Source organism: Schistocerca americana, chromosome 2 (assembly GCF_021461395.2).
Source record: "Schistocerca americana isolate TAMUIC-IGC-003095 chromosome 2, iqSchAmer2.1, whole genome shotgun sequence".
Taxonomy (NCBI): Eukaryota; Metazoa; Arthropoda; class Insecta; order Orthoptera; family Acrididae; genus Schistocerca; species Schistocerca americana.
This window is the reverse complement of record NC_060120.1, coordinates 530,761,787-531,050,144: the sequence shown is the minus strand read 5'-3', so window position 1 is coordinate 531,050,144 and position 288,358 is coordinate 530,761,787. Positions and strand designations below refer to the sequence as shown.

At 43.1% G+C, this 288,358-nt stretch overlaps 1 protein-coding gene across 1 annotated transcript; it reads left to right on the top strand.

Moving 5' to 3' along the window:
* Nucleotides 1-148,988: 148,988 nt before the first annotated feature.
* LOC124594149 (ankyrin-1-like) lies at nt 148,989-277,658 on the top strand. Its single transcript, XM_047132505.1, has 5 exons — nt 148,989-149,281; nt 165,637-165,926; nt 197,997-198,250; nt 206,601-206,899; nt 277,502-277,658. Exons 1-5 carry the CDS (start codon nt 148,989-148,991, stop codon nt 277,656-277,658), a joined length of 1,293 nt encoding a protein of 430 aa, XP_046988461.1.
* The last annotated feature ends 10,700 nt before the right edge of the window (nt 277,659-288,358 follow it).

Here is a 288,358-nt window from a genome sequence, read left to right as displayed (position 1 = left end):
CCTTCAGTGGACGATCAGAGACCTCATTCGGTTCCTGTTATTATTGTAGCTGAAGTAGCAATTTCCTTTACATTTATTATTTCGGCCATCTCACGTTATTTTGTCTCCTTGAGTTTCTTTTCTAGCTATTATTTATTACGCCACTCACCACGCAAGTGTGGCAGTGGCGGGGTTATTTGGCGATCTTGCGAATTTTCACGTGAGCGCCTACCACTGTGCCCTTTTTGTGCATCCACAATTCTTATCGTGTGGTGAGTGAATATTGTTTTTGGCACCGTACTGGTTATCTTCCAGCAAACAGATCATTGTTAGCATGGATAATAACTCATCTACATCGTAATCAGGACTGGTCAATCATTTTTTCTTGATGCTGATGGGTAGTTAAATTCAAATGGCTCTGAGCACTATGGGACTTAACTTCTAAGGTCATCAGTCCCCTAGAACTTAGAACTACTTAAACCCAACGAACCTAAGGACATGACACACATCCATGCCCGAGGCAGGATTCGAACCTGCGACCGTAGCAGCAGCCCGGTTCCAGACTGAAGCGCCTAGAACCGCTCGGCCACAGCGGCCGGCTATTGCGTGAAACCTATAAAATCACGAACATGTGGTTCCTGATCGAATAATTAATTTTACTAGAACCAAGCTCCTAAGTAAATTGTACGGAGTTTAGCTCAGTTTACGATGAATGGCTTAATAAATGATGAAGTTAGCAAACAGGAGGAATCCACTATACATAGTGCATCAGGCTAAAGACACATGTTGTGGTAGCTCAAGTCTGAACAAAACAGCCACTATTAAATTACTCTCAACACACGAAATTCAATAAAAGTATTGAAATTGCGAAACGTGGCACTAACATAAATGAACCCCGGGTTCCCGGGTTCGATTCCCGGCGGGGTCAGGGATTTTCTCTGCCTCGTGATGGCTGGGTGTTGTGTGCTGTCCTTAGGTTAGTTAGGTTTAAGTAGTTCTAAGTTCTAGGGGACTGATGACCATAGCTGTTAAGTCCCATAGTGCTCAGAGCCATTTGAACCATAAATGAAGTTGAAACAGAACCAATTAACCACTTCTGCAAACTAGAAGATCAAATTCAAATATCTGTATTCACAAATGAACAAGAATAGAGCATGTCTGTTCACATCCCAGTTTGTTGTCAGGCACCTGTTCGAGACGGTTCCTGTTTCAGAGAGTTGGAAAGGAGAGATCCCGCTATATCTGACGGACCACACCCCATAAACGTCTCACCCTAGCAGTTATCTCTGACTCTGTTCACACTTTTCGCCCTCGGAAATATTTGAATTCCACATACACACACAGTCATTCATTTATGATCATTCATACGATACATGGGAGATGGGAAGGACTTACAAAAGCAAAATAAATGAACAAATTGGCTCAGTCCTTCTCCAAACGTTTATTGTACACTCAGCAGAACAATGTGCATCATGAAAGCCGACGCTACAAGTACGCAAGTTGCGCCACAAATGCGATGTTTATGAAACAACTCTTGTTGACCCAATATCAAAGTCTGTTAATAATTCTGAAAATACACAATGATTTGCCAATCTATTGTGACCACCAGATCTGTTACCAAGAGTGTTACTTAGAAGCAGGAGTACCAGCATCTGTCTTACAGTACAACCCTATTCAACTCGATTACAGTAACTCTACAGGATATCCTCACAATATTATGAAAAGACTCAACCTGGTGTGACATAGTAACAGACAACTAAGAATCTCTTCATTCTGGGAAGCCATAACTACTCTCTACAGCTCTCTAACACTATCGGTTTCTAACTCACATAAGTTTATCTGATTAACATGCTTTCCATAGCTTTAATCATAGCCCTAGCAGCTACCAGTCTTACGTACATTGAACTGTTTCATACTACACTACTGGACGAAACAATTAAAGAGAATAACTAAACAATTAACAACAACAAAAATTATTTTGTAATCTAGTCAGAAACTAAATTTTATCTTTTCAAATTTTTATAGTGTCTTTAGAAAAATTTACTTGCTTGAGGTATCATACTTAACCAAAAATGACAGAATAATTTCATGATAATTATTTTGCAAAATATTTTTTCACTTTTTTGAATAGTAAGAGGCATCCATAGTTCAACTTTTAATCTTAACCACTATTTTGAGGTTGGAATAGAGAATTAGACATTTTCTTGCAATGCAGGCGATGTGACAAAAGTATATCAACATTAATTCTAAAGCAAATAAGCAGAGTTATATGGGAGTAATAAATCATTCTTGAGGAAAACTACGCTGCAACGTGACTTTACATGCCAGTGCCAGGTGATACGCTAGGTACTCTATAAGATAACCAGAAACAAGAAATTTGAAGCCATGCCGTGAACATCTCTGCCTATCAATATCAGAGAGGCTTGCTGTGAGTGGCTGACGTTATCGGTGGCCAAGGAGGAAGTGTAAGCAGTCAGCTGTCGGAGGGGTCGGCAAGCAGTCTGCCTGGGAACCAGGAAGTGTACACATGGGCGGCTGGAGTGCGTTGTGGGGCGGCCAATCACAGGGGGGGTGACCGCTGAGCGACGATATCAGTACCGAGCTACACACATCGCTGCCATGAGCAGACTACGCTCCCCGGGTCACAGAGCTACAGTGAACGGGTGGAGGCTGTTTGCCTACCACATCTCGCTGCCGTGTACAGAGTTGACACCCGGACGGATGCTGCAGTGTTACGGGCAATGAGTGCGAACTGCCTGCCTGCTACTTGTTGATGTCATGTACGGGGGACGGAACCCGTGTTCATGATATGCCTGTCACATTACGATTGGTGTGGGTGTGGAAGTGAAGAATTTATGTTAGCATGGTGCTCAGCTGTGATTCCAAGAGTATAGATAGCCGCAATGGCACTAAACGTCGGAGTGGAGACATTGTCTGCTTGTTGTGGTTCACCGTGCGTTCTGTCTGGCAGTAGCTGTTTAGTCTTTTCGTCTTTACTGCTGTGGGACGTTACAGCAGTGGGACTGGTATATGGAGTATGGAAGTGGTATATGAAGTGTGGTTCCTCAGCATGTTCGGCAACCATTATTGTTGATCAGTATTTGGGTTTTGTCAGTTGGCAGACATTATGGTTGATCAGTGTATCAGCGAAGTTGTTTTGGCTGACATTGTGCTTCGTTACGGCTTTGTCCTAGTTTTGTCTCAGACTTGATGATTGATCTTTGTATCAGCGAAGTTGTTTCGGCTGTCATTGTGCTTTGTTACGGCGTTGTCCTTCCAGTTTCGTCGCTTCCGTCATGTGTGTTTCATTCGTTGGGTTGAGTTAATGTTTCTTCCTTACGCGAGCTTTTGTCCTTGTTAAACAGTGTATGTTACTTCACTGATCTCTAGTACAAATGAGGGACTTGTTTTCAGTACCACAATTCTTTCTTGTTCATTCCCTGTTTAAAATAAGTGTTAAACTGGCTTGTCTTTTGCTTATAAGTGTCTGAAACCACGTGTCTTTTAAGTGATGCAAAGGAGTGCGATATTTTATTGAGAGGTTACGTTATGAAGGGTGTCACCATTTGATAGGTTTTAAGTGTTAACTGCGGTGATAGTGCCGAGATTGTGGAACAGATTGCTCGATATATATGTGAAGACTATTGATCTAAGCTAGACACCAATCAAATGTGTGAAGTTTAGTGCGCCATTTGTGTCAAGGTTATTTCAAAAGTTCGATACGTGCGAAGCTAATTGATCTATATTTATCATGAATATATTTTTAGAGAGTTTTGTATCGAAGATTTAGTTTTAAAGAAATTGCTACTACTTGTAAATGTCTTTAAACATTTGTCGTTGTTTTGAACTTGGTCTTCAGTATCCAGTTTTGCTATCACTTTTGGTGAACGTTTGTGATTTATTCGTATAAATATGCATGAGTGAGTATTGTTTTATTGATGTGCCTGAAAGATTACAGCCAATTTTTTTTTTTTTACTGCTAGTTGTAAGATGAAGGAAAGATATGTTTTCTTACTGCTAAGTATGATGGAATATATCCGTAGATTAAACTTTGTTATGATCGGCTATTGGGAAATGGCAATTACAGTGAAGTTTAGTGTTCAGATTCTCTTTTTATTAATTAATGACGGATTGATACCTGTCCAATTAAACCAACAGCATGTTCCACTCCACCACAACCTGCTGTCCACCGCAAAAAAATTGTAACGTAAGTATTGCTGAAAATTATTTGTGAGCAAATGTAAAGTAGATATTAAATAGGTTCAATACTCTCGCATTACTTTTCTATATTATTAGAGCAGTCCTCGTTATGGACCAGCATCACACATTTGGAGCTCGCCAGTTATATAAACAGAACAACATAGAAGAGAGCATTGAAGTGGGAAAACACGGAGTAACCCCTTGAGACATTTCCATGATAGACATACATTATACCAAAGAGACAGAGACCTGAACTTGTATTATGCGGTCTCATTCTTAAGATTATCAATCCACATGAGCTATTATCACTCCCAAGTCAGTTGTGAAATATCTTCTTCGGAACGATGTTAGTCATTCTGTTGCCACCTACAGCGAGTAATGCGGACAGCAACCCACTTTCGGGGCTCAAGTAACACCACTGGCTTGGTGTCTTCCATTAAATGCAAACCTTAGCTGTTTTTGCCTGAACTATTGTCCTTGCACTGTTTTAAGAACATCAAACAACTAGTCTACGGTGACTTTGTCAAAACTTGTCCTCGAGCCACTGACGTAGGCTTTCTAAGACTAATATTAGGGTGCTGTCTCAGCCTGCCATCGTCGATTGTCCGTTAGAATGTCTTCACTGGCCGGCCGAAGTGGCCGTGCTGTTAAAGGCGCTGCAGTCTGGAACCGCAAGACCGCTATGGTCGCAGGTTCGAATCCTGCCTCGGGCATTGATGTTGGTGATGTCCTTAGGTTAGTTAGGTTTAACTAGTTCTAAGTTCTAGGGGACTAATGACCTCAGCAGTTGAGTTCCATAGTGCTCAGAGCCATTTTTGTCTTCACTGGTCATCGGGGCTCGATTCGAAGCGGGAATTCAGTGGAATTCGTGACTGAAGACGTGTCAGGAGACGACCCACACAGCAGTGGGATACCAACCTATCAATCAGGAGAGATGGTCTGGGATGTCATTTCTTTTCTAGCAGCACCCCTTTGGTTGTCCTTTATAGCACAGCGGTACGTCAACGATATTCTACGCCCCCTTTTCTTGCCCTTCATGGTAAGCTATTTCAGCAAGATAACGCCCGCCCACACACAGGGAGGATTTCTACCGCTTATCCGCTTATCTTGGTGCTTGCCAACCCTACCTCAGCCACCAAAGTCGCCGGGTTCCAATCCGCTCGGGTTTTTGACACATACATCATATCTACCAATTTCCGTGCCATTCGGATGAGTCCTTAATTTTTTTTTTTTTCAAAGATCTGTACTTCACACCAGTCGTGCAGCATATGCTGGATGCTTGACCGATTTCTGCCAGCACTCACAGCACTCAGTGTTTACAAACAATAATGGCAAATATTAGATAAAATTTTCTCACTTTTCAAGTCGTGTCAATTCCATTAAAATTCTCAAGCTTTTGATGGCTAGCTCCGCCATCGTCGTAAGTAGTAAAACTTACTTAGTTGCGATCCGACACAGACCATAGTCAGGAAGGCAGGAAAGCTATGAAAGGAATCTAGTTTACCAGATGAAGTGGTGAAGAAATTAATGCCTCGCGCCGCCAGACGTGCCAGGCTTTATGGGCTGCCGAAGATACATAAGAGACACGTTCCTCTTAGGCCCATTGTTAGTGCAATCAGCTCGCCCACCTACAGACTGGCGAAACATCTTGCAGGATTATTAGCGCCAAAACTGGGTCATTGTGAACATCATGTAAACTGACAGACATTTGTTGAAACACTCGAGAAAATGGAAATAGGTCGAAACGACGTAATGATTAGTCTGGACGTGGTGTCACTTTTTACGAGGGTGCCAGTACAAGACACGCTGGATCTTTTGACCCAACACTGTCCACCTGAAATTGTCAAGTTTTTCCGTCATGTTCTAACGACAACGTACTTCCTGTACCGCGACGAAGATTATGAAAAAACGGATGGCTCAACAATGGACTCGCCACTGTCTCCTGCAGTCACGAATTTCTTCATGGAGCACTTTGAGGAGCAGGCTCTGAACTCGGCGGAGTTGCGTCCGTCTTGCTTCCTTAGGTACGTCGATGACACCTTCCTGGTACGGCCTCACGGTGAAAATACACTGCAGCAGTTCGTGGATCACATGAACGGTGTCCATCCCAACATTAAAATTACAATCGAGAATGTTTTAGTTGCGCAGAAGGCAGGAGGCCAGCTTGGTCATTCAGTGTAGAGGAAACCGACGCATTCTGATCGATATTGGAACGCCAATAGTTTTCACCACCCTGCACACAAGAATAGGATCAGCATATAGCGCTCCCGCCACTTGTCAGATTCCCAGACATTCTTTTGTTTGTTTAAAAACTGGTATTCGCCGCGTCCTCATACAGTCATCCCAATAGTGTACGATACGGCAGTGTGTTTCGACAGTTCAGCACATTTATTAGGGCCAAGCCGTACCGTTACGTAGGCTTAGACTTGTCATGTAACGCCATGCAAGCTATTTTCGTGTCAGTTGTGATGGTACGAAGATGAGGACAACACCGCATCCAGTCCCCGAGCGGAGAAAAATTTCGATCCGGTCAGGAATCGAATCCGGACGCTTAGGGCTAGTGATCTGCCGTGCTGGCCTAGAAGCGAACATTCCGAGACCTTGGAGACGCTGCCTCTCAGTCAAGTAGCTCCTCAACTGTCTGCATGAGACTCAGTGCACTCCGTTGCGGTTCTACCAACCAGAAAAAAATTCTTGGTGGTACCGAATATTGGACCACGTCCTCCACTTGGTAGTCAGACTCGCCAATTATTCAGCCACGTAGTTGAACAACTATGAGTAATACAGGATACGATACATTAAAGCGATTCCTATCTTCTTGCTGCAGTGAAGCAACCTCCACAGCGCCAGTATCATGTTACAGATCTGAACGTGTAAACGTCTGCAAGCTTCATCTGAAAATAAGTCTAAAAATGCTCTCTAAAACCAGTTCATGAAAATAACAAAAATATTTTTAAGTGATTGATCGTAGCTACCTTTACTTATATTTCGCGGTAAGTTTCATTTATGACATGAAATCAATCTTCATACACGATGAGGTTGGTCACCGCAACCCACATAGGCATTCTACGAGGGCTAGTCAAATCGAGACATATGGAAAAAGTAAGTACACTATTATTTCAAAGTAATCGCCATAACTGTAAATATATTAATTCCACTGTGATACAAGACGGTCAGTGATCTCATGGAAGAAAGTTTTCGGTTGCCTGTGAAACAATGATTATACCCAAGTGTGCCCCTCTTTGTCCGAAGCAAATCGCCGGGCACGAATCTCTTTCTTCGGGGCTCCACAAATGCGAAGTCGAAACAACCTTGGAAAACGTGTGGGCGGGCATTTTGTCGGCAGTTTGTTTCAACTACGGTGCAGAATTTCGTTGAGAAGCCGTGGAGCATCCTCAATACAGTCCCGATCTCTTCCCATACGATTTCCAAATTATTGAAGTACTAAATAAAGACGTCTGTGGCTGTAGATTTGCTTCGGACGAAGAGATGCACGACTGGATACAATCATGCAACATTTTTCCATGAAACCACTGACCTTTCTGCCTCATAGTGAATAGATGAATTAAGAGCTTGTAACCTCTCCCTTCAATCCGCCTACTGGATTGCGATATAACTAACCGTGATCGTGTACGCCTAGTGAAATTTTACAAAAAATGGTTCAAATGGGTCTGAGCACTATGGGACTTAACTTCTGAGGTCATCAGTCCCCTAGAACTTAGAACTACTTAAACCTAACTAACCTAAGGGCATCACACACATCCATGCCCGAGGCAGGATTCGAACCTGCGACCATAGCGGTCGCGCGGTTCCGGACTGTAGCGCCTAGAACCACTCGGCCACTCAGACCGGCGAAATTTTACACTGTCTAAGCCTATCGTTACCGAAGGAAAGTAATTGCTGTTAGTAGGAGGGAAGTGTACAACAGGGGCTTCTGAAGGAAGACTCTATACTAAACCTTATCTAAATACCGATAGTTTTGAAATGGTTGGAATACAGTGCAATCGCTCACGAATCATACAGGGGGAAAAGTACAACGTAATATTTAATACAAAAAATACTGATTACCAAAAAAGGAATAAGTAAACGGTCGCCAGCCCACTAAAGCAATGAATAACCAGAATCCTAAGAAAAGTAATGGCAAAGAAAATTAATCAAATTATCACTGGCGTGGCAACAAATGGTTGCCACGCTTTCCCACAACACAGCAGTTCACCAGAAAATAAATGAATGAGAAAGCACTGCGTTTGCATTTACTTAATCTGAAATACTTAATTTTTAAAGCAAAGTTAAATGAAGTTGCTGGTTAAATAAATGACTGACTAACTGAAACTTTGTTTCGTAAAAAAAAATGCGAAATTTGGAAAAAGGCAAGCAATTTAGTTTTAATTATTGAAAGACTGAATTGACTTTACTTTTTGCAAATGAGTAACTGATTTACTTTAACTTAAGAACAATAACATACGTACCAAGCCGGTAGAATTCACTCGCTAAGCTAAATAATAAGTAAAGAGAACTGCGCATTCTTAATTTGTGCTGTATCTTTAGTTATTAGTTTTGCCAGAGAAATTCTACATTACTTTACTCCCTTAAAGTTAATATTCGAAATGGCAAAATAGTTAAGTCTCTGCGATGCAATAACAACCAACAGTTACTGAGGCAGCAAATTTGTACTGGTCATTAGCAAACAAACAAAACCGGTAGCAAATTGTTAATCAATTTTCATATTTTTATGACAATCAGTGACTGCATGGAAAGGAAAGGGACCCTGCTTCTACATCTACATCTACTTGATTACCCTGCAACTGACAATTAAGTGCGTGGTAGAGGGTTCATCCAACCACCTTAAAGCTTTTTCTCTACTGTTCCACTCTCTTACAGAGCGCGGGAAAAACGAGCACTTAAATCTTTCTATGTGAGCTGTGATTTCTCTTATTTTATCGAGATGATCATTCCTTGTTATGTAGGTGGGACCCAAAAGAATATTTTCGCATTCGGAAGAGAAAGTTGGTGACCGAAATTTCGCGAGAAGATTCTTCCGCAACGAAAAACGCCTTTGTTTGAATGACTACCACCCTGAGCACGCATCGTGTCCGTTGCACTCTCTCCCGTATTTCGCGATAATACAAAACGAGCTGTCCTTTGAACTCGTTCGTCTGTCCCATCTGATGCGGATTCCACATCGCGCAGCAATACTCCAGAAGATGACGGACAAGCGTAGTGTACGCACTGTTTTTAGTCGATCTGATGCAAAACTGTAACACGCAGAAGACCTGAAAATGAAAAGAAGTACATGGTAGACAAAGGAGTATCGTGGGAAACTTCTCTCTACATTGATTCTTTAAAGTGTAATATCAAGCACAATCTCTAACCTTCTGATTTATGTAGTGCCATGAAACTAGTAGGAGGTATAAATTTTATTACAGTCAGATGCGCAATCCATCGTGGTGTCGTAATTTTCACAGACGTCAGTGTTATTGATGAAGGATAATCTTCCTCATCCATGCAGCAGTCAATCTCCTGTAGTACTCCAAATCGAGAAAATCACTTGAGGCGTGTGATTATCAGCATCACCGTCCATCGATCATATAACACAGAACGCTTATTCAGCACAGCTTCTGCGTTTTCTTATCGGGTGTGAAATACTGTGGAGCAGCTGTCTAGCGCTTCGTGCAGTTAAACAAGTACTTTGTAGCTTAGCCTGACTGAATCAGAAAATGACGTCCATGTAGCACTTCATCTTTTGGATTCAGTTCAAAAATTTTGGGTTTTATGACACTGTACGCTATATAGACAACTAATGTAGTTTGTAGGTAGAACGCATAAGAACTGTGTTCAGACAAATCTCACGAAAAGCAAGGTGTGCGAAAGTTGAATCAAGTCGTAAACGTGTTCATGTCCCGTCATATCGTAGAATGGATACATTACTTGTTTGAGCCTGTATTATGCTTTCCCGAAAAATTGTACCGAATTCGAACGAACATCGATGTCTGTCCGTTTAAGGCAAGCGACACTCTTTTCGCGATGTTGTGGTGCATTCTTGGAGGACCTCCAATTTCTTGGGGTGCAACCTTTTACTAATCTGTATGCTTTGTTTAGAGCTAAGGTAAAATAGTATTTTTTAAGTAGAGTTCTTTTCAATTCGAATACCAAAAAAGAAACAATACAATGCAGGAACAGTTTAGAGAACTCCTGTCATCTGCATCATACACAGAAATAGTATGTGTTTGATAATCTAAAGCCGGACAAAATTACTTTAAATTCAGTAATTCATACTACATTCAGAAATCAGGATGCACAATATCGTATACGCTGGCAAACATTATAATATCAATAGTGAAAACGAGATTTTCTCAGATGTAATTCAGAGAAAAGAATACGAGAAGTATGTTCTGGCACAGATATGTCGATAGTGCACCAAATAAAGAGTCTACGTATCTAAAAAAGCATGTGTATCACAAATGAAAATGGAACATTCTCAAACAGACAACCAAGTTTGGACAACACACACACATACGTCAAGAGCCAAAATGTTCAAATTATTGTCGGAACAGCGACAATAAGCAGGAAGACCCAACGGAGGAGCAACATCTCTGAAGATGTCCAGCGCATTTCTGGACGAAACGATAGGAAAAGAGTTTCGTGAACAGCGACCGTGTATCCTGAAAGGTTTACCAGCAGCATTGTCATCCGATTGTGAAAGTCTTCATTCAATAACCATAATACTACAAGATAAGGCTTGACAAACGCAACAGTCTCACACACAAAATCAGTAACAGAACCGAAAATTAAAAGAACAAGGAAGACGTTACACAATGACATTTCTCAAAATCTCAGAAATGTGTCAACTGCAAGAGGATAGAAGAGCCTTCCAAAGAAACAGAATATTTCAGAAGCCAAGAAACAATATCAGAAAAGTACAATAGCTCAGCCGGCCGTGGTGGCCGGGCGGTTCTAGGTGCTACAGTCTGGACCCGTGCGACCGCTACGGTCGCCGGTTCGAATCCTGCATCGGGCATGGATGTGTGTGATGTTCTTAGGTTAGTTAGGTTTAATTAGTTCTAAGTTCTAGGGGACTGATGACCTCAGAAGTTAAGTTCCATAGTGCTCAGAGCCATTTCATCCATTTTTGAACAATAACTCAAGAATTTGTCAGCTAAAAACAGGTATATACAATCCAGTATTTGATCTCATCAGAGGTTCTAACATATATGCAAAAGTATTACGATTAATAAATCAAAAAGAATAAGTCGAATAAGTGTTACATACAAAGAGCACGCAAATGAAATTGAAAAAATTTTGAAAGATGGAATAACATACGCACGGAGAGAATATGATGAACTGGAGCGCTCTACCTTCATAGAAAATGCCGTCGACTTAAACAGTGACATGAATAACAATCGCACAAGGTAGACGTCTTACGAAGTCAGTGGACTCAACCTTCCTACCAATGATGTAGTTAAAAATAACAACAGCGACGATTGATTAAAAATACGCTACTGGACATTAAAATTGCTACACCACGAAGATTACGTGCTACATTCGCGAAATTTAGCCGACAGGGAGAAGATGCTGTGATATGCAAATGATTAGCTTTTCAGAGTATTCACACAAGGTTGGCGCCGGTGGCGACACCTACAACGTGCTGACATCAGGAGAGTTTCCAACCGATTCCTCATACACAAACAGCAGTTGACCGGCGATGCCTGGTGAAACGCTGTTGTGATGCCTCGTATAAGGAGGAGAAATGCGTACCATCACGTTTCCGACTTTGATAAAGGTCGGATTGTAGCCTATCGCGATTGCGATTTATCGTATCGCGATTGCTGCTCGCGTTGGCCCAGATCCAATGACTGTTAGCAGAATATGGAATCGGTGGGTTCAGGAGGGTAATACGGAACGCCTTGCTGGATCCCAACGGCCTCGTAACACTAGCAGTCGAGATGACAGGCATCTTATCCGCATGGCTGTACCGGATTGTGCACCACGTCTCGATCCCTGAGTCAACAGATGGGGCCGTTTGCACGACAACCGTCTGCACGAACAGTTCGACGACGTCTGCAGCAGCATGGACTATCATCTCGGAAACCATAGCTGCGGTTACCCTTGACGCTGCATAACAGACAGGATGGTCTACTCAACGACGAACCTGGGTGCCATTGGTTACACGTCTCGGTCACCTCTTGTTCCCATTGACGGCACTTTGAACAGTGGACGTTACATTTCAGATGTGTTACGACCCGTGGCTCTGTCCTTCATTCGATCCCTGCGAAACCCTACATTTCAGCAGGATAATGCACGAGCGCATGTTGCAGGTCCTGTACGGGCCGTTCTGGATACAGAAAATGTTCGACTGCTGCCCTGGCCAGCACGTTCTCCAGATCTCTCACCAATTGAAAACGTCTGGTCAATGGTGGCCGAGCAACTGGCTCGTCACAATACGCCAGTCACTACTCTCGATGAACTGTGGTATCTTGTTGAAGCTGCATGGGCAGCTGTACCTGTATACGCCATCCAAGCTTTGTTTGACCCAATGCCCAGGGGTATCAAGGCGGTTATTACGGCCAGAGGTGGTTGTTCTGGGTACTGCTTTCTCAGGATCTATGCACCCAAATTGCGTGAAAATGTAATCACATGTCAGTTCTAGTATAATATATTTGTCCAATGATTACTCGTTTATCATCTGCATTTCTTCTTGGTGTAGCAATTTTAATGAGCAGTAGTGTATTTGCATGTACTTTAAAAATCATATTTTCCGTGTTCAAATTTTCGAGATAAAAGGCGTTGCCGAAAAGGTGAACTGTCCGCATTTTTCATGGATTTACACAACGCTAGACGGATTTGTGCATGCTAGACAACTTTGGATAGAGATGTGAATCACGGGGTAAATCTAGAGGATATTAAACCCACCGCTCTTTCCATCACTTCATCTACTAAGGGCTGAACACTGAGCAAAGACTTGCGTTATGTTGAGATGCCTCCGTTATCCTAGCGATATCGGGATGCGAGGTAAGTCGTAGGAAGTTCGTTCGCACAAAGAAAAGATCGAAGAGTTAGGGAGCGCCCAGGTCAAGAACGCAGGACTCACTCGTGAGTGTCCTCTCTAGATCAGGCCTTTTCAACCTTTTTCAACCCAACTTTAACAAAATTAATAACTTTGTTTGTGAAACAATTTTACTGCTTCAGACGTTTTTTACTAAGATGTACCAGCACTAGACTACACAGACTATAAATTTTAAAGAAACGTGTTCCCTGGCCATTCAAAAGTAAACTCTGTGACAGAATAGGAAATACTCGTACTGTCATAACGCAAAACATTAACGTCACTTTCATAACATATGTCGAAGTGCAACACACACTATATCAGAAAATAAATACACAGACAGATAAACACACACAATATTTTATAGTATAAACAGTATATACATAATAGTATACAGTATTTGCAAAGCCCTCTATGTAGGCCAAGCTGGGAGAAACTTCCAAAAAAGATTTTATACCTAGCATAAAAACAAATATACTAAATCTGCTATAGCTACCCATATTATGGACATTAGCCATCCAGTGCGTCATATTGCGAAAGATCTTCCTATGTTACATAAAATAAACAAGGGACACCAAATGATCTTCTACGAATAATTAGAAATTTTTCTTCTTGGCACAGTACATGCTAATGGACTGTTAAACAATAAGCTGAAACGCAACACCATTAATTTCTTCAAAAACTACTCTAAAGAGCTAGCTAAGAAATTACTGCCTTAACACCACCGGATAAGCAAAAAATATCAAATGATCATACTGTAAAATATGTCTCTCTTGCTGTAATGCAGCTGCTCGCCGCCGGATACAGGTCTGTGTGATGCCATTTAGGCGACTTGCGCGTCGATGACGATGAAACGATGGTGGTAGCAACACAACACTCAGTCCCAGAGTGGTGAAAATCCCCGATCCGGCAGGGAATCGAACCTGGACCCCTTCAGCTGGCATTCAGCCACGCTGACCTATCAGCCACCACGGCACACTGCTGTTTAATATGCGTCATCACATAAATATGCTTATGTAAAAAAAGATTGTATTTTCATTGTTTGTACTATCATATCAATTGAATGAATGTATAAGTGCTAAGTGATGTCTGCTTATTAGTGTACTTTGTGTGCCAGACAAATAACTTTCCAGCAAAAATGTTGGTAAATACATTAATGAAATGATTTAAACATGCAATTTACTTATATACACAAAATTAAATTAATATTTCTCTACAAGACTAAATTTCGTACACAACCTGACTGGCACACCCTTCAAACAATCCTCATCGCACATCAGATTAATGTGCATCTAACTGTAATGGACCTTATGGTGGCAGCATGCAGCCGAAACGGGTCGTGGTGATAAATATTAGTAAAAAACTGATTGAAACAGTCAAAATTATTTCTTGAACTTGTAATATAATATCTGACTTAAAGCTATTCCATGCAACATGCATAAATTTAAGTAAGTTTATTGCTGACGCCATTTTTTGCAGAAAGTGTACAATGCCGATTTTTTGTAAGGGATGTAGGAGTGCGCCTTCTGACGCAGAAAGATTTGAGAGAAAGTGCAGATTTTGGTGGGACAGTCGAGTAACTAAAAAGAATCCGCTAAGCATGATTTTAATAAAAATGATAAATCGTTTGTGGAGCGGAAATAAATATAATATTGAAGCAAGGAAAAGGAGTCTGAATTTATAAAACCAATATTTAATTATAAGTTTTGATGAATTGTTCCCTATCACGTTGTTCATACCTTCGCAACTACAAAGTCTACTATATATGAACCGCTTACTGCAGAAAGGCAAAATGACAAGAAACTGATTAAATCCTGTTTACCTTCTGACGTGTATTTCTGGTTTCTTGATATAGATATACTTTCTTGTTACACGAGTGTAAAAGTCAAGTCCAAGGGCGAAAAACGGAACGACTTTCGTCGTGTTGTCTTTCTGTTGTACACTGGATTTTCAAATTAAGGTTAAGTTACTTGTTTTAAAATAGGATTGTGCATATAAACATCTTTCATTGTAATAAACATTGTTTTTTACATATTTCTGAATAATATTTGACGTTTTGCAAGGTTGTATTACTCAGTTATCTTCAACTGTATCACGAGATGCCGTTGTTGTTGACCATGATATGACTGGTTTCCAAAACTACATCTAGTCTTGAGGATACAGACCAAAGCTTTCTTAATATCATGCATTTTGTTATTATTTATAAGCAGTACAGATATTTAGGCTTTTTCTGAAGGGAGTTCTAAAGATTGTACGGTTTTTCTTAGGCTGAAAGCGTCCACCGTCAAGCTAGAAATATTCATGTTGCACGGAACACTGGGCACTTTTTCAGCTGAAAAGGTCATCCCATGGTAAATGATATAGTTAGGGCCCTTTTAAGGCGTTTAGGAATGACTTTAACATACGAATAACCACTCAGGCAAGTTCGTATATAAAACGTAGGCCACCATGAACTGTAGTCGATAAAAGAATCCATGCTCATTTGAACAATGGAAAACTTGTTATCGTTTTTGAAGAACTCTTTACGAATTCAAAGTCATCCACTGTACATTATCTTTCCTCTTTCCACCAACATGTCCCCGACTATTTACATATCTACACATCCTTTTTGCGGTAAACAATGCATTGATCCACTCAGAACCATAATCGTCAAAACAACGGAAATTTGTAAATTTCTGACAAGTTTCCTCATTTCAATAAGCGATTCCTACGGGTTTAACGTTATTTATCAGAATAGGCGCATCGATCTTCTTGTAACTACAAAACTATTGTGTTTTGTTGCTTTTCATGTTACTGGCGATAACCAGGAGAATACATGATGGTGCAGACCAAGGCGCGCCGAGTACCTGGCCGCTAGTTGCATATGCACCAACTATTTGAAAAACCGAGCGTTGCCTGGGTATTTATTTATTTTTGGCCCGAGATTCAGTACGCATGGAATTTAGTTTTGGCTTATAAAGTTTCTTTGTACACAACGTTTGAAGAAGTATGATTGGGGACATGAACGAAGACCTTATTTGCTACGCTAACGTGGAAGAGAGCCACGTAGAACAATCCATGTGTGAAGCAACAGGCTTTAAGGTCCACGTCCGCAACACCCAGCGTGTGGCCTTGTACGAGGGGAAGTCAGAAAGTAAAGGGACTTCTGAGAAAAGGAATATTTAATGTAATTATAGAAAACTGAAACATACATTATTTTTCTACATAACCTCTCTGCACTTCAACACATTTCGTCCAACGTTCCGAAAGTGTGTTCATTCCGTTGCGCCTTAACCAATTTTTCACCGCATCAATGACTTCCTCATCTTACAAATCATCTTTCCCTGAGCGCTCCCTTCAATGGTCCAAATATATAGACATTGCTTGGAGCCAAGTCAGGACTGCATGATGGGCATTCCAGCAATTCGAATCCCAATTCCTTGCTGTTTCGGCCGTCCGTCTGGCAGAATGTAGCCGAGCATTATCTTGCTGAAGGATGATACCTTTTCTCAGATTTCCACAACGTTTAGATCTGATTGCAGGTTTCCGTTTAGTTCACAACAAACCACAATAGTTCTCACTGTTTACTTCTTGGCGTGAAATGAACGGCTACCACACATTGCACGTCCCAGAATATTGTTAACATAATCATACCAGCTGATTATTGACATCTAAATTTCTTAACTTCTGGTGATTATGGATGTTTCCAAACCATGTTCCCAGCCTTACATTTCGGTTCGTGATAATGCACCCACGTTTCGTCTACAACAACGATTTGCTATAAAAATCCATCTCCCTCGTGATGATAACGGACCATATGTTTACGAGAGACGTCCGTCCTTTGAGCCTTATGCTGCGTTGACAATCCTTTCGCTACCTACCTTGCACACACTTTCCGAAAATTTAACCTGTTGTGTAAGATGGAATACACTGAACCATGACTGATATGTAAAATATTGGCGATTTCGTCGACTGTGATTCGTCTTTTTCCATAACCATACCCTCGACAACTTCCAGGTTGTCCTCAGTTGTTGATGTCGACGGCCTGCCCGTTCTTTCCAAACCACATAGAATAGTTCTCCCCTGTCTGAAGCGCTCTAACCATTCGTAGTATTTTCTTTGCAATAAACAGCTGTCATCATACTGCACTTTTTCGACGAATAATATCCGCAGGTTTAACACCTTCCGCAAACAAAAAGCAAATCACTTTCCTCATTTCCACCTTGTTGCAGACTGGTAATGGAGTTGCCACGTTTCACGGTCTGCTACAATACGACGACTAATGAGCGAATATGAGCCACACGTTGTATAGAATTGTTACAGACAACGGTACTTCAGACCTAGCTGTGTTACCAAGCCCTACGGCTTCCTTGCTGACTTCCACTCGCACTTTGTTTATGGCCATGGCATAACATAAGCTCACTGGGAAATGAATACGTTTAGAGCGAAATCGTTAGGAATAAGTAGGATTCAGAGTATAAGAACTCACTCATCTATGCCACTTGCTCTTCTTTAATGCTACGTTGAACAGAAGTAACGACTAGCTCACGACTTATCTACATCATACTCCGAACCCACCCAAAGTTGTGTGGCACGGGATACTATTGGTAACTGGTACCACTAACTGACCCCCCCCCCTCCCTCAACCCTGTTCCACACGCCAGTGGCATGTCGCAACAGCGATTGTAGGCAAGCCTCAGTATTGGCTGTAATTTCTCGAATTTTCTCATCGTATCGGAGGAACTTTGCATCGTAATTCAGAATAACACGGGCACTGCAGTACCGTATTTATCCGCCGACAATGGGAACGCGACTTTCAAGTAAAGTGTCTCCCCTGTACGGGAACATACGTATCGGGTGTACGAGTACAGGTTGTACACATTGTTAACGACATAAGGAAGTTCGGATCTGGCCGTGAGTCGTGCTCGGATAACCAATGGTAAGGTGACCGCTCGTGATTAGCCGGTGATCTGGTTTCGAGTCCTGATCCGGCACAAATTTTCATTGTTGTCATTCTGTTATAAAGCTGATTGTTGTCCTTATTCGTAGTTGCGGATACATTTGATGAAGTAATATGTTGTCCGACTCTCCAGGGAAAGGTCTCTCTCAAAATTTCAGTAGCAAACCTCTCCGCGATGCACAGCGCCTTTTTTGTAACGTCTGCCAATGGAGGTTATTCAGGGCCTCGGTAAAATTCCTGTGCGACTAAACGATCCCGTACGAAACGCGCTACTCTTCGTTAGAACTTCTCTATCTCTTGTATCAGTCGTATCTGGTAAGAATCCCGCATACATGAACAATACTCAAGAGTCTGTCGAACAAGCGCCTTATAAGCCACGTCATTCTTGGATGAGTTACATTTTCTTATCATTCTTCCTATGAATCTCAGTGTGGCATCTGCTTTTACAACTATTTGTTTTATGTGGTCGTTCCTCATAAGGTCGCTCTGGACAGTTTCTCTTAGATATTTTCGGTAGGTACTGTTTCCAGCAGTTCCTAATCAATAGCGGAGTTATACAGTACTGGCTTTCTTCTTCTATGTATTTACATTCAGGGTTAACTGCCAGAGGTTGCACTATTCATTAATCCTCTGTAGATCATTCTGCAAACCGATACTGCCTTTTGCATTGTCACTTTGATAGAAACAACCGCATCATCTGCGAACAGTCTTTAAGCTCATCCGACGCTTTCTACTAGATCATTTGTATACATTGTAAACAGTAACGTTCCTATCACACTTACCGAGTGAGGTGGCGCAGTGGTTGGCACACTGGACTCGCATTCGGGAGGACGACGGTTCAATACCGCGTCTGACCATCCTGGTTTAGATTTTCTAAATCGCTCTAGGCGAATGCCGGGTTGGTTCCTTTGAAAGGACACGGCCGACTTCCTTCCCCTTCCTTCCCTAACCCGATGAGACCGATGACCTCGCTGTTTGGTCTCTTCCCCCAAACAACCCAACCCTATCACACTTCCATCTCGTAACTTCACATCCGTCGATTTCCTTTCGTTAAGAGCTACGTGTTAAGTTCCATCTGCAAGGAAGTCTTGAATCCAGTCACTAATCTGGTCCGATACTCGCTAAGCTCGTATTTTTTTCACTTAACTACAGTGCGGGATGGTGGTAAATGCCTTCCTGACGTCAAGGAACACGGCATCAACCTTAGCGCCATTGTCTACAGCACTATGGATCTGATGGAGGAACAGAGGGAGCTGAGTTTCGCAAGATCTCTGTTTGCAGAATCCATGTTGATTTTTATAGAGGAGATTTTCGTACTCCAGAATCTTCATAATTCTTGAGCATACAACATGTTCCTTCATTATACAACAAAAAAATGGCTCTGAGCACTATGGGACTCAACTGCTGTGGTCATAAGTCCCCTAGAACTTAGAACTACTTAAATCTAACTAACCTAAGGACATCACACACATCCATGCCCGAGGCAGGATTCGAACCTGCGACCGTAGCGGTCGTGCGGTTCCAGACTGTAGCGCCTTTAACCGCTCGGCCACTCCGGCCGGCTCATTATAGAACAGACTGAAGTCAGCTATATAGAGCTGTAATAATGTGCATGTGTCCTACTACCCTTCTTGAAAACGGAAATCACTTGCGCTTTTACCAGTCCCTAAGTGCCTTTCGTTGCTCCAGCCATCTGCTGCTAGAACGGGAGTAAGTTCTTTCACATAATCTTGGTAGAACGTTACAGGTATCTCATCTAGTCCTTATGTCTTTCCGCTACAAATCGATTGTAGTTGCTTTTCTATTCGACGATCGGTTATCTCGATATCTACCGTTCTGACGTTCGTAAAATGATTGAAAGGAGGGACTGTGGTACGATCTTTAGTGGTGAAACAATTTCGGCAAGCCAAATTCAGTATTTCGACCTTCTCTCTGTGTTACATTCCGTTTCTGTGCCAATACGGTCTCTGAGTGAATGAACATATGATTTCGAATCGCTTGCTGGTTTTACATAAGATCAAATCCTCTTGGAATTTTACTCAGATCAGTTGACAAAATTTTACTTTCAGTCACTGAACGTTTTCCTCCTCGCTTTCCTTACGCTCATTATGACCTTCATTGGATTCTTGAGACCGCATAGTCCTCAGTCCTTTAGCTGTTCTAGTGTACTGAGAAAGACTTGATCATTTTCTAAGCATTTTTACTCGTAAACAAAACGAAATTAAAATATCCCAGCCAAGTAAATTCAGTAGTAGTTTACATTCGCAAAAATAACATTATGGCGCTAAATTCTGTCACTGACGCAGACTTCCGAAAAGAGATCTAACGGGTGTTTGGTGTACTACACCTTGATTATATAACCTGCGAATTGCTGTGGAGACGATTTTTGATAAAACTTTAAATGCAACATCTTTTTTCTCGTGTTCCGATTTTGATGTAATAAAGCCTATACGTTGCCCCAAGCAAAGCTCAATTGACTAGTGAAAACCCAATGAAAGTTCGTGTTATAGTTTTTGATTTTAGCAAGTTCAAACAGACAGACACGATGGTTTTTGATAAAACTTTTAATCATGATATCTTTTTTTCGTAATCCTGTTTTGATGAAATGCCCCATACGTTGCACCAAACTACCTCAAGTTACCTGTGAGTACCCCATGAAAATTCGTCTAGTAGTGTTGGAGATCAGAGTGTTCAGACAGACACGACGATTTTAGATAAAACTTTAAATCACGGCATCTTTTTCTTCCGTGATCCAGTTTTGTTGAAATATAGCTTTTACAATACCCCAAGCTACGCTCAAGTTGCCTGTGAAAGCACCGTGAAAATTCCTTTAGCAGTTTTGGAGATTAAATGTGTTCAGACAAACAGACAAACACGACGATTTCACAGTTTTATTGTTAGTTTAGGTAGGTATAGATGGCCAAAATTCGCCGGAGAAGCTCGCACGCATTGATATAGGAGATTCTATGATTAGTAGAAGACTAAAAAAATTCGATAACTTTTTCTGTTAACGAAGATGGTTATTATATTATATGATGCGATATTGTTGAAATGTTCAGTATTTACATCGATTTTAATAAAAGTTAAAGTCACTCGAAAGCTAGTAATATTATTTTCTGTGTGTTAAATAAGTTTGAAGAGGGATTTATTTATATTTTCTCCTGCTTCGAAGTTAGAAGAGGGCTTCCGGAATATTTTGATTGGAAGCGAAGATTGCTTTTGGCAAAGCCCTTAGTTCTAATTTTACGAGAAGAATGAACTTACCTATCGTGATTTATTTACATATATACAGTCTGTGCCCATCAGAGGCATATACGCAGCATATTTGTAGGAAGTTAATATATGTGGAGGAAGTTAATAAAGAAGAAGGGAGACAATGTTGACACAGAACTATACAGGGATATCTCTACTACGCACGTGCTGCGAAAAAAGGGCAAGAATTAAACTGAACAGGCTCAACGCATACACTGAAGAAATATAGACACAGTACAAGCGGAGTTCAGAAAGGGCAAGTCAACAGCCGACCAAATATTCACACTAAGACGGACACTAGATAAGAACTGGGAGACCAGTCAGGATACCTTCTGTATCTTTATAGACTTAACAAAGTACATGACAATATAGTGAGGGAGGAGATGTGGAGGATAATGGCAGAGTGTGGGATGCCGACAAGCTGATAAAGCCACCTAAAATGTGTGTCACGGAAACAAAGTGTAGAGTGAAAGTACAGGGGGAGTCCTCAGAAACATTTGAGGTAAAAACAGGAGCGAGAGAGAGGGAGATATATCACCAACCGTGTTTAATTTGACACTCAACGACACCCTGCGAAAAGTAACACAAGAACCTGCAGGAGTCCCTTAGAGAATAAGACAAAATGTTCTGGCTTTCGCGGATGATATTGTGCTGATAGGAAAGTTTTTGCGGATGATGTTGTCGTGATAGGAAATAACATGGAAGACCTGGAGGAAATGGGAACTGTACTCATGGAAGAAGCTAAGAAAGAAGGTCTAAGTATAAATGAAAATGTAACAAAGTTCATGACAAGAGGAAGAAGAGCTCAGCTAGAATCAAACCATCTAACAGTCAGGAACCTAACAATACAGAAGACACACACATTCAGGTACCTATGTGTCAACATCAACCAACAAGACCTTATAGAGCAAGAGATCTTAACGAGAATTCAAGACGGAGGGAGATGTCTAGGAGCTACACATAACATCATAAGGTCTAAGTTACTTTCCAGACGGAAAAATATATGGGACCATAATGACACCAATAGAGTGCTATGCAAGCAAGATATGGACCCTGAAAAAAAAAGAAGAAACTCATCACTTTTGAAAATAAAATCCTGAAAAAAATATATGGAGCCGTGAAAGAAAACGACCAGTGGAGAATAAGGAAAAACAGAGAACTCAGACAATTATACACACTACCTAACATTGTAGCGAGTGTGAAAACTAGAAGACTCAAGAAGTAGGGACATGTGAGTACGAGAGGACACGCCAATGAAGGCAGTGATGGATGGAGAAGCGGAGAGAACGATACCACTAGGACGACCGAGAACTAGATGGAAGCATATTACCATGGGAGACACGCAGCTGAACATGCAGCTGACAGGAAGTGGAAGGCTGGAATGAGTAAGACCAAGGACTGGCTGTTGTCTGCGTGGCGAGGAGAAGAAATGTTAGTTAATTACTATAGACATAACTGAACTGCTTCTACCAGTTTTTCCCCTCTTACGTTGAAAAACACGAACCTACAACCATTTTTAACAATTCGTCTAGAAAATAGACTGGACTGGACTCCGGTGACAACAAAGATGAGTGTTGTATGTAATACATAACACCACAGGGTGTACGTTTTATGCGTTTGTCAGGGTTTGCACAGCAATTTTGATTGTGTGTAGATGAGTAATGATTATGAGAATAAATATTAGTATATCGAGATAAAAATCTGAACTGCCTGTATGGAAGACTAGCCAAAAGTCGTTTTTGGAGGTATAATACTGGGGGCAAAGCAAAAGTCATTTCTTTCACATTACATCAAAGTTACACCATGTGCATCACTTGATCTATCTCGTTTATCGAATAAGACACAGTCATACACTTCGTTTGTGTGTGTGTGTGTGTGTGTGTGTGTGTGTGTGTGTGACAGAGAGAGAGAGAGAGAGAGAGAGAGAGTGAGCGGGGGGGGGGAGGGGGGGGGGGAGAAACTCGGTCCTGTTTTCCCACTCTGTTGAAGCAACTTCGTTCCCCACAGGTATAAAGAACAGAAAGCAGGTGACTAGAGAGCGGCTACGGTTAGAATGCCGGCTGCAGCGACACCGCAGCCTGGAGAGCGACACGTAAACACGAGTCAACAATAATCGAGCCAGATGGCTGCTAGTTGCGTGAGGAGCAGCGCTGTGTGACGCTCGCTCAGCGCACACATTCTGATCGTTTACCAGCGATCTCGCATGATAAATAGCAGGCAACATCCACAGCCAAGACGTTTCTATAAAGTGTAGTGCCCGAACCGGAAGACCAGTGATACCAGCGGGAGAATGCAGCAGGCATACTTAAAAGGTAAGAAAGCTTAGAATTCCAATCTCTATATTTTAAGCGAATCAAGCCTGGTGTAGTTAATTACATGTGAAATGTGAACTTGGAGTCCTTAAACTTTACACCATGTGTTACTCTTGCTGAATATTTTTTACTAAAAATTGTGATATGTTACGGGGCTTAAACCTAGAGACTGCCTTCCGCAGAATGTGCTCTTAGTGTTCCCTCACTTGACGTACTTCCACGGCCCGATTTACAGCTTCAATCTGCAACAAGCTCTCCCCTCCAACTGAAACTCACACCAATTCACTTTGCATGCCTAGCTGCTCTATGATAGGGAGTATTTGCAGAGAGAGTAGAGTTACACTGTGGGATTTTGTTAACAAACAGAAATATTCAATGCAAAGGGTACTTTCACACATGTAAAATATTCCACTTCTACAACACACCGAAGCGATGGGACCGTCATTGCCTCCACTTTCTCTCTATCCTGGAGATCGAGGAAGTCTATATGGTGTTTAAGATATTACGCTGCACTCAGGAGCATCGGTCTTAAAATCCATTCTGGTTTCCTATAATGAAAAAGAACATAGAAAGTCAGAAAGAAATTTCTTCAGTGTGGTATCCAGAGACAAAAAGTAGTGTCTTCGTACGGTAAGATGTGGATTTCTGCACTTAAAAATAGCAAAAAATATACTGTGTAAGAAAACCAGGAAAGTTTTAACGTTTCTATTCGAAGTAACACCAGAAGAATATGTTTCATATGTGGATAATTCTTTTGATCTTGTCCTCTCGTTTTATTAGGTCATTAATAGACAAGAGCATGATATTCACGTTTCACGAGCCTAATATGTCTTGGAGCCAACATTACTGGCGTTATTCTCTGTTGTTGTTGTGATCTTCAGTCCTGAGACTGGCTTGATGCAGCTCTCCATGCTACTCTATCCTGTGCAAGCTTTTTCATCTCCCAGTACCTACTGCAACCTACATCCTTCTGAATCTGCTTAGTGTATTCATTTCTTGGTCTCCCTCTACGATTTTTACCCTCCACGCTGCCCACCAATACTAAATTGGTGATCCCTTGATGCCTCAGAACATGTCCTACCAACCGATCCCTTCTTCTGGTCAAGTTGTGCCCCAAATTTCTCTTCTCCCCAATCCTATTCAATACTTCCTCGTTAGTTATGCGATCTACCCATCTAATCTTCAGCATTCTTCTGTAGCACCACATTTCGAAAGCTTCTATTCTCTTCTTGTCCAAACTACGTATTTATCGTCCATGTTTCACTTCCATACATGGCTACACTCCATACAAATACTTTCAGAAATGACTTCCTGACACTTAAATCTATACTCGATGTTAACAAATTTCTCTTCTTCAAAAACGCTTTCCTTGCCATTGCCAGTCTACATTTTATATCCTCTCTACTTCGACCATCATCAGTTATTTTGCTCCCCAAATAGCAAAACACCTTTACTACTTTAAGTGTCTCATTTCCTAATCTAATTCCCTCAGCATCACCCGACTTAATTAGACTACATTCCATTATCCTTGTTTTGCTTTTGTTGATGTTCATCTTATATCCTCCTTTCAAGACACTGTCCACTCCATTCAACTGCTCTTCCAAGTCCTTTGCTGTCTCTGACAGAATTACAATGTCATCGGCGAACCTCAAAGTTTTTATTTCTTCTCCATGAATTTTAATACCTACTCCGAATTTTTCTTTTGTTTCCTTTACTGCTTGCTCAATATACAGATTGAACAACATCGGGGAGAGGCTACAACCCTGTCTTACTCCCTTCCCAACCACTGCTTCCCTTTCATGTCCCTCGACTCTTATAACTGCCATCTGTTTTCTGTACAATTTGTAAATAGCCTTTCGCTCCCTGTATTTTACCCCTGCCACCTTTAGAATTTGAAAGAGAGTATTCCAATCAACATTGTCAAAAGCTTTCTCTAAGACTACATATGCTAGAAACGTAGGTTTGCCTTTCCTTAATCTTTCTTCTAAGATAAGTCGTAAGGTCAGTATTGTCTCACGTGTTCTAGTGTTTCTTCGGAATCCAAACTGATCTACCCCGAGGTTGGCTTCTACTAGTTTTTCCATTCGTCTGTAAAGAATTCGTGTTAGTATTTTGCAGGTGTGACTTATTAAACTGATAGTTCGGTAATTTTCACACCTGTCAACATCTGCTTTCTTTGGGATTGGAATTATTATATTCTTCTTGAAGTCTGAGGGTATTTCGCCTGTCTCATACATCTTGCTCACCAGATGGTAGAGTTTTGTCAGGACTGGCTCTCCCAAGGCCGTCAGTAGTTCCAATGGAATGTTGTCTACTCCGGGGTCTTGTTTCGACTCACGTCTTTCAGTGCTCTGTCAAACTCTTCACGCAGTATCGTATCTCTCATTTCATCTTCATCTACATCCTCTTCCATTTCCATAATATTGTCCTCAAGTACATAGCCCTTGTATAGACCCTCTATATACTCCTTCCACCTTTCTGCTTTCCCTTCTTTGCCTAGAACTGGGTTTCCATCTCAGCTCTTGATATTCATACAAGTCGTTCTCTTATCTCCAAAGGTCTCTTTAATTTTCCTGTAGGCAGTATCTATCTTACCCCTAGTGAGATAGGCCTCTACATCCTTACATTTGGCCTCTAGCCATCCCTGCTTAGCTATTTTACACTTCCTGTCGATCTCATTTTTGAGACGTTTGTATTCCTTTTTGCCTGCTTCATTTACTGCATTTTTATATTTTCTCCTTTCATCAATTAAATTCAATATTTCTTCTGTTACCCAAGGATTTCTAGTAGCCCTCGTCTTTTTACCTACTTGATCCTCTGCTGCCTTCGCTATTTCATCCCTCAAAGCTACCCATTCTTCTTCTACTGTATTTCTTTCACCCATTCCTGTCAATTGTTCCCTTATGCTCTCCCTGAAACTCTATACAACCTCTGGTTCTTACAGTTTATCCAGGTCCCATCGCCTTAAATTCCCACCTTTTTGCAGTTTCTTCAGTTTTAATCTACAGTTCATAACCAATAGATTGTGGTCAGAGTCCACATCTGCCCCTGGAAATGTCTTACAATTTAAAACCTGGTTCCTAAATCTCTGTCTTACCATCATATAATCTATCTGATACCTTTTAGTATCTCCAGGGTTCTTCCATGTATACAACCTTCTTTCATGATTCTTAAACCAAGTGTTAGCTATGATTATGTTGTGCTCTGTGCAAAATTCTACCAAGCGGCTTCCTCTTTCATTTCTTAGCCCCAATCCATATTCACCTACTGTGCTTCTTCTCTCCCTTTTCCTACACTTGAATTCCAGTCACCCATGACTATTAAATTTTCATCTCCCTTCACAATCTGAATAATTTCTTTTATTTCATCATACATTTCTTCAATTTCTTCGTCATCTGCAGAGCTAGTTGGCATATAAACTTGTACTACTGTAATAGGTGTGGGCTTCGTATCTATCTTGGCCACAATAATGCGTTCACTATGCTGTTTGTAGTAGCTTACCCGCATTCCTATTTTCCTATTCATTATTAAACCTACTCCTGCATTACCCCTATTTGATTTTGTGTTTATAACCCTGTAGTCACCTGACCAGAAGTCTTGTTCCTCCTGCCACCGAACTTCACTAATTCCCACTATATCTAACTTCAACCTATCCATTTCCCTTTTTAAATTTTCTAATCTACCTGCCCGATTAAGGGATCTGACATTCCACGCTCCGATCCGTAGAACGCCAGTTTTCTTTCTCCTGATAACGACATCCTCTTGAGTAGTCCCCGCCCGGAGATCCGAATGGGGGACTATTTTACCTCCGGAATATTTTACCCAAGAGGACGCCATCATCATTTAATCATACAGTAAAGCTGCATGCCCTCGGGAAAAATTACGGCTGTAGTTTCCCCTTGCTTTCAGCCATTCGCAGTACCAGCACAGCAAGGCCGTTTTGGTTATTGTTACAAGGCCAGATCAGTCAATCATCCAGACTGTTGCCCTTGCAACTACTGAAAAGGCTGCTGCCCCTCTTCAGGAACCACACGTTTGTCTGGCCTCTCAACAGATACCCCTCCGTTGTGGTTGCACCTACGGTACGGCTATCTGTATCGCTGAGGCGCGCAAGCCTCCCCACCAACGACAAGGTCCACGGTTCATGGGGGGGGGGGGGGGGGTTCTATCACCTCTTAAATATACTCGCAATATAAACGAATCACAGTTGCGGATACGTGCTCTCTCAGCATGTTGGTAAGAACAGAATGTAGCTATTTCAGAACACAATCGCAGGCCTAGTCTGACGTAACCTGTTATCTTCTATCACTCGCATATGGAAGGATGACGGTTCAATCCCACGTCCGGCCATCCTGATTTAGGTTTTTCGTGATTTCCCTAAATCGCTCCAGGCAAATGCCGGGATAGTTCCTCTGAATGGGCACGGCCGACTCCCTTCTCCATCCTTCCCTAATCCGATGAGACCGATGACCTCGCTGTTTGGTCTCTTCCCTCAAACGACCCAACCCAACCCTTCCATCACTAATGCTCTAAAGTAGCTGCCATTCATTCAAAACGGAGCTAAGTCGAAAAAGATTACCCCTTAGGAATCTAGGCCAAAGGTCCATATTGTACTGGTAAAGTACTTGAAACTTCATTCTTATGACCGAAAAAAAATGGCTCAGAGCACTATGGGACTTAACATCGATGGTCATCAGTCCCCTAGAACTTAGAACTACTTAAACCTAACTAACCTAAGGACATCACACAACACCCAGTCATCACGAGGCAGAGAAAATCCCTGACCCCGCCGGGAATCGAACCCGGGCGCGGGAAGCGAGTACGCTACCGAACGACCACGAGCTGCGGACTCTTATGACCGAGCGAGGTGGCGCAGTGATTAGCACACTGGACTCGTATTCGGGAGGACGACGTTTCAAACCCGCGTCCGGCCATTCTGATTTAGGTTTTCCGTGATTCACCAGAATCGCTTCAGGCAAATGCCGGGATGGTTCCTTTGAAATGGCACGGCCAACATCCTTCCCTAATCCGATGTGACCGATGACCTCGCGGTTTGGTTCCCTCCCTCAAATCAACCAACCAACCTTAATTTTTATGACAGCACAGCAGATGTATCCCAGATGTAGAGTCGGGGAGGTGTATTGATAGAATATGTGCGGTAGAATACTGGGAATGGTGATTAAGAGGAAACGAAGGCGTAATTGGTATTAAGTTTAGTTGAAAATGTTGATTAAAGCAAGAGGAGAGAGTGAGTTTGATGTGTCGTCATCGCACGACCTCAAACAAAGAAGCTTGCTTTAAGATGGTGGCCTCCTGTTTCCAGACTTTTGTTTTTCGTTTTCTAATCTGCTAGCTATCGCTCAGCGTAAGTTTTTAACCCTATGTTACCATGCGTTGGACATTCACAAAGACACATTCACACGAGCGTGCACGGCTCATTTATTTCGATATTGTCATACTTTTAGTATCGATTCATAGAACACGAAAAGTAACGCCTCAGTTAAAAATCACGTCCTAGTTGGGGAAGTGACTCAAATGCAGAACCGCCAGTCAACGAAGCAGCGACGCTTCCTCAAGACCACTACTACGTCCCCTCACCGGAGCGGACTTCGCACCACGCCTTGTCTTGACAGATCAGCGGCCTATCGAACACTGATAGCGTCATCTGTCGCCACAGACCAGCGTGGCCTGTTTTCTTCTGTCGAACAGTTCGCCTTGAGGCACGGTCGATAAGATACGTCCCGAACGGAATCTGAAGGCGGCGTCGCTTCGCCGTTTCGTGTACAGCCCAGCGATAGCTGTCAGCGGAAAGACACGTGCTCTTCCACGCAGGTGAGTGATTTCGTTGCTCTCTCGTCCTCTGTGGCAGTCTAAAATTTGATTCAAATTACCACGTTGTATGAGACGTCTCCTCGTCCTGAAAGCCAACTTTGAGAATTGCATCTATATACGAAATTTTTCGTGAAAGTAATGACATTGGTGTAGTTTATATTCCAACGTGCATTTCGTCTACTCACTTTTTTGTGCGCTTACAAAGTTACGGAGGACGCAACTTTGTAGTGATGAGTCAAGACAGATGTTTATTTGCTCTATTCTATCGCTATAAGGATGTAACTGATGAGAGAACTTGAAACTTCCTGTCAGATTAAAACTGTGTGCCGAACCGAGACTGGAACTCGGGACCTTTGCCTTTCGCGGGCATGCCTTATTGTTCCGTAGAGCACTTGCCCGCCAAAGGCAAAAGTCCTGAGTTCGAGTCTCGGTCCGGCACACAGTTTTAATCTGCCAGGAAGTTCCATAACAGCGCACACTCCGCTGCAGAGTGAAAATTTCATTCTGACGATAGAACTTATTTTCCCAGCGGCCATTAAACTTTAGAAACAGGCTCCTGCCCACGGCATTCATTCAAGCACAAAAATTCCCGGCTTCGGTAGCCTTATCTAAAAACCATGTTGTTGATTTTTCATATATTGCGAGTCGTTATTCACGCTTTATGAGTAGGCAAATAATGAACTTAGTCAATGCGACAAGTAACATCGTGTACATTACAGTTCAGTAACTAGCTTCTTTTCAGCATCAACATCCCTTCTCTCTTTAGTTACCATTGTCTTGGATCGTTGAAAATGTGTGCTCCAGAGCAGATTTATATAAGCGATTACTTTTATGTATATAAATTTCCAATTATCTCGGCTAATTTTCGGAGAAACACTGAGGGTATTGTAAATACCAAAAAATTCTAATACGTTTCACTGTTTGCTGGCGAGTTAGACCAGGACGGTGGTTTACGGCATGACCGGCAACAGGAAACATTCCAGACCGGTACAGTCAGTCCACCCATAAGCTGACCATGCCTGTTGTCAACAAATCGGACATTATTTTAAGAACTGCATTACGAAATACAAAGTTGTAACGACACATGTTATTAGAGACGACACATTTCGGTTTACGTCGGACAATCATGGGGTCCAAAAACCATGTCAGCTATGCATATTCGTAATTTCAAAAAGTTGTCAGATGTACATCGTTTACCTGTATTCGTGTATGCGTAACATTATGTCCATTTAACCTCATAGACATTTTTGTGTGCTATAGGATAGTGTTCGGTAGACCGGAAAACCACAAGCAGTAAAGTAAGGCAAGATAGAAAGGCAAAGTCCACTTCCCGAACGTGGGCAGAAATGATTCAAAATACTGATGGTCAAAGCACTCTTCGATTTTACATCGCATAAATTATGCGGCTGCTAAAATTGTTAGAACTTGTTTCCATTATAGCTTTTAAATCAAATTCATGACACACTTAGCTCTCAAGTTTTCGTGGAAATACAAATACCCATTTCGCAGAATTGCAGTTTCTTGGAAGTTACGCGAAAATGTTGTAAGCACCGATGTAAACAAATTATAAGGATTTAAAAGCTTTGATAATGATGATAATGACTACGATGATGATAACAGTAATGCAGTAGTGTTTCTTCGTAACCAGACGCAAAGTACTTGTTTGCGAATGAAATCGCGAACGCCAGCACAGGACAAAAAATGTGATGTTCAGAACAGATGAATGTGCTCTAAAAATATTTCTGACACTACTTTCCAAGTGTAAAGACGTAGAATTCTTGTAGATTCAGGAAACGTGGCACCTCGTACCAATTGTATCTCTTTTGTCTGCTGTTCCATTATGGCATGGAGCGAGGGAAAAATAGCTGATTTTATGCCTATGTATGCACCCTATGATCTCTATACGAGACATGTACAGAACTACCAAACTTTCTTTTAACGTATCGAAGTTTCTCTGTCGCTTTCAGTACAACTGATTTCATATCGCTTCTTAGTATTATCATTGAAAATTTTAAGCTTTGATACACATTTACTCAACTATATTATGACGGAATACTATAGAGTTTGAGCATTAATCCCCATTAAAAGAGCTGCAACTCACCATTAAGTAGGAATCCTTTGTAAGTCGCTCATGTCCCTGACGATCCATTGCTAAATCAGAGCTGCTGCTTCTCATTAATAGACGCGTCTTCTCAATTGCGTTCACGTGTCCGAGTGCACCCCTTTCCAGTACTCCTAAGTATAAATCTTTGCAGCTCGGGTACCGAAACCGATCTTTCGTGTGGTAATCAGAAACGCTGAGTGCTCACCTGTAGGACCCGGTTCTGTTCTGGATAAACAGAGTAATTAAGAGTGGGCGGATGCCGTCCTCATTTTCTGTAAGATATCGCAGAGTGTTTGCGAGGTGAGTGGAATGGGGAAGTGAAGAGAAGCGAGCTGGTGGCCAGTCTGTCTAGATTCGAAAAGCAACGCCACAGTGGTGTTGGTCACTGAGGAAGGATTTACAGCAATCAGTGCTGCGTGTGTATTAAATTGACTCCATTATCCTTTACCGGTTTAGTGTGCTATACCACCCATCTACGGACTGTGTACATGTAGTTTCGCAAGTAAATGTTGCCTGGATATTTACTGTCAATATTCGTATTTTTTTCTCTTGAGTGTGGCTACTGAATTCGTGTCTTGCACGTGTGAATATAGCAAAATCAGTACCTATCTGATAGGAACAAGTATCATGATTATTTCGGTAGCTACGCTTAGCATTATGTAGTAAAACTAAATGAGCACTGTGGGTATATGGTTTTGAAAACACACACAATCGATGAAGGGTAATAAAATGAATTTCATAACATATAGTGACTCTTTGCTGCAAATCCTTCGTCAGTAATATGCGTTATGGAAAAAACAAGCGTTGTTAGTCTTTCACCCGTTTCAATTTGAGTCTACAACATGACGAAAGGAATCAGAGGTAGAAATTATTGATAATTACTCCAGAATACATCTTGTAATTGAAAAGTAAAAAGTGTTGCATGTCTTCTGGAGCATCTGTGACAACTCAGCACACTGGGGTGATATCACTTTTCACTAAGCATCGACACATTACCACTGAGCTTAATGTGAAATCAGGTATCAGCTTAAAACCGAGACAGTAAAAAGCATTCCATCACAGAACACGGGATGAGTGTGAAGGGTCGAGCTATGAACCAAAGGTGGGCTTTTGTGGGACTGTACTACCATCCGAGGTGGGGCCAAGTTTTAAATACCACGTCCAACCGTCTAACCATCAGTACCGTCTCTCTGCATAGCGCACGGTCGATTCTCTTCGTTATACGAGATTATGGACCGCCCCTAATGACCAGGTTGTCATGGGGGCTGTAAATCTTTTTCTTAGCATCGGTTGACCTGCCATTTTCTACTAATTTGAGTCTGCTAATATCAGGGAGAGTTAAGCTCCAGAAGAGTGGCGAAATCATAACAAAACCAAATTTCACTGTACGTCAAGAAAGCATTGCTGCTTGCCCTTAGTAAATATAGGGCCAGAGCTTAATAAAGCTAAACAAAATACACGAGCACTATCACCAGACAAGCGTATTCTTCTCTTCGCATCAGCATAATGCAGTTGATAACATGAGTCACATAATCTTTGATCATATAATCATTACATACACCTAAACAATTTCTAAATGTACATCTGAAGATATATATCGAAAAAGCTTTGCTCGACTGACACAAAAGCGAAGTCTTTAGCGACGAATGGTTGGAACATCATTTTTACGATCAGTAATTCATAATCTATTCTTTCGATCTCTCAGAGTATAAATCTTGGCCGAAATAAGTGTGTTTATGAATTCCTGGAATTGTAAAATATATGCTTTATCCAACTAAAAGTTATCCGCTTTAGATTTCCTACGACTAATCATAAGCTTTTCCGCGTTCTTCAGTGTACATGTCTTCCAGCTTTACTGTTAAGTTTGACTTACGTGTTTGACTGCAAATTTCTCCATCAATATGGGTTGATACACTTGATCTTTAAGTGTTTAAATTGACGTTTGTAATACTTGTTCATGGCTCCACAGTGTCTTATATCGAAGTAGTTGCGTTACACAAACAACACGGTAACACTCATGTAACGAGAACGTCGTAGTCATCTCGGCTGATTTTCAATAATAGTAATAAGGACGGATAACTGGAGTATAACTCCTAATCTAAGACGTCTTATTAAATAAGGAGAAAGCGCTCGGATGGCGAAGAATGGGAAGCAATATTGAGAAGTCTAAAAAATGAGATTAATAGAAAGTGCAAAACGGCTAAACAAGAATGGCTACAGGACAAATTATTGTCCTGGTATAAAACGGAGGGAGAATGACGTTTGCAGATCAGGCTGCAAATCCAGAGCGGTTAGGAGCAAATGCAGAAAGACAAACTTCCATTGGCGACAGGTTGATTGCTTGGATCAGCACCAAATACTGTCACGGGGCACCTTGAGACACAGTAGGTTACTCGCAGGAAACTCAAGGACGTAGACGTCAGTTTCTGAGTCCCTGGGTGGAGGGCTAATGGAAATAGGAGTCACTAGCAGCAGTGTGAAGTACAAACTTAGAGAGCAGCACTCCAAATGGACAGACAGACTTAGTTTACCGAGGCTGGCGACGAGACACACGAAGCTGGTATCCAAACGGTCTGAGAACTCCTTCGAATACAAAAATCTCGGGTTTTTTAAAACGTTAGAGCGGCGCACCATTTGTCGCTTTCTAAAGTTGGCTCGCCAGTCTACCAGCCTTTTACAGACGTCCGCCAATCTGCCATGGGAGTCTGCGCCTCCCTAGTACTTCTTGCCAGTCACGTCCATGTGCATCCCCTCCTCCTACTTTGTAGATGTGGATGTTCCTGGCCTTTACATTAGCAAGCTCTAAGTTTGTTAGCAACAACGTTCAGCTGATAGCTGAACGCCATTACCCATCTTATTGTGGCTAATAAATGTTTTTCATGATTTTATCCCACCCTGAGGGCTCTCGTGAGATCGAACCGCCGCTCCAGCAGTTATACTCACTTCCAAGATAGGAAATCAGTCACAATGCAGACAAGAGGCAAAAGTGTTAGCCGTTGTCACCATATGTAAAACAGTAATGGTAGATGCCTGCTAACTGTAGAATGCTCGGGGCAGTTATTCCAGGGCAGGAGTTTCACTTCAGAGAATTGACTGGTAACTTCATAAACCACCTAGACTCTGCTGTGAGGGGTCATAGTAGAAGAGGGTATCAAACAGGCAAGTCGTAGTACAGGCTGCAAGCTTTATACTTACTTCTGAGAATAGCAACGTCAGTGGATTTACGCAGGTTAGTGAGATTGGAAATGAGTAAAAATGCTGGAACAGTGGTACCCAATCACGAGAGCATTCAGGGCTTTCAGCTGAACGCTGTTATTACCAAACTTGGACAGAGACTCTGAAACCTCGAGTCCCACGGAAATCTGTCCACTCCTGCTCTCTCTCTCTGTCTCTCTCTCTCTCTCTCTCTCTCTCTCTCTCTAATTCTTCTAAAACTCTCCTCACCAGTGCGAAGACTCCGTTAAATTCTGACCAACCAAGATATTAGTAAAAAAACTGCTTAAGCTCCTCTAACAGCAAAAATTTTATCAGCCAGTCAGTAGTTTGTGTGTCTGCGGGCACAATTTCTAGAAGTGAAGCACCAAATTCCCATTCTTCGAGGATCAAAAATTTTTAGCTGATCGTAGATTCTCCCGCGACTCTCATTATCTGAAAGCGGCCTGGTACTTCTCACTCTCGGGTAATTTTTTACAACCAGCCAATGGAGTCCCATTCCTCGCTGTCAACTCGAGAGAACGTTCACTCTGCAAAGACGCCATCTCTGGTGGCCGCAACTAAAATGAGCTCCGCTATTTTTTCCCCAAGAAAAAACAAACGGCTTACGTGGGCGGCATCAGGAGTCTCTTATTTTCCAGGAAGGCCTCTATCATAGATTGATGCTCTGGCCACATAGCTTTGACTAAGAAATGGGCAGTTATCTGTACAGGTACAAGTTTTTCGTCGCAACTCATTATACTGTCACTTTAAGGTGGTGACCATGTTCCATCATGCTGAGCTAACCAGTATATTGAGAGAAAGCAATTGCGGCCTCTGGCAGTCAGCGAAAAGCCAACAAAAGCGACCGGCCGCCTATCTGCCTCGTACGTGCCCCAATAACCTGCTGAGGAATTCATACGAGAACCGGACGGATGCCCCCCCACCAAGAGCTACCCTGGAGCCGCCCATCCCCATCTGTCCTTTTCTGAGCTCATTATACCTCCCAGACACACACACATATTTTGCACCTTCAAAAACTATCCAAAAGGAGGGAAAATGAAAACAGGGAGTAACGGGTAAATCTCCAGTCATTGAGGTATCCAAATGTCTCACATCTGTCAGTGGATTAAAGAAAAGAAAAAAATATAAAAGTGAGATGGAGCAGTCCCAAATAGACTGACACTTTCAGTATCTGGACCCTAATGAACTTTCAACAGAATGACAAGCCGAAGGTATAATCGAAGTGAGAAGTTCGTTGAAATGGGGGGAGGGGATGGTGAACTGGAAAAAAACATCTACTTTGATGCTTACCTTTAACACACATACTTTACCTGAATACATTAAGGCTGGTTACTTACGTCTGAGTCCGTCCGATGCACTGATTTCAGTGCCAGAGATTTGGGTATAATCTTCTGTGTGCAAAGAGAAGCCAACCTGTGGAAGGACGAAAGTCAGTGAGGTTCTGGAAGGTACGGACTGGGATGTGGAGCTATCCAAATTCCAGTGCTGTGTCAGCTTCATTAGGTTTCTCATTTGATGGTCCGTGACATGAACAACCTGACTGAAGCGGCAGTACAGATTCTCGACTGGGCTTAAATCCTGGGTGCCTGGTAGCCAGAGGACTACAGTAAACTCACCCTCTTCAAACCTGGTCACGTTTTTTACCTTTGTATTGTGACTATTCTTTGAACTTTTGAAAGTTACTGCTCTTCTCGCTTTTTAACGCTTTTCCCGTTACTTTTTTTTGGCTATTTAAATGCTGGTCCCCATTTTGGGTTTGACCTCCACTTCCCACATTTTATAGAACTGTGGGCCGTTTTCGGAAGGACGCCTTACTGTGGTGCATTAACTCTTCAATGTGCGCCATTACCTTTTGCACTTATCATTCAAGTGAATCTACCTCTGCATCTGAAATCAGCGTAGTAGCCAATCTGATGTGGTGGGATCTCATGTACCCTCTAGGTGGCAGCCCCCTGACAACACGGGGATCGTAATGTTGCAACCTCCCTATGCCAGCCAAGGAGTAGGTTCCTATCAACTTCAACGTACGGGGACTCTGGGCAACAGCTACTGTGCCAGGCGGCCCTTACCTTGGCGGGTGTCGCCCACGGGGAGAGCCTCTAATCAGAGGGAACGGCATCAAGGCAGATGATTCTCAATAAAATCGATCAAACTTAACTGTGGCTGTACCAACCAGGCTGTCTTAATGATCAGAAAAATGATTTTAAAGGAGAGGTTTACAATGCTATGGCATTTCCGTCTTTGAACATGGCTCAAGTCAAGAGTCAGGTAAGGAGAAGTAGAGGTGGACAGTTAGCCAAGTGGTTTGTTCCCGAACTGATGGTGGGTCTTCCGCTTCAAAGACGCCACTGATTTTCGTTGAAAATATTGAAGATGGGTTTGGGGAGGTTGCAGCACTCGGAAAGATGCTAAATGGATCTTTGCTGATCAAAACATCGCACGCCAATTAATCACGGGCACTTTAGGCCTATGTAAAGATAGGAGACATACCAGTCATCATTTCTCCTTATAACAAGCTCAGTAGAAATCAAGGTGTTAGCTTCCAATGGGACCTAACACTACAAACCGATGAAGAGCTGTGTACTAATCGGGCATAGCAAGGAGTTCATTTTGTTCGTCACATCCAGGAGGGAACCAAAGATATCTTCTATCCTGACCTCCAACAACAACATTTTGCCTGAGTAGGAAAAGCACATGTTTCATAGATGTGATGTTGGGCCCTATTTTCCTCCCCTGATCAGATGTTTTAGGTGCCAGACGTTTGGTCACATGTCCTGCCACTGTTCTAACGAGGCTACCTATAATACATGTGGATGGGCATCCTGTGAGAGCATCCCTTGTGACCAATCCCCTTAATGTGTCAGATGTCCAGAACCGCACGCTCCTCGTCCACCTCAATGCTCGGTATTTGAGGGAGAAGAAAATTAAAGACCGCCTATCTTATCACGATACAAAGAAAAAGTTTGAAAGACTTCATCTGATTGATATGGTCTCAAATTTTGCGACTGTTGTCACGGTACATACACAACGACAAGGTCTCAAACACCACCTGCTGGTCCTGGTCGAATTACAGGGCCTTCCCCACAGTGGGGGGGGGGGGGGGGGGGGGGGGGAAGGGGGGGGAGGAGAAATGTCAGCCCCCATGCCCCCTCTACACCTGTAGCACCAGTAGTTCCTTCACCATGGGTGCGGCAAGAGGTGCCTAGTCATCCTCTGGCGTCGGCAGGAACGAGGACACATGTCAAGGTGCCCCCCTCTCAAGTACCAGCAGCCACAGGTTGTGGGCCCAAGAAAAGTACAGTCCTCCTCTCTCCTGGAAGATAAAATGGGGTAATCTTCATAAGTCGGAGTCTCACAAGGATAAGAGGAGGTTCCGGATGTTCAGCTTCCTACCCCTGCAAAGGACGAGCCTATGCATCTTGACGATGTATCACACAATCAGGCGGACTGCGACCTGGTAGCAAAATAATCATAACCACTTTCTCAAACCGACTCCAACGTTCCTTCAATGGAACTGCACTCAATCGTTTACTGACTACTTATTCCGTACTTGGGATAGCACTTCAGGAACGATGACTTGCAGCAACACGGCTATCTGCCCTAAAAAGCTACAAACCCTACTGCGTTACTCGCATTAATGACGAGCAGAAGTTTTGTGGCGTTCGTACCCTCATACGCTCTGATATTTTCAGTGAACAATTGGCTGTTGCCACTGAACTGGAAGCCAGGGCCGTCAGGTCGGATGACAATATGTAATGTTTATCTATACCCAGACTGAGCTTTCCATTATCATGAGCTGTTACTAGAACAGCTACCCCCCCCCCCCCCTTCCTCTTACAGGGGGGCTTTAACGCCCATAATCCTCTGTGGAGCGGCAATACTGTCTGGCAGAAGCCAGGTACTAGGATGCCACCTTTCAGAATTGGATGTGTACCTACCCAACTATGGAGCTGCAACCCATTTAAGTGCGACCCACAGAACGTACTCAGCTATTGATCTCAAAATTTGCAACCTGAGTATCTTAACCCTGATTCAGTGGCGCATCAATGGCGATGAGAGTGGCCATTTTTCCATTGTTCTCTCCATTTCCACTCACAAACGTCTGGAACATGCTCCACACTGATCGCTTCAGAAAGCTGGCTGGCACAGTGGTATAGTATACTACTGATACTACTACTCCAGTCGCCGCAGAAACGATATTCCTCCAGCTCATTCCGACTGCTGCCAGTGCTATGGTGGTCTGACGATGTAGCCATAGCTATCAGAGAACGCTGCAGGGTGCTTCAGTGGCACAAGCGCCATACCTTAATGAATAATTTAATAACATTGAAGAGACTCAGGGCGAAATCGTGGTTTTTATAAAGAAAAGGAAGCAGGATGTTGGGAGCAATGTGTATCACCTATCCCCCACCCTATCGTCCCAAGTATGGACTAAACTCTGCCGCATCTGTGGCCATCCACCACTCATGGCGGTTCCTGGTATCCTTGTCAATGGCAACATGTGCACTCATTTCGTGGTATGTGCTGATTGCCTTGCAGCTCAGTCCACTGAAGTGGCCGCTTGTAGTAATTACCATCGTCATTTCCTGACCCTGAAATACCTCACCACCCGCTATCCTTCCACGCACGCGGTTCTGGGTCATATAACGTCCCTTTCACCAAATGGGAGATTTGCAGCGCTTTGCCACGGTGTCGAAGTACGACGCCTGGACCTGACAATATCCACAACCAAATGTTCAAACATCTTCGTGCCGACAGCATGACGCATATCCTTGGGCTTTCTAAATGTATTGAGAGGAAAGAATTTCCCTCTCAATGGCGGAAAGGTATTATTATTCCTGTCCGAGACTGGGAAAGGACAGACATATTTTAACTAAATACTTGCCGATGTGACTGACAAACAGGCTGTGCAACCTGTTCGAACACATGGTCAACCGCGTTGGTGCGTTGAAACTGGAAGGCTTGTATCACGATTCCAAAGTGGCTTTCAGTCTCTCTGGTCCACCACAGACAATCTGGTTTGTTTGGAGTCTGCAGAGAGCAATGCTTTCGCGCATCTCCAACATCTGATTGCTGTATTCTTTGACCTACAAAAGGCATACGATACCACCTGACATCACATCCTATCTATACTGCAATAGTAGGGTTTCTGGAACAGTGTACTCATTTCTATCCAGAATTTCCTATCTCTCCGACTTTTTCGGGTCCAGATAGATTCGGCTCTCAGCAACCGATATAAACAGGAAACTGGAGTCGCTCAGGGATCGGTTCTCAGCGTAACGCTGTTCGCTACCACCATCAATGGTATAGTAAATGCAGTCGGCGCCACAGTTTCCGTGTCGCTGTATGTAGATGATGTTGGCCTGTACTATACCTCTGCTTCACTACAGCGCTTAGCGCCAACCTCTGGGGCTATGTGACTGGATCCTGAATCATGGGTATCAATTTTCAACTGCAAAATCACGAGTTGTGCATTTTTGCCGTCTCCGGACTGAGAACCCACATCCATAAATTTATTTTGGTGAACAGTTACTTGGAGTCCTTGAAACGTTCCAATTCTTAGGTATTTTATTTGACAGGAAGCTAACTTGGCTGCAACATGTCCACAGACTCAAGGCAACTTTCATGAAGAAGCTAAAACCTCTCCACTTTCTTAGTAACTCCTCGTGGGGGCGTGGACTGCATGGTTCTTCTGAGATTTATCAGATTTATCCCACTTGGACTATGTATGTGTTGCCTATGGGTCGGCAGCACCATCCGTACCGAGCTTGCTGGATCCGTTTAACCACACTGGCGTGTGCTTGGGGGCCTTCTGTAAAAGCCCTGTCGACAGTCTCCTGGCGGAAGTCCAACAGCAGTTTCTGGCTAATTACGCAGTCACAATGTGTCAGATGCCTACTCACTCATCTTATTCAACTTTGTTCCATAACCAACAGTTCATACAGTTTGCGCATCGCCCAAAACTGGGTAGATCAGCCGGGATCCGACTCGATACTCTGCTGAAGGACTTCTAACAGCCTCCTTTGTGTTCCTAGGGCTCCCCCTCGACAGCCCCCGTGGTCTGTATCCTGTCTTGCAATACGGATGGACCTCTTTTATGGCCCCAAGAAGGACGCTGATCCTACCCTTCTCCGACTCCTGTTTCGTTCGATCCTCCATGATTTTTCTAATTCGATATGCATCCATAGGGATGGATCGAAAGTCAACAACAGGGTTGGTTACGCTTTTGCACATGCAAGGTGACATGAGAAGCACACTCTGCCCAATGTCTGCAATGTATACACTACAGAGTTGGTTGCCATATATCAGGCTTTTCGGTACATCAAATCCCTGGCCAGAAAGAGCTTTCTAATCTGTAGGGATTTCCTGAGTTGCTTAAATGGCATATTGCTGTGTTTTCACAAAAATATATTGGTTGCCAAAATAAAGGACCTACTGGTTGACCCCCTACAGCTCTGGGAAGTCAGTGACCATCTGGACACCAAGCCACGCAGATATTCCAGGAAATAAACTTGCCGACCGTCTAGCCAAAGACCAAACTAGAGGAGATCATCTTGGCGTCGGAATACTGGGCACAGACGTAAGACTGCAACTTCACCACAATATTTTGAGGCTCTGGGAATTGTGATGGCAGGCTACTACGACCCAAAACAAATTAAGAGCGATTACGGCGTCCACTAAGTTGTGGCATACGTCTCTCCAGGCTTCTCAGAAAGATGCTGTTGTGTTGTGTCGACTACGCATCGGCCACATCAAACTCACCCATGAGTTCCTTCTCTGTCAGGAGTATCCTCCTTACTGCAGCTGCGATAGTCTACTAATGATAGAGCCTGTTCTTGCTGAGTGCGCCCTGCTGGCCAATCTGTGGCACACTCTCCACTTGCCTACCTCACTACCTCAGATACTTGCTGATGATGAGAAAGCCACTACCAAAGTGTTGCATTTTCTGAGATGTTATACTAAACCACGATACTCCCCAACTCTGTGTTAGGGGTGGTTGTTTGGGGGGGGGGGGGGGAGAGTAATCCCCAGCGGCGGGAACCCCCCCCCCCCTTTTGCAGGCGACTGCTGGTTCCTTTGTTTCCCCCCCCCCCCCCCCCCCCACTCTTCGTTGTACCTTTAGACACTCTTGTGCATGATGTTGATGAGTTCTCAGTTTCTTTTAGCTATCGTGTTACTGTCACGCCATTTTTTAGACTCTTCGACTTGTTGGAGCACTTGCTTTTATAGGTGCCCACTTTCTTCGATTTTTACCTTTTTACGTGTTTCTCTCGTGATGACTCATCAACAACATCTAGCTTCTTGTAGCCCCATTACATGACCTTGTTCGAACTTAGTGACATGTTGATAATGTCGTCTTTGTTGCCTTAAGGGTGTTCTTGACTAATATCAGCTCACCACGTACAGTCTCAAAAGTAAGTAACATTCATGACCGTTACAGCGTGTACTCAAAGAAAACCCGATTTGCATCCTCATAGTGGAGCCACGAGCGCCACTCTTATAAACTAGCGCAAAATTTGAATAGATATCATCTTTGAGATATAGAAACACGCCTACAAACTTTTACTTATGTTGCAGAATTACTTCTTGGTGTTGCATTTTTTCCATCTGTGTATTTCTAGGTGGAAAAAAAATGGAGAAATCCTTTGATAGTTTCCATTCCAGTTACTTCCCTACTAAAAATGCAATGGGTTACGGGCTTATGCCAAAATTGAAACAAAACTGGCGTTATTTTTGCCTGAACTGTTAATCTTTGCTCATTTGAAGAAGCATCATCAGCATAAGATACATTTCTCTTGTCGACAGGTTTAATTTTCTCTCTTTTGCCAAAACACAGCATCATTTGGGCAAAGTCGCCTATGCAATATAAATCTGAAAGTGTCATAATAAACAAACATTTGGCGACCAGGGATGCCATTAGCTTATGGGAAACCACAAGGAAACTTCAATATCTTAGCTACATTTCATTCACAGCAACGAAGGGAGAATCATAGCGACCTCTATTTTTCATTACAAACATTCAGAATTTCGCGCAATGTCGTACTTAAATGCGAATATCACATGAAGTGCGACCTTCATCGAAATTTTGAGATCTTCACCACGAAGCGGAGATATAAAGCTGTAAGTATCATGATTTTTTACTGATTAGTTTCTGTAAAGATTGCAGAGTATGCCTCTCAGTTCTGTCACCACAGCACGTCGCCAATAGGCACGCTAAAAGCTGGCAAAAATGTCTCGTTCATTTTGGGTCTCCGTCAGGCAGAAGGCCACGCTAGTTGGTGCTACCACCTGACTGCCATTTTGTGCTGATTCATTAGATAACAATAGGATATTTTCTGCACTGGATCAAGCCTCCTTGTGCTGCCCCCGTCCACTCCCCTCCCCTCCCCTACACCTGTGTAGATAGCCCACTTTGTTTCTGTGTGTACACACTTAAACTGGCCGCAGCAGCCTATTGAACCAATCCCACTGCTAGAGTCTTTGCAGAGGCAGGTGATCGCTTCTTATGCTCCAGTGATAAATCCTCATGGTGTAACATTTTTACAACATGTCTGTCTCCAAGCATCCTGTTGTTGGTGCTGGGGCTGTACAATCCAAACAACAAAAGTTTGACTGCCAGGCTACCAACACTTTCCGCCCATGTGAAGAACTATCTCGATGATAATTAAATTATTAAACAGTGATGGAGCAAACATCCTCCTTGGTTTATTGACAGACCCACTCTTAAACTGGGTACGATGGAGTACAACCACCTTATCACGCCACCTTTAGTTTTAGAAAGGGTTTTTAACAGCATTTTATCAGAGTATCACAAGCACATGGCGATTTTTACCACTCGATCAAAGTAGGGGGACAATGTTGGGTATTCTGTTATCGGCCCACCTAGCCACTTCTCGTTGTATTATGCAGAGCTCTTGAGTGCTCACTATGTCATTGGAACGTATGAGACTTCTTGATGGACAAAAGTTTCTTATCGTGTGGATTCTCTTAGTTTCCTGAAGACTATTCAGCAAATGTTTCCGGCAGATACTCCATGTGACTTTCCATCTGGTGCAGAGTCAGAAGAAAGTAGTGGCCTTCTGCTGGGACTTTGGACATATTGGAATCATGGAAGCTGACATAGCAGCGAAAGCAGCCTTCTAGAAAAATACTGCACTTCACATTGTCTTCTACAGGCTGTTACGTTGTGGGTGGTCATGGGTGACAGAGTGAGAGTTGGCTAACTGATAGAGACAACAGCTGGAGGGAGCCAACAATAAGCTGCTGTCTGTCAAACCATTCGACCATGGTGCATTTCCTTCTGAATACCATGAAGAGATGAAGTGGTTCTCACTTGTCTTCCTGTTGGACAAATTACATAAATTTAAATGTTGTCGATTCAGCTAAACATGTCAGGCTACAGTTATGAACAACTTCATTTGGAACCATTGCATGCAAAAGGTTGCAGGGATGGCGAACTAAAAAATGTTTTATTGGCAGAACACTTCAAAAAGAGGACCAACTGTAAACATTGCTTACACTACACTAGTCCGTATTCTTCTAGAGTTCTGCTGCGGAGTATGGGATCCTTAATAGATAGGATTGAGGGAATGCACCGAAAAAGTTCGAAGAATGGCAGGTCTTTTATATTATTTCGAAATAGGGGAGACAGTCTCATGGATATAAGAAGCGAGTTGTAGTGGCAGCCATTAGAACAAAGGCGTTTTCATTGCAGCAAGTTCTTTTCCCCAAATGAAGCATCAACTTTCTCCTCTGATTGAGAAAATATTTTGTTGACTACCAACTACTTACGGAGGAATGACTATCGAAATAAGAGAAATCGGAATTTGTATGGAAAGGTCCGTTTGTTCACTTTTCCCACTTGGTGTTAGAGATGGAATTGTTGCGAAATAGTCTGGAAGTGACTATCATAAGCAGCAAGTAAAAGCTTCTGGATATATGTTTGTGTGCAGCAGGTTGGGCGATGCGGTCGTGCATCCAGAAGCAAGAGTCCCTGGAGGACGAGAAGCAGCGGCAGTTGGACGCGTTCCTGGTGTCTGTGGTGCGGCACGGCGAGGAGTCGGCGGTGCGCCGCTGCCTGCAGCTGGGGGCCGACCCGAACGCCCGCGGCCCTCCGCCTCTGTGCAGGCCGGTGCTCGCCGTGGCAGCCGCTCAGGGACACACGAAGCTGGTGACGGTGCTGCTGCGTGCCGGCGCCGACCCGATGGCCGCTGATGCCAATGGTGAGTGCCCTGCACCTGGCTGTGGCCCGCGAGAGCGCGAAATAATCTTTGCATAGCGTTCCGGAAGTTGTCGAAGACGACCGGTGCTGACTCGCCAGATGACGCAGTCTAAACATGTGGACGTCCTGTGCTCGCTATCGCCTGCAGATTAAGTGTTTGCAATGTGTGGATGTGCGAGGCGCTCCCCGTAACGCTACACCTCGTGTTTCCCTTCCTCTTTTCAGTCAGTGCAAAGGCCTCTAGGGTTGTCAAGATGGCCTGGTGCAGAATGCAGGGGACAGCATCTGCTGGACACACAAAGGTGCTGGTAGGGCTTAAACGAATTTATCGTTCGTGGATATACAGTTGACTTATTCAAGGTGGTCAGAAGCCAGGCGAGCAGGTAAAGCTCGTGCAAAGCCAGTACCTGCCGATGCCTGCAAGTATCGCCGTCTCTGCGACCGGAGTGATGGAGCTGTACCCACAGCGGACAGCTACGTCACGGGATGTTCCTGACCAGATCAGCTGCGGACATTACCTGCATGGTAATGATGGCCAGCAGCACAGCTAGCAGTTTATCAGGGTGCTACTGCTGAAATTTTAGACAGTTTCTCGGGAATAGGAAACCAACAGCTTTGCATGAGGTGGCTGTAATTTTGAAAAATTAAGATATGGCATCTCGGCCACTTTCACGTCTTAGAACACGGGTTGGGGGGCGGGGGGCAGCTACTTCGCACCTCCAGGATGGTGTGGTGATGGTAGCACGGCAGCTCACCAGGCAGCATCAGCCAGGCCTCCAGGGATCATAGTGGTAGGAGGCATCCAAGTCATCTCGTTAGCAAAGGCGAAGATGAGGCGGCAGCAGCTGCAGCAGTCCATGGCAGTAGAGTCCTTCGCTTTGGGCTGGCTGTTGCATCATAGATCAAAGTCATGTGGCGGACAGCAGATGGAGCGTCACAGGTCCCACATCAGGACAGGTCAGCTACCAAGTTATCACTGGGCTTGAGGCTCAATATTTGTACCGGTCGGTGTATGCCAATGACGTTATCATGTGACTAGAATGACCGAATATGCCCTTGTTTTGTAAAGACACTGCAACGCACTGTGATATCTTTCCCCTCAGTCCTTCAGTATGATTATTTCTGCAGCCTCTGTCTGCTGTAAAGCCACACATACTTACGTGTTACTTTACTGTGCATGGTCAGCAGACTGACGTAATGCTCCTTTCTCCGTCAAGTCAATCTGTTGCATCTGCACCTCGCACCTTGGTCATACAGTTTGGATGGTGTGTGGCAGTTAAATCCACGGTGTAGCCATACTACATGCCATATCGGCTGTTCTTCCTTGTTGCCATTCCAATCTAAGTATTGCACACTAGCCTGCCTTGGCTTCAGCTCCACTACTGGCTCTGGCCAGGAAACACTTCAAAAAAATTTTCTCCTCCGTACTCAATATCATTCCAGGCCGCAACAGCAATTAACATTTACAAAAGTACTGAGTCCTATTAGAACGCTTACTAGATTTACTCAGGAAAGGTTACCTTATAGCTGGATTGAAATTTTTGGCTCTTAGTTTATAATTAACAATGTTGACAGCAGTTGTCACATTCCTAGATGTAAATCTTTATTTGTTGCGTCCAAAATATTTCTCAATGTCAGGGCGATTTGCAGATTGAATGCGAACCGTATTTCATGAGCTATCCATTCACATAAATTTAGTTCCACAGCTAAGTGAATGACTGACAACCTATTCGATCATCACTTTAATTTTCGTTATACGAGACGCCTTCAATAAGTAAGGCAACTAATTTTTTCCTGAGAGCAGCTTGGTTTTGTTAATTATTCCAATACACCATATTATTCCCAGCTCTTGTAGCTACAAAAACCTATTTTTCAACATAATCTCGATTCAATGCTACAGCCATACATCACTGTACTGTATACTCTCGTGGTACCACTCTACTGGTCGACATCGGAGACAACGCCTTGCTGCATCAGGCCGCGTTCCGGAGTTAATGGCACAGCAGGCCTGCCGGCTGAAAGCCATCTCTTAGCAGTACACGTTCCTGCGGGCTCGGGCCGTGAGAGTTTGCATAAAGTGGAGTGAAAAGCGAAGCCTGTTGGAAGTCGCCCAGTCGCAGTCCCATGTACACAGATTAAATTAAAAAAAAAATCCTTTGGATCTTCTCAAAAACCAGGCAGGAGTGTGGAAGTTTTGCTGGAAATTTCCACTTTACTATCTTCGTGCACAAGCACGGATAGGCGGAAGGCTGTGTGACTCGAAGTAGGAAGAGGGGCATTTGTTTAGAGACGAGCCCTGTGACTGGACAGGAAAGGGTCGCCCTTCTGCTGTTCTTTAGCAACAGCCGAGTTGTAAGTGTTGTGTGAAGGAGCAGTCAGGACTGAGCCTTCTCTGTGAGTGGAGGGGACGGGTCTCTGTGTGCGCCATCTTGTGTATCAATAGAGACGCACTTAGACTCCAATGGATTCTCGAGTAGATGCTCCAGTGCATCTCTGGAAGTTTCTATTCGTCACTCTGTAGGAAGCGCGAGGAAATTAAGGAGCTCTAAGAGCAGTTGGACATAAGTACTTTCTACTCTCGTGTGTTTGTCTGGCCAGTGGGCAAGCAGCTGATCTCCTTCGCACACACCATAGCAGTTCACAGAGAGGAGTATTACGGACAATATCAATCTAAGCGAGTAGGTAGGTTTCACAGCTGCAGCGAGAGTCAGCCGGCGATGCGGGAGTTGTAATCAGTCAGCAGCAGTCGCTTTCACGATCGTTTTGGATTTGGTGATACCGCACCTCGGCAGAATATAGGGCTTAATTCAATAAATGCGTTGAGTTCCATGCTGTTGTGCTGTATTCAAAAGCAGTCAGGTTCAACAAGTTCAATACGAATTAATACTAGGCCAAACTCAGAGACACAGTTAAGGATAGACGACATTGTAAGGGTAGATGATATTCTTGGCAGTCGAAACTTTTAACTGACTAAGAAAAATGACTTTGACAATAAATTTAGTGCAAATTTATATAAAAAGTCATTTCTCTCATAATTTCCCACCGCCCCTTCCAACCTTATCTTTTCTAACATCGCATCTTTATCAGTACTGTAGGTGGTGTTACACCACGTATATAGACGTAAGTGTTATCATCTCTGTTAGATGTCGGTGTCTGGGCGAACAGGAAATAATCAGAAATAATCTGCTTTAACTGTATTATGACGTAGAAAGATAGTCACTTAGATATCGACACTCTTCCTAGATAGTAATAGGTTCAGGTACGTGTTCTCTATATTATGTATATATAGACAGTCTAAACCACATTCAATTGGTTTTAAGAGTAAAACCGATTTAAAACAATTTCTTCTGCATGATTTTGTGATGTAGATATGTCTGAACATTATACTACTTTCATAAGGACATAAGTGTATTGTAAAGATTTTGATTAATGGTCTCCGTCATATGATTATGAATTTAGTTTGCGTATATGATGGAATTCAAGATGTTTGTCCTTTCTAATCAAGGTACGGTTTCTTCTTAAAACCACCTAGACATCAGACGACATGTTTCAGTAACAAATTTGTTAAAAAATCGTTCGTTTCCGATAGTAAAATTACACAAGGCACTAAAATAGTTGTGAATAAATAAATTAGACCTACGATGTGTTTTATTCAGTCATGACATTGATGATTGTACCCTTAGAGATTACTGTCTTGGATGTAACAAAGTTGAACCGTCATGCCTGTTACCTAGGAATAGAGAACCTAAATCAAATGTCTTCTGGTTTTTGACAGTGATAAATTTTTTAATTTAAAACCATATAAAACTTCAAATTTTTTGTGTACGAACTTTGAAAAAATGTTTTAAGATAATGTCAAAATTACGTTCTCTGTGTTGACTTGTACATGTTGTAAGTAACAAATGGGCTTTATTTAAAGTAAAACAATTATATGGAACAATATATCCATGCTCCTGTCCGACAGATGACGGTATTATCGATTCGAACCATCAGTGCCATATAGTTGGTTTAATACCAGTTAGAATATTTACACTGATTCTCTGTTACTTGTCAGCTGTTATGTATGAGCACTTTTAGTCGACGCTTCAGTATCAAATTTGTGCATAGTATTTTTTTATATTTGACATGCAGATTTCTATTGAAGTTCATGACACGTACTTATATATATGTGGCGCACGTAACTCCATCTACAGTATCGATGAAAATGATGCGATGTTAGAGAGCATAAAGTATGTTGTTGTTCTTGCTCCATGTATTGGAGTAAATCGAAATATATATGTACAGTGTTACATTATTGTGGCTAACTATTCGTCCTGTCTATTTCGATTCCGTCCTACTGCAGATCCGAAGATGGCAATATAGCCTTACCCAAACAGGTTATCTGAGTCTAATAAAAGATTTACTAGCGATCTTGGTGTTGGAAGTTTCGTTTACAGTCCGCACTCTTGCAGGTCTCCCCCACACTGGCAACATCCGAAATATATAACTTACAGAATATCGGGCCAGATTTTTGATTGGATTCAAGACTTGCAGACAGCGCTCAACACGTCGTTCTTAATGGCACAAAACCGATAGACGTAGACGTAGACGTGATTTCCGAAGTACCTTAACGAAGTGTGTGAGCACCGTTACTGATTAAATTACACATAATTGATTCAGTCTCTAACACCAAACTCCTTGAGGCTCTTTCCAGATGATGATTGTCTGTAAGGAAGTAGAAACACCAAAAGACTCTAATGAACTGCAGGAAGACCATACCGAGCACTGATGACCTGTGCAGGAACTGGTTGTGAATAACGCAAGTAAACAAATGTAACGTATTAGGCGTAAACAGGAGAAGGAATCCGCTACTCTACGATTACACCGTGCCGAAAAAAAGTTAAAACTGTAACTACCCTCAGATACCTAGGACTAACCATCCGCGGGGACCTTAAGTGGAATGATCACATAAGATACTGTGGTAAAATCAGATGCCAGGACTGAGCTAGTACACAAGAAGAATCTAAGGAAAATGTGGCTTACAAAACACTTGTTAAACCGATTCTTGAGTACTGTTAATCAGTCCGGGACCCTTACCAGGATGGATTAATAGAACAGATAGTAAAGATCCAACGAAGTGCTGAGCATTTGTTCAGATAAATGCTTAGACGGCGCGAGAGATCACGCAGCTGCTCAACGGGAAAAATCCAAATTAAAACCTATACAGGTATAACAGTTTTGAATAACCGGTATTTTTCGATATTTGTTTGGTCTTGTTTATAACAGGTACTTTTATTTTTATTTTTTGCTGATAACCGATACTATGTGATCAAAAGTATCCGGACACCCCCAAAAACATACGTTTTTCATATTAGGTGCATTGTGCTGCCACCTACTGCCAGGTACTCCATATCAACGACCTCAGTAGTCATTAGACATCGTGAGAGAGTAGAAGGGGGCTTCGTGGAACTCACGGACTTCAAACGTGCTCAGATGATTGGTTGTCACTTCTGTCATACGTTTGTACGCGAGATTTCCACACTCTTAAACATCCCTAGGTCCACTGCTTCAAATGTGGTAGTGAAGTGGAAATGTGAACGGACACGTACAGCACAAAAGTGTACAGGCCGACCTCGTCTGTTGACTGACAGACCACCGACAGTTGAAGTGGGTCGTAATGTGTAATAGGCAGACATCTATCCAGACCACCACACAGGAATTCCAAACTGCATCGGGATCCACTGCAAGTACCATGACGGTTAGGCGAAAGATAATGAAACTTGGATTTCATGGTCGAGGGGCTGCTCATAAGCTACACATTACGCCGGTAAAGGCCAAACGACGCCTCGCTTGGTGTAAGGAGAGTAAACATTTGGCGATTGAACAAAGGAAAAACGTTGTGTGGAGTGACTAATCTCGGTACACAATGAGGCGATCCGGTGGCAGGGTGTGGGTATGGCGTATGCTTGGTGAACGTCATCTGCCAGCGTGTGTAACACCAACAATAAAATTCGAAGGCGGTGGTGTTATGGTATGGTCGTTTTTTTTGTTTTTTTTTCATGGAGCGGGATTGCACCCCTAGTTGTTTTGTGTGGCTCTATCACAGCACAGGCCTACTTTGCTGTTTAAAGCACCTTCTTGTTTCCCACTGTTCAAGAGCAATTCGGGGATGGCGATTGCGTTTTTAAACATGATAAAACACTTACTCATAATGCATGGCCTGTGACGGAGTAGTTACGCGACAATAACATCCCTGTAATGGACTGGTCTGCACAGTGTCCTGACCTGAATCCTATAGAACACCTTCGGGATGATTTGGAACGCCGACTTCGTGCCAGGTCTCACAGACTGACATCGATACCTCTCCTCAGTGCAGCACTCCGTGAAGAATGGGCTGGCATTCACCAAGAAATCTTCCAGCACGAGACTGAACGTATGCCTGCGAGAGTGGAAGCTGTCAATCAAGGCTAAGGGTGGGCCAACACCATACTGAATTCCAGCATTACCGATGGAGGCAGCCACGAACTTTTAAGTCATTTTCAGAAAGGTGTCTGGATATTTTTGATCACATAGTGTACCAATTTTCCATAGTTTTATTCCAAAATAAGACTGTTTTACAAAATGACTTTTGTAGTTCCGTTGCTTTTGAAGGACTGCCGTCGTCTTTGAACTTAACTTGCAGATTGACACATTATAGAACGAATATATGTGAACAGATTCGCCCATAAATATTGGCCAATGGATTAATTCATTATTGAAATTTTAAATTTTGCCACGAAATTGTTCTAGATGATTTCTGTATTTTATCCACTACCTGAATTTTTCGAAACAACATTTTTGGTTTGTCATTAAAAAACAAATTTTATTCAAATTCCCATTAAAGGGTATAGATACAAATTTGGGGTTTTTCATTCGAAATAACTCAAGAAAAAGAGGCTACAAATTTTTAACCAAGGCTTAATATTTGTGTATCATTTCTATTAAATAATAGATGAAAGAAAGTTGTGGTGACATAAATTAATAACTACACAATTCAGTCATAGTTTACAAAGAAAATAGAAAGTAGTTTATGTGCTTCCTTTGTCGACATAAGAAGGCTTTATCTCGATTACAGCATGCTCTTTGAGCGAGGGTTTAAACAAAATAGAATCAGTATGATAATACTGAAAAAAATTTTTGTAGTATTCAACCTCTCACTAATGTTTGAGAAAGGAAGAGAACGGTGTATAAATTAATTCTTCTTTTATTAACCTGTGTATCTGGTATTTTGATGTTATGTATCTTGGAACGTACAATGCAAATGTCTGCGTGGATCTTAGAATCTCTTTTTCACGTCTACGTTAATTTTGGAAAGAATAGCAATAAAGAACCGAAAATCGGGTATGTCAGAAACAGGTTATTTTGAGCGGCGTTAAGTCAGGTTAAAATGCAGATGAAAAAGCCCGTATAACCAGAAACCAGTCGTTTCAGCGATAACCTTCACCCCTATCAGTTAGTGATACCAGAAGTATCCTTCGCCACGCGCCGTAAGTGGTTTGTGAAATATATATGGAGATGTAGTGCATTTGGCCGTAACATACACACTCAGTAGTAAGAAGTAGGAAATTTAAAGGTGGCTTGACAGAAAGTTCCTATCGGAATGGGACAATGCCGTGACTGATGGAATGGTTTACAAGCAAGTGACATAGTACTGACGGGGCACGAGCCATATCCTTGTCTCTTATACAGAAGAAACAGGGTAGTGAGCAATCCGACCGGCTATTTGAGAAAATAATCACTACGACTTTCTTCTGTGTTCTCGATTGGCTCTGGAGTCCGGCCCTGTGAATGATGCTGACGACAAAGTGTGAACTGCACAGTCTTAGGCCTGGGTCGTCCTCCGCTTCGCTTCTCCTAATAACAGCCCCAGCAGTCTGTTACAGGTTTTAACTCGTGCAATGATTAATGAATAATAAAATAAATTAAATAACATAAAAAAATTAATGGAAACAATAAGCTAAATAATGTAGTCAGCACAGTAGCCAAGTCAAACTTCATACTCAGTCTATTATTTTCAATAATACGAAAAGAAATAGGATGTTGGTAGATAAAGTGCTTCGATTTTTGCCTTAAGTAGGGCGTGCAGTTCCGATTGGACTGCTCAAAATAGACAGTAGTATTTCACAGATACCCCATTTAAATCGGCTGTCTTGGAAACAAACAAAAGTCTACTAGCCGACTAAACATTATTGAAATCTTCAGCCGTGATGCTGTTTCACTGTCGGCTAAAGCTCATCTTTAAATGAACTAATACGCGCACCACGTTAAAGTTCTGCAGTTGCCCAACTACACTGAAGAACCAAAGAAACTGGTACACCTGTCTAATGTCGTGTAGGCTCCCCGCGAACACGCGTAAGTGCCGCAGCACTACGTGGTATGGACTCGACTAATGTCTGAAGTAGTTTTGAAGGAAATTGACACCATGAGTCCTTCAAGGCTGTCCATATCTCCGTAAGAGTACGAGGAATGGAGCTCTCTTCTAAACAGCACGTTGCAAGGCATCCCAGATATGCTCACTAATGCTCATGTCTGGGGCGTTTGGTGGCCAGCAGAAGTATTTAAACTCAGAATAATGTTCCTGGAGCCACTCTGTAGCAATTCGAGACGTGTAATGTGTCAGATTGTCCTGCTGGAATTGCCCAAGCCCGTCGGAATGCACGAAGGACATGAATGGATACAGGTGATCAGGCAGAATCCTTACGTACGTGTCATCTGACAGTCATATCTAGACGTATCAGAAGTCCCGTATCACTACAAATGCACACGCCCCACACCATTACAGAGCCTCTACCAGCTTGAAAAGTGTCCTGTTGACATGCAGGATCCATGGATTCATGAGGTTGTCTCCATACCCGTACATATCCACCCGCTCGATACAATTTGAAACGAAACTCTTCCGACCCGTAAAACATGTTTCCAGTCATAAACACTCCAATGTCGGTGTTGACTGGACCACGCGAGCCGTAAAGCTTTGTGTCGTCCACTCAAGGGTAAACGAGCGGGCTTTCGGCTTCGAAAGCCCATATCGATGATGTTTTGTTGAATGGTTCGCACGCTGACACTTGTTGATAGTCCAGCATTAAAATCTGCAGCCATTTGCGGAACTTCTGTCACGTTGAAAGATTCTCTTCAGTCGTCGTTGGTCCCGTTGTTTGCAGGATCTTGTTCTGGCCGACTATAACACCACATTCAAACTCACTTCATTATAGATAACCCACCATTGTAGCAGCAGTAACCGATTTAACAATTGCGCCAGGCACTTATTATCTAAAATAGGTATTGCCAGCAACTCGACGATGCATTCTGCCTGTTTACATATCTCTGTATTTGAATATGCATGCCTATACCATTTCCTTTGGCGCTTCAGTGTATATATCACTCGAAAGCAGCGTAAAATCGTCCGTCACCCACAAAATTTCAAAGATTTGAAACGTTGCGACTGGATTGCCGCACAGAAACGTAGGTCAATTCCTGCCGAAAGCAACCAGGAAACACCAACCACTTTACACGCGAACAAACTGGCTGCTCGCAACAGACTGCCAGCGAAGAAGACCACGAGCAAAAGTTGGAAAGGTCTAAGTAACACCTCTGAAACTAGAATACATTAGTCAGCTATTCGGTATGGTTAAGAGGTGTAGTTTTCTGTTACGTGTCTGCATTGATTTCATTTTCTTTATATTTTGCTACTCGTGTTTTGGTGCTGATGTAACGCACCGAGTGAGTTGGTGCAGTGGACTCCTATGCAAAGGAAGCATTGTTCAGACTCGTATTCGCCCACTCAAAATTAGCTTTCCGTAGTTTTCCTAAATCTTCGAAGACAAATGCTGGGATGGTCCCTTTGAAGATCACATGGCCGTTTCCCCTTACCTATTCTTGTCCTACGTCTATGTGATTACTCTGCTATTCACAATAAACTGCCTGGCAGAGGGTTCAATGAACCACGTTAAAGCTGAAACTTTCTGGCAGATTAAAACTGTGTGCCGGACCGAGACTCGAACTCAGGACCTTTGCCTTTCGCCATGTCTCCGCAATATTTTCTTCCAGGAGTGCTAGTTCTGCAAGGTTTGCAGGAGAGCTTCTGTGAAGTTTGGAAGGTAGGAGGCGAGGCACTGGCGCAATTAAAGCTGTGAGGACGGGGCGTGAGTCGTGCTTGGGTAGCTCAGTTGGTGCCGGCACGGTAGCTCAGCGTGTTCGGTTGGAGGGTTAGCTGCCCTCTGCAATAAAAAACTGAGTTAATCGATGAACGACGAACTTAAACGGATGTCTTACGACGTCCGCTCCGAGCAGATGCAACGAACTAAAACGAACAAAATTAAAATAAAAAAAAAAGGTAGAGCACTTGCCCGCGAAAGGCAAAGGTCCCGAGTTAGAGTCTCGGTCCGGCACACAGTTTTAATCTACAAGGAAGTTTCATATCAGTGCACACTCCGCTGTAGAGTGAAAATTTCATTCACGTTAAAGCTGTCTCTCTACCGTTCCACTCTCGAACGGCGATCGGGAAAAACGAGCACTTCATTTTTCTGTGCGAGCCATCATTTCTCTTATTTTATCGTGATGATCATTTCTACCTATGCAGGTGGGTGCCCATACAATGTTTCCGCAATCGGAGGAGACAACTGGTGATTGAAATTTCATGAGAAGATCCCGTCACATCGAAAAACACCTTTCTTTTAATGATTGCCACGTATCATGTCTGTGGCACTATCTTCCCTACTTCCCGATAACACAAAACGAGCTGCCCTTCTTTGTACTTTTGGATGTCATCCGTCAGTCCCTACCCGTGCTGCTGCTTTGTATTTAATGGCCGATTCGTCAAGCAGTATCAAAACCCTAATTTAAATTTTTCTGTAAATGTAAGATCACGAAAGTTCATTGGTGCATTATTTACCCATTAGGCAATGCTAATAATTCGACGACTTCAAGTTTGCAAACGTAAATTAGTAAAAACCGATTCACGAAATGAGGTAACGTCACGTCGTTAATCTAATAAACCCTTCCAGAGGGGCCAACTTCGGGAGAAGGCACGAAAGAGATTTGGACATTATGAAACGGGATTTAAAGCATCCTCCCATTTTTAAAATTTAAGTTTATTAGTGCTTGAGTTGGCTTTATTGTATCATATCCGCTAATTACGCACAACATGACTGTTAGGGTTTTCATGAAATGCGCGATATTAAACATACAGGTGCATTAATCAGCGCGAAAGACAGGGTAGCTGTTAGTCGTAAGCATGTGCTGCTAGTGATATAGCTGCTAGTGCTAGATGTTTCAAGAAATTAATATACCAGCTTCAAGACTGGTAGTAATGAGGACAACAGTCTTCTGTGTGTCTTACAGGCAAAGCTTGCGCCTAGCATGTTTATGTCTGACACTTTATCAGCTTGTCGTCGTGGGACATTAGTCTGCTTTAGCGAAATTAGATTTCTCTTAAAAACTGTAGAAAAGTTGCACTAATAGAAAAGCAAACTTTTTAAAATTTCAACACCAACATAAATTAGACGCATCCATGCATTACCTGATCACTTCTAGATATCCCGTATTACATACTACCCCGTCATGAACACCAGCAGATTATTAACGTCAGGCCTAGACATAATGATCTACTCGTGTGTGTACCGATCTAAGTTCATTTTGGCAATTAGCTCCACTTTTTCAAGTCGAATTTCCCTTAATTACTGTTCAAAAAGTTTTTCTTTGACGGTCGTTTCTCTTTATATGGCTCAAGTGTGTCGAATCATGGTTGTACGAGGAGAAGTGAAAAGATCGTCCCGCGCGAATAATTTAGAGTCCAAGAACAGAGCACTGCTCAAGCCGCAGTCCTGAAGAGCCAGTGTTCAGAACTCTAGCTATCTGTGGACCTTCAGCTTGGTGTTCAGAATATCAAATAGAAGCAATGTAATAGTTAGGATACAGTATATGTCGAGATCCATTGAAATTTGTCATCGTATCATTACTTTTGAAAATCATTATTCGTACATGTAGAAACAGTTGAAATGTAAGAACTCCACGTTGGTAGAACTACTACGATGAGAGTTTCACACCTATTTCGATGGCTGTGTGTTTGCTGGCGCGATAGCTCAGCCGGTCGCAGGTTCGAATCCTGCCTCGGGCATGGATGTGTGTGATGTCCTTAGGTTAGTTAGGTTTAAGTAGTTCTAAGTTCTAGGGGACTGATGACCACAGCAGTTGAGTCCCATAGTGCTCAGAGCCATTTGAACATTTGGTAGCTCAGCGTGTTCGATCGGAGGGTTGGCTGTCCTCTGTAATAAAAACACTGAGTGACTGGATCAGCGATGAACTTCAATGGGTGTCATGGGACGTCCACCCCGAACAAATGTAACGAACAGAATAAAATAAAAAAGTAGATAGGCTGACGGTTTACAACGTAAAGAACGAGTGTTCAAATTTAACTGTACTAACTTTATTTATTTAGACCTGTGCAGGTAATATTTCAAACCTTAGTTCGCTACGAATTGTGCAGTTGCAGCCATTTCTAGATTCCACCTTCTTTCAAAGGATTGCATTTTATAGTAGTTTAATCTTTAAACAAACACACAAATGGTCACAGTAAAAATATTGAAAGTGGACTTCGACCGACACCTGGCCTGTCTATGGTTTTCAGCTAAGACAAACGTATGAGCTGATTGACATATGTCGTAGGTCTGTTTCAAAATAGCAGATGTGAATGCTCGAGAGCAACTAACTGCTCTAGAAAACGGTGTTTTTACTATGACCATACGTCTGTTTCTTTAAAGATTAGACTGTTATAAAATGGAAACCTTTCGAAAGGTTGTGGAACCTAGAAAAGCCTGCTAGTGCACAATCTATAGCGAACTAAGGTTTAAAATGTTACCTGCACAGGTAAAAAAAAAGGTACTCCAGTTAAAATCGAACGATAGTTCTGTATATTCGTAAACCATCAGCATATTGAAACAAATGTGAAACACTCGTCGTTATAGTAATTCTACCAACGTGGTGTTATATTTCAACAGTTTCTTCGTGCTCCACTAATGATTTTCTGAAGAAATGATACGATGAGTCAAATTGCAATGAATTTAGACACACACTGCATCCTAACTATTACATTGCTTCTGTTTGATGATGTAAACACAAAGCTGAAGCTCCAGAGATCGCTAGAATTGTGAACACTGGAACTACTGAAACTGGGTAATGCTCTGTTCTTGGACTCTAAATTATTCGTGCCGGGCAATCTTTTTGCCTCTCATTGTACCTGTAAAAATGCAAACGTTTTAAGTAAGACTGTTAAGTAGTGTCTGAAGATGAATTAACTGCTAATTACCTTTCTTGTGATTATTTTACGTTTGTTAATCTTTGTGGAACGCGGGCGTTTACTCAAATACCCATTTACCTTCTATTGCGTTTCGTTTCTCATGTAACAGTGTGTGGATGTTTCGTAGACATACAATAATTACGTAACACAGAGTAGACAGATTTTATGACAACTGTTTTACTTACAATTTCAAATTTTATAATGACTCTGCTGCTCCGGAACAAACAGCACACACATTAAAAGTTCCGTATGGACTGGCACGCAAAAGACTGTTAAACTAACACAAAAACAACTGTCCAATATGTCTATACTAATAATGAAACCGTAAAACCTTCGCGTCTGTTTTACTGCATGAACATGCTAATCTCTAAACTTACTGGACGAATTTTTATGGAGGCTACACAAGTGCCTACGGTGTAGCTTGGGGCAACATAGTCTTTATTTCATCAAAATCGGATCGCGGAGAAAATATTGTAATTGAAAGTTTTATAAACGCGTAGGGGTGTTTCTGTTAAATTTTCACGACGAAGCCACTGAATCTAATTTGATGAAATTTGGTACGGGGTGGGTTGAACGCCGAGGAAGAACATATCCTGCTTTAGAAAGTGAGTAGCAGAAGTCATTTATTAATGGTTTGTAGAATGTTGCACGAATCGGGGAAACACATTCACTCTTTCCTAAAACTTTTGAAATTTATCATATTTGTAAAAATGTTTTCATTGATTGATGTTCTAGAGAAAACGAAACAACTTGATGAATGCAGTGCTTATACAATCCTCAACGTTTTTAATCCACAGTTCCATACTATGATGTAGTACACGCGGAAGTAATTTTGTTAAGTTTTCTTTGATGTCCGGATAGCTTGAATCCTAAGGAAGAATATATGCTATTTTCGAACTTAAAAAAGGCACGTAAAAGGGTGAAGAAGTGATCGAACACATTTCTTTACATCAGTGATCATAAATCATGTTAAAAAGTTATTAAATTCGTTGCGTAATGTACACACTGCATAAAGTGCAGTGAATAGCACGATGCCTACATACGTGCACCTGCCCACGCGCGTCTGCATGCACCACTCGGCAGCAACGCTGTATGCGTGCCACGTCGTCGTGTGTCGGGGTAATTGCGGAAGGGTGTCCCTATGCATCGTGCTGCGCTTACCTGAACAGGCAGACTCGTGAGAGCGGCTGACATTATTGCTCGTACAATAGCTTCGCTACTTACCATCACTCTACTCATCTGTACCACTGACATACGAACATAGCTGTGGGTAACAGCTAGAAAACGGCGGACTGTTCTTTAAGTTTGGCATCCTGTTCAAGAAACAGCAAATAATATGCGTTCCACCCTCCAACGCGAGTGCAAACGTTGCTCATTAAAGAAACAGTCGAAATATGTGTAACGACCTGATTAATAGGGATTTCAACTTAGCAAGGCATGGGAACTAGGATTGGCTGTAGAGGGACAGTCGGCCGCAGACGAACGGATCAGTCAACACAGAAGGGGGAATCGGAGTCAGGACCCAAACTTGGCGCCAACACAGCGCCCGCGCGCGAGTGGGGCTGTGATTTGAGGCCGCTCTTTTCCCGCGTCGCGCACGTGAAGACCGTGGCCCGTTTCTCCGGCAGGGAGACTGGACGTCGTCGTTCTCTACGATTCGTCTATGACGTCTTTATAGCACCTGCCCTAGAGAGCCAGCGCATATATTAGCAACCCACTGCAGCGGTACGTTTATGGCGCTCTGAAAGACCGACCGCAGCATCGACTAGCTCATTGCTCGTCTACAGGGGCAGGTGGTCGCAACAGTCACCTGGTATCGTTCAAACGAAGTTGCCCTCAATGCCGCCAAAACTATCACGGTCTACTTCACCAAGCGGCGCTCTATCCCCCGCCACATCATCACTTTTGCGGGCGTCTGAGTCCCATGGTCCCAGGATACCAGATATCTAGGAATAACAAACTGCTTTTCCACCGACATTTGGAACGTCACCGAGAGGGGCTGGAACTGATAAAAGTATTGTACCCGCTCTTCACCATTAGCGGACTGAACGTAGACACCAAGCTCCGTCTGCACCGAATGGCTCCTCTGCGGAAGCCATGATTAGTGCCTCCATGATGCAGACCTTCCAGCGCCTGCAGAATAAGGTGCTTCGGTGGATTCTCCATGCCCCTCCACTCACGAAGATGGTTACCCTACAGAAGGAAATCATCATGGTCCCTCTAAAGACGTCCATTCGAGAGAAGACAGTGACTCTATGACAAAGCGGACGCCCTGCGCGACACAGTGTGTTGCAAACCACTGTCACCACGACACGACAGCATTGGCACCGCCACCCTCTTCCTCTGACCATCCTCGAGAACTTGGATTCGAACCTCGGCCAACGATAGCCCTGATACGGCCAACAATAATGTCCGTTTTGATATGGCCACTCGTTAGGTAAAGTGCTTGGTACGGCTACCACGACAACTACCTTCTTATCGGCAACCAGGAACTCCCATTGTCAGAGGGTGGTGCGGGACCAGGTCCTACCGCCGCACATTCACCGTGCATTACAGTGATGTGAATCGAATGTCATAGAGAGATACGAAGAATTAACTCCTACACTGAGACAGTAAGACCGCTCTAAACTGATGGCACTTCACCGCACTCTACCACAAAAAAGCAATTCGTCAATAAGCAGCAGTTGTCTCGCTGAAATACTGTACAACTTTCACAAAATTATTCAGAGCCACGCCTGTGAGCCACTGCAGCAAATATTAAATACTTTGTGTAATAAAAGCACTAGTGTTACATCGTATTGCTAATATAATCAACAAAAATTAATAGTTTTTATGTATTTGCTACCTGAAGATAAGGAAATTAATATAGTTAAAAATATAAAATATCTGAATATTCACAAAATGTTTGCCTCCTAACAGTCGCTCGGAGGATCCTTTCATTTGCTCTTTGTAATATATCAATGGAGCCTGTCTAAAGGACTAACCAGGATATCCAGCAGACCAGGTGATTTCACACGGTTGTTATGTAGGTCGAAAAATAAATTATTCTTCGCTTACTGCTGCCACCGTTAATAAATATGGACCTATGTCATGTCATACCAATTTGTCGCCGTTCTATGGAAACTGCACTTAACTTTACCTTTCTATTAACTTTTTGTATGAGACATAAAATTATGTTTGCCATGAATGGTCACCTCATGAGACATATGCTGACGAAATTTTGCTTGGATCTTTTCTGTCTACACGTTGTTGTTGCTGCTGCTGTGGTCTTCAATCCAAAGATTGGTTTGATGCAGCTATCAATGCTACTATCTCCTGTGCAAGCCTCATCATCTCAGAATAACTATTGCAATTTATTATCTTTCTGAATGTACACATTACAATAAAAAATCCATAATATCGATTTATGCAGCAGAAAAGTCGCGTTGTGATTTCTGAGTTCTCCGTAATCATTGACTAGTATTTTCAATAAGATATTAACAGTTAATTGTAGCAAGAAAAACATTTTAGCCGTTTCTATCGTAATGCAATTATATTACCTCATAAAAATGTTTTAAACGAATTTCAAGGGATTAAATATTGACGACATAAAAATTGAAACATTGCCTCAAAAAGTAGATAAAATGACCCGTCTGTGTATCTTAAACGCACCCCGAACGTACACCACGAGAAACATTCTAAATTATCTTCATTTCATACCTTAAAACACCGCATCACACATCTGACATACAGAAAGTTGCAGTAACTGATAAGACACACAATTCAAGAAATATGCTCATTTATCTCTTGAAAGAAGTCCTTTTTTCTTTACGAAAAACTAAGTTAGTACATTATTATTGTTATCACAGGCTATCTACCATTTGTACCTTCTACGCTACAACATTTTAAGGTTTGTTCACTGTTGTTAACACTACTTAAAAAACTTGAATCTGCATCCGTCCGTCTCTTGGTCAGCGTCTACCCGCTGCTTACCTTCAGTGACATAGTGGTGATTACTCCTCCAAAATTAACGTCATTTCAGTTATTTTGGACAAGTCGGTATTATTCTGTGAGTATTTCAACACGTGTGAAACAATTCTAAAACTAGCCATACGTATAAATCGCTATAGCTGCATAAATTCATTGAAATTCTTAAAATACCATTACTTCTCTCAAATAGGTTACAAATTAACCATCTAAGAAGTTCAACATACTTCAATATTCAGTTGCAATTAAGACATATCGGAGTATGTAAAAAGGGAAGTACAGCACATATTCTGAAATGTGGGAACAATCCAAGGTTGAAGAGCGAAGAGGATAGATTTAAGGGAACTGGGATAAAGTACGTATTGTAAGTTCCTTCCTACGAAAGGGAAAAAAATGCAGTAGTCTCTCGTGGTCAACTGTCCAATGTATTACAAATACAACATCAAAATCATCGTTCCCCCATAGCAACACAAACGTGAATTACAAGCTGTGTGTAACTACTGAAGCTGAGGAACCAGCCCCGCCACTAGCCGGATTCTGAGAAATGATTATAACTATAAGTTTCGCGAATGATAACATCGCATAACAAACTGGTCAAAGACATTTATTTCTCACTTGGTACAGCTTGACAATACGAAAAATTTGTACCAAAAAAACTACGTATGAATTACATTGAACATTCTACTAACCAAAATAAATAGTCTTCCCTTAGAGAAAGTAAGTTTCTGTTTGCTCCTGAGTCCTATTTTCGCCAACTACAGTTTTCATTACACATACCCATTAGAAATTTCTTGTGAACACACAAATTGGTCTTCAAACAGAGATGGGGCCCCTCCACGCCCGCACCAACGTGGTGACCAAACCAAAAGTTCTACTGTCACCTCGGTCAACATGTTAGTTATCTAGTAAGTGGATCACAGGATGCAGGGCTGTGATGTTGTCCGTGCGTCTGGGTAAGACTACGCATTAACACGGTCCATCAGGTGATAGATAGTGGACGAAACGCTAGTGAGGGTAGAGATTTGAAGAGCAGAGGGAAGAAAGTGCCAAGGCTCGTGCCGTGGGAAAAAAACCTCTGCGACAGTGGGATGGGTAGTAAGAGCAGTAGTGGCTTACTAGCTGCGATAGTTCGTGCAAGGCTGGATTTGTTAGTATGGGTATCATGCATCATTACCGTGGCAAGCGATGGCGATGTATCCCAGTTGCTGCAGCCGCTACACTCCTGGAACAATCAAGATCGTTATATAGTAGTGGGAGATCGGCCATAGATCATCTCACTGTGTGGGGGATGTGTGGAGCTTGTCTGCATGCAGTGTACGGTACGGCTTCCCTGCGTGGTGCCAGTTATTCGCCAGTGTATTCCAGCTGGATACCCAGTAATGGCGTCTGGTTAACAGGGGCTCACCTGTACCGTTGTGTTTGCGTGTGCTTGGCCAGAGATGTTAGGTCCTTACAAGTATGTCTTTTAGTCTTTTATGTTTCCATCTATGGTTGTGGTCGTAGTTCCCCAGATTCAGAATAAACGGGTTCTGCGAACGTCTGGAATTTCTGTATAGTCTTGTGGTGAGTTTGTGGATTACCTCCGTGAGAGTCTCAAGTCGGTATTCCCGGTGAAGGTCCACGATGCGTGTGTATCGTGGAGCATTGCTTATGATTTTGAGTACTTTGTTTTGTATGAGTTGCAGACGGCGCAGGCGTGTAGGCGCAGCGTATCCCCTGACAGGAGTTGCGTACGTCATCAGGGGTCGAATAAGTGTCATGTACATGGACCTCGACACCCTTCTGTTCAGTGTGCTACGCCTGTTGAGCATAAGGTAGAGCTGTTTGAGCCTCACGCTAGCTCGGTTGGTCATGTGTTGTATGTGGTCCCCCCAGAGTAATTTCCGGTCCAGCCAGACACCGAGGTATTTGACTTTCTCACGGAAACGTATTGGGCGTGCATGTAGAGTTATTGGTCTGCAGTATCGGTGTTTGCGCAGTTGCTTCGGTCTTCTAGTGAACAGAACGGCTTCGCACTTGTCGACGTTTACTCTAACACGCCATTTCTCTAACCAAGGCTCAGCCACTCAGAGTGCAGTCTGTTAGCGTGATGTAATGTTTGATGGTTTCCAATCTTGCGCGAGGATGGCTGTGTCATCCGCGTAGATTGCCATCGTTGTGTTGTGTGTGGTTGGGAGATCGTTTATGTAGAGATTAAACAGTAGGGGCCCTAGGAAGCTTCCCTGGGGTACTCCCGCGTGTATACCGTGTCGTGTTGATTGTTTTCCCTGCACGTCAGTGTTGAAACTCCTGTCTGTGAGGTATGAGTGTATTAGACGCACCAGCCCGTCGGGGAATCCCGCGTCGCTGAGTTTGCGAATGAGGCCCATGTGCCATAGACGGTCGAAAGCCTTTTCGATGTCCAGGAACACCGCCCCTGTAGCTTTGTTTATGTTGAAGCCATGTGTTATATGTTCAACGACCTGTAAGAGTTGTTGTGTTGTGGAGTCGTGATTCCTGAAGCCGAATTGCTCCGGTCTCAGGATGTCATTTGTTATGCAGTGCCTAGTGATGCGTTTGACAATCACCTTCCCAACAATCTTACTGAGCGAGCTCAGAAGGCTGATGCGTCGGTAATTTTGTAGGAGGCTGTGGTCTTTCCCCGGCTTCCTGAACAGCAGGACCTTGGCCGTCTTCCAAAAGGCGGGGAATTGTTGGTGTTTTCGTATGGCATTCGTTATGTGTGTTAGGTACTCAGTAGCTCGGCTGTGCTAGCATGTCGCATGTCGTCGCGCGATGGTTGGGATAGAATGCGTGTAACCTCCTGGTCAGTAGCAAGTGTGAACACTGGATCTGATGGTACCAGGTTCGGTGTGAATGACGCTGCGAGTGTGGGGGCCATTAGTTCTGCTTCCTCTTCCGCTGCGTATGCAGGTCCGTCAGGCCCTTGAAGCGTTGGGGTGTATATTTTCTCCCTGGTGAAGTGTCGGGCTAGTTGCCACACGCCAGGTCGCGCGGTGTCCAGCCCTTCGAGTTTTTGGTTCCACTGTTGTGTTCTATGTGTTTGTATTTTATCATGTATGATGCGCCCTGTAGCCTGTTAATGTGCCGTTTGAAGTACTGACGCCTGGTGCGCTGCCAATTTCTCCTGAGACGATTCCTCATTGAGATTAGGCCCAGGATTTCCTGGGACAGGGCCGCACTGTGTTGTTGTGAGGTGCGATCAGGTATGGTGCCCGCCATTGCGTCCTGGACGGCGTTAGTGAGGGTTTCTACTGCCTCGTCAGTTTGTGCTGTTTCGTTAATTTCGTGTATGGGTGGGATGTGGCTATCGAGCGTTTCCTTGAACAATGTCCAATTCGCACGCCCGTAGTCAATCTTGCTTTGTTCCATGTGCTGCAGTGTTTCCTCAATGTATAGTATTACAGGTTGGTGGTTTGAGGGCAGATCGTTTTTAACGGCAACGTTGAGTGTCGATGTAATGCTCTTGATGAGGCCCATGTCTAACACGTCTGGCCTGTGTCCCCTCTGATAGGGAATGTGCGTCGATTCAGTCGGCGCTAGCATAATGTAGTTTCTGCCTAGTGAATGTTCATGCAGTTTTTTGCCGTTGGGATTTCGTATGCGTGAATTCCATTCTGGGTGTTTTGCGTTCTGATCTCCAGCGACTATTACTCGCGGTGAGATGTTGCGTAGTGTGCTGATATCGCGTGTTGAAATGCCTACAGGACTGTTGTATACCTATATCAGTGTGGTGTAGGCTCCGTTGAACTTGACTCTGACGGCCGTAGCCTCGATTTTTTCCAGTTCAGGGAGCTCTGTTTGTGTGCTCAATGTCTTTGTGTATGACGATTGCAGTTCCACCTGCCACGGCGCCGCCCGGTCGGTCGGTACGATAGACGCAGTAGCCAGGAAAGTTTGTTTGTGCGGTTTAAACTTAGTCTCGCTCAGTAGCGCGACAAGTACTCCCTTGCGCTCCATGAACGCGGCAAATTCTGCCCTTTTGTTGTGGATCGAGTCTGCATTCCAGAACAGGATATGTGATAGTAGTGTGCGGGTTTGCGTTATGGGCCGGGTGTGGTATGTTATTCATGTAAGTGTGAAAGAGTGTTGTGATGGCAGTGTGTATGACAGCCCAGTATTGCCTGGGTTCGGCGCTCATGAGCTGGGTGATGAGTGTAGCAACGGCCGTCAGCACCTTGGTAAGGATTTTAACGGTCGTGTGTCGAGAAATAGTGTTTCCAGTATTCCCCCAGGCGATCTGTTGGTGTTGGGTGTGGCAGCCTGAGTTGCTGTTGTAGAGTTAGCGGCCGCTTGTGCGGGTATTGGCGTGTTGTTAGGAGTGGCATTTGTGTTACTTCTGTGGTGAGGGGGATGGTGGTGTGGGCTACAGTCTCGATGTCTTGTTGACTGTTTTCCTGTGTGTTATTGGTCTGTTGTTGCTGGGTGGCCTGTTGTGGCGATTTGGTGTTCCCCGCCCTGTGTTTGTGTACGTCTATTCCTCCCCTGGGCTTGGAGTTCTGGGGGTTCTTGTGTGGGTGTGTGTTCCTGTATAGCGTGCGTTTCTTCACAAATTGGTCACTTGTTTTACTCCAGTGCATCAAACTCCAATGAGTCTTTCACGACTTTGACCCCAAAGAACTAGTGTCACAGACAATATGAAGCAGTTCCAAGTTTAGCATCATAGCTCAATCTCTCATCGAAGGCAGAATCTTCTGAGTGATTCATCAGCGCAATGTTACTACGCAAATTTCTCCAAAACTTCGCGTCTTGTCTGAAATTGCTTTATCTCCACATTCAACATTGGTGAGTATTTCTCATTCAATTTTAGCCATCTGTTCTGGTTCCAAAATATCAATCTTATCAGGGTTTTATCACCATTTTCAAAAATTCTATCTACTTTTATTCACAAATATCTCTTTTGTCTTCAACAATATAACTTCTTCTTTTTCCTCTGCTAGAACTCGGCGTTCGCGGTTTCTCTCTTCAGCTTCTAATACATTATCTTCTTCATGTTTTATTACATCCTATTTCAGAAGATTAAATTTGTCTTCCTCCTCCATAAGTTCTGATCCTTTCCCTCCAGAGAAGGATTCCTGTTCCTCTCCAGAATATGAATCTTCGTTTTCAAATTTGAATTCTATTATTTTCAATTCATCATTAAATTCCTGCTATTCATTAACTACTGTCTTTACTGCCTCTACAGATAAGTTTGTAATAATTAATTTACTAATGCGATTTTCTCTACAATTTTTATTACTTTCTTTGGTGTAACTTGTATTTACTTTCTTCATGCTTATTCTCAGTCTTTACTGTATGCGATGTTTCAACTCGCGTTTTTATCACTCCGTGTTCCCACATAACTTAACAGTAAAGTAGCTGAGAACAGTGCGTTGCCCGGATATGTATTTCAGTCGTCTATTCCTTTTTGTCTCCTCCTTTCCTCTCCGTCCACTCCCCTCTCTGTCGATCTCGTCCCGCCCTTTTTCCTTCATGTTATCACCCCTACCCCAACAGTAGATTGCTGTTCTTACTAGCACAGTATTTCTTCCCAGTAGTAAGAAGTATGTGTACCAAGTTAGGTTGAAATTGATCCATAGGCTTAGTAGTAGTTTTATCATCCGCGTCTTTGTCCGCATACGCACAAGTAACATACATGTCACATACATTTCACGTACATTAAACATATTTTAGACATATTTGCACACTTAGTTCACACAGTTTCACGAAGCTCAATGTTTATGACTTTGTATCTCCTGAACTACGTGTCGAACAGAGATATAGTTTTGCACGTACACTCAGTGGCATATGAGAATACTGTCTGCAAAATGTCGCAAAAAACAGTTAACAGTAAAGAAACTTTGTCATGCCTGATGATGCAGTATTACTGTATGAACAGTGGATGTGTAGTAAGCGATAAACATATTCTCCTATTGTCATTTGTGGGGATTGTCAGCGAGAAAAAGTTTCATAAGGGTTTGAAACTGTGTGTGAAGTTTGTTGTAAGTCACTAAGTGCTCTCATTCTAAAAATTTTGCAATCTGTGTATTCGTTTTCGTATGCTATAAATAAAAACAGGTGGTGCACAATGAAAAATCGTTTTGTGACAATGTTTTTTGACTGTGAAAATACAAACTTGATAATGTATTTCATTGCAAGAAAACTGCTAATACAAAAGTGCCAAGTGGAGATTTCACGTACCGGTAACTCGCAGAAAACCAATGTATTGATGAAAGCATGAAAAAACTGCCTGATGAGAAATCGTAAAAGGTCGAAACCGGTAAAGGCACTTCTTGATTAAAGTAACCTAAAACCAATTTGTAGTTGGTTGCTGTACACCATCAATAATTTGTTTTTTAACGACAGCCACGGTCTCCAACCATGCCCATACACACCGAAGCGCCAAAAAAAAAAAAAAAAAAAAAAAAAAAAAAAAAACTGTATAGGCATGCGTATTCAAATACAGAGATATGTAAACAGGCAGAATAAGGCGCTGCGGTCGGCAATGCCTACATACGACAAAAATTGTCTGGCGCAGGGTTGTTAGATCGGTTAGTACTGCTACAACGGCAAGTTATCAAGACTTGAGTGTTTTTGAAAGTGGTGTTATGGTTGGGGCATGAGCGATAGGACACAGTATCGCCGAGTTAGCGATGAAGTGGGGAATTTTTCCGTACTACCATTTCACGAGTGTGCAGTGAATATCAGGAATAGGGTAAAACTCCGAATCTCCGACATCGCTACGGCCGGAAAAAGATTCTGCAAGAATGGGACCAATGATGACTGGAGGGAATCATTCAACGTGGCACAAGTGCAACGCGTCCAGAATTGCTACAGAGTGGCTCCAGAAACACACTTAAGAGTTTAAACACTTCCGCTGGCCAGTAAACTTCCCAGACATGAACAATATTGAGCATATCTGGGATGCGGTGCAACGTGCTGTTCAGAAGATATCTCCGTCCCGTCGTACTGTCACGAATTTAGGGACAGCCCTGCAGGATTCATGGTGTCAGTTCCCTCCAGAATTCCTTCAGACATTAGTCGAGTGTATGCCACATGTTGCGGCACTTCTGCATGCTCGCGGGGGCCCTACACGATATTCGGCAGGTGTACCTGTTTCTTTGGCTCTTCAGCATATGACAAAATTGTAACATGTTGACTTGAGTTTCTGAGATGGTGGGTGTCGCATTTGAGATTGCAAAAAATCTCAAAAAAGGCAAAAAGAATTCTACCCACTGGAAATATCCCTGCAAAGATATTTTATTTGTTGTGTGACGCTATATTTGACCTCTACCAGTAAGGAGAAAAGTTACAAAACAACATTTCACTTTTTCACTGAGCAAATTTCACAAGACTCCGTTTGGCGAAGAAATACACCCGCCAAAAATTGTGGAATTCCGTCGCGAACTGTTACCCCATCGGCCGTGTTCTCGAGTTCTGGCTGCTTGCCAGCATTTTGTCATCACAGACGTGAACTAATGAAACGGTGGGAGGAAATTTATTGCGGATTCCAAACCAATCCCTGTTTTGCAAAGTTCAAGAAATCTTTCTTTCTCGTAGACCTAAAATAGTTAGAAAATCACAAGAAATAGGATACTGATATAAAAAGTTACCGAGCCAGAGTTAAATTTTAGTGAGAATTTTTATGCACAAAATTGAACGACTTTCTACATGACCATCTCTTGTAGTTAATTAGCAATAAGCAATGTATAATTGTAATTGTCTTCCGCAGTTTTACCCCAAGATGCCAGTTAAATCAGTGAATGAGGTCATTCTGTTGCAGACGGTTAAAATGGTTTTTATTGAGATTGCAATTTCGACACATGGGCATTTTCAAGCATCGCGGGATATGGTGACCCACTCAACGACATAGTTGTGAAATGCTTTTCTGGAAGAAGACAATAGTGCGTAGAGGGAGAAAATGCTTTTCAATTATGAGATTGAACATATACAGCGGGATCTCCCAACGAACAATCTCTCTCTCTCTCTCTCTCTCTCTCTCTCTCTCTCTCTCTCTCTCTCTCTCTGGCCTCAACCCCCGGGCTAGTAGGACGTGCCTCTCCTGACTGCGGTTTGGACCTCGGTCCATTTGAGGTGAGTACAATGGCACCACTGAGTGGTTGCTAGCTAACACTGCATCGCTAGCCTAAGGCGCGCCCTCTTGTATTCTGTCAATTAGAATATAGTGCTTCGTTACCTACTCACGGGCCATGAACGGATAGAACCTCCTGAAGCACCGTAGACCACATCAAATGCAAAAAGGACCAAACGGTTTGCTCCATTGGTGAAGCAGTAGCAAGTATGATAGGGCTCAAACTTTGCTCTGTAGTGTAGAATAGTGACACTAACACGATCCTTCTGCTGGGTATAAAAATGGCCCCTAGGACGAGGGCTATCGAAACAATCCTAGCTTTCTATCAACAATAGAATCCTAGGTATGAGCCCCAGGAGAATCCAGTTTCTATGCCCGACGGGCGCTCACATACTTTATCAAGACATTCTCGTTACGCTGCCCAATACGCGCTGAAACGCTACTTTATGGCAACAATGTGCACGTGGAAAGACGAGATACATTGTACCGAGATTTTAAGGGAGATTGTGGTGATGGCTGTGACTGAAACGCGTTAAGGCGCGCAATATAAAAAAAAATATGGGAATACAAATATCGATGAAGATGGACAATTATACTGAAGAGTGATGCAGAACGCGGACTCATACAACGATTTTGTGTCATTTATAGAAAAGACTAACATTAACCATTCGTTTTTAAACATTCTCCCTATCTACAGTAGTCCAACGCAGTTGAGATGTGCTCCACGGAATCTCTCCGCCTCAACGTGGAGCGCAGGCGGCAAGCAGTAGGATTTGCATACGTCTGCCGGCTCGGGACGGCATCAAAAGTTGCGGCGACAGCCACCTGCCAGCGCGGCCTGGCCTCAAACTGCGTTACGCTAATTGGTGACGCCGCCTAACTCCGGCGCTAACAGCCGTAGCCACCGCCGCTGCCGCAATCACGGCCCGCTGCGACCGAGAAATCCCCGTCGCATTCGCTCACTGCGGCTTCCCACGATACGTTGCGCCTCCAAAGAATCCCCCAAACTGCTAGACGGCGTAACCGCACCTTCGTTTATATACAATGAGTACCCGATGTAGCTTGGACAACTGCAGTTCCAGACTAAGGTGAGAAAAGTAATAAATGAGTAACATTATTTTGCAGATATATAAATTCTCTGCTTGCTATTCATTGAACGTAATGCGTTTGATTCAGCAACATTCCATTTCATTTTTATGCCCTCAGTAAGGTTATCAGCTTGATACTCGTTTAAAGCACAAATCTGTTTAGCAAGAGTAATAGAAGGCAGATTTCAGACTACCTAACAGATCAAAACGAAAATTTCTGTTCCGACACTGACAATGTTGAGTGTTTATGGAAAAAGTTCAAGGCAATCGTAAAATGCGTTTTAGACAGGTACGTGCCGAGTAAAACTGTGAGGGACGGGAAAAACCCACCGTGGTACAACAACAAAGTTAGGAAACTACTGCGAAAGCAAAGAGAGCTCCACTCCAAGTTTAAATGCAGCCAAAACCTCTCAGACAAACAGAAGCTAAACGATGTCAAAGTTAGCGTAAGGAGGGCTATGCGTGAAGCGTTCATTGAATTCGAAAGTAAAATTCTATGTACCGACTTGACAGAAAATCCTAGGAAGTTCTGGTCTTACGTTAAATCAGTAAGTGGCTCGAAACAGCATATCCAGACACTACGGGATGATGATGGCATTGAAACAGAGGATGACACGCGTAAAGCTGAAATACTAAACACCTTTTTCCAAAGCTGTTTCACAGAGGAAGACCGCACTGCAGTTCCTTCTCTAAATCCTCGCACAAACGAAAAAATGGCTGACATCGAAATAAGTGTCCAAGGAATAGAAAAGCAACTGGAATCACTCAATAGAGGAAAGTCCACTGGACCTGACGGGATACCAATTCGATTCTACACAGAGTACGCGAAAGAACTTGCCCCCCTTCTAACAGCCGTGTACCGCAAGTCTCTAGAGGAACGGAGGGTTCCAAATGATTGGAAAAGAGCACAGATAGTCCCAGTCTTCAAGAAGGGTCGTCGAGCAGATGCGCAAAACTATAGACCTATATCTCTTACGTCGATCTCTTGTAGAATTTTAGAACATGTTTTTTGCTCGAGTATCATGTCGTTTTTGGAAACCCAGAATCTACTATGTAGGAATCAACATGGATTCCGGAAACAGCGATCGTGTGAGACCCAACTCGCCTTATTTGTTCATGAGACCCAGAAAATATTAGATACAGGCTCCCAGGTAGATGCTATTTTTCTTGACTTCCGGAAGGCGTTCGATACAGTTCCGCACTGTCGCCTGATAAACAAAGTAAGAGCCTACGGAATATCAGACCAGCTGTGTGGCTGGATTGAAGAGTTTTTGGCAGACAGAACACAGCATGTTGTTATCAATGGAGAGACGTCTACAGACGTTAAAGTAACCTCTGGCGTGCCACAGGGGAGTGTTATGGGACCATTGCTTTTCACAATATATATGAATGACTTAGTAGATAGTGTCGGAAGTTCCATGCGGCTTTTCGTGGATGATGCTGTAGTATACAGAGAAGTTGCTGCATTAGAAAATTGTAGCGAAATACAGGAAGATCTGCAGCGGATAGGCACTTGGTGCAGGGAGTGGCAACTGACCCTTAACATAGACAAATGTAATGTATTGCGAATACATAGAAAGAAGGATCCTTTATTGTATGATTATATGATAGCGGAACAAACACTGGTAGCAGTTACTTCTGTAAAATATCTGGGAGTATGCGTACGGAACGATTTGAAGTGGAATGATCATATAAAACTAATTGTTGGTAAGGCGGGTACCAGGTTGAGATTCATTGGGAGAGTGCTTAGAAAATGTAGTCCATCAACAAGGGAGGTGGCTTACAAAACACTCGTTCGACCTATACTTGAGTATTGCTCATCAGTGTGGGATCCGTACCAGGTCGGGTTGACGGAGGAGATAGAGAAGATCCAAAGAAGAGCGGCGCGTTTCGTCACTGGGTTATTTGGTAACCGTGATAGCGTTACGGAGATGTTTAATAAACTCAAGTGGCAGACTCTGCAAGAGAGGCGCTCTGCATCGCGGTGTAGCTTGCTCGCCAGGTTTCGAGAGGGTGCGTTTCTGGATGAGGTATCGAATATATTGCTTCCCCCTACTTATACTTCCCGAGGAGATCACGAATGTAAAATTAGAGAGATTAGAGCGCGCACGGAGGCTTTCAGACAGTCGTTCTTCCCGCGAACCATACGCGACTGGAACAGGAAAGGGAGGTAATGACAGTGGCACGTAAAGTGCCCTCCGCCACACACCGTTGGGTGGCTTGCGGAGTATCAATGTAGATGTAGATGTAGATCTTCATTCGACGAAAATTTTTTCCCCACATTCTACTTTTGAAGGTCAGGAAAATAGTGAATGAGCCAACTGAGCTTAGGCTTTCTCGGCCGTTGCCAGTGTCGGTGAAATTCTTCAGGGTACCTGACCGCATTGTCAGTACGCAAAATACAAAATTTGATATTCTTATTAACATTTAAAAACGTCCGGAACGACGTAGATGACGCTGAGACAAGTAATTTAAGATATGTGGGTCCGCAAATGTCTGGAATTACCCGAAAGTGGATGACAAATCTTGACCATGTGACATCACTAAATGACGTACATCGCCACACATGCAGCGATTCAGCCCAGCGGTCTGTCGCACCTGATCATCCCAACATAAGTATTCACGTCGCTGTGGCTCCGGGCCCACGTGCTCGATTTTAGCGCATGGGCCTTAGGCTTCGTATTTTCCGTCTGGCAGCATTTTTTTGCATTCCCTTAAACAGTTGTGTGTTTACATTGAGATAAGACTTATTTTATTTACTGGTCTCGCGGTCTCTGTTGTTTTACTGCGATGTACAGTACAACCAACACCTACCGTATTGCATCACAAGCAAATGGGTATCAGCTCTCGAACTGCGTCGTTGTCAGTAAATGACGTACGTTTTCTTTACTAAACAATTTCTGTAAATAAAAAAGGGACCAAAGGAAAGGCGTGCAAAATAATTTTTTTTGCTCGGCTACAGCGAGGACAATAGTTTTGTAATTTCTATGTTTACAATAGATAGCATTTACAAAAGATGTTCGAAATTTTCGCAGTTTGCTTGAATGGAAGCATTGCAACGCTCAATTATCCCTTCACGCCCAAGCCCACCCGCTACAAGTGCGGCGAGGCACTTGATCTGGTGATGTCGTATGTTCAACATACGTCATCCTTTTCTGGGGTATTTCCCGACATTTGCGACCCCCCCCCCCCCCTCCCGCCATGTGTCTTATATTAAGTTACTTGTCTGTGTCATACTTCGCCTCGCGGATTTTTTTCCGTTAATAAGAATCACCCTGTATATGTAATGACAATGCGGCCCCATACCCTAAGAATTTTGTTGACAATAGGTAACAGTGATTCCAGAACTATTTCGAAGCCCAGGTCGTGCTTTTCCACCGGCGGAGTTGCCAAACTGTGAGCAGACTAATTGTCCCGGCGCAAGGGCAATTTCGTGTTGCTAATCTTGTTCATTTCTGCTCCAGACAACGAACCAAACAGCCAGGCAATAATGTTCTGTAGTACGAGCCAGTCACTATTTTTTCCTACGTTTAATAACCGGTCATGAGGAGGTTCTCCGTGTCCTAAATCTCGATTCAAATTTTCCCGAGAAAAACCAGTTTTCGATATTTTCACCAGTTTCGCCGGCAGTTTTGTGTCCGTGGTGTGGTGGTGAAACTGCTTCTTATCTGCTGTCACATAACAACCGTAAACGTGCTTCTGCTTAACTAAACGTGACTCGAGTTGCTTCAGATCACAATACAGCAAATGCGGAATGCGGCGCGCACTATATTTCTTTAGGTACAGAATTTTATCAACAGAATTTTGTGGTCATTCTTATGATATGCCTAATCTTAATACAGTACCATCAAATTTATCGACCACTCCTCCTGGACAAACATTGGGCGGGCGTCTGAACCATCTAGCAAGCAGTGCTCGCATGACCACGTTTATTTACCCACGATAAGCGTTCTTGGATGCTGGCACATGAGACCACGAATTTCTCTCGGCTTCATTTGAATCATGCTCAGCATCTACTTTTACCAATAAAAAGCATTTTATTCTTGCCTAATATTTGTTGTGGTGGTCTAGAGAGTACAGCACTAACTCCAGCTCGCGAGGCAACGGGTTCAATCCCGGAGAGCGACGCGGATGTTTCCTTACTCCGGTCCTCCTAGGACGACCCCCTGGTCTACTCAGCCTGCGATTAAAGGAATACCGGAGGTCTCTCTCGGGGATAAAATGTGGGCGGTGTTGTGGACCCGCCACCCTCCCCCTCCCGGTGCCGCGGCGAGGTTGAGGCTGCACTCTCTCTGTAGTCAGGTCGCTAGGGCAGTAACTGGCTTGCGACACAGACTTGACCATTTTTTATTGCTGTGTAATAGTCGTCTCTATCCATTTCTCTCAAATGTGATACACAGATAACTAAAGGTATCTGCCAACATCCAAATGACTGAACAACATCGTTAAAAAGTCTCGCGCTTACCATAGTATTGCGGCTTAACTAAAGTTGCCCTCATTTAAGAGATACCTGTCAGATGAATAAAGCTGCAATCATATCCAACAAACTATTCAACACACTAAAACAAGTTTTTCAACAACTGATACAAGACAGATGAGCATTTTGCATCACCTTTTATGCGTGTATCGTTTTAATCTAGTGACATTCTGAATTTATCAAGCCCTTTATTAAATGGAGCTACGTAGTTTAATGGGGAGAATATTCATACAGTGTTCGTTTAATTTCGTTTCCCTTAAGGAAGGACGTTGCTTTTTAACCACTAGATTCTGACGCTAAGTGCACACACAGATTCCTGAAGTTGCAAGTCTTTCTAAATTAATCACAATTTGAGAATAATACTACAACAACGTACGCGACAGCTCAAATGGAAACAGAGCATTTCTATCGAGTCACCTAAACATCAATACTACGCAAACCTACATGTAGCCTCCGAAGTCTAATTATTACACTTGTTTATAACAAACAATATGGCACAAGGTTTCAACACCACCATAAAAACGAACAGCGGAATGGAATAGACTTAAGATACTTCCAGAAAAAGACAGTTACGGATCTTTTTCAGTCATTTAAGTGCAGTTAAGTACATTTCGCGCCATAGCAGCTTTATTGGTTAAACAATTGACTATATTTCAGAACTGGCAAACAATGCGCAAAAACAGCTGCAGTAAAAGCAGCAGTGAAAACAATGTGGATTAATGTGCCACACCTATTCCTCCACGCAAATTATAAAAATGTATGTAAGTATCACATCTCCTAACTCACTGGACCGGTTTCATCCAAACTTTTTACACATATCATTTATTATCTGAAAAGAATCCCAGGGGTGGGGTAGAGGGAGGTGTATTATGAAACTCCCTCTCATCAAATGGGTGGGGTTGGAGGTGAAGAAGCAGTGTACCCCACAACACAAGAATGCCCATACTTCAATTATCCAGTATTTGTAAATGAGAGCACTTACAGACCTGCAAAAAACTTTACTCACAATTTCAAACGTTTACGAAACTTTTCTCACTGACTACCCCCCACAAAATGATGAAAAGAAAATTGTTAGTCGCTTACTACTTACTACTGTTATTACTTTACTACTAACTCTACTCGCATTTCGTGGGCAGTAGTCTCACGTCCCATTGGATGTACATGCAAAATTAAATTATTGTATGGCATACAGTTTGAGGCACGTCGTCAAAACATCGTAGCACGGTGAAAATGAAACTGCAGGAAACATTCGTTCGATAAGAAAGTGAAATATGTGTACAAAAATGCGTGAAATATGTTAAATATGTGCGAAATACATTTGGCTTGGGCGTATACGAGCAAAGCCATTGGAACGATTGCAGTCAAATTTAATACACGCATTAGTTACAAAATGGAAAGAAACACTGTAGGGATGAATGTGATAACATGAAGAGAGAGAAGGGAGGACAAGGAGATGGACAGAAAGCGAGGGGAAAGTAGGAGATAAGCACAGATCGGAGGAGGAGAAGATGGACAGAGAGGGGAGGGGGAAGTGGACAGGGATAGAAAAGAGGAGATGAACAGAGATTGTGGAGGAAGAGAAAGGCAGAGAGATGGGGAGGAGAAGATGGACAGAAAGAGGAGAGAGGAAGAGATAGACATAGAAAGGAAATCGGACGAGATGTACAAGGAGATGGGGAGGAGAAGATAGATTAATAGGATGGAATAAATAAATACCCAGGTAACGCCGGGTTTCTCAGCTAGTTATATTATAAATGTTTGATGTGTGCTATTTGCCGCAATTTTATAAATTTTAAGGATTTTAGATTGTAGCTTCTGTCGTAAGGTTATGCCATGATAACAGGCGCGTCAAGAGACATGAACGTGGGCGGTCGTCGTGCGGTTCTAGTGTTACACCTCTCTTGCCCACCGCTTCCGCTGACAAATGGCTCCCAAGATGGTGATGCCGTACCGTGTTTCCCTGGAAACATCTAACTCCATCCTACCTGCAGATGAGAATCGGGCAGTCACTCTGAACGTTGTTTAATCAAACAAAATAGTGGAGAAATAGATGAACGGGACTAGCAGTAGCACTGTCATAAAGTTGCGAAGAGTCCGTATTCGACTCCTAATTAAGATGTTTCTGTAATCAAGATTTTGAGTCACCAATCGTCTGACTGGTTTGATGCTGCCGGCCGCGAATTCCCCTCCCGCGCCAACCTTTTGATTTCAGAGTGCCACTTTCTGGCCACGTCCTCACGTGTTTCCTGGATGTATTCCCATCTCTGTCTTCCTCTACAGGTTTTACCCTCTGCAAGTCCTCTAGTACCTAGGAAATTTTTTCTTGATGTCTTGAATGTCTTGTTCTGTCCCGTCTCTGCTTCTTGCTATTGTTTTTTATACATTCCGTTCCTCTCCGATTCTGCGGAGAACATCCTCATTTTACACCTTATCAGTCCACCTAATTTTCACCGTCCTTCTGTAGCACCACAAATACTTAATTCTTTGTTGTGGTTTTCCTACTGTCCATGCTTCACTACCGAACAACGCTGTGAAGAAATTTCTTCCTCAAATTAAGGCCTATGTTCGACTCCAGTAGACTTCTCTTGGCCAGGAATGCTCTCTTTGTTTGTACTAGCCTGTTTTTTATGTCGCCCTTCCTTCGTCATAGATTACGTTGCTTCCCAGGTAGCAGAATTCCTTCAGTTCGCCTACTTAGTGATCACTAATTTCGAAAAGTTTGTCTATACTCTCATTTTTGCTGCTTCTCATTACTTCCATCTTTCTGCGATTTACCCTCAATCCATATTCTATACTCATTAGCTTGTTCATTCCATTCAGCAGATCCTGTGGCTCTTTTTCTATTCCACTGAGGTTAGCAACGTTATCAGTGAATCTTGTCGGTGATATCTTTTCGTCCTGAATTTTAATTGCACTATTGTACCTTTTTTTCGTCACATATTTTTCGATGTATAGATTGAACAGTTGGGGAGAAAGACTGCGTCTCTGTCTTACAACCATTTTAATCAGAGAAGTTCGTTCTTGGTTTTCCATTCTTATTGTTCTCTCTTGTTTCTCGTAGATATTGTATATCACCTGTCTTTTCCTGCAGTTTTTTCTGTCATCTATTTTTGTCAGAATCTGGAACATTTTGCACCATTGCACATTGTCGAATACTTTTCTCTATCGACAAATCCTGTGAGCGTATCTTGATTCTTCTTCAGTATTGTTCTTATCAGGTTCAAAGTCAGAACTCCCTCTCTGGTGCCTTTACCTTTCCTAAGAACAAACTCATCGTCACCTAACAGATCCACAATTTTCTTTTCCATTCCTCTGCACAGCATCCTTGTCAGTAGCTATGCGGAATGAGCTTTTAAGCTGACAGAGAACGAGCCAATGGAGAATGGCGCCTTACATGGTGCATTGTGTCCATCGTGTATTGAGACCTTTAGCCAGCTTTCTCGTCGTCGCATTCCAGTCCCGATCGTCCTCCATCTCTTGGACGAGGATACATTCCTGGGTGCGATTTCCACCATGCGCTGTGCAGTGTTGATTCCTGCGGAGACGACGACCATGGACTTCCTTGCACCTAATATCCTGCACGGTAGCCAGTCCGTTGTGGTGGGGCCGCCTTGTATCCTGTTGGTTGTAGCCCCCTGACAACACAGGGATCGTTCTGCTGCTGCCTGCGCCGTTAACTCCCCACGTATTCCAAGGAGTAGATACCTAACTCCCTGGGGCATCGGGATTCCCGGCAATGGCCATCCTGCCAGGTGGCCCTTGCTGAGGCTGGGTGGTGCCCTTGGGAAGGGCCTTTGGTCGGAGTGGGTGGCACCAGGGCGAATGACAAGCAATGAAGTGTAGTACAGCATCCCTTGCTGGTGGCCAGCCACCAGCAGTCTCTAAGCATTCTCGGGCTCAATTCAACGCTCAGAAATACGATCCCAAATCGTTCCCCTCCCTGGCCACACCGTGGGAGGAGGAAAGGGTTCAGGATGACACACACACTTATTCGTCTTGGTTCCAAGTTTGTACGAGAGCTGATGGGGAGCCTTTCATGTCAACAAAGGCTCAGTTCCTTGTAGAACATTTAAAGTTTGGGGAGGTGGAGGGCTTGTTCAAAATGCGCTCTGGGTCAGTATTGCTAAACGCGGCATCCTCTGTCCAGTCACGAAGGTTACTTGCTTGTGACAAGCTAGGGGATGTTTCAGATACCATCACAACCCATAAGAGTTTAAATATGGTCCAGAGTATTATTTTCCATAGGGACCTTCTTTTGCAGCCTGATGACGAGCTGCGCGCCAATTTAGAGCGTCGAGGTGTTCATTTCGTCCGGCGCGTTCATCAGGACCCGAAGGACAATCAGATTGCTACCAGTGCCTTCATCTTGGCCTTAGAGGGTGATACATTACCAGAGAAGGTCAAGATGGTCTACTGCTGTGATGTTGAGCCCTATATCCCTCTCCTGATGCGGTGCTTTAAGTGCTGGAAGTTCGGCCATATGTCTTCCCACTGTACTTCCAAATTGTGGACGCCCATCACATCCCAATACTCCATGTGCCCCGCCTTCCATCTGTGTCGACTGCAGAGAGCATCATTTACCTTGCTCGCCAGACTGCAGGATCTTCCAGAAAGAACGAAAAATCATGGAACACAAGACCCTTGACCGACTGACCTATACTGAGGTTAAGAGGAAATATGAACGACTCCATCCTGTGCAAATGACTTCCTCATATGCTGCCGCTACGACAACCGTGATAGCCCCATCACTTCTCTATCTTCCACCTGATGATGATGTCCCACAGCATGTCCTGGCTGCGCTGATAGCCCCACTGCCGCCACCTTTTCTGTTACTAGGTGACTTCAACGCCAATAACCCTCTGTGGGGTGGATCAGTGGCAACAGGCCGAGGCAGCGTCATTGAACAAGTGTTAGCACAGCTCGACCTTTCTCTTTCAAATAATGGTGCCTTCACATATTTCAGCGTGCCACATGGCACGTATTCAGCCATCGACTTTCCGATCTGCAGCCCTAGCCTTTTCCCGTATGTCCAATGGAGTGTGCATGATGACTTGTGCGGTGGTGACCACTTTCCGATCTTCCTGTCACTGCCACAGCGTCACTCTGTCACCACTGGCATCGTTACTGCCGCAGAATCTGCCATTTCCTTTTCTTCTGGATCCCCTTGGTGGTCGCACGAGATCGCTGAGGCGATTAAAGATTGCAGGTGGGCCCTCCAGCGTCACAAGCGGCATCCCTCATCGGAACACCTAATCGCCTTTAAACGGATCCGTGCACGAGCCAGCCGCCTCATTCGCCGATGCAAACAGGAGTGCTGGGAAAGGTATGTCTCTGCCATTGGCCTCTGTACCTCTCCATCGCAGGTTTGGGCCAAGATTAGGCGACTCTGTGTCTATCGGACCCCCATCAGTGTACCTGCGCTCCACTGAATGGAGTAGTCTCTACTGACTCCAACACAATTGCAAACCACTTAGCGGAGCATTTTGCCCAGCATTCCACTTCTGCGAATTACCCGCAGGCCTTCCACTCCCTGAAAGAGTGGTTCGAACGTCAGAGCCTTTATTTCACATGCGCCACCCTGCCTTGTACAACCATTCAGTGAGTGGAATTCCAAAGTGCCCTAGCTGCTTGCCCTGATACGGCTCCCTGGCCAGATCGCATCCACTGTCAGATGCTCAGACACCTCTCGGTGGACTGCCAGCGACGCCTCTTAGACCTTACCAACCATATATGGGTTGAGGGTGAGTTCCCTTCGCAATGGCGGGAAATCATCGTAATCCCTGTGTTGAAACCTTGCATGAACCCACTAGAGGTGGACAGCTACCGCCCCATTAGCCTCACCAACGTTCTTTGCAAGTTGCTCGAACAAATGGTGAGCTGGAGGTTCAGCTGGCTGCTTGAGTCTTGGGGCCTTCTGGCTCCGTCTCAGGGTGGGTACTGTAAGGGCCGCTCTGCCACCAATAATCTGGTGAGCCTGGAGTCTGCCATCCATAAGGCCTTTGCCCGCCATAAGCATCTGGTTGCTGTCTTTTTTTGACATGTGAAAGGCATATGATACAACATGGCGATATCACATCCTCACCACACTTCATGGTTGGGGTCTTCGTGAGTCCACTCCCGATTTTCATACAAAATTTTCTGTCGCTTTGTTCCTTCCAAGTGCAAGTTGCGGCCTCCCCTAGTTCCTCCCAAGCTCAAGAGAATGGGGTTTCACAAGGATCCATCTAGAGTGTCTCCCTCTTTTTAGTTAATGGGCTCGCTGTGGCGGTGGGAAAGTCTTTCTCAGCTTCCTTGTATGCTGATAACTTTTGCCTATACAATAGCTCCACCGGCATTGCAACTGCTGAACGGCAGCTGCAGAGCGTTATCTGCAATGCGCAGTCTTGTGCTGTAGCGCATGGCTTCCAGTTTCCAGCTGCCAAGATCTGCATTATGCATTTTTGCTGGCGTCGCGCTGTTCACCCTGAGCCACGGCTTTAGCTTGACAGCGCATCTCTTTCAGTGGTGGAGATGCATTGGTTCTTGGGATTTGTTTTTGATACCCGGTTGACTTGGCTCCCTCAAATTTGGCACCTTAAACGCGCTGGCGGCATCTTAAAGCTCTTCGTTGCTTGAGTCACAGCAGCTGGGGTACTGATCGGTGTACCCTTTTACAGCTGTACCAGGCATTAATCCAGTCCTGTCTAGATTATGGGACCCTGGCTTACAGTTAGACATCCCCTTCCGTGTTGCGGTTGCTTGACCCTACCCTTCACAGTGCAATCCGACTTGCCACTGGAGCTTTCCACACAAGCCCTGTCACTAGCATACTTGTGGAGGCAGGTGTTCCTACATTGCGGATCCGGCACCAACGATTACTGGCGGCTTACGCTGCCCACGTTTGTAGCTCGCCTGGGCATCCCAATTACAGTCTGCTGTTCCCCCAACTCAGTTTTCCATCTGCCAGAGCGGCGGCCCCGATCAGGATGTACGATCTCAGTTCGTGTCTGGGCTCTTCTACCTGGGCTTGAGTTTTTCCCTCTCACATCTGTTTTCTGGGCCCATACACGTCTACCCCCGTGGTGTGTGCCCTGCCCATACCATCGGCTCGATTTGGCACAGGGCCCGAAGGACTCAGTCCCACCTGAGGCCCTCCACTGCTGCCACTTTCTTTCAATCCTTGCTGCGTTTCAAGGCTCTGACGTTGTCTATACTGATGGTTCGATGGTTGCTGGTCGTGTCGGTTATGCTCTTACTCTGGGGTATCATTATGAACAATACTCATTGCTGGCTGGCTCCAATGTTTTCACTGCCGAGCTGGTCGCCATATCTCGCGGCCTAGAGTGCATCCGCTCCTGCTCAGGTAAGTCATTCGTTATCTGTACTGACTCCCTGAGCGGTTTACGAGCTGTCGACCAGTGTTTCCCTCGCTCTCGTCTGGTGATGGCTATCCAGGAGTCCCTCCATTCTCTTGCCCGTTGCAGCTGCTCAGTGGCTTTTTTGTGGACCGCAGGTCATGTCGGCATCCCGGGAAATGAACGTGTTGACACGCTGGCCAAACAGGCTGTCGGTGCATGAGCCTTGGAGATCGGCCTTTCGGAGATTGACCTCAGGTCAGTTTTGTGGCAGAAGGTACTTTGCACCTGGGTTGAAGAATGGCGCACCCTGCCTTCACCCAACAAACTTTGGGCCGTCAAAGAGACTACTGGTGTGTGGCGCTCCTCCTTACGAGCCTCCCGCAAGGACTCAGTTGTTCTGTGGCAGCTCCGCATTGGCCACACCTGGGTGATGTACGGTCATCTCTTGCGCCGCTCTGGATGAGTGTTGACAGTGGTCCACATCTTGTCGGCCTGTCCGTTTTTAACTGCACTCTGGCAGACATTTGTCCGCAGCTCGTGGTCGTGCGGTAGCGTTCTCGCTTCCCGCGCCCGGGTTCCCGGGTTAGATTCCCGGTGGGGTCAGGGATTTTCTCTGCCTCGTGATGACTGGGTGTTGTGTGATGTCTTTAGGTTAGTTAGGTTTAAGTAGTTCTAAGTTCTAGGGGACTGATGACCATAGATGTTAAGTCCCATAGTGCTCAGAGCCATTTGAACCAATCAGGCAGACATTTGCATTGCCTGATACTCTCCCTGCACTTTTATCGGATGACGCTGCAATGGTAGACCTAGTTTTGAGTTTTATTCGTGCAGGAGGCCTTTATCGCTCGATCTAAGGGTTTGTGGCTTTTTTGTGTTGAGTCTGGCCTTTGGCCTACGGTTTTCGATTGTGGTTTTTTACTGTGTTTCTTGGTGGTTGGCTTTTCATATTTTGTTTCCATGGTCGGCCAATCATTGTAAATCTCTGTGCTTACATTTCCTTGTTTTCTGGTCTTTGTGTCTTTCTTGTTATGTGTCGTCCCTTGTTACCTCTTTTACTTGTTTTTACGATTTGTAAGTTCTTATGGTCGTGGAACAAGGGACTAATGACCTTCGTAGTGTGGTCCCTTCGACCCCCACAAATCAACCAACCAACCCCTCATACAGGTCCTCAGTCTACTCTTTCAACCTATCTGCTGTCTCCTTTGCATTTAACAATGGAATTCCCATTGCACTCCTAATGTTAGCACCCCTGCTTGTCGCAGTTTTTCTATATGCCTAGTCAGTCTTTCTGACAATCATGTCTTTATCGATTTCTGCACTTTTTCTGCAGCCATTTCGTCTTGGGTGCCTGCACGTCCTATTGCTGTATTCCAGACTTCCCCTTTCTACTCCCTTTTTTTGTCGATCAATTAAAGTATTCCTTCTGTTGCCCAAAGTTTCTTCGCATTTACAATTCTTGAAGCTATGATTGTCAGACATCCGTGATTACTCTCTTTAGATATGGCCACTTCTCTTCAACTGAAGAGCTTAGTGTGTTGCTCCTTATCGCAGCGCCCACGTCCTTAGCGAACTTTAAATGTCTCACTTTTTTCTCAGTAGTTTGGTATCGTATTTCATCCACACGGATTCTTCCGTAAGATTCTATTAAACCTCAGTCTGCTCATATCACTACTAAATGGTGATCTTAGTCAGTCTGCTCCTGTGTACGCTTTAGAATCCAATATCCAATTTCAGAGTTTCTATCTGACCAAAATGTAATCAAGCTGGTATCTTCCCGTGTTTCCATGTCATACCCAAGTACACGGCCTCCTCTTGTGGTTCTTGAACGTTGTATTCGCTATTACTAACAGACGCTTGAGGCAGAACTCAATCTTTCTTCTCTCTCGTTCCGACTACGAAGTCCGTTCAAAAAGTAGAGCAACCCAATTTTTTGTCGGCCAATTTCAATTTTAAAAATGCGGAATTTGTTGTCGGACATTGTGAAATATTTCTGCTTCATTCCCTACAGTTTCATGAAGTTCCGACAAGAGGCGGCGCTATACACAGCCTCAAAATGGCGTCCACAACAGAGATGCCTTCCTTGCAGAGAGCTGTCAGAATTTCTCGTGGTGCAAAACCAGAGCACCGAAAGATATTCACAGGCGCTTACAGAATTCCTGCAGAGACCTGGTAGTGAATGAAAGCATGAGTCGTTGGGTGAGGCGACTGTCATTATAACAAGTCGCACAAACTTGCGATCTCCCGCATGCCGGCCGGCCGCACTCAGCTTCAACTCCCGCAGTCTTGGAAAGCTCGGACACACCATTCGAGATGATCGACGGATCATATTCAAATACGTGCTGCATAACTGGGAATCTGATAGTAGTGCTGACACACTCGTCCATCAGTTGGTGTACTCAAAGGTGTGTGCCCGTGGGTTCCTCACCGCCTAACAGAAAACCATGAAGAACAACGAAGGGCCATCTGCTTGGACGGCTTCCACTTTAAGAGACTGAGAGTGACAATTTTTTGTTGAACATCGTCACAGGCCATGAAACATCAGTTCACCACTTTGAATCGGAAACAAAACGCCAATCGATGGTGTTGCACTTTCAGCCTGTAATGTCACGGTGACGGTCTTCTGGGACTCTGAAGGGGTTATTCGGTTTGATGTCCTTTTTCATGGTGCACTGGTCAACTCGGAAGTGTTGCGCTACCCTCAGAAAATTGAGGAAAAGACTTCAGTGTGTTGCGCTACAGTCTGGAACCGCACGACCGCTACGGTCGCAGGTTCGAATCCTGCCTCGGGCATGGATGTGTGTGATGTCCTTAGGTTAGTTAGGTTTAAGTAGTTCTAAGTTCTAGGGGACTTATGACCACAGCAGTTGAGTCCCATAGTGCTCAGAGCCATTTGAACCATTTGAACTTCAGTGTGTTCATCACAACAAAAATGCAAACGAACTTAACTTTCTCCACGACAGTGCAAGACCTCACACAAATCTACGAGCCCAATAGGAGCTCACAAAGCTTCATTGGACTGTTCTTCCCCATCCGCTCAACAGCCCGAATCTCGCACCTTTAGACTTCCATCTGTTTAGCCCAAGCCAATATTCTCATACCAATCCCATATTCTCCCATAACCTTTTCTTCTATTCTTTCCCCTACAACCGCTTTCCAATCCGCCATGTCTCTCTACGTATTGAAGTACCCGTTTAGTATTTTCACACGCTTCCATTCCCCCCCAGGGGACTCGCCACTCTCTGGCGTGTTCGTGTTTGGCTGCCAAGGGGCCCCAGCCTTTGAAGCATTTTTTTCCCTTCCGTGCTGCATGTCTGTCCTCTTGCTTTTCTTTTTCCCCTCCCTTGGGAAACATGTCTGGGGTGTTATTGGGAATGATCTACATTGTCTGTCACTGACGTAAGAACAGTATCACCTTTGTTTCTCGCTCCCTTCTCCTTTCTTTGTTTCCCTTCTCCTCTCGATCCTCCTCTTCGACGTTTGAGGTTCCTCTTTTCCTTCTTCCTGCCTGTGCACTGCTGAAAGCCGGCCAACGTGTCTGACACATAACAGGTGATGTGGTAACACGTAATTCACAGCCCTTGGTGGACAGGTAGGATTTCCATGTACCTTCTGGTACAGGCCAGGCCCAGGGCGGGTGATTGCCAGAGCTGCAACCTTCCCAAATTACCGATTGATCCCTCTGTCAGGTGTTCGGGAGGTGTGACCTGAGGTGTGAACAGTCGCCTAAGGCGGGTGCGCCCCCTTGTGAAGGGGGGCCCCAGTTGGAAGGGACCGAGCGAGGTGGCGCAGTGGATAGACACTGGACTTGCATTCGGGAGGACGACGGTTCAATCCCGCGTCCGGCCATCTTGATTTAGGTATTCCGTGACTTCCCTAAATCGCTCCAGGCAAATGCTGGGATGGTTCCTTTCAAAGGGCACGGCTGACTTCCTTCCCCGTCTTCCCTAATCCGGTGAGACCGATGACCTCGCTGTCTGGTCTCCTTCCCCAAAACAACCCAACCCCAGTTGGAAGGAGTGCGTCATCAGAGACACTGGCAATCATGAAGGATTTTCTTGCAGTGAGTCAATCATCTTCCCAATCAACGTCTACGAAACGTAAACATAATGAGGCTAATGATTCAAAGACCCTTCCTGCTCCACCAGTTTCTCATGGTCTCATTTACTAAAGATGGTCAGTACTTCACCACGGTAAATCCATTTATTGTTCAGAAAGGTGTCGATGCAACTACCGGCCCTGTAAAATCCTGCTCTCGTTTATGGAGACTTCTGATTCACAAGTACAAAAATTGCTTGCTGCCTCGCTTCTTCGTGTCGAGGCCCATAGAACTTTGAATTCTTCCCATGGTGTAATTTACACCAGGCTGCTCGGTGGTCTAACCGAGACTGAAATCCAATCATATATCTCTGATCAGGGAGTCATTGCCGTCCATCGTGTAATGAAAAACGTAGATTCCTTCTTAGTGCCCGCCCACACTTTTTCTCCCCTTTGATAGAGGTGTACTTCTGTCCAAGATCAAAGCAGGCTATGAAATTATCATAGTCTGGCTGTACATTCCGAACCTGATGCGCAACTACTAGTGTCATTGTTTCAAGCACACTAGAACGCCTTGCTGACACCTACCCAAATGTGTAACCTGTGGTGGGGATGCACACAAGGGCGATTGCCACCTCCTCCTCCCCGCTGTATCAACTGCAATGGCGGCCTGCCGCCGCCTCTGGGGATTGTCCCATGTATCTTGATGAGTGGGCTGTCCGCGAGATCCAGGAAAAGAAAAAGTGCCTTACCGAGTCGCTCGCAAGTTACTGGCTAGTTGAAAACCCTGCATTCTCCCGTCTGGCACGTATAGTTCTGTTCTTTTTACCCCTCACTCCATGAAGTACATGACCACGCAAGCATGCGACCTCAAATTCAGCTCAGAGGTTGTGAAATCGCCCAGTGTCAAGGTAGCATCGCCATCCCCTCGTCCAGCTGTGCAACAAGCCATCAAACTCTCGCCTCAAAGGGCGAAGCCACCAGCTACACAACCAGCCGAAAAGGACAGGAGGAGTACTTCCATGAAGACTTCCTCCATCCCTCCAGCCGTACACCACCCGAGTCTGCCTCTAACCAGAAAGGCTCGAAGAAGTCCACCAAAGGCAAACGGTCTTCTCCTTCACTAACTCGAAGATCCTCTTCGATGGTGTCGTCACATAATACCTTCGCCTGCCTGGCCTCTGTGTCGCTGGCGTGCACCACCAACCATTTCTCAGTGTTAGACTCCACAGACCGACCGCACAAGCAAGCGATGCTTCTATGGACGCCATGGAGCAGGATCCTCCTCCTTCTGTACCCTGTAGTGGCGTCTCTTCACAGACTGTCACCCAGACATCTCTGTTTCACAGAGGAAGACTGCACTGCAGTTCCTTCTCTAAATCCTCGCACAAACGAAAAAATGGCTGACATCGAAATAAGTGTCCAAGGAATAGAAAAGCAACTGCAATCACTCAACAGAGGAAAGTCCACTGGACCTGACGGGATACCAATTCGATTCTACAAAGAGTACGCGAAAGAACTTGCCCCCCTTCTAACAGCCGTGTACCGCAAGTCTCTAGAGGAACAGAAGGTTCCAAATGATTGGAAAAGAGCACAGGTAGTCCCAGTCTTCAAGAAGGGTCGTCGAGCAGATGCGCAAAACTGTAGACCTATATCTCTTACGTCGATCTCTTGTAGAATTTTAGAACATGTTTTTTGCTCGAGTATCATGTCGTTTTTGGAAACCCAGAATCTACTATGTAGGAATCAACATGGATTCCGGAAACAGCGATCGTGTGAGACCCAACTCGCCTTATTTGTTCATGAGACCCAGAAAATATTAGATACAGGCTCCCAGGTAGATGCTATTTTTCTTGACTTCCGGAAGGCGTTCGGTACAGTTCCGCACTGTCGCCTCATAAACAAAGTAAGAGCCTACGGAATATCAGACCAGTTGTGTGGCTGGATTGAAGAGTTTTTAGCAAACAGAACACAGCATGTTGTTATCAATGGAGAGACGTCTACAGACGTTAAAGTAACCTCTGGCGTGCCACAGGGGAGTGTTATGGGACCATTGCTTTTCACAATATATATAAATGACCTAATAGATAGTGACGGAAGTTCCATGCGGCTTTTCGCGGATGATGCTGTAGTATACAGAGAAATTGCAGCATTAGAAAATTGTAGCGAAATGCAGGAAGATCTGCAGCGGATAGGCACTTGGTGCAGGGAGTGGCAACTGACCCTTAACATAGACAAATGTAAGCTATTGCGAATACATAGAAAGAAGGATCCTTTATTGTATGATTATATGATAGCGGAACAAACACTGGTAGCAGTTACTTCCGTAAAATATCTGGGAATATGCGTGCGGAACGATTTGAAGTGGAATGATCATATAAAATTAATTGTTGGTAAGGCGGGTACCAGGTTGAGATTCGTTGGGAGAGTCCTTAGAAAATGTAGTCCATCAACAAAGGAGGTGGCTTACAAAACACTCGTTCGACCTATACTTGAGTATTGCCCATCAGTGTGGGATCCGTACCAGATCGGGTTGACGGAGGAGATAGAGAAGATCCAAAGAAGAGCGGCGCGTTTCGTCACAGGGTTATTTGGTAACCGTGATAGCGTTACGGAGATGTTTAATAAACTCAAGTGGCAGACTCTGCAAGAGAGGCGCTCTGCATCGCGGTGTAGCTTGCTCGCCAGGTTTCGAGAGGGTGCGTTTCTGGATGAGGTAACGAATATATTGTTTCCCCCTACGTATACCTCCCGAGGAGATCACGAATGTAAAATGAGAGAGATTAGAGCGCGCACGGAGGCTTTCAGACAGTCGTTCTTCCCGCGAACCGTACGCGACTGGAACAGGAAAGGGAGGTACTGACAGTGGCACGTAAAGTGCCCTGCGCCACACACCGTTAGGTGGCTTGCGGAGTATAAATGTAGATGTAGATGTTAGCTGTAGATGTAGCGGCCGCAAAAGCGACAACCCTACATCTCTTCATCATCATGACTCTCCTCCAATGGAACATTCACGGCCTTCGGTCCCACAACGAGCATTTACAGCTGCTTTTAGCATCGCAGCGTCCCCTTGTGCTCTGCCTTCAGGAAACGAAATTACGCCCTCACGACTGCTTTGAGCTTCCACATTTCTTACCGATTCGTTTTGACCTTCCCCCTGAGGTCAGCATTCCATCTCATGGGGGCGTCATGGTGCTCATATGGGATTACATTCATAGTCAACCCATCTCCCTGACTACCCACCTTCAAGCTGTTGCTATTCGTCTTTTCCTTCTCCACCTTACTTTTTTCCTCTGTACCATTTATGTCCCTCCATCCTTCGATGTCACCAGGGCAGACTTCCTGCAGCTTATTGGGCAGCTACCTCCCTCATTTTTGCTACTCTGTGACTTTAATGTGCTTCATCCCCTTTGGAGTTCTCCCAGGACCTGTCAGAGAAGTGCCGTTTTGGCTGACCACCTTAACCAACTCAACCTCTTCTGCCTTAACACTGCAGCACTCACTTTCCTTTCTGATTCCTCGCACATCTATTCCCATTTCGACCTATCCTTCTGTACTGTCAAGCTTGCCCATAGTCTTGAGTGGTCCATTCTTTCTGACACCTACTCGAGCAACCATTTCCCGTGTGCTGTCTGTCTGCTGACTCCTACTCCATCCACGTGCATGCACAAATGGCAGCTTACTAAGGCTGACTGGCAGCTTTATTTCTCCCTGGCGATCCTCGAAGAAAAAGATTTCCCCAGTTGTGACGACCAGGTGGAATATCTCACCAACGTTATCCTTACTTCTGCAGAACGTTCAGTTCCTCGCACTCTCTTGGTGGACTGAGGCATGCCGCGACGCAATTCACGCACAGAGACGTGCGCTCAGAGTTCTCAACCGCCATCTTACGGTGGCAAACTGCATCCATTATAAACGTACGTGTGAAAAGTGTCATTGCGTTCTTCAGGATGGCAAAAGAGCTAGCTGGATTTCATTCACTAGTTCTTTTAACAGTTCAACCCCTTCCTCAGTCGTGTGGGCCAAGCTCCAACAGCTCTGCGGGACCAAGATCCATTCCCAAATTTCCGGCATTACAGTAGCAGACGTCATCGTGGACCCTCTGCTATCTCCAACGCCTCGGGCCGCCATTTTGAGGAAGTTTCGAGCTCTTCCCACTATCACCCTGTCTTCCTCCATCGGAAACGAGCGGAGGCGGCTCGGGCGATACCCTTCTCTTCTACGGATCGTGAGTGCTGCAATGCCGTCTCTACTATCTTTACTATGAGGGAGCTATATCATGATCTCAGTTCATCCCCATCCTCCGCCCCAGGGCCAGACACCATCCACATTCAGGTATCGTAGCACCCTTCTCTTGCTCGCAAGCACTTTCTGCTTACCATGCACAACCGCATCTGGGCAGAGGACACATTTCCCTGGCGTTAAGTCACCGTCATATCCATATCTAAGCCCGGTAAGGACAAAAACTTTTTCTTACCGCCCACCTCTCTTACCAGCTGCATTTGCAAGGTGGTGGAACGTATGATTCATGCCCAGCTGGTATGGTGGCTGGAGTCTCGCAATTTGCTGACGAATGCACAGTGTGGTTTTAGAACTCTGCGTTCTGCAGTTGGCCATCTCATTACTTTGTCCAACCATGTCATTAATGGCTTTCTGAGGAAACCCCAGACTGTGGCTGTGTTTTTTGATTTGGAGAAGGGCTACGACACCTGCTGGAGAACGGATATCCTCCACACTCTTTACACTTGGTGCTTCCATGACCGCTTGCCCAATTTCCTTCAGGCGTCTTTAAAGGACCGAGGTTTCAAAGTGCCTGTGGGTTCTGCCTTGTCGGACACATTCATCCAGGAAAACAGTGTGTCTCAGGGTTCTGTCCTGAGCGTAGTCCTCTTTGCTATCCCCATTAACCCTATAATGGCAGTCTCCCGTTTTGTTGACGATTTTGCCATCTACTGCATTTCTCCACGGACCTGTCTCACTGAGCAGCGTCCTCAGCGATGTCTTGGTCGTCTTTACTCCTGGAGCATCGATAACGGCTTTCGTTTTTCCGCTGATAAAACCGTCTGTGTGAATTTCTGGTGGCGCAGATGGTTTCTCCAGCATTTTTACATCTTGGGCCTGTCGCTCTTCCGTTCGCTGAAACTACGAAATTCCTAGGGCTCATGCTCGATAGGAAACACTCTTGCTCCTCCTATATTTCTTACCTGGCAGCCCGCTGTACTCTGTTCCTCAGTGTCCTACATGTCATCACTAGTACTTCCTGGGGTGCTGATTGGACTACTCTCCCCCATTTGTACCGGTCGTTTCTCCGTTCGAAACTCGACTGTGGGTGCTTTGTTTATACGTCTGCACGTCCATCCCTCTTACGCCGTTTCAGCACTATCCCCATTGTGGCATCCGGTTGGCCACTGGCGCCTTTTACACTAGCCCGGTTAAGTGTCTGTATGCTGAAGCTGCTGAACTACCACTGTCTTACCACATTGATTTTCTCCTCAGTAGGTATGCACGCCGATTGTCTGCCATGCGTGGCCACCCATCCTATGCCTCCTTCTTTGATGATTCCTTTGATCGCCAGTATGGGGCGTGTCTCTCTCTTCTCTGTTATCTCCTGGAGTCCACTTTCGACACTTGCTAAGGCGGCTTAACTTCACACTACCTGCAACTTTCCCAGTGGGCGTGAACCCTTCACCACCTTGGCTTCGTGAAGCGGCCCATGTTAACCTTGGGCCTTCATACACCTTCGCATGGAACTTCGCGATAGTACATTTTATACACTTACGGCTCTCGGACTGACCGTGGGGTTGGGTGTGTCTTCGTCATTGGCACCCGTATTTTTCTATATCAGCTTCCTGGACACTGCTCAATACTTACAGCCGAGCTCTTCACCCTACACCAGGCCAAGGAGTCCATCCGGCGACACAAATGGTTCAAATGGCTCTGAGCACTATGGGACTTAACTTCTGAGATCATCAGTCCCCTAAAACTTAGAACTACCTAAAACTAACTAACCTAAGAACATCACTCACATCCATACCTCGCATTCGGGAGGACGACGGTTCAATCCCGCGTCCGGCCATCCTGATTCAGGTTTTCCGTGATTTCCCTAAATCGCTCCAGGCAAATGCCGGTATGGTTCCTTCCAAAGGGCACGGCCGACTTCCTTCCCTCATCCGATGAGACCGATGACCTCGCTGTCTGGTCTCCTTCCCCGAAACACCCCCACATCCATACCCGAAGCAGGATTCGAACCTGCGACCGTAGCGGTCGCGCGGTTCCAGACTGAAGCGCCTAGAACCCGCTGGCCACTACGGCCGACTCGGCGACACAGCCTTTTCAATTGTGTCCTCTGCTCAGACTCACTCAGCGCCCTTCAGAGTTTGTGCGCTTTACACTGCCCATCCCATGGTGCAGCGGGTCCAGGAAACCTGTCACTTGCTCATTCTTGGTGGAAACAGTGTGATATTTCTGCGGGTCCCTGGTCATGTCGGTCTTCCAAGAAACGAGGCTGCTGACGCTGCTGCCAAGGCTGCAGTCGTCGTACCTCAGCCCGCGAGTTCCTATATTCCCTCCGATGATCTCTGCGTTGCCGTCTGTCAGGAGGTGATTTCCCTTTGGCATCGCCAACGGTCCTCCCTTCACGGGAATAAGCTCTGGCTTATTAAGCCTCTCCCAGCGGCTTGAACGACCTCCTCTCGACCCTCCCGCCGGTAGGAGGTCATTATAACTAGGCTGCATTTTGGGCACTGCCTTTTTAACCATCGTCATTTGATAAGTGGCGCTTTCCCACTTGGGTTTGCCGTCTGAGTTACCGGTCGTTCAAACTAATGACGCGCGGGCTGTCGACCGCGTTTTACTTTTTATCAGCCAAAGCAATATGGCGAAGGCCATTTAATTTTTAGTTTTGGACTTCCGCTTCTGTATGGTTTTTCCACATGCCTGTTTGTTAGCTGTCTTTTATTATGTCAATTGGGCCCGACGTTTAGCAATTTTTGACACCTCCCTGTCTTCGTGTTCTATAGTTTTGACTTGGGCGCGTATGATCCCAGTTGTTTCTTTGCGCCCTAAAGCAAAGCAAAGCAAAACAAAACCAAAAAAATACTCTTTCGTTCTCTCTTCACCCTCTGCTTACGACGTCGGCAAGTATACCTGAACTTTCATTGTCGGCGTTGCTTTGCTGTTGAATCTGATGAGGATAACGGTATCATCGAACTGTTTACAATATCTCACTCACTACCCTACCTTCTTATTGATAACGAATCCTATTCCCGTTATCCCATTTTCTGCTGTAATTCATATTACCCTACATTCGTCTGACCAGAAATCCTTATCTGCTTTCCACTTCACTGACTTCCACTATATCTAGACTGAGCCTCAGCATTTTCTTTTTCAGATTTTCTAGATTATCTAGTACGTTCAAACGTCAGACATTCCATGCATCGACTCGCAGAATGTTGTCTCTTCGTTGATTATTCTGTATTTTTCTCAAGGTCACTTCCCCCTTGGTAGCCTCCTCCCAGTGATTCGAATGAAAATGAGGGACTAATCCGGAGTCTCTTGCCAAAGGAGATATCATTATCATGCCACTTTTTCAGTTACAGGCCACATACACTGTGGGCACACACTGTGTGTCTCTAATGCAGCGGTTTCTATAGCATTCTCCATCCTCACGCCTTTGATCATTGTTGATTCTTTCGACTTTCGGGGACAACTTTCCACCCAAGGGCAAGGGACTGGCTCTAACCTCCGTGCACTCCTCCACCTTCCTTGAAAAGGCCATTGGCAGAGCGAGGGTGACTTCTTATGCCGGAAGTGTTCGGCTGCCATTGCTGATGGTTTTTATTCGAAATCTAAGCTGTTGCTGGGTTCGAACCAGGGACCCAGGACCTTTTGATTACTAGTCAAAGGCGCAGCCACCAGACCACGGGTCAAACGAATATTAAGCACTGAAATCTGGAAAAAATAAGTCTTCAGTATCAAGCAATAGAGTTAAATTTCAATCTCAAAGGCTATGAAGTATCAGTTAAATTAAAAACAAAATGCTAGCAATGAGGAACAACGGCGTGGCATGATGAAGCAATACCTAGCCTGTAGGCCGTAGCATCCTGCCGTGTTCTGCCGACGACGGCTGGCGGTTTTCCGCGACGCCTTCCATTAGGGATGCGGACACTGCGTGTGTGTTGCGTGCTCTAAGACACCGATGAAAATGAGGTCCTATTTAAAAGTCTGACTCTAACAAAACAGCACTGTCAGGATACACACTATTTTCTATTGTCACCGTAAATGGCTGTACCTACAGAAAACTACATATACATACATACTCTCATCGTACGGTGCATGGCGGAGGGTGCCTTGTAGTAGTACCACTAATCACTCCCTTTACATTTAAAATTGGACTGGAAACAGTCTTGGGCCTAATAAAATATTTATTGGCAATGGTAACCAGTTTCGATAAAAATGTGACCATCTTAAGACCATATTACGCAATGACAGAAGACTGTGTCGGCGAACACAGGTAGTACCGTGGAATCGCGAAAGTCAGCATGAGCGGTTGATGTTCGTGGTTCCATGATACCTGCTCTGTCCACAGCTACCTCCTGCGATCACGGTTTAATATGCTCACCCTTTGACCGAAACAGGTTACCATTGCCAAAATATATTTTAGTACAGTCGAGACTGTTTTTAGTTCAGTTTTAAAATATTTTGTCGAGGCCGCCGATACTCTCCACGAGAAATGTGCTCAAAAATTACCGATTTCCTTTCCTGCTCCACACGGAAATAGAGCGAAGAAAAACGACTGTCTCTTATCCATCCGTGCGAGCCCCAATTTCTTTTATGTTCCTGGCCCTTACGCGAAATGTACGTTGGCGGCACTAGAAGCGTTCTATAGGCAACTTCCAAAGCCGGTTCTCTAAATTTTCTCGATAGTGTTTCGCGAAAAGAACGTCGTCTTCCCTCCAGGGATAAGGTAATACTCGCATGTCGATCGAACCTGTCGGTAACAAATCTAGCAGTCCGCCTGTGACTTGCTTCGATGTCTCCCTTTAATCCGACTTGGTGGGGTCCCAAACAGTCCAGCAGTATTCAAGAATTGGTCACACTTGTGTTCTGTGCCCATTGTCGTTTGTAGATGAACCACACTTTCCTAAAATTCTGCCAATAAACTACAGCTGACCATTCGCCTTTAATAGTAGCGTCCTTACGCGATCGTTCTATTTCATATCGCTTTCCAACGTTGTCTAGATACTTAAACTACGTGACTGTGCCACACAGCACAGTATTGACGCTGTATTCGAACATTACGGGATTGTTTTCTTTCGTGCTCACCTGCATTAAGTTACATTTTTCTACATTTAGAACACGTTGCCATGCTTCACACCCACTAGAAATTTTGTCAAGTCATCTTTTATCCTCCTACAGTCATTCAATAATGACACCTTTCCGCGTGTTTTACCAGCGGGTTCAGAGTGAAATTTCCATCTCTATTACGCTGTTATTGCCTGGCTGGTTCTAACCGCCAACTGCTTCCTTGAAATGTGTCCCCATGCTCCTGATAGATTTCATGAAACCAAGGAGCTTCTTTAACGGTCGCTGCCGTCTTTGTGACCACAAATAACAATAGTTTGAAAGACGTTGTCTTAAAATTAAACTGCCGAAAAACTACGCTTGTACAGAGCGAATAATATTAAGTAATTTCCGTCTCTCTCTTCTAGGGGACACACACATACTCGAATGGGAGATGTTTTTATTTTATATTACAGCTTATTTCCATAATAAAATAAATTAGCATCACACGATGGAAAGCGTGGAGATACGGCGGCTGGTTGAGAACATAGGGCCGGCAGTTGTGGCCGAGCGGTTCTAGGCGTTTCAGTCTGGAACCGCGCGACCGCTACGGTCGCAGGTTAGAATCCTGCCTCGGGCATGGATGTGTGTGATGTTCTTAGTTAGGTTAAGTAGCTCTAAGTTCTAGGGGACTGATGACCTTAGATGTTAAGTCCCATAGTGCTCAGAGCCATTTGGACCATTTCATAACATAGAATATTTTACCAGAACAGTTAGCGTAGAATGTATAGTTCATGCTTACTTCCACTCGTAGGCCGTTCGTTGGTATGGATATTATGACGCCAAGATACTTTGCTTCGAATTGGCACTTGCCGAGATGACGTGATGTTTAACTAGGCAGCCGAGCCATAGAAAAAGTAAGCATGTACAACGGTATACCGAAGTAGGGTATAAAGCTACTCCGGTCTGCTGTGCCGTCCACCTGACGCTCTTTACCACATGTATTAGGCCTATATTTAGTGCATGTTTAGTGCTTTTTCTTACTTTTCAGTACCCTGTTCAATGTGTAATTGCACTGAAGCTTATTGTCGATAAAAATAGATAATTGATCACTATCTGGACCTACATATTGTTATCCTAGTTCAGAAGTGCAAGCACCTGTGAACCGGTGTCTCGTAAATAGCTGCTGAATATTTGTTACTGAAAATAGTTAGTATATGTGCCTCACAGTATGAGAACAACTTAGCCATCTACTATTTATGTCATTGACCCCTTAGATTGACGTTTCTATCTCTTCAGAAATGCATAAATTAGCAGCATATAATAGACTTTTATTGAGATTTCAGATATCGTTGAACAGGAGCGATTATAACAGTATTTTCGAAGCCCTCTATTTCTCTTAGAGCCAGCTTGATTTTCGATTTTTTTCTGTCTCTTGTTGTATCGCAGAGTGGTTATAGCAGCTTGTTCGCAAAGACGGCTGTAATTTGAAGCGCCCGCAGTTTTTTGGCTTCAGGTTTCAACGACTAAGCTGGCGAACACCGGAACAAGGTACCTATTTACACTGATTCTAAGGTGCGTATTGGTAATCAACACCAAAGAGTACAATTTTTGCTGTGGTTTATCGCAAAAGGAAGTCCTCTTGGGACCGAGGTTGTGGTGTTCATACCACCACTTCGATGTATTCTTCTTTACTTTTCCTGCACCTTCATGACGCAGATGATCAGCTTTATTGAACTATTACTAAGGGTAACTGGAGGTTTCTCGCGCTCATTAGGAACGGTATGTTTCATATTAAAGTCCCTAAGATTAGCATTAGTATCGAACATTTCAATGAAAGGATAGCGGAGAAGTTTGGTTCCTCGGCAGGTGCGATAAAAAGGGATAATGTGTGGACTTTGGCCCATACATTTACCTCGCAGCACTGTTGTTCTGTGTTTAGACCACAAAGTTCTTGTTTGGAACATTAACGTGACCTAAATCTATCTTACTTATGAACAAATCGGCTGAGTCGGGTGCTGTTGGTAAGCAGAGGGGATAGAAATCTGATACATAACACTCCCGCCCTCTGTTTGTTAACCTTACACCAGATAATCGCGCAGTAAATGTCCTCATGTGATGAAGTTAATTCTCAAGCTCCTGTTTCTCTGATTTAGCAGTCTGTTGTTTTTTGTTGTGCATCTGTCTCAAGTTAATGTAATTTACTTAAGCGTGCCTTCTGTACATCTTCAACTAAAGTTTTTATTGATCTGGGTGGTTTGATGTGGTCCGTCCCTACTTCCTGCCCTTACACCCTACACCCTCAATCATTTCTTCGGCGTATCCCAGTCCCTGTCTTGCCCTAAAGTTTTTGCGTTTGACGCTCTTGAAGCTATTATTTGATATCTTACCACATGTCCTATCATCCTGTTCCTTCTCTTCGTAATTTCCACATATTCCTATCTCCGCAGATTATGCGGAGAACCACCTCATTCCTTATCTTATCAGTCCATCAGTAGCACCACATCTCATAAGCTTCGATTCCCTTCGGTTCCGGCTCTCCCACTATCTATAACTACAACACAGCTTAGTGAAGCTCTCCAAACTTACATTCTCAGAAATCTCTTCCTCAAATTAATTTATTTATTTATTTTATTTATTTATTTAACCTGGCAAGATTGGGGCCATCAGGCCCTCTCTTACATCTAACCAGGCATTCTACTTATTTTACATTCATACGTTTTAGTAGGCATGTTAAACTACATCTAGTACAAAAAATGAAATAAACAATTAGAAAGGTACACCTGGAAAAATACATACATATAGAGTTTATATTCGTAGATCATAAGTACTGTTATAATTATACATTATTGAAGAGACAAATTTTAGATAGGAGTGCTGGCAGCAGGGAGTATGAGGGAGACTCGTGGCGAAGGGAGGAGAAGAATAGACATGATGAAACATAATTAAGGAAATATAAAGGAAAAGAAGATTGCCTGGCTAATAGAGATAGATGAAGGGGAAGGCATCTCAGGAGCAAGATAGAAGACGCTTGCTTTGCTATTTGACAGATGAGAGGATTGGCCTGGTACATTAATTTTGTGGAGAACTTTATGAGGATGATAGTAGGAAATGCTTCAACTACTTCTTAAAAGCAGCAGGAGATTGAATTTTGCGCAAGGTAAGGGGCAGTTTGTTCCAGAGGCGGACAGCGGCAACTGAGAAGGAGTTTGCAAAAGTTTTTGTTTTGTGAGTGGGCACAGTTAGGATACCAAATAAGAGTGACCTCGTGTTTCGATTATGATGGCATGACAGGTTTTTAATCTCTGACGCAAGGTACTGGGGTTCTTGCGCGACGAAGAGTCTGTGAAGTAGACATAGTGTGTGGTAGTCACGCAATTTGTCCGGCCGCAGCCACCCTAGCTCGGAGTATGAAGCACTAACATGATCATATCGGCGAATGTTGCAGGTGTAACGCACACAGGCATTCATGGTTAGCTCTAGCCGTCTTTTGTTTTCACTACTCGTGCCTTGTTGAATCACATCACAATAGTGGAGGTTCGGTAGAACGAGTGCTTACACGAGCTGGCGTTTCAAGTCCTGTGGAAATATGTTCCGAAACTTTTTGAGAGCATAGAGACAAGCAGACGTCTTTCGGCACACTGCGACTGTATTCTCCGCCCAGTTGAGATGCTCATCCAAAGTTACACCCAAGTTCTTCACTGTTTTCTGATATGGTATTGGAGTACCGTCGAGTAGAATAGGAGTTAGCCGTTCGCGGAAATCTGAACTTATTAATTTCTGATGGGCTATTAAGATTACTTGCGTCTTTTTTGCATTTAGTTTAAGCCCCAGGCTTTTCGCCCATGTCACTACCGAAGACAGATCATCATTCAGCTGAGCGATTGCAGTGTTTACGTCTTCAGGTCTGACGCTTAGGTAGAGCTGGAGGTCGTCGGCATAGAAATGATATTTACAGGAGGACAGAACCGACGAAATATCGTTGACATATAAAGAAAACAAAAGTGGTCCTAAGACTGATCCTTGTGGCACTCCCGAGGAAACATGTTTCCAGGAAGATTTTTCATTTACGCAGACAACACATTGCTGTCTGTCTTTTAAGTAGCTTTCAAACCATCTCATTGCACTATCAGAGAAATTAAGCTGTTGCATTTTTCTGAGCAATACGTCAAAGTTAAGTGTCAAAAGCTTTGCTGAAGTCCAGTAGCGTCAATATTGTTGCCTTTCGATTGTCGATGGCACATTTCAGGTCATCTGTTACTTTAATTAGAGCAGTGTTTGTGCTGTGATGTTTACGGAAACCGGATTGAAATTTGTCATATAGGCTGAATTCATGCAAGTGTTCAGTGATTTGGTCATGAACAATATATTCGAGTGCTTTGGAAACAGCAGGCATTATGCTAATTGGTCGGTAATCACTAGGCAGTTGCGGGTTTTCGATCTTAGGGATGGGTCGAATTATGCTTCTTTTCCATGCAGTGGGGTATATTCCGTTCACGAGGGAAAAATTAAATGTCAGTTAAGACAGGTACTAAGATATCGGCAACATTCTTAATCATGGTTATACCGATACTGTCGTTGCCTATTGCATCAGAAGAGATTCTCATTATTGCTTTTCTTGCCGTATTTGTTGTTACATGTTTTAGATGGAAGCTATCGTTGTTAGTTATCCTGTTTGGGGATTCTTGTGGACGGTAATTATCAGCCGTGCTGGTATTCAGAGGTGCAGAGAAGAATTCATTTAATTCGTTAGCTGACACATGAAAAGTAGTTCCCGATTTTGCCTTTCCGACCCCCAAGCTACGGAGATTCTTCCATAGAGTCGTGGGCGTCAGATCGCTGCATACAAGGGAGCGAGCATGCCTGATTTTAGCATTGCGAATGCATTGTTTCACTCTGTTCCGTAGCTTTCTGTATTCTTCGAAACGGTCGGGTTTCAGATCTGCCTTGAAACGCCTGTGGGTAGCATCCCTATTAGTCATCATTTGATGTAATTCAGCTGTCAGCCATGGAGCAGGAGATTTTCTTACACGGATTGTGCGCACAGGTGCATGTTTGTCATAGAGGGCAGTGAGTTTATCACCAAGTTCATTAATTTTGCCGTCGATTGTAGGTTCTCTGATTATTTGATGCCATGAGATTTCTGAGCAATCGGCTGTTAGAGCGTCAAGGTCAATACGTTTCATGTTCCTACAAGTTATGTAACGCGATTTGATCCTTGGGGGCTGCACAGAGTAGGCCAGGAATATTACATCATGTGCTGAGAGGCCAGGGGCCGATGTTTGACCAACATCTCTTACTTTGTCAGTCTGTTTCGTTGCGATTACGTCTATAAGAGTATGACTGTGCGCCGTATGGTGTGTAGGTTGTAATGGAAGAATGTTCATGCTATTGCAACTAAACAACCTTCTTAGGTTTATTGCGGAGGGAGTGTCTCTTAGCAGGTCTATGTTCAAGTCACCCATTACGATGACATGTTCGTATTGACACTGGAGTTAATGTAATTCCGTCTGGAAGGAACTCATTGAGTTTATTTTTGGCGGCTTGTACACGACGCCAGTCAAGAATTTCCGACTTTGTATATTTATTTCAATGAACATGAATTCAGCCTCTTTTTCTTCAGCAGGATTTGACGTACATAAGACTTTCGCTTTGAGATCTGTTCGTATATACGCGCCGACCCCGCCACCTCGCTTTTTTGATCTGTCTGCCCTAAGAAATGTGTACCCTGGGAGATGAATAGATGCAGTGGATATGTGTGGTTTCAACCACGTTTTGGATAAGAGGATTACGTGGTAGTTTAGTTGGTTGAAGAGGAGGCTAAGTTCTTCGTAATGTGCAGGTAAAGACTGGATGTTGCAGTGAGCTGCTAAAAGCTCTGACGCGTTCCGCTGAGCAGCCTGGAGTAGGGTGGCAGACTGGTTTGTCCCTTTGTTAGGCACTACCTGCCGCGAGGGGCACTGGCCGGTGCTTCCGCCAAGTGACATAACACAGGGGTGTGCGAGATTTTGCGCGCCCTGTTTGTGACTCCGCGAGTTCCGAAAGAAAGGCGACTGCAAGAGATTTCCTGAGGTTGCGGGAGTATAGAAAATGGATTAGTGGTATTCGGTGCAAGGAGAATATGACCAATAATAGTGACGGCTGTGTGTCACTGTGTATCCTATGTCGTAAGAGGAGAAATGTAATTAGCTTATTTGAAACAGGTTAGGGTGGAAATAAGGGAAAGGGGAGTGATTTAAGATGCCGATGCTGCCAGCAGAGAGAAGTAAGCTTAATAATTAATAGCTAGAATTAAAATGAAATTTACTAAAGTGATACTGGTAGTGATTATCGTAGGAAGCTACAATTAGATTGAAATGTGCTAAAGTGATACTGATGGTGATTTTTGTTATGAACAATTTAAACCGAAGAGATGGGTGATTAATGAACTAAAGGAGAGACTAATAATTGCAATAGAACTATTACAGAATGGAGGAGAATAAACTGAGAAAATGAAAAAAGTATTAGCAGTAACTAAAATTAAGTAATGGTTAGAGCTACAGACACAAAAAAATAGTGAAAAGTTAATACAGTTACAAAAACAATTAGTTGAAGGTACAAATATGGGTATAACTGAAAAGTTAATACAGTTACAAGACTATATCTGAGTATAGGGCTGTTACAATTTGCAAATGGTGTTAAGTTTGCACTTATGGCTCGAGTAGCTTCACTTAATACTATTCAGTTCTGTCATGTTTGTGACTGTCTTCTTTCCAGCTGCTGTCTTAATGATTACTCTGCCATGCTGAATCCACACATTCTGAAGACCGAAATGGGATATGGCACTGTTTAAAATCTTTAGCCGTTCGTGTGTCAGATCTTCCCTTATTGTAAGCCCTGTCCTTGCTAACTTCTTCTTCTGGGTAAAGATCTCTGCCCTTTTCCGGTACGAGAGAAATTTAATTATTATTGGACGAGGTTTGGTAGCACCTGGTAGTTTTCGTCCCACCCGATGGCTCCTGTCAATGTCTGCCTTGGTCACTTCAACACCTAATTTTTCACGCGCAACCTCTATAAGCAGGTTGTCTGTATCTTCTTCCTTATTTTCTGCTACTCCAAACAGTCGTAGACTATTTCGCCTTTGGTACTGTTCTAGCTCGTCTGTTGCGGCAGATAGTTTCACCTCTAACTCTCGTGTCTTTTTCTCGTATTCAGACACCGACTTTTTTAGTGCTGTAATTTCGGCAGTATTGGCCTCAACAGTTTCACGCATTTTGGCCAATACTGCTGCCGTTACAGTATCTGATATAGTGCCTGCTATCACATCGAGATTGTTTTTATCGCGAAGCGCAGCGTTTACCTCAGAGCGGACCAGCTCCGCTATACCGGGAGCCGCGGCCGCACTTTCCGCCAAGAGCAGACCCGCCGCACCTGCGGCTTCCCCGCTGCTGGACGCGCTGCTGTTCACTCTTCTGTTTACCATTTTCTCGAAGATATTGGCGGAGCACAGAAAAAAATAGCACTACTGCACAGAACACTGTTGTTTTCACGATTACCACTTGTACTAGACAACACCACCTGCGATAACACCTTCGAATTCAACTAAATTTCGCGAGCCGAACTTAACACGTGTTACACTGCAGCCGCCATGATACTTATAAAATAAGGCACGTGTTTGATAACAGTAGACTTCTCTTGGCCAGGAATGCCCTCTTGGCCTGTGCTAGTACGCTTTTTATGTCATCCTTGGTTCGTCCATCATGGGTTTTTTACTTCCTAGGTAGCTGAATTCCTCAACATCTACTGCTTGGTCCCTAATACTGATGTGAAGGTTCTCTCAATAAATATTGTGTGTTCATTAGACAGATCATTCCGTTCAACAGGTCCTGTAAGTCGTCCTCTGTTTCACTGAGTATAACAATATCATCAGCGAATATAACCTGTCACCCTTAGCTAAACTAGGACAGGCAAAGAGGGAAATCTTACCCAAAAAGTCTGCTACCGTCAAACATAGGCCTTAATTTGAATAACAACTTTCTGATACTGTACGTTTTGAGCATAGTATTCTATCGTAGTGAATCATTGTCTGAAACTGGAAAAGAAGAGAATCGAAGCGTCTGAGATGTGGTGCTACGGAAGGATGTTAAAATTATGTAGACTGGTAAGGAATGATAAGATTCCCCGCAGAATTAGCGAAGAATAGAAAATATGGAAAACATTTACAGGAAGAAGGAACAGTATGACTGACATCAGGATATAAACTTCACGACGCTAGCGGGAGTTACAGAGGATAAAAACGAAGACAGAAATTGGAATATACACAGCAAAATAATTGAGGATGTAGGTTAAAAGTGCTGCTCCGAAATGAAGAGGTTGGAACCGGGAGAGGAATTCGTGGCGGAGCGCATCAAACCAGTCAGAAGAAGGATGTCTCAAAATATCTCTCCACCGAACGGAGCACTGAAGTTTCAGGACGCCACGCCTCCTCAAATTTAATTTTGTTAGTAGCTAAACCACGCAATACGTAGAAATCTTATACCTGCGTTTCAGTAATTTACGCAACTGGCTGTAGTTGACATTGTCCGGTAATTATTCGAATTCAGACGCAGCATTCATCTTCATAGAGAATTCGCGATTCTTAAGGATCGGGAAATGATTTTTATATATATACACGTGGTAAGTCCAATAGCTGAACGGTCAGCGCGTTGGAATTCCACGCACGGGGGCCTGGGTTCGATTCCCGGCTGGGGTGGGAGATTTTATGTCGTCAGGGACTGGGTGTTGTGCTGTCCTCATCATTTCATCCCCATTGTCAACGCGCAAGTCGCCCAGTGTGGCGTCGCACTCAGTAAGACTTGCACTTGGCGGCCGAACTTGCCGTCTGGGAACTCCCGGCCACTGACGCCATACGCTTATTTCCATTTTTTTTCGTGGTAAGTGCGAAAGTGATATTAAAACTGGGAAATTAATGTCTCCAGGTGTGAAGATAACTACATTACCCTTAGTAACAAATCGTACGTATCCAGCATAGTAATACATGGGGTGATGACGATGGTCATTGTTATACCTTCAACTCTTCTTCGGGAGTTGAACTAAGCAGAGGGCAGAGTACCAAGATTTTTGGAAGTAGAAACAGATTCACGACAAACGTAAGATGAATTATACTAACTTCCAACCTTACTACACAACTACCTCGATAGCCTGAGCTCCAGAAAGATGACCAGAAAGCGTTTTATACTAACCAATCACGTGGGTGAAATTTTTTTAATGAATTAGGTGGCAGGCCAATTACATTATTTGTTAATCAAATTTTTAGTATAATCAATTTGCAGGTACACTCCTATAATGTATACATAAACGGATAGCCGGCCGAAGTGGCCGTGCGGTTAAAGGCGCTGCAATCTGGAACCGCAAGACCGCTACGGTCGCAGGTTTGAATCCTGCCTCGGGCATGGATGTTTGTGATGTCCTTAGGTTAGTTAGGTTTAACTGGTTCTAAATTCTAGGGGACTAATGACCTCAGCAGTTGAGTCCCATAGTGCTCAGAGCCATTTGAACCATAAACGGATAAGTGTGAAATGTGGATACATTTTTGAACAGAATAATGGGAAAAATTTAAACTACTCTTCGCATAACGTGGAGACGTCCTTCTAGCTGAATATAAGATAACTTTTAAAGAAGCCCTGGAGCCGATAACAGAATTTCAGCGTATAATTTCGTATGTTAGATAATTTTCACATACGATTTCAATGTAATTTGACGTATAAATAGGATATCCGCTAATTATGCTTGACAAAACTTCTCACAAACAGTGGTTAAATTGAATCTTTATCTCGCTGGCGAAATGTTAACAGATGTTGACTCCGCACACAATTAAAACTGAGTGAAAGATGGCGATGACCACCTTATCATTGAATGAAGTGGGCAATGCACTGACAAAGTTGTTGGAGAGGTTGTGAAAGGTACTGGACTGGTGAAGTATTAGCTACGATGGAGGAGAAGCAAGATCAGTTCTCGGTTTGGCAGGCAATTTTAGCCCTTGGTGGATCCAAAAGTTGTTTCGGTATGCACTACCTACATAAAGCTAAATTTGAAAGAGTAAATGTGGCCAATTAATTTGACTCTGAGGGTAACTCGAAGGATATCTTTGCTTGAGGGATGTTGTCTTTATGTAACTTAGCTTAAGATATGTTCTCATTCGTTCTCAGTAAGTGAAAAAGATAATACCATGCAACACTTACAGATTGGTGAGTCATTCCACCACACACTATAGTTTGCAAATTGATCAACTGATAATTACTCCGATGTTGAAGATGTGACTTAAACGTCTCGGAAGCTTAAGGAAGAATCTATGAACTGGGGTTGAAACTAAATTTTGCAAAGACGGAATATTTCGTCTTAGGAACTGATGAAGACTACGATCTTGATGGGGGGTTGTTATTGAGACTTGAAGAATTCAAATATGTTGGATCAGCAGTTGGTATCCATTTTGCAAACGGTGCCAAATGCAACCATAAGATAAAGACTGAAAAAGATAGAAGGTATTACAGGCATAATGGGAGTATATCGGCTGCTGCGTTGTGATGGGGTCTCGTGGGTGGTGGCCTGTAAAAATATGGAATTCGGTTCCTTCTAAAAGACAGACTAGGAAGGCAGAGGAGAATATGTGATCAAGGACTGTAGAAAGACATGCACAGCAGGTAGCTGATATGATTGTTTGATACTATTGGCGTATTGGTGCATGAAATGACGAATTCTGTAAAAATACCTGACACAATCAGATATTTGAACAGCTATTAATAAAAGTGTAAAACAGACTCAGCGTTTATCGAACTGCGGAAGATTCCAAGTCCTATTTTTCCTTTGGCTTGCGTCTTATGCGGTATTTCCTGGCATACCTCGATTACTTTAGTCTGTTGTGTTTTCCATAAGTAGCATTTAGTAATGTATCATCTAAGTATGTAAAAAACGTCCATTACGCTTGTCTTAAAACGTCTTCTGCTGAAAAGTACAGGTCCTGCTGAGAAGTACCTTTCTATAAGAAAGTTCAAAACTGCTAGTATCTCAACCTCAGCTTAAAATTAGAGAGCACAGAGTTCGAAATCATGAGAAAAGTTTCCATGTTCCATGAAAAAGTTCGTTTAATTACAAACCTTGGCAATGGTTAGCGTGGTTGTGATTAGTTATTCGTAGCTCTATGATGCATCGGCTTCATATTTCTCTAACTTCAAAAGAAATACAATATACATATAAATTACACACGTATGGAATTAGGAAGTTGCCGCCTTTAAGAAAAAATATTTTTAAATATTTTCTCAACCAACCGTATACTGTATAGCAAGTACTGTATATTGTCGATTTTTTTTTAGAGGAGAATATGGTACTAGTCAAGGGTGGTCAGCACCTAAAACTAAATGATTGTGCAAATAACACGAAAACGGTAGGTATATTCTTGGTTGGTAGTTGCCGTTTCGGAAACTTACCTGGTAGAATTGAGAGAGGGGACGGACAAGATCCACAGTAGAAATGTGTTTCGTCACTGGTTCGTTTGGTAGGGGCGAAATCTACGTGTGAAAGCTTCCCAAGTGTCCGTTTCCTTTTCGCAAAATGACCGTTACGGTAGAATCTGAGAGGTTGTTTCATTTTGAGGCATAACCTCAGTCGTTCTTCCCGTGCAGCATGCGTGAATGAATGTAGGAAGGAATGAGGATGACACGAGAGACTGCAAGGTTGCGAGAGTTTCGATGTACACTCCTGGAAATGGAAAAAAGAACACATTGACACCGGTGTGTCAGACCCACCATACTTGCTCCGGACACTGCGAGAGGGCTGTACAAGCAATGATCACACGCACGGCACAGCGGACACACCAGGAACCGCGGTGTTGGCCGTCGAATGGCGCTAGCTGCGCAGCATTTGTGCACCGCCGCCGTCAGTGTCAGCCAGTTTGCCGTGGCATACGGAGCTCCATCGCAGTCTTTAACACTGGTAGCATGCCGCGACAGCGTGGACGTGAACCGTATGTGCAGTTGACGGACTTTGAGCGAGGGCGTATAGTGAGCATGCGGGAGGCCGGGTGGACGTACCGCCGAATTGCTCAACACGTGGGGCGTGAGGTCTCCACAGTACATCGATGTTGTCGCCAGTGGTCGGCGGAAGGTGCACGTGCCCGTCGACCTGGGACCGGACCGCAGCCACGCACGGATGCACGCCAAGACCGTAGGATCCTACGCAGTGCCGTAGGGGACCGCACCGCCACTTCCCAGCAAATTAGGGACACTGTTGCTCCTGGGGTATCGGCGAGGACCATTCGCAACCGTCTCCATGAAGCTGGGCTACGGTCCCGCACACCGTTAGGCCGTCTTCCGCTCACGCCCCAACATCGTGCAGCCCGCCTCCAGTGGTGTCGCGACAGGCGTGAATGGAGGGACGAATGGAGACGTGTCGTCTTCAGCGATGAGAGTCGCTTCTGCCTTGGTGCCAATGATGGTCGTATGCGTATGCGTGTTTGGCGCCGTGCAGGTGAGCGCCACAATCAGGACTGCATACGACCGAGGCACACAGGGCCAACACCCGGCATCATGGTGTGGGGAGCGATCTCCTACACTGGCCGTACACCACTGGTGATCGTCGAGGGGACACTGAATAGTGCACGGTACATCCAAACCGTCATCGAACCCATCGTTCTACCATTCCTAGACCGGCAAGGGAACTTGCTGTTCCAACAGGACAATGCACGTCCGCATGTATCCCGTGCCACCCAACGTGCTCTAGAAGGTGTAAGTCAACTACCCTGGCCAGCAAGATCTCCGGATCTGTCCCCCATTGAGCATGTTTGGGACTGGATGAAGCGTCGTCTCACGCGGTCTGCACGTCCAGCACGAACGCTGGTCCAACTGAGGCGCCAGGTGGAAATGGCATGGCAAGCCGTTCCACAGGACTACATCCAGCATCTCTACGATCGTCTCCATGGGAGAATAGCAGCCTGCATTGCTGCGAAAGGTGGATATACACTGTACTAGAGCCGACATTGTGCATGCTCTGTTGCCTGTGTCTATGTGCCTGTGGTTCTGTCAGTGTGATCATGTGATGTATCTGACCCCAGGAATGTGTCAATAAAGTTTCCCCTTCCTGGGACAATGAATTCGCGGTGTTCTTATTTCAATTTCCAGGAGTGTAGATATAGAAATACAAGAAGTTACAACATAAAATAATAATGTACCACAGCCAGTATGATGATCCATCTAGTCAGAGATAAGACAGGCAAAGCAATTGTACTCCTACTGAGTGGTCATCAATAAGAACAAAAAGACTAGGCGGAAAAGACGGTTCATCTCAACACTAAAGATGGAAGACTCCTCATAAGTAAAATGCACAATTGCAGGCTGTCTAATCTTTCGCGTGGCAATTTCCTGAACCTAGACGACAGTTTTGAGAAACTACACTAAATATGTCCATACACGCTGTAAAATGTTCATTTTTCTTACCCGTTCTGCCGCTTTGTATGCTGCAAACAGCACACCTCATTTCACATTCCACAAGGCACAACTAATTCTGTTTCATTTTTACTGGGTATTTCCGTCCTTGACGAGTTAGAGAAGTACCTCTGTAAACAAATTTTCGCCATTGCCACTCACCAGTCGTACACATTTCGAACGGCAGTACCCCTGGTCTGCAGTACGCCGCGGCCACGGGCTCACGGGCGGCTGATAATTGTCAAGTACACACCTCGTTACCGTCAGTTGGCACATTGCGGCAATAACGCCAGGTGCCTCAGTACCAGCTGGCGCCAACAGTCGCGCTGGCCATACCCACACAGCAGGGGGCACCACCAGGTAGGCTCCGGATCGCGTCGTGTCGACCTTGGACGCGAGTCAAATTTTTGTTACTTACTGATCGTCTCTCCTAAATTGCACGAATACATTGATAGTCACCAAAGCCCAAGTCATTCAGACTCGATACAGATCCACTGCTCAGGTAAAATGAGCTTGCACTAGCTAGTGCACTCATTTTTCTTCTTTTGTTTCTCCACCCCTCCACTTCGCCCCCCCCCCCCCCTCCTTTCCCGCTCCTCCATCTCTTGCTCTCCGTCATCGTGTGAACTCGTAGAATGGACAGTCAACATCGAGTGAGCGACGGAAGACATTCGAAAGTACACTATAGCGGAAATTCTATGACTGTTTTCTAGTTAAGTATACACACTCCAAATGTGTTCGTTCCTGTCAAATACTTCTATGTTTCTACTACATTATCTTTTAAACTTCACGATTAAATTATCGCGTGCTAGTGTTGTTTAGTTTCCTCTTCCAGCTAGTGCCTTTTTATTTTTGAAATTATCTTCGTTTTTATCACGTTCTGCTTCAGTTGGTTGTATGCAGTTAATAGAAATTAATTTTTATACTTACCATATTGTTAAAGAAATTGTCTGAGAATGCACTGATCTACGATCTCTGAAATCTGTTCATCTTGGATAGAAGCTAGTGGTAATGAAAAATGTCCGTGCATTACCCATTAGTTAGGTCACCTATCTTCCCCTACGACGGAGGCGAACGTTTAAAGACGTGCGTGACGCTTGTGGCTGCGGAAGTACGCACAGTTCATTCTTTCAACAGTGTCAGAATTTTTTCTTGGAACTCGTGTTCTAATTTTGGCCCTATATTCACTAGCCTTTCAGTCAGTTTTTACAAGAACGCAAATAAACATGTCGCATTATGTAAGCTATGGTCGATAATCGCTTGTTCACCTTCTGACAGGCACTGGTCATCCTTTCACCTTATCAACCTACACGCTTAAACATCCCTAGGGTTCAATAGCACGTGCATAAAATTAAAACCGCTCTCATAAAGCTTTACCGCTTTATAATGCACATTTCTTGTCATTTATTGCAGTTTTGTGCTAATGGCTGCTGTTTATTTTGTTTCCTGTATGCCCACAGTAATTACGCATTACAAAGGTAACGGAGGAAAAAAGCAGATAACTTTCTAAAAAAGTTTTGCAAAAGACATGCTGTCGTTTTGTTGCCTGTTGACTACGGAGTGCAAATCACAGACGATAATTTGTACTATTAGTATGGATCTCTGTTCATCGTGGAATTATCAAGTCATTTTCTAACAAGCTGTCATGTTAATCTCAAACCGTACAGGTTCCACATTTTCTTTACCCAAAAAACTGCTTCATTGTCGTCTACATTCAGCTTAATGCCACGGAATTTTGCTTCTTGCAACAGTCCAGTACCAGTAACGTTTTCAATAAGCAGCGATTTGTGAGCTTGGCGTGATATACCATGTAAACACTCAAATGTACATAAATGAGGCAAATGGTAATACTAAACGAATAGTTCTGCGCATGACAGGAAAACCTTCAGTCGGAGGATACAATGCAGTATCTCAATGTAATTAATAAATACAACGATTTCCACTAACAGTTGTCAGATTGATTGACAGAGGGGATGGCGATACTTTTTCATAAAATAACCACACATTTTGAATCACATGCATATTCTGATTAGCAATTGGCAGCACTGCCTTGTGCGTGACGTCCTTTGTACCCACGTGTTTTTCGGGTGCTTATATCTCGTTTACTTTTCGTGACATCGTTGTTTGAGTGAACCTGTTTTAGTAGAGTTTTTTAAATGTACAATTTTCTGACGCAACGGTGCAACGTGAAATTTTGCGTGAAGCTGGGGAAAAGTTTTACAGAAATGTTAAGTTTTCAAAACAAACTTACGGAGATGGTGCTCTGGGTCGTACGCAGTGTTATAAACGGTTTGTCAACATTTAGAAGTTGTCGTCAATCAACTGAAGATGGTTCTCCACCAGAAAAGCCTTCCACTTCAGCATATGACTCTCACGTTCAGAAATTCGCCGATGAATGTTACAGAAGAGGTTAACGTCCAAAATGGGTCGTGACACGAAATTTTGACGGTAAAATTGAATATACTCGTATGTCTAGTTGCAACCAAATTTGTTCCTTCTTTGAGGACAAAACAGGAAGAAAATAATGGACGTTAGTCAAGAACTCCTTGAACAAGCTAATTATAATGAAACATTCAGCGTAAAGCATCCCCACGCCCCAATCTCGATCCGTTACTCACAAGCGTCTTCTAACCAAACTGCAAGCCTACAGAGTATCGCCTAAGATGTTCGACTGGATTCGTGATTTCCTGTCAGAAACGTCACCGTTCGTAGTAATAGACGGAAAGTCATCGAGTAAAACAGAAGTAATATCCGGCGTTCCCAAGGAAGTGTTATAGGCCCTCTATTGTTCCTGATCTATATTAACGACATAGGAGACAATCTGAGTAAACGTCTTAGATTGTTTGCAGATGATGCTGTCATTTACCATCTTGTAAAGTCATCAGATGATCAAAACGACTTGCAAAATGATTTAGATAAGATAACTGAATGCTGCGAAAAGTGGCAATTGACCCTGAATAAGGAAAAGTGTGAAGTTATTCACATCAGTACTAAAAGAAATCAGCTAAATTTCGATTACGCGATAAGTCCCACAAATCTGAGGGCTGTAAATTCAACTAAATACTTAGGGATTACAATTACAAATAAACTGAATTGAAACGATCACATAGATAATATTGTAGGTAGAGCAAACCAAAGACTGCGATTCATTGGCAGAACAGGTGCAACAGGTCTACCAGAGAGACTGCTTACACTACGCTTGTCCGCCCTATTCTGGAGTATTGCGGTGCGGTGTGGGATCCGCATCAGGTGGGACTGACGGATGACATCGAAAAAGTACAAAGACGGGCAGCTCGTTTTGTATTATCGCGAAATAGGGGAGACAATGTCACAGGCATGATACGTGAATTGGAGTGGCAAAAATTAAAACAAAGGTGTTTTTCGTTGCGACGGGATCTTCTCATGAAATTTCAATCACTAGTTTTCTCCTCCGATTGCGAAAACATTCTGTTGGCACCCACCTACATAGGGAGAAATGATCATCACAATAAAATAAATCAGGGCTCGCACAGAAAAAATTTATGTGCTCGATTTTCCCGCGTGCTGTTCGAGAGTGGAACGGTAGAGAGACAGAATGAAGGTGGTTCATTGAACCCTCTGCCAGGCACTTTATTGTGAATAGCAGAGTAATCACGTAGATGTAGATGGCGGTGCTTACTGTTTTTTTCTGGCTATAATGGAATTCTGCATTTTAAATTCTTGCCTCAAGATGAAACAGGGAACCGAGTCTGCTATCAAGATGTTCCGCAACGTTTCCGTAAAAAGCGACCAGACTTCAGGCGAAACACCACGACAAGCGGCCGCACGCTCAGCTCTGCGCCAAAAATCAGACGACTGTCCTCCTGCAGCGTGCTTACTCACGAGACCTTGCTTCTTAAGAGTCCGTCATATCTCCGAGATTAAAATCAGTGGCGAAAGGGCGCCGATATCAGAGAACTGACGACATCAAAGCAAATCAGTTACAGACATTAAAGGCCGTCCCAGATGAAGGTATCCAGGACCGCTTCGCGGAAGGGAAACACCGCTGGGAAAAGTGTGTGAATAAGGAACTGGACAAAGACAATCTGTGAAATTACTTTTTTTAGACTTTAAAGTTGAAGTTCGGTTATTTTCTGAACAGACCTAGTATTTCGATGACGAGCCTTCTCGTATTCTTGAAGTGCTGCGAGCGACGTCCTTGCGCTGAGTTCGCTGCACGTATCCAACTAGAAGTGAGTTTTCACATCACTAATTATATAACAGACTCCTCGCGGCCACACCACCACCTAATTCACTTTTGGTTTTCTTCGACCATATCGACGTTCTGTGAAAAACACATCCCATCGAATTTTTTTGGCTCCGACAGACGGGATGGAGATCGAAATCTTAGTAAACTGAATGACTGATGTCCACAGTTACATGCACGTTTGATTTTTCCGACGTCTTCATTTCGACGGATTATATAACAAGCTAGTATAACGTAGGTGCACCCGCTAAAAAATAGAAAAAGATAGTAAAGATTTTCCACCAGTGACCTATCAGTCGGTGGACGTTAAAACATGCAAAATCGAACGCAGTTGTTGCAATTAGTTGCCGCCTCTAAAATGAATCAAAACAAACTACAGCTAATCTTATAAGCTCCAAATACATTCTACCCAAAATATCCTCACTAATCTACACTGCGTATTCTAGGCTTTTTCTATCTCTACACCTCCTATTAACAGTTTCTGGTAAAGTTAACTGTCACTCAATTTCACAGAGGATGCCACACCAACGTCCTTATCTTTATTATAAGTTTTGTCACAGACTACTTATATTATTTCTTTATAGCTTGTCTTCCTTTCACTGTTCAGTTCTTCACTTAATTTTTAACATCTCTCATGGCCCCACATTTCGCAAACTTCCAATTTATCCTCCTCCAGAACTCTAAAGGTTCACATTTTAATTCCATGCAATGTTTTGCTCTAGACACACACTAAGAAACGTCTTTAGTTGTGTTTTCATTTGCTACTAGCAGAGTTGTTTTGTTGACAATAACTTCTTTGGTTGTGACCGTGCTCCTGTCACATTTTCGTCTGCTCCAGTCGTCGCGTACAATTTTATCCCAAGCACAACAACATTGTTCCACTTCTAATTACCAGGTGTAGAAGTATGAAACAGCAATTTGATTGCAATAATTACACGTCTGTATTTTGAAACTGAAAAAAAGTTTTGTCAATAAAAATCTCCATTCTTTTTATACATTTCTCTCACCTCTCCGGCAGGCAATGAATGCCACGTCAAAAAAAAAAAAAAAAAAAAAAAAAAAAAACTTCTTCTGAAGTGAACTAGTCAGCGAACCATCTTCGTAAATTTTCATACGAATTGAAGCGTTGTTCAGCGAGAGCGTGTTCCAGTGATGCAAATAGATGATGATCGGAGAGAGCCAAGTCTGGAGAATAAGCCGCATGCCAAAGTATTTGCCATCTGAACGCCTCGATCGTTTACCTGACCCGCTTTACTGTGCGTGATCGGGCGTTATCATGGACCAATATGACTTTGTGTTGCCTTTTTCCATATTCCGGTCGTTTTTCACGTAACGCTCGATTTAAATCGAACAATTGCTGTTGGAAGCGATCAGTGTTAACGGTTTACCAGGTTCTAGCAGCTCATAATAGAAGACACCCTTCTGATCCCCACCAAATACAGAGCATTGTCTTCTTACCAAAGCTGTATGATCTTTCAGTGGATGCCCATGGTTTGCTTGGATTCATCCATGATTTACGACGCTTACGATTCTCATATCAATTTTCATCACCTGTCAGTATTCGACGCAGAAACGACTTTCTTTTGTATCTGGCGAGCAGCATTTCACAAGTGATCTTTAGATTTGCTTGCTGTCTTTCATTCAGTTCATGCGGAACCCATTTTCCCACTTTATGCACCTTTCCTGTAGCTTTCAACCGAAGAGAAACGGCTTTCTGCTTCACATTGTTCCGCGAGTTCCTGTTGAGTCTGAGTATGACCTTCATCTAATAAGACCTGCAGTTCGTTGTCTTCGAACTTTTTCGATAGTTTCCCGCGCTCGTCGTTTCTAACGTGAAAATCACCACTTTTGAATTTTTTGAAACACTCGAAACACTGTTTTCCAAGAGCATGTTCGCCGAAAGCTTCGACAAGCGTTGGATGCGGTTCTGCAGTGGTTTTCTTCAAATGATAATAGAAACCCAATGCTTTCCGTAAAAAGTAGTTCGTAGGCACAAAAGTCGACATGTTTACGGGTTTTTAACAGATACCGACGTATGGAACTCCGGTTACTGTGTGTTGACACTCCTCGTCGTCAACAGTTAAAGGAAGCAGATGGCCCTGCAGACGCGGTCTCATGAGCCCTACAATGACGGCTAGCACTATCTATAGGGAATTTCCGGTTTCATACTTCCATGGCTCGTATTCCCCCGGTTCTAATGTTAAGAAAACCGTGGATCTCCATTGCAGTTTTCTTCATCTCTTTCGCCATCGTTCTATTTGTACCTAACCCAAAATGTGTACCAACCAAGTTATTTATCCCATTTTGTAAGACTTCTACGTCACTTATCTTTGGTGAGAAGGGCTATGTCGTCTATGAACTGAAAGTTTACCTAATCATTATCAATCGGATGTTGTGGAGCTATGACTTTCTCTGCCACGGGTTACTTTCATTACAAATAAACTTTTCTATTGACAGCCACTTTTTATATTCTCTCTTGCTTATTGTACTAAGTACATTCAGGGAAATAATTTTTTACATTGGTGGAGCATTAGATAACGAGGTGGCTTTGTAAGTACAATGGATCAGTTACATGTTATGAAATAATGAAGCTGAGCTCTGAGTATGAATTAATAATTTATCTCGCAGCTTGACTCAATCTCAAGGAAATCTGTACCGTCGGTGCTTGAGAATGAATAAACTGCTTGAAAATACACTGTATGATACTTTTTTCCAATGTTACAGATTTCATGAGACTTAATCAAGATAGTGAAAAATCAGAATCTACGAGGAGTGTAGCCAGTATATTCGATATCCCAAAACTATTCTCGCAGGGGAAGTACCCAAGCTCGAACTGATAAAAACGAGTAAAGATTATTTGAACATAGGGAGATGTTTGTCCTACCGCCCATAAAGGTCATTTATCAATAAAATTCTGCATGTGTGTGGAATCGATGCTTGAAGATCAAAGAATTAAAGAGCACAGAAGCAAAAGTCGCGGACAACGCAGTATCGTGTAACAGACAACTATGAGCAGCAATGGAGTTTCAATGAAGTGATTAAAACACAATCGAATGGAATATCTGGTGGCGAAGATTTGTATAGTGTGGTCACTGTGGCTTTTGATATCAGATTACTGTAGTGTGGATACATACAGAACGATGTCCACATACTGCCTTTGCCAAGTGCGCGTACTGTGCAAGATCCACTTGCATGTGGAGTAGGAAAAATATCTATTTTAATATTTTATTTTCCGAGTGCAACAGCTATACTTCGAATTGTTTGCTGAGTTTCCGTTCACAGCCCACCCACGGATCCAGCACATGATGCTGGCTTCAGCATGGTGCTTACAGTGAGGACATATGACAGAGACACGCCTTGGAAAAGCGTTGATCGCCAACTTTGACCAATAGGGGTGCAGGAGGGGAGTCACGTGTGACCATGGATGCGGGTGGCCTAGACAGGATTTTTTTAAAATTTCGTATTTTTACATGCTGAATATTATATTTTACAACTGTTTCCAGTAGATATTTACGACTATTAGTTATCTTAACGACCTAGATGTCAGACCTTTCATATTAGGTTAACTGTTCTTTCCCTGTCAATATTACTCAAAAATCGGGCATGTTACTCTGAAACAACCAGAGCAAAACACCAAAATAGAGCCCGTTCTCTAATCACATGGCGACAAGACGAAACCCTATTCTCTTTCTGCCTTCCTTTCAACTGAGATTCGAGAACCTTGCCGTTTGTCTGCTGAACCACTAACCCAGCACCTGCTAAACACAACGCCTTGTTAAATTTCTACGAGCAGCTCGGTTGATATAGTAATAGCACCTACATATGCGGTGCCCTAAATTAATGACAAAACAATTTCTCTACACACGTAACGACGAGCGCTCCAAAGCACACGCCGATACACTCAGCCAGGCACTTAAGTATCCATGTGGGTATAGATTTTTTTCGAATCAGGCCTCACTTTCACGGCAAGCAAACAACTAAAATAACATGTACGTAAAATTTCGCAGGCATAACGTTATACTCATAACCAAACAAGAAATATGCGTTTACTGGTCTGTAACTTCTGTGAATTCAAAGACAATGTATTAAAATATTCGAATAAAATAATAATTGCGAACCAGCAGGGATTATATTCCTATACAGAATTTATCTATAGTAGTGGTCCAGCTTTACGCACAGTGTTGATTTTTAAACTCTCATTACAAAATTTAAGATTTATTAATAATAATATAACACTGCCAACAGTAACATAGTACCGTAAGAACTAATTTATGTGTAAATTTAGTGTTATGCTTTACATTATTAACTTCATAAAACAGTATAATCATAAAGGAACTTAAATGTCTTACATTTTTTGTTTTGATGACAGTTAAATTTTCCCTTGGCGTAGCCCATTTCCATATTTTTAACAAATTTTCTTGATTCGGAAGTACAAAACTAAGAGTTCCGGCTCTGTTGTAAAATTTCCCTAATATACAGTCTCACAACATCTGTAACTCATCTTGTCTGTAACTAACACAAATTTGAGATTTGTATCATATAAATAACATTAAAAACATTCTAAGAGAGTCGCACTGTGCAACATTCAAGTATACAGAAGCTCATGACAGTGGTACACAACAGGAGTGGTTTGTTGTTGTGACGATGTTACGACTACTGTTGGTATTCCCGTCATGCTGTTCGCAGGCAGTGCACAGGCCTAAAGTACGTGGCGTTGACTTTGGCCACAGCGGCCACCTGCAAACAGACTATGGAGTTCCCTAGGTGCGCCTTCTGCATCCCCATATTCTGAATAAACCATTTTACGGATTGACTTTTACCAGATTCGGATGTCTTATTTCTAAAAGAAAAAGCAACTGACGTAGATGCCCACTCGTCTATACCCCTCACCGTTCCTCTACAATACTGTTCCACTCCTCTTTGAGTTAATCATTTAATTAAAACTTCACATTGGCTCTTCGATGGCTAATAAGAGAACAACGTACAATAATACAGGAAATTATGTTCAGGGGAATTTGACTCTCAATACCGCATCTGTTGACGTATTTGTTTTCAAACAGATGTTCAGCTTTTGTTCCAGACAATGCCTCACTTTGTGTGAATCTAATGTTCATAACCGTGTTACCTAGGTATAGAAGCTAGACTAGATACTATAGAAGCTAGTCTAGATAACTACAGAAGCTGGTACATAAATTGCACGATTTTACATACAAGTAACCTTGGTGAGTAGTGGATCAAATCTGTCTCCCTATTCTAAAACCATTTTTACTCACTTTTATCAGTGTGAACTAAGGTACTTCCGTTGTCGGTCCTAAATGTAGTTCATAGATTCTTAACTTTGCTTATTTCTGAAGAATCTGTGTTAATGGAATATATCTGAACCACCTTAATTTTATTGGTGACTTTTATAGTTTCTCTAGTGCAGGTAAACTACCACCCCCTTTCCTATTTCTGTTAGTGGTAAAATTCTGACCGTTTAATAGTTTCACTGTAATGGTGATTTATAAAGTAGGGCAGTAACTTTAAGTTACAAGATTTATAAAGCAGAGTTGAAGCATTTTAAAGCATACAATAATGATTACTTACCAAGTACTTTGTCCAAATTTTATGAAACTTAATGGAAATGTTTTTAAAATCACTAGAACTGTGTTAGCCTGGATGTTCTTTACAGTATTACTACAATAATTTATAATCAACATACCGAACACTAAAAGTAGCCAAAATAGCATTTGGTAAACTATATACGGTTTTCAAAAATAAACTTCTGATGTATCTAAAAAAATGGTTTACAATGAGGATGTATTTTCAGTTTTGACTATAAAAAATATGGGCTTCAGATGTAAAAAATCTACTCAAAAGTTGAGAATCGCTCAGCGAGCAATGTTGAGATTTACTGAGAGAGACGGGAACATATATAAACAGTTTGAGAAGAACGATGTTGTATTGGAGGTAACGAAAACGAGAGAGATGGGTAGACCGTGCAGCCATGTGATTGCATTCAAACAGGAGCTACGATCAAGATGGCTGATAAATGGAAGGCATGAATGGATACGGCTGGAGTCTGTAACTCATAGAAAAGTCGTTTTTATCCAGCAGCCAATGTGAAATGGAGGACTAAATGAGGTGTAAACCTTTATCATGCGCGAATAAGGCTCTGCGTTTTTGCTCGTTTTTGTTCCGTTGTAAAGACAACAGTAATGAGGAATATATTTGGACTCTTCTATCTTTTAATTTTTATTCATTTTTTGGTGTTACATCTGACTCCGTCGACTCGTGGTTCTAAGGCAGATTGTTATATTCTATATATTCTATTGAATACGTAGTATTAAACATCTATAGCAAATTTCTACAGCCTTAGAAACAGAAAAACGTAAAAAAAGTGAAGGACAGATACTGCTGAAAACACAGAAAACTAAGTCTGCAGCAAAGAAAGTGACAATTTTACTTACGATAGTTTAATTCGCATCCATGCAGAGTGTCACGGAACTACGAAATAAATAATGCGACAAACAAATGAACAGTTCAAAGATCATAAAACTATCTACGGAGGTTACGTTTGAACACATTTTCTATTTTCTTTGACATTGCCATGAAATAATTTTAACCTCCTTTTTTTTCTTTGAGGGAAATCTATCTAGCGAATCTACATCTACATGATGATGCTGCCTGACAGAGCGTGCATTTAAAATATTTTGGTTTTTCTTACTTTTCGTAGAGTGGGCTACTCTGCTTCATAAAACTACCAGACGTGTATAAAAATACCCGTTATTGGTGAAACTCATTTTGAAACTTTAATCAACGGAGTTTAACAATATCTTGTCTCATGTCTCTTACCTCATCCCAGATCTTCGCAAGCCACAGAAGAACGGCAAGTCACCCCACAGATTTCAAACGTCTCAAAAGCCAGAAATAATTCTGTCCGTTGGTCAGTACTTCAAATAGCATATGACCTACTTTTAAGCAGAGATTTGTCCAAAATTGTGTTCTTTGCGAAGACTGTCTATGAGCTCATTATCTTTGACTATCAACTCTGTATCGGCCACTGCTCACTCAATTTTATTCATTGGCTATACAGTGTTCCACGCCTCAGTTATCATCAATAGCCCTTAGGAAACACAAAGCGCCTTATATATCTATTAGAGTGTTAGAGTATGAGTATTGCGTTCTCGCTGAGTAACCTTGTACTGTAAATATGCGTCGTTGTACAACTCTTCACTAAATCACAGCAGCACAAAAACATGTTACTGGAGCTTACGATCTCAGAAACAAAGCATTTCACATGCAGATTTCCGTTTAAGGATAGGTACAGGTATATCTGCAGTTGACCGAAAGTTATAAAGTTGAATAACGGTATATGAAAAGTTACTCATTATAAAAAACAAAGATGATGATTTCATCGTTTCGTGTACGATGCTGTTATGGTTTTCTGTCCGAAGACTGTTTTGATGCAGCTCTGCATGTTACGCTATCCTGAGCAAAACTCTGTACCTCCTTTGAACTTGCTGACTGTATTCATATTTTGGACACTCTATACGGTTTTTAGCCCTCTCTTCATACACACTTCCGTCCAAGACTATATCGGTGATATTCTCTTCTTGTCTGAACTGTTCAACATCCGCGTTTCATTTCCGTACAAGGCTACTGCGGTAGCATACTCTGGCGCCAGCACACCATGCGGGTTTGGTCCCTTTCATCCTTAAACCAACCAACCAACACCATGCGGCATAGAGGTTACGAGAGTATCGATCGAGGCCAACGGCAAGACTGGCTGGAAACATGCTGCCAACGGCCTCTCAGCCTCCAGTATTTAGGATCGCCGCTGTGGACCGGAGGCCAATTAGTTGGAGTCTCTAAGCCGTGAGAGTTCCAGAGCATCACCAAGACAGAGCCTCTAGACAGAGACAGGCAGCAAATGGCAACCATATAGTGAACATAGCGGACTTCAACAGCATTCAGGCTATGTGGACTATAGAGGAGAGACCTTTTACCACAGAACATGGGAACTTAAGTAGCCCTTTGCCTATGAATAAAGAACTCAGTTATTAATTGCACGCATTTTGTGTTATAGAACTAGGAACCCGGCCACCAACCAATATCCTCTTCTTGTTTCCCATGGTACAGCTCTACAGAGACAACGAGACAACATAAAAGCGGCTAAAGAGAATCCAACAGCTACGCGATAGACAAGTGCCTTAAGAAAAGACTTGCTAAGACTTAAGTTTGTATTCTATGTCAAGTTTTCACTCCTTCAGAAACGCTTTCGTAGCAATTCCCAGTCTCTATCCTCAATACTTCGCCAATCATCAGTTATTTTGCTATCCAAATAGCAAAACTCATCTACAGCTGTGTCTCAGTTCCTAATCTAATTCCGGCCAGCATCACCTGATTTAATTAGGCTACACTTAATTACCCTAGTTTTGCTTTTGTTGATGTTCATCTAATCTCCTCCTTTCAATACATTGTCCATTCCATTCAACTGTTTTTCCAAGTCCGCAGCTGTCTGACAGAATTACAATGTCATATGCAGACCTCAAAGTTTTTATTTCTTCTCCCTGAACTTTCATTTGTACTCCAAATTTTTCCTTGGTTTCCTTTGCCGCTTGCTCAATGTACGGATTGAATATCATTCGAGGGTTACAACCCTGCCTCACTCCCTTCTCAAGCATTGCTTCCCTTTCATGCCCTTCAACTCTTATAACTGTTGTCTGGCGTCTGTACAAGTTGTAAATAGCCTTTAGCTCCCTGCATTTTACCCCTGCTATCGTCAGAATTTAGAAGAGAGTACCTCAGTCGACATTGTAAAAAGCTTTCTCCAAATCTAAAAAAAGCTGTAAATGTAGGTCTGCCTTTCCTTAACCTATCTTATAATACAAATTTTGGGTCAGTATTGCCTCGCTTGTTCCTACATTTCTTTGGAATCCAAACTGATCTTCTGCGCCGTCGGCTTCTTCCAGTTGTGCATTCTTCTCTAAATATTTCGCATTAGTTTTTCGCAGCCATGATTTATTAAGTTGACAGTTCGGTAATATTCACACCTGTTGGCATCTGCTTATTAATGCAACATAATTAAAGCACCATTGTATTTCACAAACACATTTCTAAAAAAAGAACACAAATTGTGACTTTGAGATAGAGCATGTCCATTTGTAACGTTTCATTTCCTGGCCACCCATGTAGGTTAGTCCTGTTCGCTACTGGTCACCTCAGTTATGCTCAGTTTGCAGGGGGAGGGGGAGGGGGAGAGGGCGTTGTTCGGGTGACGAGAATGAGCTGGGTTGTCCCTGATGCTCCCAAGTGGGTAGTGCTCATTTTACCTGCTCTTGGAAAGGTCAACTACGCGCACGGTCACTTTTAGAAATACGTAAACTGCTCATGGTGGTCAGTTTTTAAGTCAACTGCACTCGGAGGAAAACACAAGTTACTACGACAGCATTTTCCTTCCCATTTTCAGAGACTTAGGACTCCTTATGACTGCTGAGCAGAACCAGTAATAGGTATGGTCAAAAATGCTTGATAAAATACTCGTGCCCACAAAGGACGCTCGTCAAGGTGTTTAAAGAGACACGCTAACTATTTTTATTCCTTATGTCAATAATGAGAGAGCATTTTAAAAAAATGCCATTTCAGAACTTTAAAATATTGTGCACGTTTTTCACGTTTATTAGATAGGTGAGGCCTATCTGTATCACTCATTTTAAAGTAGCTGGTCATCTGAGTTAGAACGACAGCGTCAACAAAATATTTACGTGCATGTGCCATCTGGAAACTAAGGCTGAAAACCCTGTGAAATGCCCCACTAGTATTGGTTGCTCTTTTAGAACTGATAGCATTGGAAGCACAAATTGTGGGCGGAAACCCCCATGCTATGAAGTTCGTTGTGAAATAATCTGCAACAAGTATGTAATATTTTCATTTTTAAGTTTAATCCTCATTCAACCTTCAAAAAAAGCACACTCAGCTTCTTCGGGAGGGGGAAAAGCCAAACGAAACACCCAATGTAACCATTTACCAATAGCAGTGTTGCTTTGTTTATAACCGGAAGCTAGACCTAACGCCCGGATTGTCCTCCTCCAGGTCTGCGAGGAGTAGGAAGTGGCGCTCACAGCACAGCACTCAGAGAAAGAGACATTATTAGGGCTACCAACAGTTCAGTACAAACATTAACAAGCTGCAAACAAAACGCTCTCGCGCAGTCGACCTGTTTGCTGAGGTAATGCTGAAACTGGTAGCCCGCTCTTGGGCAAACAATAAATCTTTCCGAGCACAATCTGTACCATCCCGGGAACAACAAGACTCATCTGAAAGGGGGGGAGTATTTCCTGTGACGGCCTGTGTTTCCAACACTCGCAGAATAATTTCTTAAAGTGCCCTGGTAAAAAGCAGCACTTCACAGAACCGCAAAAGAGAACTAACAATTGAAATAGCACACAGCCCCTGCGTCTGACTGACGGAAAGGCTTATAGATTAATAATTTCGAGGGGCTGCTTACATCTAGCAAAATCGAAGAATTGATCTACAGCCCTTGCGAGAATGAGAAGGGAAGTCGTGGGTTCTGGGGCGGAGTCAGTGTTTCTAAGTGTTCAGCATATTCGACGTTTGATCCTTCGTGATCAATGAAGCTGTTTTACCGGTACGGAAAGTCTACTCTTCTCAATTCCACCAGCAGAAAAATACGTTCATCCCTCTAACATTTATATTACATGTAACTGACAACACAGAGCACCACGTGGGAAGCGAAGATGCTGTACTTTTTCATTTCTTTTTTCCTCATCCGTCTTCTGACTGGTTTGATGCGCTCCTCCACGTATTTTTCTCCTGAGACAACCTCTTTGCCTCAGAATAACACTTGCAACCTACGTTCTCAATTATTTGCTGAATGTGTTCCAATTTCTATCTTGCTCTACAGTTTTTGCCCTCTACAGCTTCCTCTAGTACCATGGAAGTCAGTCCCTGATGTCTTAACAGGTGTCCTATCACCCCGTTCGTTCTCCTTGTCAGTGTTCCCCACATATTCCTTCCCCCCCCCCCCCCCCCCCTCCGATTCTGCGCAGAACCACCTAATTCCTTATCAGTCCACCTTATTTTCAACATTCGTCTGTAGCATCACATCTCAAATGCTTCGAATATCTTCTGTTCCAGTTTTTCCACAGTCGATGTTTCACTATCTTCCTGAAATTAAAGCCTATGTTTGGCACTAGTAGACTTCTCTTTGTCAGGAATGCTCTTTTAGCCAGTGCTAGTCTGCTTTCGATGTCCTCCTCGTTCCGTGTGTCGTTAGTTATATTGCTGCCTAGGAAGCAGAATTCCTTAATTTCATCTACTTCGTGATCATCAATCCTGATAAGTTTCTCGCTGTTCTCATTTCTGCTACAACTCATAACTTCCGTTTTTCTTCAATTTACTCTCAGTCCATATTCTGTACTCATTAGATTGTCCATTCCTCCACTCCTGAATCTTTCTTTTGTTTCCATCATTCCTCCTTCGATGTACAAATTGAACACTAGGGGCGAAAGACTACGTCCATTTATTACACCCTTCTTAATCCGAGCATTTCGTTCTTGGTCGTCCACTCCTACTATTCTCTCTTGGTTCTTGTACATATTGCATATTACCCGTCTCTCCCTATAGATTACCACCTACGCACCATTTTGCATTGTCGAACTCTTTTTATGCTTGCATTTTTATGCTTGCATTTTTATGCTTGCATTTTTATGCTTGCATTATCAACCGCAACGTTAGAATTGCCCCTCTGGTGCCTTTACCTTGCCTAAAGCCAAACTGATCGTCATCTAACATCCTCAATTTCTTTCCCATTCCTCTGTATATTATTCTTGTTAGCAACTTGGATGCATTAGCTGTTAAACTGATTGTGAGAATTCTCTCGCTTCTCAGCTCTTGTAGTCTTCGGAATCGCGTGGATGATATTTTTCCGAAAGTCTGATGGTGTATTGCTTGACTCATTCATTCTGCACATCAACGTGAATAGTCGTTTTGTTGCCATTTCCCCCAATGATTTCAGAAATTCTGGTCGAATTTTATCGATCCCTTCCGCATTATTTGATCCTAAGTCCTCCAAAGCGCTCTTACATTCTAAGACTGGATCCCCTCTCTCTTCCACATCGACTCCTGTTTCTTCATCACATAAAACAAATCTTCCCCCTCATAGAGAACCCCATTGTACTCTTTCCACCTATCCAATCTCTCCTCTGCATTTAAAAATGGAATTCCGGTTGCGCTCATAAAGTTACCACCCTTGCTTTTAATTTCACTGAAGGTTGGTTTTACTTTCCCATATGCTGAGTCAATCCTCCCAGTTATCATCTCTCTTTCAATTTCTTCGCATTTTTCATGCAGCCATTTAGTCTTAGCTTCCCTGCACTTCCTATTTATTTCATTCCTCAGTGACCTGTATTTCTGTGTTCCTGAATCCCTGAACATTTTTGTACTTCCTTTTTTCGTCGATCAGCTGAAGTGTTTCTTCTGTTACCAATGATTTCTTTAGTTTCTTTCCTGGTACCTATGTTTCTCTTTCCAGCTCCTGTGATTGCCATTTTTAGAAATGCCCATTTTTCAACTGTACTGCGTGCTGAGCTATTCTTTATTGCTGTATCTACAGTCTTCGAGAACTTCAAGCGTATCTCGTCATTCCTTAGTACTTTCGTATCCCACTTCTTAGCGAATTGATTCTTCCTGACTAATCTCCCAAACTTTAGCCTACTCCTCATCACTACTGCATTTGATCTGAGTCTATATCTGCTCCTGGTTACGCCTTAGAATCCAGTATCTGATTCCGGAACCTCTGTCTGACCATGATGTAATCTGACTGAAATCTTCCCCTATCACCCGGCCTTTTCCAAGTATACCTCGTCCTCCTGTGATTATTGAACAGTGTTATTCGCTATTACTAGCTGAAATTTATTACAGAACTCAATTAGTCTTTCTCCCCTGTCATTTCTTGCCCCCAAGCCCATATTCTACCGTAAGCTTTACTTCTATACCTTCCCCTACAATTGCATTACAGTCCCCCATGACTTAGATTCTCATCTCCCTTCGCGTATTGTATTACCCTTCCAATACCCTCGTATACTTTCTCTCTCCATCTTCAGCTTGCGACGTCGGCATATATACCTGAACTACCTTTGTCGGTGTCGGTTTGCTGTCGATTCTGAAAAGAATAACCCATCACTGAGCTGTTCATGGTAACACTCTCTCTGCCCTATCTTCCAATTCGTAACAACCCTACTCCCGTTACACTATCTTCTGCTACTGTTATTACCCTATACTCATCTGACCAGAAATCCTTGTCTTATTTCTCTTTAACTTCACTGACCCTACTGTATCTAGATCGCGCCTTTGCATTTTCCTTTTCATATTTTCTAGCTTCCCTACCACATTCAAGCTTCTGACGTTCCACGCCCCGACTCGTAGAATGTTAACCTTCCGTTGGTTATTATATCCTTTTCTTGTGGTCACCTCCCCGTTGGCACTCCCATCCCAGAGATCCGAATGGGGGATTATTCCGGAATATTTTGCCACTGGAGAGACCATCATGACACTTTTTCAATTACAGGCCACATGTCTTGTGGATACATGTTGTGTGTCTTTAATGCAGTGGTTCCCATTGCCTTCTACATACTCACGCCGCTGGTCATTGCTGCTGGCCGCTGTTTCTGAGCGGTTCTAGGCGCTTCAGGCCGGAACCACGCTGCTGCTACGGTCGCAGGTTCGAATCCTGCCTCGGGCATGGATGTGTGTGATATCCTTAGGTTAGTTAGGTGTAAGTAGTTCTAAGTCTAGGGGACTGATGACCTCAGATATGTTTCATAGTACTTAGAGCCATTTGAACCATTTGATCATTGCTGATTCTTCCGCCTTTATGGACAGTTTCCCACCCCAAAAGAGTGCCCTGAACCTTTGTCCGCTCCTCCGCCCTCTGACAAGGCCGCTGCGCAGAATGAGGCTGACTTCTTATGCCGGAGGTCTTCGGCCGCCATTGCTGATTATTAATCAGAATTCAAGCGGTGGCGAGTTATGAACCGAGGACGGAGGACGTTTATGATTTTGAATCGAAGACTCCACCCTTTATCTCATTTTGTTCGCTTTCTTTCGGTGCATCTGCTCGGGGCAGACGTCGTAAGACATCGATTTACGTTAGTTGCTGATCGATTAACTCAGTTTTATTACAGAGGGCTGCTAACCCTCTGACCGAACACGCTGAGCTATCGTGCCGGCTCACGGCGTCCAATATGCTAGCAAGCATTCGAAAATGCGTTCCCGTGCTCCGGCGTCGATTTCTGTTCAGGCACGGCTCGCTCTGCGAGTGTTGGAGATTCGTGAGGGTTGACTTGTTCGATAAGAAGAGACCTCACAGCTTAGTGGGGAGACAAGAGTTACCTGGAACTGCCGGTGTTGCTAGGTAAGTGACCGACTTGACTGTAGCTAATTGATACCAATAAACTAAATTTGTTTCCGTGCAAATTTATTTTTGCGTTATCTTACCCCATCGATTTTGAACTGCGTTTCTGTTTCCTTGTTATGGTGGTCAGCAACGACAATTACGAGTAGCCAACTGAAGGTTCTGTACTGAACTGTTACTGGTGAACCTTTCCAGTCTAGGACTCTGATCTTGGAATATCTTCTGAAACTAGTTCCAGCTACTGGGTTTTTAACTGCTGGCATTTGGGCTGTCAAGCTGAAACCTGTCTTCAGGGTTAAACGGAGGTGATCCTTATTTATGTTGGTTTGTCACTGTAGCAGTGCAGACAGTTAATTCGGATCTGCTAATAAAGATATCCAGCTACATCTGCGGAGCTCTACCTCGCGTTATTGGTCCTTCACTACGTATATCGCTAAGGGTGCATGGAATCTGGCCGCTACTGTGAATTCTCAAGACGCCAAAGAAGCTTCGAGGGACGGGCGAAAAATTTTTTTCACATTCACTAATCTCATGCCATTAGGATTTCATTAACAAAGAAAGTAGTAGTCACAGTTTCCAGTTACGAAATGCACCTTAGATTGTCGTCGATTCAGTATAACTTGAATTACTTTCCTCTAATAAAAATCTCAATTAAGGTTGGGGAAGATGTAGCAAGATGTGAGCAAGATGTATGAAACAGGCGAAATACCCTCAGACTTCAAGAAGAATATAATAATTCCAATCCCAAAGAAAGCAGGTGTTGACAGATGTGAAAATTACCGAACTATCAGTTTAATAAGTCACAGCTGCAAAATACTAACACGAATTCTTTACAGACGAATGGAAAAACAAGTAGAAGCCAACCTCGGGGAAGATCAGTTTGGATTCCGTAGAAACACTGGAACACGTGAGGCAATACTGACCTTACGACTTATCTTAGAAGAAAGATTAACGAAAGGCAAACCTGCGTTTCTAGCATTTGTAGACTTAGAGAAAGCTTTTGACAATGTTGACTGGAATACTCTCTTTCAAATTCTAAAGGTGGCAGGGGTAAAATACAGCGAGCGAAAGGCTATTTACAATTTGTACAGAAACCAGGTGGCAGTTATAAGAGTCGAGGGACATGAAAGGGAAGCAGTGGTTGGGATAGGGAGTGAGACAGGGTTGTAGCCTCTCCCCGATGTTGTTCAATCTGTATATTGAGCAAGCAGTAAAGGAAACAAAAGAAAAATTCGGAGTAGGTATTAAAATTCATGGAGAAGAAATAAAAACTTTGAGGTTCGCCGATGACATTGTAATTCTGTCAGAGAAAGCAAAGGACTTGGAAGAGCAGTTGAATGGAATGGACACTGTCTTGAAAGGAGGATATAAGATGAACATCAACAAAAGCAAAACAAGGATAATGGAATGTAGTCTAATTAAGTCAGGTGATGCTGAGGGAATTAGATTAGGAAATGAGACACTTATAGTAGTAAAGGAGTCTTGCTATTTGGGGAGCAAAATAACTGAAAATGGTCGAAGTAGAGAGGATATAAAATATAGACTGGCAATGGCAAGGAAAGCGTTTCTGAAGAAGAGAAATTTGTTAACATCGAGTATAGATTTAAGTGTCAGGAAGTCATTTCTGAAAGTATTTGTATGGAGTGTAGCCATGTATGGAAGTGAAACATGGACGATAAATAGTTTGGACAAGAAGAGAATAGAAGCTTTCGAAATGTGGTGCTACAGAAGAATGCTGAAGATTAGATGGGTAGATCACATAACTAATGAGGAAGTATTGAATAGGATTGGGGAGAAGAGAAGTTTGTGGTGCAACTTGACCAAAAGAAGGGATCGGTTGGTAGGACATGTTCTGAGGCATCAAGGGATCACCAATTTAGTATTGGAGGGCAGCGTGGAGGGTAAAAATCGTAGTGGGAGACCAAGAGATGAATACACTAAGCAGATTCAGAAGGATGTAGGTTGCAGTAGGTACTGGGAGATGAAAAAGCTTGCACAGGATAGAGTAGCATGGAGAGCTGCATCAAACCAGTCTCAGGACTGAAGACCACAACAACAACAATATTTTTTGGAACAGTATTTCCGAAAATTTTCGATAGTGTGTAGTGAAACACACATCTCGAAAAGTCTTTTTCGAATTACATTCTTTTGCACAGTGACTTGGAATTATATTGAACTCACTGAACTGTATCAGCTGCGTACTGACATGGAATTACTACCACATCGTTCTTCAGACGATCACGAAGCACCAGCGAAAACATAAGCTATTCAACATTAAGACCTTCTGATTTACAAAATCATAGTGTTACTGTTGTGACCTTTCTGGACCCAAGGAAAATAAAGCCGTAGAATCAATTAGGTTCTAGTTCTAGATAAAATCTATTATCGATTTAGCCTGACGTAGGATACAGGGAACAAGATTTGTTAGTTTCCCTTTCCTCCACAATACATTCATCATTCTTTCGCTGGAATTCTTCCTGTTTCCTAATCTGGTGGTCTTGCCCCTTTATAATTCTCGTTTCCTGAAGCCTTTCAATTAACGAATTGAAACATCTGTTTATTCCAAAATTCCTTCACTTCTGTTGTCAATTTGTGCATGTGTAACTTACTTCGGTACATTTGTGGTCTCGTTCAAATGGATAACGTAACTCAAAATTTTCCTTCTTAATCTATGTTCTCTAATATTATTATACCAAAATGGGTGCGAAGCGATAAATTTAATCTTCGTTGCAAATATTCTCTGCTGTATCATCAAAGTTTCAATGCAGTTGACGTGCAGATAGTATCCTTCACGGGCTCCATCTGGCATTCGGTTGTCACTATGTACATAGCCACAATTACTTTCGTACCCTCAAGATAAGAGGTAGAGCCGAATACGAGTAGTGTTGCCAGCGATTTGGGCTGCTTCTTCCACAAGTCCTGATCCCGTCATCTTTGCTGAACGTTCATTAGGTAGCTTCGTATTAACTACTCACTTCCCTTTTTCCAATTTTGAAGATGTTTTTTGGTATACATCTATATTTCGTTTGTTCCTACTAACTTACAAAATTAAACTCTTCTTTACTTCATCCAAAAAATGTTCAGATACGTAACATATTCAGAGAAATATTTTCTATTGGATAAATTCAATAAAATTTCGCTGTACGTTTGCTTTCCTTGTTTAGTTTTCTCGTACATAAATCATAGGGGACCCCTCAGTATTCCACCTTCGGTGTTTCCATGTCCTTGGTAGACGGTAACGATTGTTATAACAATGTATTCCCTTTTTTGTTACAGCAGTCACTAAATTCTCCCAGAAGTGAAATGGCTACAACCCAAACAAGAAGAGTTTTAAAGCGATTGTTGCGAAACATACATCAGCATGGTGAGTTTCTGGGTAGCAGCACTGGCACATACCTCAGACTTCAGTCATCTGTAGAATTGTAGATCATCTCATTTTGTCTATAATAATCAGCATCACTCTTTGCTTTCTGTACACAAGACATAATAAAACCAACAGAATGCGTATTCCTGCACGACATCGAAACGAGTTGGCAAAACATTTTTCACCGATACAGAGCAAAGGGCACCTAATGAGATGTGATGGCATTGAATACACTAAGTAGAGCGTGACAGAATAGTTCCTTTATTTGGTTGTTACTTAGCAGACATCGACTACGCGTTATTACTGTTCGTGGACGATGCTGACATTCTTAAAAAAATCGTCACTCCCTTTGGTCGTTTGTAGTTTCGTGGAAGTTACGCGTCCTATATTCTTAACCCGTTTGAATGCTGTATTCTACACCAGGCCTCTATCCCACACACCACGTCTCATCTGCGTTGTCTGCAGTGTTCAGTAGGCCCCCGCGTCTTATGGGACGTCGTCTCCTCCTCCTCCTCCTCCTCCTCCTCCTCCTCCTCCTACTACTCACCTTCCTTCCTCCTAACTCTGCTACTGTTGCTACTTCTACTCCTTCTTCTTCTTCCTCTCCTCGTGCTCCATGGATTTTCTGTACACTACCTGAATTACAATCCTTATGGACTTGTCAATAACATCCTCCTGCAGCGTCGTGCCTCAATTCGCATTTGTCCTACGGTTCCCGCTGCATAACCGTACAGAAACATTAACAGTATTCACGAGCTGCTTTCAATGCTGTAAATGCTGTTTTTTTTTTTTTAAATCTCTTCTGCAAAAGATTTACTTGATCAGGTTCACATAGCAGTAGTGTCACCTGATATAGTATGTTCCTAAGTAAATAGATGCATCAGTTATGAATTTTTACATTGATTTCGCTTTTTTATTTGTAATTAAAATCAGTGGATTACACATTTCGGTAACTCCATCTTCAGATGCGAGGGATAGAAGTAAACTTTAAATTATCACCTCAAAAATAGTTACGTAATAAGTGTTTCATTTGCAGGTACGTGTCTGCAGCCATCTTACACACTGAAATCCCCGCGCCACAGTGCCTTAACAGCCCCAAAATTGACTGGAGGCTAAACCGTAATACTCTATCCTTCCTTTTGTTATTATTCACTCCCCATAGCAAGGTGTTCGTTTGTATTTTATTAACCGCACATTATTGTGGAGTGAAAGTGTAGATTCTGTGACACTTATAGAGCTCTTTTATTACCATATCGCTGTATGTCCAAATCTTCGTCTTGCATGTTGATGCCACCAGTCATCTATAGATTTTTCCCCAGTAGTATTCCTTGATCAAAACAAGAACCACCAAGGATCGCTGCGTCACTCCCCACGTAACTCCTTTTTTCCTTCGTATTGGTGTTTTCTAAAATTCACTATAGCTATTGCCTCTGTAAGCAATTTCATATCGTAATGACAAAAAGAATCTCCTCACATTAGAAAGGAACTATTTGTTAAAGAGTATTACTGCGCCCTTGAACTGTTTCCTCGCGCTATTACAAGCATTGTAGATACCGACAAACTCGGTGGCAGTCGACGAGCGGTTTACTCTTACGCTCTGCCGGAAGATAAAAGCGGCTGTTTGAATCAGAGAACCCGAACGAGGTGTCAACTAAACATTCGCTCGGCCTGCCCGGTTAGCCGAGCCGTCTAATGCACGACTTTCCGGAGCGGGAAGGAGCGCCTGGTCCCCGGCACGAATGCGCCCGGCGGACTTGCGTCCGGGTCCGGTGAGCTGGGCGGTCTGTGGATGGTTTTTAGGCGGTTTTCCATCTTCCTCGGCGAATGCGGGCTGGTTCTCCTTATTCCGCCTCAGCTACACTATGTCGGCGATTGCTGCGCAAACAAGTTCTCCACGTACGCGTACACCACCCTTACTCTACCACGCAAACATAGGGGTTACACTCGTCTGATGTGAGACGTTCCCTGGGGCGAGGGAGGGGGGGCCGGCGGGGGGGGGGGGGGGGGGTAGGGAGGAGTATGGTGGGGTCCACCGGGGGCCGAACCGCACAGTAACCCTGGGCCTTGGGTTCGGTGTGGGGCGGCGGAGGGGTGAAGTAGCCTGCGGTAGTCGTCGTGGACCACTGCCGCTGCGGCGGGGATGGAGCCTCTCCGTCGTTCCTAGGTCCCCGGTTAACGTACAATACAAGCATTCGCTCAAAGATCTTCCCCACTCAACAGGGAAGGCAACCCAATAAAAATCACATGGCGATGTACAGCCTTTCCCTGGTTTCCAGTTTCTACCGAACGGGGAGTGAAATATGCCTTTAGCACCCATGTGAGATGATGTAACTTAGAGCAATTACTTTTATCATAATCAGGTGACATGTTGCCCATCAGACAACCACGAATCCATTCTCACATGGCAGAATTGCACGTTTCGTTATTGTTGAAGTAAATCACAGGTACAATTACCAGTAATCGCAAGGTGACAAACGCTGTATCATGGTTTGCGGAAGCTGCTGTTCCGGTGAAGTATTCTGCCACCTTCTATACAATGTATCTTCTGTATCTCCTGGGTTTGCAGACAACCATCTTTCATTAGTATCACAATATATGGGCTACCGTCTCTAATAGAAATGTGCCTAATGGTCTCTCATTCTACTGTGGATTTGCATAGCTCACGCCGCGTTCACCTTTACTGCCTCTCAAGTCTCGCAGACATTTTGCCCTGGCTACCAGAAATCCTAAGAGGTTCTTAGCGGTTGGTCTGGGCCTGAATCTGCTCGGAGTGAAACACCTACCCGTGACATGCTGAGTGGCAGTTTTCGCTCCACCAGGGCACAGGCCTGCCGTCTTCGGAAGACACCTGATGAGTGTATAATGTATGTTTCAGTGAATTGTTTCATCACGGTCGTCATGCGATCTCCTCATTCCTGGAAGCCATTACAGTGTTCAAAGTGTGTTGACACTTCAAGCAGCAGTTCGCCTTTCTGAGCAAACATACCCAAGGATTATTTTCGTGCAGTACTCTGCGTGGCATATGTCGGAAAGTGTCTCTGCAGAACAAATCATCGACCATTTTGCACTACGTAATTTCTGCTAAAGTGATATATCATAAAGATCTGTCTGCACCCTGTCTCAGTGCGTCGTGTGCTCATGGGAATAACTCTTGGGCTGCTAGGAGGCTCTCAGTTGCTTGCCCATTATTCCAGGTGGTAACTAAAAGAGCTAAACTTCCTACAAAGAAGGGAAGAGGGGGGAGGGGGCTAGAGCTATATTCTTTGAGAGTTTTATTGTCGCATGTGTAAGGAACATATGTCTACGTAATATGGACATGTGCTTTGGTGCTGAGGGAGTGAAAACCATCTCCGCACTGAGGTCGTTCTGTGCAGGCTAAAAGCTGAGCTCAAGGGTGTCACTCTTTGAAATGGATCCACATCAGCTCTCTGAAACACATCACTTCTATTATTTCCCTCATTAAACCATAAAACTTGATCGTAGACACCAATTTTCAGTGCATTAATTAAAAAGTGTCATTTTGGACATTTGGTCCAAATCAGATATTTAACTTTCATTTGTTTTCTGTGTTATATTATGAAGACAATTCTTTTGTAAATATGGTTTGCAGGAAACACAGATGTGGACGCAATGGCATTCACAAGAAGTTCTGTAAATGTGTGCTTATGTAAATGTATCTTTGCTTTTGCTGTATTTGTAACAGTTTCCCTTCGGCACAATCAATGACTGGTTATTTAAACTCTTATTTTCTTCCATAACACGCATGTTTTTATAGCTAATAGATGGACAGGAAGGAATGGCAGTGTAGCTCTAAATCAATAAGGCTGCATCCAGCGATGTCTATATCTACAGTACTCACGTTCCTATTCAAAATTTCTAAGTCATACAATTTATTTTTATTTTTTTGCTGAAGATGAGATTGTTCGTTTGACGCTGTTTTCTCTTCTTTAGTGCTAAACTGATTTTCAGTAAACCGACGTTTCTTATACATAGTTTTGTCACTTCCCCTCACTTGATCGTATTCTTTCGCATAATTGTTTTGAAATTCATTTCCCATGTACTAACTGTGTTTATATCGTTCCCCGCAAAAAGATCTCTCATTTACACAAACCTAGCAGCATGTTGCAAAATTATCAGGTATAGCCATCAGCAAAAGAAAATGAAAGAAAATAGCCTTTACACTGAAATAAATTCGAAAGAAGGAAACAGTTTTCGAAATATGTGGAACGGCAGCTTGATGGCAGATAAAAAATTAAATAGTAAGACATTCCATTACTTCTAATAAGATAACATTTATACTCAATATAAATAACTCTCTGCAGATTAAGAATAATTATTTCTGAAAAATCACTTTTTTGAAGCCAAATGCATGACGTCTTCTCGTAAGTTACGAATCTTTGTCATACGAAACGTCTTTTTAGTGTCTCGTAAGGGGTGCTGTCACTCAAAGAGCATAACGAAATTTATAACTTAATTACGTGTTGCTTCTCAAAAATGTACAACATATAAAACAAAGCCGTGTACTAATTTCGTAGGCATAGTGTGAAATTTCAGTCTTGTAAAACAAAACTGTTTGCTCAGACGGCTTACATCAAGCAAAATGGGGCCGAGATACATTTCTTTTCACTACCGTCGTTGAAGCAAGCGAACTAATTGGCGAAGTTTCGTGAGTAAGATGCTGTTTTAGTGAAAACACGCCAATATAAAATTCCTGAACTTCTGGCTGGTGTGGCGACATGAATCGCATAAACGCGTCCGGTCACCCTCCACCACCAACACTGCCAAATCCAATAATTAACATGACGACTCCGTGAAGATACAGCATAAAAGCCAGGAAAGAAGAAAGTAAGTTTGGTTTAGGTTCCACGAGACAGAGAAAAAGGTCGGTCCGGCAGAGGTTCCCTTAGCTCAGGAAGCTTTATACAGGTAGAAAATAACAGGATTTGTTACAGATGTCCAAAAGATTGCTGTTTTGCTTTAGCTCTTAGCCATCCACGGACCATTCTGTGATCCTTAAGATCCACCGCTGTAAGGTGCCTGGGGTTTCTAGTAGCACCAGCGAACTTGAAGTGGCGACCAATCTTTTGATATCGAACTCCCAGGTGCTCCAAACCCGCACCCTGCCAAGACCAATACTGTTGCCAGAGTCTTCGTCACTTAGAACAATCCAGAGGACACAAATATTGACAAAAAAAGAAAAGGTGTCACCAACTGGAAAGTTTATTTGAACATCTGAGTTCCTGGCCGGCCATACTTCTGAAAGAAGTGGTACGCCTTTGCCTTTTTCAGATTCCAGAACCGTCTCTCCAAGTCAGTCATAGGAGGATCTGCAGTTTATCTCGAAATACGGACTACGTCAAGAGTTCTTCTTCCCGTAAACCTAACATTGCAAGAGTTTAAACGCGCTTAGAGGACTCGGAGAAATCCTAGGAGCAACTAAAAATCGAAATAGATTTGTTTGTAGTTCACCCTTCCATTAAGTCATACCCACTGCTGACAATTTCTAGGTTAACACCTTGCCATATCATTTAGTTAGACTAAATAGCTGCCAAAGCAACTGGAGGCGACGCCGCGTACCGGGCAAACGTGATGCGCGAGACAGTCGCAATACAAGCACACATCAGGATACCTGTTAAGTAACTACACGTTCGTTTCACGTGATACTGCTCTTGTAGACGTTAACACTCATTTTATTCGTCTTCCTTTTTTATATATATTTTAAACAACACTCCAATACATGCATATAAAGTTTTACACACAAACATATTTTCATAGAAATTATAATCGTGAGCCTCTTCAGGTGCGACCTCTTCAGAAGGAATGTAATAACACGATGCCTAAACGTAGATATTGTCAAAAAATGAAATATCAAGAAATGCTCCCCTCCATTGAATTTCTAGTAGGAAAATATCTAAAACTCTGAAACTCAGTAGTCATGAATGACATGGTGGTTTCGAAAGCATTGCAGTAGATGTAACGCCGCTTTACAAGCCGTGCTTTACCACGACGTTTCGCTTCGTACTTCGTGTTTCATGCAAACATTGCACATCCTTTTTGGTGTTTTTTAGGCGTCACCTCGACATGTTTTTGTGCTTGGAGTCAAAAACGTGTTCCAGCTAGCGAAGGTTGTCCACGCTTTTCGTAGTCCGGCAGTTGGACATTTTCTGACATCACCTCTGCTATATTTATTGGTAATCAATATGTGTTTCCATTCGAAGAACGTGTATTATTTTTTCGATGAAGTACATATTGAACAGAGCCATATAAAACACTTAAAAAAATTGTTTCACCCGACTTTCGTTCCCACAAGAACGACTGGGTTTTGCCCGCGTTTGCTTCCACAGGTCGGGCTCGTCAAAGTACGGCAAAGGTTTAATAGCAACGGAGTAAGTTCGAAGACTTATTCATACTGTTTAAAAGAGGAACCTTTTCCGTCCGAAATAAATCAATTCTTTACAGAGCACTCTGAGTACAAGACAAAAACTTCTGCAGAACGTGAGACGCGAAATAAGTTTGAATGTTCCGAACGTCTTCCTTTCCTTTAACTGACGTGCATATTAGATTTTGTAGCTAGACGTGAAGCGTGCTTTCGTGGCGCTGGACCTTGCCGTTGGTGGGGAGGATTGCGTGCCTCAGCGATACAGATAGCCGTACCGTAGGTGCAACCACAACGGAGGGGTATTTGTTGAGAGGCCGGACAAACGTGTGGTTCCTGAAGAGGGCAGCAGCCTTTTCAGTAGTTGCAGGGGCAACAGTCTGGATGATTGACTGATCTGGCCTTGTAACACTAACCAAAACGGCCTTGCTGTGCTGGTACTGCGAACGGCTGAAAGCAAGGGGAAACTACAGCCGTAATTTTTCCTGAGGGCATGCACCTTTACTGTATGATTAAATGATGATGGCGTCCTCTTGGGTAAAATATTCCGGAGGTAAAATAGTCCCCCATTCGGATCTCCGGGCGGGGACTACTCAAGAGGACGTCGTTATAAGGAGAAAGAAAACTGGCGTTCTACGGATCGGAGCGTGGAATGTCAGATCCCTTAATCGGGCAGGTAGGTTAGAAAATTTAAAAACTGAAATGGATAGGTTCAAGTTAATTATAGTGGGAATTAGTGAAGTTCGGTGGCAGGAGGAACAAGACTTCTGGTCAGATGAATACAGGGTTATAAATACAAAATCAAATAGGGGTAATGCAGGAGTAGGTTTAATAATGAATAAAACAATAGGAATGCGGGTAAGCTACTACAAACAGCACAGCGAACGCATTGTTGTGGCCAAGATAGACACGAAGCCCATGCCTACGACAGCAGTAAAAGTCTATATGCCAACTAGCTCTGCAGATGACGAAGAAATCGAAGAAATGTATGATGAGATAACAGAAATTATTCAGGTAGTGAAGGGAGACGAAAATTTAATAGTCATAGGTTACTGGAATTCGAAAGTAGGAAAAGGGAGAAAAGGAAACATATTGGCTGAATATGGGTTGTGGGTAAGAAATGAAAGAGGAACCCGTCTGGTAGAATCTTGCACAGAGCATAACTTAATCATAGCTAACACTTGGTTCAAGAATCATAAAAGAAGGTTGTATACATGGAATTAACCTGGAGATACCAGAAGATATCAGATTCTATAATGGTAAGACAAAGATTTAGGAACCAGATTTTAAATTGTAAGACATTTCCAGGGGCAGATGTGGACTCTGACCACAATCTATTGGTTATGAACTGTAGATTAAAACTGAAGAAACTGCAAAAAGGTAGGAATTTAAGGAGATGGGACCTGGATAAACTGAAAGAACCAGAGGTTGTACAGAGTTTCAGGGAGAGCATAAGGGAACAATTGTCAGGTATGGGGGAAAGAAATACAGTAGAAGAAGAATGGGTAGCTCTGAGGGATGAAGTAGGAAGGCAGTAGAGGATCAAGTGGGTAAAAAGACGAGGGCTAGTAGAAATCTTTGGGTGACAGAAGAAATATTGAATTTAATTGATGAAAGGAGAAAATATAAAAAATGCAGGCAAAAAGGAATACAAACGTCTCAAAAATGAGATCGACAGGAAGTGCAAAATGGCTAAGCAGGGATGGCTAGAGGACAAATGTAAGGATGTAGAGGCTTATCTGACGAGGGGTAAGATCGATACTGCCTACAGGAAAATTAAAGAGACCTTTGGAGAAAAGAGAACCACTTGTATGAATATCAAGAGCTCAGATGGAAACCCAGTTCTAACCAAAGAAGGGAAAGCAGAAAGATGGAAGGAGTATATAGAGGGTCCATGCAAGGGCGATGTACTTGAGGATAATATTATAAAAATGGAAGAGAATGTAGATGAAGATGAAATGGGAGATACGATACTGCGTGAAGAGTATGACAGAGCACTGGAAGACCTAAGTCGAAACAAGGCCCCGGGAGTAGACAACATTCCATTAGAACTACTGACAGCCTTGGGAGAGCCAGTCCTGACAAAACTCTACAATCGGGTGAGCAAGATGTATGACACAGGCGAAATTCCCTCTACTTCAAGAAGAATATAATAATTCCAATCCCAAAGAAAGCAGGTGTTGACAGATGTGAAAATTACCTAACTATCAGTTTAGTAAGTCATGGCTGCAAAATACTAATGCGAATTCTTTACAGACGAATGGAAAAACTGGTAGAAGCCGACCTCGGGGAAGATCAGTTTGGAACACGTGAGGCAATACTGACCCTACGGCTTATCTTAGAAGCTAGATTAAGAAAAGGCAAACCTATGTTTCTAGCATTTGTAGACTTAGAGAAAGCTTTTTACAATGTTGACTGGAATACTCTTACAAATTCTGAAGGTGGCAGAGGTAAAATACAGGGAGCGAAAGGCTATTTACAGTTTGTACAGAAACCAGATGGCAGTTATAAGAGTCGAGGGGCATGAAAGGGAAGCAGTGGTTGGGAAGGGAGTGAGACAGGTTTTTAGCCTCTCCCCGATGTTATTCAATCTGTATATTGAGCAAGCAGTAAAGGAAACAAAAGAAAAATTCGGAGTTGGAATTAAAGTCCATGGAGAAGAAATAAAAACTTTGAGGTTCACCGATGACATTGTTATTCTGGCAGAGACAGCAAAGGACTTGGAAGAGCAGCTGAACGGACTGGACAGTGTCTTGAAAGGAGGATATAAGATGAACATCAACAAAAGCAAAACGAGGATAATGGAATGGAGTCGAATAAAATGGGGTGATGCTGAGGGAATTAGATTACTACTTAAAGTTGTAAAGGAGTTTTGCTATTTGGGGAACAAAATAACTGATGATGGACGAAGTAGAGAGGATATAAATTGTAGACTGCCAATGGCAAGGAAAGCGTTTCTGAAGAAGAGAAATTTGTTAACATCGAGTATTGATTTAAGTGTCAGGAAGTCGTTTCTGAAAGTATTTGTAGGAGTGTAGCCATGTATAGAAGTGAAACATGGACGATAAAAAGTTTGGACAAGATGAGAATAGAAGCTTTAGAAATGTGGTGCTACAGAAGAATGCTGAAGATTAGATGGTTAGATCACGTAACTAATGAGGTGGTATTCAATAGAATTGGGGAGAAGAGGAGTATGTGGCACAACTTGACAAAAAGAAGGGCCCGGTTAGTAGGACATGTTCCGAGGCATCAAGGGATCACAAATTTAGCATTGGAGGGCAGCATGGAGGGTAAAAATCGTAGAGGGAGACCAAGAGATGAATACACTAACCAGATTCAGAATGATGTAGGTTGCAGTAAGTGCTGGGATATGAAGAAGCTTGCACAGGATAGGGTAGCATGGAGAGATGCATCAAACCAGTCTCAGGACTGAAAACCACAACAACAGTGTTACGGTGTTCTATCGAAAGTTAACGCCTGCCCAATTACGTAGCACACCTTAAAAGGCGAAGCTAGTTCCTTGGTATGAGTTGACCCTACAGAGAGGAGAAATACGGCGGTGACGGCGATATGAGGACGTTGATGACCGCCATGTAACATTATTTTCTTTTAATCCAGGAAATAAATGTCTTAGAATTATTTAAGAAATATTTAAAAATTTCAGAAACCAAAAATTTGTATGAACAGAGCGAGAAGATCGTTACGCGATTTATCATCTATTTTTAACTACTAAATGTTTATTGTTCCCTCGTTGCTTGAAGACTTGCCTAACTTCTTGTCTATAGTTTCGTTGAGGAAGCATTATATACTTTGCGATCTGTAGTCTGCTTACTGAACAATTACGTATAACTGTTTACTTCGTAATAATAATATGTGAAATTCCAATTTTAAAAACGTTATTAATGAACCAAATGTGTAATTAGCTTTTTTCGGAGACCGTATTAAAATGGATTCGGACCGCTTTGTTCAATGATGAACCGATTTGAGCTCCTTGTTGGCCCTTTCTTCAGTCTTTCTTTTACTGGAGAAAGAACCTGCCTTCGTCAGTATCGAAGTACTGTTGCATCAATTTTTATATTTATGCAGTGTAAGAATTTTATTAATCTTTCACGGTCAGGAGCCACTGAAGAATGACGGTAGACAACCACAAGGCATTGACCTGAACACCCATCAGTTTTCGGTAAGCGGTGATGGGAGAAGCCGAATGAATATTTTTGCTTCTCAGCTAACTGAATTCCCTTACAGGTGCTATTCAGGTAAACTGTAAGAATGAGAAATAATTCCATCGCCGTTGGAGTGTGCGCTCTTGACGCGATAACATATAAAAGCGAAACTTACAAATTATTCGGAGTTTCTCTATGTCGCTTTGCAGGGGTATTTTTTCCTTTGTGTGATTTTTCTCTGACAAGAAGTGTATTTTAACCATGACACTACAGTCATCAGCGCCGTCGTTTTGTCGACGATGACTTCATAGGCAACATCGTCTGCAGCTAGCATTAAGAAAATTTTATCTTTGATTCCTAAAGCTGCGTTTACACAGACCATGTTTTTTCAGGAATGTGTGTTCACAATAGTGTCGCTGCCAACAAGCCTGTAATACAACTGTGATCATGGCAATATTGCCCTGTAGCTCGGCAATATTGCTGATGGGGTAGTCTGTGGGAGGTATTTTCCGAGGTGTGGCCAGGGGATTGCCGGTGTTGTCTGCCTGGCATGGAGAATGCTTCGTTTGCTGGTCTGTACCCGCCTCTGTCTTTACAAATGCTTCTTATCACCCTGTCTTCTTTCCTCTTCGTCACGTGGACAGCGCTGCAGCTTCGAGTAGCATGATGTGAGCGCTGAAAAAATATGATTTTTCTTCAGTTCGAAAGCTTGCGGGCTAACGTAAAAGCGCTCGATGTTTTGTCGACGCGGATGACGAATTGGACAAAGAGGAGAATCATAAATTACATAAACGCTATACATCTATGATCAGCTCTAAGGGGCATAGAAAGTTATGTACGCAAAAACCTCTAGCTGAAAAAGGCTCTCGCTGCAACCGTTATATTCGAGTGTCAGCTGCAGTAAGCCGTAATTGTATTCTACACAGTTTCAAAGAGTTAAAAAAGTCTTGGTAAGCTTCATCATACCTGTTGCCGCGCTCATGGGCATAACTAGCCAAAATATCCTTTTTATAGCAGTCTCGGTATGCATTACTTCAGTTGTCCCATAACTATCACCATAAATGCATCGCAGTTATGAAATCTATTTTTCTATCACTGTATTGGTGAAACACAATAGAATACCAACATAAATATTTGATTGTTTAACTTTCTTTCCTTGAGTTCTTCCAACAAAGCTTTGCAGACTTCTTTCACGAAGAGGCATATAGACGAGAGACGTCCTTTAAAAAGTTATATTAATTATCTATATGAATCACAAGTAGACGAAGTCTGATTGACAATCTGATTGCAGCTGGTAAATAGTCTCCCATGTTGACATGTATATTACCAGTTCTCGGGCCAATTGGTTTTACTATATATTCAGCCGGCCGAAGTGGCCGTGCGGTTAAAGGCGCTGCAGTCTGGAACCGCAAGACCGCTACGGTCGCAGGTTCGAATCCTGCCTCGGGCATGGATGTTTGTGATGTCCTTAGGTTAGTTAGGTTTAACTGGTTCTAAGTTCTAGGGGACTAATGACCTCAGCAGTTGAGTCCCATAGTGTTCAGAGCCATTTGAACCATTTGATTTTCTTGTTCCGAAAGTAATAATCATTCGTAGGATGGTATTACGACTTGGAGCTGTGCGATTAAGATGGAGGCGTGACATCTGCCCGGCTGCAACTGCACACTCAGTATTTGACAAAGCTGTCGTATGCGTACACGCGATGCTATATCGCCCATTGTTCCAGTGCTACTGAAATGGCGGACAGTATCGAAGTGGATGACGGAGGCACCGTCTCCCTCGCATCATTGACATCGGTGTGCCAACCAATCAAAAGTCGTCCGTTTCCAGTAAGTCACTTCATAATTACACCACACATTACTGATTGAAAAATAAAATTAGGAAACTGCTGAGGAAGCAAAGGCTGTTGCACTCCCGGTTCGGAGGAGAACCCTCAACTGACGACAGGCAAAAAGCAGAAATTTGTGTGTGCGTGTGTAAAAAGATCTACGCGCGAAGCCGACAAATACTACCACCGTCATTCATTAGCAAACAGAGCTCGCCGAGAACCTGATAAAACTTTGGTCTTACGTAAAATCGCTAAGAGCATGTATCTAATCTCTCGTTGAGCAGTCTGGTATGGCAGAATAAGAAAACATCGTTCTTGTGACAAACAACTAACTCTTCGCTCATACGAAGCGTTGAGTGCTATTGACAAGGATTTCAAATTGATTTTGTATTTCTAGATTTCCAGAAAGTTTTTGACACTGAACCTCTCAAGTGGCTTGTAGTGAAACTGTTTGCTTATGGAATATCGTCTCAGTTAAGTGGCGGTATTCTAAATTTCTTCTCACAGAGATGACAGTTCGTAGTAACTGACAGAAAGTCATCAAGTAAAACAGAAGCGATTTCTGGCGTTCCCCAAGGTAGTGTTATAAGCCCTCTGCTGTTCATTATATAGATAAGCGATTTAGGAGACAGTATGAGCAGCCATCTTAGGTTGTTTGCAGATGATGCTGTGGATTGTCGACTAGTAGTCATCAGAAGACCAAAAAAATTGAAAAAAATATTTAGAAAATATATCTCTATAGTGTGAAAATTGGCAATTGACCGTAAATCGTAAAAAGTGAGGTCTTCCACACAAGTACTAAAAGGTATCCGTTACACTTCGGTTACACGATAGATCAGTCATATCTAAAAGCCGTAAATTCAGCTAAATACCTAGGAATTAAGGAAGTACACTTTTGGAGTACTGGTGCGTGGTCTGAGACCCTTACCAGAAAGTAATGACGGAATACACCTAAAAAGTTCAAAGAAGCGTACCACGTTTTGTATTATCGCGAAATAGGGGAGAGTGTGTCACTGACATTATAGAGGAACTGGCGTGGATACCATTAAAACAAAGCGGTTTTTCGTTGCAGTACAATCTTCTCACAAAATTTGTCGCCAATTTTCTCCTCCGAATGCGAAAAAATTTTGTTGACACCGTCCTACATAGGGAGAAACGATCATTACAATAAAGTAAGACACATCATAGATTGCACGGAAAGATACAGGTGGTCTATTTTTCTTTTTTTTCTCGCACGGTGTTCGAGAATAGAATAAAAGATAATTATTGTGAAGGTGGTTCGATGAACCCTGTGTCAAACACTTACGTGTGATTTGCAGAGTATCGATGTAGATATCAAAAATAAAGCTGAAGTTTTAAATTTCGCACTTGAAAAATCGTTCACGTAGGAGAATCGTGCAAACATACCGTCGTCTGCCCATCGCACAGATTCCTGTATGGATGACATAGTAATAAGCACTGTTGTTGTAGAGAAACAGCTGAAAGTGTTGGAAGGAAGTCAGTCACCAGGTCCGAATGGAACTCTACGGCATTTGCCCATTACTTAGATTGCGCTCATCGCGGATCTCTCGCCCAGCGCAGAGCCCCAAACGACTCGAAAGAAGCGCGGGACACTTTTGTACAATAGGAGGTTAAAAGAACGGACCCGCAACATTACAGACCAATGTCCTTGAGATCGGTTTACTGCAGAGTTCCTTAACATATTCTAAGTTAACAAATTTCCTTGAGACAGAGAAGTCCGTCCACGATCAGCACGGTTTTAGTAACTTTCGCTAGTGCCAAAGTCAGCTTGCCCTTTTTTCACCAGATATCATGAGATCTATGGATGAAGGGCAACAAGCAGATTTCGTATTCCTAGATTTCTGAAAAGCGGCTGACACGGTGTCCCACTGCAGACTGTCAATGAAGGTGCGAGAAAGCGGAATAGGTTCCCAGATTTGTATCTCGAAGGGCTCTTAAGTAATAGAACCCAGTACGTTGTCTTCCGTTTTCATCACAAACAAGTGTGTTGTCAGGAATGCCTCCGGGAAATGTGATGGGTCAGCTTTTATTTTCTATATACATAAATGATCTGGCGGACATGGTGGGCAGCAATCTGCGGATTTTGGCTGACGATGTTGCCGTGTAGGGGAAGGTGTCATCTTGAGTGATTGCAGGAGGATACAAGATAACTTAGACACAACTGTCAATTAGTGTGATGGATGGCAGCTAGCTTTAAATGTCATTGCAGACGAATCGGAAAAACATTCCTGTAACGTTCGGATACAACATTAATAGAGTGCTTCTTCACACAGTCGTGTCGCTTACTGTCCAGGCGTAATGTTGCAAAGCGTTACGAAATGGAACAAGCATGAGAGGACTGTAGTAGGAAAAGCAAATACTCGAAACCGGTATATAGGGAGAATTTTAGGGGAGCGTGAATTAAATGTAAAGGGGACCACAGTATAGGAAGACATCGAAGAAATTCAGAGACGAGCAACTAGAGTTGTTACCAATAGGTTTCGAATAACACGCAAGTAATTCGAAATGCTTCGAGAATTCAAATGGGAATCTCTGGGAAGGTTACCGTCTTTTCAAGGAACATTATTGACAAAGTTCAGAGAACCGGCATTTGAAACTGACTGCAGAACGATTCTATTGCAGCTAACGTATATTTTGCCAGGAAGATAAGAGAAATTAAGGCTCGTACGGAGGCATATACACTACTGGCGATTAAAATTGCTACACCAAGAAGAAATGCAGATGATAAACGGGTATTCATTGGACAAATATATTATACTAGAACTGACTTGTGATTACATTTTCACGCAATTTGGGTGCATAGTTCCTGAGAAGTAGGTACCCAGAACAACCCCCTCTGGCCGTAATAACGATAATAACGACCTTGATACGCCTGGGCATTGAGTCAAACAGAGCTTGGATGGCGTGTACAGGTACAGCCGCCAATGCAGCTTCAACACGATACCACAGTTCATCAAGAGTAGTGACTGGTGTATTGTGACGAGCCAGTTGCTCAGCCACCATTGACCAGACGTTTTCAATTGGTGAGAGATCTGGAGAATGTGCTGGCCAGGGCAGCACTCGAACATTTTCTGTATCCATAAAGGCCCGTATAGGACCTACAACATGCGGTCGTGCATTATCCTGCTGAAATGTAGGGTTTCCCAGGGATCGAATGAAGGGTAGAGCCACGGGTCGTAACAAATCTGAAATGTAGCGTCCACTGTTGAAAGTGCCGTCAATCCGAACAAGAGGTGACCGAGACGTGTAACCAATGGCACCCGCTACCATCACGCCGGGTGATACGCCAGTATGGCGATGACGAATACACGCTTCCAATGTGCGTTCACCGTGATGTCGCCAAACACGGATGCGACCATCATGATACCGTAAACAGAACCTGGATTCATCAGAAAAAATGACGTTTTGCCATTCGTGCACCCAGGTTCGTCGTTGAGTACACCATCGCAGGCGCTCCTGTCTGTGATGCAGCGTCAAGGGTAACCGCAGCCATGTTCTCCGAGCTGATAGTCCATGCTGCTGCAAAACGTCGTCGAACTGTTCGTGCAGGTGGTTGTTGTCTTGCAAACGTCCCCATCCGTTGACTCAGGGATCTAGACGTGACTGCACGATCCGTTACAGCCATGCGGATAAGGTGCCTGTCATCTCGACTGCTAGTGATACGAGGCCGTTGGATCCAGCACGGCATTCCGTATTACCCTCTTGAACCCACCGATTCCATATTCTGCTAACAGTCATTGGATCTCGACCAACGCGAGCAGCAATGTCGCGATACGATAAGCCGCAATCACGATAGGCTACAATCCGACTTTCGTAAAAGTCGGAAACGTGATGGTACGCATTCCTCCTCGTTACACGAGGCATAACAACAACGTTTCACAAGGCAATGCCGGTCGACTGCTGTTTGTGTATGAGAAATCGGTTGGAAACTTTTCTCATGTCAGCACGTTGTAGGTGTCGCTACCGGCACCACCCTTGTGTGAATGCTCTGAAAAGCTAATCATTTGCATATCACATCATCATCTTCCTGTCGGTTAAATTTCGGGTCTGTAGCACGTCATCTTCGTGGTGTAGTTATTTTAATGGCCAGTAGTGTAGATAATAATTTTTCCGTCGCTCTGTTCGCGAGTGTAGCAGGATAGGAAATGGCTAATAGTGGTACGCCGAGCGGTTCTAGGCGCTTCAGTCCGGAACCGTGCGACTGCTACGGTCGCAGGTTCGAATCCTGTCTCGGGCATGGATGTGTGTGATGTCCTTAAGTTAGTTAGGTTTAAGTAGTTCTAAGTTCGAGGGGACTGATGACCTCAGATGTTAAGTTCCATAGTGTTCAGAGCCATTTGAACTAGTAGTGGTACACTGTACCCTCCGCCATGCACCGTACGGTTGCCTGCTGAGTATGTATGTATGTGAATATAAATTGCAAGTTAGTGCTCGTACTGTGTGTGAAAGGTCAGAACCTAGCCACTTGCGAGGAAAAATGGTGGCGTGTACACGTGTGGGTTGTGCAGGGTGGACGGCGCTGCACGTGTCGGCGCTGGAGGACCACGTGGAGAGCACGCGGCTGCTGCTGGCGGCGAAGAACTGTCGGCAGCGGCCGCGGCTGCTGGAGGCGCTCACCTCCGCCGGGCAGACGGCGCTGTTCGTGGCCGCGCAGGCGGGCAGCGCAGACTCGCTGCACCAGCTGCTCCACGTGGGCGCGCACGTGTCCGTCCGCGCCGCTGACAACCAGAGGACCCCGCTGCACGCCGCCGCCGCGCACGGCTTCACCGAGTGAGTACACACTACCCGTAACCCGAGGAAATAATCCGTGGACCAGGTGTAACTGGTATTACACATAGCACTGGTATTTCCTTGCGACTGATAATATATTGGACTTCTGTTTTTACCGTGTACTGCTACGCGCACATCACCACTATGATTAGCTTGCAGGTCCTTGTTTCTTAAAGTAGAATAGGGGCGAGAGAAATGATGGCTTGTTAAAAATTTTTGGATCGAAGTCGTCGTAGTATAGTCCTTGATGGTAAAGTTGTGTACACACTCAGCGATTGTGTTTAATATACCACTCACCCAAATACACCGGATTTCATGCTCTCATTCCAAAACAAACGCTTTTCACTTTAACGTACCTCGTAGACGTTTTAAGTAAAATTAAATAATATTCATTTCCAATAGCAGATTACTGTGTTATTTAAAAACACTTAATACTCAGTTACAACACATTTCGTCGATCTGTTTCACAACATATCTTTTTGATCACTTTTTTGTACTGCTCTCAGTACAAATACTTCTTGGTATGTACAGGGTCAGTACTCAGGGGATATGACAGGAACGATCATATCAAGCAAAAAAACTTCGTATGGACATATGTCCTATTCCGAATGCTTTCCAAGATAGAACACATCGGAAGTAGAGGCGAGCAATTTGATATACCACTTGTGGTCCATCAAGTAGGGTAACTACCTTAAATAGGCCTACAAAAAGCATCTAAGCTACCGCGCGTCGCGTGAAAGTTTAAATATTCTCTCGCTCTCTTTGCACAAATGACTAGTAAAACTAAACTCCACCCGAACAGGCTACGAAGGCACAACGGTACCAGTCGGCCGCCATGTCATCCTCAGCCCACAGGCGTCACTGGATGAGGACATGGAGGGACATGGGGTTAGTACACAGCTCTCCCGGCCGTATGTCAGTTTACGAGACTTCTCAATCCTCACCCCACTTGCCAACAGCGCTCGGCTTACCGGATGGTCGCCCATCCAAGTGCTAACCCAGCCCGACAGCACTTAACATCGGTAATCTGACGGGGACCGCTGTTACCTCTGCGCCAAGGCAGTTGGCCAAAGGACTAGTTCCAGAGATAATAGGTATATGACGTTTTTTGTAATGTAGTTTTTGTGCTGTCACGTTTTCGCTAGAGGCCGTGGATTTAGTTATTAAAGAAAAGCGTAAAACATTGACATTTGATGTGTTCTGCCTTCGAAACCACTCGGAATAGGTCACATTTCCATATGAAGTTTTTTACTTCAAATAAACGTTCCTGTAATATTCCTGAATATTGACAATTCCTCCTGGAGCAGTCTATATAGATACAGTTCCTGAAGATTTGATAGAGACAAATTACAAAAATTAACTCCTCCATGTATGAGTAAAGAAATATGCACAAGTCACTTACTGTTTTTTTTATCTCCAAATCACCTTAAGTTTGTTAACAGCAAGAATACATCAGTGTCACGTACTCAGAAACTTTAAGTAATGCAAATGATTGTGCACTTCATGGTGACTGGAACATAAACGATAACATCAACACAATCTTTTTTAAAATTCATTTTGTTCAGGTTGTTCAGATATGCGCTTTGAGAATTTTGGTGTGACGGACGTATCGCTTCCACAGACTGGTTATAGAGTGACGATATAACAACAGTTCTCCGTTTGTCACCGCAGTCTCACTTGCTTCTGAGAATAAGTGTAATCTGCAGTAACCAAAACGTAAAACACACAACACAGAGTAATGCAATAACCCTCACCCGAAACAGAGTGCTGTGGCGTGGCTGCTGTCACTTCGGAAAGAACTCTGCGCAGCGCCCTTGTGGCGTTCTCCCATTGCGTTCCCTGAACTCGTACACGAGGTGCACATCGGTCAACTCTTCGACAGCAAACCTACCCATACAGCTGTGTATCACTGTTAGCGTACAATTAACACAGTTGGAATACGAGTAAACAAATCAGAACCGAGCAGTGCTGAATGCAAACCTGAAGGTGGGAGAGTCAAATAGGTACTGCTGTCGTCAACAGCGGGTACCAAGACACACAGTTGTGTACTACTTTAAGTGTAAAGGAGTACAAAGTTAATTGGGGGCGAGAAACGATACTAAATGCAATAACTCTGTACTGAGACGCCGGAGCCTTTGAGTCCCTTGTACCAAAATACAGGGTGATTCAAAAAGAATACCACAACTTTAAAAATGTGTATTTAATGAAAGAAACATAATATAACCTTCTGTTATACATCATTACAAAGAGTATTTAAAAAGGTTTTTTTCACTCAAAAACAAGTTCAGAGATGTTCAATATGGGCCCCTCCAGACACACGAGCAATATCAACCCGATACTCCAACTCGTTCCACACTCTCTGTAGCATATCAGGCGTCACAGTTTGGATAGCTGCTGTTATTTCTCGTTTCAAATCATCAATGGTGGCTGGGAGAGGTGGCCGAAACACTATATCCTTAACATACCCCCATAAGAAAAAATCGCAGGGGGTAAGATCAGGGCTTCTTGGAGGCCAGTGATGAAGTGCTCTGTCACGGGCTGCCTGGCGGCTGATCCATCGCCTCGGGTAGTTGACGTTCAGGTAGCTACGGACAGATAAGTGCCAATGTGGTGGCGCTCCATCCTGCTGAAATATTAATTGTTGTGCTTCTTGTTCGAGCTGAGGGAGCAGCCAATTCTCTAAAATCTCCAGATACTGTAGTCCAGTTACAGTAGCACCTTCGAAGAAAAAGGGACCAAAAACTTTATTGGCTGAAATGGCACAGAAAACGTTCACCTTAGGCGAGTCACGTTCATACTGAGTTGTTTCCCGCGGATTCTCAGTGCCCCATATACAGACTTACCCGTTAGTGTGGAAAGTTGCTTCATCACTAAACACAATCTTTGAAACGAAAGACTCATCTGTTTCCATTTGAGCAAGGATAAAATCACAGAAATCGATTCTTTTAATCTTATCAGCTGCAGACAGTGCTTGAACCAATTTCAGACGATAAGGTTTCATAACTAACCTTTTTCGTAGGACTCTCCATACAGTTGATTGAGGAATTTGCAGCTCTCTGCTAGCTCTGCGAGTCGATTTTCCTGGGCTGCGAACAAATGCTTGCTGGATGCGTGATACATTTTCATCACTCGTTCTCGGCCGTCCAGAACTTTTCCCTTTGCACAAACACCCATTCTCTGTAAACTGTTTATACCAACGTTTAATACACCACCTATCAGGAGGTTTAACACCATACTTCGTTCGAAATGCACGCTGAACAACTGTCGTCGATTCACTTCTGCCGTACTCAATAACACAAAAAGCTTTCTGTTGAGCGGTCGCCATCTTAGCATCAACTGACGCTGACGCCTAGTCAACAGCGCCTCAAGCGAACAAATGTACAACTAAATGAAACTTTATAGCTCCCTTAATTCGCCGACAGATAGTGCTTAGCTCTGCCTTTTGTCGTCGCAGAGTTTTAAATTCCTAAAGTTGTGGTATTCTTTTTGAATCACCCTGTATACCGATGGTAGTCCTGAAAAGACCCTGACAATTTGTCGGTAGAATTCTGGTTCACCCTGTAGAGCATACTTACTGCTCGCGCTATACAGTATGCTTACACTACATCGAGTAGGCGGAAATATCCGCAGTTGGTATACCCTAAAATCTGTATCGCTATGAACTGTATATTTACCCGAACGACGGTTCACCTGGAACAACAGAAAGGTCTCTAACCATTTGTCAGCATTGCAGGACCCCGCGCGGAGTGGCCGTGCGGTTCGGACCGCCATGCACCGATTACGCGACCCCTCCCGTCGGAGGTTAGAGTCCTCCCTCGTGTGTGTGTGTGTGTGTGTGTGTGTGTGTGTGTGTGTGTGTGTGTGCGTGCGTGCGTGCGTGCGTGCGTGCGCGCGCGCGCGCGCGTTGTTGTTAGCATACGTTAAAGTAGTCACACACACACACACACACACACACACACACACACACACACACACACACACAAACTCTGCAGGACGACCGCACAGCACACAGGAGACTGATGGATGTCTGTCACACTGCCGCTTCCTGTACTGATCCACGGCGGCGAGCAGTAATAAAGTGATACAGTAGCCCACTTGGTTAGCCGTGCGGTCTAACGCACTGCTTTCTGGGCGGAAAGGCGTGCCGGTTCCCGACACGAATCCGCCCGGCGGATTAGTGTCGAGGCCCGGTGTGCCGGCCAGTCTGTGGATGGTTTTTAAGGCAGTTTTCCATTTGCCTCGGCTGGTTCCCTTATTCCCCCTCAGTTACGCTATGTCGGCGATTACTGCGTAAACACTTTCTCCACGTACGCGTACACCATAATTACTCTACCACGCAAACATTGGGCTTACACTCATCTGGTGTGAAATGTTCCCCGGGGGTCCACTGGGGGCCGAATTGCACAATAACCCTGCGTTCGGTGTGGGGCGGCGGTGGGGTGAGTGTACTGCTGTAGCCTGTTATTGGGTTGTGAACCACTGAGGGCTACGGTGGGGACGAAGCCTCTCCGTCGCTTCTAGGTCCCCAGCTCAATACGATAAGATACAACACATTACAAGTCAAGTGATATAAAATTTCAGGCTGTTTGATTGGCGCCAGGTGGTGATCACTGCACCTTAATGACTTATCAGATATTACAGTGCTGTTAACTTCCTTGATTTAACCATCTGCAACCAAGACGACAAATATGTCCTCCAACTTTACAGGAAACGAAGCGCTATATACGTGAACATAAATGCTTCCTCCTGCAACCCCAACGTGCACAAATTAATACAGCAGCAAACCACTCAGTGATTCACAGAGGTGTAAAACATCGCACAGAGAAGAACGTCCGGAATGAAATGATAATCATAAAAAAAAGCTGCAGCTAATGGGTACAAACCCACTCAGTCAATTTTTCAAAAAGAGTAAAAAGCAAATTAACAAAACAGCCATCAAGAGCCAAGAAAATACACTAACATTCATCCACTCCCTTGGTAATATCTCCCAAAACATGGTCAATATCTTCAAACGACATAAAATAAGAAATGCATTACAAATAAACAATACAATTTGCCATAGGGTACATCACAACCTGAAAACCTGCCAAGATAAATTTTCATCCTCTAACGTATATAAAATCACGTCTAGTACATGTCCGGTTCAGTGTATACCTCAAACAAGCCGTAGCTTCATCAGATTCAAAGAATACATCAACGCCTTCCTATATAACACACCAAACGCATCTGCAATAGCCCCCCCCCCCCCCCCCAATAAAAAAGATATAGGACATCCATTTGACAGTGTAAAAATCAATCTTAAGATATTACACACATTGAACAAAGGACACAAGATGTGTCTGCATGAAGAACTAGAAATCTACATCCACAAAAAAAACTTGGGGAAAATCTGCTCAAGAACAGCTGGTATGACATGGGCATACAAAAACTGCCACAGCGTCTACAAAAATGCTACGACAGAAATGGTGATTATGTCGAAAAATAGCTAAATGTTGATGCTGTAAACTGATGCAAGCCATTTTAGAAATAAACAGGTCTATGTACTTGTAAAAAAATAGGAGACCTTACTTTTGGGATTACCCTCGTACCTTACTATTTCTGCCTGCATTGCGGCCTTCGATTCAAGGACAGAAAGAACTCCTTTGTATCCGTGCTCGGAAGGTGTTGCACTTTACGTAAGCGTTTTCGTCGTTCGTACTCTTTGAAGAAATTTTTCTGTATATATTGTCTCATCACATGCGGTGTACTCCTTTGGGGCATACCCTGTCCTGTGAAAACTAAAATCGCATCTTAATTTCTCTACAAAAGTGGTGTTCTCAATCACCCACAACCACCCCCATCTCTCTCTCTCTCTCTCTCTCTCTCTCTCTCTCTCTCTCTCTCTCTCTCTCTCTCTCTCTGTCTGTCTGTCTCGCGCACTATATCAGACACGGAGCGAATGCTTTTTTTTCGTGCGACAGTATTACTCTGCCAAAAAAGAGAGATCCATTTCGATTTTAAGGACCATACCTTCCATATTACTCCTGTGTCACTATCACAGGCTGCGGACACTAGAGATATGTTGCAGCACGCTACACTGTCAGCTTCAAGCAAGAAATGGAGGACCCAAGTACAAGAGCCTTCGGTCACGAAAATATCCCAGAATTTGTCATTAATATTTTCGTATAATTTTGGTAGCAGAGTGAAAATCAGGCTGCAACCTGTTGAGATCCACTTAAGTCCGTTCTTTTCAGTCAGCCTACAGTACAAGCGAACTTTACGTAAATCTTTTTGCGTATTATTTACTGATAAAATTTTCTGATCTTTTTTTTAAATTAATCATCATTAACGGGCACACTTATTAAGACATCTTTCTGAAATTTGGCTAAATTACTCCTCGGGAATGTTTGCATGGCGTAATAGGCATTTTTTATTTTAATTTATTCATTAATTGCTATAATAATCGTGACCAAAAACACATGACAAAACTACATGTTCGTTTCCAAAGTCCGCCATTTTATTATATTGTCAAACTTCAAAAAACTGTACTATTTCCCTGAGCACAACATTCTATGCATTAATAAAATTTTCTTGATTTCAGGACAAGATTTGCATACTGCAGGACTTCCGTCGTGGACACATCACATTTTGGACAGATCTGCTTTAACTTTGCGGATGAAGAGTTTAATGTTGACTGGATTTCTTTAAAAAACAAGAACATTTGGTGCAAGAATCAACAAATAATAAGCAAAAAAGATTCACGTTTTTCCAAAAAAATCGTAAAAATCGCTTATGTTACAGGCTGACTGAGGAGAATGGGACCTTAATGCGTTAACGTGTTTTTGGAGACATTCCGCATTCTTCACGCTTCGAACGTCCATATGTACAGAAATATAATTCAACTCCCAAATACCACAAATAATCTCATTCGAAGATGCGGTTTCCAAGTCAAACATATCATGGAGGGCTGTTAAATAAACAACGTAGTCGTGATGGATTAAAGACTCACCTTTGCTTTAACACTATTTCTCCGACGGTGTACCTCGGAAATTCCCCGACCGACTGAGAGGCAGATTCCGCCGGTGAACGAGAGCGCACCCGGAAAAAGACAAGAACTCCGCACGTACTAGATTGTTACTAACTCATGGTAATCAGCAGACTAAATACCTGCAGCTTGAAGTCCGAGTGGAGCACTTAACGACGAGTATGCCAGAGACAACGTGTTGTGCAGTTCCTTCAGTGGTCCTGGGAAGCACCACCCTTTCCTATCAGCTTTCCATGGTTACAAACTAAACAGCCAGTGAGTATATGCTCTGAAGAAAGCGCCGCACAGAAGCTGATATAGCTTACAGCTTTTGAAAGAGCTATATTAGATCAGTCCTGCCGGCAAAGAATAACTTACGTGACTGATGTTTGGTGTTCACGTAGTACAAAATGCGTTCCATTCGCGAGCACTGTCGTAAGATGGTTCAAATGGCTCTGAGCACTATGGGACTTAACTTCTGAGGTCATCAGTCCCCTAGAACTTAGAACTACTTAAACCTAACTAACCTAAGGACATCACACACATCCATGCCCGAGGCAGGATTCGAACCTGCGACCGTAGTAGCCGCGCGGTTCCGGACTGAAGCGCCTAGAACCGCTCGGCCACAACGGCCGGCTCTGATGATTCAGCTAAATAGCTTTCGTTAAATAACAAGTTTGTAGAGCCTTGCGTCCTACCCCTTGGTGCTTCAAAAAGAGCAGCTAGGGACAACCGTCGATATTAAATCGGAATGGCTTCTAATTTAATGTGAACGTGTTCCGATGGGTGCTGATCCGAAGAGAACGCGCCAGGCCTTGTCCACCACATCCGAAGCCCTACACACGGATTCTTAATGAGGTAATTTTGTCGTCGGTTACCATTTTAATCTTTCCTCGTAATACCGACTTCTCAGTATTTAGGTAACTAGGATTCCCTTCTCCTTTTGAGTAATTGTTTACTGTTTCTGAGAATTTAAATTCCTCTGCATCTTACTACATTAAACCCTGACTGTATTCTGTGACATGTATAATGGTTGAATTTTCTTTTTAATTCCTAAATAGCCTACGGTGTCTCAATTGGAGGGAGCAGTTAATCTGTGTTGTTCTGACCTTTGCGCTCTAGGAAGTGATAAACAAATTATACGGAGCCTAGACTACCTTTATATAAATTTCCCCACCGACTGACAATAATAATGCTAGGCCTTTCCTCCACCTTTCAATATTAAAATCAGTACAAAAAAGATCAGGCTAGATTTTCTTGATTCGCTCCAGAAAGTTGTGATCTTTTAAGACCATAGCAAGACAACGGATTTGTGTAGCCACTGTCAGAGTTGTACAGAAATTATCATGAAACTTCAGTGGAGAACTTCACTATAGGGACGACTAGTTGGAGTGCCCAGCGTTGCTCGGGTGTTTAGTATCTGCCACACAAACTGATTGGCCCTGTGCTTTGTTGATGCTCATGGTGGTTGCAAGCTGGATAGGAAACTGCAATCGCTTTAAATCTACGGGCACATTTCAATCACTGGGTGTCAACGGAATGTGACCAATGAATTCACCTTCAACTGAACGAAAGAGTTTTTAGTTGCGCCGTCTGTTGTTACATTTTGCGATAAGTATCTCGCTGCATTTTTGCGAGAATTCGTTTTCTATTGTAGCAGCTCAGTTTTCTGTTTCAGGTAGGGCTGGACAGCCACGTACTGAAGAGAATTAGTCCTCTACGCCTGCGTTTCCATGGTGTACATCACAAAAAGCGCTTGTGTCACGTCTACTAAAGGGTCAGTGTTTTTCAGGCAATCGGAAGACTCGTGTCGGCAATGATGTCCATACGTCTGGGTATGAAGACCCATTAATATTTGGGACATTGCACATACAAACTTTGATAGATTTAGGGCAGAGGGGAAAAATGTGCTTGAGAAAAGCCTTCGGCGACAGTCTGGGCGGTTGGTAGAGCTGTTGGCATAATTATGCTGCTATCAGCGATGTTTCGTGCACCATTGTTAGTAGTTGGGAGGTTACTGTTGTTGCTCGGCACAGCCGTCTCCTCAGCCAACCACTGTGGGTTAGATTTTGTAACATGCCGAAGTCGTCATCGCAGAAGCCAGCCCATCTGTATAAAATGAAACGTCCTGACTTATTTGCTGATTCGTCATCGCTCGGGATTTCCTCCGTCCTGGGAGTGGCTGTTCGTGTTGTCCTCATCATTTAATTATCATTCGGAAAAAGAGGCGAGATTGGACAGTGGAAAGATTGGAAATTTTTACGGGCGCTGATAACTACGCAGTTGAGCGCCGCCACAAACGAAATGTCGTCGTCGTCGTCGTCGTCGTCGTCGTCTTCGTCGTCGTCGTCGTCTTCACCGTTAAGAACAGAAACTTCAAATTAGGAGAGTGTTGATCTTATACTGTAGGCATCGTTTAAGTAGGTATTTTTTTGAAATTCCATCCCTAAGGCGCTCAGAGGTTTTCTGAAAATATATTGCTATTAAGGCAATTTTGAAGTAAAAACTACGAAAATTGGTATTTCGTTTCTCGACCAAAAATTAATTCAACCCCTAAAGGAGTGAAGTAGTGGATGAAAGTTTTTTGAAAAATAAATCATTGTTGACGGACTATTAAAGCGAAGTTAAAGCTATGTCAGTGAAGAATGGTATTTGACTTCTCGTTTAGGAATGAAAAACACGTGTTTGAGTTGGTTGGGTAATTCAACTCCTTAACGGGTGAAACAGGGATGAACTGTTTAGTGTAAATACTTCACTATGAAATCAGAATCGCTTTTTGGTGAGAAGTACGTTCGGAAAACACCATGCTTTTATGGCCTTCATTAGTGTGGAAAGTTTAGAAGCTCTTGCGGCTCGTGAACTAAATTAAAGACAGCTACTTAAGTCACCGCGAGACGTCGGCTTTGTAAGAATTGCATAGAAAAAGAGATGGATGTTTAATGTATTAACATTCCAGCAGACCTAATAAATGTTTATTAAATTATTTTTGTTGTGATTGCTACGTAAAAATTATTGGTATAAAATAGGTAGCACTTTTTAAATGCTATTAATGCAGAGGAATATCAATCTGAGAAAAGTGAATTTAGTAGCGTGTGTAAAACTGGCGCCGATAACTACGGAACCAGTTAAGCGATTTCTCTCTCTTTCAAATCGCTATATGAAATTTAATTAAATCAGTTGGAAGATTTTAACTATGCGAAAACTGGCAGCAATGTAAAGGGCCATTTATAGTGCGTGGATTTATACATGAGGAATTTCTTAGAAATACACAAATTCGAGTAAAGAAAAAAAGCTGCATACAGTACACGCGAGTGGAGCAGCTGGCGCTAAGCTAGTTTGGTTATAAAATGAGGCCCTCAGTGAAAAAGGGGTTCGTTTGTGATACGTGTGTTACCATCTTCCCTGTGGCAACCACTCGTTCGGGTGTTTAAATGTAGCTGACAGAGCCAGATGCAGGGTTTCACCAACCTAGTGTTCTGCGTCTTTTCTAAGTTTGAATTTGCCACAGGTGATCAGTTTGCCCTGCTAATGAGCATCTTTGACTTGTTACGCTTGTGTCCATGGTTGTGACACTAATTTCCGAGATTGAGGATGAAGGCATTATTAGAATGTCTCGAGTGCCTGAACAGTCGTGTGTTTGGTTTCTAGGATCCCTCCAAGGATGCTCTCGAGATGAAATTCATCGCGTGTGTCCACAGTGCGCGTGTATCGTGGAAAACTGGTTGTTGTTGTGGCTGTTGTGGCTGTTGTGGCTGTTGTGGTGGTGGTCTTCAGTCATGAGACTGGTTTGATGCAGCTCTCCATGCTACTCTATCCTGTGCAAGCTTCTTCATCTCCCAGTATCTACTGCAGCCTACATCCTTCTGAATCTGCTTAGTGTATTCATCTCTTGGTCTCCCTCTACGATTTTTGCCCTCCACGCTGCCCTCCAGTACTAAATTGGTGATCCCTTGACGCCTCAGAACATGTCCTACCAACCGATCCCTTCTTCTAGTCAAGTTGTGCCACAAACTCCTCCCCAATTCTATTCAATACCTCCTCATTAGTTACGTGATCTACCCATCTAATCTTCAGCATTCTTCTGTAGCACCACATTTCAACAGCTTCTATTCTCTTCTTGTCTAAACTACTTATCGTCCATGTTTCACTTCCATACAAATACTTCCAGAAACGACTTCCTGACACTTGAATCAATACTCGATGTTAACAAATTTCTCTTCTTCAGAAACACTTTCCTTGCCATTTCCAGTCTACATTGTCTCTACTTCGACCATCATTAGTTATTTTGCTCCCCAAATAGCAAAGCTCCTTTACTACTTTGTCTCATATCCTATTCTAATTCCCTCAACATCACCCGACTTAATTCGACTACATTCCATTATCCTCGTTTTGCTTTTGTTGATGTTCATCTTATACCCTCCTTTCAAGACGCTGTCCATTCCGATCGACTGCTCTTCCAAGTACTTTGCTGTCTCTGACAGAATAGCAATGTCATCGGTGAACTTCAAAGTTTTTATTTCTTCTCCATGGATTTTAATACCTACTCCGAACTTTTCTTTTTGTTTCCTTTACTGCTTGCTCAATATACAGATTGAATAGCATCGGGGAGAGGCTACAACCCTGTCTCACTCCCTTCCCAATCACTGCTTCCCTTTCATGCCCCTCGACTCTTACAACTGCCATCAGCGTTCTGTACAAATTGTAAATAGCATTTCGCTCCCTCTATTTTACCTCTGCCACCTTCAGAATTTGAAAGAGAGTATTCCAGTCAACATTGTCAAAAGCTTTCTCTAAGTCTACAAATGCTAGAAACGTAGGTTTGCCTTTCGTTAACCTATATTCTAAGATAAGTCGTAGGGTCAGTATTGCCTCATGTGTTCCAACACTTCTACGGAATCCAAACTGATCTTCCCCGAGGTAGGCATCTACCAGTTTTTCCATTCGTCTGTAAAGAATTCGCGTTAGTATTTTGCAGCTGTGACTTATTAAACTGATAGTTCGATAATTTTCACATCTGTCAACACCTGCTTTCTTTGGGATTGGAATTATTATATTCTTCTTGAAGTAGAGGGAATTTCGCCTGTGTCATACATCTTGCTCACCAGATGGGAGAGTTTTGTCAGGACTGGCTCTCCCAAGGCTGTCAGTAGTTCTAATGGAATGTTGTCTACTCCCGGGGCCTTGTTTCGACTTAGGTCTTCCAGTGCTCTGTCAAACTCTTCACGCAGTATCGTATCTCCCATTTCATCTTCATCTACATTCTCTTCCATTTCTATAATATTGTCCTCAAGTACATCGCCCTTGCATGGACCCTCTATATACTCCTCCTATCTTTCTGCTTTCCCTTCTTTGGTTAGAACTGGGTTTCCATCTGAGCTCTTGATATTCATACAAGTGGTTCTCTTTTCTCCAAAGGTCTCTCTAATTTTCCTGTAGGCAGTATCTATCTTACCCCTCATCAGATAAGCCTCTACATCCTAACATTTGTCCTCAAGCCATCCCTGCTTAGCCATTTTGCACTTCCTGTCGATCTCATTTTTGAGACGTTTGTATTCATTTTTGCCTGCTTCACTTAGTGCAGTTTTGTATTTTCTCCTTTCATCAATTAAATACAGTATCTCTTCTGTTACACAAGGATTTCTACTAGCCCTCGGTTTTTTACTTACTTGATCCTCTGCTGCCTTCGCTACTTCGTCCCTCAAAGCTACCCATTCTTCTTCTACTGTATTTCTTTCCCCCATTTCTGTCAATTGTTCCCTTATGCTTTCCCTGAAACTCTGTACAACCTCTGTTTCTTTCAGTTTATCCAGGTTCCATCTCCTTAAATTCCCACCTTTGTTCAGTTTCTTCACTTTTAATCTACAGTTCATAAGCAGTAGATTGTGGTCAGAGCCCGCATCTGCCCCTGGAAATGTCTTAAAATTTAAAACCTGATTCCTAAATCTCTGTCTTACCATTATACAGGGTGAGTCACCTAACATTACCGCTGGATATATTTCGTAAACCACATCAAATACTGACGAATCGATTCCACAGACCGAACGTTAGGAGAGGGGCTAGTGTAACTGGTTAATACAAACCATGCAAAAATGTACGAAAGTATGTTTTTAACACAAACCTACGTTTTTTTAAAATGGAACCCCGTTAGTTTTGTTAGCACATCTGAACATATAAACAAATACGTAATCAGTGCCGTTTGTTGCATTGTAAAATGTTAATTACATCCGGAGATATTGTAGCCTAAAGTTGACGCTTGAGTACCACTCCTCCGCTGTTCGATCGTGTGTATCGGAGAGCACCGAATTGGGTAGGGATCCAAAGGGAACGGTGATGGACCTTAGGTACAGAAGAGACTGGAACAGCACATTACGTCCACATGCTAACACCTTTTTATTGGTCTTTTTCACTGACGCACATGTACATTACCATGAGAGGTGAGGTACACGTACACACGTGGTTTCCGTTTTCGCTTACGGAGTGGAATAGTGTGTGTCCCGACATGTCAGGCCAATAGATGTTCAATGTGGTGGCCATCATTTGCTGCACACAACTGCAATCTCTGGCGTAATGAATGTCGTACACGCCGCAGTACATCTGGTGTAATGTCACCGCAGGCTGCCACAATACGTTGTTTCATATCCTCTGGGGTTGTAGGCACATCACGGTACACATTCTCCTGTAACGTACCCCACAGAAAGAAGTCCAGAGGTGTAAGATCAGGAGAACGGGCTGGCCAATTTATGCGTCCTCCACGTCCTATGAAAAGCCCGTCGAACATCCTGTCAAGGGTCAGCCTAGTGTTAATTGCGGAATGTGCAGGTGCACCATCATGCTGATACCACATACGCCGACGCGTTTCCAGTGGAACATTTTCGAGCAACGTTGGCAGATCATTCTGTAGAAACGCGATGTATGTTTCAGCTGCTTGGGCCCCTGCAATGAAGTGAGGACCAATGAGGTGGTCGCCAATGATTCCGCACCATACATTTACAGTCCACGGTCGGTGTCGCTCTAGCTGTCTGAACCAGCGAGGATTGTCCACGGACCAGTAATACATGTTCCGTAGATTCACTGCCCCGTGGTTTGTGAAACCCGCTTCATCGGTAAACAGGTAGAACTGCAACGCATTCTCTGTTAATGCCCATTGACAGAATTGCACTCGATGATTAAAATCATCAGCATGTAATTGCAGATGTAGCGACACATGAAACGGGTGAAAGCGGTGACGATGCAGTATGCGCATGACACTACTTTGACTCAGTCCACCGGCTCTCGCAATGTCCCGTGTGCTCATGTGTGGGTTCATGGCAACAGCAGGTAACACACCAACTGCACCCGCTTCTCCTGTGACGGGCCTGTTACGGACCCGTTTGCGTGCTACGACCATACCTGTTGCATACAGTTGGCGGAAGATGTTTTGCAATGTGCGGCACGTTGGATGCTCTCTGTCCGGGTACCGTTCTGCATACACCCTGCAGGCTCCAGCTGCATTTCGTCGACAATCGCCATAGATGAGTATCATCTCCGCCTTTTCAGAGTTCGAATACACCATGGTCACAGTTCCTACAACACTACACTATCACAGACGTCTGGTAACACGGTGTACTACAGTTGGTCTGCGTGCGGAGACGAATGCGGAATAACAATAGCAGCAAGCGCTACATGCGGACACTGCGACAGCTAGACCAAACCACAACAGTGCACTACAGCCACACTCGTAAACACGGTCGTCATCGTAAACATGTCCCTGCAGATGCTGCTCGCCGACCGTGGCCCGTGTTTGTTACAACACGCAACTGAACGTCGGAGGTTTCAAGTGTCAACTTTAGGTTACAATGTCTCCGGATGCAATTAACATTTTACAATGCAACAAACGGCACTGATTACGTATTTGTTTATATGTTCAGATGTGCTAACAAAACTAACGGGGTTCCATTTTAAAAAAAACGTAGGTTTGTGCTAAAAAACATACTTCCGTGCATTTTTGTATGGTTTGTATTAAACACTTTCGGTCTGTGGAATCGGTTCGTCAGTATTTGATGTGGTTTACGAAATACGATATCCAGCGGTAACGTTAAGTGACTCACCCTGTATAATCTATCTGAAACCTGTCAGTATCTCCAGGCTTGTTCCATGTGTACAGCATTCTTTCATGATTCTTGAACCAAGTGTTAGCTGTGATTAAGCTGTGTTCTGTGCAAAATTCTACCTGGCGGCTTCCTCTTTCATTTCTTAGCCCCAATCCATATTCACCTACTACGTTTCCTTCTCTTTGTTTTCCTACTGTCGAATTGCAGTCACCCATGAGTATTAAATTTTCGTCTCCCTTAACTACCTGAATAATTTCTTTTATCTCATCATACATTTCATCGATGTCTTCATCATCTGCAGAGCTAGTTGACATATAAACTTGTACTACTGTACAGTAGTAGGCGTGGCCTTCGTGTCTATCTTGGCCACAATAATGCGTTCACTATTCTTTTTGTAGTAGCTTACCCGCACTCCTATTTTTTATTCATTATTAAACCACTTCTGCATTACCCCTATTTGATTTTGTATTTATAACCCTATATTCACCTCACCAAAAGTCTTGTTCCTCCTGCCACCGAACTTCACTAATTCCCACTATATCTAAATTTAACCTATCCATTTCCCTTTTTAAATTTTCTAAACTACCTGCCCGATTAAGGGATGTGACACTCCACGCTCCGATCCGTAGAACGCCAGTTTTCTTTCTCCTGATAACGACATCGTCCTGAGAAGTCCCCGCCCGGAGATCCGAATGGGGGACTATTTTACCTCTGGAATATTTTACCAAAGAGGACGCTATCATCATTTTATCATACAGTAAAACTGCATGTCCTCGGGAAAAATTACGGCTGTAGTTTCCCCTTGGTTTCAGCCGTTCGCAGTACCACAACAGCAAGGCCGTTTTGGTTAGTGTTACAGAGCCAGATCAGTCAATCATCCAGACTGTTGCCCCTGCAACTACTGAGAAGGCTGCTGCCCCTCTTCAGGAACCACACGTTTTTCTGGCCTCTCAACAGATACCCCTCCGTTGTCGTTGCACCTCCGGTACGGCTGTCTGTGTCGTTGAGGCACGCAAGCCTCCCCACCAACGGCAAGGTCCATGGTTCATGGGGGGAGGGAGAATTGATTACGATTCATAAAACCTTACTCTGAACGACCCGGAGGCAGCGCAGATATGTCGGAGGTGAATATCCCGAGACTGCAGCATCACGGCATGGTGGTGTGTGGGGTGTAGATGTAGAACGACCGATTGTAAAAAAACTGGCGTGAGCCAGCGCCGCCTGGCACAGAAGCGGGTGCCTCACAGCCTCCTTCGCTGCAGATGCGTGGACGCGCTGCTGAGCCGCGGCGCGGACGCGGACGCGCTGACGGCGCCCGGCGGCTCTTCGGCGCTGCACCTGTCGGCGCAGGCGGGCCACGCGGAGTGCGCGCGGCTGCTGGCCAGGCACGGCGCGCTGCTCGACCGCCGCGACGCCGCCGGCTTCTCGGCGCTGTACACGGCGGCGCAGCGCGGACACCACCAGGTGGTCGAGGTGCTGCTGCGCCATGGCGCCCGCGCCTCGCTGCGCAACACCGGCGGCAACACCGCGCTGCACATCGCCGCGCAGGAAGGTACGTCCGCCACCTGCCGCGGCACACGCGTCCCCCTCTTAAAAGTCAGCCTACACTACGCCAGTGCTTCTACATCTACATCCATACTCCGCAATCCACCATACGGTACGTGGCGGAGCGTACCTCTTACCACAACTAGCATCTTCTCTCCCTGTTCCACTCCCAAACAGAACGAGGGAAAAGTGACTGCCTATATGCCTCTGTACGAGCCCTAATCCCTCTTATCTTTGTGGTCTTTCCGCGAAATATAAGTTAGCGGCAGTAAAATTGTACTGCAGTCAGCCTCAAATGCAGGTTCTCTAAATTTCCTCAGAAGAGATTCACGAAAAGAACGCCTCCTTTCCTCCAGAGACTCCCATCCGAGTTCCTGAAGCATTTCCGTAACACTCGTGTGATGATCAAACCTACCAGTAACAAATCTAGCAACCCGCCTCTGAGTTGCTTCTATGTCCTCCCTCAGTCCGACCTGATAAGGATCCCAAACGCTCGAGCAGTACTCAAGAATAGGTCGTATTAGTGTTTTATAAGCGGTCTCCTTCACAGATGAGCCACATCTTCCCAAAATTCTACCAATGAACCGAAGACGACTATCCGCCTTCCCCACAACTGCCATTACATGCTTGTCCCACTTCATATCGCTCTGCAATGTTACGCCCTAATATTTAATCGACGTGACTGGGTCAAGCGCTACACTACTAATGGAGTATTCAAACGTTACGGGATTCTTTTTCCTATTCATCTGCATTAATTTCCATTTTTCTATATTTAGAGTTAGCTGCCATTCTTTACGCCAATCACAAATCCTGTCCAAGTCATCTTGTATCGTCCTACAGTCAATCAACGACGACACCTTCCCGTACACCACAGCATCATCAGCAAACAGCCGCACATTGCTATCCACGCTATCCAAAAGATCATTTATGTAGATACAAAACAGCGGACCTACCACACTTCCAGATGATACCCTCACCTCCGATGAACACTCACTCTCCCCACCTGGGGGGAATTACTCCCTGATTGGTAAAATTAAATGACTCTATTCTGTTCGTAACAGAACTAAATTATTTTCTAAAGATCATTAATATTATCACAATTTTGTAACATTCCAATAATGTTCATAGGAAGCGCCAAAGAAACTGGTACAAATGCTTATCATGTAGGGCCCTCGCAAGCATGCAGAAGCGCTGCAACACGACGTGGCATTGACTCGACTAATAACTGCAGTAGTGCTGGAGGAAATTGACACCATGAATCTTGCAGCGCTGTCCATAAATCCGAAAGAGCACCACTGGGTGGAGATATCTTCTGAACAGCACATTGCAAGGTATCCCAGATACGCTCAGTAATATTCTTGTCTGGGGAGTCTGGTGGCCAGCAGAAGTGTTCAAGCCCAGAAGCGTGTTCCTGGAGCCACTCTGTAGTAATTCAGGACGTGTGGGGTGTCACATTGTCCTGTTGCAAATGCCCAAGTCCGTCAGAATGCACACTGGACATGACTGGATGCAGGTCATAAGACAGGATGCTTACGTGCTTCTCACCTGTCAGAGTCGTATCGAGATGTATCAGGGGCCCCGTATCACTCCAACTGCACACGAGACACACCATTAGAAAACATCGTTCCTGTGAAACACAAGTAGCTCTTTATTCACATGAAGTGTTGAGTGCTATTGACAAGGGAATTCAGATCGATTCCGTATTTCTGGATTTCCGGAAGGCTTTTGACGCTGTACCACGCTAGCGGCTCGTATTAAAATTGCAGGCTTGTGGAATGTCTTCTCAGTTATGTGACTGGATTTTTGATTTCCTGTCAGAGGTCACAGTTCGGAGTAACAGACGGAAAGTCATCGAGTAAAACACAAGTGATTTCTGTCGTTCCCCATGGTAGTGTTATAGGCCATCTGCTGTTCCTTATCAATATAAACGATTTGGGAGACAATCTGAACAGCCGTCTTCGGTTGTTTGCAGATGACGTTGTCGTTTATCTACTAATAAGAAGATCAAAACAAACTGCAAAACGATTCAGGAAAAATATCTGAATGGTGCGAAAAGTGCCAGTTGACCCTGTGAGGTCATCCAAATGAGTGCTAAAAGGAACTCGTGAAACTTCAATTATACGATAAATCAGTCTAAACTAAAAGCCGTAAATTGAACTAAATACCTAGGTATTACAATTACGAACAACTTAAATTGTAAGGAACACATAGAAAATGTTGTGGGGAAGGCTAACCAAAAACTGCGTTTTATTGGCAGGACACTTAGAAAATGTAACAGACCTACTAAGGAGACTGCCTACACTACGCTTGTCCGCCCTCTTTTAGAATACTGCTGCGGGGTGTGGGATCCTTACCAGATAGAACTGACGAAATACATCGAAAAAGTTCAAAGAAAGGCAGCACGTTTTGTATTATCGCGAAATATGGGAGAGAGTGTCACAGAAATGTTACAGGATTTGGGCTGATCATCATTAAAAGTAAGGAGTTTTTCGTTGCGACGGAAGCTTCTCACGAAATTCCGTTCACCAACTTTGTCCTCCGATACGAAAATATTTTGTTGACACCGACCTACATAGGGAGGAACGATCACCACGATAAAATAAAGGAATTCAGACCTCGTACGGAAAGATATAGGTGTTCATTCTTTCCGCGCGCTAAACGAGATTGGAATAATAGAGAATTGTGAATGTGGTTCGATGAACACCCTGGAAGGCACTTAAATGTGACTTGCAGAGTATCCATGTAGATGTAGATTACAGAGCCTCCACCATCTTGAACATAACCTGCTGACGTGCAGGTTCCATGGATTCTTGAGGTTGTCCACATACCCGTACACGTCCAACCGCTCGAGACAACTTGAAACGAGGCTCGTCCGACCAGGCAACGTGTTTCCATTCATCAGCAGTCCAATGTTGGTGTTGACAGGCGCAGACGAGGCGTACATCGTGCAGTCGTCAAGGGTACACGAGTGGGCCTTCGGCTCCGAAAGCCATATCGATGATGTTTCGTTGAATGGTTCGCACGCTAACACTTCTTGATGGCCCAGCATTGAAATCTGCAGCTTGCGGAATGGTTGCACTTCTGTCACGTTAAACGATTCTCTTTAGTCGTCTTCAGTTAGTAGCATAAATCTGGTGGTTAGTTTCCTCATATAGTCCACCCAACACACATATGTTCTTTAACCGTACATTGCTGATGAGTGAGACATATACAGGGTGACAATTATTGAGCTATAGGAAATAAAATCGTCATAACTCCTGAAAGGTTTGCGTTGCGCCCTTCAAACAGTACGGTTGGCCGCGGGGCATTATGGTAATTAGTATGGTTTGTCGACAAAAGTTTTCTGGGTTTGGTACCGCGTTATAATGTAAAAACTACTGCTGCTATAGAAAAAAAATACCAACGTTTCGGCCACGATTGCAGCGGCCTTCTTCTGGGTCTAATGGTGCGTTCTAGCTACGCAGTGTCCTTTATATTTTTTGTTGTTAATGTTCACTGCGCATGCCATTACGTCATAATTTTGAAAGTAGATAGTTTCATTGGTCACTTAAGGAAGGAGGAGAGGCCATCGAGGGAACTCTATTGTAATAGGTTATTGCGGTGGAGGGAGAACGTGACTTCTGTTGTCCATTGGCTCTTGTGTTATGTACCATGATTGGTGGCTACCGTCGAATGAGAAGTTTGCTGCTGTTTACCCTGTGGTCTAGGGGTAGCGTCTTTGATTCATAATCAAAACGTCTTCGGTCCCGGGTTCGATCCCCGCCACTGCCTAAATTTTGATACATAATCAGCATTGGCGGCCGAAGACTTCCGGCATAAGAAGTCAGCCTCATTCTGCCAACGGCCTTGTCAAAGAGGGCGGAGGAGCGGATAGAGGTTCAGGGCACTCTCTTGTCCTAGGGGTGGGAAATTGCCCCTAAAGGCGGAAGAATCAGCAATGATCAACGACATGTGGATGCAGATGGCAATGGAAACCACTGCATTAAAGACACGTAACGTGTATCCACAGGACATGTGACCTGTAATTGAAGAAGTGTCATGATGATCTCTCCATTGACAAAAGATTCCGGAATAGTCCACCATTCGGATCTCCGGGAGGGGACTGCCAAGGGGGAGGTTACCATGAGAAAAAGATTGAATAAACAACGAAAGGATAACGTTCTACGAGTCGGGGCGTGGAATGTCAGAAGCTTGAACGTGGTAGGGAAACTAGAAAATCTGAAAAGGGAAATGCGAAGGCTCAATCTAGATATAGTAGGGGTCAGTGAAGTGGAAGGAAGACCAGGATTTCTGGTCAGATGAGTATCGGGTAATATCAACAGCAGCAGAAAATGGTATAACAGGTGTAGGATTCGTTATGAATAGGAAGGTAGGGCAGAGGGTGTGTTACTGTGAACAGTTCAGTGACCGGGTTGTTCTAATCAGAGTCGACAGCAGACCAACACCGTCAACTATAGTTCAGGTATACATGCCGACGTCGCAAGCTGAAGATGAACAGACAGAGAAAGTGCATGAGGATATTGAAAGGGTAATGCAGTATGTAAAGGGGGACGAAAATCTAATAGTCATGGGCGACTGGAATGCAGTTGTAGGGGAAGCAGTAGAAGAAAAGGTTACAGGAGAATATGGGCTTGGGACAAGGAATGAAAGAGGAGAAAGACTAATTGAGTTCTGTAACAAGTTTCAGCTAGTAACAGCGAATACCCTGTTCAAGAATCACAAGAGGAGGAGGTACACTTGGAAAAGGCCGGGAGATACCGGAAGATTTCAATTAGATTACATCATGGTCAGACAGAGATTCCGAAATCAGATACTGGATTGTAAGGCGTACCCAGGAGCATATATAGACTCAGATTACAATACAGTAGTGATGAAGAGTAGGCTGAAGTTCAAGACATTAGTCAGGAAGAATCAATACGCAAAGAAGTGGGATACGGAAGTACTAAGGAATGACGAGATACGTTTGAAGTTCTCTAACGCTATAGATACAGCAATAAGGAATAGCGCAGTAGGCAGTACAGTTGAAGAGGAATGGACATCTCTAAAAAGGGCCATCACAGAAGTTGGGAAGGAAAACATAGGTACAAAGAAGGTAGCTGCGAAGAAACCATGGGTAACAGAAAAAATACTTCAGTTGATTGATGAAAGGAGGAAGTACAAACATGTTCCGGGAAAATCAGGAACACAGAAATACAAGTCGCTGAGGAATGAAATAAATAGGAAGTGAAGGAAGCTAAGACGAAATGGCTGCAGGAAAAATGTGAAGACATCGAAAAAGAAATGATTGTCGGAAGGACAGACTCAGCATACAGGAAAGTCAAAACAACCTTTAGTGACATTAAAAGCAACGGTGGTAACATTAAGAGTGAAACGGGAATTCCACTGTTAAATGCAGAGGAGAGAGCAGATATGTGGAAAGAATACATTGAAAGCCTCTATGAGTGTGAAGATTTGTCTGATGTGATAGAAGAAGAAACAGGAGTCGATTTAGAAGAGATAGGGGATCCAGTATTAGAATCGGAATTTAAAAGAGCTTTGGAGGACTTACGGTCAAATAAGGCAGAAGGGATAGATAACATTCCATCAGAATTTCTAAAATCATTGGGGGAAGTGGCAACAAAACGACTATTCACGTTGGTGTTTAGAATATATGAGTCTGGCGACATACCATCTGACTTTCGGAAAAGCATCATCCACACAATTCAGAAGACGGCAAGAGCTGCCAAGTGCGAGAATTATCGCACAATCAGCTTAACAGCTCATGCATCGTAGCTGCTTACAAGAATAATATACAGAAGAATGGAAAAGAAAATTGAGAATGCGCTAGGTGACGATCAGTTTGGCTTCAGGAAAAGTAAAGGGACGAGAGAGGCAATTCTGGCGTTACGGCTAATAATGGAAGCAAGGGTAAAGAAAAATCAAGACACTTTCATAGGATTTGTCGACCTGGAAAAAGCGTTCGACAATATAAAATGGTGCAAGCTGTTCGTGATTCTGAAAAAAGTAGGGGTAAGCTATAGGGAGAGACGGGTAATATACAATATGTACAACAACGAAGAGGGAATAATAAGAATGGACGATCAAGAACGAAGTGCTCGTATTAAGAAGGGTGTAAGACAAGGCTGTAGCCTTTTGCCCCTACTCTTCAATCTGTACATCGAGGAAGCAATGATGGAATTAAAAGAAAGGTTCAGGAGTGGAATTAAAATACAATGTGAAAGGATATCAATGATACGATTCGCTGATGACATAGCTATCCTGAGTGAAAGTGAAGAAGAATTAAATGATCTTCTGAACGAAAGGAACAGTCTAATGAGTACACAGTATGGTTTGAGAGTAAATCGGAGAAAGACGAAGGTAATGAGAAGTAGTAGAAATGAGAACAGCGAGAAACTTAACATCAGGATTGATGGTCACGACGTCAATGAAGTTAAGGAATTCTGCTACCTAGGCAGTAAAATAACCAATGACGGACGGAGCAAGGAGGACATCAAAAGCAGGCTCGCAATGGCAAAAAAGGCATTTCTGGCCAAGAGAAGTCTACTAATATCAAATACCGGGCTTAATTTGAGGAAGAAATTTCTGAGGATGTACGTCTGGAGTACATCATTGTATGGTAGTGAAACATGGACTGTGGGAAAACCGGAACAGAAGAGAATCGAAGCATTTGAGATGTGGTGCTATAGACGAATTTTGAAAATTAGGTGGACTGATAAGGTAAGGAATGAGGAGGCTCTACGCAGAATCGGAGAGGAAAGGAATATGTGGAAAACACTGATAAGGAGAAGGGACAGGATGATAGGACATCTGCTAAGACATGAGGGAATGACTTCCATGGTACTAGAGGGAGCTGTAGAGGGCAAAAACTGTAGAGGAAGACAGAGATTGGAATACGTCAAGCAAATAATTGTGGACGTAGGTTGCAAGTGCTACTCTGAGATGAAGAGGTTATCACAGGAAAGGAATTCGTGGCGGGCCGCATCAAACCAGTCAGTAGACTGATGAACAAAAAAAAAAAAAAACCAACTGCTGGACGTCGGCCGCGCGGCGGCAGTTACTCGCCGGTAGTGCTCGTGCCTCGTGTTGACAGTGCGGTCTGTTGGGCTCTGATTGCTGGCAGCTAAGATGGGGCAAGCCTGAGTCCATCCTCCCTGTTCATGTTGTTAGGCTGTTTAAGTATTTCGATGGCCTCTCTTATTTTGCGTTTCGTCATAATTGGCTGCTTGGCCAACACACAGGCTTCGTTGAATTTTATTTCTTTTCCGCAGTCACGGTGATGTTCTGCCACTGCGGATTTGTTGTGTTGCCCTAGACGAATATAACGCTCGTGCTCCCGAATGCGCGTTGCTATTGGCCTACCAGTCTCGCCGATGTATGCCTCTCCGCATTCGCATTCCACCTTGTAAACGCCTACAGTGTGTAAAGCATCCACCTTTTCTTTGGTGGAGCCTAGCACGTCCTGGATCCTACGACCACTATAGAAAACAGGCTGCACCCCAAAGCGGCGAAGGTGTTTGCCCATTCGGTCAGTAACGTTTTTCACATAGGGTAAGCGCACTGTTGGCTGCAGTTTGTCTGTTTCCTGCTTATCTTTCTTGCTTGTGTTCGTCGACAAGGCTGTGTTTATCGACTTATGGCTGTAGCCATTGGCTAGAAAAGTTGTGCGTAACCTTTTAAGCTCAGGTGCGATGTTTTGAGCATCACTTAGGCGCTGCGCACGGATTGCCAAAGAGCGGATGACAGAGTTCTTCTGCGCTGGGTGCTGGTAGGATTGGGCGTGCAGATACCTGTCAGTATATGTAGGCTTACGATATACTCTGTGCCCCAGTGTGCCCTCCGTTCTCCTGTACACTTCGACGTCTAGAAATGGGATAGCACCATTCTTTTCTACTTCCAGCGTGAACTGTATCTTCCCGTTCATATAGTTCAAATATTCGTGGAACTTGTGTAGCTCCGTTTCACCATGAGGCCATATAGCGAACGTGTCGTCCACGTATCTAAACCAGCAACGTGGGCGTAAAGGAGCTGAACCGAGGGCCGTTGCTTCAAAGGCTTCCATGAATATGTCTGCTGCGAGCGGAGATAGGGGAGACCCCATTGCTACGCCGTCTGTCTGCTCGTAGTATTTTCCTTGCCATTTGAAGAATGTTGAGGTCAGGCACAACTCAACCAGGTCGCATATGTCCGGCGGGACATGCTCCTGAAGGATGTGGATAGTTTCATCTACTGGCACGTTCGTAAATAGTGATTTCACGTCAAAGCTGACCATGATGTCCGTAGGTAAAATTGTTTCTCCCTTTAGGCTTTCTATAAAGTATGTCGAGTTCTTCACATAAGAGTCCGTCTTGCCAACTAGACGTCTTAGATTGCATGCTAGGTACTTTGCCAAATTGTAATTAGGCGAATTGATCCCATTCACTATTGGCCTCAAAGGACAACTTTCCTTGTGTCTCTCTGGAACACCGTAAATTCTGGGAGAGACCGGTACTCTGGGAATAAGACCCTTGGCTGTGTCAGCGTCAATTCTCGAGTCCTTAATCGCGGCCTGCGTCTTTCGAACTATCTTCGCCGCAGGGTCCGCCCTTAGTTCTTTGTAGATTGGATCATTTAATAATTCTTTCATCTTGTCTTCATACTGCAAGGTGTCTAAGATGACAGTAGCATTGCCTTTGTCTGCTGTTAATATCACAATTTCATCGTTGTTCTTCAGTTCCCTGATAGCTGCTCTTTCCTCTCTGTTAAGGTTGTGTATCTGTGGCTTGGCACGTAGTAGAACTCGAACGGATTCCTGTCTAATTTTCTCAGCTTCTGTCGCAGATGTGTGCCGGAGTGCTGTTTCCACGGATTCGATAATTTCTTCCGTGGGAATCCGCTCAGGTGTGACGGCAAAGTTTAGTCGTTTAGCTAGTGCTTCTGTAGCTGCGTTGCTGATGGGATGAGAAGAAAGGTTCACCACTATTCGAGATGTATCCAGTCGAGGCGAAGTATTCCGTGTCGTCTTTGCTAGCTGCTCAAATTTCTTCTTCTGGTGAATGGCGGCGGTTTCACTGGTTGCATACGCTTGCAGGTGAGTGATTCTGTCGACATTATTCCAGTCGGTAAGCAAAAATTTTATGTCGACTGAGTCTGGCTGCGGAAGCCTACGCAATTATATTAGTATGGTTTGCTTTAGCGACGAAGCTCACTTTCGTTTCGATGAGTTCGGCAGTAAGCAAAATTGGCGCATTTGGTGGATTGAGAATCCGCATTTCGCGATCAGAAGTCTCTTCACCCTCAACAGGTGACTGTGTGGGTTGCAATGTTCAGTTGCGGAACAATCGGTGCGATATTCCTTGGTGGCACGGTGACTGCCGAACGGTACGTGAAGGTTTTGGAAGCTGATTTCATCCCCATTATCCAAAGTGACCCAGATCTCGACTAGATGTGGTTCCTGCAAGATGGAGCTCGACCCCATTGAAGCAGGAGAGCGTTTGATGTCCTGGAGGAGCACTCTAGGGACGGTATTCTGGTTCTGAGGTACCCAGAGGCTTCGGCATGGGGCTCGATTGGCCGCCATATTCTCCGGATCTGAACACACGCGACTCCTTTTTGTGGAGCTATACTAAACACATGGTGTATAGAAATAACCCAAAACCACTGCTGAGCTGAAAACAGCCATTCAGGAGATCTTAGACAGCATCGATGTCCCAACACTTTAGCGAGTCATACAGTATTTCTCTATTCGTCTGCACCACATCATCGCCAATGATGGCTGGCATATCGAACATGTCTTACAAGCCTAAAATCTAATATCTTTAGTGACGTTTACATGTTGAATAAAGTATGTGCACGCCGTAGTTTGTAACTAATTTACGTTTTTTTCATATAGTTCAATAATTGTCACCCTGTACGTAACAAATGCTACGTATCTCAAAAAAGTCTTAAAGTTATAGCTAGTATCTGCAGTCGTCCAGAAAATGCTTATTTACTCGCTTCGAAACAGATAAATGAATGTATTGGCAGCACGACACATCGGTAATTACATAAATCTGTTCATACTATTATTATTATTATTATTATTAAAATTATTATAATTATTATTATTAGACTGGTTAGACACAAAGCATTAGCAACCTGAAGCTGTCGAATTTGTGCCAGTTCAGGAGCAAGTGGTCCAGCAATCAAATGATTCACAAACAGTAATTATCGTGGATACAACTGAACTTTTTGATTTTAAATGGGATTGCAGGATGTGGGTCAAGCAATTTCCACAATGGAGAGGAGTAATACAGGGGAAGTATGTTTCGTAGTCAGTGTCTATCTACCCTCACTGTGGTTACTTAGCTTTCTTATCTCCCCTCTGCGGGTCCGGGGGTTAGAATAAGCCCGAGGTATTCCTGCCTGTCGTAAGAGGCGACTAAAAGGAGTCCCTCCCCCTCAAGGGGGTAGTTAGCGCCTGCGTCCGGAGACGTACGGTTCCACGACCTATATTTGCTGTCATTTTGGTTTTTCACTTCTTCTGGTTTCTTCCTTCCGTTGGTTGGTTCTTTTCTTTGTTCTTCTCCATCTCACTGTCTTACTCCTTCTCCTTGCCTCCTTTCCTTGCCTCCTTTCCTTGCCTCCTCCTCCTTGCCTCCACCTCGGCGTTTGAGACAGTCTGTCCTTTCTCTCCCTCTCTCCCTTCTTTTTCCTCTTCTTCCTTCCTCCCTGTGCGTGCCTGAAGGCCGACCCACGCGTTCGCACGCGTAGCCGGTGACGGGGTAACGCGTAATTCCCCGCACTGGGTAGACAACTAAGGCACGCACGTACCCCCTGGTAAAGGCCAGGCCCAGGGAGGGGTGATTGCCTGAGCTGACACCTTCCGACCATGCCGATTGGTCCCTCCGTCCGTTTCTCGGGAGGTGTGACCTGAGGTGTAAACATTCACCTAAGGCGGGAGTGCCCTCTGAGAGGGTCCCCACAAGAAAGGAGCGCGCCATCGGAGACGCTGGCAATCATGGGGGATTCCTCCGCAATGGATTTCTCTTCTTCTTATCTCTCGACTTCTGCCCAAAAACGGAAACTTGACCAGCCACCAGTGACAAAAGTACTACCGCCTGCACCACAGTTCCTCGTAGTTTCTCGATCAGAGGATGGAAAGGATTTTTCTTCTGTCAACCCTTTCGTTATCCACAAGGGCGTAGATGCCATAGCCGGATCTGTCAAGTCTTGTACCAGGTTGCGTAACGGTACCTTGTTACTAGAAACTGAGAGAGCCTTTCAGGCACAAAAACTGCTTCAGGCCACATTCCTGTACACGTTCCCTGTCCGAGGGGAGGCTCACCGCACTTCGTCTCGTGGTGTGGTCTATACTCGATCACTTGACGGATTGACTGATGAGGAGATTCAGTCTTTCTTCGCTGAGCAGGGCGTGACGGCTGTCCACAGGGTCATGAAAAAGGTCGACAATGACCTTGTACCGACCCGGACACTTTTCTTGACCTTTGATAGTGTTAAGCTGCCGTCGCGCATCAAAGCGGGCTACGAGGTTATTTCTGTTCGCCCCTATGTCCCGACACCTACGCGCTGCTACCAGTGTTAGCGTTTTAATCACACTCGCCAGTCTTGTTCCAATACGGCTAAATGTGTCACTTGTGGCAGGGATGCCCATGAGGGTGACTGTCCACCTCCGTCTCCTCGTTGTGTGAACTGTCAGGGTGACCATGCAGCGTCCTCCCGCGACTGTCCCATCTACAAGGAAGAACGCTGTATACAGGAAATTCGGGTCAAAGAGAAAGTGTCCACCTCGGCTGCTCTCAAGCTATTTGCTAGTAGGTAGCCCACGCTGCTCCCAGCGGGGAAATACAGTACTGTCCTCACCTCTCCTCGGACTACCAGGGAGGTGGCGACGCAGACGTGCGATCTGACCTTCAGCACTACGGTCGTCCGCTCGGCCAGTGCTAAGATCGCCCGGCCGACGTCTCCTCTTCCTTCCGTCACCCCTAAGACACAAGCACCTTCATCAGCTTCTGCTAAGACGAAGACCCAGAAGTCAGATGCACGAACCTTCAAGAAGGAACCGTCCCGTGCAGACTTCCTACGTACCTCGAACTCCCAGCCATCGACCAGTACTTCCACTAAACGACCTTCTAAGAAGGCTCATAGGAAGCACAGTTCTCCTTCTCCGCCACGGCGCATTTCTTCTCCTGCGCCACCCAGCGGTTGCCGCACCGCTGGTAGCCGAACATCTGGCCGTTCACCGGCGGAGGAAGCTCCCCCTCCCGGCCATCTTAACAAGATGGCCGATGAACCTATAGAACCAATGGATGATAACTGTCCGCCTACTGATAGCGGCGGCAGTGCTCGCTCGAAGCCAGGCTCTCAGCGGCCTTCGAGATGACCCCTTCTTGCATCTTTTTCTTCTCACGATGGCACTTATTCACTGGAATATTCGCAGCATTCGCTCCAACCGAGAGGACTTGAAGTTGCTGCTCCGCTTGCACCGTCCGCTCGTCGTAGCCCTCCAGGAAACGAAGCTGCGCCCACGTGATCAATTTGCCTTGGCACACTACACCTCTGTGCGTTTTGACCTACCCCCTGTGGCAGGTATTCCGGCTCATGGAGGGGTTATGTTGCTGGTCCGGGATGATATTTACTACGATCCCATCACATTGTACACCGGCATGCAGATAGTTGCCGTCCGAATTACTCTCCCCACTTTTACATTTTCCATTTGTACCGTTTACACTCCATCCTCGTCTGCCGTTACCAGGGCAGACATGATGCAAATTATTGCTCAGCTACCTGCACCATTTTTGTTAACTGGAGACTTCAATGCCCACCATCCCCTTTTGGGCTCTCCAGCATCCTGCCCGAGGGGTTCCCTGTTAGCAGATCTTTTCAACCAGCTCAATCTTGTCTGCCTCAATACTGGCGCCCCTACTTTTCTTTCGGACACATCTCACACCTATTCCCATTTAGACCTCTCTATATGTACTACCCAACTTGCACGCCGGTTTGAGTGGTATGCACTTTCTGATACATATTCGAGCGACCACTTCCCGTGTGTCATCCATCTGCTGCATCATACCCCCTCTCCGTGCTCAACTAGTTGGAGCATCTCCAAAGCAGACTGGGGGCTCTTCTCTTCCAGGGTAACCTTTCAGGATCAAACCTTCACAAGCTGCGATACTCAGGTCGCACACCTCACGGAAGTCATTCTCACTGCTGCTGAATATTCCATCCCTCACGCTACTTCTGCTCCACGTCGCGTACCGGTCCCCTGGTGGACCGCAGCATGTAGAGACGCTTTACGCACCTTTAACGATTACGTGCACAGTGTCGTCGTATTATTAAAGAAAGCAAGAAAGCCAGCTGGGCTGCCTTCACAAGCACCTTCAACAGTTTTACTCCTTCTTCTGTTGTCTGGCGTAGCCTGCGCCGGCTATCCGGCACTAAGGTCCAATCACCAGTTTCTGGCTTGACGGTCGCGAATGACGTCCTTGTGGCCCCTGAGGATGTCTCTAATGCCTTCGGCCGCTTTTTCGCAGAGGTTTCGAGCTCCGCTCATTACCACCCTGCCTTCCTCCCCCGAAAACAGGCAGAGGAGGCTAGGCCATCTAATTTCCGCTCCTCGAATCGTGAAAGTTATAATGCCCCATGCACCATGCGGGAACTCGAAAATGCATTTGCCCGGTCACGGTCCTCCGCTCCAGGGCCTGATTCTATTCATATTCAAATGCTGAAGAACCTTTCTCCTGCGGGTAAAGGTTTCCTTCTTCGTACTTATAATCGCATCTGGATTGAGGGACATGTTCCCGCATGCTGGCGCGGGTCTATTGTTGTACCGATTCCTAAGCCGGGGGAAGGACAAGCACTTGCCTTCCAGTTATCGACCCATCTTGCTTACCAGCTGTGTCTGTAAGGTGATGGAGCGAATGGTTAACTCTCGTTTGGTTTGGCTGCTCTAATCTCGACGCCTACCTACCAATGTACAATGTGGATTTCGTAGGCGCCGCTCTGCTGTTGACCATCTGGTTACCTTGTCGACCTTCATTATGAATAACTTCTTGCGGAAGCACCCGACCGCGGCTGTGTTCTTTGATTTGGAGAAGGCTTACGACACCTGTTGGAGGGTGGGCATTCTCCGCACCATGCATACATGGGGCCTTCGCGGACGCCTCCCTCTTTTTATTCGTTCCTTTTTAATGGATCGACAGTTCAGGGTACGTGTGGGTTCTGTCCTGTAAGACACCTTTCGCCAGGAGAATTGGGTGCCACAGGGCTCAATTTTGAGCGTCGCTCTCTTCGCCATAGTAATCAATCTAATAATGGATTGCCTCCCAGCTGATGTATCAGGCTCCCTTTTCGTGGACGATTTTACCATCTATTGCAGCGTGCAGCGTACATGTTTCCTGGAGCGCTGTCTTCAGAGTTCTCTTGACCGTCTTTACTCCTGGAGTGTCGCCAATGGCTTCCGTTTTTCTGCCGAGAAGACGGATCTATATTAACTTCTGGCGCTACAAAGAGTTTCTCCCACCGTCCTTACGACTCGGTCCCGTTGCTCTCCCATTCGTGGAGACAACAAAATTTTTAGGTCTTACATTTGACAGGAAACTTAGCTGGTCTCCACATGTGTCATATTTGGCTGCCCGTTGTACCCGTTCTCTAAATGTCCTCCGTGTTCTCAGTGGTATGTCGTGGGGAGCGGATCGAACCGTCCTACTTCGTCTATATCGGTCGATCGTCCGCTCCAAGCTGGATTATGGGAGCTTCGTATACTCCTCTGCACGGCCATCCATCTTACGCCGCCTCAACTCCATACAACATCGGGGACTACGTCTTGCGATCGGAGCGTTTTATACTAGTCCCGTCGAGAGTCTTCATGCTGAAGCCGGTGAATTGCCACTCGCCTACCGACGCGATATACTGCTTTGTCGGTATGCCTGTAGGCTACTGTCAATGCCCGACCACCCGTCTTATCGTTCCTTTTTTGACGACTCTCTCGACCGTCAATACAGGTTGTATGTCTCTGCCCTGCTACCCCCTGGAGTTCGCTTTCGTCGCCTCCTTCAACACCTTGATTTTTCACTCCCTGCAACCTTACGAGTGGGCGAGAGCCACACGCCACCTTGGCTCCAGGCTCAGGTTCGCGTTCACCTTGACCTCAGCTCGCTCCCAAAGGAGGTTACCCCCGGTTCGGTATACCACTCCCGTTTTGTCGAACTTCGTTCGAAGTTCATTAATATGACCTTCATTTATACAGATGGCCCTAAGACCAATGACGGGGTCGGGTGTTCTTTTATTGTCGGGGCACAAAGTTTCAAATACCGGCTCCATGGCCATTGTTCGGTCTTCACAGCTGAGCTCTTTGCCCTCTACCATGCTGTTCTTTACATCTGCCGCCACCGACATTCTGCTTATGTCATCTGCTCCGATTCCTTGAGCGCCATCCAGAGCCTCAGTGATCCGTATCCGGTTCACCCTTTCGTGCACCGGATTCAACGCTCTCTTCAGCAGCTGGTGGACGACGGTTCTCCTGTTAGCTTTGTGTGGGTTCCTGGCCATGTCGGTATCCTTGGGAAAGAAGCTGCAGATTCCGTGGCCAAGGCTGCGGTCCTCCAGCCTCGGACAGCTTCTTGTTGTGTCCCTTCAGCAGATTGTAACAGGGTCCTTTGTCGGCGCATTTTATCGCTGTGGCATGCCGATTGGGCTGCACTTACGGACAACAAGCTTCGGGCCTTGAAACCTCTTCCCGCGGCTTGGACGTCCTCCTCACGCCCTTCTCGGCGGGAGGAAGTCGTTTTGGCCCGGTTACGAATGGGGCACTGCCGGTTCAGCCATCGCCATCTGCTGACGGCTGCGCCGGCGCCGTTCTGCCCATGTGGGCAATTGCTGACGGTCCGCCACATTTTACGTCCTGTCCGGATTTTAATACACTGCGTCTTGATCTTGGTCTGCCATGTACTCTGGATGCCATTTTAGCGGATGACCCAGGAGCAGCTGCTCGCGTTCTTCGTTTTATCAACCTGACAAACCTGTCTAAGGACATTTGATTATGCTGTTTTTTTAATCCTATGCCTGTCAATCTGTCTTTTATCGTGTTTTCCCTTTTACTTGCTGTTTTAAACTTGTGCCTCGCGGTGCCTTCCTAACGTAGTCTGGGCGCTAATGACCATTGTAGTTGTGCGCCCTAAAACCACAAAGGAAAAAAAAAAACTTTATCTGAGGAAGAGTTGCGAGTAACACTTGTGATGGACCGCAAATTGCTTTCATCGTTCATTCTAACAGACACACACGTTAAATATCATTTATCTTTCACATCTTTCATCACTTTAAAAATAAGTGTTCCAAGAAAAGTCTTTCTTTCTACAGATTAGTTAGGTGCTAAAATGGGCGATAATGTGGGGGTGAGGGGGGAGATGGTTGACATGCGGCAGGAGGAGAGGGGGGGAAGGTGGGGGTACAAGCTAATGTCTGATTACATTTAGGGGGAAATGGTCTAAGAAATGTTGGGAACCACCGCACTACGCTCTCGCGCGGCGGCTTCGCGAAGTTAGTCTCGCACCAGCCAGTTAGCGATCCAACCTAGCGCTATTTGCTAGGTTACTTTTCCCAAGAGTACACTGTACGGCACACGTTTTGCCCGTTCCTCCCATCTTCTGGTCGTCCTTTCTTTCACTTCATGCGTGGCTGTCATTTTGGTTCCCTTTGTTTTCTTCCGTTCTACCTTGTACTTGCTTATGCTTTAAGCTTACAGCGGATATTGCTGCACAGATATACTACAGCGATCCTGCACCTCTCGCAGGTGGAAAAGCTGTGGAGGTTTCGCGGATTTTATAACTTGATAAGTGGGTTTAATAAGAAAAATCATCACTGAGAGATATTCCTTAAACCACTATATTGGTGAAAAAATTCTATAAAAATTGAATGTATCAAAGCAAATAAATGATGAATTTTATAACCTTGCTTTAATAATTTTGAGAATAAAATAAAATATACAATATATCAATGTATATGGCAGCTATTGTACACTGCTATTAGCATGATTCGACACAAATAACAGATTTGATTTGCAAATAAGTTTCTTGCTCGCTATTAGCGCATTTATATCTCACCGCAGCTGTTGTTGTTGTTGTTGTTGTTGTTGTTGTTGTTGTGGTCTTCAGTCCTGAGACTGGTTTGATGCAGCTCTCCGTGCTACTCTATCCTGTGCAAGCTTCTTCATCTCCCAGTACTTACTGCAACCTACATCCTTCTCAATCTGCTTAGTGTATTCATCTCTTGGTCTCCCTCTACGATTTTTACCCTCCACGCTGCCCTCCAGTACTAAATTGGTGATCCCTTGATGCCTCTGAACATGTCCTACCAACCGATCCCTTCTTCTAGTCAAGTTGTGCCACAAACTCCACTTCTCCCCAATTCTATTCAATACCTCCTCATTAGTTATGTGATCTACCCATCTATCTTCAGCATTCTTCTGCAGCACCACATTTCGAAAGCTTCTATTCTCTTCTTGTCCAAACTATTTATCGTCCATGTTTCACTTCCATACATGGCTACACTCCTACAAATACTTTCAGAAACGACTTCTTGACACTTAAATCAATATTCGATGTTAACAAATTTCTCTTCTTCAGAAACGCTTTCCTTGCCATTGCCAGTCTACATTTTGTATCGTCTCTACTTCGACCATCATCAGTTATTTTGCTCCGCAAATAGCAAAACTCCTTTACTACTTTGTCTCATTTTCTAATCTAATTCCCTCGGCATCAGCAGACTTAATTCGACTACATTCTATTATCCTCGTTTTGCTTTTGTTGATGTTCATCTTATACCCTCCTTTAAAGACACTATCCATTCCGTTCAACTGCTCTTCCAAGTCCTTTGCTGTCTCTGACAGAATTACAATGTCATCGGCGAACCTCAAAATTTTTATTTCTTCTCCATGGATTTTAATACCTACTCCGAATTTTTCTTTTGTTTTCTTTACTGCTTGCTCAATATACAGATTGATTAATGTCGGGGAGAGGCTACAACCCTGTCTCACTCCCTTCCCAACCACTGCTTTCCTTTCGTTTCCCTTGACTCTTATAACTGCCATCTGGTTTCTGTACAAATTGTAAATAGCCTTCCGCTCCCTGTATTTGACGCCTGCCACCTTCAAAATTTGAAAGAGAGTATTCCAATCAAGATTGTCAAAAGCTTTATCTAAGTCTACAAATGCTAGAAACGTAGGTTTGCCTTTCCTTAATGTTTCTTTTAAGATAAGTCGTAAGGTCAGTATTGCCTCACGTGTTCCAATATTTCTACGGAATCCAAACTGATCAGATCCTAGTCAGCAGAAATTGGCAAGAATCACAAGCTATCGGTCAAATAGCATATTTGCTTCTGTACCCGCTCGCCGATCATGGAGATCTGTAATACCATAGCGAAGCAGAAGCGAGAAGTCTTTTGTTGTACATGAGTGTGTTGTGTAACTGGCAGCTGTGTGAACAAAGCGCTCTGTTACCACAAGCGCCATATTAGCGATAAACGTGTGTTCGGCAGTTCGCTACTGGCAAGAAATTACACAGTGACAACAGTATGTTTTCTCAGTTGCAGACCGAACGAAACTCCTCATGAGAAGAAGTCGAGTAGGAGAACTCGCATACCTCTCGCGATAAATTTATCAGTGCGCCAATCTCGGTACCCCTCGGTATATTGATGTGCCTGTGATATTTACGGCTAAACACTCGTATGCAGTTGTCCTGGGAATCGTCTGACCTCTCGAATAAGGCTCATAACATTGCGCTCAAGTTATCCCATAGGTGCAGGTAGGAATAGTTTGGTGGTAAGTGTTGTGCCAGCCTAAGAAGCCAATTTAGGACACACTAGTGCTGCCTGGCGAAATGTTATACGACATTGTACGAAACTACAGTTTAATAATAAATGAAGGGCTGCAGGATCATTGTGTCAATGACGAGACTTATGCCTAGTGGCGCTGTTGACCTTAGATTGAGAATTGGGTAAAGTTGCCACGATCATCTCATAGCCCACCAGCGAATGTCACAGACGTGATGCACCATACGAGACAGGTGTCTAACGTGGTGCCCAAATACCTGATCATCTTTATCCACGGTACTGGTGTACTATGGACGTAAAGTCGGCGAAGGGCGATTAGGACGGTGCACTGAGTAAAGAGGATGGCCTCGATTTTGGCCTGGGTGGTATACCAGAGTGTCTGTGATGACCTAGGCGGTGAATTCGTCCTGTATTCGTTGTAGTTGTCATTGAAGCATTCAGAGGCTACTGCCCTTACTCACGAGTTTTATATACTGGCATATAGGTCCAGCTAAGTTGTTCTGGTCATTGGCAAGTCACTCATAAAGTGGACATACAACGCTGGTCTTAGTAAAGATCCCTGTGGGACACCTGTTCGGATGTAATGACGTGCAGACAGTCGTGATCCAGTGCCACATGGAAGGATTGCCCCGCAGGTATGACTGGAGTAGTTGGACGTATGACATGAAGACGGAGGACTAGACGGTATCAAATCTTCACTGCATCAGCCTCTCACTATTGGCACATTTTTCCTTATGTACCGACTGAAATGACATAATTAATATTTGCGACAACATCCCCTCACATCTCCTGGGGTGGAGGTGGAGGTGGGTACGATTAGAGAGAGAGAGAGAGAGAGAGAGAGAGAGAGAGAGAGAGAGAGAGAGAGAGAGAGAAAACAGCTTCGCACTTCATCACACATTTATTTAGTCCATGAGTATATGTCACAGAAATGTTAAATATACTGTCTGAGAGAAAAGTGAAGCATCTGTAAGACATGGGCGGAGTCAGTGTAACATAAGATACGCTCCATCAGCGGTAATGTAAATTATTACAGTTGCAATTCTCTGTGACCGACAGAATGGTCATCAGAGTGCATTAGGGTTTTTAATGTTCAGTGTTGTTAAAACGCCTGGTGGGGTATACAGGATGATTTTCTCCACCGTGTGCAAACTCTAGGGATTGATGGATGAGAGGATACAGAACATAAAAGGTGTAATGAACTTTCGTCCCGAAACGCATGATTTCCATGCTAGAGACCATTTCTTCAGTCATACATTGTTGCAGAGATTGTAACACGCAGAGACAGTTGCAGTGTATGTTGAATATGGTCCGCATGTGCCTCAAAGCAAGGGTGTACGCGCTGTAGCACGTGTACATCTGCCAGGCTGCCTGCGAACAGTGTCAGAGGCAGCTCGAATACGCTGCTCAAGTGTCTCTACATCTGGAATGGGCTCTGAATACACCATACTTTCGAGATGGCCCCATAACCATAACTCACGGGTTGAGATCCGGTGAACAAACAAGCCATGCAACTGAACTCCCTCATCCGATCCATCGACCAGGAATGACACAATTGAGATGCCTCCGGACGTCAATGGCGAAGTGGGCTGGAGCACCATCATGTAGGAGCCGCATGACCCTTCAAATCATCAGTGGTACTTCTTCCAGCAGGGGGAGTAAAGTCACCCGCAAAAAACGCCGATAGTTCCGGCTGTTGGCAAGGTGGAAGAAAGACCGATCCCAAAATTCTATCGCCAATTATCCCGGCCAACACATTCCGGCCGCACCGATGCTGATGATTACCTGTCACCATACGATCGGGGTTCTGCATAATATCGCACGGATGACCTACGAAGGTTGAAGATAGCAATCCGCGTAAAGGTGACCTCATCTGTCAATAGGATGGATGACACAAATCCCGGAATCGTGGTTGCCTGATGAAGAACCAATGAAAAAACAGCTCCCGATGTGGAAAGTATGTCGCTAGTAACCCCTGCACACACTGTAAGTGGTATGGGAAGTAACAATTGTCATGGAGAACGTTCTACATGGTCATCTGGCTTACCCTGTACTGGCGAGACCACTGACTGGTACTGACATGGCAGTCATCTTCCACAGTGTTAATCATATTTTCCTCCAAGTCTGGCGTCCGAACATTTCGGGTACGACCTTCGATTTCCTGCTTCTTGAAACGACACTGTCACAGACAAACGGCGAAACACTATTTCAAACATTGAATCCTGTGGCTGTTGCGGGGATAGGTCTCCTGACGCAACCTTACTGCCCACCGCCCGTTGCCATTTGCCTTTCAGTAAGTAAACACCATGTCGGCAAACTCTAGATTCGAATACGGAACCATTGTGTACAACGCTGTATCACATCCACTACGAGATGAGTCAGCAAGAGAAGTGAACCGGCCACAACATTACCAATTACGAGGTGCATTCAAGTTCTAAGGCCTCCGATTTTTTTTCTCCGTACTGGAAAGAGATAGAAACATGTGCATTGTTTTAAAATGAGGCCGCGTTCATTGTCAATACGTCCCATAGATGGCAGCACTGTACGGCAGATGGAATTTTACCGCCAGCGGCGAGAATGAGAACTGTTTTAAATACTTAAAATGGCGACGTTTTCCTTACTTGAACAGCGTGCAATCATTCGTTTTCTGAATTTGCGTGGTGTGAAACCAATTGAAATTCATCGACAGTTGAAGGAGACATGTGGTGATGGAGTTATGGGTGTGTAGAAAGTGCGTTCGTGGGTGCGACAGTTTAATGAAGGCAGAACATCGTGTGACAACAAACTGAAACAACCTTGGGCTCGCACAAGCCGGTCTGACGACATGATCGAGAAAGTGGAGAGAATTGTTTTGGGGGATCGCCGAATGACTGTTGAACAGATCGCCTCCAGAATTGGCATTTCTGTGGGTTCTGTACACACAATCCTGCATGACGACCTGAAAATGCGAAAAGTGTCATCCAGGTGGGTGCCACGAATGCTGACGGACGACTACATGTCTGCCCGTGTGGCATGTTGCCAAGCAATTATGACGCGCAACGACAGCATGAATGGGACTTTCTTTTCGTCGGTTGTGACAATGGATGAGACGTGGATGCCATTTTTCAATCCAGAAACAAAGCGCCAGTCAGCTCAATGGAAGCGCACAGATTCACCGCCACCAAAAAAATTTCGGGTAACCGCCAGTGCTGAAAAAATGGTGTCCATATTCTGGGACAGCGAGGGCGTAATCCTTACCCATTGCGTTCCAAAGGGCACTACGGTAACAAGTGCATCCTACGAAAATGTTTTGAAGAACAAATTCCTTCCTGCACTGCAACAAAAACGTCCGGGAAGGGCTGCGCGTGTGCTGTTTTGCCAAGACAACGGACCCGCACATCGAGCTAACGTTACGCAACAGTTTCTTCGTGATAACAACTTTGAAGTGATTCCTCATGCTCCCTACTCACCTGACCTGGCTCCTAGTGACTTTTGGCTTTTTCCAACAATGAAAGACACACTCCGTGGCCGCACATTCACCAGCCGTGCTGCTATTGCCTCAGCGATTTTCCAGTGGTCAAAACAGACTCCTAAAGAAGCCTTCGCCACTGCCATGGAATCATGGCGTCAGCGTTGTGAAAAATGTGTACGTCTGCAGGGCGATTACGTCGAGAAGTAACGCCAGTTTCATCGATTTCGGGTGAGAAGTTAATTAGAAAAAAAATCGGAGGCCTTAGAACTTGAATGCACCTCATACTGTGGCAGGAGAGGGCGCTAGGGCATGACGTATGAGGAACAGTACCACTCTCCTGGAGGAAATAAAGTTTACTGTAACTATGGCTGCAGGGTACAGCGCGTATTACACCACAGTCTCTGTAACAAAGTATATTTGAACAAATGATCTCTAGATTGGAAACCATGCATTTCCTGACGTAAGTTCATTAGACCTTTTTATTCCGTATCCTCTCATTGAGCAGTCCCTGGAGTTTGTACACGGCGGAAAAAATCGCCCTGTATAAGGGACGCGAACACATCAGGTCTTGAGCGGTCCCTGAAAAGGACACGGAGAAGCCATACACCAATGTGAGACAAAGTTATCAGCATCAGCTGGATGAATCATGCAAGATCCAGATTTTTGAGACGTTTGAGTGTGCTCATGGATTAATGATGGGCTGCACGGGAACGTGAGGGCAGGAATATTCGTCGTCAATGTTCCGGACGACCGCGACTGACCACCGTAATGGAGGAAAACGGTATTGTACGGCAAACACATCTTAACCGCTTCACATATGCGCCTGCCATCCGAAAACAAATAATGGGCTTCCTGCAACATTGTGTCATTCCACACAATTTGTCAGTGACTAGCAGCAGCTGGATTGAGGAATTACCATCAAGACAACACAAACGACTGCGCTTGGAGTCGTGCCATGGTTGGGCAGCATTGACTGTTGAGTGCTGTCGCACTGTGTTCAGTGATAAATCGTGATTCTGCACTACCCCGGGTGACCACGGTCGGTGAGTATGGTGGCGATCTGATGAGAGAACCCTTTCTTCCAATGTTCCAGACACCCACAGCGGTGTTAGGCTTGGCGTGATAGTGGGCAGCCCTCTGGTATCAGTAAAAGTCATGGTTGATAGCGACTGAGGCAAGGCTGACGAGACAGTGATACGTCACAGACATCCTGTGTTCTCATGTGTTGGCTGTCATGAGACAGTATTGTGCTACCATTTTTCACCAGAACAATGCTCGTCCACACACGGCATATCTGTCTATGAACTGTCTGCAAGACGTTAAGGTACTCCTGTGACCAGAAAGATCCCCAGATTTGTTTCCTACAGAATATATGCGGGACCAGCTTGCATGTAAACTTCATCTTACTGCCAGTATCCAAAATAAAGGTAGAGATACAACAGTTGTGGACCGAAGTGCCTCAGGGGAGCATTAACGTCTGACACCTTTTATAACCTAATCATACTGGCAAGTGGGCTTGTGCTGCCAAGTTCATTGTGGATTTGATTCAGTTTCGTAACCACTGAAGTAGCAGCACGTGCCCTCTCAACCAGTGAAGTTTCATTTCGTTCCCTCCTCCCATTCTAGAGGCTTCACTTCTTTTGTCACGTGGCGTATATTGCAAACTACAACAAAGGAACTGTGCATTGCGAGAGCGCATATCCCCGATGCAGTCAAGAAACATTTCACTTTCTCCAACATGTGTCTTGCATAGTGACAATGTTCAAGCTAGAAAATTAGAAGAGAGGAGTGCCAAGAATCTTTATTCCCGTACAATTTGGGGATGGCGTAAGGGGCAGGGGAAGGGAGGTGAGTTAAACTGGTACGATGTACCAGTTTAACAGTGTACACACCACGCGGTGGCTCGTAGAGTACAAATGGAGATTTTAAACGTAACCCGTGTTACCACTTTAGAATCCTATCATATTCAATATGCATTCATTAATTGGATGGAAATATTCGTCTGGCCCAAGTTTCCTGAACGTCGCCTACATTGACCTGCAATTCTAGCAGCTTTCATTTCTTGTGTGGTAATTGGAAAAACAACGACGATGATGATGATTACTTATTAACTGTCTTATCACCCCAGCCTGACGAACTGGCTTAATTTTTTAAAACGCCGCGAAGATAGCTTAGTTTCGGATTTGGGGCCACAGGCAACAAATTTTAGTATCAGCGAGGGCCACCATCTACACACTTACCAAAGACCACTGTACCGTGCCTGACAGAGTTTCTTACCACTTTTAGCTGTAATATTTTAATTCCCTCTCGCTAAGGGAGCAAGGGGTAAGCATTTTACTGTTTACCTCGACATACGAATGTGTGTCTGCTTTACCTCGCTATATACGCATCACAAGACGCACTGAATTACTTCCAGTGCGATGTGCAACTTGTATAACGTGACAGCCAAGGGAAGTGTGTTACTTCTATTGCAACATTTCTGTCCATGTAACAGAGGTCAGTCGTAGCTTCCACAATGTGATCCACAGTGTGTTTGCAACATGACTATGTTAAAAAGAAAATCACCTGCAGGTTTTCACGCAAATAATACGAAGAAAGGGGGATAATTTTCTGGCATGCCATCTAGATGGTTTCTGATGTGAATGAATGTTTCGTTTCCGCCATGATGGGTCTTGTAGGACAATACCGTAAGACAAGTGTCAACTTTATCTACGGAATAACTTTATACAACTTCTTAAAGTAGGTATGTGTGACAGAATAAGTTTATCAGCAGCCCGCTCCTTCAGTTTCAGCAGCTAAGGAATGTTTGGCTGATTCCAAAGAAGCCGTACTCATCTTGCAGGTGATCAATGCAAAGAGTATCAAAACAGTATCGACAACCGAAAATAAAGAAACTGCACAATTTGTGTTGAGTGATCTGTGGTTAAAGTAAAGGATTTTGCTCAAGCCTCACGTAGAGCATGTACGTATTACATACCTACACAATTAGGTAACGCACAAACTCTGGTTCCCAGCTATGAAGTGATGGATTTTCAGTTAATCTTCCTCTTTGGACGTCAATTATGTCGTGCTGGATTGCAGTTAATGGCCCTACTTTTTGAAGCAGTTTAATTAATATCGGTTGCATTTGTAAGTAATGAGATTATGGCTCTTGAGTGTGGCAAATTAATAACTGAAAAGATTAGGCGCGCCAGGTGCAGGAAGGTAAATAACGTTATCAGCATTCTACTCGCGCAAATGTTGTGCTTTGGACTATGGCTAGTTAACTTTAGTTACCCTTTACAGAACACGATGACAAAGCGATAGATTTCCATCACTGCAACTGAAATAAGAAGACAATGTTGTAATTATGTTAATAAGTCTCCGAGGGACGTTTATCTTGTTATTCTTGTTGTCGGGCAAACAAACAATTTCAGGCAGACTATGACAGCAGAGCTGCAGTGAATGTCGTTATAAAAGGATGAACTTTGTGTCGCGCGTGCAGCAGATTGACAAGACTTCATATTTTAAGGAGAAAAAGAAGCACACATGCAAGATATCAGACCCATCAATCAATTTGGGCCATAATTCCGATAGTACTTCCGCGCGCACCGTCTGTTTTCACCCGCTCAGCCGCCTAACGTCAGAAAAAATGGTTCAAATGGCTCTGAGCACTATGGGACTTAACTTCTAAGGTCATCAGTTCCTTAGAACTTAGAACTACTGAAACCTAACTAACCTAAGGACATCACACGCATCCATGCCCGAGGCAGGACTCGAACCTGCGACCGTAGCGGTCGCGCGGCTCCAGACTGTAGCGCCTAGAACCGCTCGGCCACCCCGGCCGGCCTAATGTCAGAGAACTAAGTGCTGTACACTGTACAGCGGAGTGACAAGCAGAGCCCTCCTGTTCGCGGGATGTTGATGGCTAGGGAACAGAAGAGAAGGTGGATACATGTGCCTAACATGTTTCGCAATCTTATTTCTCTCTCTCTCTCTCTCTCTCTCTCTCTCTCTCTCTCTCTCTCTCTCTCTCTCTCTCTCTCTCTCTCTCTCTCACACACACACACACACACACACACACACACACACACACACACACACACACACACACACACACAATATTGTTTTAACAACATTCTCGTGTTGGTATTCGGCAACTACATACTCTACTCTGACGGAAAAGAGCTGAAACACCAAGGAGTTGTTGTGCGACTTAAACGAAAGTTGGTAGGCGTGTTTCTACATCTGAAAGATCTCTCTTCAGTTTTTGCGCCAGTCGCACAAGAGGGGCGCTAGAAGGGCCACTATGAGGTTACAAATCAGGTTTGCTTCAAATACACGATGTAACTGTCGTGAGCGTTACCTTTAAGACTGAGGTCGTGAGTTGCTGTTACTCAAGAATGCCTTTGAAGCGACAAAAACGCTATTACCAACACCTCATTGAGTTTGAACGAGGTCGCTTTGTATTAGGGCTGTGAGGAGCTGGATGTTCCTGCTGCGATATTACAGAAAGACTTGGCGAGAATGCAGCCTCTGCACACGATTGCTGGCAGCGGTGGTGACGCAAATGTTCAGTCGCAAGAAGACCGGGCTCTGGATTGCCACGTGGCTCCAGCGAGAGCAGAGACCATCGTGTTCGGCGTATGGATGCGGCGCATCGTACTGCATCTGGAGCAACAATGTGAGCGGCAGTTTGCACCAAACTGACGTCACGAACTGCTAAGAACTGGCTGCTTCAAAGATAGCTCCGAGCCTGGAGCCCTGTATCGCGCATTCCACCGATCCCAAATCCGCCACTTAAACGACTTCAATGATCTTTCGCTTGACGCCATGGAGGGCAGGGTGGAGGTCTGTTGTGTTTTCTAATGAAAAATGGTTCTGCCTCTGTGCCAGTTATGGCCGTGTGGTGGTTAAGAGGAGGCCAGTTGAGGATCTGCAGCCAACCTGTCTGCGTACTAGGCGCACTGAACGTACACCTGGAGCTATGGTCTGGCGTGAGATTTCCTATGACAACAGGAGCACACTTGTGGTTATCCGACGCACCCTGACGGCAGATTTGTACGTCAGTCTGGTGATCAGACCTATTGTGTTGCCTTTCGTGAATAGCACTCACGGAAATTTTTCTAACAGGTTAACTCTCGCCCACATGCGGCTGTTGTAACGCAACATGCTCTACAGAGTGCCGACATGCTGCCTTGGCCTGCTCGCTCACTAGATCCGTCTCTAGATGAGCACATAAGGGACATCACCGGACGACAACTCCAGCGTCATCCACAAACAACACTAACCGTCCCTGTATTGACCGACCAAGTGCAACAGGCATGTAACTGAACCCCGCAAACCGGCAACTTGACACCTGTACCACACACTGTATATACGTCTGCATCTTCCATTCCACTTCGGACGTTTACAAGGGTTATTAATGTACCAGCATTTCACATCTGCAATTGCTTAACTTGTGTTTACATCAACCTGTGACCTTGCAATGTTATCCACTTGAATAAGTCAGAGGTATTCCCGAAATTTAATTACTCTATAGTAATTATTTTTTGGTGTTTCGACTTTTTTCAGTCGGTGTATATTTAAGTGTGCCTATTCCTTGCGTGGATGGTAGCTGAGTTCACCCCCTCCCCCCAACCATGCTGAAACAGCACTCAGACCATACGCTGAAATCCATGCACCGAAACAAGTGAAGTCGAGCCCGCCGCCACGTTGGCTATTGTATTGTATTGTATTGTATTGTATTGTATGGAACTGAGGACCTAGAAACGACGGAGAGGCTTCGTCCCCGCCGTAGCCCTCAGTGGTTCAGAACCCCACAAAAGGCTACCACAGTCCACTCACCCTCACCGGCACCCCTCAGCGAACCCAGGGTTATTGGACAGTTTGGCCCCCAGTGGACCCCCCCCCCCCCCCCCCCCCCCCAATCACCGCCCTGGGAACGTCTCACACTAGACGAGTGTAGCTTCAAATGTTCGCGTGGTAGAGTAATTATGGTGTACGCGTACGTGGAGAAAGTGTTTGCGCAGCAATTGCCGACATAGCGTAACTGAGGCGGAATAAGGGGAACCAGCCCGCATTCGCCGAGGCAGATGGAAAAGCGCCTTAAAAACCATCCACAGACTGGTCGGCACATCTGACCTCGACACTTATCCGTCGGGCGGATTCGTGCCGCCTTCTCGCCCGGAAAGCAGTGCGTTAGACTGCACGGCTAACCGGTGGGCTACATTGGCCATACTTCATGTTACCTAGATTCGCGAGTCTTCTGATTACCTTATTAAGATGAAAACAATAAGTGATCATTACTACTAATGACATCTGGAACAAATTGGTGAGAGAGTCCTGAATCACAAAACAAAATATAAGTTATCTGTCATAACCTTACGCCTGCCCATAGTGTCGCTAAGGCATGGAAAAACTATGAATTCTGAAACGAGAATCCTTGCAGCAGCTTAGCTGTTCAATCGATTTCACTCCAACCCCTGCCTCTTTAAACATATAAAGAAATTACATCAACATCGTCAAGGATAAGTCTTATTCTATGTTCAAGGATCTAAAAATGCATGTTTTCATCTCCTCTTTGGTCTTTCTGTACTACGTTTTCATATAGCTTTGCAATTATACAATACTTTTGAATATGTGTTATCGCCGGCCGCGGTGGTCTCGCGGTTAAGGCGCTCAGTCCGGAACCGCGCGACTACTACGGTCGCAGGTTCGAATCCTGCCTCGGACATGGATGTGTGTGATGCCCTTAGGTTAGTTAAGTAGTTCTAAGTTCTAGGGGACTGATGACCACAGATGTTGAGTCCCACAGTGCTCAGAGCCATTTGAACCATTTGAATCTGTTATCGGTCATTCTTTCATCTGAAATGTATCACTTTCTTCCAGTATACTCTTCACACCTAAGCTGAGTCTTAAATCTTCATTTCAGGTGTGATCGGGCTTGTGTATCTCAAATACGATCATGGAAACCACATTTCTGATATCTGGATTCTTTTTGGTTACTTTTCTCAAGGTCCAAAAGAACGCCAGAAAAGATTTTATGAACTGCCACTGTTGAATAAAATTTTATCACTGGCACTACACTGGCTTTGCCATGAAGGTTTTTTAATTAACTTTCATAATAGAGAACGGATTAATTTTTGATTCCATATAACTCGAATTGCATACATTTAACTACTATCAAGGTATTTAAAAACCATAATCTGTTCCGCAGGTTTGCCTCGTATTAAGACTTTTGCTCTTCTCAACAGATTTCCAGTGAACAAGTTCCCCTTAGTTTTATGTATACATACTGCAAATTATGTTTTGCTATTAAGTACTTGATCATCAGCTACGAGTAAGTTCGTATTTGATAGTTATTATTACCTGTCAGAGCCCATACGTTTTCTCCAATTGTAAATACCATATTTATACAAGTTTAATGATGCAAGTGGTGAGGAATACCTTATATGATACACTGATTTAAAATTATTTGCTTTTTTCTTCATTTACCTCCACAACACTAAACTCGGCAATGAGTAGGTGGACTGAGACGCCTTTCTCTTTCGTAATTTCCTATGGTCTGTCGAACCACCCAGTCATGAGCTTCAGTATAATCTGTCAGGGCTACGATTATATGTTTCTTACAAAGTCTTGTTGGTTGTTTAAAAGCATCTTGTCTGATACAAAATTTAGTCTTCCTGGTACTATATTGCTATATATCTATAATCACGGTTTACGTAAATTATTATTTCGATAATTATAGAAATTTTCTCATTGTTTAAATACTCCTATAAGAAGGGCTTCATTGCTACCACCTGTGATATTGCCCATTGTACAATAAGCTTGGTATTTTCACAGTTCTTCGTTAATAGTCTGTGTCTGGTGACTTCATATTAATAGACTCTTTCAGTGCTTCCATGACTTCGTGTACAGGTACCAGTTCTATACATGGGCGATGTCTCTCGACGATTACTTGAAGAAATACAGCAACTGACCACATTTTATGTTGTAACGTTTGTTGTCAAAGTTCTTTATACTATTTTCCGCATTCTTCTATCGATATGAAATTTATTACCTCGTGTATTTCATTTCAGTTGAGGAATTAAATTATTTTAAAAGGATTATTTTTTTACCATGTTAGTCAGCCTCAACGTCAGTGAGATTTTTCCAAATCTCTTTTCTCAATTTTCTTATTTATCTTGGTACTTTTTCATGTTTTCTCTTATATTCTAGTTTATACTAAGTCTTGTCACTATTGAAATATTTCAGATAAGTTTACTTCTTATATCTGACATATTGGTCAACATACTAATTCCACATTCCTAATTTATTTTTTTATACAGTTTTCCTCTCTTTCCTAAAGCTTCAAGCACTGTCCACTCACATTAATTTGACCACTCGTCAGATACCAAAACAACCAACTTCTGCAGCGCGAGCCGTGCAGGGAGAGGATCAGTGAGGTTCTGGAAGCTACCGACAGGGATGTGGAGCCGTACTGACTCCAGCGCCGTGGTCAGCTGGGCTAGGTTCCTCGGTTGAGAATCCATGGCGAGAACAGAGCAACTGATGTGTCCCAAAGATACTGGACTGAGTTTAAACCCGGGGAATTTGACGACCAGGGCAGTACGGTAAACTCGTCCTGGTGCTCTTCGAACCACGCACGTCCGCTGTGACATGTTGCACAGTGCTGCTGGTAGATCCCATCGTGCCGAGCAAGGAGACTGCATGTAGGCGTGGGAGTGGTTCCGAAGGATAGATGCATACTTGCTTTGATCCATTGTGCCTTCCAGAATGACTGAATAACCCAGGGAATGCGGCGAAGACATTTCCCAGATCATAAAGCTTCCTCTGGTTTTTGGGTGCTCGCTTTCAGACGTATCACGCTGTACACGCCATGGACGTCTGTGCGATGGAGCATAAAACGTGATTCATCCGAAAAGGCCACCTGTCGTCATTTAGTGGGCATTCAGCTGCGGTATTGGCGTGCAAATTCCAGCCTTAGTCGCCGATGAACAGCGGTCAGCGTTGGTGCGTGAACCAGACGCTTGCTACGGAGTCGCTTAGACAGAAATGTTCGCTGAACGGTAGTTGAGGAGACACTGTTGGTAGTCCCTTGGTTTTCATCTGGACGGTCAGCTGCTCAACAGACGCACGCCTGCTCACCCGTACACATTTACACAGCCGTCGTTTACCTCTGTCCTATGGCCCATGGTACGCTACCGTTGCCTCGGTGCCGGTTTTGATTAGCGCCATTTCGCCATTCATGGTGTCCAACCACGGCGGCACTCAAGCAGTTTATAAACTTAGCCGTTCAGCAAAAGCTTCCACCGAGAGCCAATGATCATTCCCTTTAGGACATCAGATAAATCGCTCCGTTTCCGCATTTCGACGACGACTGCACTACTTTCAGCGTTCCCTCAACACGCTTTATATACCCTCCACCGATAGTATTGCTATCTGCCGTCTGAGTGTGACGTCGAACATAGGCGGTTGTCACATTGTGACTGGACCGTGTAGTATCTCGAGTAGTCGTCCATTCTATGATGATGTTTGCTTCAACTTCATCGACATACGGACTCAATCGTCTTTTGTATATAGATCAAATAAATGAAATAGAGGCTAGAAAATGTTTTGAATCTAATGAAGTCATCGAAGCTCCAGGTGGCTATTTAGCAGATTTTCCAGACCCACTCTTAAAATATGCATTCTACTGAGTGGAAAAATATTGGACAAAATAGAGACTACATCGGAGAAATTACTTTTTTCAACTAAGAATGTCTTTCATTAAGTGCAGGTAAATATACTCGTTAAGCGGGACGGAGAGGAAGCGAGTGTGACGTGTGTTTCGACTTTGGGCAGGCAACATAAAGTGCGTGCAGCTGCTGGCGTCGGCGAAGGACGCGCCGCTGGAGGTGCAAAACGACCTGGGCTTCACGGCGCTCTACACGGCCGTGCAGGGGAGCCTCGTGGGGGCGGTGCGCACGCTGCTGCAGGCGGGCGCCAAACCCGGGACCCCGGGGCCCGGCGGCTACACGCCGCTGCACGTCGCGGCCGAGGACGGCCACGTGCTCATCGTGCAGCTGCTGCTCACCGCCGGCGCAGACCCCAAGCAGGTAGGACTGCCTACCAGTCGCTGTAATTGTGTGTGTGTATAAACTCATAATATACAGGATGACAATAAAGTCATGCTATCATTCCTAAAAATCTTAACTTGGGATCTAAGAGTGTCGGGGAGGGGGAGGGGGAGGGGGAGGGGGAGGGGGAGGGGGAGGGGGAGGGGGAGGGGGAGGGGGAGGGGGAGGGGGAGGGGGAGGGGGAGTATCGTGATATGTTCTTAAGCTTTACCAGACGTCAAAGTACCCCCTATCCCCTGTTAGCCGGATTTCAGCGTGCGCCCTACTCATTGCTCAAAAAATGGTTCAAATGGCTCTGAGCACTATGGGACTTAACATCTGTGGTTATCAGTCCCCTAGAACTCAGAACTACTTAAACCTAACTGACCTAAGGACATCACACACACCCATGCCAGAGGCAGGATTCGAACCTGCGACCGTAGTGGTCACGCGGTTCCAGACTGAAGCGCCTATAACCGCACGGCCACACCAGCCGGCACTCATTGCTCATAAATCAAGGCGATATAAGTGTTCAGCCCATTTACGGGGCAGCATTGCAGCATTGACAGTTCTGATTGTTTCATTGATTCGTGCATGAAGGGCAGCAACATTATTGGCTGTTATCGTGTACACATTATCGGTGACGTAACCCCACAAGACGACATGCAATGGCGTTACATCGGGTGAGTGAGAAAGCCATGCGATGTGACCATCACGACCCACCCACCTCTCAGGAAATGACGTTCAGCACATAACATGACTCGAATGTGCATCTCTTCCAGGTACGGTAGCAGGAACTGTTAGAGCTGGCCCAGATAAAAATTTCCCTTTATGGTTTTCTCTGTGAAAAAAATGGGCCTGTCACCTTACCGCGGATTAGTCCACGCTAAACATTAAGCTTAGAACTACCACGGACATGTTCACGTGCATAGTGAGGATTTTATAAGCCCAAAATCCTGACGTTGTCGAGTTTCACTTGTCCATAGATGTGGAACGTCGCCTCATCTGAAAACAGGCACGTTTTCCGGTAGTCATTGTCAGCCTCTTTTGAGGTCAGCATGGAACGCGTGAATGTTTATCGGATCAGAAAAGCGGTGGTGTCTGATTGGCAAAGCATACTCTGGGGTGGCAGCTGCACAAATTCTTCCTTGTACTAATCCCTTGAATGAATCACTTTTACAACGCAGTCTGTATGAATCCGCTGTGAGGCGCTCTATTCAAATGGACTCAACTGCAACCAAGTACGCCACAAACTATGGTTCACCTGAGAACAGGGATCTGTGGATATCATTGAACAATCCTACGCTGGTGCAGCAGTATTTTATCCTTTCACCTTGATTTAGGAGGAGGCAGAAAACTACGCACTGTGTGCGAGGAGCGAAACACTGCAGCAGCCGTAATGTTCCGACGCATCCACGAAAATTTGCAACCTACGCGTGAAACATCCCCTTAGAAAAATTATGAATTACTGTGCTGGTAAACTTCGACGTTATTTGATTTTCAAACAGCTGAGCAAAACTCAACGTACTCAAGTAGTTTTCTCTTTACTTATTCTGATCATTTCTAAACTGACACAATATTTTAGCACAACGCAATCTGATTTTTAATAATACCTATAACCTATACCCTTCACGAGTCACTTACCTCAGAAAAATCTTCGTTACTCGAACTACTGCAATACAGCGAGCGCCAATACTGCCAGCAAAATAAAAGATCGTAACTACTGAAGGCACTAACTACAGATAGGCATAATTAGCAAATGAAAGATTTTGCTAAAGAACAAACAATGTATTTACCTTAATAATGTTCAAGAGTCATTATATATATATCTCAATCCATGACATCCATCTTACAAATTTCCTTTTTCTGGCGGACACACGTCCAGATCGTCCGCTTATACTAGACTCTCTCTCTCTCTCTCTCTCTCTCTCTCTCTCTCTCTCTTTCTCTACCCCTCTCCCTTTCTCTACCCCTCTCCCTTTCTCTACCCCTCTCCCTTTCTCTGTCCCCCCCCTGTGTCCCCCCCCCCCCCCTGGCTGGGTGATGACAGAATTGAACCATTACAGGAACTCTTCTGCGTGTGAGCGTCACTAGTGTAACAACTGACTTCGGTCACAGTGGCCTGTGGGAACCTGGCAATGCTTGCAAACACCCTCCACAAAAGGCCAGTTCTTTGCACATACATTACACAACCAAACAAATAATGCAGAAACATGTTCCTTGAAATGTAAGCCTGTTAGTTATAGGTCAATACTAAAGTTTCATTTTCACCTATCTATTTAACAGACATAACAATACAGTGTGAAAGATGGTTGTAATAACTGCTTGTTAGCTTGTATTATTTTAGCTTCTTATTGTAGTATGGGGGCAGAAATTTGTCAAATTGGCCTCAACTTCAAATGTTTAAGTTTTGTCGTTACCTTCAGTCCCTTGTCACGAATTTTTTGTTCAGAATCTTTTGGTGTCTTAAGGTGAACAAGAGGAAAGTAATTTAACCGCAGGCAGCTTGTAGCAGCACAAAAAAAATCCACGTTACCTAAAGGGTCAACGCACACAGGCAACACACAGCTGAAAACAGGTAGGGACAGGCCGGCTAGCCAGAATGGATGAAACATTCTTTATCCGCTTCGTCGCAGCTGTTCGCAGACTCACTACACTTTGCAACCTTTATCAAACAATTCTTAAGAAACTATTCAGTAAATAAACTGATATCCTCATTCGTCAGCTTCAAGATGAACTGCCTATAATTCCACTTATGGTTGTAGTTATTGTATATTTCCAGGTTAAGTAACCATCTGCACAAAATTCGAATAGTTTGCAATGAAAAGTATAAGTCAGTATGAGTTTAAATTCCTCCCTGTAAGATCATGTATTGCTGCATGTGAAATGTATCTAACATATTGAATTTCTTTTTAATTTAGTAGTAGGTCCACATTCATATCCATTCTCGAGAAAATCTAATGATTTCCGTCTGCACATACAAAAAATACAACCAGAATAATTATTCCTAACATCCCTCGTATCTCATAAATGGTTAGAGATATCTAAAGGAGTAGCTACCAAATTGTAGTGCACAAAGACGAGACTACTTTTCCATATGATTAATGTGAAAACCTTACTTATAAACAGCAATGTACAAACAACTATAGAAATTTTCAGTGGAATAACGAAATTTATAAAGGGGCATTGACAGCTGATGAAATGAGAATTGTTGTGCGCAACAATATTGTAAGTGAAGGCATTACACTTTTACTTTCATACCGACAATGTGCTTTTTACGAGGAGCGTTCAATGAGTAAAACAACACATTCTGTTTCTTAGCCAAATTCGATTGAAAAAAATGTGGAATTTGTTGTCTAACCTGGTGGAATATTCCCCCGCTTCAGTCCCTATAGTTTCATGAAATTCCGAGAAGTGGCAGTACTATACATAACCTTCAAAATAGCGCCTTTAAAACAGAGGCGTGTTCAAAACCGTAAGCTGTCATTGGGTTTCTTTCGGTTTTGTTTTAAGGCACAAAAACAACTAGTCATATGAGCAGTTTAGTTTGGCGACAAATCAGAGCATTGCAGATATTCATAGGTGCTTGCAGAATGTCTACGGAGATCTGGCAATGAACAAAAGCACGGCAAGTCGCTGGGCCAGGCTGTGCCAACAAATCGACGAGGTCGCCCAAACCTGCCCGATCTCCAGCGTGCCAGCTGGCCGCACACAGCTGTTAACTTCTGCAGTGTTGGGAAGCGCAGACACACTCACTCGAGATGATGGACAGATTTCACACACAGACCTTGCTGCCCAACTGGAGATGTTCGTTGGTGGTACTGGCACACTCTTCCTCCAGTTGGAGCACTCAAAGTAGTGTGCCCTCTGGGTTGCTCACCTCCTAACAGAAGCCCATAAAGAGCAACGAAGGATCAACGGTGCGGAATTGCTTGCTTGTTACAAGGTCAGTCACGGCAAGTTTTTATCAAACGCCGTCACAGGCGATAAAACATCGGTTCAACACTTCACACCGGAAACAAAACGGCCATCGATGGAGTGGCGCCACATCTCCTCTTCTCCAAAGACAAAGTTCAAAACCGCACCCTCAGTCGGTAAAACATGGCGATGGTCTTCTGGCACTCTGATATGGTTATTCTGCTTGATGTCCTTCCTCATGGTGCAGCAATCAACTGTGAAGTGTACAGTGCTACCCTCAGAAAATTGAAGAAACTACTCCAGCGTATTCGTCATCACAAAAATGCAGACTCACTTTACTTTCTCCCTGGCAACGCAAGGCCTCACACAAGTATACGCACCCGAGAGCAGCTCACAACTTCGTTGCACTGTTCTTCCTCATCCACCCTACAGCGCCGATCTTCAGACTTCTATCTGTTTTGCGCAATGGAGGATGCACTCTGTGGGAAGCAGTATGCGGTTGATGGGGAGGTCACTGATGCAGTGAGACGTTGGCTTTAAAGTCGACCAGAAGAGAGGTACCTTGCGGGCAAACAGGCCCTCCCCGCAGGGTGGTGTAAGGGCGTCACATTGAACGGAGATTATGTTGGAAAATAGGATTTTGTAGGCAAAACAGTAGTGAGTAATATGGTATCCAGGAATCATGAATAAAACCAACCTACTTCCGGAAAAAAAGTATGAGTTGTACTACTTATTGAACGTCCCTCGCAATAACTCCGCTGTGCTTTGCTAACAGAAGAAAATTTAACACACAACCGTGTGCGACATTAGACCCCTACTTTACTGCTTCACCAGTTTGGAGGCTTAACCAGTGTTATCTGTGAGCACCTGCTGGGCCACGGGGGTCTGCCCGCCGACTGCCGGCTTTCTTTATGCAGGGTGAGCACAAAGTCTTGCCCTGTTTATAAAAATTTATTTCAGAATAACCGTTTGACATAATAATTTACATTTGATGCCGTTACATAGGTTAGTGTTACTAGTTTTTTTTAAGACTACTTACATTAGTAAACCTCAACGTGTGCTCCCTTAGTAGCTCGGAGAATGTCGAGGCGGTATTGCAGTTCCCGCCAGGTGCTTCGTAACATGTGTTCTGTCACAGTACCCACAGCAGCTTGTATCCTAGCCTTCAGTTCGTCAACGTCAGCAACTGGTGTGACGAAGACTCTGTCCTTCATATAGCCCCAGAAAAAAAAGTCAAGGGGAGTAATGTCTGGAGAGCGGGGTGGCCAGGTTTTTGGACCGTTCCTTCCAATCCACCAATCCGGAAATGTTTCATCCAGGAAATCACCCACTATTAAACCCCATAGGTGGGAGGGGGGGGGGGAGTATCCATTGTTGACATTCTTCTAACTGTGGGCCAATGAACTGTTGCAAAATGTCTAAGTAAATGTTAAAGGTAATGGCTTTTTCATCGAACGAAAAACGGTGCCGGCCAGTGTGGCCGAGTGGTTCTAGGCACTTCAGTCTGGAACCGCGCTACCGCTACGGTCGCAGGTTCGAATCCTGCCTCGGGTTTGGATGTGTGTAATGTCCTTAGGTTAGTTAGGTTTAAGTAATTCTAAGTTCTAGGGGACTGATGACCTCAGATGTTAAGTCCCATAGTGCTCAGAGCCATTTGAGCCATTTGAGCCATTTGAACCATTTGAAATACGGTCCAAAATCCTTGTTATGCGTGAGGCCGCACCAAACATACACTTTTTCGCTGTCTCGCTGTAACTGTACAGTAGCATGTGGAGACTGAACCTCATATACGGACATTATGCCTATTTACCATTCCACTCACATGGAAGGTGGATTCATCGGTGATTTAAGTTACCGTTAGCGCCATCAATACTGTTGAGAATTTCAGTTGCAAATTCAGCACGTGTCAGCAAATCATTCGGTTGCAAGGCTTGCACGATTTGCGCTTTGTAAGCATCAACCTAAGCCTTTCATGAAGAATCTTCACCACACCTGCTCGCGGTATTTGAACACGTGATGCTTGACGACTTGATTTAGACGGTCTCCGTTGAAACGATTGCCGAACGCGATCAACAGTTGCATCACTCACACGAGGCCTGCCACTTCGAGGACGATCTTCAACGCTGCCTGTTTCGTTAAACTTTGCATACCATCGCTTTATTAATTTTACGTCAGTAGGGCTGCGTCCATAAGAAGCCCGAAATTTACGCTGAACACTGATGGGTGATTATTCAAACAAATTTCGGGCTTGCAGCCGGTCGTCGTTCAATACTTTGCACGATATTTCAACTGGGCACCTGCCAGTCATCTTCAGGTGAGACGTCCTCCGTTCCGCAATATATAGCGTACTGTAACTATTCTGCGCATGCGTCGAAAACTTGATAGATGAACCACACTGCCCGCCGGCAGCGCCCTCGCTGGTGGAATAGCGGAACTCAGTCGCCCTCTGCGTTGCTGTTTGCCACGGCCGTCGACGCACTCTGCCGTCTTCGATTTGAGCAAATCGTGGAGACGATGGGATTCCATGCACTGTCCAGCTGGTAGCCGCTGTCACGGTTTAACAGATTTTCCGCCAGTCGTATTTCTACGGATTGTTTAATAATGGAGTCCCAGAAAGACGTTGCTGTGGACAAAACCATTGTTTTCTCATACCCCATTGAATGTCCAGTAGAAATACAATGTTACGCAATAGCGGACTTGCTTGGCTGCAAAAGGCGGGTTTAACGTTGATGTTCAGTGCAGCGTTCTTTCACAGTGCGTGTGGTTTGACCTATGTAAGCTATACCATACATTGGCACGGTATCTTGTAAATTCCGGCGTTTCGTAGTAACAGATTGTCCTTAACTGATCCCACAAGGCCTGCAATCTTCGATGGTGGGCGGAAAACCACTTTTACCTGAAATTTTCGAAGGATTCTTGCTATTTTAAACGAAGTGTTGCCAAAGAAAGGAAGAAAAGCTAAAGATTGTTCCGGCATGTTCACCTCTTTATTCACTTCCTGCTTCTTAGTTTTAACTGTTAGTGCTCTGTTAATCTGCCGGATGGGATACCCATTTTCGCTGAATACTGTCTTTAGATGGACGAGTTCTTGAGGTAAGCTATTTAGATCTGAGACAGTATGAGCTCTATGAACAAGTGTTTCTAAGCAAACTCATAATTTGCGATGGGTGATGGCAACTCGATGCTTGCAGTTACAAATCAGTAAGAGTGAATTTCCGGTAAACTGAATGCCCTAGAGAACCATCATTCTTCCTTCGAACCAGGATATCCATTAAAGGCAAACAACCATCTTTTTCTATTTCCATGGTGAACCGGATGTTGCTATGAACGGAGATGAGGTGATGTAGAAACTCCATTAATTTATCTTCTCCATGAGGCCACGCTATGAAAGTGTCATCCACATATCTCCAAAAAAACTGTTGGTTTCAGGGCAGCTGATTCAAGTGCTCTCTCCTCAAAATCCTCCATAAAAAGGTTGGCCACCAAAGGAGACAGGGGACTACCCATGGCGATACCGTCAGTCTGTTCAAATTATTCTTGATTAAACATAAAATAAGTTGAGGAAAGAGCGTGCCTGAACAAAGCAGTGATATCGGCAGGAAACATGTTACCAATCAGTGTCAAAGATTCTGCAAGAGGAACTTTTGTAAAAAGTGAAACCACATCAAAACTGACTAGAAGGTCTACACTGATAAGACGAAGAGCCCCCAGTCTAGTGATAAAATTCACACTGATGGGTGATTCCGTTTCGTGCAACCAAACCACACACTGCGCTTTCTCCTTCGACGCCATTTCGCCAGCAACTAACGTGACCTAACAGACCGCGTCGGTATTGTGGAGCACTAGAGCCATCTATTGGTCACAACAACTAGTAACACTAACCTATGTGACGGCATCAAATGTAACTTATTATTTTCTTTCTTTCTCGGGCCTGTGTCCCGCTCCAACTCGGGGTCGGCTTTGTTATGACGGATTTGGCAGTGTTAATGGCAGAGGGTGGCCGGATGCCCTTCCTGCCGCCACCCCGAACCTCCCGGGACGGAAGTAGTGTACCCCCAGCTGTCTGCGTGTGGTGTAAGTCATGAAATAGTGCGAACGTTTTCAGATGTCTGAGAGTCGTGTAACTGAGGCGGAACTAGGCGACCAGCCCGGTGTTCACCTAGCGGGATGTGAAAAACCGCCTAAAAACCACATCCAGGCCGGCCGGCATACCGGCCCTCGTCGTTAATCCGCCGGGCGGACTCGATCCAGGAAGCAGCGCATTAGCGCTCCCGGCTACCCTGGCGGGTATCAAATGCAACTTATTATGTCAGACGGTTATTCTGTTATAATTTTTTTATAACCAGGGCAAGACTTTGTGCTCACCCTGTATTTCCACACTTGGATTTCTGTTTATCTGTAGCAGGCTGCTAAAAATGTGTTGTGTTCGTAGGTAACAGACACGGGGTGGACGGCGCTTCATTCGGCAGCGCAGGAAGGCAAAGAGGGCGCGGCGCAGCGGCTGCTCTTCTCGATGGGGTCCCACGTGAACGCCCAGGACGCCGACGGCTGCTCAGCACTCCACGTGGCGGCCGCGTGGGGGCGCACCGGCGTGCTGCGAGAGCTGTTGGCCGCGGGAGCCGACGTCGCGCTGCGCATGGCGGACGGGCGGTCGGCGCGCGACCTGGCGCAGCAGACGGGCCACTTCGCTTGCGCCAAGCTGCTCAGCAAGCACGAGAGGCGCATGCGCAGGCGAGGCCTCGCCACGCTCAGCGCGACGCTCAGCGCGACGCTCGGCGTCGACACTACGGACACGTGCGCCTGACGATGACGACGACGGCGCGAAGGAGGGGCGCGGATTCCGCGTGCGGCTCGCAACGACGGTGGCAGTGGATACACCCGCTTCCATTTCAACCTGTCTGCTCTCGACCACAGTTCGTCACACGCGGATTCGACTGCAAAGATCGTTCTTATTTCGAATACCGCATGTGAGGCAGTAAAGGCGTTATAGTTGTGAATTTTCAACTGTACAAAAAAACCTAAATTTTCGACACTTTACGAACATTCGTGTCGCATGACACGTACACACACATTCCACTAATTCAGGAACCCGATGTGGCTCTACCTACTACAAAAGATTTACGGAAAGAAACACCAGAAACGTCAACTGTCAGTGAGACGAGGGATGGTGCTAATTCAACAATTTGCTTGTGGACTCTGTCTTCGCCTTGCTGGAACGTATCCCGACGTCTTCTCATTCTTGGAGTGAACTGACAACGGCTGAATTTTTAACTGAAGCTGCAGTTACATTGCCTCGACGGTTACTCCATTTGAGGCACTGATTTTCACTGAGCAGCAGAAATTAGCATCAATTACCGTCATTTTGTAGTGTTATAAGCATGCTGAGCATGAACTAACAGTTGATCCTAAAATGTGGTTCCTGTCTTTGCTATGTGGTGCATGTTCGATGCAGAGAGCTGCCATCTTCCTGGAATTGTGTTACTTCGAATAGTTAAAACATTTTAGGAGTTCCTGAGACATTTGTTGCTATTCATAATCCCATTTTTTTTCCGTCAGAAGCATGTTCCCTGATGAGTCCATACAACTCATTAAGTTACGAAAAATGTGCATTTGCATAAGCTGACGTCTCTCACATTGACCCTGTCCATCTGTAAAAGAACGTCAAAATTACATAAATTTTATTTGTATACATGTTATATTTATCTACCTCATTAATAAATTGCTATAGAAATTACCTACAAATTTTAAATTCATTCCGTCGCTCTGCACACGACGTCTCTCCAATATAATGTTATTCCAGCTGAATCTGGAAACAAACTGCACAGGAAGATGTATGTGTTTATGAAACAGCAAATATCTTTGCGGCGAAGATCTCAGTTACAGTATTCAAAACTCGTTAACTATTCTGTTGAAATTGTCAGTAGAAACAATGCAAAACAACACATCAACAGTTTCTCATATTCGGTTACTGCCACTGTGTGTAGGCAACCACAGATGTCGGTAGAAACATATAAAAAAGAATAGTATTATATGCTTTGGCTGCAGTAAATAGGAAATAAGTTACTTTGTAGAGGTTCAATTGTCCTATGAGCATTATTACAGATTTTAATGTTGGAAGTTAAAGTAACGCAGGAGACCAGAAAATAAGTGTTTAGAGACGAGACTCTTCAGAGGAAAGGCGGGTGGAAAACTAATCAGTGTTAAGAACCGTTTCTGACGTGTAAGTATTTAAGTATCAAAGAAACATTGGTGCAGGTTTCTGATTTTTTGATAGTAAATCGGTCGACTTAGAAATCAATTTTTTTTTTACTCCTTTCTCGTTAAATTAGCACCTTCTGGCTTGTAACGTAATTTCAGTTGTGTACACACATAGAACAACTCAAGGTTATCTTCGTACCGCTTGTTACAATTACCATGCACTATCTGATTTTTATTTCCTCGTGTACCAAAAATTTTTCAGTAAAGACAACCAGACAACGTTAAATTTGGTGCACATGATCAAATGCTAACAGACAGTTCCAGTTTCATAGTTAGTGCAAATTCACTCGTGATTTCACAGATAGCCCAATGCCACGGTTCGTTGTTGCTTAGCACCATTGTTATTAACTGTTATGTGAGTATGCGATGGTTAGCAAATGAAATATTCCCTAGTCTATGAAACAGTTAAAAAATATGCTTACATCTCGCTTAGCTCCACTTACGCGGTGAGGAGAGCATATCAAACAGCAGGAGGCAAGTCCTGTGTGAACGGGGGTGGGGTAAGCTTACAGTAGGAAGCGGTTGGATAAGGGTGTGTGCTTCATGTGGTGAGGACCGAGCTGTTTAATGGTAGTTGCGACCCATCTATCACTCGTAGAACTGCCGCGAAACGGAGGTGTAATTATGGCCTTCCACGACTCCAGCATTTTTTTTTTTTTTTTTTAATTTTACGATTAAACATGCTTTCTGCCTCGCTTCTCGCTTCTCGCTAATCACTTCTGCTCTGTATGGACTGTGCCTTCTCGGTTAGTGTGTCGTTCTTAACACCTACCAATTTCATGCCACTTCATGCTATCCCCAGTGCTATGGATCCTGCAGTATTCATCATAGCTTCGTCCCCTGAAAAGGATCTGACAAATTTTTCAAGCGAGTAGTAGTAGTAGTAGTAGTAGTAGTAGTAGTAGTAGTCTCCAGTCAGAATACCGGTTTGTTGCAACTCTCCATTTAGCCGCGAGAGGAACAGAGGGGGGAAATATGACTTTGGCGCGAATTGTGCCCTCCGCCACACACCGCTTGGTGGCTAGCGGAGTATATATGTAGATGTAGATATCCTCTGCAATCCTCCGCAGTCAGTAGCCATTTAAACTTGGTTATTGGTCTCCCTCGAAAATTTTTACGCTCCTGCACTTCCTTTCACCAGATTGACAATTCCTTTGTGTCTGACTGCGTCCTTTCAACCAATACCTTCTTTTGGTCAAGATATACCATAGATTGTTTTTACTCAGTTTGATGCAGTACCTCATCATTTGTTACCTGATCTACCCAAATAATCTTAAGTATTCTTCTATAGAACACACTTCAAAATCTTTCGTTCCCTTCTTGCCTGAATTGCATACATGTCGTGTCCTAACATAGAACAGAGGGAAGGCAGGGGAGTTGTTACAGGTCAGTCTGCAACTTTTGAGCGGTTAGGAGCAAATACACAAGACAAACTTCCAGTGAAGACAGGTTGATTGTTTTCAGTAGCATCTAATACTGTCACAGAGCACCTACGAGAAACACGGATTTTAAGGTTCGACAAGATGCTCACGGTAGGAGACTCAACGATACTCAGGGTCTGCTGATGAACACGGTTTATTTGCAACCAAACTAACGACTATACTGAAGGTTAATTCTAAACATTAGAACAAGTAAAGGGCGTAACTGGTTGCACAACAGAAGTCAGTGTCTAACCCTGTAGAGGGAGAGCTGACAGGAGCAGTGAACACTAGTAGAATTTTAAATACAGACTTTGAGAGCATCTCTCAAGGTGAGAGAAACAGTCTTATTGGATCTTACCGACCCTGGCAAAGAGCGACACGGGGTTGATGAACCGATGATCTGACTGAGAACTCTCTCTGAATACAAAAACATTGGTTTTTAAAGGACTGTGGCGGCGCACTACTTCTCCATTCGTAGAATCGGCCCACCAATCCACGAGCACTTCACAGGCTTCAGCCAATCTAACGTGTGGTTGGGCACCTCTGACCAACCACATTCAGAGTCTTCATCTTTTCCTACTCGGTAGGTAGGAGTTTACCTGGACTTTACATTTAACAAACCCCCCCCCCCCCCCTCCTCCATAGGGGGCTCACCACTCTTTGGTGAGATCGTACTTGGCTACCACGGGGCCCAAGCCTTTGCATCTCTTCCTCCCCTTCCTGCTGCATGTCTGTCATCGTGCTATTCTTTTTCCACTCCCCTGGGGGGACATATCTTTGGTATTTTCGGGAATGCGTTCTGAAATTTTGGTAGCCCAGCATCAGAACACTCCTTCACCTGTGTATTCCTTCTTTTTTCATTCCCTATCTCTTCGCCTTCCTCTGCTTCGATGTTTGAGGTCTGTCCTTCATTATTCGTCCTTCCTGTGTGCCCCTGAAGGCCGACCTACGCGTTTGACGCGTAAGAGGTGGCTGGGTAAAGCGTAATTTCTAACCCCGGGCCGACAGGTAGGATTTACACGTACTCTGGTACAGGCCATGGCCAAGGAGGAGTGACTGCCTGCCAATTGCCAGTTGGTTCCAGTGTCCGGAGTTTGGGAGGTGAAACCTGAGTACGATCAATCACCTACAGCGGGTGAGCACTCTCTGAGGGAGTCCACAGTCGGATGGAGCACGCTATTGGAGAAGCTGGCAATCATGAGGGATTTTTTCACAATGAGCCAATAATCTTCTCAGTCTACGTCTAATAACAGTAAATGGAATGAGGCTGCAGATACAATGACTCTCCCAGCTGTACATCAGTTCCACATGGAGTCACATACCGAAGGAGGTCAGTCTTTTACCATACTTAATCCGTTTATTACTCAGAAAGATGTTCGATGCAGTTGCAGGCCCTGTGTAGTCCTGCTCTCACTCGTAATGGGACTTTATCGAGACCAACTGTGATTTTCAAGCGCAGCAACTGCTTACAGCCTCACTCCTCCACAAATATCCTGCTGGGTATGTTGTATTCTTTGCATGTAGTTATTTACACTCGGCTGCTTGATGGTCTGACGGAGTGGGATATCCAACATTATCTCTCGGATCTGTGGTCCACTGGGTAATGAAGAATGTTGATGCAAACTTAGTGCCTATGCGCACATTTGAGCGAGTAGTGCTTGCATCGAAGATTAAGGCAGGGTATGAAGTCATCACAGATGAACTCTACGTTCTAAACCCATTGCACTGCTGCCAGTGTCAACGTTATAACCGTAGTCGCATGTCCTGTCAGAACGTGGCCAAACGTGTTACTTGTGGTAGAGGTGCTCTTGAGGCGACTACCCGCCTCCTTCTCCCCACTGGATGAATTGTAATGAGGACTACGCCACCGCTTCCCGTGAGTGTCCCGTGTATCTCGATGAGCGGGCCGTTCAGGAGATCCGAGTGAAGGAGGAAGTGCCTTATGCCGATGTTGGGCCGGCCGCTGGTGGCCGAGCGGTTCTAGGCGCTTCAGTCTGGAACCGCGCGACCGCTACGGTCGCAGGCTGTTCTAGGGACTGATGACCTTAGATGTTAAGTCCCATAATGCTCAGAGCCATTTGAACCATTTTTTATCCTGATGTTAACAAGTTGTTGGCTAGTCGAAAGCCCTGCATTTTACCATCTATCACTTAAAGCACTGCTCTTGGTACGCCTCTCTCCGCGCAAGTCGTGGCCACACAGACTTGCACCCTGCAGTTCAGTAATGCAGTTGTGAAATCATCCGGTATCACGGTAGCATCCCCATTTCCTCCTCCTACAGCAGCACAACAAGCCACCAGATCTTCGCCCCCCGGCAGTGAAATCCCCTGCTGCACAACCGGCAGGTGAGAAAGGACAAAATGAACACTCCGTGAAGACATTTTGCTTCCCTCCAGCCAAAAAACGTTTGGGTCTTCTTCTACCAACTGTAAAGGCTCTCAGAAATCGAACAAAGGTAAATGGTCCTCTCCTTCGCCGACTCAGATATACACTTCAACTGCATCACTGTGTGTCAACCTCAATTTCGCCAGTGTGCACTGCCAACCGTTTTTCTGCCCTGGAGTCTGCAGGCCAATCCAGGGAGAATGCCAACGTCTGTGTAAATCACATGGAACTGGATCCTCCAGCCCCTGGATTCTATAGCAGTAAGTCTTCAAAGGCTGGCATTCGGCAGCTGCCGAGGCGACTGCCCTTCGTTTTTTTCCCTCCTTCCCATTTCCCGTTATGACTCTTCTCCAATAAAATGTCAGAACCAATTAAATGTTGGATCCAAAAAGAAGGAATTACAGCTGCTCTTGGAATCGCAGCGTACGGTTGTTTTTTCCTCCACGAAACAAAATTGCGTTCTCACGGCTGCTTTGACCTCTAGCGGTTCCTTCAGATACATTTTAACCTTCCCATCCTTGAAGATGACATTCCGTCTCATAGGGGAGTCATGCTGATCGTTTGGGATGACGTCCATAGCCAAGCCATCTCATCAACCACAGCTACAAGCTGTTGCTTTCCATATTTTCCTTTTCTCGCCCGGCCCGCGCGCACGCGTGCACGCGTCATTCACTGCCCCCCGGGCAGATGTTCTCCAGATAATTGGTCAGCTCCCTCACACCTTTTCCCTTTTTGCTGCTCAGCGATTTTAATGCCCACTATTTCCCTTTGGGGCTCTTGAGAATCTGTCAGAGAGGTTCCTCCGTGGCTGATCTACTCTGTCAATCAGCCTCATCTGTCTTAACACTGGAGCACTCACATTACTTCCAGACTACACACACACACACACACACACACACACACACACACACACACACACACATATGGACACCTTCTTACTCAATGCCCAGCTCGCCCGTCGTCTTCAGTAGTTCACTCTCTCTCCCTCTCTCCAAAACATATTCGAGATACAATTTCCTGTGCACTATCCATTTGCTGACTTCCACCCCACCTGTGTCTAACCCAATCGGTGGCTTTCTAAGGTTGGCTGGAGGTTTTACGCCTCCCTGGCAACATTCGGCGAACAAAATTTCCCCAGTTGTGATGATCAGGTAGAGTAGCTTACGAACTTTATCCTTACAACTGCAGAATGTTTCATACGTCGCACTACTTCTTCACCGCACCGTATTCTGGATCCTTGGTGGACTGTGGCGTGCCACGACGTGATTCACACATGGAGACGCACTCTGTGCGTTCTTAACCATCATCCTGCGATGGCAACTGTAATCGTTACAAACAGTTGCATGCACATTGTCGTCACTTTATCCAGGATAGCAGAAAAGCTAGCTGGGCTCCCTTTACTAGTTCTTGCGTCAGTTTTACTCTCTCTTCCGTCTTGTGGGGCGACCCCCATTTGCTCACTGGGACCAAGCTTCATTCCCTGATTTCTGGCCTGACCATCGCAGATGATGTCATTGTGGACTCTATTTCTATGTCAATCACTTTGGCCCTCTATTTTTCGAAGATTTTGAGCCTCACCCACTAGCATCCCACCTTCCTCCCTCAGAAACGAATGGAGGCGGCATGGATGATATCCTTCTCCTCTCATGATCGTGAATGCTACAATGCCGCCTTTTCTATGATGGAGCTTGGCCGTGCCCTCACATCATCCCGATATTCCGCCCCAGGGCTGGATGATGATCACATTCAGATATTGAAACACCTCTCTCTTGCCGGTAAGCACTTTCGCCTTCATACGCACAGTCACATTTGGGCAGATGGCACGTATCCCAGACTCTAGCGTGAAGTCAGTCATATCCACACCTAAGCCCTCTAAGGACAAACACCTTCCTTCTAGCTATTGCCCCATTTCCCTCAACAGCTATGTTTGCAAGGTGATGGAACATATGATTCATGGCCGACTGCCATGGTGGCTCAAGTCTTGCAATCTACTAACCAATGCACAATGTGGTTTTCTTGCACGCCGTTCTGAAATTGACCTTCTCGTCACTCAGTCCACTTCATGAACTGTTTTCTGCAGAAATTCCAGACTGTGGCCGTTTTTTTTTTTATTTAGAGAAAGCTTACGCACCTGCTGGAGGATGTACTATATACACGTGGAACTTCCAAGGGCGCCTTCCCCGTTTCCTTCGAGAATTTTTTAAGAGAGATAGTTTTCCAGCTACGTGCGGGTTTGACCTTGTCGGACATGTTTATACAGGACAATTGCCTCAAGGCTTCGTCGTGAGTGTCGTCCTCTTTGCTACAGCCATTAACCCCATCATGCCCTGTGTGTCGCCAAGCATCTCCGGCTCCCTTTTCGTCGACGACTTTGCGATCTATTGTGGCTCCTTTAGCGGCGTCTTCAGCGATGTCTCGATCGTCTTTACTCGTAGAGCATCTACAATGGCTTTCACTTTTCCACTGACAATACCGACTGCATGAATTTCTGGCGGTGCAGTGGGTTTCTTCCACGGTCTTTACACCTTGAAGATACTGCTCTTCTGTTAGCTGACACTGCGGAATTCATGGGGCTCGTGCTTGGTAGGAAAATTTCTTGGTCCTCTCACGTGTCTATTCTGACCACACGTTGCATTCGATCACTCAATGTACTACGTATTCTAAGCGATACTTCCTGGGGTGTGGATCTCACCACCCTTCCCCATTTATAAGAATCTCTTGTCCGTTCGAAACTACGCTGTGTGTGTTTCGTTCATTTATATGCACGTCCGTCAATCTTACGCCATCTTGGCACAATTTGCCATCGTGGCCACTGGTGCCTTTTACACTAGCCTGGCTGAGAGTCTGTTTGCAGAAGCTGCCGAAATACCACTGTCATACCATCGTGGTGTCGTTCCCAGTGGGTACGCATGCCGTTTGTCTTCCATGTTCAATCACCAATCCTACACCCTCCTTTGTTGACGACACCCTTGAGCACCAGTACAGGGTGCGCCCTTCTCCTCTGTTATCTCCACGAGTTTGCTTTTGGCTACTGCTCCGACAGCTTAACTTCACGCTACCTGCCACATTCCCGACGGTGTATACCCCTCACTGCCTTGGCTTCGTGTCCGTCTTGGACTTCATTCACTTCCCTAGGACATTACTCCGGGTTTGAGCTACTGCTGTAACTTTCTCGACCTTCGCACGTAACTTAGCAATAGCGCCTTCGTGTACACTGATGGCTCTACAATAGTGTCTTCGTCATTGGCACCGACCATTTCCGGCATCGGCTTCCAGAAGACTGCTCAATTTTTATATCAAAGCTCCTCGCCATTTATCGGGCCACCCAGTCCCATCAGCCAACACGGACCTCTTAATTGTCATATGCGCCGATTCTCTTAGTGCCCTTCAGAGCTTCTGTGTACTCTAACCAGCCCATATCTTAGTGCAACGGGTCCAAGAAAGCTTCCACTTGCTCGCTGTTGAGAGAGCCACGATGATGTTAAAGTGGGTTCCTGGTCCCGTCGGTCTGACGGGAAACAAGGCTGCCGGCGCTGCTGCCAAAGCTGCAGTCTTCCTACCTCGGCCTGCTAGCTTTTCCATTCTTCCGTATGATCTCCGTGTTGCCGTCTGTCGGCAGACGGAGTCACTTTTGCATCACTACTGGTCTTCTCTTCACGGAAACAAGCTCCAGGGAATTAAACATCTCCCAACGGCTTGGCCGACCTCTTCTCGACCCTCTCGTCGAGAGATCACCACTTTAAATAGGTTGCATATTGGACACTGTCGTTTTTGCCATCGCCATTTGTTAAATAGTGATTCCCCACCATTTTGTGCTCATTGTCATCAACCTTTGACAGTTCGCCATTTGTTGACCCAATGCCGTTTTTTTAACCACTTACGTTTCAGTGGTTGTTAACTGTCTGAGTTGTCGGCAGTTTGGTTTTAGCGAACGATGCACGGGTCGTCGATAGCGTTTTACTTTTTATCTTTTGTAACTATATGGTGAAGGGCATTTAATCTTTGGTCAGGGACCTCCGCTGTCTCTACGGCTTATTTTGAGTCCATGTTTTTAGCTCTTTCCTTCTGTTGATTGGGCTTAGCGAATAGTCACTTTTACCCGTAACTTCTTTTACTTATTGGTGTTCTAAGATTATGACGTGGGAGCTTAAGGCCTCAGTTGTTCTTGCGCTCTAAAGCAAAACAAAACAAAAATTAACAAACACGAAGTTTGGTAGCAACTGAATTCAGCCGAAAGCTAAACGTCACTGCCCTTCTCCTTATGGCCAGCAACATATTTTACGCCACTCGGCTCTGCCCAGTGGCGCTTCATGAGTTGGAACCGCTGTTGTAGCACTCTAACCAGTGTAAACTCACTGACGTTGCGGTTCTCATGGGCACGTATCAAGCTTTCTACGTCTGCTAAGACGTGCCTTCTTGTGGCCATTTTCTATTGTGAGCCCTTACAACAGGGAGGTAGGTGGTGGATGGAGTTACCAGACGATTCCCCGAAGTGAAACTTCTCCCCTGGGACAGCTGCCCAGGGGGTCTGACATTCGCAGGGCTCCTCTAGTAACATAAACGCTTCCACTTTTGCCTGCTATATGCATTATGTCTGTGATTTCCTATCTTGGAGTGGCCTTGGTGGCTTCCATCAGCCTTAAGGTTACCAACGGGTTTCACTTCCGTACTAGCCTACATTCCACACGAATATCTACAGAAAAGACTTCCTAACAGTTAAATTTATATTGGATATCCATAAATGCGTGAGGCTTCATCAAATCGCAGAAAAATTGTTTTCCTATAACAAGACAGAATATGTGGAGTACTGTCGCCGAAGTGAGAGATGTATGGAAGTAAATCATCGGAAGGTTAAGAGGGCACAGAATTTTAAATACGATTACCTGGGAAAATGGTCCCAACTCGGCGGACTGGATGAAGCAAACAAAGGCAAATCCAGGAAACTAGACTCGGCCTACAAGCTAACACAGAACAAATACAACATACGGGCGTAATCATACAAGGCCAAAATCAGGCATTGTAAATCGGTAATACAGCCTGAAGAATGGTACGTTTCGGATTGTCTTGTTTTAAACAAAAAAGGAGCTTCAAGAACTCGAAAAGGAAGGAAGATTCTGATAAAAATACTCGGACTACAGAAGACTGCTGATGGGACTTGGAAGGAGAGGGAAAACTAACAACTCTACGGATAGTCTGGAAAGATCACGGACACAATGAGGAAGTGGAGGTTGAAGTTCTGCGGTCACCGACGAAGGATGAAGGGATGAATGAGTGCGGACTGACCAAAAGTGAGGTTGAAGGCCACATCTAAATGGTAGATAAGATGAAGAGGAATGCAAGGGAAGTTGAAATTATGCAATAGATGGTCCACAATAGAAGAGTGTTCAGAAGCAGAGTAAAAAGTATAAAATTATTTCAAGAGAAACCACAAAACAGGAGGCACAAATGGATTATTTCTGTGAAGGTGAGGAGAAAAAGAAGCGAAAGAATGAACAGGTTCATGGAGGAGAAGAGAAGAAAAGCCAAGGAGTCTTAAGTTCTTAGCGGTTCATAGTTTGTTAAATTCAGAAACAAACAAAAATGCCCCTTGTAATCTCCCTCCTCCTTCCTTCTTCCCTCTATTGTCCACATTAAACAATGCCTAGTCCAAGTAATTAATAAGCACAATCTTTTATGAAGATTTGAGAGGGGCGAAGATTACAGTAAACTTAAGTACATTTTAACTTGTCATGTTGAGATGGCTCCAGCTTTCCTTGTCTACGGGTCATATTCTTGGAGCTGAAATTATAACATCAGGTCCTCACGGGGCGTTTGAACTAAATAAATTTGAAGTGTGTTGTTGCAGAATTTTTTTACGTAAATATATTTTCCACTTATTCTATCGTATTTTAGTATATCTTGCAGAACTTTCATTTTTCACATCAACAAAGCAGAAATTACATTGTTCGCATCTATTATACAAAAGTAGTGCGATCACATCAGAGGCAAGCTTACTACTCCCTACACTATGCGAAAATAACAATATTCCAAAGGGTTTACAATTTTTCTTAACAAATGAACTCCTACTAGTTTTTGTTACATTATTATTTTCCATTATTATTTCATAAATTAATCCAGAAATAAACATAATAAACAGTACAGGATTGCATAATCAATAAAAGAAATTTTAAGCGTGCAAATATTTCGTAACTTCAAATATTTCTAAAACAAATAATTTAAATGAACAATCAGAAATAATACTTACTGATTATAACATCGAAACTAAAGTATTTTATATTTATAAAGTTATTACTTTCCATAAATTTTTGCTTTAAATCCAACATACAGTGTATAAACTCAAATGAAGTTTTCAGAAAATCAATTGAGATAATAGTGACCTGCCCAAAATTCGAAAAATAATGCTGGTATCTACAACTACTGTTGCGGAAAAGTAATGCTAGAGGATGATGTTCCGTCACACCGTTTTTCATAAATTCTTACCTTACTGCTGCAGTCTGCATTTTATATACACTCTCTTTTGGCCATCAATAGTTACTTTGCTGCCCAAACAGCAAAACTCATTTACTACTTTGCGTCTCATTTCCTAATCCGGTTCCCTCATCGTTGCCTGATTTAATCCGACTACGTTCCATTACCTTTATTTGATTCTGTTCTTTTTTCTCATATTGTCTTCTCAGAACACTACCCACTGCGTTACAGTCCTCTTAAAAGTGCTTTGCCGACTCTGACAGAATTATATTGCCAATGGAAAGCGACAGTTTTTATTTCTGCTCCCTGAACTTCAACTCCTTCTCAAAAATTTTCCATGGTTTCCTTCAAAGCTTGTTCCATGTACAGATTGAATACCATCGGGGATAGACTACACCCTTGTCTCACTCCCTTCTCAACAATGGCGTACCTTTCACGCCCCTCGACTCCCATAACAGCCGTCTGATTTCTGTACAAGTTGTAAATAATCTTTCGCTCTCTCCCTGTTACCTTCAAAGTTTTACTATAATCCAGTCAACAGTATCAAAAGATCTCTCTAAATTTACAAACGTAGGTTTGCCTTTCTTCGACCTATTTTCTAAGATGAGTCGTTGGGTCATCTTTGCCTTGAGAGTTCCAGCATTTCTTCAGAATCTAAACTAATCTTCTCCAAGATCGGCCTATAGCAGCATGTCCATTTTGCTGTATATAATTCGTGTCAGTATTTTCAGACATGATTATTAAATTCTTGGTTGGGTAGTATTCTTACCTACCAGCAACTGCCTTCTTTGGAATCGGAATCATTATTTCTTACTGAAATCTGAGTGTATTTAGCCTGTCTCATAATCTTGCGCACCAAGTGATATGGTTTTGTCATGGCTTTCTCAACCAAAAATACCAATAATTCTGAGGGAATACCGTCCACTCCATGGGCCTTATTTTCACTTAGGTCTTTCACTGCTATGTCAAATTTTTCTCGCAATATCATACCTCCCATGTGGTCATCACCTACTTTCTTTTCGCTTTAAATAATATTGTTCTCAAGTTTGTTCCCTTTACATAAACCGTTCTATGTTCCTTCAACTTTCTCTTCTACTTTCTTTGCTTAGTACTGACCTTTCATCTATGCTCTTGATATTCAAACAGTTGCTTCTCTTATCTCCAAACGTCTATGATTTTCCTATAGCCTACATTATTTCTTAGCCATTTTGCGCTTCGTGACACTCATATTTTTTTAGGCATAGGCATCTGTTTCCTTTTGCCTGAATCATTTCCTGCATTTTTAAATTTTCTCCGTTAGTCATTAAATTCATTTCTCGTAAGTTATCCAGGGATTTCTACATGACCTTGTCGTCTTATATATGTGTGATCAACTGCTGTTTTCCCTGTTTCATCTCTCAAAACTACACATTCGTCTTCTTCTGAATTCTTTTCCCCTGTTCCAGTGCAACATTGCCTAATAATTCCTCTGAAAGTGCTAACAAACTCTGCTTCTTTCAACTTACCCACATATCATCTCCTTATTTTCCTATTTTTTTTTAAATATCTGCTGATTACATTTCATAAAAAATAAAGTATGGTTACACACCACATCTGCCCCTGGAAATATCTTTCAGTTTAGAGTCTGGCTTCGGAATCTCTATCTTACCATTATAGTTGTATAACCAATCTGAAAAATTCCTGAGTCCCCCAGGTCTCTTTTACGTTTAAAACATTGTTTAGCAATTTTTAAGCAACGTGCGATCATTAAATTACTTTCTTTGGAAAATTCTCTGTCTCGCATTGAAAAATTCCGCTGTGCCGAAAAATTGCCTTATGTGATAAGTGTGGAACATGTGAGGAAGGTGAGGGTAAAGGCCCGAAGATGATGTAGCCTCAGCATTGGTAGAGTATTTTGCTGTTTATGAAAAGATTCTTGGCCCACAGAGAATATTGTTCCAACGTCCGCCCAAGCAACAGTGTGTTGATATTTGTCATAGTTTTTCCAGTAATGAAATGGTTGTTTCAGGCGTTAATGGTTGTTTCAGGAGTTAAATCGTGGTGGTATAAAAAGAACAAAAGACTTAACTGCACAAACTATTTCCTTCGTTGTTGCTGTATTCCTTTGTTTATTACTTGAAGCTTCCCAATGTTGGTAATAAAATTTAAGTTTCGAATACTATTTCATAACCAAATGCTTAGCTCAAGATTTAGCTGTAACAGTATTAGGCATTGGACAATGAAAATTCCAGCTCTGTGAAGTCTTAGTAACTTGGAAGGCTCATTCATTAACAGTGAATTCAACAATTATAAAGCTCAAATAGCGACAACCATCAGACGGAAGGTTATTGTACAATCATTAACACTGAACAAAAGTTTCATTTTTAATAGTTAACATTATTCATGGGATGTATTGTTGAGTGACAGTTATTTAGATTGTGTTATTGGAGGTCATGTAATTTAAGAAAGCAGAACAGTGTGAGCCTCAATGAGACATTAAGAAAAGCAGTAAGTTGATACTAACAATATTTTGATTGAGTTCTACTGATGGGTTTAGTATCATCTGTTGCGATACATTCTCTTTCGGCGTCGTGTAATAACGAAGCGTAGGGAGCAAGCTCTCCCGCCCACCTCATGAATCGTGGGCTTTGCCGAGATGGGGTGGCTAACGAGACATAGCCGTACTTTAGGTGCAACGACAACGGAGGCGTATCTGTTGAGGGGCCAGGCAAAACCTTTATTCCTGGAGAGGAGCACAGCTTAATCGGTAGTCGCAGGGCGAACAGTCTGGATGATAGACCTATCTGGCCTTGTAACATTGGCCAATCTGGCCTTGCTATTCTGGTGCGCCTGATGGCTGAAAGCAAGGGGAAGTTAAAACCATATATTTCATGAGGACGTGGAGCTCTACCGTATGGCTAGATGATGGCATCCTCTTGGGTAAAACATTTGGAGGTAAAATAGTGAACCATTCGGATCTCTATCTTAATTGGATAGGTAGGTTAGAGAATTTAAAAAGATAAGTGGGTAGATTGAAGTTCGTTACAGTGGGAATTAGTGAAGTGAGGTGGCAAGAATAGCCAAGACTGACGCATAGCCAACACCGCATCCCCCCCCCCCCCCCTCCATACTGCAAACAAGTTAATTTGCCAACTAGCCCCGCGGACGAAGGGATTGAAAGGAAATTATTCAGCTACGTAAAGGAGATGAAAATTTGTGATGGGTGACAGGACTTGGCAGTAGGAAAAGAGGGACAAATAATGGGAGAACATGGACTGGGAGAAAGGAATGTGAAGAAGCTGCCAAATAGAATTTTGCACAAACATAATTTAATCGTTGCTACCACTTAGTTCGAAAATTATGAAAGAAAGTTTTATATGTGGAAGAGATCTCGGGACATGGGCAGGCTTCAGACAGGTTATACAGTCGTAAGAAAGAGATTTCGAAACCAGATTTTAAGCTGAAAGATATTTCCAGGGACAGATGAGGACTCCGCCCATCCTTTACTGGGTATAAAATGCAAACAGCAGAAATCACAAAAAGGTAGACAATTTAGAAGATGGGAAGTGGATAAGCTTAAATAAGCAGATGTTGTGGGCAGTTTCAGAGGGAGTATTACGAGGGTCACTCCAAAAGAAATGCACACTATTTTTTTTTAAAATCCATCTTATATTCTACACGTTTGAAAGTTTTACAGTGTGTAGATACATCCTTTAGGAACAATATTCTCATTTCTCCACGTAATTTCCATCCCTCTCAACTGCCTTACGCCATCTTGGAACCAGCGCCTGCATATCCGCACGGTAAAATTTTGGACCAACCTATTGGAGCCACTGTTTGGCAGCGTGCACAAGGCACAAGGGAGTCATCATCTTCAAACCTTTTTCCACGATGAGTCTTTCAGTTTCCCAAAGAGATGATAGTCACATGGAGCCAGGTCAGGACTGTAAGGCGGGTGTTTGTGTTGTCCATCCGAGTTTTGTGATCGCTTCCATGGTTTTTTGACTGACATATGGCCGTGCATTGTCATGCAACAGCAAAACATCCTGCCTCTGCCGATGTGGTCAAACACGACTCAGTCGAGCTTGAAGTTTCTTCAGTGTCGTCACGTAGGCATCAGAATTTATGCTGGTTCCACTTGGCATGATGTCCACAAGCAAGAGTCCTTCGTAATCGAAAAACACCATAGCCATAACTTTTCCAGCAGAAGGTGTGGTTTTGAATTTTTTTCTTGATGCCACTCCATTGATTGCCTCTTCGTCTCTGGTGAAAAATGATTGAGCCATGTTTCATCACCTGTCCCAAGTCTTCCAAGAAATTCATCTCCACCATTCTCGTACTGTTCCAAAAGTTCGCTGTATACCGTTTCTCTTATTTCTTTGTGAGCCACTGTCAACACCCTGGGAACCTACCTGGCACTGTGAGGACAATCCTCAATATTGCCGTGCCCGCTCTCATCACGTAACCTGCTTGCCCACCGACTAACTGCACTGCGATCGACAGCAGCATCTCCATACACCTTTTTAAACCTCTTGTGGATGTTTCCCACTGTCTCGTTTTCACAGCACAGGAATTCTGACAGTACGTTGCTTCTTACGAACTTCAACTGTAGCAGCCATCTTGAAGACATGCTGTGACGGCGCCACTCACGGGAACAGGTTGAACTAAGTTTGTAAACAAGCGGGAAGGATGTATCTACACACTGTAAAACTTTCACACATGCAGAATGACAACTGTATTTTACAAAAATGCCGTGCATTCACTCGTATTCTTTTGGAGTGACCATCATAGAAGCCGCAGGACTTCCTTCTTCCAACACGAGCTCGTAGAAACTCCAGCAATATTACAACCACAGTTGTTCTATGGCTGTGAAGTGAGCTACTTTAACGAGCTGGCTTCTTTAATACGAATATTGTCCAAATCTGCTTGATCCGCTTTTGAAGCAGAGACCTTTGATGAATGAGGGAAGCTTTCTGTTAAGTGGATTTCTTTGGCAATAGACGCATAGACATATCTAGAAGAAGAAAACTGGGCAAGTAGTTATCTACAGATGGTAAGAATTCAAAATAATGAAAGGCACTACCGATCTTCTTCAGTTCAGAACTGGAAACAACGTTCTAGCAATGCTCTGCTCGATACATGTGATTACCGCTAAGGCTGAGGGGATACACTGAGTTGGCGGAAGTCATGGGATACCTCCTGATATGGTGTCGGGCCCCCTTTCGGCCGGTGTAACGCAGAAGCTCAACGTGGCATGGACTCTGCAAGTCGTTGGAAGTCTCTTGCGGAAATACTGAGCCGTGGTGCCCCTATAGCCGTCCATAATTGCGAAAGTGTAGCTGGTGCAGGATTTTGTGCACGAACTAACCTCTGAGTTATGTCCCATAAATGTTCCATGGGATTCATGTCAGGCGAACTGGGTGGCCAAATCATTCACTCGTATTGTCCAGAATGTTCTTCAAACAAGCTGCAAACAATTGTGGTCCGCCGACATTGCGCATTGTCATCCGTGTAATTCTATCGTTGTTAAGGATCATGAAGTCCATGAATGGCTGCAAATTGTCTCTAGGTAGCCGTACATTACCATTTAGAGTCAATGATCGCTTCACTTTACCCAGAGGACCCAATCCATTCTATGTAAAAACAGCCTACGCCATTACAGAGCCACCAACAGCTTGCACAGTGCTTTGTTGACAAACTGAGTCCACGCCACAGTCGAATCCTACCATCAGCTCTCACCAACTGAAATCGGGACAACAGTTTTCCAGTCGTCTAGGATCAAATCCATACGGTCACGAGCCCAGGAGAAGCGCTAAGGCGAAGTCGTGCTGTTAGCTAAGGCACTCACGTCGCTCATCTGCTCCATAGTCCCTTAATGCCAAATTTCGCCACGCTGTCCTAACGGATACGTTCGTCGTACGTCTCGTATAAATTTCTGCGATGATTTCACGCAGTGTTGCTTGTCTATTAGCAGTGATAACTCCACGCAAAAGCCGCTGCTCTCCATAGTTCAGTGAAGGCCGTCGGCCACTGCGTTGTCTGTGGTGAGAGGTAAGCCCTGAAATTTTGGTATTCCCGGAACACTTTTGCACTGTGGAACTCGGAATACTGAATTCCTTAACTGTTTCCGAAATGGAATGCCCCATGTGTCTCACTCCAACTATCATCCCGCTTGCCGCCATAATCAGGTCGGAAACCTTTTCACACGAATCATCTGAGTACAAATGACAGCTCCGCTAATGCACTGGCGTTTGTGTGCGCGATACTACCGCCATCTGCATACGTGCATATCGCTAACCCATGATTTGTCACCTCAGTGTACATCCCAAATCTGAGGGAGATAGACATTTCTTAGGAAACACAGCGATTTCGACTAAACTGTGTGCCTTAGGTATGCTCTCAGCAGAGAAGGCATGATTCAGTAGATATTTAATTTCAGCGAGAACTCGACTGACTTGCTTGATTCAAAGACACACACAATGGACTTAGTGTACAAAAACTGCACTCCAGTATCAAATGTATGTATGTTTCTCTATCGTAGACAGATGATACTGATTTCACTTTTGGTCAATATAATTTACTTGTTTTTGTCTTTTTAATAAAACTGTGAATTATATGAGTTTTGTAATGACTTGCATAAGCACGGGCAACTTTGAATTTGCATGTGAACCGTAAGTTAATACAACCGTAAGTTAATACAACCGTAAGTTAATACAACCGTAAGTTAATACAACCGTAAGTTAATACAACCGTAAGTTAATACAACCGTAAGTTAATACAACCGTAAGTTAATACAACCGTAAGTTAATACAACCGTAAGTTAATACAACCGTAAGTTAATACAACCGTAAGTTAATACAACCGTAAGTTAATACAACCGTAAGTTAATACAACCGTAAGTTAATACAACCGTAAGTTAATACAACCGTAAGTTAATACAACCGTAAGTTAATACAACCGTAAGTTAATACAACCGTAAGTTAATACAACCGTAAGTTAATACAACCGTAAGTTAATACAACCGTAAGTTAATACAACCGTAAGTTAATACAACCGTAAGTTAATACAACCGTAAGTTAATACAACCGTAAGTTAATACAACCGTAAGTTAATACAACCGTAAGTTGTATTAACCGCCGGCCAGAGTGGCCGAGCGGTTCTAGGCGCTACAGTCTGGAACTGCACGACCGCTACAGTTGCAGGTTCGAATCCTGCCTCAGGCATGGAAGTGTGTCATGTCCTTAGGTTAGTTAGGTTTAAGTAGTTCTAAGTTCTAGGGGACTGGTGACCTAAGATGTTAAGTCCCATAGTGCTCAGAGCCATTTGAACCTTTTGTATTAAACATGAGCCACCACTGTTAAGATGTAAGTTAGATGTCGTACAGACTAAATCTAAAATTAAATACAGTCGGGGATAGAGGAAATGGAGAATGAAAAAGATAAGCTATCACTGTAAATAGTGTCCGACAAACCGGAATTACGTTGTCTCTGGATAAAAGGAACACTACTTGCTATGAACAGGCACATGATAGAAAATAGCGAAGATCAGTCCATAACACCCATAATGTTAAGTTTGAATTCACTTTGTTGCCAGAGTGATGTTTACACTGCGAGTAATACCATAGAGAGATCACAGCAGATATTGACAAATACCGCTTCAGCTGTATATTTCTTTATTTCAACACAGCCTGTTTCGGACTACTACAAGCCCATCTTCAGGTATCGTAGCTGTGCTGTGGTCCCAAAGCATTATGTGTACGAGACGAAGAACAGGATTGTTCTTCCAACAAGATTGTTCGCATAAAAACATCGTCTGCACCCGTTTAGCCGACCAGAGCTCGCCGAGCAGCGTTGAATCTGCCACAGAATGTAACTTCCAGACTGTGGCGACGGTTCCAAAACAGAGGAAACTTTCCTCCTAGGCATCGGCCTAGGGAAATTACTCCATGCGTCACATACGACGATGACTGGAAGACAACTGATACGGAGCTTACAGCAGTTCCAGAAGCTATATTTTCCCAATTCGGTGGGTGTCGGAGGATCAGAGCGTTAGGGCCGTATGCCAGACATTCGGCACTATAAACAGGGTGTAAACGATAACTGTTTACAACATAGCGAAATGGTTTAGAGAATTAGAGACGGAAAAATTTGGTGTAGGAGAATTGCGGTCTATTATGTCGAGAAATGGCCTCTAATTGGTTCAATATCACAGCACTTTGATCTCGCAATTAAAAAATGTACAACTGACGTTTATGTAAATGATACCTCAAAATATCTTTAATTTTAACGACATAAACAATTAAATAATTTTGTTTGGCTAGTCTTTTTACTATGAAAATACTGCTCTTGTAAGAATTAAATTTGAAACTTCGTTTTTGCACAATATGTACAATAGTGTTTTTTCTTTCATCACCTTCACGGAAAAGCTGAAGTTAATCATGTTAATACAGTAGCCGACTAGGCCGTAGCGTTAAGAGAGCGAGAATATGCTGAAAATCTCGAGCGGTGCACATGTGCTGTTCATCATGGCGCTTTTGTAGGCCAATTAGAGGCTGTTTCCCGACATCCTGGAGCCATAATATTATGTTGGTTCTTCTTTACGTGTCATGACACTGCGGAATTTCCATGATAACATAAGACACTCGAACCCAGTTCCAGCATTCAGGCCAGGCAGAGCCTGTGTATTCTACATGATTGGATATGGGACGTGAAGCCTCGATTTTATCGGTAAGTTTGCGTGGAGCGGGCGACTGAGTCCTGAAACGTTTGCTTGATTTAGTTCGTCGTGAAGGTCGCGAATCGCGACCTCTTACCAATCTAGATGCCCCTGAAAACAGGCGGAGGGAGCGGTTTTGTACCATCTGAATGGGCTTGAGGTTTGAGGTAGTGGTCCCCCCTCCTCCTCCGAAGTTGAATATCCACTCAGTACTGCCGGGAGGACCGTTGCTTGCTCGCTTGCATATTTGTCCTGGCTAGTAGGGTTGAGCTGGACGATGAGCCGTAAAATCTTCTGCCTTTTATCCTGAATGTGAAGGTTGAACAGTATTTTAGTATCCAGTATGACACCTAATTACTTGACATTGTTGGCCCAAAAGATTTCTCATACACTGAGGATCAGTCAGTCGCGTAGCAGTGGATGCTTCCGAGCGAACTTTACTGCCTCTGCTTGAGAGAGTTCAAATTTTCTTTTACCCATCGCTCAGTGACTGATAGTTGCCGTTGTTAGTACGTGATAACTGCAGTCACTCGTCGACTGCCGGTGAGAAGCGCTGTGTTATCGGCGAACTGAGTGAATAGCATCTGTATGAAGCCCGAGAGATCGTTCAAGTACGCAATGAGGAGCAGTGGTGAGGTGACTGACGCCTGTACGAGATCAAAACGTTGTCCATAAATTTTTCCTAAAATTCTCTGATGTTGAAGGAACTATAAATGAGCAGTAGACAGTTATCTGGTAAATTTCGTAGGTTCTGAAGCCTGAGCAGTAATTTATCCATCCAGACTCTCTCATAGGTTTTCTCCACATTCAGGAATACTGTTGCAATGCAGCTGGAGTGGTGTAAAATGTAAGCTGCTATATATGTTCTGAGACATGGAGCAACTGAAGCTCAGCCGATAATGCAGGCTGAAGGCAAACTGGTTAGGGCAAATATTTTCCAGAATTGGTGGCCTGATTCGCTGGCGTATGATTCGTTCTATGATCTTGGATACTGTTGACAGCAGACTAACTGGTCTGTAATCAACAGGTTATGTGAGGTCATAGCCTGCTTTAGGCAATGGTACAACCTGAGCTGTCTTCCATTAATATGGAAAGTGCCGTAGCAACATGCAGAGGCTGTAGATGCGGGTAAGCAATAAAAGTGGCTTCTTCGGGAGCGCTTCAGCTGCTCGTTACTTATCCCACCCAGACCAGGGGCGGAATGATTTCCTAATCGGCTGATGAACTTCTTGACCTCCGCCAGTGCAGTGAGCTCGTGTGTCAGATGCTTGCGAACCTCTAGAATGCCTTGTGCCTGAATCTGATCCGTGATTCTTTCTCATTGTTCTCATCCAGTGCCAAGTTGTTTCGTGCCTCGTATATACTGGTAAAGATTTAGACTTCCTCAGTAAGACATACCAGTGGCCAGCAGGGTCCTTTAGAATGTGCAACGTCCTCACGAGGCTCCATTCGTTCCTCGATTGCAAGATTAAGGTGGCCATGTCTTCCGAGTGCTCTATTCAGTGTTCTATGGCTTGGAAGTCCATCTCTCTCGAAAGGCACCTCATTCTGTGATCCACTAGACTGCGGCCCTTTGCCACTATTTACGAGCGCTGGTCTTAAGTGTCTTGAGATCTTGAAGATGTAATGGCGAAAATGCCTCGTATTGGTGCACTTCGTGGCTTGCTTGTATGGAGGCTTACTTGTTATGCCCTGTTGATTTTGCTGGTTAGAACTGAGATGTCTTCATGAATGACTGGCATGGTGGAGACATCTGTCGCTCAATGAACATTGTTATTCAGCCATGAACTGAACTGAGCCCAGTTTGTTGCGAGAATTGTAGGTTGACGAAGGTAAGCAAAAGCCTCCTGGATGGAGCCAATGACAGGGTGATGATTCAAAGTTAGATCATAACAATGGTGAGCTATATATCTGGTCACAGGTTTTTCAATACTAAAACATCCAGGACATCTGGCTGATGGTTTGGGTTAGTTGGGTCGTCGGTCTTCAGGTCCTAAGGTCGAAGAGGTTTATTCCTCTTGGGTTGTTGCGCCAAGGTCTTATTCGTCGAACTGTCGTTGTGGGCTTAAGCATGCAGATACTATCGTGGCAATGCCATGAGAAATGGAGACACTGCCTTGTAACGGTAACACCGACCACCTTAAACGGCAATCGATGCTAATGTTAAACCTCTGCGAGGAATTTTTGAGAAAGTTGTGACCGTGAGATAACCTAATGGGAAGAGAACAATCAAACTGGGATTCGTTTCCGAAACACTCCAGAAGATTATAACCAACAGTAAACAGGTGGGTCAAGACCAGACGTTCTCCCAGCACAGAACTAAGTCGTAACATTACATATTAATATCAGTCGCCAGCCTAATTAGGCAGTCTTGTATCAAGCAGTATAAAGAAGCAGAAGGCACTCACTCACTCACTAAACTCTTTCTTTAGATCTGATCACACTAAAACACAGTAACCAAACCTTGCAGATAAAGGCACTACTAACTTGGAAGTCAGACAAGCAAATGGCCAATGAAGTAGCAAACAGTAACATATGCCTCTCAGCAACACATACCTTAAATGAACTAAATGCAGCAGTTTATAGAACCAATCACCAATACACACAAAACTAGTAGCAATACTAAACAGCGAAGGGCATGAAATGATTCTGATTTAAATCAGAGGAGCTGTTAATGATCACACTCTATAACATCATTGCTTAGTACAGGGTCTCTGCCTGTGCATTAACCAACTTGCATTAGAATAGCTAACACAGTAAATATTTCTTTCTTAAACTCGGTTTGAAGCAATTAAACAGAATGTAAATCTAACTACACTGGCTCTGAAATGAGCCTTTGCTTTGCTTTGCTTTGCTTTGCTTTGCTTCATTAACTAGCTAGCCTAGTACATGAGGGCCATTAAATTTTCATGGTTTGAGGAACCATGCTCATTAACAAAACTACACAAGTGCGTATGAGAAATGGTAAGTATTCTCATTAATAATTATTAAGTGAAACACAAAAGCTATAACTCTTTAAATAACAAACGTGCTTTGATAAGCATTCTTTTAACCTACTCAAAATATATTTGGTTGTGCAGATGCCAACACAACATTAAAGTTCAAACACTTCCTCATGAAATGAACACGGATAAAACTTTGTAATTCTGATCAAGTGCATAAATGCAACAATTAATAATCTCTTTCACTTCAGATCAACTTTACAATTTTCAGGCAGCTTTCCAAGTAAGGCAAATTATTTAAGAAAATGACTGAAAATTGATTTAAAACTGCACTGTAAGTGGAGTATTTCTCAAACTATAAAACTGAACTTTAAACGCTAGAAAGCACAACTTTTTTACAGCTGCCGAATAATTCTCTCCATATTAAATTAGGGCACTCGGAATTAAACTCACTAGGACAGGATTCCTGTCCAGGTTTTTGATTTGGGATAATCAGGGCTGTAAGATAGTTTTTAGCAACACCATGGATTATTATTACAATCAACCAAATTTCACAAATACCTCGTCCATTTACAGGGTGCCAAATATAAAAAATTTAGTGGAAGGTTGGTGGTACTGGCGGCGATGCAGTCATAGCAGAACTGTTGGCCTCGTCAAATTACAGATCTTGGTGTCACAATTATATCTTTATAGGGCCAAAGAAAAAAGCCCTGATAATAATATCACCAAATGCAGCATCCGAGGCCCACAATTACTGCTCTTAAAGTTCTCTGACCTCAAAACTCCAAGAACATGAGCCACAATGATCCGCTACTGCTAGCGAGATGTTAACCACAGCTCAGCTCAGCTCAGACTCACCAGTCACAAAGGACGAGTTGCCACTTGCGCACCAACCACACCTTTTCCACTCCGCCAAGCTACTACCGTAGCTGCGGGGCTTTCCCTACACCTTTTACAGCCAATCCTGCGTTCCCTAACTACGGACCAAGTCATTTTGCAGTGCGTCATATAACAATCATTCCAGTATTATTTAAATCCACAAGCACGGTTTAAACATCATCTTTCAAAAAATTCACATAACTGAACTATGCATACATAGTCAAAGAATATCCATGACAGATACAACACTCTACATAAGCAACACTACAAATTGACATAGAAATATCGATACAGACACAAATTAGGTCGAAAATAGGTGTTACAGCCTCGAGAGACGTGAACTGAAGAAGCGCTAGTGCTACCTGCGTGATGGCTTTGTAAAGAAATACGCCCATACCAACCTCTGGCCATTCACTCGGTCTGTTCTGTAGCCAATCGTCTTCCTACATTTAAATGTTTCACTTGGTCGCAATCGAGTTTCTGTTAAGAACATGATGGCCACCTTCCGTCGAGTGAGAGTCTTCTGGTTCGTGCTTCTTAGTGCTAACACCATTGGCGTCAAATATACAGGGTGAGAGATCTTGTAGCTGTGAAGGTCTATGGGCTATTGTTGGTGTTGAAGATGATAGCACATTCCAAGAGTACAGGTAATTCTGAGAGTTTGTCTGGTGCATCTTAAAGATGGCAAAAGTGTTGTTCTGGCGGGGTGGTGTTATTAATTCCGATATGCTAGAGAACATGTGAGCGATGTCGCTAAGTCGGACGATTCCTGTGTTGAAGATGAGGTAGTAGATGGACTGTAGCCACTAGTTCGGGCTGAAGGTCGTCCAATACGTTGTGCTGATGTCCTACTAGGTAACGTAGGACAATACTCCTGGTTGCCAACTTTTGGTCACAGAGGAGCGGTGACTGGTTGTTACTGGCGTGCTTAAGCAGCTTGTCCTTGTGCAGTGTAAGTTTTGAGCGCCTGTTGCAAAGTGGGACATCCTCTCAAAGTGATGAGATGGCTGCCTTCACAGTTCACTCACTTCAGCTTGTGTGCAGGTTTTGGACGGGTGGTTGGTGCATTTGATGCATCCAGGCTGCAGTGAGCAATAGTTGGCCGTACAAAAGAAGTGGTGGCAATGCATTGTGGTGGTCCGTCTTTCGGACGATACGTTTCGACCTGGATCTTGGTGTCCAGTGTTCAAGAGGTGACGAACGTCGTAAATAGAGTCGCTAGCTGTTCCAGGTAGAAGTGAAATGCAGTTCACAGTTTGCGCCTTTAGATTTCTGTTTCGTTTGTCGTTTGAACTGAGTTGATGAACGAAGGCGTGTGCGAATCCCTTGGTTCGGAGTTCATTTTAAACTTCCTCAGCGGTTATCCCAACTGGCAAGAACTTAACTACTACTTTGTGTTTTTTTCTAATGGTGAGTGGAAAATGGAATTATGCTCTCCTGAAAGAGTCGTAGTCCAGTACACTGATCTGCTAGTGACTCAAAATGATAGTTGACTGTATCGCCCTTGAATATCGCCTTGATAGGTCCAGTAACGTGTTTCTTCAATTCCGAGATCAGCGACAGGTAGCGTCCAAAGTACTGGGCTGTGATCCGAGGTATTTTATTGGCTAGCGTAGATGGATGTTGGTGTCGTTCGAGATGCAAGTCCTTGAGATGTTGTACCGGCAGGAGGATGGCTAGTGACTTCCATTAGTTCCGTGTCCGCCAGCAGTGATCTGACCGAGTTTGATGTCGGCTGTGGATTCTATTGTTAAGTCTCCTAGTCGTTGGGAATTCTTCTTTCTCTATCCGGCTTTCTTACATCAGACCAATTGTAAGGATTTATCTTCTGGTAAACCTTGCGGGATGTAAGGTCGTGGTCCATGAAACTCTTCAGCTCCTAACGTTTCGTCCAGAGCTGCGCTGGACATCTTCAGAGGGGTGTTTCTCCTCCGGTGAGTCTTGCCGACTGACGGGTCGGACGTCTGAGAGCGACTTATGTATCGTAGAAAATGGGCGTGACCAGAGTTACACGTGATATGCAGACATAACCTTTGTCAGAGATAAAACTTAACTATCGATCGTAATCTTGTCACGGATAAAACTGTCTAGCAATTCTGTAGTGCTACTGTCCAAATATCACTAAGTTTCATGGTCTCTTCTTTCCGATTAAAATTATCCCTATGTTTATATATTTCAATTGCTTCTCTACAAAGCCGTGGGTAATAGTTCGTCGTCGTAGATAAAATTTTTGTTTCGGAAAACTTCACTTGATGATTTCCTGGCTGAAACGCGTGTTCTGCTACAGCCGATTTATCTGTTTTTCCTAATCGGCAAAGACTTCTGTGTTCTTTTAACCGTGTATTTACGCTTCTTTTTGTTGTTCCAACATAAACTTTACCACATGTACACGGAATTTTATATACGCCACTGGCTGATAGAGGAGCGCGTTTATCTTTTACAGACCGAAGAACATGACAAATTTTCTTCGTTGGTCTAAAAACAGGTCTAATATCATGTTTACTTAAAATCTTTCCAATCTGATCCGTTACTTTCTTTATAAAAGGGAGAGAGACTGTATTCTTCCGTCGTTTTTCGGACTTGTCCTTAAGCTTTTTGTTGTTTGGGTGCAGAATTCTGCTTACTTCTTTCTTTGAGTAGCCATTTTCTCAAAAGCGTGCTTCAGATGTTTTAATTCGTCGTCTAGATACTCCGGCGTGCAAATCCGTCTGGCTCTGTCAACGAGACTTGTAATCACACCTCTTTTTTGTTTTGGATGGTGGTTAGAGTTTTTATGTAAGTATCTGTCTGTGTGCGCTATTTTTCTAAAAATCTGTTGTTTCAAGCTTCCATCCGTCTGTCTCATAACTAAAACATTCAAAAACGGTATTTTGTTATCATTTTCTCTCTCCATGGTAAACTGGATTCTTGGATTTATATTATTAAGGTAATCAAAAAATTCGCCTAAGGCTTCTCTACCATGTGGCCAGACCACAAATGTATCGTCTACATACCGATACCAGCGAGATGGTTTCTTATCTGCTTTTTCCAAGGCTGACTGTTCGAATTTCTCCATGTAGAAATTAGCTACTGCAGGACCCAATGGGTTACCCATTGCTACGCCATTAAGTTGTTCGTAAAACTCATTATTCCACTGGAAATGACTGGAAGTAAGACAGTGTCTGAAAAGAGCAGTCAGATCTTCTGGAAAAATATCCGTTATAAAATCCATAACTTCATTAACTGGAATCATAGTAAATAAAGATACTACATCGAAACTTACTAAAATATCTTCAGGAGTCAGAATTAAACCTTCAATTTTCTCTATAAAATGACGTGAGTCCTTTATATATGAGTCCGTTTTTCCAAAATATGGTTGTAAGCGAGTTGTTAGATATCTTGCTATTTCATACGTAGGAGAATTGATAGAACTGACAATCGGTCTCAGAGGTAGGTCCTTCTTATGTACCTTGGGTAGGCCATAGAGTCTAGGACACATAGCTAAGGTCTTCAATAAAGCTCTTTTTTCTTCTTTTTGAATAGAAGTGGCCGATTTTATCAAATTATTTGTTTTCCGTAGTACGCTGGCTGTAGGATCTTTAAGTTTTTTGTATTGCCCTGCCGTTAAAAGATTCAAAATTTTGCTTTGATAATCTTCTGTATTTAAAACGACCGTAGCATTTCCTTTATCAGCAGGAACAATCACTATGTCTTCGTCAGCATTTAAATCTCTCAGAGCCTTTCTTTCGCCATTGGTTAAATTACTTTCCAGAGGTTTACTGCGGCATAATACTCTGGTGGTTTCGATCCGGATTGCATTTGTAGTTTCTTTGGGGAGAGTACGTATACCTGCTTCTACATTTGCAATAATATCCTCAACAGGAACTTTCGGAGGTGTTATAGAGTAGTTTCCTCCTTTTGCAAGAACTGAAATTTCGTCTTGAGATAAAACTCTGTCTGACTTATTAATAACAGTTTCGGACATCACTATATTATTTGTAGATTCTGCATAAGTTTGTAACTTTTCGAACTTCTTCTTATGCCTTCTAGTAGTCGTTTCCATCATGGTTTCCATAGATCGAAATGTAAGGCAATCTATTTTATTCCATAGGTCTCTCTGTATCTTACATGTGGTAAAGTTTATGTTGGAACAACAAAAAGAAGCGTAAATACACGGTTAAAAGAACACAGAAGTCTTTGCCGATTAGGAAAAACAGATAAATCGGCTGTAGCAGAACACGCTTTTCAGCCAGGAAATCATCAAGTGAAGTTTTCCGAAACAAAAATTTTATCTACGACGACGAACTATTACCCACGGCTTTGTAGAGAAGCAATTGAAATATATAAACATAGGGATAATTTTAATCGGAAAGAAGAGACCATGAAACTTAGTGATATTTGGACAGTAGCACTACAGAATTGCTAGACAGTTTTATCCGTGACAAGATTACGATCGATAGTTAAGTTTTATCTCTGACAAAGGTTATGTCTGCATATCACGTGTAACTCTGGGCACGCCCACTTTCTACGATACATAAGTCGCTCTCAGACGTCCGACCCGTCAGTCGGCAAGACTCACCGGAGGAGAAACACCCCTCTGAAGATGTCCAGCGCAGCTCTGGACGAAACGTTAGGAGCTGAAGAGTTTCATGGACCACGACCTTACATCCCGCAAGGTTTACCAGAAGATATGTCATCCGGTCGTGAAAGCCTTCATACTATGAATTGTAAGGATTGTTCATCAGTCCACTCAGTTTTCAACATCCTTCTATAGCACATCATCACAGATGCTTGTCTTCTTTCCTGGCTTTCCTCACAGTCCCTGATTCACTCTCATAGAATCCCTATCCGTGAAAGGCATTTTTCCAGAGTTATTACTTTTTAAGTGTAGTATCGGTTTCAGAACTTACGTAATTACACGTTTTGTACACTGATGTGTGCCGAGTGCTTCGTGATGCATTGCTTTGTTCAAAAATGGTTCAAATGGCTCTGAGCACTATGGGACTTAACATCTGTGGTCATCAGTCCCCTAGAACTTACAACTACTTAAACCTAACTAACCAAAGGACATCACACACATCCACGCCCGAGGCAGGATTCGAACCTGCGACCGTAGCGGTCGCATGGTTCCAGACTGTAGCGCCTAGAACCGCTCGGCCACCCCGGCCGGCTGCTTTGGTTTGTTCTGTAGATAGCTTTGAAAATGTATACAACGAAGAAATACGAACGTTGTTCCACTTCCGGAAAGCCGTGAACATAATTATGCCGATTTATGATCATCACCGAATGCCTCGTCTCAGCGGCCAGCTTCGATCTCTTCATAGCCAGGCGTTTTCTAGGCACTACAGTTAGATTTCTGGGGATACGCTCATCTGGACAGCCGCGAAAATCTGATATAACTCTGTAGAAGTGCAAAACACAGTAATATTTTTCAGCTAGTTTTTCTGGCTCAACTCAGTTTCCTCAGACCCACACGTAAAGTCTAGTTTACACGGCGACACTAGGTTACAGGCAAGTGCGCTACCGGTCACTGTGCATCCGCGCCGCGCGGTTGCGCAACTCGTCGGTGAGATTGAACAGTTTCGGCATGTGCCAACTTTGGCGACACTAGTTGCACGACTTTTGAAGTTACCTGTGTTCTTAGTGTGTAGACAAACTGAAATAGGAAGTGGGGAACGGAAAAAAAAGTTCGCTTTTGGATATCTATGCTTTGCATAGGTGTTTGTGAGATTTCAGTGATGCTAAGTACAAAAATAAGCTCCTGCTCCTGAGACCGTCACGTGCGATTAGAGCGTAGATAGTTTGACAATATCTGAGCAGCGGGGGAAAATTTATTGAATTAGGAGCACATATACAACTGAATTAAGAAAAGTCATTCTAGATGTAGAAATGGTCTGTCTACAAGACCAAAATCCCATCGTTAGAATTAGCCGACTTTTACGTAAACAAAAAAATTTGTTGACAGGAGGGAAGGCTACACAAATCAAGAAGCTATATTCCTTATTCAACATTCATCTATTTAAAACGTCGCAGCAGTGCTCCCCATTCACATATGTTTGAATTTTGAAATACTGCCACTACAAAAATGGTTCAAATGGCTCTGAGCACTATGGGACTTAACATCTGAGGTCATCAGTCCCCTATAACTTAGAACTATTTAAACCTAACTAACCTAAGGACATCCACACACATCCATGCCGGAGGCAGGATTCGAACCTGCGACCGTAGCGGTCGCGCGGTTCCGGACTGAAGCTATTGCCACTACAATTCTATCTTAAAGAGATTAGTTTGCAAACCATTCTCTTCTTAATGCAGCCTGCTTCCAATAATTACTGCAGTTAATGTTAATAAATATTACTGTTAATAATTGTTGGTGTTAATGAAAAAGCGTCATCACCAACTAAAACTGCATCTTACAGCATGCCAAGTGTTCCCGATTGTAATGCATGCAATGTGATATGTAATTTCAGTTCTGGCGACAGTGCTTCATGCAATACAATATCTTTATTCCTTATCGCATAATTAACTCTAGAAGAAACGTTAACAGTTCTGGTGACATTCTAAGATAGTTAAAAGAACTTCTTGGATCTTCCATTACAAATTAATTCTGCAAAGATGCTGAGCAACCGAGATGACGTCTTTTCTTCACCTAGTCACGAATCGAAACAAGTTTTTTTTTCAGTGATTCCACGCAACAAACTTTAATTCCATCACAACTCGTGCGACGTGCAGCTGCCGAAACTTTCATTTCAGACACGACTCAGAAACCACAAAACGACGAAACTGAAGTGTATACTGGTTTCGCCGTGTCTACTGTCAAATATGAAACGCAACTCATTCTACGCAACGAGTGGCGCAACCCAATGTCGTCGTGTAAACTAGGCTTAACATAAAAAAGACGAAATGTGTGCATGAAACGAACTGTTAAGAGCCAAGTCCAATGAAAAACGACAACGCGAAAGAGCCCACTTAGATCACATTCTGGGCGCGACATGTGGTTCGAAATGTATGTAACAGACCACACGGGTTCAGAGGAATCATCCCACAGACTACACGTACAGACCGTGGGGGGAAAAGTTGTGGATTGCTGTGAGTTTGACGAAGGGCTAACGTCGCAGCCCTGATGACTGGGAGCGAAAGTGACGGAAGCAGCGAGGCAGTCAGATGCCAGCCTGCCGGCGTCATTAGTATCTGTCCAGACTTGATGAATGACGCTGCAATTAACAGCGCGCGACATGGCGCTGCGTGTCGTGCCTCATTAAAGGTCGTGAAGCAGGCGTGGACACAGCGTACAGTGCCGTCCAGCGCACAAGTATTACACAACACACCGTACACAGCACTGTATTCCAAATGGAGCATCGGCATTTGCTTAGTAATCTTTCAAAAAGTAATACCTCCTAATGTATGTATTACTTCACAAGAGAACGATGTGACATTTACACTGTCTTTAGTAAGAATTGTGGCCGAGCGGCTCTAGGCTCTTCAGTCTGGAACCGCGCGATCGCTACGGTCGCAGGTTGGAATCCTGCCTCGGGCATGGATGTGTGTGATGTCCTTAGGTTAGTTAGGTTTAAGTAGTTCTAAGTTCTAGGGGAGTGATGACCTCAGCTGTTAAGTCCCAGAGTCCTCAGGGCCATTTGAACCTTTTTTTTCTTTTTAAGTAAGAATTCGCAAGTATTTGACGATTTTTAGGGTCCCGTACCTCAGTTGGTAAAACCAGACACCATTTAGGATCGCTTTGTTGTCTGTCTGTGCGTGTGTCCGACTGTAAGAACGCTTTCTCTCAGGAACTGCTTGGCGCATCAAGTTCAAATTTATGTCATATACTGAATTCTACGTCCCAATGGTAATGCAAAACATTTAAGCTTCTAGGTCAGTGCAACTAAAACATAAGATTATTTACGTCACACATCTTGTTACTCGCAAACTAACTCATCAGAACCTGAAGGGTATTTTCCGTTGACCTACAATCATGAAACTTGACAAGAAGCTAGTTTTCACAGTGCAAATAAAGACAAAAATCCAAAGATAGTTAAAATGTAATTATATCACACAAAAATATTTGTTCCATTCTGACTTACATTGCATTAATCATCCTCTGCTTCTTAGACACTGGTGCATAGAAATTTGTAGTCTCCCCGCACCTTGAAATGACGATCATTCCTCCTCCTCCTCCTCCTCCTCCTCCTCTTCTTCTTCTTCTTCTTCTTCTTCTTCTAGTTCCTATCCGTTCCGGCTGTTGGCAGCCATCTTGGCAGTGCTTTTCCTGTCACTTGCAGCTCTAAATAGTTCTGTAGATGTTTTAGAGGTCCACGTTCTGATGTTAAGCCAGGATATTTTTCTCCGACCAACGTTTCTCTTCCTTGATATTTTTCGTTGCAGGATTGTCTGGAGGAGATGGTATCGGCTGTAGTTCCGCATGATGTGCCCAGGTACTGGATCTTTCTTGCTTTCACGGTGGCCAGAACTTCTTTCTCTTTCGTCATTCTACGTAGAACCTCGACATTCGTGACATGCGCTGTCCACGGTATTCTTAACATTCTCTTGTACAGCCACATCTCAAAAGCCTCCAGTCGCTTACCCAGCGATTCTGTCAGAGTCCATATTTCAACACCATAGAAGAGGGTGGAAAATACGTAGCAGCGTAGAAGTCTGATCTTCGTCGTCATTGCTAAGCCACGATTCTTGAATAGGTTACACGTCTTACTGAAGACAGCCCTGGCTTTTCCAATTAAAGTTCTCACCTCATCAGAAACATCCCACTGATCATTTATTATAGAGCCAAGGTAAGTGTATTTTTGTACTTGCTCTGTGTGATTTTGGCCTATCTTAATGTGACATGCAGGGACTCTGTTTTGCTGATTATCATTGTTTTCGTTTCATGAAGGGTGACATCTAGACCATTATTCAGAACTATTTGGTGTAGGTCTATCGACAAGGTACTGCAAACTACCCTCCCTATCAGAAAATATTACTGTGTCGTCAGCATATGGGACGTTGATATATTTTCCGTTTAGGAGCCCTCCCATCTCTACTTCATCAAGAGTTTCCTTAAAGATGTGTTCTGAATAGATGTTGAAAATCAGTGGGGATAATATACAGCCCTGCCTTACACCTCGTAGAATGTCTATCTTCTGTATTTTCTTTGTCCAGCCTCACAGGAGTCGACTGGTTCCAATATAGGTTCACAATTATACGTAAGTCTTTATCATCCAAAACAATGCTTCCTAAAATGTCAACAATCTTCTGGTGTTTTATTCTGTCGGAAGCCTTCTGATAATCAAGAAAGCAGGCATAAGTGTCACAATTCACGTGTCTGCACCTTTGAAATAATACCTGGATCATTCCTCACTGTCGTTCAAAATCTCCATAGGTTTTTATTGGCGAACTTTATGACACAGAGTGCATTTCTGCAGGGGTGTTAAGGCAATGGTATGTGAATCAGATTGTACCGTGAAAGTATTTTGGACGCCTACAAAATCTGTTGGCATAAATGTATCACTTGAATCATCAGAAAATGGCGACAATTAAGAACTGAAGCGAGACTGCTGTAGGCCTGCTAAGCGGAGACACGTCTATGTTGTCAGGTTGGTCTTCGGCAACTTCCAGAGCGTCTTTTGGCCCTAATAAAACATGGTTTGCAAGTTAATATTTATTTATTCATTCAGATTCACAGTTCCATGTCTTCTCCCCAGCCTCTACTGATGCCTCATGCCAATAACACAGAGGAATTCCACCGACTTCTGTTGTCGGCTAGGCTATGCTGGTAGCCAAGGCCATTAAACAAGCAGTAAGTGGCGGTGGCAGGCAAGATGCACTGGTGTTTGAAGACCCTCAGTCTCCCCATCAGCGATGTTGTAGGTAGCTAGTGCAAAGTCCCGACGAGCAGCGTGTCATAGTTACCTGGATGTTGTCATCTCAGGAATGGCAAGCAGTGTGTTCACAAGAAATGTTGGAACGTCTAATATATGGATGCAACTACACTGTTATAACCATCCAGTCAAGCTGCTTAAGCATGAACGCCATTGATCTTAACTCCCAATTGAATTCAGAGAAGGGAGAACTGTGGTATTTGTAGAGATATGTGGGAGGCAATGACATGAGGCTCTGTTCATTATGACTGAATGTGGCCGCCTCCTTTATTAGTGGTCAGAGGTCCTCGTCCCACTGCATTCGCTTAGCAATTTGTTACAGGCTCTTAACAGCACTATCAGCCCTCTGAAAGGTATAGCTTATTGCTTCATATAGCAAAAGCCAACAAATCTCTCCCTCTCTTTCTCTCATCAACAGTCTTGCCACAGTGGTAGCACCACTTCCCATCAGATAACTGAGGTTAAGCGCGGTTGGAGTTGTCTAGTACTTGGATGGGTGACCATCCAGACTGCTGAGCACTGTTGGTAAGTGGGCTGCACTCAGGACTTGTGACGCCAGTCGAGGAGTTACTTGATTGAGCAGTAGCAGCTCTGGTCTCTCAACCTGACAACAGCCAGGAGAGCAGTGTGCTGTCACATGCCCTCCATATCAACATCCGGTGACACACATCGGCTGAGGATGACACAGCAGTCAGTCAGTACCATTGGGCCTTCTGTGTCCTATCCAGATGGAGTTTTTTTAGTTTTTCTTTATCTCTTCTGAACATGTAACTTGTGCCTGGCGATTGGTGCCGATGTAGCAACGTGTGCTCATGTCTATGACCGACTTAGTGTTGTTTCTTTCTGGTGCAGAGCTATGTCACCACCTCTGGCTGTAGCTGTTTGTGGCTATGCTAGCAGGAATGTAAGAAAAATTTTAATTTGTCTGTTACTTCAGATCGATGGGCATCAACTGCCTCCTCATTAAACATCAAACGATAAGTGTAGGCATTTATTTTTGTAGTTCTGTCCATAAATCTCTCTACTAACTCAGATGTTTTTTCCAGTACCACTGTAAAAGCCCCTCTTTCAGCTACTGAAATGTACCACAAGGAATTGAGAAAAGTGTCTACATAAGATGCGTTTTTGTTTCACCTATTACGTGCAGTTTGGGCACCTTCTATCTGTCCAGCCGCATAGATTTGCAGTAGCTTCTAAGTCATCTATAAATGCTCAAATATACTCAGTTGCCCAGCGTAAAAAAGAGAGCAATTAAATTAGCAGCAGGAAATCCAGCAATGGTATGGCTAAACTGGTTGACACTTTCCTTTCTTTCGCCTCAGTTAGTTCATTCTGTATACGCATATTATCCGCTGTCAGCTTCTTTATCTGTGCGGTTATTGCTTGCTCTGCCTCCTGCTAGGAAACAACCTGACTCTGACATGGCGGAAACCTTTATATCCCACGCAAAAAAAGCGTGAATAAAATACATGTACTAAAAGAAAACAAAGACATCTACTACAGGCTGAGTCGTAACTTCTTCTTGAACTAAAATGTATTTTATTTCTTGACAGTTAAAATGCTTATTGCAATTTATATTCAATCAAATATAAACAGTGCAGATGGGTGGTGTAATTTCGGTACTTAACATCTTATTCGATGTCCTGGTATCCTTTGCAAGAAAGGATTTTGCATGTATATCCATTCAGCATGCTAAGTAAACGAAGTAAAAGATACACCGATGTATGTTTTATAATATTTTGTTACTAAGAGCGACACAGATGGTCTGTCGCGAATATTCGATCAGCCATGAACTCCCAACTTACATATACACTTTCGAGCAAATTACTTCATTTTTGATATTAAAATTTTTTGATATGACTATTAAAAATATATCATGAAGAGAAATTGATATGTGTGTATAAATGTAACAATTACTGTTATTCACTTCATACCTACAAATCAGCCAGAAAACAATGTTCTCTATTAGGTTTCCGTCAAATATGCAGAATGTACAATCTTTACAGTTTCATTAATTATACAATAACAAAATTTAGCACAGTGTTCCTATCACAGGTAGCAGAATACACCTAGGAATCACTAGGTGTATGTCCAGCAGCAAACCGCGCCGCTGACGTCAGAGTGAACCCAACAAGCGCTCAGTAGCATGCAACTGCCATAATGTATTACGTTGTAATTGCGTTTACGAGCGAAAGTAAGGTTGTTTACGGCAGTGGGAATTTATCAGTGACTGGCGATTGAGCACAGAGTATGTATAATTGTGTTGAGGGATTTTTTAGAGGAAGTTTCTAAGTGAAAAATAATGGTTTGTTGCACGATCCCCAGTTTTACTAGCCCCAACAGTCAAGTCAGGAATTTAGTTTCATATATTTCTTAAAAATGAGACAAAATGAAAATGGATAAATGCTTGTAAAAAGAGCAGATCCATTTTAAGTTGAAAATGCTCATGTTTGCGCAACACATTTTACTGATTTTGGTGATGAAAGGGAGTTCGAAAGTGCACTATCGAATATTACTTCCAAACGCAAGCTGAAGACTGACGTTGTTCCAACTATAAATCTAACATCCTCCAGTGCTGATTCAGGGCGTGGTAATGAGCCTAATAAAGGCAAAAATATTCGGACGAGAAAACGAAGCTACCATAAAAAAAGGTAGAAGATATTTTACGGGAAAGTATATTAGCAACCAATGAAGAAATTACTACTCGACAAAACTTTAATCGTGAAAAAACACACTGCTGGCAATTCGTGCATACGCCTACAATTAGAAATAATGGAAACCGAAGATTTGCATGAGTGATGTAGCGTTGTGTTACTGAAATCAAAACATTTCCAAAAAGTGATTCAGGGCTCTTTTTACTACAGTCAACAAAAGGTGGTTATGAAAGGACAGTGTACTAACTCGTCATCTGAAGATACTGCAAAGGCTGCAACTTCACGTTCCGTAACTTGCGAAGCATTGTCTTATGACAGGAACGTATTGAAGCATCGTCTTCCTAGTAAAGGCACTATTAAAAGATGCCTCGGGCAGTTTAGCTATCCGCAGGTTTAGAAAACTGTGTTCTGGAATCCGAAAGCTATTAACAGAATTCAAAAAAGACGTTGTTAGCTTTCATGAGAAATAAAAAGAACAAGAAAAAATAACCTGCGAATTTGTTTTATACCAAAAGGAAATGAGAAGAAAAGCAAGGAATAAACCCGACAAATAATAGAAACGTAATATAGAGAATAATAATAATAACACACTAAATCATGGGAAATTTCGATTATATTCATATCTGCGTATGAATTAAACTTTTGTGCACCATGTGTCTATAAGCTTCAATGCAATGTGGGGAGTCGAATTACTGTCACAGCTCACAGCCCGCTTGCAAGTGATCCCTACCGTATACTCTAGTAGTTCCTACCATGTTTTTGGCATACTTTTAATTCGAGTTTTTGACCAGTATTAACAGTAACAATCTTTCGAAAATTTGTTTATTTGCATTGTGGTTGGTTGGTTGTTTGGGGAAGGAGACCAGACAGCGTGGTCATCGGTCTCATCGGATTAGGGAAGGATGGGGAAGGAAGTCGGTCGTGCCCGTTCAGAGGAACCATCCCGGCATTTGCCTGGAATGATTTAGGGAAATCGCGGAAAACCTAAATCAGGATGGCCGGACGCGGGATTGAACCGTCGTCCTCCCGAATGCGAGTCCAGTGTCTAACCACTGCGCCACCTCGCTCGGTGTTTGTATTGTGTTTTATTATTTCGCAGTCTCATAATTATTTCGAAATTTGGTAAATTTTGTTACATACATTAGATACAAAACCTGAATAAAAGCAGTTCTCATGTTACTCCAAACATTGCTTAAAGTGTTTTGGGGGGACGAAACAAAAAAATTGTTTGTATGGTATAACACGTTTTCATTATATCTTAGTTAAAACAAATACAATTACATATTACTACCTATTGATGGAGTTTCATAAGTTTGATATGTTCGTATTTCATAAACATTTACACATTACATCATTCACAAGATAGAGATGATTATTATTATTATTATTTATTATTATATCTGACATTACAACTATCTTGTTAACTAAGAGTTGGGGTACTGGAATTACCCTCGAACTGAGACCTGTCGCCAAACACCCCCCGCCCCTGACCTCACAAATTGCACCTTTAGATCAGAAAATCTGAAACTACTTACACAAATTTCTCAACATCATTGAATCCAAACACAGAATATTTTTCATGAAATTTTTGCTGACATTATATTAACTGTTTCAGCCCCCATCTCTTACAAACTACTTGCATTTACTGACACACAAAAAGATCAATCATTGAAACAGTAAACCTGAGAAATGAGCAAAGTAGAATATTGTTATATTTATTTGTACTGATGAATGACAGCCACAGGAAATTAATTCTAAATAAATTAGCTGGATGTGAATATCTTGGCATTGGCTGTATTACAGAATAGTTACACTACCTCTTAGTGACATGTGAAAATTTGTGCTGGAAAAGGACTCAAACCTAGGTTTAAGGCTTATAGCGATTGATCACATAAATCACTCCGTCTATCCCTGCATGCCTCCAAGATTATCCAAACTTCCGTATGTCACGCAGTGTTCATCCGTGTGCTATAGTCTCCTACATTGGTCGTGATTCCTCATAGTCCCTTTCTCATTGGTGTGGGAATCAAGAGTAATGCTGTGAGTATCAAGTTACACTTGATGCTTGCAGCATTACCGCAGGTTCCTGTGCCAGGGAGAATGAGACTATGAGGAATCATGACCAATGGTACTACCATCTTTTGCTCACCTTGGCGTGTAATACGTATTTGCATGTCCATCGCAAATTTTCACACGTCATTAATAAGTAATACAACCATACTTAAAGCCAACGATAAAATATTTGTATTCAGCAGATTTATTTAGAAATAATATTTCCTTATTTTCTACTGATAAGATAGACAGAGTATCAAGAGATATACAAAAGGAAGAATAGAATTGCACATACTGAGGAGGCATTAGTCACTACATAATGTATTCATTAAAGTGCATTGAACCCCTACCTACTGGTAGGTTCACTGTTACATTGAGGCCCTGCCCTTTCATCTAAATTTGCATCACTTCTGTTATTCAAAATACTTGCCATTCCAATGTAAAACACACAAAATCTTTGAAAATACCACAACTTCTAGCAACTACTGATAATTTTGCTTTAAAACTTACCGGTAGATAAACTGACTGGAACTCAAACCAGGGACCATTGCCTTTCACAAGCAAGTTTCAACCATGCAACTGTCACGTGGAACGGAAGCAGCAATCTGGAGGGGGTGGGGCAGGGAAAGGGATAGCAGTGTATGGGTGGGGGTGGGGGTGGAGGGTGGAGAGGAGTGCTGTCTGGTGGAGTGCACAGGGATTAGAACACCAACAGGTGCAGTATTAGGAGCGTGAGGGGAAGGGAGGTGGGGAAGAATGAAGCGGAAAGGAGAAAAACAGGGGGGGGGGGGGGGGAGGGGGAAGTGGTGTGCATCCATTGGTAGGAAAAAAACAAAGAGGGCAGGAGACAAGAATGGGGTGGAGGTGATAGGACAAAGGGTGGAAACTGTTGGGTGGAGGGCATGGGGCAGTATGTTAGAGGTCGAGAAAATTACAGGAGCAGAGAATGTATTGTAAGTATAACTCCCATCTGCACAATTCAGAAAAGCTGGTGGTGGAGGGTAGGATCCAGATGGATTTCAACGGCTGCTTTACTACCTGAGTCACTTGGATTCTCTCCGCCACCACCAGCTTTCCTGACCTGCACAGATGGGAGTTACCCTTACAACTCATTTTTCACTCCTGTAATTATCCTGGCATCAACCTATGGTAATATACTGTCCCCACATTCTCCACCCAACAGTTTCTGTCCCCTACCAACCCATCCAGCCCACTCCTCTCCTTTCACCCTATTCTTCCCCCACCCCCCACCCCCCACCCCCCACCCTCCCCCGCAATCTCCTGATGCTGTGCATGTTGGCATTCTAGTCCCTGCACATTCTGCTTGACAGCATTCATCTCTCTCACCATCTGCACACAACTATTCCTTCCCAATCCCCTCCAGATTGCTTCTTCCATTCTGCATGCTAGTTGCATTCTGGCCCGAGCTGTTAGCTTTGGCAGTCATGTGTGCTTGAGATGTGCTTGTTTGTGTGAATGAATGGAGTGTGTTTCTCTTTTTCTGCTGAAGGCTGTGGCCAAAACTTTTGTGTAAGTGTCTTCTAATTGTGCCTGCCTGTAACTTAACTTGTCATCTTTGTGATAAGTAGCAATCTATCGTTTCCTAAATTATCAATCAGTTCACTCACATCCTGTATCAAGACCCTCAAATGCATCAGTATTTACATTAACAACTTCCTGCTCACCTCGTAGATCCCAAATGCCAACATCATGCACTTGCTTTGTATTGAAAAGCATTTCATTACTATCATTGCAAGAGTAGTTTTGCACTACATCTGTTAGATAATTCTAACAAAAATTGACAACTTCCATCTCCTCATTATGTAGTTCCCCAAGCTCATTTCCACCATCTTGGCGATTCTGAATGCAAGCATATTAAGATGATCCTACATTTTCTGCTGACTCATCTGTTTTCTCTTTTTCCTAATTTATAAAGAGTTTACTTTTTTGCTCAGATTTTTAAATTCCTTTCTAATTGCACTACCCTTTCATTCATTTCTTCCCTTAAACCACTACTGTCACCACACATATTCTCATTCATAAATTTCATGAACCATGTCCAAAAGTCCTCATTTACCAACTCTTCCTGTAACCTCTGATTTCTTCAAGCAACTTCTATTTAATGTCAACCTTTTTCCAACAGCTGAGAATTATCCTCTTCTTCATTCACATTACAGGAATCACTACAAGTTTGACTCTCTTCCCCCCCTTATGTTCAAACATACTGTCATCATCAGATTCACTCCAGATTTTTATTCCACATCTCTCATTATTAAACACACTGTCTTTTCTTTCTTCATCATCCACTTAATTACACTCAATAACAAGAACACTTTACCTTTAAACTGTCTCAGCTATAGGTGCTGATCTCTGTAGTTGTGCTTACTGCTCCTCCTTTTAACTCCCGTGTCACCTCATTTGTACTTCTGCACTGGTCTGTAATGTTTACTACTAGATTCCAAGCTGGCTCTCATTGGCTGCCTCTCAGTCATGAATGACATCAGTCTCCTTGTCACACGTCAGCTGAAGTCCTCTCCATGACAACATCTGTTTTTAGTTGGCTACACAGTATCATTATTAATTTCATTATTGTCATTTGTATTCAGTTTTGTTTCATTCATACCACACACAATGTTTTCACTTTTTATCCTCCATAAGTACACAATTTTTTTTCACTTGCCACTGTCCTACAGCAACATTAGTAGGCCAAAAATATCACTAACCAAATATTCAGATGTGGCACAGAACACAGTTCATGTTTACAGTAAACATCATAGGTCACATAGTATTGTCTTCTAGCAGTCCATCAGGCGAAAGCACACTGCAATAATTTACACTGCAATAATTTACTAGCTCAGTCACTAATGCAAACGCTATGCTCAGCAGTAGCTCTTTCAAATGACTGACAGTGCAAGCCTCCTACCAACCACAACACAATTCAGACAAATTATTCATTAATTTGAGTCACAAAAAAGGCATGTAACTATATGTTGAATATGCTCCTGGTACTTGCTCACGCAGTAGCTATGAGCTATTTATTGATGGAAATTCATGTACTGACGTATGTGGAAACAGTAACATCAATTTCTAAAAACTTTCACACTTGAAAGTATTTAGAAATGAATTTCCTTCAATAAATAGCTCATAGTTATTGCATGAGCATGCACCAGGAGCACATTCAACATACGTGTTACATGCTTGTTAGCTCAACCAGGACTGGATGCAGACTCCAGACTTCGAGTGATGCCGGACTGTTTAAAGACAAGCATATGAAAAAATTGTTATTTCAGAAACTCCACAATTATTTATAAATAGCTATGTTAAATTTTTCTAGTAGTCAGAATAGGCTGTAAGTATTAATGAAAATTTGGTTAAAAAAGTGATTATCTAGAAATTTATAAAAGTTTTTGGAATCACTGTAAGCTTTTGCATTTGAAATATCTTCCTTGCCAGTACAAGTGCCACATTGAAAATTATTGTAAATTATGCAAAAATGTTAATTAATGACTTAATCAATTAAAGAAAGATGTGATCCAGTGCATAAAATTCAGATCTACAAAAGCATAATGGCAAAGTTCAGAATTTAACAACTCCATAGGCAAAATCTGCAATGGAAGGTGTATCTTCTTCTGAAACTAGATATTAATGAACTCATAAATTAATTAGTTTCACAGAATTTGGAATACCATGTCTAAAAGTTGAACTATCAATCTCTGTAGCAGATGGTGCCACTATGCTCAGAAATACATGTTAACTCACAATTTTTTTCTTATTACCTCATGTACTAGAATCTTCAGTTAGATATAATATCTAATTGACTGATTTCCCAGTAAAACTAAGTGCAGCATTAGAATCGACAAATCAAAAAAATTACCTTGAGTAATGAATCCAGTGGGAAACTGTTTAGTTGACATTTTGACATATTTGAACACCCTCCACAAATACCGGTACACTATTTATAAAATGTAGAAGATTTGAAAAATATGAAAAAGAGAAAAAAGTTTAGTTATTAACAGGGACTGAAGTCATGACAGATGGAATAATTCTAACTTGCTATGTCACACACTATAAATGTTCCTGACTTCTTGTGAGGGATAACTGAATTCATAAAATAAGAATTGTTATTGTTATTATTATTTTATTATTCTATTGTTCTATTATTATTGTATTATTATTTCTTTCCTTTCTCAGAAGTTATGTCTGGTTAAAAATAGAAAGTGACCCGGACATTGATCAAGCGTGACTTCCATTTAACTGTACAGTATATGTTACATTGCATTTAGGAACTTTTGGGTAGTTGAACATGTATCAATAATTACAGATTTCTGTAGTTGTATATATACATTTGGATGTAGCTGTATTGGGTTGATGTACTGGTGGATATTGTGTAGTACGACTCCTGTAGTTGATAGTATAATTGGTATAATGTCAACTTTATCCTGATTCCACGTGTCCTTGACTTCCTCAGCCAGTTGGATCTATTTTTCCAATTTTTCTCCTGTTATCTTCTGTATATTTGTTGTATTGGGTATGGATATTTCGATTAGTTGTGTTAATTTCTTCTTTTTCTTGGTGAGTATGATGCCAGGTTTGTTATGTGGTGTTGTTTTATATGTTATAATGGTTTTGTTCCAGTATAATTTGTATTCATCATTCTCCAGTACATTTTGAGGTGCATACTTGTATGTGGGAACATGTTGTTTTATTAGTTTATGTTGTATGGCAAGTTGTTGATGTATTATTTTTGCTACATTATCATGTCTTCTGGAGTGTTCTGTAATTGCTAGTATTGTACATCCACTTGTGATGTGATCTAATGTTTCTATTTGTTGTTTGTAAAGTCTGCATTTATCTGTTGTGGTATTGGGATCTTTAATAATATGCTTGCTGTAATATCTGGTGTTTATTGTTTGATCCTGTATTGCAATCATGAATCCTTCTGTCTCACTGTATATATTGCCTTTTCTTAGCCATGTGTTGGATGTGGCTTGATCGATGTGAGGCTGTGTTAGATGATACGGGTGCTTGCCATGTAGTGTTTTCTTTTTCCAATTTGCTTTCTTCGTATCTGTTTATGTTATGTGATCTAAAGGCTTGTAGAAGTGGTTATGAAATTGCAGTGGTGTAGCCGATGTATTTATATGAGTGACTGCTTTGTGTATTTTGCTAGTTTCTGCTCGTTCTATAAAGAATTTTCTTAAATTGTCTACCTGTCCATAATGTAGCTTTTTATGTCAATAAATCCGCTTCCTCCTTCCTTTCTGCTTAATGTGAATCTTTCTGTTGCTGAATGTAAGTGATGTATTCTGTATTTGTGGCATTGTGATCGTGTAAGTGTATTGAGTGCTTCTAGGTCTGTGTTACTCCATTTCACTACTCCAAATGAGTAGGTCAATATTGGTATAGCATAAGTATTTATAGCTTTTGTCTTGTTTCTTGCTGTCAATTCTGTTTTCAGTATTTTTGTTAGTCTTTGTCTATATTTTTCTTTTAGTTCTTCTTTAATATTTGTATTATCTATTCCTATTTTTTTGTCTGTATCCTAGATATTTATAGGCATCTGTTTTTTCCATCACTTCTATGCAGTCGCTGTGGTTATCCAATATGTAATCTTCTCGTTTAGTGTGTTTTCCCATGACTGAGCTATTTTTATTACATTTGTCTGTTCCAAAAGCCATATTTATATCATTGCTGAATACTTCTGTTATCTTTAGTAATTGGTTGAGTTGATGATATGTTGTTGCCAGTAGTTTTAGATCATCCATGTATAGCAAATGTGTGATTTTTTGTTGGTACGTTCCAGTAATATTATATCCATAATTTGTATTATTTAGCATGTTGGATAGTGGGTTCAGAGCAAGGCAGAACCAGAAAGGACTTAATGAGTCTCCTTGGTATATTCCACACTTAATCTGTATTGGCTGTGATGTGATATTATTTGAATTTGTTTGGATATTAAGTGCGGTTTTGCAATTTTTCATTACTATGCTTAGGAACTGTATCAATTTCCAATACATGTAGTAACCATGAGTGGGGTACACTATCAAAAGCTGTTTGGTAATCGGTGTATGCATAGTGTAGCGACCTTTGTTTAGTTTTAGCTTGATATGTCACCTCTGCATCTATTATCAGTTGCTCTTTACATCCTTGTGCTCCTTTGCAGCAGCCTTTCTATTCTTCATTTATAATTTTGTTCTGTGTTGTATGTGTCATTAATTTGTGTGTAATGACTGAAGTTAATATTTTGTATATTGTTGGTAGGCATGTTATGGGGTGATATTTTGCTGGGTTTGCTTGATCTTTAGGTTTCAGATAAGTTATTCCTTGTGTATGTGTATCAGGAAATGTGTATGGGTCTGCAATGTAACTGTTAAATAATTTAGATAGAGGTGAATGTGTTGAGGTGAACTTCTTTAGCCAGAAATTTGCTATTTTATCTTTTCCATGGGCTTTCCAATTGTGCGTAGAATTAATTGCTTGGGTGACTTCATGTTCCAAAATTATCACTTCAGGCATTTGTGGTATCATCTTGTATGTGTCTGTTTCTGCTTGTATCCATGTCTGTTATGTTGTACTGACAGGGAGACCCAAGAAGCGCTGGAGGGATGACCTCCATGAAGATTTAAACCACACATCAATAGATGGGGACAGATGATGCATAGCAGCAATGGTCAGAATACAATGGAGGAGGAAGCTAGTAGCAGCATGTGGTCCACTGGGACTGATCATGTAGAAGAAGAAGAAGAAGAAATATAATTGCAAATTAACAATTCTGTATTTTTTCCTTCACTTGTACTGTGAAACCATGCTTCTTGCCAAATTACATGCTTCTAAGTCAACAGGAAGTACCCTATTGGTTTTGATGAGAGAGTTTTTGAGTACCACTATCAAAATATGTGACGTAAATGACCAAATCTTTTGACTGAATTGACTTAGAGGCTTAAAATCCTTTGCACCCCCGAGAGACCTATTATGTGACATAAATTTGAACTTCATATGTTCACTCGTTCCTGAGAAAAAGAGTTTTTAACACACTGACAGACAGATGGACAGGTACAGGTAACAAGTAATGGGGCAAAAGGGAAACTGCACCTCAGCTTCTTCATCTACATTTGAGCTTACAGTATCTTTGAGCTGTTAGCTGAAGTAGGAGGGAAAGACTCTTATTTAGATGTAGGTCACAGTAGGGTGCAGCAGACTTCTATAAAAAGAAAAACTAATTATAAATCAGTAACAACAGACACTAGGAAGAAAAATGTCTTGCTGCTGGGTAGCAGCTATGGAAGAGGTGTAGACCATATGGTACAGGATAAATTCTGAACAGGGTACCAGGTCAGAAGTATTGCGAAGCCAAACAATAGCCTCTGCCAGGTGACAGAGGACATAGGGATTTTGAGTAAGGATTTTGATAAAGAAGATCAGGTGACCATAATAGGTGGAGCAGTGAACAGCCTGACTAAAGGCAGAAATTACACCATTAGGGGTGAAATATGTGGAATAGGTATAGCAACTTCCCACGCAAGTGTGAGTTTTGCGGTGATCCTACAGTGCCGCGGCCAGCTCTTGGTTAACACTGCTGACTGGAATCTCATAGGAGTGCAATGCCTGTTGCTATAGTTGGGAGATGGGGATATACTAGACAAAGCCTACATCTGAATAAAATGGGGAAACGTAGTTTGGACATGCTTCTAGCAGAAAATATATGGAGGGGGCTGTCACACAGAGCAATATCCCTGTTATTAATGGTGACAGAACAGCACCTTTTTTAAGTTACAGTTAGAAACCAGGCATTGTATTTAGTATACTTCTCTAGAATATAAAGTTCTTAAAATTGAGAAAATATAAGCCTGGATTATAGCTACTGCTGATTCTAGAATTAATAGAAGTACTTGTTCAATAATTAATAATGAAATTAAATTTATTACTATAGATGGCCCTGTATTTCCTAATAAGGTTAATAATAAGTGTCCAGCAATTACATTTGCTGCTAGTCATACTGCTCATGTACCTGGTCAAATAACATTTCTAATTGTTTCAATTAGTACTATAAATGATATTAGCGCAGGCGGTGTACCTTGAGGTACAAGGTGTGTAAATGTATGATTCGTGTGATTAATTCATCCAAATAATATAAATCTTTGTTATATAGGTAAAGTGATTGTGAATGTTAATGACAAGTGTCTTGTTTTAGTAAAATTGTAAGGGAATAGTCCTATGAAATTATTGAATAATATTGAAATTAAAATTGAAATAGAGATGAATGTTGTTCCATTGAACGATTTTGGTCCTAATAATGTTTCAAATTCATTATGTAAGTTTAAATTTAGTTTATTTCAGATAATATTACTTCATGATGGTGTAAGTCAAAATAATGATGGGATTAATAATAGTCCTAGGAATGTTCTAGTTCAATTTAATGATAAATTAAAGATATTAGTAGATGGATCAAATGTTGAGAATAGTTTTGTTATCATTTTCAGATTACATTTTTTATCTCAATTGTTCTTTTTCTGCTCTTTTAATGAGATTAGGTTTAAAAGAAATTTGGATTAAAATTTCTCATCAGAAGTAGGCGTTAATTTACTATTATTTGGTTTAAGAGACCACTACTTACTTTCAGTCACGTGATGTTTCAAGGTGTATGTTATAACATCAAGTTTAACACATATTTCAGAATGACACAACACACATAAGTCACAGAGTAAGTTGACAAGCAAGACATGTGTACACGTTAGCATTCGAATGAGTACCGAGTCCCAGTCTAGCGGCCGCTGCTCGGCTGGCCACTTAGGTGGTGCAGCTGCTGCATGGCTGGCAGACAGCGCCGCACGTAGAGGACGCGCGTAATTGCATGGCGGCGCTTTGAATGATCGGCGAGTCACAACACTTTTCCCCCCTTTGAAATTGTTGCACTGGTCTTGATGGAGGTGTCCTGGAGATGGCTAATGTCCATAGGTGTTGTCTGACTCGCCGTAAAGTCTCGAGGAGGAGGCTTCCCGTACAGATGGAAGTGTCCCCGATGATAACGGGTTGAGATGACAGGAGACGTAGGGGTCGAATCTGCTGGGGCCCCATGCACCAATCTGCCCGTTGCGGCAAGTCCAGTTGATATGACATGAGACATGGGCGATGTGTCGGCATCCGCTGGAGCGCAAGACCGAAGCACGCAAAGACGCAGGTACCACAACACGCGGCAAAACATTGTCAGTGGAGAGGAGGATAACACCATCCCTAGCCGTGAGGCGGTAGCACAAAGCGTAGTAGTTCTGCAACGGATCAGAAGATGAAATTTTGAGCCATAGAGAAAAACACAAAACTTATGAAGAGCATAAATAATGGCCAAAGCTTCTTTCTCAATTTGAGAATACTTTTGTTGGGCATCCGTGAGCGTTTTGGAGGCGTAAGCAATGGGTTGTTCCGAACCATTAGAAAAACGGTGTGCAAGGACTGCACCGACCCCGTATTGGGAGGCATCTGTGGCAAGAACAAGATGTTGGCCACGTCGATAAGTAGCCAGGCACGGGGCCTGTTTCAGCAGAGTCTTCAATTTCTGGAAAGCCGCTTCACATGACGCGGACCAGTGAAAAGGCACGATTTTATGCAACAGGCAATGCAACGGCTGAGCCACCGAAGCCGCAGACAGTAAAAACTTGTGATAGTATGCTATTTTCCCCAAGAAGGCCTATTCGGGAGGACGACGGTTCAATCCCGTCTCCGGCCATCCTGATTTAGGTTTTCCGTGATTTCCCTAAATCGTTTCAGGCAAATGCCGAGATGGTTCCTTTGAAAGGGCACGGCCGATTTCCTTCCCAATCCTTCCCTAACCCGAGCTTACGCTCCGTCTCTAATGACCTCGTTGTCGACGGGACGTTAAACGCTAACCACCACCACCACCACCACCCAAGAAGGCCTGCGGTTCCTTAACAGATGCAGGGCGAGGAAGGGCACAGATCGCAGCGACAGTTTGCTGAAGCGGACGAATACCATCCCGAGAGAGTTGAAACCCCAAGTACGTGATAGACGCCTGAAAAAATGTGATTTCTGAAGATTACACTTGAGACCGGCAGTCTGTAAGACACGAAAATGTGTGCGGAGATTTTGAAGATGTTCTTCAGTGGTGGAGTCAGTGACAACAATGTCGTCCATGTAATTGATACACCCGGGGACAGGGAGCAATAATTGTTCCAAGAATCGCTGAAAGACAGCAGGGGCGCTAGCAACCCCGAATGGCAAGCGTTGGTATTGATAGAGGCCGAAAGGCGTGTTAAGGACCAGAAACTGCCGGGAAGCAGCGTCGAGAGGAAGTTGATGATAAGCTTCTGACAGGTCAATTTTAGAAAAATACTGGCTTCCAGCAAGTTTAGTGAACAGTTCATCAGGACGGGGCATAGGGTAAGTGTCGATGAGACATTGAGCATTTAACGTGGCTTTAAAGTCGCCACAGAGACGAATATCACCATTTGGCTTAGCAACGACAACGACAGGAGAGGACCACTTACTGGAAGTGACAGGAAGCAAGATCCCTGAAGTAGTGAGACGATCCAACTCCCGCTTTACCCGATCACGAAGGGCCACAGGAATGGGCCGAGCCCGAAAAAACTTAGGCCGAGCAGTGGGTTTGAGCGTGATATGAGCTTCAAAGTCGTTTGCACGGCCTAACCCAGGAGAAAAAAGGGACGAAAATGTCGTCGACAAGGAATCCAGTTGAGCATAAGGAATAGCATCAGAGAAAATATTGACAGAGTCATCTATGGAGAACCCAAAAACGCGAAAGGCATCGAAACCAAAAAGATTTTCTGCGTTGCTCTGGTCGACCACAAATATGGGAACAGTGCGAACGACGGATTTGTAAGATACCTCAGCATTAAACTGTCCCAAGAGAGAAATCTTCTGTTTATTGTACGTCCGTAATTGCCAGGTGACAGGAGTGGAGAACCAAACTGAAGATACGTCTGAGAATTAATTATAGTGCCAGCAGAACCGGTATCCACTTGCATGCGAGCATCTCGACCAAGGATTTGGACAGTGAGGAATAACTTCCCTGAAAGGAAAGAAGTGCAACTGACAGACAACACAGAGAGTCATGTTCATGAACATCATGTATGCGGTCGGATTAGCAAACGGAAGACATATGACCTTTCTTTTTGTAATTGTGACACACAGCGCAACGTTGGGGACAATCCTCGCGTGAATGTTTCGTAAAACACCGCGGACATGAAGGAAGTTGCCGGGGGTTTTGCTGCAGTTTCTTAGAGGTTTGTTTACGGCTAGGCCGAGGCTGCGTGTGGGAGCGCACTGCGGCCACGTCGGCCGGCGGAGACGCGCCGCACGCGTCGTCAACAGCGCACAGAGGTTGTATTTCCCCGACATCACCCCACGCCTCTATTTGCGCCCCAGCGGCGCGAGAAATTTCAAAACACTGCGCAATGGAGAGAACTTCATCTAGAGTCGGACTCGCCAACTGAAGGGCACGTTGCCGAACTTCTTTGTCGGGCATGACCGGGTAATAGCATCCCGTACCATGGGATCGGCATAGGATTCTTTGTGAACGTCAGTAACAAATTGACACTTTCGACTGAGGCCGTGAAGTTCAGCAGCCCAAGCGCGATAGGATTGATGTGGCTGTTTTTGACAACGATAAAAGGCAACACGAGAGGCTACCACATGCGTTTGCTTTTGAAAATAGACAGACAGAAGTGAGCACATTTCAACAAAGGACAAAGACGCAGGATCCTTCAAAGGAGCCAATTGCGACAACAACCGATACATTTGAGGTGAAATCCAGGAAAGGAACAGAGACTTACATGGTTGTTCGTCCGTGACATGAAATGCCAAGAAGTGCTGTCGAAGACGTTTTTCATAATCAGATCAGTCTTCCGCCGTCTCGTCGTAAGGAGGAAAAGGAGGTATAGCCAACGACGAGAAACGCCCCGCATTTGACGCCGCGACGAAATCGCGAATCGCCGCTGTTAGAAGCGTTTGCTGTTCGAGGAGATTTTGCAATAGTTGCTCGACAGTAGCGATGGAACCCTGTGGGTCAACGGTGAAAAGGAAAAAATCCCATCCTCGTCGCCAATTGTTATAACGTCAAGTTTAACACACATGTGTTGTGTCGTTCTGAAATATATAAGTCACAGAGTAAGTTGACAAGCAAGACATGTGTACACGTTAGCATTCGAATGAGCACCGAGTCCCAGTCTAGCGGCCGCTGCTCGGCTGGCCACTTAGGTGGCACAGCTGCTGCATGGCTGGCAGACAGCGCCGTACGTAGAGGACGCGCATAATTGCATGGCGGCGCTTTGAATGATCGACGAGTCACAACAGTGTACTAATTAATTAGTTATTTTAGAGTGACACTCTAATGTTATGTATTTTAACTGACTCCTCAAAAATAGTCTAAGATAATCACTTGATAAATAAATTTACTAAAGTTCTTTCAATCACAATTAGTATAAACCAGTGGTTTGCTCCACAACTTTTTGAGCATTGGCCAAAAAATATTCCAGGCCGATTTATTGTGAATGTTCCTTGATTTAATCGAGCAGGTGTGGCATCAATTTTAACTCCAAGGGCAGGCACTGCTCATGAGTCTAGAAGATCTGAAGCTCTTGTTAATACTCGCACTTCTGTATTTATAGATAGAATTGTCCGATTATCTACAGCTAGTAGTCTAAATCCATCATTTTCTAGATCTTGTTCTGGAGTTATGCAGGGTGTCCACGCAAAATATCTCTGGAACAATAACAGCTATTGGAAAACGACTTTCACCGGTATCAATGTAGGGCTGGGGCCCATGAATGTACATATTTGGAATCATTCTAAAACGAAAGCATATGTGTTTTTAACACAAACTTATGTTTTTTAAATGGACTTCCTATATTTTTTCTTCAGCAATCCATAGCATGACAAAGCACATACACAATGGCGTTGATTGCATCGCAATATTCCCATTACATCCCGAGATATTAAGACACGAAATTGACGCTTGAAACATGCGCTGCTAGCGCACGTCCTGAGGCTCAGGCGTGAACCCCATGCTGCCCGTAATCGCGACGTGATTGACATGCGTAATCACACTTCCATACTTATCAAGAGGTCCGAAACGAATAATACGGTCTGCTGCCATCCTACATTAACGTCGTACATTCCAGCAGGTATTTATCCCATAGGCTAGGGGTGATGCGGTTCTGTAACACATCTATGTACCGCAACGTTAGTCACACATTAACTTCGCTTATCGTTAATCCGTTACTAAAAACGTAATGCCGTTCAACGTTAAAACTTTACTTTACTGTAGATCTAGCGCAAATGATAGTTAATCATTCACTCGTAATAGTAAAATTCATATTGATGGTTTTAGTGAAACGAGCAAGTGGACTAAAAGTTTTACCGTTGTTTAGGTGAAAATGTTTTGATTTGGGAAGTTCAGGTAGGACATAGAAGATGAATGTAAACATGTTTAACCAATTAGTTTTATTATCACATAATTATCAATGTTATGTTTATCTAATGCGTTAAATGACAAATTGTTGCAAACAAATGTCTCTTAACATCACTGGGTAAAATGGCCCGTTGTAGAAACTTCCACTGTGATACCAGCACTACATAATAAACATAGCGTTCACATCTCATGCTCAAAGTGATGCCCATTGGCTTGCATACATAGGGTCACTCTGCGGATGAAGGATGCCCTACTTCTTGCTACTGTTTCCTCTTTGATGGCTGTACAAGCATCAATAGTGTTGCTTCATGTCCTCTGGTGTTGTTGGTTCATGTTGGTAAACAGCATCCTTCACTGCTCCCCAAAGAAAATAATCCAGCGGTGTAAGGTCCGGAGATCGGGCAGGCCACCTAACTGGGCCACCTCGTCCAATCCATCTACCAGTCGTCGTGCTCGTAAGGCGTTATGTGCAGGGCATCCGTCATGCTGATACCACGTGACCATTCTACAGTTCAGAGGTACGGTGTCCAAGAGAACAGGAAGATTGTGTCGTATAAATCTGGAGTAATGTCTGCCATTTTGGATGCCATTTATAAAGAAAGGTCCGATAATGGTATCTCCAATAATCCCACACCAAACATTAACTTTCCACGGACGTTGATGCTCTACCTGACAGAGTCATTGTGGATTGTCTGCGGACCAATAATGCATATTCCTCATATTGACAATTCCTTTGTTGGAGAATGATGCCTCATCGGTAAAGAGAACATCTGCAAAAAAATTTGGATTAGTCAGAACTTTTTGCTGCGCCCACCGACAAAATGTTACCCTATTGCGGAAGTCATTTCCATGAAGATCTTGGTGTAAATGAACATGGTAAGGATGAAATTTATGACGTTTAAGAATACGCTGTGCACTTGATTTCGACACACCAACTTCACGCTCAATTTGACGTGTGCTGATTTGTGGATTCACAGCTATGGTAGCCAGCACAGCAACTTCAGCATGTTCATCTGTGCGTGGTCTAGGACGATGTCGAGGTCTTGGATTTAAGCTTCCCGTTTCACGTAGACGAGATGTGAGACGACCAAACTCCGGCGCGAAGGCGATGGCTTGTTAGGGAATCGTCTTCTGTACAGTCGTTCTGCCTGAACAGCATTTCGTCCACCTACAACAGGGTACAGTACAGCTATGTAGAGTAGGGTAGAAAACAGACATATTAACTTAATAATCATAATGTTCGCTAACAGTACTATCAACAAACAAGCAATATCATAACGTATTTCCCGTCAACGTACATTCTCCATAGATCAGCAGCATTTCTACCATATCTTCATGTGTGTACATTATAGTGTACAGTATAATTTCCACAACACAACGTTTATTCACAATGTGTACTACCTCCGTGCCGTCACTAGATTACTCTGACGCACGACTACACTGGCAAGCGGTGTACTGCACGCCAAAGCAACAACAAATGGGATGCTTGGAGGGTGGTGGAGTACAGGAGTTTGCATGAGTCGCAAATCATAAACAAGGCGAAGTGGTAACTGTGGCAGTAGTGGGAACTACGTTGGACACTTGACTAGGTAGAGCCAGGCCCTGCGCGACAGGCACAATGGGTCATATAATGCATTAGATGAACCTTATTTTGGGTGAGCAGGATAAATACAGTAAGACAACCTGTCGGGTGTACACCGATCGGTACTGGTTCATTTTGTGTACGTAGATACGTAAAACGTACAAGAGGGAAACCATTATGTGCTTATGAGAGTTGATGGCAGCAGACCGTATTATTCGTTTCGGACCTCTTGATAAGTATGGAGGTATGATTACACATGTCAATCATATCGCGATTACGGGCAGCATGGGGTTCACGCCTGAGCCTCAGGACGTGTGCTAGCAGCGCATCTCGGGTGTTTCAAGCGTCAACCTCGCATCTCAATATCTCGGGATGTAATGGGAATATTGCGATGCAATCAATGCCATTGTGTATGTGCTTTGTCATGCTATGGATTGCTGAAGAAAAAATATAGGAGGTCCATTTAAAAAAAAACAAGTTTGTGTTAAAAAACACATATGCTTTCGTTGTAGAATGATTCCAAATATGTACATTCATGGGCCCCAGCCCTACATTGATACCGGAGAAAGTCGTTTTCCAATAGCTGTTATTGTTCCAGAGATATTTTGGGTGGACAAGATAGCTGGGACACCCCGTATATCTGTCAAATTCTACATCTATAAAGTCTGAGTATTCATATCTTTAGTATCATTGTATCCTATTGTTTTAATTGTGATTATTCCATCTACTGAATCATCAAATAAGTATATAATCATAGTGAGGGGAGTGCAATAAAAATTAGAGTAATTGCTGTTAATGCTGTTCAAATAGTTTCAATTAAGTGTCCATGAAGCCTGTTTCGGTTTGTGTAGGCAATAAATAGTATATATCTTAGAGTGTAGCCTACAATTACTGTATTCGAAGTAATACAAATATAGAATGGTCATGGAAGAATGATAATTGTTCCATTAATGGTGATAAATTTGATCATGTTGCCATTATAAATATCTAATAAAACGTAAAACCTTTATCTGTAGAGCTTAAATCTACTGCACTAATCCGCCATATTAGAATCTAGAAATTAATGGTAATTCTAAGTACCGTATTTACTCGAATCTAAGCCGCACTCGAATCTAAGCCGCACCTGAAAAATTAGACACGAAATCAAGGGAAAACAAAATTCCCGAATCTAAGCTGCATCTGGAATTTGAGACTCGAAATTCAAGGGAGAGAAAAGTTTCAGGCCGCACCTCCAAATTGAAACAAAGTTGGTCCATTGTAATATGAGACACAATTTAGGTCGAATGAATGACGATACAGCTACAGTAGTTTGGTTCGAATCGTAAGCTTAGCAGTTAAGCTTTACCAGGTAGCCATTGCTATGCGTCAGGCGTTCCGTCCGTATTTATACGGGAACCCCTCCTTTTTTACGTGCTTCGTCTGGTTTGAATCGATTGCTTATTTTTCTTTGATCTGATAAGTGCCGTTCTCTTTGTTATAGGTGTTTACGTCACTCTAAACTGAAAATGCATTATTGTACTGTGTCATGCATTGTTTGTCGCATTCTGATAGTGCGTGTTTCTGGCCTGTCGCTGCTCGCGGCATGGCTTGCTTTTGACCGCGCTACCGCAGCTTACGATAAAAAAAGAGAGGAATTGTCTCATTTGCGAAACAATGGCAAGAGACTGCTATTTTTTGTTACTTACACTGCCGCTTTCTTTGATAATGATCGACAAGAACCAAATAATAGACTGTGTATGATAGAAGATGTTCTGAACGAGAGTTTAGCTAAAATTTTTCTCCGTTTGAAAATCTTTGCAGACGCCTCTTTTGTTCATTACATTCTGAACAGAAATTAGAGTCATCTTTGATTTAAAAATCTAGTGAATTGCCGTGCTTCATTTCTGACTGTATCGCTATTAGGCATAAGAATAATACGAATATAAACATGACATGATATGTAAATTCTTCCACGTTTGCTGTTGTCTCACACTGGTTTCGTAGTTTATTAGGCAGACAGGATTTAAATGAGATAGCAGTAAACACGAAAGAATACATGGCAAAATGATTATATTCGTATTATTCTTATGGTGAAGAGACTACTGCATGTGATTCACAATTCATGAAAGTTCCTATTAGCAACCATCTCTTCTCACAGGTAGGAAAAAAATTCAGAACGTAGAGTTGGCCATATTGACAAACATCGCAAACAGTCTTGCCAGTCGGATTTTCATAGTACATCGAAATGCTGCTACATTCGAAGATGAACAATACGGAATTTGTATTTACTTCGTTGGATAATGTATGAAAATGCAGTGGTCGAAACTCGGGACGGAGAAAAAAGCTCGTCTTCCACCTTTTTTTTTATTTATTTACTGACTCAGAGGTTTTGGCTACAGTATTTATCTTTGTGCCTGCAAAGCAGGCCTGTGTAGCGCTACATATCTTCGACGGCATAAGTTAGTTATGGCGGCACCTATCATCATTTTTCAGAACTTCCGCTTACTTTGCACTCGATTCTAAGCCACAGGTGTTTTTTTGGATTACAAAAACCGGAAAAAAGTGCGGCTTAGATTCGAGTAAAGGGGGATTATTTTGTAATCACTCTGTTGCTCTATTAATATTAGCTCTAAATGTAACTGCTCAGATTATAGCCATTATTTCTCATATAATTACAATAAATATACTGATTCCTACAATAGAAATTGTAGAGCCATTTCTTGAAACTACATTTCATGATCTGTATGCGTCTGGGTAGGCTGAGAATCATCATGGTGCTCCTGCTAGCCCTAAGAAGTGTTGAGGCAAAAAGTTAAGTTTACTCCAATAAACTTAATTTTGAACTGAATTTTTAATAATGTATTGTTCATAATTAGCCCTGTAAATAATGGATATCATTGAATAACACCTCCTATAATTGCAAATAATGCTCCAATGGGTAATACATAGTGGAAGTGGGCTACTACATAGTATGTATTGTGTAGTGCAATACCAAGGGATGAATTTGCTAGTACTAGGCCTGTTAGTCTACCAATTGTGAATAAAAAAATAAATCCTAGAGCTCAAACAATGGTGGGTTGAACTTAAATTCAGTTCCATATAATGTAGCTAATCATCTGAATACCTTAATTCCTGTAGATACAGAAATGATTATTGCTGATGATGTGAAGTATGCTCATATATAAACATCCATTCCTATTGTGATATATGATGTGCCCATATAATAAATTCTATTAATCCAATTGATAGTATGGCATAGATTATACCTAGTGTTCCAAATGATTCAATTTTTCCTCTTTCTTGACATGCAATATGTGAAATAAAACCAAATCATGGTAAAATTAAAATGTAAACCTCAGGGTGCCCAAAAAATCAAAATAAGTGTTGATATAGAATTGGGTCTCCCCCTCCAGCAGGGTTGAAGAATGATGTGTTTAGGTTTTGGTCTGTTAACAATATGGTAATAGCTCCTGCTAAAACGGGAAGTGAAAGAAGAAGAAGAAGAAGGGGTGTAATGGCAACAGACCAAACAAATAAAGGTGTTTGGTCTAAAGTTATACTTTATGATTATATATTAATTGATGTTGTAACAAAGTTTACTGCACCAGGAGTAGATGAAATCCCTGCTAAGTGTAATGAGAAAATAGCTGGATCTACTGATGCACCCCCATGTGTGATAGCTCCTGCTAGTGTAGAGTAAAACATCCACCCTGTACCAGGACCGTTATCTACTATGGAAGATTTAAGAAGAAGGGTTAATGAAGGAGGTAATAATCAAAAGCTCATTATTTATTTGGGGAAATGCTACATCTGGTGCTCCAATTATTAGTGGTACAAGTCAGTTACCAAATCCACCAATTATAATGGGCATTACTATGAAGAAAATTATTACAAATGTGTGGGCTGTAATAATATTATAAATTTGGTCATCCCCAATTAGTGATCTTGGATGACCTAGTTTGGCACGAATAAGTATTCTTATTGATGTTCCTGCTATTCCTGCTCATGTTGCAAATAGAAAATATATAGTACCAATGTACTTATGGTTTGTTGAGAATAATCATTTTTGTGGTAAGATGGCTAAGTCCTTAGTACACTGGAATTAGGGTTGATGTTGAAATTAATCCTATTGATGAGATTATAATGATTACAGGAAGAATAAATCTTGATTTTTGTGACTATTTTTATTGATCACGAATTTTCGATGCTTGATATAATTAGTGCTGAAAATGTAATTTGTATACAATAATAAAGTGTGATTGTAATTAATACAACTATGATTGTTATGTTGTTTTCTATAAGTGATTGTATAACAATCCATTTTGATAGGAATCCAAGAAATGGGGGTAAATCTCCTACGGATAAAAGGGGTAAGAGAATTATAAATTTAATTTCAGTTTTTATATTTCTTACTGAGTAGTTTTGGTTTATAAGGAACAAATTTATTTGATTAAATAGTAAAACTATAGTTAATCTTAGTCAATAATAAGTAATAAAATATAGTTCTCAAGTGTTTTCTCTAATGGTTACTGATCTAATTATTCATCCTTGATGTCTAATTGAAGTATATGCTAGAAGTTGTCATAATGATGTTTGATTTAAACCTCCTATTGCTCCAATAATGATTCTTAAAATAATAATGGTTCAAATAAATGTCCTAAGTTGAATACAATATGATAGGACTATTATAGGAGCAACTGTTTTGTCGTGTTATTAATGTTAAGCAGTAATTTCAGATTGATGAAATTTATGACTTCTGGAAATCAGACATGGAAAGGTGCAGTTCCAATCTTCAATAATAATCTACATCTAATTATTATTGAAGGGATGAATTATCTTCCTCATCCAATTGGATATTTTATTTGAATCAGCAGAATTGAAAATAATAACATTGTTGATGCTATTGCCTGGACAATAAAATACTTAATTGATGATACATTTATTATTATGTTTTTATTTCCTGTTAGAAGTGGAATAAATGAAAGTAAGTTGATCTGTCGTCCTATTCAAACCCCAAATCAGGAATTGGATGAATTGGACAGGATCATTCCTATCATTAGTGTTGATAGGAAGAAAAGTTTTGTAGAGTTGTTGGTCATTAAACAGGAGAGGACTGAAACCTTTATAAATCTGGTATGAATCCATTAGCTTGTTTAGCTTACCTTTTTACAATAAGATTTGTGATGCACACTTGTTTTTGATACTAATGGAGGTAGTTGAATTCTACCTTGTATAATATAGTTTAATGAAGGTAATTTTTACTTGATAGGGTGTATCAAGATAACCCTTTAATCAGACACTGCATTTTATATTTAGCAGTTTGTTTGTTTCAAATTAATTTATTGTAGGTTCAAAAAAAATTTTGTTTTAACTTATAGACACACACACACACAAGGTGGTCCATTGATCACGACCATGCCAAATATCTCACGAAATAAGCATCAAACGAAAAAACTACAAAGAACGAAACTCATCTAACTTGAAGGGGGAAACCAGATGGCGCTATGGTTGGCCCACTAGATGGTACTGCCATAGGTCAAACGGATATCAACTGCATTTTTTAAAATAGGAACCCCCATTTTTTATTACATATTCATGTAGTACGTAAAGAAATATGAATGTTTTAGTTGGCCCACTTTTTCGCTTTGTGATAGATGGCGCTGTAATAGTCACAAACGTGTAAGTGCATGGTACCACGTAACATTCTGCCAGTGTGGATGGTATTTGCTTCATGATACATCACCCGTGTTAAAATGGACCATTTACGAATTGCAGAAAAGGTCGATATCGTGTTGATGTATGGCTATTGTGATCAAAATGCCCAACGGGCATGTGCTATGTATGCTGCTTGGTATCCTGGATGACAGTATCCAACTGTCTGGACCATTCACCAGACAGTTACGTTATTTAAGGAAACAGAGTGTGTTCAGCCACATGTGGAATGTCAACGATGACTTGCAACAAATGATGATGCCCAAGTAGGTGTTTTAGCTGCTGTTGTGGCTAATCCGCACATCAGTAGCAGACAAATTGCGTGAGAAGTGGGAATCTCAAAAACGTCGGTGTTGAGAATGCTACATCAACATCAGTTGCACCCTTACCATATTTCTACACACCAGGAATTGCATGGTGATGACTTTCAACAATGTGTACAGTTCTGCCACTGGGCACAAGGCAGATTACGGAGCGATGACAGATTTTTTGCACACATTCTATTTAGAGGTGAAGTGTCATTCACCAACAGTGGTAACATAAACTGGTATAATATGCACTATCGGGCAACTGAAAATCCACAATTAATGTGACAAGTGGAACATCAGCGACCTTGTCTGGTTAATGTATGGTGCGGCATTATGGGAGGAAGGATAATTGGCCCCCATTTTATCAATGGCAATCTAAATGGTGCGATGTATGCTGATTTCCTACATAATATTCTACCGATGTTACTACAAGATGTTTCACTGCATGACAGACTGGTGATGTACTTCCAACATGATGGATGTCCGGCACATAGCTCGCGTGCGGTTGAAGCAGTATTGAATAGCATATTTCATGACAGGTGGATTGGTCATTGATGCAACCATACCATGGCCTGCACGTTCACGGGATCTGACGTCCTCGGATTTCTTTCTGTGGGGAAAGTTGAATGATATTTGCTATCGTGATCCACTGACAACGCCTGAAAACATGTCTCAGCGCATTGTCAATGCATGTGCGAACATTACAGAGGACGAACTACTCGCTGTTGAGAGGAATGATGTTACACGTATTGCCAAATGCATTGAGGTTGATGGACATAATTCTGAGCATTTATTGCATTAATGTGGTATTTACAGGTAATCACGCTGGAACATCATGCATTCTCAGAAATGATAAGTTCACATAGGTACATGCATCACATTGGAGCAACCGAAATAAATGTTCAAACGTACCTATGTTCTGTATTTTAATTTAAAAAACCTACCTGTTACCAATTGTTCATCTAAAATTGTGAACCAATTGTGACTATTACAGCGCCATCTATCACAAAGCGAAAAACGTGGTCCAACTGAAACATTCATATTTCTTTACGTACTACATGAATATGTAATAGAAAATGGTTGTTCCTATTTGAAAAACCACAGTTGATATCCGTTTGACCTATGGCAACGCCATCTAGCAGGCCAACCATAGTGCCATCTGGTTCTCCCCTTCAAGCTAGACAAGTTTTGTTCTTTGTAGTTTTTTCTTTTGACGCTTATTTCGTCTGATATTTGGCCCGGTCATGATCAATGGACCACCCTGCATATATATATATATATATATATATATATATATATATATATATATATAGTACATTTAACACAATACATAATTATACAGTTATTTTATTATAATCAAATGATTATTTTGATTCATATATTTACTGAGGATTATAGCTACTTACGTTTTTTAGTTTAGAATAGATTATTATATTATAATATATCTAAAAACAAAGATGATGTAACTTACCAAACGAAAGCATTGGTATGTTGATAGACACACAAACAAACACAAACACACACACAAAATTCAAGCTTTCGCAACCCATGTTTGCTTCATCAGGAAAGAGGGAAGGAGAGCGAAAGACGAAAGGATGTGGGTTTTAAGGGAGTGTGTAAGAAGTCATTCCAATCCCGGGAGGCGAAAGACTTACCGTAGGGGAAAAAAAGGACAGGTATACACTCGCATCCACACACATATCAATCCGCAAATATCATAATAACGTATATAATCATTTGTAAGTAAATATTTTATATAATTTATTTTATATTATAATTGAATATAAAGTATATAATTATTTTATTTGGTATAATGTATTATATTAATATAATCAATTATTTTCATTATAGTAATATAATTCACTAATTATTAAGGGCTAGATTATTTAATTTACAAATATTAAGTTGACATAAAGTTAATTTTATATTAATAACATATTATAATAGATTAAATATTATAACAAATATGTTACCTACAATCATGTAATCTTTCTTTTGAAATTCAGAAACACTTAAACCAGTAGGTTTTGTGGTGAGCAGCAAATAGAAGTGTGTGCTTGTGAATTAACACTGAAAAATAATTCACTTCTAATTGTAGCTCTACATAGACCCTCCTTGGGAAACTTTCAACTGTTTATAAAGAATAGGGATTCTCTACTATGATACCTGCAAAAGGCATCTGTATCCCATGTTAGGGGTGGCCTCCAGAACTGCGGAAGGCAACGGAATACCACCGCAGATTATCTTCCCTGCATAATACAGTCTCCATTTTGTGAACAAAAAATGGCTTCCTCTCATGTTAAATCAGTGTCCAGAGGTAAAATAGTCCCCTATTCGGATCTCTGGGAGGGGGAGGGGGGGGGGGGGGGGGGGAAGAACTTGAAAGGAGACAAAAAATCAAAATGTGAATTGGTACCTGGAATGTTAGAACTCTGCTACAAGCAGGAAAACTAGTAGACCTTAAAAGAAAGATGGAAAACAATCATATGGATCTCATAGTAGTTGCTGAGGTAAGCTGGAATGGACATGGAGAGTTGCAGTCAGATGAATATGTATTGTACTATTCAGGAGCAGAAGTAAAAGGAATGAATGGAGTAGGAATGATTATGACAAAGGAATTGGCTAAATGTGTGGAATATGTAGACTACGCAAATGACCGGGTTATTGGTGTAAGGCTGAAAGGAGCACAAAAAGATTTACTGATTGTCCAGGTGTATATGCCAACTTCAGAACATGATGACCAAATTGTAGAGGAAACATTCAATGTAATAGAGAGAATAATGGACGAAAATAAAAAAATGCTGCAAAATAGTAATGGGAGACTGGAACGTCATTGTGGGATAAGGGAAAGACGGAAACATAGTAGGCAGTCATGGTCTTTGAAAGAGAAATGACAGAGGTGAATGGTTAATTGACTTCTGCAGGGAAAGGCAGCTGATAGCAGCAAACACATGGTTCAAGAACCACAAGAGGAGGCTCTACACTTGGAAATCACCAGGGGATAAATACAGAAACCAAATCGATTTTATACTCGTAGAAGAAAGATACAGGAATGGAATCAAGAAGGTGCACACATTACCAGGTGCAGGTTACCACAACTTACTTATGGCAGAAATAGAAATAAGAATGAAAAAACTGAAGAAGGTGACCATGGTGAAGAAGTGGGATTTAGAGAAGATAAGATCCAACAAAGAACAAATTACAGAAATGCTGTCTCAGGAGTTTCTAAACACATTACGAGACAAAGAACCACCTGATAATGCCAACGAGTACTGGAATATGCTGAAAGAAGCAATAATTAAAGCAGGACAGCAAAATATAGGATATGTAAAAGGGAAAAGGGGAAAAAAAACCATGGGTCACACAAGAAATGATTTTCAAGATGGAGGGGAGAAGAAAATCAAAAAACAAGAACACTGAAGATGCAAAATAGATATACTGAAGGTTAAATAATGAACTGCAAAGAGAAACAGGCAGGCTAGGTAAAAATGGCTAAAAGAAGAATGTGATGAAATTGAAGAACTGGACCGGAAGGGAAGATATGACTTACTATACAACAGAGTAAAGACTATGACATGGGAACAAAACAGAACAGGAAGGGCTACTTGGAAATTTTGAGTAAAGATGAAGAGGTAGTGTACAAAGATCATGAAGATGTCCTCCAGAGAGGGGAAGAATATCTAAAAGAGCTATATGACGCAAATAGCAAACCAGAAACTCTGATACTTGAATCACACAACAGTGTAAGTGATGACGAGAAAGGACCAACCATCATAATGGAAGATGTAAAGTCTGCCATAGCTGCAATGAAAAATGGCAAACCGGTAGGTACAGATACAATACCGGGAGAAATACTAAAATGCTTGAACCAAGATGGAATAAGAGAAATACTGAGGTTATGCAATAAAATATATGACAGTGGTGAATGGCCTGAGGACTTTCTGACAACAGTGATGATTCCATTACCAAAATAACAAGGAACCAAGAAATGCAGCGAGCACAGGACAATCAACCTCATTTGACATGCAGCCAGTGATGTTAAGAATAATCAATAAAAGACTTGAAAAAGTAATGGAGGAGAATCTTGGCGAGGAGCAGTTTGGCTTTGGACGGAATACGGGCACCAGAGATGCAATAGGGCTCCTACGAATCTTGGGAGAAAGGTTTATTGAAAAAGGAAGAGACCTACATATGTGCTTCATCGATCTAGAAAAGGCATTTGATAATGTGGTTTGGGCCAAGCTGGCGAAAGAGGGAAAAGAGAGTGGACTGGAAAACCAGAAGACTTATAAACTCATTATATCTTAATCAAAAAGTTTCATTTAAAGTGAGAGGAGAAAGTACAAACTGGATTAGACTAGGAAAAGGAGTAAGACAAGGATGCTGTCTATCACCTACTCTTTTCAACCTCTACTTGGGAAATATGATTGACCAATGCTCATTAGATGGCAAAGGAGTAGAAATTGGAGGAAGAAGAGTAGGGTGTTTGAGGTTTGCTGATGACATGGTCCTTCTAGCTACAGGGGAAAAAGAATTACAGGATTTGGTGGACACCATTGCAACTAAAAGAAAAAAATATGGAATGAAAATTAACACAAATAAAACAAAAGTATTGGCACTAGGAGGAAATAAGGAAATAAAAATTATGCTGAATGAAGAAATACTAGAACAGGTAAAAATTTTTAAGTATCTTGGAAGCAGGATAGACACCGACTGGAAGTGCACCACAGAAATTAAAACAAGGATAGCAATGGCAAAAGAGGCATTTTATAAGAAAAGAAGAATTTTCTGCAGCACACTGGACAGAGAACTCAGAAAGAGACTCATAAAATGTCTTGTATGGAGTGTTCTTCTATATGGCACTGAAACATGGACTATGAAGAAAAAAGACAGAGAAAGGCTGGAGGCTTTTGAGATCTGGACATGACAGAGGAGGGAAAGAATAAGTTGGGTGGACACAGTAAAAAATGAAGAGGTACTGAGAAGAGTGGGAGAGAAAGGACAGTTACTAGATGTAATAAAAAGAAGAAAAAGAAATTGGATTGAGCATATATTAAGAAAGAATGACGGACTGATAAAAACAGTTTTAGAAGGTTATGTAGAAGGGAAAAGGAAGCGAGGAAGGGAGAGATTCCAGATACTGGATGACATGATGGACGGTACAACATACAGCAGCCTTAAGAAGGAAGCAATGGATCGCAGAAAATGGAGAGGCAAAGGACCTGCTAATATAGCAGATAACTGATGATGACGATGATGACTATGATACCAGTCAGACACAAGCAAAAAGTTCATTGTATGTAGTGATGTCAATGCAGATTTTTTAAAGGATCATCATAGGAAAGATTAACTGTTTTCAGATCCTTCAATTTGCACTCAGTAATTAACTTTCCAACACAGATAGATGAATATAATAGTACCCTAACTGATATTTTTTCTTTGATGAAGCTCAAACAAGAAAATAACTGTATACCTAGTAAAAAAGTCCTCTTTTCATGATGCGATGTTTGTTAGTATAAATGATACTCTGCCTTGCAGTCTTGCGCTACTGATACTCTTCACAAGAAATCAGCTAGAATAATTAATGACTTCATGACAAACATCTTAAAGAATGCTTTACAAGAGATGACCTGGGATGAAATTTATAATGAACAAAATGCTGACATAAAAATTTAATATGCTGAATGATAATTTCATATCATTATTTGAAAATAGCTTTACATGTAAGCTAATTATAAAGACATGTAAAAAGTCATGTATCACTAGAGGGATTAAAATATTTTGTAAAAGGAAGAGGCAATTGTATCTTTTGCCAGGAACAAGTAATCATCCTACTGTAGTTGTTAAAATAACTAATGAGAGTTATAAAAAGATCAAGGAACATGCACAATATGCCAGAAATAAATAATTTTGATATCTGACTTAACACTATATGCCAGGTAGTAAAATGAAAGACAGGACAACATGCCACAGAACAGAACACTATTGATATAAATGGAAGGGTTATAAATGATCACTCACATATAGCAGACATGTTTTATACTCATTACTTAAATTATTAGAAAGTATAGGGGGCAAACGGTTCAACAAATGACCAACTAACACGAAACTCAATCATATGGGTGTCTCCTTCTGAAATTGAGAAAATTACGTGTTCTCTCAAAATAAAAGCCCATTTGGATTTGACAGGGTTTCCAGTGAAGTATTAATGACTTGTTCCCAATAATACCTGCTGTCTTTACCAAAGTATGTAACATATCACTAACTTAGGGCATTTTTCCAGAGAGATTGAAATAATGCCATTTTAAATGCCTTTATAAGAAAGGTGACAGGAGAGATATCAATAACCACTGACCTGCTTCACTAGTGCATTTTCCAAAATTTTTAAGGTGATGTATTATAAAATTGTATCCTCAGTGGATCACAGTTTGGATGCCAGAAGAGCTGTTTAGCTGAGAATGCTAATTACACATTCAATCTCCAAATTTTGCAAGCACTAGATAATATAAGAGCACCAGGTGGTATTTTCTGCAACCTACCTACTGTGTAAATCACATTATTCTCCTGGATAAACCGAGGTTTTATGGAACTGATGATATAGCAAAACAACAGATAATATTACATCTAACTAAAATAATACAGAAAGTTATACATAATAATTCAAGCATTTTAAGCTGGGGAGATTCTTCTGATTGGGAGACATCACTTAAGGAGCCCCACCAGGCTCAAACGTAGGTCCACTACAATCATATAAGTAAACAACCTTGTGTCTAGTATATAACAAGCAGAATTAATTCTTTTTGTGAATGACACTAGTATTGTAATCAATCCAAACATACATAGAGCAACAAAATAAATTGTATAAATAATGTTGTTAAAGGTACTATTAAGTGGTTTTCTATAAATGGTCTCACTATCAATTTCAGAAAGATACAACATATTGTGCCCTGACATAGGGTACTGAGCAAATGGTTAAGTGTAACGCATGGTGAGGAAGTAATAACTAGGGTGGAAACATATTTGGAACTCCTAGAACAACTTAGTTCAGCCACATCTGCACTTCAAACCATTGTAAATCTCAGGCAGAGATGAACATAGAGTAAGCTGATATATTTTGTAATGTCATATGTAATAATGTTCAGGGCTTAGTCAAAGTTAAGAAAGAAATTGTTCACTCTTTAAAAAAGTGGTGCAAGAATAATGTGTGGTTCTTACCCAAGATCATCTTGTGGACATCTGTTTAAAGAGTTAGGCATTTTGAACACTACTTCACAGTATACTGATTCTCTGATGAACTTTGTTGTAAATAATCCACTGCATTTCACAAGGAACAATCATGTAAATAATTGTGACATCAGAAGAAAAAATAACATTCATTACTTCACATTAAGGTTATCTTTAGCATAAAAAAGGTGTGCACATTGCTTCCACCAAATTTTTTCATCACTTACTCAATGATATAAAATATCTGACAGACAGTAAAGACAAACTGAAATATTTTGTCCTCAACAATTCCTTCTATTCTCTAGAAGGATTTCTAATTTTGTAATGGGTAAAAGTTGATGAGAAGGAATTTGGAACTCAAAACTGTACTTTAAAAAAATGTAGATTACCAGCATGTAACATGAATATAAAATGACTCATCCCACACCATTAACATTAATGATGCAAATGATCTGTGGAGCACCACACTAACTTACTGATTGAGTAAGTGAACATACAGTAATTGAACAAGGCCTTATGGTTAAATGGAAATAAACAAATATTGATTTTCAAAGTGAAGATGTGAATGAATTGAAACAACGACTTCATAAGCATCTGAAACAGGGACACTATAATTTTAAATGTATGTGCAACAATATATTAACTCAGTTCCCTCAGTGACAAATAGTATGAAAATATGTTTTATGTAATAGTAACTGTCAGCAGTTGTTCAGCGTTACTGGCCTGACTCATAGCAAAATTCAGTTTGGAAATGGCCTGATGATATTTTGTAGGAAACAATATACATTATTCATATCCTTATGCAAGCTACAATCAGCTGGGATGAACATGAAGCAAAATCACATATCCACTCTAACAGAACCAGCAATAATAACTCTTTAAATTTTTCCTAGACTAGACTGGGGAAAAATTCCTAATTTCTTATTGTAAGAAAATCTTTATTAACAAACAACCTAGTGGGGTGAGGCAATCAAAAATAAAAAAAAGTCAGAACTTTAATAGAAAAATGGACCCAAGCAAAAACTTTTTACAGTGTTGATTACTTTGAAGATAGTGATTTAAGTGATCTTTTAATTTAATTGTAAACAAATGCCTATGACTCTGTAGATCTTAACAGTGTCTGCACGCAACTATGAAAGCTATAACTGTAAATTGAGTCTTTTTAACATATTTTACTTGGAAAGTGTCTTTCCCTGTATAAATACATAACAATGTAATCACATATTAACAAATATTATCGCATAGATATTTTATATCTGTGCAACTGTGGACAATGTCTTATGAATATGAGAGCAATCTACAAATAATAAATTAATAAATACAAGGTCCTTTTGGACAAATCATTCTGTAAATTATCAGAAAACTGTCATATGCAAACACAAATTAATTCAGCAGCCCATTGAAATGAATCGGTACCTTAGTGCTGCCTGACAATAGTAGATGATAATATATCTATGTCAAATGAACTGTTTGATACTCTTCATATTCTATGTTTGTCTTGAATTTGCATACCTTATGAATTAAAATGAAGCTTTTGGGATTATTACGCAGTTTGGTTGTCTACATATATTTCATTTATCTTTTTATATTGTCTTTTACATTCTGGGAATCCTTTTTTTTTAACATTTTCCCTACACCTATGAAAATGATAATTACCTTATGGAATCAGATTTGTTTCTTTTGCCCATTATTTGAAGATAATCTCACTTTTGGCAATACACTACTAAAGATGCATTATAGAAATTATAATTAAGGTAATGTAAATATCAATTGTCTACAACAATATATTTGTATTCCCAATAACATTTTCTATACAAAAGTCAGCACAAACTTGCTGCAATATCATCTAACAAATTCTTTCTACTGGTGAAAGCTAATGCCTTTGCTGACTTCAAAACAACTGGTATTGGGAAGTCTGTGTGAGGTGGTGGAGTCTGGGACTTGCCTCCATGTTTAACTACGTAATACGTGCTTCTTGAAATTTGACTATGATCAAATCCATTTATATTCAAGAATTCTTGTGGAACTGTTTATGGCGAAATCTACAAAAAGTCAGTCTTAAAATGGTGTTTATTTCAAAGATCTACAATTTTATCAAGTCATATTTTTAAATAATTGAACAGAATGCTATTATTGGCAGAAATGGTTTCTGGAATGGTCTTTTTTTGATCCTCTGCAGTGGAGTGTGCACTGATATGGAACTTTCTGGCATATTAAAACTGTGTGCCGGACTGAGACTCAAACTCGTGACCTTTGCCTTTCATGAGCAAGTGCTCTACCAACTCAGCTACCCAAGCACAACTCACTCTTCAGAGCTTTACTTCTGCCAGTACCTCATCCCTACCTTCCAAACTTTGCAGAAGCTCTCCTGCAAACCTTGCAGAACTAGCAGAGACATGGCTTAGCCACAGCCTGGGGGATGTTTCCAGAATGAGATTTTCACTCTGCAGCGAGCAGGAGGGCTAGTTCTGTAAGGTTTGCAGGATAGCTTCTGTAAAGTTTGGAAGGTAGGAGATAAGGTATTGACAGAAGTAAAGCTGTGAGGACGGGGAGTGAGTCGTGCTTGGGTAGCTCAGTTGGAAGAGCACTTGCCTGCAAAAGGCAAAGGTCCCTAGTTCGACTCTCGGTCCAGCACACAGTTTTAATCTGCCAGAGAGTTCCAACTAACTCTATGTCTGTTGATGCAGAGAGAAATATCCAAAAACCAATTCATGTTATTTAATTATTTTCATCTTTATTGAAATCAGGGAACAGGGTTGTTAGACCATCATGACTCACTTCTCACTGTTATGATGTATCATACTTTAGTATCTCCACTAGTGTAACAATGCTGTTTTCCTACACTGTCGACATGGATACTTCACAGGCCAATGGTGGCTCTATGACAACTAGGGAACAGAACCTTGTGAGAGCAACACAAAATCAGCATGCGAGTTGATCTACTAGAAGCAGAAAGTTCAAACCCACATAGAAATGAGCACAGGGAGAACTCATGTGTGTAGTTGGTGTGGACAACTAACTGTTACCCACTTGGCACAACACGAGCATGATAATCTTCGTGAGATGTGTGGTGGCTGAACTCTTGAGTAAGCACTGGCTCACCTGGCCTACTGCTGCCTGCAGGTTAACACTTCAGCCAGCAGATCTGCCCATACAACATGTCACTTGTGCCCTCCATGGTAGGTTTCCACACTATCCCTTTGCACTATCCATGTCAGCTGATTTGCCTCCATCATGATGTCCACTGGCAGGGATGCTAAATCCCTTCTCCCTGAAAAGGCCATGTAGGGAAAAGCCATGCAGGACTGAATATGGACAGGCTTTGGCCATGAGCTCTAGTGCAGAACTGGGTAGGCCGCTGGAGAACCTGACTGCAGACTCACTACCAAAGGAGGCAACACCAATGCACTGGCTCTGTTAGAAGGGTGGAAGTGCACAGTGGCTGCAGTAACAGGGGGTGCACTGCTGGCAATGCCACCTCAGTCAGCATGGGGAGGAAGAGGAGGCAGCAGAGTCGGAGGAGGAGAAGGAAGAGGAGGAGGAGGAGGAGGAGGAGGAGGAGGAGGGATCAAAATTCATGGGCTTCACATCAGTAGGTCCAGGTGTGGGATTCACAGTGGGCCACTGCTACAGGCGATGAGACAACAACAGAGCTCATGGAGGGGATGACAAATGGGAAGCACGCTGCTGCAAGAGGGAGCCCCCACCTGGAACATCGTAATGGCCAAAACTACTTCTTGGCAGACCAGCAGACCATGGCAGTGATGTCCTCCAGAGCAAGAGCATAATTGATTTGCTTGGCTGGTCAGCTGCTCCCCGCCAACATCCACCACAAACATCTGCCAACCATTGTGGTCTGTGGCCTACCTCAACATGGATGCTGACCATGTGGGGAAGTAGCAGACTGGCAGACACGGACTGCTTCATTTGGGCCTTAAATGTACAAATGAAGTTGGGTGGAATGGAGCAGTGGTCAGATGCTGGATATCATTGTGAACACAAATGTCCTTTAACTCCTGTGACTCAACCTGCTGACCACTGTCAGATACCAGGGTCCTGGAGGATCACTTAATGGCAAAAATAACTGACAATGCGTGAACCTTGGCAGTCAATGACATGGAGGACAGCTTCACTATGTATGGGAAACTGAGCAATGCATGAACCACCACCAACAAACACATGGCAAATTCAATGTGCACCCTATCCCAAGGCAGCTCTGAGACTGGCCAAAGAGAGAACTGCCAGGTGGAACAGCCTGGTTCTGAGCACCAGCCCCACAAGAATGCATCAGATGTTGAATGTCATGATTGATTGTCAGCCAGTAGACTTGATGTTGTGCCAAAGTCTTCATACGAGTCATATTCCAGTATGATGCATGCAGCAACTGGAGTATGTGAGGGCACAACACTGGGGGAATGACTACATGGCAGAAATGCTCCATTGCAAGTTTGAAGTGTATAGTATTGCAATTTGGAACTCAGAATTGTAGATAGGAAGCACCTATGTTATTTGATGCTATAAACATGAGTCAATAAATATACTCATATGAAATTCCCCTGGAAAATAATGAGTTGATCACAAAGATGAAAAAAATTATGCTATATCTGATCTGTACCTGAAGAGATGCACTCTGGCCAACCCAGCTGGACTGTTGAAATGGTATTCTGGAAAAACGAGTCAGCAGCCTTGGTGATGGTGATTTCGTGTGCTGTTATCAGGAAGTCTGACAGGGTTTGCTGCAAGACATCATCCAGTGTGAACACAAGAACCACCTGCCAATGAAACTCTAACTCCTATCCAGCAGCTTGCAATGGGAGCCAAAGAGAGAAATCAATGACTAATGGTCAGTGATGAGGAGGAACCTTGTGACCTTGTCCTATACAGGAAGAAGTGGAAATTTTTAACCCTAAAAATAAAAGCCAGTACCTCCTTTTCAACCTGTGAATAATTATTCTGCAGGGCAGATAGTGTCTTTGATGCATAAGCAAAGGGCCATTTGATGTTGTCTGGGTTTCAATAGGGTAGAATGGCACCACTGCCTAACTGGGACATGTCACAGGCCCAGGTTAAAGGCTTACCTGGTATAAAGGAAGCCAGACAGGGAGCAGAGCACATACACTGCTTGAGAAACTTAAAACCCCTCTGACAATTCTCACACCAGGCAAACTTAATACCCTTCTGGTGAAGCTGATTAAGAGGCTGGCAGACATGTGCAGCCTGGGGAATGTAACAAGCATAATATGAAATTTTACCCAAAAAAGATTGGAAGTCCTTGAGGTTCTTGGGTGCTAATAGATCTACATTGGCTTTGATGTAGTCATCTGTGGGAACCATCTACACTAAACACATGAACCAAAAATGCACCTCAAGGGAGAAAAAACTGCACTTCTCCACCTTGCAATGAAGGCCATTCTCCAGGAGGTGTAGGTAAAGTGACTGAAGATTTTGTAAATCCTCATTCTGAGTAGGACCTGTGACTCCAATCTCATCAAGGTAACTGATGCAACAGGGAATGTCCTGAATCAATTGCTCCAAATACCAATGGTAAATAACAGGGGCAGACAAGATTTTGAAAGACAAGTGATTAAAATGGTAAAGCCCGAAGTGTGTTTAGGACCAGAAAAGTCTGAGAAACTGTGTCAAATGTCAACTGCAGGTAAGCATCATGTAAGTCAATGTGGGAAAGATATTGCCCTCAGTCAACTTCGCCAACCACTCTGTCTGCTGCAGAATGGGATACAAATCTGTGACATTCACATGTTGAATATCTATTTAAAATTGTCACAAAGGCAGATAGTGTCTTTGATGAATAAGCAAAGGGCTGTTCGATGTTGTCTGGGTTTTGATAGGGTAGGATGGCACCACTGCCTAACTGGGACATGTCACAGGCCCAGGTAAAGGCTTACCTGGTATAAAGGAAGCCAGACAGGGAGCAGCACTTCGGAAGGTGTGGTTCATTGACTCACGGAAATAGGAGACACAACACCCTGATCCTGCCAACACAACAACTCAGGCTTTACCTTGTCATACATGGCAAAGGGAATGGGGTGGGATGACAAAATTTGGGTACCGCTGATGGCTTAAGAGAAACCTCATCCTCGAAATTTTTTGCTTGGCCCAAGGTATTCTCAAACAGCCAGCTGTAGGACCACAGTAAAAGGCCCAAATCATGAAAAGGTATGGACTAAAGACACTTAATATTTTACGCCAGTGCTATATTGATCACTAATGAGGTAAGTTGCCATTACACAATCTTATAACAGAAAAAGAATTACCCCCACGAAGGAATGCACTGTTTATTGTAAGTCACTACCTGACAGAATGACAACTCCTGTGGAGCCTGTACATATCTCAGCTAATTAGGCTGACTACCGCTCTTGTTTTTACCTGAAATATGACTGGCTTTCCATCCAATACCAAAATCTACAAAGTACACTGAAGCGTTGGAGGCAGCCCTCGAGACCAGTGAAAAGGCTGGGGAGCCAATGACTGACCCATGGCCCGTCAACTCTTACAAACAGTTGCCAAATGACCTATCCACTGGCATAACCCACACATGGGTTCCACATGCAGGCAGTCATACAACAAATGACAATTGGTAGCCGCATCTGCTGTCCAACTAGCAGAAGGAGAATGACACTGAGGAACTGAAAAATGCTGCTGGTGGGAATTACGATGCTGTTAGCGACACAAACTCACCAAGCTCAATATATGCAAGAACAAGCAGTGCCCAAACGACACTGCACTGTAAATACTAAATGGCAGCAACACATGATGACTCAGTGGGAGGCAATGTTGCCTGGAGTATCCCGCAAGGCAACAGGAGCTCATTACCCTGCACACTCAATTGTGCCACCTTCCATTTATCAGAAAGTCTTCCTTTACCACTGTCTAAGCTCATGCAATTCTGTAATTAGGGCAATGTTGGCTAAAGAAGAATTGGGCAAGATCAACACCCCTACTCTGAACCTTATGATCAGGAGCTAACCTGATTATCACATCTCAAGTTAGTGAATCTGTACAAGAGGTAGTACAGTTGGGACACTCAAAATGAAACTTACATAAGAATTCCTACAGATTGGTGATAAAGGCCATATACGACTGCCTGGGGAACTTGCAGTGCTGGTTAAACTGCAGACACACCACCACCACATGGGTCTGATGGCCAAAATACTGTGTAAGCAACTGACAAAGCTCATAAAAGGGGAGATTTTGGTCTCATTGGAGGGCTCTATATATATACTTGCATGGTGAGTTCATGTCCCTCTCACCAGGTTCTGTTCCCCAGCTATCATTGACCTACTGATGTCCCACGATGTTTCTGTGCCAGCTGTGTAGGGAAGTGGCATTGTTACACTTGTGCAGATACTAAAGTATGATATACCGTAACAGTGAGAAGTGACCCATGTATGGTCTGACAACCTTGTTCCCTGGTTTCAGTAAAGATGAAGATAATTAAACTAACATAATTTGGTTTCTGAACATTTCTGTCAGCATCAACAGACACAGAGTTAATTAGAAATGCATAGTATTACAACTTGGGAATCAGAATTGTAAATAGGCAGCACCTATGTTTTTATTGCCATAAACAGAAACCAAAAAATATACTCATCTTGAATTCTCATTGTTGTCATTGGCTTGGCTTGTCAGCTTGTAGAAAGATGAAGTACAATTCTTCTGACACCCAGTTCTTCTCAGTGTTAAGAAGAAGACTTCAAACTGTTAGTGCAGAATCAATAAAGATCATTCCTAAAATATATTCTGTCAGTAATAGGATTCCGTCCAGTTACTTCAAAACATGACTTGATCAAATTTTAGACCTTTGGAATAAACACTGTTTTGAGATTGGATTTTTATAGATTTTACCATAAACAGTTGCAGAGCCATCCTTGAATATAAATGCATTTGATCATAGTCACTCATGAAAACTGACAAATAGTGTCAAGGGTGGCAGGGGTGACAGAGAAAATGAAATAGCAGGTGCCTGGCCCCCCCATCAGCAAGGCAATATAATGAAGTGAATCCACATGTGGGTTACCAGTGCTGGCATCTGCTCATTTAGCTGCTGCTCCTTCTGTAGGCATAACTATTCATGTCAGCATTGCAGAATGCTGGTCCTTGGTGGTGCAAGTGAACACTAGGAAAAGGGGAAAGAAAATATAAGGGTATCACAACATAAGAGCTTCCTTCATCGTCACACAACAGTGACTTAATGATGGTTGAGGACCTATGGGAAGAGTCTTAACTCATGGAGAGACGAGCATGGGAAGCACTCAACTCACAGCTGGCATGGGTGACTAATGGTTAAGCAGTTAGAACAACACATGGCAAGTGATAGTTGAGGTCCATGGTGGCTGAACTCTGAATAAACACTGACCCACTTTCACCAGCTGGTCTGCTGGTCTGCATCTTATTCAACCTCCACAGCAGGTTTCCACACTACCCCACTGCATTACCAAATCCAGCTCATCTGCCTCCAGTGTGATGACTACTGATGGGGATACTAAATAATGATCCATGGAGCTTATAACTAAGCCTGCATGCAACTACTTTTAATCACAAGTCACTTTGTAACAGGGAACTGACAATACCAATTGTAATACTTCCAGCTTAAACTCCCAGGCACCATATTTAAATTATTGTCTGCTGTATTTACCTTATCATCTGCTATAGCTACCTGGAAGAACCTTAACAAGTTTGTTATCATAAAAAACTTGATGACCAGTGATTCAATTAAGGCTGTGTTTAAATTTTGCAGTATTTATAGTTTAATATTATATGATTCTCCATGAGTAAGTAAAAGAGTTTACAATTCTCATGTTTATGTCTGGTATGTGGCAATGTTTGGATTTCAAACCATACAAGGATGCTCCACAATGGTGATAAACCACAATGTGTAACATTTTGTGAATTCACTATGGACATGGAGATGGAAGATAACAATTTCCTTTTGTATTTAGTATTCAGTGCTGAGACTATATTCCTTACATAGTGATAGTTGAGGTCCATGGTGGCTGAACTCTGAATAAACACTGACCCACTTTCACCAGCTGGTCTGCTGGTCTGCATCTTATTCAACCTCCACAGCAGGTTTCCACACTACCCCACTGCATTACCAAATCCAGCTCATCTGCCTCCAGTGTGATGACTACTGATGGGGATACTAAATAATGATCCATGGAGCTCATAACTAAGCCTGCATGCAACTACTTTTAATCACAAGTCACTTTGTAACAGGTAACTGACAATACCAATTGTAATACTTCCAGCTTAAACTCCCAGGCACCATATTTAAATTATTGTCTGCTGTATTTACCTTATCATCTGCTATAGCTACCTGGAAGAACCTTAACAAGTTTGTTATCATATAAAACTTGATGACCAGTGATTCAATTAAGGCTGCGTTTAAATTTTGCAGTATTTATAGTTTAATATTATATGATTCTCCATGAGTAAGTAAAAGAGTTTACAATTCTCATGTTTATGTCTGGTATGTGGCAATGTTTGGATTTCAAACCATACAAGGATGCTCCATGCTGGTGATAAACCACAATGTGTAACATTTTGTGAATTCACTATGGACATGGAGATGGAAGATAACAATTTCCTTTTGTATTTAGTATTCAGTGCTGAGACTATATTCCTTACAGTACATTCAAAGCATGAGATTTCAGTTGATATTAATTTAGTTGGAAAAAAGTTGTGAAGCAAGAAATAAGATTTTTGCAAAGTTACAATCTTTGTACAGAGGTGTTAGTAGAGGGTGAGGGCAAATAAAAATGGCCTGCAGAACAGAGTTTAGGGTTCAAAGAACCAAACCAGAGGAAAGCAAATACTGTACTAACTTGACTATAGTAGATGTTGAAAGTGACCACCATTCGTGTCTTGGCACTTTTGGGTCTGGTCAGCAAGTTGGTCAAGGCAGATTGAAGTTAGAATGCTGGAATTGTTGCAATTGTCATTCTCTGTTAATAAAATCTTAATGGTCAACTTCAGAGTGTTCAAATATGCTACAGTGCTGGGAACTTGCTGTATACACTTGCCACCTGTGTTTAGACTAATGACCAATACCATCACCTACTTATTGCATTCAGCACTTCACCTACATCTACATCACATCTATACTCTGCAAGCAACCATAAGGTGCATGGCAGAGGATATGTCCTATTGTACCAGTTGTTAGGGTTTCTTCCTGTTCCATTCACGTATGGAGTGTGGGAAGAATGATTGTTTGAATACCTCTGTGTGTGCAGTAATTTTTGTAATCTTATCTTTACAATCCCTATGTTGGCAATATGTAGGTGGTTATAGGACGTTCATTTGAAGCCTGTTCTTGAAACTTGCTTGATAGACTTTCTTGGGATAGTTTACATCTATGTTCGAAAGTCTTTACATTCAGGTCCTTCAATACACCTGTGATACTCTCCCATGGATTAAACAAACCTGTCACCATTCATGCTGCCCTTCTCTGTATACATTCAATATCCTGGAAAGAGGGAAGGAGAGGGAAAGACGAAAGGATGTGGGAGAAGCCTACACATCAGCCACCATGTGCTAATGTGAGGTTCAGTGTTGTGTAGAATACAGAACAATGCAGTGGCCTTAGCAAGTGAATCACAGTTGCCTGAGCAGTTCCACACCCAACTGCCAAGGGTGCTGTGTTTTTATACTCTTATATGTTTTCTATGCTTTCTGTTTGTTTGTTTTTGTGAGATTTGTTGGTAGTGTAAGCTCCATGTCAACATTTTGTTTCCTAGTGTTATCGAGCTATAGCCTGTAATCAGTCCCTTTTTATGACAAGGATTAGAGTTTGAATTATGGCATTTCTGTCTTCTCCATTTATAAGAGTGATGTCAGGCACATATTCCTAATAAAGTTACAGAGATTCAGTACAAGTGTTGTTCACTTAGTCATTAAAAACAGCAGAGCTGAACCAGACTAGTGGTGACCCCAACATGATTAGTGGAATCTGTCAAATCATGCAATGGCCAAAGAACCAACAGTATTGAGAATAACAGTCTGCCTGCCAATGTTCTGGCCAGATAATCCTGCAAGCAGAAGCGAGTTTTTGTTGTGCAGGGATAACAGCCAACATGACTAAGTTTGTATTCATATTAAGTCAGCTTGCCCCCCAATTCACCACTGAGGTACAACACATAATTAAGATATGACTAGAAATGGACTCGTACACAAAGCTTAAGTCAGAACTGATATAAGCAGTGTCTGCATCCCTAAAGACTTGCATGTGGGAAGTTCTTACTCAAGAAGAGATGGACAGTATACAGCCATCCCAGAACCTGTAATACCTGCACAGTAAGGTTGACACAGGCGGTGTACCAGCTAATGTGTTGCACACACTAAGGAGCAGTCATTTTCCACTGCAGATAAAAGCCACATTTGCCTCACAGACTGATGTGCTGTACATTGTGGTACAGCTGCCCCATCAAATACAAGATGCAATTGCATCCATTCATGTCAGCACAGTCATAGCTCAGGAAACAGTGCAGCCATTGCAGCAACAGTAGTGTGGGCTGACCACAACTTTCTCACAGCTAAGGTCAAACTGTTGTGCACCCAGGTCAGCACGCTGTTGTTGCAAGACAGCACTGGCAAATGCAGAGGTCAATACTGACAATGTTCAATGAGTGGATCTTCTGGTGGTGCAATTAATATGCAAGGTGATGCACAGGGTTACTGGTACCACTGCCGGAGTGTTCATCACTATGCTCTCACCCAAATGCAAATGGTGGTCTGTAGTAGATGCAGCTGATTGCCAGACATCCTCCAAGCACGTGTTTGTCACCAACAAATGTTCCGACATGAAATTCTTAATTGATGCTGAGTGAGACCTAAGCATCTTGCCTCATACGTCCATGCATCATTGCCAGCCGTCAACTGTCTTCTGTTTGATGGAGACTGAAAACTCCTCAGTCACAGTGTACAGTGCTCTGCAGATGGAGCTCAACCTTAAACCTCATCACCCATATTCTTGGGACTTCACCAGCACAGATGTCACTGTGGCAATTGTCAGAGAAGACCTCCTGGTGCACTATTGACTACTTCTGGATGTCATGAATGATCCCTTGGTGGACAGCATCCCTGGCTTTGCAGTTACCAGTTCCCACCACAGTGCAGCAATTCACATTGCCAAGTTAATGCAGCCTTCTGGTGGTAAGTATGCAGAGTTGTTGAGCAACTAACCAAATTTGACCAGCCTACCTGTCCTAAGTGCATATCACATGACACAGTACACCACATAAAGACAACAGATGAACTGCTTATAGCATATCAGTCAAGATGGTTGGCCCTGGACCGCTTAGCAATAGCAAAGGCCAAATTTGGTTCTGTGATACATGAAGGCATAATACAGTCATCTAAAAGCCCCTGGTCCACAGTGTTACACTTGGTGCCAAAGAAATGGGGAGCCTGGTGCCTATGTGGTGACTATCACACACTTAACTCATGAATGGTTCCTGACAGATACTCTGTACCACTTTTGAGGGATTATAATTATGCACTATATGATGTCAGTGTATTCAGTGTCCTGGACTGTGCAAAGGGATGCAATCAGATGCTGGCACCCACTCAAGACATACCCAAGACTGCCATAATCATGTCTTTTTGTTTATACAAGAGCATGTTTATGGCATTCGGCTTATGCAAAATGGCTCAAACGTGGGAGAGATTTATAGATACAATCCTTCAGGTACCATCATTCTACTTTGCATACCTTGATTATGTCCTGGTGTTCCCCACCAGTTTGGAACATCATCATTAGCATCTGCATGAGGTATTCAGACAACTAGAACAATACTGAGGTGTACTGAATGTAGCCAAGTGTGTTTTTGGGCAGCCAGAAGTGACTTTTCTTGGTCATAAGATCTCACTTGTGCACCCGCTACCTCTGACTGAGAATGTAGAAGCAATACTGCAGCTACGCAGCCAACTAGAGTCAAGGAGTTACATTTCTTGGGTGTACTTAATTCCTACAGGTGACACCTTCCCCATACAGCAGAGTTACAGGAAGCTTTTGTGCACTGGACAGATAATACATGCACCACATTCGGGGCTACAAAGAAGAGCATGGCTGAAGCAATGCTTTTAGCACACCCTAAGCTTGATGCACCACACTCTATTATCATGTATGTGAGCCAGACAGGCACTGGTGCAGCATTCCTACAGCAAGTAGGTAACTTCCACAAACTGTTGCCTTCACAAAGGAAATGGAGTACATATAACCTTGAGCTCCTGGCTGTGTTCCAGGCAATTATATATTTTCATCCACAAGTTGAAGTGCAAGTCTTTATAATTTATATGGACCACAAGCTGTTGACATTTGCCTTCAAGTGGATTCACAAGGCAAGTATTCACTGTCTGTGAGTTGTGTCGTCCGACTTTTCACCTAGTGTCTCAGTATTTCATATGGCCAGGCATGCAGAAAGACTGTCAGGAATGGGTCAGGTCTTATCTAAAGTGTCAAGATTAACCACCATGTCCAAGCCCCAATTGGCAACTTCCCAGATACCACTACTCAGCCGGCCGCGGTGGTCTCGCGGTTAAGGCGCTCAGTCCGGAACCGCGCGACAACTACGGTCGCAGGTTCGAATCCTGCCTCGGGCATGGATGTGTGTGATGTCCTTAGGTTAGTTAGGTTTAAGTAGTTCTAAGTTCTAGGGGACTGATGACCACAGAAGTTAAGTCCCATAGTGCTCAGAGCCATTTGAACCATTTTGAACCACTACTCACTTCGCTCATGTACATTTGGATGTTGTTGGACTGCTTCCCCACTGAACGGGCAGAAGTACTTATTAATGATTAACCATTATACCCATTGGCCTGAAGCAGTACTGTTTTATAATATCACAGCTGAAACATTAACTTCCACATTAGCTTTGACATGGTCTGAGGGACACGGATGTCCACTGCGTATCACCATGTACCACAAATGTCAGTTTGAATCTGTTCACTCATCTAGCCAAGTTTTGTGGCTATACCCACCATAAGACCTCTAGCTACCACCTGACAAGCAATGGGACAGTCAAACACCGGCTCTGTTTTTTGAAGGCAGTGCTGACGTGCCATGAAAAGAACTGGTCATCGGCACTACCAGTGACATTACTCAACTTGTGAACAACATTCAAGTCTGACATCGGATCATCAGACGCAGAACCAGTTTATGGTGAGACATTATGCCTAACTGGTGATTTTGTTGACACAAATGCAAGATCAGCCACATTTTTTCCATCACTTGAGGGAGCACAGTTCCAGGATCCATCCACTGAAAGCTTCATGGTATGACACACTGCCCTAGGTCTTGAACTTTGTACATGTTATCCTCTG

Coding starts and splice junctions, on each gene's coding strand:
- LOC124594149 (XM_047132505.1), top strand. CDS start 148,989: ATGGTGGCGTGTACACGTGTGGGTTGTGCAGGGTGGACGGCGCTGCAC. Junction 198,251..206,600: donor CCGGCGCAGACCCCAAGCAG/GTAGGACTGCCT, acceptor TTGTGTTCGTAG/GTAACAGACACGGGGTGGAC. Junction 206,900..277,501: donor CACGAGAGGCGCATGCGCAG/GCGAGGCCTCGC, acceptor ATGCCACCTCAG/TCAGCATGGGGAGGAAGAGG.